The sequence below is a fragment of the Pithys albifrons genome, chromosome 15 (assembly GCF_047495875.1).
Source record: "Pithys albifrons albifrons isolate INPA30051 chromosome 15, PitAlb_v1, whole genome shotgun sequence".
Classification (NCBI taxonomy): domain Eukaryota; kingdom Metazoa; phylum Chordata; class Aves; order Passeriformes; family Thamnophilidae; genus Pithys; species Pithys albifrons.
The window spans coordinates 14922017-15146795 of NC_092472.1; the positions used below are offsets into that span (position 1 = coordinate 14922017).

Here is a 224779-nt window from a genome sequence, read left to right on the forward strand (position 1 = left end):
GGACAAACATTCTTGTGTAAGTCCATATAACAGACTCACCTTGACTTCTGCTGAGAATTAATTTAAAATAAGAACATTTTCTCAGTTTCTCCTTCTGCAACACTCCCATGTCGCGCTGGGAGCACTGCAGAATGATTTTTGCCTTGAGGTCAGCCATTGCCTGAAGGTTTGCAATGCTGTTGTCTCAAAATATAAATCAAACCTTTTCTATCTTTTACTTTCACTCCACCTTTCTTTTTGATAAAAGTGAAGCTGCTCTAAACCACTTCTTCCTTCCTAATAACAAGTGAAAACATTGTGTTTTCCCACTGTAATATGTGAACCCTTAACAGGGATTAGTTTTGGTTCAAATTCAGATCATTGATAACACTCTTTGGTGTAGAAATTCTCAGCAAGCATGTCCCTTCTTGCCGTGGCTTCTTTACTGGGGAGGAGGCAGAGGGAAAACATCTCTTCTCGCTGTCCTCCTCCTGTTTCACACAACTTGACTTATGCAAGCTTTGTGTAACTTCACAACAGTCAGTTAAAACACGTGGGTCTGAGTCTCAGCCAAGTGCTAATGCTTGAGTTAATCAGATGGGCAGGTGGAGGCAACAAGTCAGGAAGGAAAAAGTAATTGACAGAAGTTAAAGCCTATTCTGCATTTGGTTGTTTTTGTTGTTCTCAGACCAAGAAGTAGATGTTTGAAACTGAATGCTTTCTGAGTTAATTAAATGAACAGAGAGAAGCAATTTTACTGTGAGATTTAATTTTTTTATGTACTGGGAACTAGAGGATTTAATTTAATTTTATTTTTATGTATAGGCACTTTCAGAAGTTAGGAACACAGCCAGATGCTACATTAAAATAGTTTCTTAATTCTTATTTGTCCATCAGGCTTCAGCTGAGAAAGCAGCTTTTATAATAAGAAATGAAGTGTATGATGGCTTCAGTGCATTTAATAGAATTCTTCTTTGGTGTGTCCTTGTGAAATTCTGAAAGAAATGTGAAAACAATCAATAGAGCAGTAAGTGCATTTTGAAAGACTGGAAAACCCCATTGGACTTCCTCATGGAAAGAAAAAACCCCTCAAACATACTTGTGTCTGAGGACTGTCTGTGTGTGAAGTACAGTGTGTGTCGACGGAGTGTTGTTGCCAAAAATGGAGGAATGTGGTTAGAGCATGACTTACGTACAGGCTCTGATACATGTTTTTTTCACCCACCTCTCAACAGCAGTAGTAGAACTGATAAGTTTGTGCTTGTCTCCTGAAACAAAATTCCTTAAGTGCTGTTCAGTTCTGTCGGGAGGGATGTGCAGGGACAGCCTGAGCAGGGTGCAAAAGGCACCCAGATGCAAAAGGCACCACAACAGCTCCAATTCTCTGTTGTTCCTTAACTGAGAGGGTGTTTAAAACATTGTCTGAGGTAGGGAGTACTCTGATCAGATTTCCACAGTACAAAGTTGCTGTGCCAGAGGAACTGTGGAGGGACTGCACCTTGTGGCAGAAGATGGCCTTGATTAATGACTAAGGGCACTGAAATACTTTCAGATGAAAAGGGAACACCAGGTGATACTTTGTCCTGATACACCTGGAGTGCTGTGTCTTTTGAATTTTTGGCCTTGGTTTTGTACCCAGTTCTGTGGCATCCTTTGGTAGGTATAAAGATCAATTCCAGAGTAATATGATTATTTTCAGGCTCAACACAAGTTACAGAAAAGGTTCTTTTAAAGTGTATAATGAATTATAATGGCAGAGAGCACAGAAGGACTCATTTTCATGGATTACAACTGCATGCAGCCTTCCCATTTGTTTTCCATACCTAAGGGGTGTATCTTGATCTTTCTTGGTAAGTGCAAAAGAGGAAGAACAGATTCATAAGCTGAATTTGGAACTGCAGATGTTTGTACTTGTCCTTAAAATACATTTATTCAGTAAATTTATCAGCTGGACTGATGCCACATTTTAAAACAAACAGTAGCAATTTCCTGCATTAAGAGGAGCGTGGCTGGGTCGCTGTGCCCTGCTGACTCTGCTGCTCCAGCCGTGGGCTGTGGGCAATGGTCCTGACCTGGTTAATAGAGCACCTGAAGACTGAGTGCTGGAAAACACCAAGCAGCAGCTTGATTCTCAGCCCTGGGCAGGCTGCACTGGGTGAGAGAGGAGACATTTGGGAAAAGACTGAATGATGTGTCCCAAAAGTGGTATGGAAGCCAAGAGATCTCTGTCTGTGTAGAAAAATGCAGCCTCCCTGGAAGTGGGTGGCTTACATTTCCTCTGCCAAGGACAAAAACATCACAGTAAAGAATACTAGAGGTGTTGAATATACATTGCCTATTTCCAGATTAATATAAAATATTAGTTGTCAGATGACCTGTCTGCCTGTTGATTAAATCTCTCCCTCAAATCTGCTGGAGTGGAAGTGTGGGTGCACAGAGGAAATGATGGGATGGGTTGTCTGCTTCCTAATCCCGTGTTTGACTTCTGTGTAATAAAAACAACAGCAACACCAAGCTTTTAGAATCCCCTTTGGTTTGTTTGAGCACTGGTTGAGTGTAGCATTGCAGCAGGTGGAGAAAAGAGAGATGAAATATCCAAGGCTTGTTTCAACTGCAAGCTGAAACTCGCTCATCAAAAATTAAATTATCCTGACCCATAACACAATCTTGAAAGCAGTTTATCTGATATAATTTTGAAGCAGGTTTAGCTTTTTGTTTGAATTACAGAATCATCAAGTTTGGAAAAGACCTCTAAAATTATCAAGTCCAATTGTTGGAGACAAACTGGTCATCTGGAAGTTTTAGTTTCAAGTTTATGTTCCCTCAAATTCTCAACCTTTATTTCTTTGTTTAAAGCCTGGATATGTGCTCCTGGCAGAGTGAACAATTCATTTCTATGCAGTGTGACTACTACTTTCACTCTTGCTTCAGTTAACTGTGAGATCAGAAATAAATGGATTTGCTTATGAGAACTTCCCCTTCTGCTTGCGAATGGTGGAGCGAGTGTGTGTACCAGCTTTTGGTGATAAAAGAGCAACAGATCTGTTGCCCAGTTCCAGTTTCCTGCTGTTCTTAGCAAGGATTTGACCCAGACACAATCTCTGTGCAGCTCAGGACGGAGTTTGTTGCAGACCCAGATGGCAGCTTGCTGGCTAAAGTTTTCATGGAGCTCATCTACAGAGTCCCTGGCTCTTCCAGCCAGTGCTGTTCTGAGGCTTCTGCTTTGATAAGTGCAAAATTCATCTCTGGTTTTGCTCTTTCAACAATTCTACACATGTGATTAGAACTCTAGTTTTTATTTTTTACTCATAATAAGGCCTTATTTTTTTGTCTTTTCTGAACCTGTGTTTCGGGTGTGTTCTGGATGGTAGCAGCAGAATTCTCCTTTCCACATGTCTTCTGTAAGTTCTTTATTTTCAGAATGGTGTAGGCTGGGCTCAAAATTTGGCAAAGAAAGGAGGATTTAAGCTCCTAAAATCCGCCAGGGCTGAAAGTGCAATCCCATGAGCATATTGCTTCACTAATGCCTGAAACTGGAGGCACCTTGGTTTGCTGAGTGCCTTCTTGATGAACTTGGAAGCTTTTCAGTTGCCTCCAGTTTGGCTCATGTAGCTGCCTGGTGTATTGTAATCTAAACAGCTCTCAGCTATTGCCCCTTGGGATCAAGAAACCAGGTAATGAAACGCTTTGGCCAAGGGCCTGATCTGATAGATGCTGTCAGAGAACCCTTTGTGTAGCAGAAGGGCTGGGCTCGTTGCAAAACACATCTGTGGGTTCAGAGAGCAATGGGAATTCCAGGCCACCGAGGAGAAAAATGAAATTCCATTTGCCACTTTATCAACAGCTCCTTGGTGCCTGTTTTGGGTATTGCCAACGCTGGAGAAGACGATTGGGTCTCCTTTTGGTTACATGTAAGGGAATATATAGGTGCTTTTTTCTAGAAGGTGACTCAGGTGGATGAAGGCTGCTGAGCTCTGGAGGAGGTCAGGTTTCAGCTGCACTGGTTGGATGATCCCTGGGGATCCCCTTGCCCAGCCTGCCCATTTATCCCATGCTGCAGTGCCCTGTGCTGGTGCACAGCAGTGTTGTGGTGCCAACCAAAGGTTTCTGGGTTCCCCAAGGAAACACATCCCTGCGTTGCAAGGCTGTAAATCAACAGCCAGCACCAAGTGCAAAACTCCAGCCTGTCCCAGCCTTGCTCAGACTTGACCTGTTTTATCTGAAAGAGCCATTTGAGCTGGGCCTGTTCATGCACATGGAAAGCAGTTGCTTTGAACTGGCAGGGGAACACCTGAACAGAGGTGAAATATTTCATATGATTGTTACTGGTTTGCGTTAAAAGGGTGGCTGTTTTTAACTTTTAACTGTGTTTGCAGCCAGCACCTGGCCATGAAGATGCTTTACTCAGTTCTTATGTTGTCTGTGTGTGTTCCTAATGTGGTTTTGTTCTACCTCTTGCAGGCAGTCACTTCTTCCATCGTAACTCTCTGTCCCCTCGAAGTCTGGTCTACGAGAGCGAGTTCTCCACCATCGAGCCTGCCTTGGACATGTACGACGAGAACAAAACCTGAAAGGAATCCATGCTCTTTCCTGGCCCTTTTCCCGTTCTTTTCATTTCTCATTCCTATTGTTGTGTACTCTTTCCATGGATCTCCTTTGTCTGAAGAAGAGCTGCTTTTTCCAGAACATGAACCCGCCTTCTCAATTGCACAGATGAAGACCAGCTGTGGAGGTTTCTGAGGTGGCATCTTTGAGCTGACAAAGAGTTGCGCGCAAGCGAGATTGTCTGATGGAAGTTGCTGAGTAACAGCATGGGGAGCTGTGTCGGTCCAGCCGTGGCGATGCAGAAGAGGTTTTATGGTGGTCCTAAGAGTTTGTGTTGGACTGCAAATGCATCTCTTACACAGGCATCTGCTGTTTCCGATTGTTTAGTTGTCCACATGGTTGGGCGATGTCAGAAAGGGAACTGGTTGTAGAGGAGATGGCCAGTGACTGGTAAAAGCACTCGTATATCTCAGTCAATCCATAACCTTACTGTGAAACAGCCCCTTCTGAGAGGGACTTTTATAGGTGCATTGAGTTTCCTACAACCCACCTAACCCTGGGCAATGGCGTGCCAGTCTGACATTCAAGCTGCAGAGAGGACCTGCATTTGTAGAAATATTTCAAGGAACTGGATGCTTGGTGTTTTTTCTCCAATTTGATTGAAGCAGGAGAAGAATGGTGTACACAGAATATACTTTTGGTCCTTCCATGTGCTCAAGTCAAGTGAGTCTCTTTCTGTAGAGAGGACATTCACAGAACCAGCACTTGATCTACCTGAAAACCATTAGACTTTTTGAAATATGCAGGAATCGAATTAGCTTTCTTTCTCACTTAACTTTTTTTTGGGGGGTGGGGGGTAAAAAAATCCACCGAATTTTTCACTGAGGTTTTTTAAAAGCCAGCATGTTGGCATTACACAGAGAAGAAAAGAGGTAAGCTTCTTAGCCCATTCTCCCGTTGAGATCTGCAACAGTTATTTAACAAACGCGTTCTCTGAGCTGTGCCCTTTCCCACTGACATCAATAACGGGAATGCAGAAAGCAGGAGACAAAAGGAAAGCAGCTACTGCTTTGACACGCTGCAGGAAAAAATCAATTTTTTACCAGCATGTGACAAAAGTGGTGGGGAAATGGATATTGTTTGCAAGCTTCTGAGAGAACAATGCAGAAATGGAGAGCAAGAGTAACCTCTGGAACTCAGTCATCCACAGCGTTCCTCAAAAGAGCCGATGTGGAGGCGCGAGCGCTTCTGCTCCACCTTTTCCTACTGGACAATGCATAGCTGTTAATGAATGTCTGGATTTTTCTCCATTGCAGTCTAAGTTACTGTAGGTGTAGAAATGCATTTGTGTCCTTGTAATGTGAAACACAGTTTCACCCTCTGTATAGAAATCTTGAGAAATCAGTTAAGCCAAAAAGAAAGGTAAGACATACCCTGCCATGCTTTAATTTCATCTGCTTTTGCTAAAAGCAGGGGAATTTCCCCTCCTTTATAATGTTTTTAATTGTATAGCAGTCTGCTTAACATATATCCTTTTCTGAAGTGTGGTTCAGCTGTGTCTTTAACACGGATGTTTAAGAGAAAAAGAAAAACCCAGCTCTGTAAAATGAGGAAATGATGCTCTTTGACGAGCGTGCTTTGACTTTTGTTGCTGTGTGTCAGCTTTATTTAATCTGATAATTCGAGAGTGGGTGGTGTGAAGTGTAGGGAGGTTTTTCTCATAATACCCACATTTATATTTACCAAATACACTTTTGTTGTCATTCAGCTCATTCTAGAGATGTGCTGAAGCCCCAGACTTCTTAAGGCACCAATTTTTCCACCCGCTTTCTCCTGCAAAGCAGAAGTGAAGGTCACAGGAAGTGCCAACACTGTCTCGAGCAGCAGAAGGTCGTGGTCAGGATCCTTCCTCTGCTGGCGGATGTGCAGGAGGGGCAGTGACAGTTCCCGACAGCACTGGCAAGCCCGGGCAGAGCTCCCAACCCTGCAAGGCTCAGGGGTGGCAGAAGGGCTGATTGAGCAACCCCTGTTTTCGTAATTACGTCACAGCAGGCGACACGTGGGAGCGGGCACCTTCCAAAAACAAACGCCTGAGAGAAAAATCACCAGCTCTCAAGGATGTTAGAGGGCTTGTTTTCATCCGTGGAGGGAAGTCAGGTCACAGTAAACCCACAGACACCTGGGCTGAATGCAGAAATGTCTGTGTGTCTGCACGTGCACGGCACAGAGCTGCTCCAGGGGGGTTTGGGTAGGACAGCCTCTTGTAGCACTGCATGGGTTACTGATGCTCCAAACAAATCCCTCTTGTAGGGGCTGTCTCAGCCCGACACAGGGATTGCCCCCAAGGCCACCTGAAACGTCACCAGGGCAGTTTCAGCACAAAACCAAAACTGTTGGTTTCTCAGCTCCAACTGAACCCATTTGTATGGATACACAGGATCCATGCCAGGATATTCAGAAAAGCTTGAAAAGGCATGGAAATGAAATTTAAAAACTAGAAAGCACAAAGCCCCCAAAGACAAAATAATAAATAATGTCACTTGTATTTTGTTAAATCTCCTTATTTCCAACCGAACATCTTGGTTTTAAGCAGGGGGAGGGCAGGTTTGCCTCTGGTGAGAGCAGGGTCTGGCATAGTGATATAAAAATGGATTTGTGCTGTAGCATCTTGGCTAAGGGAGCTGATTTTTATAACTGACATCTTGGATTTGGAAAATCTTGCAACACTGGAAAAATTAAAAGCTTGTTCAAGCAGTTGATCCCTGCGTGCTGTAGCAGGCATTCTCCCACTTAGTCATATTTAGCATAGGGAGAAGGCACCACAGCAACATGGATGATTTTTTTCTGGGCTGTTCTGGTAAGTTTGAGGTTTTCCTTTTAATATTAATCAGTATATAAAAAAAGCTTGATGAGCATCGTTGTTCTTGTTCTGCTGCAGTGGTGCTGTGTGTGGTTGAGTCATTTCACAGAAGTAAAACATACGGCAATCTACCAAGGACTGTAAGTGCCAGTAACTTGGAAAATCATTTTTAAGGTTAAAAAAAAAAAGAAAAGTGCTTTTTGACAGCAACATTCATTTTATGACTTCTACATACTGAAAAAAAGCTTTTATCTCCAAGTGTTTCCCCAAACTATTTAAACCCCAACACTTCACCTTCTCTTTCCTGGCCTCTTGTTCTATGAAAGTTTTGCATGTTTCCGTAAGACATTTGTAAAATCAAGATTTGCTTGTGTTCTTAGAGGATAATTGCCAGTAAAAGAACCCAGACTGTAAGTGTGCTTTTTACCTATAATACAACATTAAATGTTAAACTTGAAGCATGTTACAATTTACCTAAACACCCTCACAATTGCTCTCCAGTGAGCTTCTGTGTGGGGATCTGCACTGTCCCCTTGCCCTAGGATGCTTGCCCTGGCACCTGAGGATGCTATAGGAATAGCCAGGTATCCTACATTAGCCAAAGAAAGACCAAAAATAGTTTGAGAAATGCGTCTAGGACTATGTTATGAGACTTTTATGCATCTTCTGTTTTCTTTAAACACAGTCATGTAAAATAGTGCAAAGACGTGGGAGAGCCAAGAGCTGTTTACCAGCTACTTGAAAGCAGAGGGAATTCTGCAGGACGCATGGGTCACACTGAGGCTCCAGGACTGGTTCAGTCCAATTTAGGTTTGAGATAATGCCACAGTCAGGTCATGAGCTGAAGAATGAAGGCACCGGGGTTGAGCTGAAGTTCAGGCAGCTTTGCAGCCTGATTACTGGCAAGTGAGTTGACTGCATTATTAAAAATATTTGGTATTTTGCTTAGCTAATAGTCATTTGTTTTTTACAGCATAGAAAACAGCTCTCAAGCCAAGGCACACTGAGGCAAATGCAAGAGCCACAGGGCTGCTGCCAGCCCTGCAGGATCAGGAGAGAAGGGCAGGAGGACTCAGGGCAGGGACCTCAGGAAACAGTTTCACCTCCCAAAGTGAAGCTTTTGTTCCTTTTTCACGTGTTACACAGCCATACTTGACCTAATTTTCCAGTCTGAGCGGTGCAAAGGAGTGCATGATGTGCCATGACAGCTTGCATATGTGTTGTGATATTTAAAGATAGCTTCACTTTTTCCTTTCCCTGCCAGACTTGCTGCACCACAGGGCACTGCTCGGGGCACCTGGAGCTCTGGCACACTCGGTGGTACCCGCTGAGCAGGGCGGGGAGCAAGACAGGGAACGATGCTCCAATTAAACAGACTGGGGGGAAATCAGGGGAAAGGTAGACTGTACATCTGTACTTTGGTGCTCATTTCTGCTTTGTTTCCAATGGTTTTGAAATAATTGAGAGAAAAAGCGATACTCTCTACCCCTTCCTTGTGGGATGCAGAGACAAGAGCGGGGCTCTGGATGGGATTTTGCTCCTGATGCAGAGCCAGGATGTCCTGAGGTGTTGGTCAAAACCCCAGCCTCAAATGAGCCTGTCAGGTTAACCTGGTGCTTGCAAAGCGCTTTAGGGAGAATAAATCCATTCTCACGAGCCTTTGAAAAGCAGCACTAATCAACACCTTGTTAGCTTGTCGGTGGTTTGATCCTTTCCTTAACTTACTCCTTTTAAAAGCCTGGAACATTCCCAAACACTCTTAATTGTCCCCTTTTAACCTCTGCGTATCCCACTCCATTAATTACTACCTGCTTATTCCTCCTCCTCCGGAGAGCCAGGTAAAGGTCCCCGTTGTGCAGGCACTGCCGTCAGCCTGTGTTCCAGCATCTTCTTCTTTACTGTGCCATCACATCACTGTGCCATCACCACGCCAGCCAGCCCCTCAGAGGGCGTTCATTGCTCCAAACCAGCATCACGGTCTGTGGGGGCACAGAGGTTCCTGGTGGATTGCTCTTGGCCAAAGCAGGCTCTGTGGCTCTGGGCTGTTGGTGTGGGATGCCTCTCCTGAGGATCCCTGCACGGAGCATCCTTTTGCTCCTCCATGCAGGAGCGTCACGGAGATGCCCACGTGAACAGAGACAGATGTGTAGGTTGTGCAATAACATCTGAATATTTATTCTTTTTTTATGGCAATAATGTCCAGGGTCTCTCGGCTTGGGGGCCCTGTGATATAAGGTGTTGCCCAAAAATAGTCCCTTTCCTAAAGAGTTAATAATTAAGTATTAATATTCCTGCAAAGGAAGGAGTATATAGTGTTTTATTGAAAGTTGAAGCTATTTAGTGTTTTCAATGCAAGGCTGAGGTGTAACACGAGCTAGTCTCATACAGCTGGCACTGGGGTTTCATAGCCCAAAAATCAGCTGGACATGCATGTGAGGGCTCCCTCACTCCTGCTGGGCTATTCCCTTCTCCACTTGCATCCACAAGCCCCTCATGATCCAGGAGCTTTTTATTCTTTTCCCTGAGTTCAGCTGTGTGCATTTGCTGTGCCGTTTGCCTTGTTTTCTTTTTTTTCTTTTTTGCTGCTTCCCTCATGGTCAAGGGCTCGTCTTCACTTGACTGTGATTTAACCTTGAGCTGCCCAAACCCCTCGAGGGGACAGGAGCCATGAATTCCCAGCAGAGCAGCTCTACTGGGCTGTGCTAAGGCATGGATCACCAGATTTGCTCTGGATCCCACCCACCCGTGCCTGTGTCTGAACACCCTCAGGCTGCCTTGGGCAGTAAGGGCTGTATCTTCCCACAGCCTTCCCATGGACCTGGGCAGCTCTGGGAAGGAGGATGGTACAGAAAACAGCAGCTCAGCCACCCTCCCATGCTCCACCACAGGAGAGTCTGAGCTTGAAAGTAAACTTGTTCCTTGCTGCTGTAAAGCCAGAATGTTTAATAGACCATTTGGGGCTGTTGAAGCAAAGCCCCTGTTTGCAGATTCGTGCTGTCCCAGCAAGGCAACGTCCCAGCCTGTTGCTTTCTGCTTTTGCTGGAAGGTGCTACATGAACAGGAAGCCTTCTCATTGCCACCACATCAGCAGGTAGATTTCTCCCACGCTGTATGTCTAGGCTTGCCTCCCAGCACTGGTAACATCTGTCACACTACTCCTATAAAGGGGAATTACCTTTAGGAGCAGTGATAGCATTGCTCTTCTGCTTGTCCCGTCAGCCCTGCTGCAGTTTGCAAGTAGATGTTAAATACTAAAAGCTTCTCTGTATGACCGTGCCTGGCCAGGATCACCTGCTCAAGGTCATGGCTAACTATGCACTGAATCCACCAAAACAGGATCATTTTATCTCAGCAGAGAGGGGACACCCCAGCCTTTGGGCACAGGAGACTGCAGCAAACAACAACAATAAACCAATTTGTGTGTAAAAGGAAAAGTCTGTTTCAACTGGCTTGCTGCAAGGTGGGTCACACCGGTGTGACCAGGTAACCTAAACATGCCAGCAGCTACCAGGGGTCTGGAGGTGCTGTGGGGTCATGGGCACAGTGGGTGAAGCAGTGCCCTCCCAACAGTCAGAGCTCTCCAGCCCTTGTGAAAGGGTAGCTTGCCAGCAGCAGAATTGTTGACGTGTTTTGATGTAAGTATAACACTGTATTGTAGTTACGTGGTATATGCTGATATGTTAATAGTGTATACTGATTAGTTAGGGTTTACTAATGTACTACATTTCAATAAAAAGCAATTTAAAAATACGGAGGTTGTGAGATTGGTGTCTGAAAATACAGCAGGAGGAGAGCATCACCCAGTGACTCCAGGCCCTCCAGTATTTCTTGTATATCTATCTTAGAGGTCAGTGTAGAACAACATTGTCAAAGGTCCATTTTCAGAAAAGGTTTTTCCCACTTTGCTGTAAATATTTTTTTTATTTTGCTGTACTAGTCCTTAGAAATCTCAGGCCACTAAAGGCCACGTAGTTCAAAGACTTCAAGTATATTCACCTTCCCACAGCTTTTGCTACCTGAAAGATGGCATATAGTGAGCAGGACCAGTGATGGTAACACCAAGAAGGATCCTTCAACATCTTCTCCCTGTGCTCAAACCCTTCCCACAGCACACCCAGCCTTCAGAAATCACCACGCTGCTCCCAAACACAGCCATGACACTGAGGTGAAGGCACAGCCCTGAAAAGCTGAGCCAGCTAATAGATATTTATATTACAGTGGTGTAAAATGGCTCCAGCTGGGATTAGGGCAGTGCACTAACACAGAAGATAGATCATCCTGGGGTTAAAGGATTTATGGCCTCAAAAAACCACGGCATTCCTGCCTTCCTGGGAGCTGGGCAGTAAGCACAGAGATGGCAGATGTCAACATTTTCTGCTGCTGTAACACTTTCAGAGTTTGCCAGGACACTCTCTAATGGTTTTTGAAACAAGAATAGCTGCTCACTTAATTACTGGGAAGCTGCTCTGCAGCCAAGAGATGGGAAGGAACTGCAACTTCTGCTCTTCTGTTTGCTGCAAAGATCATCCTTGGACTTGACCACAAGCTTCATGTGGGCTCCAGAGCTGCAAAGGAACTGGGTGCCAGAGGAACTGGGTGCCAGAAGGAGGATGCTGAGACCCCCCCACCTTGGTGGGGCAAGGGCTGGCTCACGAGGCTGAGATGCTGGAGGTACATGTGGTTCACAGCAAAAAGGGTCAGTGAATTCCCATCTCCCCAGAGGGGAGGTGAAAGCACTCCCAGCCCAGACAGGAGGGTTGGACACATCCCCAGTGTGCAGGGTCCAGGGACCTAGAGAGAACTGTAAGGTCTGGTGCCCTCAAGATAAGAAGAACATGGACCTCAGAGGAGGCCACAAAGTTGGTAAGGTGCCAGAGCACTTTTCCCTACAAAGACAGGCTGAGGAAGTTGGGGCTGCTCAGCCTGGAGAAGAGGAAGTTGTGTGGAACCTTACAGCCCCTTCCAGTATTTGAAGGGGACTGCAGGGAAGCTGGAGACAAGCTCTTCATCAGGAACTGTAGTGACAGGACAAAGAGTAACAGGTCCAAATTGAAAAAGGGGAAATGTAGGTTAGGTATTAGGAAGAAATTCTTTACTGTGAGGGTGGTGAGGCCCTGGCACACCTTGCCCAGGGAGTTTGTGGATGCCACAGCCCTGGCAGTGTTCAAGGCCAGTTTGGACAAGGACTTACTGAGCCCGGTCTGTGGGAGGTGTCCCTGCCCACAGCAGGGAAGGATTGGGACTATGAACTTTAAGGTCCTTTCCAATCCTTAACATTCAATAATTCTACAACTGCAAGGGATGGTGGGGGCAGCAGTTTGGAAAGGCTGCAGCACATCTAAATAGCTTGCCTTAGCTAATAGCAACTCCAGTGGGTCCCGCAGGAAGATTTTTCATTTGCATTACTGCTTTGCTATATAAGCACAGTATTCTTATCAAACTCAAGCCACCTCGGCAAAAGTATTTTCAAGGCAAGGGGGCAGCAAGAGGCAGAGGAGGGGACTGCCTGCCCCAGGACGGCACAGGGAGATTGGCATAGGGAGGTGGCATAGGGAGGTGACACGGGAAGGTGGCACCGGGAGGTGGCATAGGGAAGTGAGACGGGGAGGTGGCACAGGGAGGTTGGCACAGGGAGGTGGCAGTGGGAGGTGACACGGGGAGGTGGCATGGGGAGATGACATAGGGAGGCGGCGCGGTCGGTGCTCCGGAGGAAGGACTCGAATCCGCGGGACTCGAACCCGCGGGCGCCGCGGGCGGCAGGGAGGGGGCCGGGCCGCCAGGGGGCGCCGTGGCGGCGCGCGGGCCCCGTGACCGGCGCTGCCGCTCCCGCCCCGGCCGGGCCGGCCCAGCCCCGCTCGGCACCGGCACCGACCCCGGCCCCGGTCCCGGCCCTGGTCCAGCCCCGGCCCCGGCACAGGCACGGCCCCGCCATGTGGCTGGGGCCCGAGGAGGTGCTGCTGGCCGGCGCGCTGTGGGTCACCGAGCGCGCCAACCCCTTCTTCCTGCTCCAGCGCCGGCGAGGACACGGCAAAGGGGGCGGCATCACGGGTGAGGCGCGGCGGGGACGGCCCGGCCGGGAGCGTCGAGGGGCGGGCCGGGGGTGGCAGGGCCGGGGGCTGCTGCCGAGGAGGGCCCAGAACTCAGGGGGTGCCCGGGAACATCCGCTTCCCCGGTGGAAAATGGCCTCTCAGCCTGGAATCATTGAGGTGGCTTGTTTGTGTATTTCTCTGTGTGTGTGGTTTTTCAAGATTTAAAGGGCGACATTAAGGCGTGGGTTGTGATTAGTCGCGCTGTGCAAGGGCCGGGGGTGAAGCTCTGTGGGCGCTTCCAATGTTCCAATGGAAAGTACCCCGTGTTTGTGACAGGAACATTTAAAATAACAGGACTGGCACCAAGGCACAATATTAACAACAACAGCAAATCTCCTCACCTTTAAAACACCCCATTTTGTGAGCAAAATGCATGCACAGTTACATGAATAACAAAAATGTGCATTTTACACTCGCGAATTACAGCCAGTTCCTTGTATTAGCCCAGTTAACCAAACATACAAACCACAGAAATGACAGAACTGATAAACATCCTCAGTATATTTCATCTTTTCACAGTGTCCAAATTTATTTTGAACTGCTCTGTTTGATGTGACATAACTTACCTGTGCAGTTTTGCATGTAGGGCTGTACTTGTATCCTACAATCTCCCAGGTCTTTACACCAAATGACACCTGGGTGCTGTTCTGGAGACATTTGGACTGATGTTGAAATGAATGGTTGACACTTTGAGCCAGCTTAGTTCTTGAGCTAGTTTGGCTCAGTGAGAGTCTCTTCAGAGCTCCAGTGGGTTAAAAGCCACGTGTCCTCCTTAAGGACTGTACAGTGACATCTCAGAGTTGGAGTGGGATATTCAGCCAGGCTGGAAAGGTGTTTAAGTTTCTGTCAGACTCAAATTCTTAAATATTTTGTTACCAGTCTGTGTGTCAATGTTTGACATGTTCAGTATTGTCACAGGAAGGATTCAGAATGACTTTTTAATCCTTATCCTGCCTAAAACTGGACACAGGAAACCCGTAGCCCAAGCTGAGATCCTGCTGTGCTGGATACTTGTTTGTTTAGGGATTGCCAGATGAGCTTCCTGATGATGGTGTTTCTCTTGAAGTACCATTAGTGGTATATTCCTAATCTGTTAATTGCTTCATGGGTAGCCAAGGGAGATAAGAGGAAGAAGTGGCATGTTTCATGATAAGGAGTGAGATATGGCTGAGTAGAGTTTGCTCAGGCTTTCCCAAACCATGAGGGCTGGGAATTGAGGCCTCACAGATCCTGAGCCAGAGGGCCAACCATCCTCCCTCTCCAAGTTTTAATGTTAGAAAACTTGAATCATGAGGGTTTGCAAAGTTAAATTGCATTAAAGATTCTCATAGTACATTGACTAGAAAACAAAGCAAAGCATCATCTTAGATATGTTACTTATCTAGTAAATAGGCTTAATTGAAATAAATGCATTTGCTTTACTAAGTCTGGGGACTGTCAGCATTTACTCTGGAAATGCCTCCTCTTTATTAAACTTTATATAAAAATTGTTTTGATTTCTGTATTGCCAAATTTTGAGTCACTGACATCTTTGTTAAATCAAAGTACTTGTGGAAACATCCCTGAAATCTGCTAGCACCAGTTTTTCTAGATCTACTTGATTCTATTTTGGTTATCTTGTAACTCCCTGAAGGGAAGTTCCAGCCAGAGGGGGGTTGGTCTCTTCTCCCAGGCACTCAGCAATAGGACAAGAGGGCACGATGGGCTCAAGCTCTGCCAGGGGAAATTGAAGTTGGAGATCAGAAAAAAATTCTTTCCAGAGAGAGTAATCAGGCATTGGAATGGGCTGCCCAGAGAGGGGGTGGATTCACCATCCCTGGAGGTTTTTCAGCTGAGCTTGGCTGTTGCACTGAGTGCCATGATCTGGTAAAGGGACTGGAGTTGGACAAAGGGTTGGACTTGATGATCCTGGAGGTCTTTTCCAACCCAATCGATTCTGTGATTCTGTGATCTTACCTACTGTTGGCACAGGTGATGCTGAAAGGCAGAGCTCTGAAAACTAAGTCTTTTAGTTTAGTAGGCTTAAAAATCACTATTAGCTACATAAACCCCACAGAGGAAAATACATTTCACTTTCATTATAAAACTCTCCTAGGAAGGTGGAGAGTTATAATGAGGTTTAGTAGGCATTTAATTGCCATCTAAACTTTTTCCATTACCAGTGGGATGGACTGCAGTTGGTTTATTGGTAATTTACCTGCAGTGACTGGATGTGGGTTTTCATTTTCTCAACCAAGCGCCGCATCTCCTCCATCCCAGCTGCAGACTGTGAACATCAGCGTTTTTCTGCAGTGATGAGCCTGTGTTTTTGCTTAACCTAATTCTTCATTTTGGTATTGGATTGCTTTAATTTCTCTCTCTTTGCATTCTAGGTCTTCTTGTGGGAACATTAGACGTGGTTTTGGATTCCAGTGCCAGAGTTGCCCCGTACCGTATCCTGCACCAGACTCAGGACTCTCAAGTGTACTGGGCAGTGGCCTGTGGTATGTGCTGATATGACTTGCTGGGGACTGGACTTGGGTTACTTTTTGATTCAAATGATCAGTTATCTCACTCAGAAATATCCTGTGAGTGCTCAGAAAACTTCCTAGAGCTTCTGATGGGGTAATTAAAGATGCCGGAAATGACAAAACTTCTCAGTGTTGTTTAAACTGTAGTTGAGGAACTTAAGGCTCTGCAAAAGGTTCTGTTTCTGCAGTTGTTAGGAATTTCCTTTCTTCTGTCACTGTTTGTAATGTCATAGGGAGATTGTTCATAGGATAAACCCATCACAGATCACAGACTATTCTGAGCTGGAAGGGACCCACAAGGATCATCAAGTCCAACTCTTAAGTCACTGGCCCACATAGGGGATTGAACCCATGACCTTGGCATTATCACAACCAAGTTTTAACCAACTGAGCCATGATGACAGGATTGCTGTGGGATGCTGAGTGTGGAGCCAAACCTGCTTACCAGGAGCACAGCACAAGATGGGAACATGTAACATTCAAGGTGCTGGACACTCTTTGGGGAATCTCTTTATTGTCTTGATTCATTTACTTTTTCTGTATTTCTGGCCTGTAAAATACATTAGGATTGTATTCTTTTCAGCATCAAGGATACTTGTCCTCTTTTCCTTGAGAAATGTAACTGCTATATTAAAATATAATGGTGCAACCTTCTCATATCTGGTGGTGAACTCTGATTGAGGCTTTAGATCCTAATGCTTACTAAAGAGAAAATACCTTCAGACATGTTTGTTAGACCAACTTTGTTTATATAAGAATCTTTACTTTTCACTTTGTGGTTGAGACATGAAATCTGATCATGAAAGAATCATTTGCTAAGCCCAGAGATGTTGATGTCTTGTTTTTCCTGTTCCCACCTTCTCCCAAGGCAGCCAACACAGTATTCTGCCTTACAGAGCTACTTAAATTCTGCAGACAGGAGGTTTAGAAGTTGCTGTGTTTCACAGAAACTCAGTCTGCCTTTCAAGGAGGGTGGAGGCAGAGAGTAAGAAAGACAGAAAACAAAATGGAAGGTCAGAAATTGCACAGAAAGAAGCAGAATGTTTAGTGGTCACATGCAGTGCAGATCTGTGAATTTGTAGTATCTTGACACTCAATAAGTGTGTTATTTTTGTGCAATTTCAGGAGTGTTTTAGTTGATACCCTCTATATCTCAGTTCCTTCTATGCATTGCAGTGTGGAAAAGTGAGATGAGCTGAGTAACACCCAAATGGAGCTTGGTAAATTATTCTACTGCAGTAAATGTGTTGTCTTCCCCACAAGAATTTTTTTATCATATCTGATTATCGTTTTGCTGTTGTATTAAGAATACTGGCATTCACTTAAAGTCATAAATTTATATGGCTCTCTGGTTGAAAAATACAAATATTTATAATTTATTGTGTGTAAATGCTAATGGGCAGCAGTCTGGTCACATATGCAGCTTCAGCATTTCAGCACTTTGTTCTATAACCCTCTTTATAGGAACTGCAGACTTTTACTCCTTCATGCATGTCATTGTAATGTTGTTTTTGTAAAGATGTCACTTATTGAGGCCAGGCTTATTTTAGCAATTTCTCTGCTGTCACTTGGTGGGAGATGCAGCTCATGAAGCGAAACAGGACACAAACTTCATTCCCTGCTGTTGTTGCTGAACCTGGGGTTTTTTCCACAACCGAAGCATCCTATAATTGATAATTCTGTGTCCTTAAAATAAACCATTCTGTATTCCTCAAAATAATTTATGCTCTAGAAACATTGTCAGATGCTGGCATAGATGTCAAGTAAACTTATACACAGAGGCAGCAGAACAAATATTTGTTGTCTAATCCATTGGGCTGTGCACACAAACCCAAATTCACGGCCCTGTGGAGGGAGGCCCTGTGACAACAGAATAGTGATGACTGCCAAGAGAGAGGAGGAAATCTTTTAGTAAACACAAGTATTTGAAATAATTAAAGGCAACTAACTAAGGCAGTTTTTTCTTTGCTCTTCCCATCATCTTTCTCCTCTTCAACCAGGATCATCTCGTAAAGAGATCACGAAGCACTGGGAGTGGCTGGAGAATAACTTACTGCAGACTCTGTCCATCTTTGACAATGAGGAAGATATCACCACCTTTGTCAAGGGCAAGATACATGTAAGTGACATGTTTCCCTGAGGGATTTCCAGATCCTGAGAAAGAAGGGGGGTTTTAAGAATCTTTTACCCTTTTCAGTCATACATAGGTATGAAATTGTCAGACACACAGCATTGTCAGCATCGGGTCACAGAACTGGACAAATGCATTTCGGGGAAGAGGTTCTGAGCAGTGGATCCTGTGGGGAGGGGCTGAGGGAGCTGGGGGTGTTTAGCCTGGAGAAGAGGAGGCTCAGAGGTGACCTCAGCACTGTCTGGAACTGCCTGAAGGAAAGTTCCAGCCGGGGTGGGGGTTGGGCTCTTCTCCCAGGCACTCAGCAATAGGACAAGGGGGCACGATGGGCTCAAGCTCTGCCAGGGGAAATTGAAGTTGGAGATCAGAAAAAAATTCTTTGCAGAGAGAGTGCTCAGGCATTGGAATGGGCTGCCCAGAGAGGGGGTGGATTCCCCATCCCTGGAGGTTTTTAAACTGAGATTGGCCGTGGCACTGAGTGCCATGATCTGGTAAAGGGACTGGAGTTGGCCCAAGGGTTGGACTTGATGATCCTGGAGGTCTTTTCCAACCCAATCGATTCTATGATTCTGTGATCTCAAGGAACAGCCTGCTTAGGTTGCTCCTACTAATTACAATATAATACCTCTTTAAAATCTTGCTGATTATACCTTTGATGAATGCAGGGAGAATGTTTAATAATGTTTCATCTAGCAACAAATACAGGAGAGAGAATTCTAGTTTGCAAGCAGAGTGCTTACCCTGCTCCATCTGGGTTGTAAAGCACCTGCACCCCAACTTCCAGTGTTTGAGTCAGACAGCTGACTGCTTGTTGGGCACTTAAAACACTTCAGATTCCCAGCCCACAAATCATGGAATCATAGAATCAATTGGGTTGGAAAAGACCTCTGAGATCATCAAGTCCAACCCTTGGTCCAACTCCAGTACCTTTACCAGATCATGGCACTCAGTATCTTTCAGAGTAGAAACTTACAAATGCAGTTCTTTATTGAACAGCACAAATTTGAGTCCTTTTCATCTCTCCTGTCAGGTTCTTTGTATTTTTTGTGTGTGTCTGTGCATGAGAGGGATTGTGGTCATTTGCTTTCCCTTCTGGCCAGTCAGGATCTGACAGAATGCAGAGTTCTGCCCTTCCTGGCAGATGATCTGCTTCCCCTTGAAGAAGCAGGTATGCAAGTGGAAAGAGACTCCAGCTGTCCTGCAGGGTGTTCCAGGTTTTCCCAGGCCAGCCATGAGGAACTCTGTCAGACTTTAAACATGAGTGCTTGTGGCATGTGCTCAGCAGTAGATCCCAGATCATGGACTCCCACATTCTCTGCTTCCCTTTCTGCGTGTCTGCTGTTTCTCTGATGTGACAGGAGGTCTGAAACTACTGTGTCGAGTTTCTTCTTTGAGTCTTCTGGGTTGCTGCTGTGGCCCTTTGCTGTACATTATGTTTGTCAGGTTCCCTTCCATTTCTTCCCTCGCCTCCCATATCCTTTCAGGGCATTATTGCTGAAGAGAACAAGAATGAGCAGCCCCAGAGTGAAGAGGATCCAGGTAAATTCAAAGAGGCTGAGCTGAAGATGCGGAAGCAGTTTGGGATGCCCGAGGTGGAGAAGTTGGTCAATTACTATTCCTGCAGCTATTGGAAGGGACGTGTACCCAGGCAGGGTTGGCTGTACCTCACTGTCAATCACCTCTGTTTCTACTCTTTCCTGCTGGGAAAAGAGGGTGAGTTATGAGCCTGCAAGTTGTTTTTCTGTCATTTCCTGTGATCTTTTTGATGCAGTTGATCTTTTGTGTGAACTCCTTCTTTAGGCTGGCAGTTTTTTCCTTTTAGGAATTCTTGAGCTCTGGCTCAACCCATAGACCAGTTCTTGCTCTCATAGCCACTTCAGTGCTGTTCAGACTGAATGCTTGAGTCATTTTTCAAAACTTTTCTCAAGTTGTGCTCAAGATTTTCTCCGGTTTTACTCAAATTGGATTACTTTTTACAAGTTTTATTCAGACTGGATTAGAAAACCAAAGATTATTTTTACCTTGGTGAGTTTTATCTGGAACAACCTCCAGGACCTAGTATTTACAAAGCTTGAGCTCCTGTGTCCAAAGCTAATTTGCTGGAAACAATGAATGAAAACTTGGGTAATTGTAGTTGAAAGCATTTACTGGATGGGAAATAGTCCTTTTGGAACTGCATTATTTCTACTCTAGTTAATCCCAAAGGTTATTTCCAAGTATTTTTTGGAGAACCCAGTAAAAGTACAAAGAAAAGAAGTGTCCATGTGTAAAAGAGGGAAAAATGTTGCTACACTGAGCTTGCTGGGTGCTTGCCCTTCATTTCTGATTGATTGTTGTTTTGCCTCAAATTGTAATAACAGCATTTTAAATTTTTTTCCCAGTTACACTGGTGATCCAGTGGGTGGATGTAACCCAGCTAGAAAAAAATGCTACACTGCTGTTCCCTGAATGCATTAAAGTAAACACGAGGGACAGTGAACTTTATTTTTCCATGTTCCTCAACATCAACGAGACGTTCAAGCTGATGGAGCAGTTGGCCAACATCGCTATGCGGCAGCTGTTGGATAACGAGAGCTTCCTACAGGACAAGTCACTCCCAAAGCCCAGGAAGCCTCTTAAGAACATCTCTGCATTAAAAAGGTATATGTTTCCAGCAATGAGAAAAGAAGATAGATAATAGGGGAGTAATAATAAATCTGCATTACTTGATATTTCCCAGGTGCCTTAGGGGTTTTCTTCCTGTAAGGGCAGCATCACTTATTTCAGTCATTAGCCCTCTGCCTGCTCTCTTTTGTTCCCATCCCAAATTGGAGCTGAATTTACACACCCTTGTGACTTTCTCATGCATGACTAGGCACTTTTAGAAGGATTTTTCAACTAGAAACTGCTGAAAATCCCATGTAAAAAAGTGAAAAAAGAAAATGACACCAACCCCTCTGTGTGAAGTTGAAGATCTATAAAAAGTAGCATAGATTTGTATTGTAATAAATCCTCCCACTGGGGACTGTTCTCTGTAGTTTTGGAATCTAATGTAACATTTAAGTTTTCCAGATGCACTTGCATAGTTTGTCTTACATTGAAAGACTGAGGCACGTCTGAAAGGCTGAAAGAGGAGTCAGATAAGGGATGGCATCTCAGTTAGAGAAAGGAATGCTAAGAACACACAGCATAGTCTGAAGGCTGCGATTGGAAGGGACACAACATTAGTGTTTGAGTGGGTTTTTCAAGTGAGGAGCAAAACCCTGTGGGTACTACCCTTTACTTTTCCCCAGAGACCTGGATGCTCGAGCCAAAAATGAGTGCTACCGTGCCACTTTCCGGCTGCCCAAGGATGAATGCCTGGATGGACATACAGATTGTACCCTGTGGACACCATTCAACAAGACACATATTCCCGGCCAGATGTTTGTTTCCAACAATTACATCTGTTTTGCCAGCAGGGCAGAGGAGGCCTGTCATCTCATCATTCCTCTCAGGGAGGTGGGAATTTCTTAGCTATACATTAAGACTACAGGCCTTTCTTATCTTTTGTGTGCCTCTGTCCTCTGTGCTGTGCTTTATAGATAATGGAGAACCCACTAGATCTAAATGGCCCTTGTCTTTGTGTTCTAGGTGACAATAGTTGAGAAAGCAGATAGTTCCAGCGTCTTGCCCAGCCCTCTGTCCATCAGCACTAAAAGTAAAATGACTTTCTTCTTTGCCAATCTGAAAGACCGAGATTTCTTGGTACAGAGAATCTCTGACTTCCTGCAGAGAACACCATCCAAGAAACCATGTGGCACTGACAGGGAATGGAAGTGGAATTTGGCTGAGCCCAGTTGTGAGGTACTAAGGAAATAGCTGCGGGGAGGTTTTCAGGGCAGTTCTTGTTACCAGCCAGTGCTGTCTCTGTTGGTCATTAGCAGAGGAGGGAGGCAGCCTGAGCTCAGACTCGTTCTGTTCTGTTGTCAGGAGGTTCCAGGGCTGCCTTCCAGCAGCCCACTGGCTGTCAGCCCCACATCTGCTCTTGGCCATCGACCCGTCAACTTCTGTGCTGGTGAAGTGCCAACAGCCTCACAGGGACTACTCAAACTTTTCAGAAGGAATTCTGAGGAGCTCTCAGGACCCAAAGGGGTAAGTAATATTTTAACATAAAACAGTTACCTTGAAATAGTTTGCAGTAGGTGGCAGATTTCCTGGCCTGCTCTAAGAGTGAAAATGCATTTTATCCCTGGTCAGTCCTGCAGTACCACTGCTGTGCCTGGCACAGGGATAGTGCTGCATAGGTGGAACCTGACCATCAGCTTACTTTGTCAGTACTGACACCCCTGAGATGGTTGACTAGAGGCTGAGAAATTGGTATTACCAGTGTTTTGAGTATGAATTTGTGGCTGTGAAGAACTAATTTTCTTCAGATCAAGAAAGCAGAGAACTGGTATCTCTGCTTGTTAGTTAATCATTGTAGTTCATGGTTCTGCTTGCATTTGTGTGGAGATTTGCAGGGTGTAGTGCCATTGCACAGCCCATGTTAGTGTTGTAAAGACTTGACTTTAAGCAAGGTCAGAAATGATTCAGAACAGGGTAGATTAGCATATACACCCTTTTCTTCAGCGAAAAGAGGAGAGGCTTTAAATGTCACAGTGCATTTCTCATGAGAAGTGCAGGCCTGAGTATATGCAGAAATCACCTGTCCTAAAAACATAAAAATGCATTAATCTCCTAAAATAGCCATATTTGTTCCTGTGAAGGCAAAGGAGAAGATGAAGGAAGAGTCTTGGAACATTCATTTCTTTGAATATGGGCGAGGGATGTGTATGTACCGCACTGCCAAGACTAGGGAGCTGGTACAGAAAGGAATCCCAGAGAATCTTCGTGGAGAGCTGTGGCTTCTTTTCTCAGGTAGGATATTTTGCTGGATATTTTGACAGCCAGCACACATAAGCTTTCATCATATCTCAGGGGAAAAAAGTATGAATCTTAGCTCATTTCAGAGGAAATTAATGAGAGTTTAACTCCTCCTCAGTGATACTTCATGGTGGGTTTTTGCCAAAAATGCAGTGATCACATTCCTGAGATGATTGTCTTTTTGAGCCTAGTATCTGTTTGGCCTCCTTTGTGTTTCTGTGTTGGGCCCTAGACTCTAACAGGGTGATTTAATAATGAGTTTGTTGCTACACTTTCACATCTATTTGTAGTTGATGAGTTCATGCAGTGCTTCTTGGCTCACTCATCTCTGAGACTGTGGGCACAAAACCTGTATTCTAAAGCTCCAGAGGTAAAGTAATATTTGTTCATCATTTCAGGGGCTTGGAATGAGATGGTGACTCATCCTGGTTACTATGCAGATCTTGTGGAAAAGTCAATGGGAAAGTACAATCTCGCTACAGAGGAAATCGAGCGAGATCTGCACCGCTCTATGCCAGAACATCCTGCCTTCCAGAATGAGCTGGGGATTGCTGCCCTCCGGAGAGTCCTAACAGCTTATGCATTCAGAAATCCAACAATTGGGTACTGTCAGGTAAGAAAGAAGTCTGAACCTTGTCAGTCCTACACAGTGACCATGACTGACTTGGACTTTTTTCTGCAGTGCCTTGTTCAGTTTCAAGCTGTCCATGCACTGGTGGGAGAGTAGGAAAGAAGTGGTTATGTTGCAACATCTTTTAAATATCCTTTGACTACAGCATTTAAATAGACTTTTCATATTGCTGTTAGATGTAATGCCAGAGTCTTTACTAGTTTTCCTGCCAGAGTTTTCTACAGTTCAGCAAAAATCCCTTCTGGTTTCATTAGAAAGAGCAATTAAATAAGTGATGTTGCACATGAGCCAGTATATTGAAAACGAAGGCAGTTGCTGGTTTGTGAAACAACTTGGTGGGTGAACATTCAGGTTCATTTTGTGTATTGCTGCAGTATTAGAAGTTCTCATTATGTTGCTGTGTTATGACCAAATTGTTACCAAACATTTTATGAAAACTCTGAAAATGATTCTTAGTCATATTGTTTACTGAAAGTGCTTAACAAAAGGTCATATTATTTGCTGCCTCACAACCAGAGGAACTGAAAACAGGAAGGTACATTTGGTTTAAGGCCATTCCATTGACTCAGATACCAGTAAGAGATGGAAATAGATGTGGCTCTTAGTGACAGTTTGCTGTATTCATGGTTTTAAAGTTTCACTGGTCTGTAATGGCAGAGCTTTCATGGAGCCTTTCTTGTTTTTCTCCTGGACCTGTGTATTTGGCTGTGCTGGCTCACAGGCCATGAACATTGTCACATCGGTGCTGCTGCTCTACTGCAACGAGGAAGAGGCTTTCTGGCTCCTGGTGGCCTTGTGTGAGAGGATGTTGCCAGATTACTACAACACAAGAGTAGTGGGTGAGTCTTTATTTTAAATTCGTGCTGGAGCCTGGATTTTCAGCTACAGTTGCACCCCAGCATCTCCCAGGAGCATTCTGCTCAGAATTTATTAAATGTGATGCGTTTTAAAGATGATGAAGCACAACCCTGTTCCACAGGTGTGTGACAGTCATAAGAAGAGACACTACAGGCTGCCAAGGTAGTAGCACTACCTTGTAGTAACAAGGAAGATGAAGATCTAAAAGTTGGTAGCAGGAGGGACCTTTAGCAGTAAGGAGGCATATCTAAAAGAAAATTATTGAGTTTTGGTTTTACTCATCTAAATGATGTATTAAATCTTTGGAATAGGCTCCCAGGAAAGGTTACTGAAAGCACTGTTGGATGGGCTTCTGAAGTGGGTCTGTATAAAAGAATATAGTTTGGTGTAAATACCATAATATCAGTAATCCTCCACTCCTGCATTCGGAGAAAATGAATCAATCAGTGAGAGGTTTTGTGTCTACATACTCTGCAACGTAGGACTAGTCTTTATCTGAATATTTTGTTTTTATTGAGAATGGGGAAAAAAATTAAATGTCTGTTTTAGTTCTGATGTTCAGAGGGTTATAAGAAATTAAGTGAACTCACAATGTTTTGTTTAATAATTGGTTAGCTTGGATATAGTACCATGATACCACCAGTTTGAGTTCTACCATTGTTTCTTTTTGTCTGTTTCAGGTGCACTGGTGGACCAAGGCATCTTTGAAGAACTTACAAGAGAGTATCTTCCACAGCTGTCAGAAAAGATGCAAGACTTGGGAGTGATTTCCACCATTTCCCTTTCCTGGTTTCTCACTCTCTTCCTCAGTGTCATGCCCTTTGAGAGTGCTGTGGTCATTGTTGACTGTTTCTTCTATGAGGGAATCAAGTTTATCCTGCAGGTGTCATTGGCCATACTTGATGCCAACATGGAGAAGTTGTTACAGTGTTGTGATGAAGGTGAAGCCATGACTATTTTGGGCAGGTACCATTCATAGTTCTTGTTTACAAGTGAACAGTAACAGTGTTCTCTTAGTCATCATGTCATTCGACCTAATTCCATTATGTAGCAAGTCACAGATAACACTCTTCAGACAAAATGAGCTCCAGAGAGGTTTGTTGTTCCTTTCTGTAACAGAAATTAATTGTTAGCTCAACTATGGAGCAATCCCATATTTCTGGAATTGTTTGCTTTGCAGCATAATACACTCCTGTATCTCAGTTTGGATCTGAACTCTCAAAGATTGTTTATTCAAAAGTCACATAATAATTCTGCTCTACTATTAAGAACAGATCTTGGCAGGAGTCGCCTTCTAGAAATGTAAGGCTATCAAGAGATACCTCCCAGTTCTAGTAAATGTAAGCTTTTCTTGTTTGAAATGGGAACCTTTTCTGTGTGCAGCAAGATACTCATGACTAGAAGCCTACTTTCAAAAGAGTGGATACCCCAAAAACAGGGTGAAAAGTAACTTTACTTCAGATACTTTAGAGATAGTATTGCAGGTCAGCTCAGAAAAATTATATTTTCCTTCATGTTTAGATTAATGATACAAAGAAGTTGGGAGTAATGTGTTTAGGATATTACTTCTTTTCCTGGACACTAATCCCAGAGTCTTGCATCTATTCTCCTTTTTCCCCACAGGTACTTGGACAATGTAGTTAACAGACAGAGCGTCTCTCCCCCTATTCCCCACTTGCATGCCTTGTTGACGAGTGGAGATGACCCACCACTGGAAATCGACATCTTTGAACTCATCAAAACCTCCTATGAGGTGAGGCTCTGACTTAGTTTTTGCCCAAGAGATTTTTCTCTACTGACATCCAGTTCTGTAGTTTGTGCAGCCAGAACTTGAGCACTGTTCATAGCTTGAGGTGCTTAAGGAGTGCAAGCTGAAGCCATTATTCCACCCGCTTGGTATGAGTAAAACCTGACACCGTTGGCTTTTGTGGCTTACAAAGAGTCACCCCAACACCAGTGGGGACTAAAGGCTGCAAATAAGTCAAAAGTTACAGACTAGAATTTTCTTCCTGGTTTGCCAAAGAAATCTCCATGCCTACTTTTATTTGAGGATTGCCAGTGGCTGGGAGTTAAGCAGGGAAATTCAGGATAGAAACTGTGAGGTAGAAGCTTTGCAGTCCACATGCAGAGGAATCCTGGTGTGGGATCCACAATACAGAAATAGGAAGATGACTTGAAAATGGTGCCAGTGCTGTTGAAATATCTCTGCTGTGGTGGAGGTGGACATCATTATTCATAGTGAAAACAAACTCAAGAGAAATTTGATCCTGAAAGATGGAAAGACGACAGGTGAGAGAACTGGTGTTTGACAGTTCTTCTCTGCTGTGCTTTGCGAAGTGTGGGATCATTCCTCTTTTTATCTCCTGTTTTTCATCCCATCCCCTTCCAGCTGTTTACAGTCAGGCAGCTGTCATTTTACTGTATGTTCTGTTTGCTTCTTCAAATCTGCCATCTCTTGTTTGTTCCTGGTTTCTTTTTGTAAAAAGAGTGTCATGAAATTCATATTACTTGTCTGATCTAGTCTGTAGAAAAACCTCTTGACTTTGGTGTTTCCGGCTGAGTCTCATGGGTGTTCTAGAGGCAAAAAAAGCAGGGCTGGAAGAAATGACAACCTGTCTGTTATCTCTGCCACAGTACAGGATCTCTATTCCTGTCAGTCCTGACAGATCCTTTTTCAGATGTTGTGTAGAAACCTCTGATGTTGGATTTCTCATGAATTGTAAATTACTTTTCTTGCAGGACAGGGGTGAATAGGGAATAGAGCTCAAACTTTTTCTCATCTTGCAGCTGGTAAAAGGCTTCTAGTGGTTTTAGACCATCTCTGAGGGGATAGTACACTTGTTAAAGAACATGTAACTGAAGATGGGTCGTTCCTTCTTTAGAAGATGATGCTGACCTCGTCTGCTTCCTTTTTTTGTAGAAATTCAGCAATCTGAAGGCAGATGACATTGAACAAATGCGTTTTAAACAAAGGCTGAAGGTGATCCAGTCTCTGGAGGACACAGCCAAGAAGAGTGTGGTATGTGATTCCCAGACAGAATGACCTACCAAATGGCACACTCATGGCATGTGTTTTGCTGGGAGCATGGAGAAACTTCGTGCTGTAGCTGTGGCATGGAGGGAGATAACAAACACTTGTAGGTGTTGTCACAGTCTCCATTGCCTAGTGCTGTCTGTTGTACTGCTTGCCTGGAATCTCTGAGGAAAGCTTGCTAGCAGGTAATTATTTTAGTGCCATTTAGAGAGTACGTGAGTGCATTACAGAATTTTACAGAAGGGTTTGTGGCCAAAGGGGAGTGACTGTATCTATTCCCGTTATCTCCCACGTCCTAGTGGAGAACATCATCCAGGTGTTTATTTCACTGTTGTTTTCAATGCATCTGAGTCGAACATCTGACGATAAAAACAAGAGGGTGGGACAACAGTCTGCTCAGTCAAGTCTGCACAAAGAGGAAATAAACACAGTGATATTTTTTCTAACTACTTGAAACTTCAGCAGTTTCTTCTTGACTGCAGACTTGTCTTCCTGACCTGTTTCCAGAGCTATTAGAATGATTATGTTTTTCTCCCATCCTGTGTCATATCTCCTTGCTCTTGTTTTCTTCTCTTCCATGTTACACAGATTTTTCAGTGAGTTGTTTTTCCTTTCTCTACCTTCAAAATAAATTGTTTGCTCTGTTTTATCCCTACAGGTCCGAGCTGTGTCTGGTGACATTGGTTTCTCTATTGAAGAACTAGAAGAGCTGTATGTAGTGTTCAAGGTAAGAAGCAAGAGTGAGCAAGAATGTTCTGACACAGAGAGTACAAATAAGTTGAAAGGAAAGCAGTGACCTTGCTTTAATTCTTAAGGTAACCTATCAGGACAGATGTGGTGCCTCTAGGACTGGCCCTATTACTAGCTGGGTGATTATTTTTAATTTTTCCCCCAAAAAATGACCAAAGCATGTTCACAGTATTTGAATGATGCTTACTCAGAAAGAGACTGTGGAGTCAATGGAAAGAAATGGTCACATAGCACTTAGAACAGGGAGCTAGGATTGACTGTACCTCAGATTTTATTCTTAAGGTTTCCATTTACTTGTTCTGTAATTGTGACAAGATTAATTAAGGGCTTTGCCCCTGTTTGTCAGTGTATGTATTTTTAAAAAAGTGGTATTATCTAACTGCACTTAATATTCACTGCAAACTCAGTTGCACTGTACTGTACACACAGAAAGAGGCTTAGCTCTAAAACATGCATGCTCCCTTTGCAACAAAGCCGAGCATCATTTTGTTAAACCCTGAAATTATGTTTTGTATTTTATTTTCTTTGTGTTTTCCCTATTTTGTAGTGAAGTAACACTAGGAATGATAACGGAGATAAAGCGTGCCCTGAAATGTCTCTTCTTTGCTTACCCAATGCTATTCTTGAGCTGTAAACACGTCTCCACTCCTGTGGGTGCTGTGGTCCAGTGTAGTCCAACCTGTTAATCCTTTCCCCCAAAGGCCAAGTACCTGATGAGCTGTTATTGGGGGAACAACCGCGCGGCCGCCGCCCGCCGGGATCAGAGCCTGCCGTACCTGGAGCAGTATCGCATAGACATGGAGCAGTTCAAGGATCTCTTCATCAGCCTCACCCCCTGGTCCTGTGGGGCACATACACCTGTCCTGGCAGGGCGGCTCTTCCGGCTTCTAGATGAGAACAGGGATTCTCTCATCAACTTCAAGGAGTTCGTGACAGGAATGAGTAAGTGGTGTTTGTGGAGAGGATGGAATACTACTAAAAAATGTTTCTGTCCCTTTCCAAGAAGAGAATTAAAAGGACATAATGCTGTGTCATGAGGGGAGGGTAACAGAAAGCCTCAAGCTGAAAAAAGTACGCCTTTTTGGTGTGGATTTCTTTATTGCTTCTGCACAGGACTTTGAGCAGTCAGCGTTTTCTCGCTGCATGGGAACTCATTCTGGTTTGGGCATGTGAGCAAAGGGTAATTCTTTATCTTAAGTGCTGTTTTGCTTAACCATTTTTTTCCTTTGCAGGTGGGATGTATCATGGTGACCTCACTGAAAAACTCAAAGTACTCTACAAACTACACCTGCCTCCTGGTGAGTGAGTGGTTCTGGATATTGCTGCTATTGAACTCAGTCTGTTCTGGAATGTGGTTGAAATGGGATGTCTCATGGCTTTTGCTAATGAAGTGGGTGATACTGCTGTTCAGTTACTTAGAGACTTTAACCTTTGCTTCTCTGTGAATACAGCACTGAATCCAGAGGAGACAGAGTCTGCTTTGGAGGCCACAAGTTATTTCACAGAAGATGTGACAACAGAAGGTAATGCAACACTGCTGCCTTTACCTCTCACTTTAGGCAGGAGTTGGAGCATAGATCCATGTGCTGTGAACAGGGATTCTGTGCAAGGCTTGGTCTCCTGCTGGCAGTGTGTTAAGATTGCCAGTGTGTTTGAGCTTGCTGTCTTTGTTGCATGGTGGGGAAGAAGTTTGGAGCTAAAACTCCATAGTACCCATTTCATGCAGGATACAGCCTGCTCTGAAGCTCAGTCATAGACTGCTGAGGAGGAGCAGTGTGCTTTCATCAGCCCCTGTCTCCCACCATGAGTTAGGCTTTTCATACAAGTCTCATTGTCTCTCTTGTTTTTGTTTCCTTCTCTGTGTCTGTCTGTGTCTGGCCTTTTCTTCTGTTTTATCTGGGATATTGCCCCCTCAACCCCCTTTTCTGCTGCTCAAGTTTCTCCTTTTGTCTCAGAGCTGGATATCTGCCTGCACTGTGAGTCTCAAGGTCAGTCCATGGGTTATGTGCATGCACTGAGCATGACTGTGGTGCTGATACCACCTGCCAGCACCAGTGCACTGATGTAAATACTCTGAAATTGCTGCTGCTCATCTTTTGTGACACTCACTATTGATAAAGTGCTATAAGTAATTAAATATCATTCAGTATATTCTATCTATTGAGTTTCAGCCCTGGCCAAAATAGGTTTTGTCTGGCTTCTTTCAATGGAATTTATCTCACCCTAGAAAGTGATGGTTAAAAATACCCTCAGAACAGAGTTGGGGGCTGCTGGGCTTGCTGACCCCTGTGTAAGTGGCACCTGTGCTTACTTGACAGTCTTCTAATTTAAAGGAATAAGGATGCATGCCTTTGGATTGTAAAACTGCTAGTAGAGTAGTTTTACTGCATTTCTTAAAATACAGGGATTGGCAAATAGGAGGTCAAAGTATGTCAATCATGCTAAATGTTAACCAAAATAAAATGATGCTTAAATAAGTATAAGAGGTAGTTGTGCAGTTTGGTGCTAGATGGTTAAATTAAGAGTCAGACCAAGACTTGCCATTTACTGTGGAGACAGTGCAGGGAACCAGAAGAGACGTGTGTGAAGTTCGACTGCAAATTGCTCCTTAGGTGTCAGTTCAGTCAGTGAACAGTGGTGAGTGTAGGTGTTAGTCACATATGTGCTCAGGAGTGGTTTGGGGTTTTTCCATTCATTATCTTGCATTGGGTTGAACTTCACATTGCTTAGCTGTCTTTCATACCTGTGTTTCACCCTTGTTTTTTTAAGAGCTCTGCTCTCTACCTCAGCTCTTTAACCCACTTTTTCAGTGTGGCGCTTTATCGAGCTCATCCCATCAGCCTCTTGCTTCCATCCTGTTCTGTTCACTCCTCTAAACATGATGTGGGAGTGTGAGATCTAACATCTATTAAATATATTCTTGTATAATTTACATCTGTATATCAAGCTGTGAAGTTCTTTGTGTATTGTATTGCTGAAAATCAGCTATTAATTGCTCTTTTATAATTCCGTAATTTTTTAGAAACCCAAGAAGACAAAGGAAGGAGAAACGAGAATGGTCCAGAAAAAGGTAATTTCATCATCCCTACACCACATTCTAGTCTTGTCTCTCTCATATTGTGAACTATTCATTGTCCTGTGCTGATCAGGGAGACCTTTGAATGTCTCTTGTGAACAGAGTTAGAGTGGGAGGGGATCTGGGAAATAAATCTCTCTTAAGCCTTACTGCTCCAACTCTTGTACATACCAAGATCACAATGTTTGTAAATCATGTTGGGTAAGTTGTCAACTCATAGAGTTCTTTTATGTGAAGTCAAGCTGATGCAGCACTGTTAAAATTTTTGCTCTACTGAGCTGGATCGGATAAACCAGCAGAAAACAACACAGCATTCCTGGTAGATCCTTTCCTGGACTGTCAATAAATCCTGCTCCCAAACTGATCTTTGCTGGTGCAGCATTCACTTTTCAAGTCTGAAACCCTTAACCACCTCACTCGTGGCTTGTTCTTGCCTTGCAGAGGAGAAGGGTACCAGTCCACAGGACTACAGATACTACCTAAGAATGTGGGCCAAGGAAAAAGAGTCCAAGAAAGAAACCATTAAAGATCTCCCCAAAATGAGCCAGGTAAGAAGTGAAAGTTTCCAGTTACATCACTGGCAACTTGGTGGGGAATTCAGCAGTATGTGCAACCATTGTGCCAGCATGCTCAGTCCTTGCCTGTATCTTGCCACTTTAGAACCTCTAATTCCACATCTTTCTGTTGAATTCCACAGTGGACACAAGCAAACTGCTTAACCAGTAAAATGTATTGGATTCACTCTACCTCACAGACCAATTTTTCCTGTAAGAATGCAGTCTGTTTTCCCTCCAGAGCAGGGTGTTTCAAATATGCACAAGCATACTGCTTAACCAGTAAAATGTATTGGATTCACTCTACCTCACAGACCAATTTTTCCTGTAAGAATGCAGTCTGTTTTCCCTCCAGAGCAGGGTGTTTCAAATATGCCATCAGTCACAAAAACTTGTGTGGCTTTTTTGGTTTTGCATTGCCCCAAGTTACAGCTGCTCGCTGGAGAGAGAAGAATATGGTTACAGAAAGGAGAGTCAGATGACTGGTGTGATCTTTTCTGTCTCTAATTTCCTTGGTGGGTGCTACTCAAACCAGTCTGTAAATGCTTAGAAGCTGACCACAGAAGAGTAGCAGAATGGAAGTAAAACGTCAGGTTTTCTAGCTGTGAATATGTGACTACTGTGTTTGTTTGCCAGCAAAAATCCCACCACTATTTAATTGCCAGCTGTGTCTCAATTTAGGCACTACAGCAGAGAGAGGGGAGTTTGCCTGCATCAGACTATTCTGAGTCAGTACAGTAAGTTGCCACTTATTTGGTGGGGAGGCAGATAAACAATGAGTCATTTGAGATGGTGCCTGTTGCTTTATCAGCCACTGAAAACCTTTGTCAGCCTGAAGTACGATTTTTTTGGTCTTTGTCTTTTAAAGGAACAGTTCATAGAGTTATGCAAGACCCTTTACAACATGTTCAGCGAGGACCCCGTGGAGCAGGAGCTGTACCACGCCATCGCCACTGTGGCCAGTCTCCTCCTGAGAATTGGGGAGGTGGGGAAAAAATTCTCCAACAGGCCCACGAGGAAGTCTGAGGACTGCAAAGCAAACAACACCCAAGATCCTGTGAGTGAAGAGGAGTCACCAGCATCTGAACAGAGTCAGAATTCAGCAGTGGAGCAGCAACCCCAAGCTGACCATGAGGACAAAACCAGCGTTGATGCCCAGCCTGAAAAAACACAGCAGGAAAACCAAACTCTAGGAGATGTGTCAGGGGAAGGACAAGGCTCTCCTTTACAGCTGCTATCAGATGATGAAACCAAAGATGATATGTCCATGTCCTCCTACTCCATGGTCAGCACAGGCTCCCTGCAGTGTGAGGACATTGCGGATGACACGGTGCTGGTGGGCTGTGAGGGCAGCAGTGCAGCTGCCAGGTATGGCAGCACCATTGACACTGACTGGTCCATCTCCTTCGAGCAGATCTTGGCCTCCATGCTGACAGAAACAGCCCTTGTAAACTACTTTGAGAAAAAGGTCAACATTCTTCAGAAAATCAAGGATCAAAAGAAGGTAGAGAGGCAGTTCAGTTCATCCAGTGACTATGAACTTGCCTCTGTGTCAGGGTGAACTCAAGAAAGCAGGAGTTGTCTTTGGGAGATAAAGCAGGAAGATAAAGTGGCAGATGGCAGGATGGTTTGGTATTTTCTGTTTGGGTTTTTTTTGTTTAGTCAGAGACCAGTAACTACACAATTCCAATAGATTCCAATTGATAAGGGGCTTCTGACAGTGACTGTTTTGTGTAGGTGCTTCTTTGGCTACTCTGGCTGACAGAATTAGATTTACATTCTCAAGAGCCATTAGAACCTAATAGCCCCTGACATATAGAATTACCACCATAAATTATGCATGTCTGCCTTTTGCTATCTTTTATTTTAATGAAGTTTTATTTCAGACAGTAACTGCTCCTTGCCTGCCCTTATTTGCTGTAGGTTCCTGGGCAACTTGCACAGCAGATGCAGCCTGGCTTGAACTCTGGCTGCCACTCCTGAGAGCTAATGCAGTGTAGTTGAGTGCTGTAGGACCCTGACCTATAAATAATCTTGTAAGTTCTTCTTGTAAGCTGTCCTGTGACTCAGCAGCTATAAAGCAGATGTGCCCCACTGCTCCCAGCACCCTAAGATCTAAACACAGACATTGCTCAGACCTCCAAGTTTCTTTCAGATGTGGTTTGGCATTTTCATAGTGTACGATCATTTACTTTCTCCTTCAGTGTTCAGGAGTTTTCAGACAAACATGGTTTTCTAGCATTTGCTTTTCTATTCTTTGAAAGCCATTAGTTTTAGTTTGTCTGGGAAGCCACAAGCTCCTTGACTTCAGTGCAGAAGTAATACTGAGTCAATCAGTGGGCTCATGATGGTTATATATATTATGAGGTAATAAGTTCCTAAATTAGAACTCAATGAATCAGCCTCAGTGTTCCAGGGCAGTGGCACACTGGTCTGCTGGACTTTCCTTGTTGGTACATTCACTGTTTACTGCTGATTCTCCATTTTTACTGGCTGGTGATGGGTCCAGTATTTAGGTGAACACCTAAGATTACTCTGATCAGTCAACCCTCAAATGCTTGGGGCAGGAAGGTGTGCAGGAGTGTTGTGCCACCAGCTGCTGCTCAGCGTGTCCTTTCTGCAGAGTCTGGCAATGGACATGCTCTTAGAAACTCCTGCACATCCAGGGTCATTTATACCCTCAAGAGGAGGAGCTCAGAGCAGCGTGGCCCTCTGCCATTAGCCTGCTATGGGAAACCTCGACACTAGAACTCATTCCAGTTAGACACAAAGTAACTGGGAGATTGAGTGAGTGTTCTTTTAAATCAGACAAAACCAGAGGAAACTAAAAGTTGTCCTTCCAGTAGCAGGGCATGTGCTCCAAGGAAGGATAATTAAAGCTGTTACTACAGATAAACTCATCTCAGCACGCAGGGAGTGCCCCTGCAGGGGCAGGGTGAGGGAAGCTGCAGCTCCTCCAGAGCAGATCCCGCACTGAAGGCAAGGTTTTATCCAGCTTTTGGCTGGCACAAAGGAATATAAGGGTAGGAAGGACACATACGTGGATGTTCCCATTTAACACTACTCAGTGTGGTACTCAGTGTTAATTCATCCTCATGACATTCTTGGTGTGTATTCACAGCTGGTACATATTTCTTATTTCTCTGCCTCCTCTGTCCTGTATCACTGGAGAGCAGCCATTAGTAAAACTGCTTTTACTAATTTTTCAGTTATTTATTGTAATTTTTTTAAGTACAAATAATACATGTGATTTTACACTGTCTGTCTTACCTGTCGTGTATTCAATAAATGAACCGGAATCCTACAGGCCATTTGTCTGCCTTTTATTTCTCTGAGGTCATGGAATATTGCTGGTTCTTTGTGCAAGGTGGTTATTGAAGAGTACACTTGCTGTGACTGCAGTCTGTCCTTCCTTTCTTTCCTTTCCTTCCTTTCTTTCCTTTCCTTCTTTTCTTTCCTTTCCTTCCTTTCTTTCCTTTCCTTCCTTTCTTTCCTTTCCTTCCTTCTTCTTTCCTTCTTTCCTTCCTTTCCTTCCTTTCCTTCTCTCCCTCCTTCCTTTCTTCCCTTCTTCCTCCATTCTCTCTTTCTCTCCTTTTGCTGTTTTTCATTCTTCCTTATGTTCTTTTTTATGATTTTCTCCTTTTTCTCCTTTTTCTGCTTTCTTCTGCTTTCTTCTTTTTTTCTTATTCTTTCTTCTTTTTTCTTTTTTCTTCTTTCCCCACTTCCCCCCTTTCTTCCCTCTTTCTTCTCCCCCTCTTTCTTTTCCCCCTCTTTCTTTTCCCCCTCTTTCTTTTCCCCTCATTCATTTCCCCCTTTCTCTCCCCCCTCTTTTAACTCCTCACTTTCTTTTCCGTGTCCCGGGGCGGTGGCGCTGTCGGTGCGGCCGCCAGGGGGCGCTCCGTGCTGCGGGTCACGTGTCCGCGATGGCGCCTGCGCTGTGGGTGCTGCGGTGCTGCCGCTGCCGCCGCTTCCAAGTGCAGCAGGTGGGGCGGGACGGGATGGGATGGGATGGGATGGGATGGGATCGGGGCCGCGGGGCCCTCGCTGCCCCCCGGCTGAGCCCTCTGTGCCCCCCAGGCCAAGCGCAGTGGGAGGTGGAGCTGCAGCGTGTGCGGCCAGCGCCAGGCCGTGCAGAAGGTGAGGGCCGCACTCGGGTACCCGGGCCGTGCTCTCCCGCCGGGCCGTGCCCTCTCCCCCCGGCCCGTGCCCTCTCCCCCCGGCCCGTGCCCTCCCCCCGCAGCTCCCGCAGCCTTGTTTCCGTCTCCCCCGCAGGTTTACGGCCAGGGCTCCGGCCCAGACTGCAGGCACCACGTCCAGAAGTTAAACTTGCTGCAGGGGGAGGCAGAGGAGGCGCTTGGCTGGACATCCTGGTACGGTGTTTGGCTGTTTATTCCTTCTGATGAGCCACAGCTGAGGCACCTGTTGACAGAGGGGGTGCCTCTGCCCAGTCTGAGCTCTTGGGAGGGGTTTCTGGCCTTGAAATGCCCCAGTTTTGTCCCCACCTCAAAGGAACAGGCTCTTTGTTGGGTTTAGTGTCCCATCATGTTTCTTTTGACAAGGATTTCTTTCAGGTAGGTTTGGTTGATCAATAGCATGTGTTGGTCAGGCCTTTACCATTAATATACGTGCAATAGGGTTTGGGTTTGTTGTGTTACTTTTTAGTTTTGAGTTTGGTTTTAGTTGCTCTTTCTTATGCACTGCTTGAGCTGACTGTGGAGATGTGCATTTTACAGATTACAATCCTCATCAGATTAAACCCTCAGAGAGAAAACATCCTCCACCCGAAGGTGTTGCTACGTAACTGGTGGCATTTAGAATGTGTGTGACTGTTGAGTAATCACTGCTGCTATTGGTAAAAGATCTGTTGAGTGCAAAGATTTCAGTGTAATTCTTGCTGGTCTGGAAAATCTGAGTAGCACCTTCCTGTTTATTTAATTCTTAAATCTGTTTATAAATCATCTAATCTTGAACCAGTCTTGAACTGGTCCAGCTTCCTTTTTACTTGAGGTTATTTTCAGAAACCAGTCAAAGGTAGTTACATAAATTAGTTGTGTTTGTGCAGCCCTGTGGGTTAAGCTTGGGGAAGAAAACTCATTGTTCACTTTATCAAAAAGGGTTGCAATTTTTATTCTCAAAAAAATTATGAAATACAACCCAAATTCCCTTTTTGCTTGGTTTCTTGGGATATAATTAGTGAGTTTAGACTGTTGTCTCAAAGAAATGCTGTTATGTCCCTAGTTAGGCTCAATTACAATTTGTCATTTCATGATTAGTGGCTTTAGATCAAACTGTATAGAAGGAGGAAGGGCTACCCATTAACTAGATTTCTGCAAGTATTTGTCAGTATATATTGCAAATTGTTCATTTGGCATCAGCATTTCTATAGATCCTGGTTTTTCAGACATGCCTCCTATCTGGTGTCCCTGTCCCGGCTTTCTGTCCAATGCCTCATGCTCTGACTGGCTGATTGGAACTTATAAATCAACAGACAAAAGTGTGTTCTAGAAATTGTAGTTTAAACCCTCTATTTTAGGTGTGTAGAAGAGTCTGTAAATGATGGCAAAAACAGAGCAGCACAACGTGAGGACAGCTCGGTCCAGCAGGTAAAATCCCTACAAAGCTGAGGTAAATACCAACCCATTCTGTGCTGGGGGAATCCAGTGAGACCAGTGATGCCTCTGTATGGTTCAGACCATAGGTAGAATCAGAGAGGCTCCTGCAGGGAGAGAATGAGATGTGCACAGAACTCTGCTCTGCTGGGAACTGAACCTGGGAACACGATTCAGGGACTTGTCCTGACCTGACTCACGGGAGGCATTCAGCACTTGTGTAACAATGCCAGAAATGAGAACCCCGTGATTGGCTGTTCTCAGTGATTCTCCAATGTTGTAGGAGAGAAGTCAGACATCAGAAGTCAGTCGCTGGAGCAAATACCTGGACCAGGAGAGGGAGGATCAGGAGGATGAGGAGGAGGAGGCAGCTCTAGAAAGGCAACAGTTCTATTCCCGAAGGAAAAGCACTGTGGGAGAACAGAGGTATGGAAAGAACTTTGTTTTGCAATTCCTGCCCTGGAGTGGTGACACTTGTTTTGAAGGTGTGGGAGGCAGCTTATCCTGAGAGCTGAACAGAGTACAGGTTGCAGTGTACGGACTGAGCTGAGCACGGATTTGGTATTTGGGAATAAAACTTCTCTTATTGCTAGAGCCCTGCATGTAATGAACCTTTTTGGTGATTTGTGAAAAACCCCACAGTGGAGTTAATCTGTCCTCTTTGTGAATGGTTTCTTGGCCAGGAAACACCAGAAGAGCTTTCTCTCTAGTGATGGTCCAAAGCATGCAGAAGAAAAGGGTGTTTCCCAGCCTGTCTGCCAAGCCAAAAAGTTTAAAACCACAGAGGTATTGTAGCTGTAGAAGATGCTTCTGACCAGTAAAACTAAAGTGTTCTCCTGACCTCTTTTGTGTCATCATAATTTTGAATTTTTATGAATCTTTCTCTGCTCTTTTATTTGAATGATTGAGGAGAAGACAAAAGTTTTAGTCAGGCAAAGCTAATTTAATAATAACTGCTATAATATTGTTATATAATTATTATATTATTATAAATATATTATTAATTATATCTTTTATACTAGATATCTTATACAGACTGTAATAATATGTTGTGTATTATTACTATATTAATGTATTGTTAATAAATATGTAGAATTTATAATTAATAGTAATTCAATAATAATGTTCCTGGGTGGCCTGTGTGCTGGACTTAAAACCAAGCTCTCTTCCTTCTTAACAGCACAAGAAATGCTTTGTAGCAGTGCCTGATGGAGGTGACAGAGATGTTGCTGAGGGCACTGTGAGTCCTGCTGTCTGTGAACCTGCAGTGCCTGAGGACAACTCACAACCCCCAACTGCTTCTGCCAAACCATCAAAGTGGGGAAAATTTCTCTCGTCTTCTGACAACTCCAGTGAAAACACTGGTGGGGTGACCTTGTCACTGTGGGAGGGCAGTGGAGGTTTGGGGCTGGACAGCAGTGCTGCAGCAGGTGCTGGTGGGGCCAGGAGATGCTCAGAACAGGCTGCAAGAACTTTGCCTCAAGGTACAGGTTTTGAATATACAGAGTGTGCTGTCAGCTCTGAGGGTCTGGCCTCTAAACTGCCTGACCCTGTCGTGCCTGGCCACAGTTGCTCAGCTGAGGAGATGTTCAGAGAACCTCAGAGCCAGTTAATAAGGGCAGGATCTGGTGTAGAAACCACTGCAGGAAGGTGCTGTTCAGATAACACCAAGAAGACAAACACCCTTGTTAACTCTAACCCTGGGCCAAAGCCAAGCAACATTTCTTGTGAACAACTGTTCTGCACAGGGGAGGAGTTTGATGATGATTTCTGAGAATTTCAGGCATCTTTAGGTTTTTTTTCTCTATGTTTTTGTATGTCAAGGGAGCTTCACTCTAAGCCCATATTGGAACTGCACTATTAAAGTTGTTTACTTGCTTTATGGTTGTGTTTGGGGGGAAGGGACCTTTGCTCTCAGGTTACAGTGTTGTCTGGCAACCTCAGCAGCTGGAAAGAGGAAGTAGGTCAGTTTGGGGGGAGAAAGCTCCCAGGCCTTAAGGACTCCGTGCCAGTACAATTAAATTCAGTGATTAACTCCTCCTTATAACCCAAGCTCTTTATCCCTGTAGTACATCTTTGTTTAGATCTCCCATAGCAACCCCTTCCAGAGCCACAGAGCAGGCTGCAGAGCCAGCAAAGCACTGGATTTCCCTTAAGTGTAGCCCTGAGTGTACACCAAAGTAGGTGCAAAAAGGCAGCCCTGGGCCACACAGGGAGGGAGCTGCTTGCAGATTTCAGCTTAGTCCCTCCCCTCTGTTAACTAAGCCACAGTAAATAAATACAGCTCTGATACTGAAACATTCACACGGACATCACATGCAGTAGTATTTATTTTTTATCTCCATTCTACAAGCACTTAGAAACATGAGCCAGAAACCCTTAGCAGGAAGAAAAGATGAACCACAATGACTTGGGCTGCATTGTCTGCTTTCAGTTAGAAAAGTGCTTTCTGTTACTACTACAAGTGAGGTGGCTGCTTGGAGTACTGGATGGCATCGAGTGCTGCCCCAATGTCGCAGTTCTTAGTCTGCAGGAGTCGAGTGAGCCATCCACCCTCATCAGAGAAGCCCATGGAGAGCATCTGGGACAGGGACTCAATGAGGCGAGGGTCTGCTTCTGTTAAGAGAAAAATAGTTTAGAGTTCAACTATTTGATGTAGTTGGTAAACCAGCCAAGGCTCTAACACCACGCAGGAAGCAGGTGGCACTAATCCCGTGAAATGCTGCAGAGTAGACATGCTCTCCAATGTTTGAAATGAATGGTATGTAACCAGAGCTCAGGAAACTTCTGAGTCAGGTTCAGCTGGCCTTGCTAGGATTCTGTGCTACTGGTAGCAGTTAAGGGGCCTTGGATACTAATACTGGTTCCCACCAGAAAAGTGGTGCCCCTAAAGGCATAGGATGTACTACTACTTGTCCACATGCTGCATTAAAAGGCTCTTGAACAGTGCAGAGAAAGGACAGCTTCTTCATGTTGTTCAAATGACACATTAGCCCAAGGTCAGAAGTCTTGTTAGACTCAGCTGCCCACATTCAGGAGAACCATCTGACCATCTCTAACAGGGTGCAAGAGCTGCCAACCTGCCAACATTCAGGGCCAGGCTTAGCTGTGACTAACAGGACCATGGTTTCTACCGCCTCTAAGACAAGTCTGCTGTGTCAGGCAAGTTAACAGTTTCCAAGTGAAAGTTACTCTGAGCTATGAACCTGCACATATTCCCCTACCTGGTGGGAGGTGTGGATAGAGAGCAGCTTCTCGCAGTCCTGTAGGTCCTGGCTGGGGAGGCTCCTGAGATGCATCCAGGGAGCTGGGACTGTCTGTGCCTGGCATTTGCAGAGACTGCAGCTCACCTGTGGAAGGATCCACTTCTTTCGATGATAAGTGGGTCCAGTCCTCCTCACCCCCAGAAGAACTGCTGGACTCACTGTGTTCCTGAAATGGAAAAATAAAAAGGTCCAGGGGCTGTCGTGCTTTCCAGGCAGGATGCATATAAGGAAGTACAAGAAATCCCACTCCCTTTGCTATAAAACCTGTAAAAAAGGTGCTCTCTATCAATATTCAATCCCACAACACATGCCAAGTGATTATCTTTCTTTTTAGCAAAGCCTCAAGGACTATTGAATTGTAATCATAGTTTTTATACCTGGGAGTGGAAGCTGCTATCTTCCATTTGTGTGGGCACAGGATCTATCACCATGTCCTGTATCTGTTCTGCAACAACATTTACTTCTGTAGCAGAGTCTGTGTTATTCCAGTCTGGCTTGGTCTGACCGTTCTGGGCTGGGGCACTGTTTGCCTCACCATTGTTCTCTTGATTAGGAGCAGTGGGAGTCACTTTGCTTCTCTGTCCTCCATGTTCCACATCAATATCAACTTCAATACCTAAAAATACATTTGAAATGGATAAAATCCTAGAGATGTTTCCAAAGCACAGTACTAAAGGAGCATGGATCAATCCTGCTCTACACTCTTAAGACTTCTGTATACTGGTTTGCCATATAAATATCTAGTAATTAAAATGCAAAGCCTTCTTTAAATATAGTTTTCTTTAAATAAAGAGTAGTTAGGTACCATATAGTCATCTTGCTCTACAAAGACATGTCATATATTTAAAAAGGCAAAAGTTGTATCTGTCCACCTAATCCAGGCAAAATCCAGAATCACCACTGACAGTGTTCAGTGCTGACACATTAATGAAGTCTTTCCTCATTTTCTACCAAAGGAAGGTTCTGAAAAGGTAGTACCAGGTGTAAATTAAGCCTTTGAGGCTTAGTAGGTATGAAGTAGTTCCAGTACTACTCACAACAGCTGACTACTGCTCCTATTAAACAGACCTTTAAGCCAGTCTGGGGGTTGACTGGATAACAAACTAAGGCACTTAACTTACCCAAGGGGCTCAGAAAAGCTGCAACACTCTCCCCAACATTCTTTAGGAAGGTGACATTGGGGTCCTGAGGCTGGCTGTTAGTAGAAGCTTCTAGAAAAACAATTTCTGTTAGCACAGAAGCTCAGGCAGAAAGAGCATCTACAGAGTGTGTCCCCATGAGAGCTTGGTGCCCCTTCCTGTCACTCACACCACACACCAAAGGCAATACAGACACAAAAACTAACTGAGCTACCCCTGAAACAGAAGACAGCATTAGCATTGTTAAGGCTCATTAGCCATGCTGGAAGGCAGTGCCATGCTTGACCTAACAGCTTGGTTTCATTTGGTTTGGTTCCAGATACTCTTATCTTCCTCCTCATTGATTGCATGAGCCCAAGCATGCCTTAAAGTAATCCCACCCTGTGCTGAAAGGTGCTAATTATTTCAAGCCAACTAGGTTAGTTCCCACTCAAATTCTACCCTGTGCTGCAGAACCTCCACCACCCCCTTGTTTACCAGGGCATCTCCTCTTACCTTCTGCAGCAGGTGCACTGGGACCAGGGGGTGCAGCAGTGGCTTCGGCTTGCCCAGAACTCTGGCACGGAGCTGCAGGCCCAGGATAGCCCCAGCAGTGCATCCATGGGAATGGTGGAACACCGTGCCGCATTTTACGGAGCCAGCGTCCCCGGGGAAGCCACTGCAAAGGGCAACATTCATGTGACACTGTTCACACAGCCACATTCTGACTGACTGAACCTCACAGCTTTAATTTGAGGAACACCCCACTCCTTAGTTCCCCCTCCGTAGCTTTTGCTCACCTCAAATGGATTCAGCAGTGGACTCTGGAACATCACCATGTTGTGATCCTTGTGGATACCCTTCCCCTCACAAGTGCTGCACAGGTCATAGTCTGGGCAGACACTGCACTTGAACCTGGTGCCCACGACGGGTCCCTCACAGCCGTCGCAGATGACGTTGGGGTGCACCATGTTGCGGGGCGGCTCCTGGCTGCACTGCGAGCGGTGCTCCCGCTTGCACTCCTTCTTCTCTGTTAAGGAAAGGCAACTTTCCATCAGGAACAGGTTGCTATTTACAGGCTGCAAGTCAGGCAGAGGAGGAAGCACAAACAGCCCTTGTCAGAGTGTCAGAGCAGTATTAACTTACTAGGTCAGTTTATTTTTACACTGGCTGCCAAACACAAGCCGGGGGCACACAAGAGACCTTAAACCAGGTGCAAAGGGGTTTCGCAAAGATACCTGGTCCTGAAACCAAGCATGCCTTATCCCAAGTATCTCCTGGCATGTTTATGTTAGATTAGTACTGCACAACCTCATCTGGCTTCTCATCCGACCTTCCCAAGCACTGCAAGAACAAAATGTTCCTGGAGGAGTTAGGAAGACTGTGCCAGTAGGCATATTATGACAATGGGGACAACAGCCGCTGGCTGGTGTGACTCATTAGATGGACTATAGATAAAGCTTTGCATGTATTCACCTGAACAAAAGGGACCAGGGAGCAATTACATGTTCAAAATGCTGGCACTAAGGCTTCCTAACACATTGTTGCGAGTATTTAAGATACCAGTTCCAGCTTAGTGCATCCAGGTAGACAAGATGACAAGAGCAGCTCACAATGGACCAGCTGACGGAGCTGGGAAGAAACTTGCGATCCATTTACCCACCCAGCAGGGAGGAGTCATACTCTGTCATATTACTCTGCCCTTTATTTACCCTCCCTCGCCAAGGCCGCAGCTCCAACAGGCCCTGGAGAACACAGGGAAGGGCCAGGGCTGCCTCCCTGCCCCTCGGGGCTGCGCAGGCCCCACCTTTGATGTAAACACGGAACACGCCATCCCGCACGTAGGGCATCGCCAGCTCCAGCTCCTCGTCGGTGGAAAACGCGATCAGGTCCCCGTCTTCGTCTGGGAAGGGCGAAGCGCAGGGTCAGGGCCCGCTCGGGCCTCAAAGGGCCTCACCGTGCCCCGAGACCCCCCACCCCAGGACACCCTCTCCGGGGCACCCCCCCGAGACCCTCGGCAGCGCCCCGCTCACCCTTGTAGTGCATGCGGAAGGCGGGCGGCGGCCCGGCCCGCAGCAGCCCCTGGAACAGCTCGGCCACGCGGTCGTAGATGGCGCGGTAGCGGGCGGGCGGCGGCAGCGAGAAGCGGCGGATCTCGCGGGTCGCCTCCTCCTTGCCCAGCAGGTAGGCTTTCACCGTCAGCGCCGCCATGGCTGTGGCGCAGCAGGAATTGCCGTCGGGAGCACAGACAGGAGATCAGGGCGGAGCGGAGCCAGACAGCGAGGGGGGCGGTTCCGGAGCCGCCACTTTATAGAGCCAGGCGGCCACAGGCCACGCCCACAAGCGGTAATGGCCACGCCCCTTTGTGGCCATGGTCACGCCCCTTTGTCGTACAGGCCCCGCCCCCCAGTGGCGCTCCCCTCGGTCCCGCCCCTGGTCCCGCTCCCGGTTCCGCTCCTGGTCCCGGTGCCGTCCATCCTAATCCCGGCTTCGTTCTCTCCAAAGTGTTTCCTGCAGCCGGGAGAAACCTGTGGATAAGTGCGCATGCCCATGTCTGCTTCCTGCCCTGTGCCCGTACCCGGATTTTGTCCCCGGGGACAGTGTCAGGCAGGTTGGGGAGCACAAGGTGATTTTGGACATCAAAGCACCCACGGGGCCTGGGCAGCAGGGAGTGAGTGTGGCATGGGGACCTTCTGTGTGGCAATGGCCTCTGAGAGCCACCAGTGGGGAAACACAACCACCCATGTGCAGCACACCGTGGGGCAGCCCGGGTGATGGGTCGCATCGCCGCTTGCACGTCACCCACCGGGACACACCGCTCCAAGTGCTAACCCATCACCCGGCCTTCCCTGTCCTGCTTGGCACTTCCATCACAGCAGGCAGGGTTACGGGAGGACAGCCAGGGGACAGTGGCAGAGCCACGCGCCCGCCCCGCTCGTGCTGGGGCAGCAGCACCCAATGGAGGGGTTGGCATGCCCAGCATGGTGGGAATACATAACTCTTCCCTGAATCTCTCGGTTCGGAAGGGAGGGCTAAAAATAAAGGCACTGGTGTAAACACAACTGACATTAAGGAGGGTGTGCTGGGGCCGTTCCAAGCTGGTTGGCAGCAGCATTTTTTTTGCAGATCAGATACAGTTGACAGGCCTCTTAATCTGGCCACAGGAGAGTTCAGCTGGCAGAACACACCGCCTGTGCCGTCCAAGCATAATTAAATAAAGATGGATCAATGATTATTAGGTTCCTTCTTGGTGTTAATTTCCTCTCACCCAAGGGCCTGACCGTTCTGACTCTTGATGCTGTATTTCTTAGTTTAAGATAACAAGAACTTAGGAGAAACCCTGTCGTGATTTATCATCTCCTGTAATCAAGAGAAGCATAAATTTTAATTTCCACATTTAGGAGGTAGTTTATTTCTTGACCTAAAGTGTATATGTTAAAACACTTAGCCTTTCATGTAGAGACATTTTTGGCATATGTGTGGTGATGTAGAAATTGCAACACCTTTCTGGGAAAAAGCATTTACAGTAGAAAAGGTTGCCCTTTTAACTTAAAAAGTTCTCTAGAAATTTCAGTTTCCAGGTATGACATGGCTAATATTACACCATGAAGTGTGAGGTAAAGTTTAAACATCAGCAGACTCAGGTGCAAACATGGATGCTGCTCCATAGGAAATGATTCAGCACCTTTTACAGCATGGGATATTGAAAGTTTTGGACAGGCAGCAAAGACGTGTTGCACTCACCTTCCCTTTTGCCTGTTTGTTGTGTGTATCCTTATGCCTGAAAATGCTGGTGAAAGCTGATGACTTGACATTGTTGGATTAGGGGTTTTCCCCATAAAATCAGAAGTGGGACCAGTGGTAGCAGGACATGCAGTACAGGACACGCTGACAGTGTTGGATCTGCCTCACCAAGAAACATCTCCAGCATGTCCATCTTGTGTCCTATTTCTGAGGACTCAAGAAGCTACTTTTGGTCTCATTTATAAAGCCAGAGGCTTGTTCTTTTGGACCCTTCCTTAGGGTCCCAGTTGGCACCAATTCCTATTCCCTTCTCCATCCCTGCCTTGGTGTTTGAGGCACAGAATGTTGTCCTTAAGTTGCTGGGTCTTTTCTATTCAGTTCTATTTCCAGGTAAATTGATTAATGCATTTATACTTATCAGGCAATGCGCCACAGTAAAATCAGAAATCCCCATTTTCCTCTGTGTGAACTTTAATCCTGTTGGCGAATATGGAAGGTCCAAATGCCAAGGGGAATTTCCCTTCTGGTGGGATGTGCCAAGTCATGCTCAGCTTTCTGGGTGTGACATCATTCACTCTCTTATAAAACATGAGGAAAACAGGCTTTCACCAGCCTGTGTTAGCTCACCTCACAGATCACGGGACAGGGGTGACTCATGAATGCCTCCTCCTCCTCGAGGTCGGGGATTTCCTCCCAGCAAGCCCTTCTCCAGCACAGACCTCAGACCTTGCTCTCTCCCATTGTCCCCAGCCCTCAGATGTGCCTCCAGAAGGTTTTTCAGCCCCCTGAAGAAGCCATGCAAGAAACTGGGCTGTATTCCCATATTCCCATTTGAGAGCTGTCTTCCTCTATTTCCTGGTGGATGTGGATTTTTGCATTCTCAGCATGAAGCACTGGCTGTGTGGATGCTTTCTGTCAGTTCCTTAGGAATTCCATAGCAGCCCAGCAACTCCTGCCCATAAAAGTGGCTTAGCCCTAGCTGCTGAGCAACCAACTTTGCAGATGGATGTAGCAAAGGAACAGCAAAGGGGATAAAAAAATCTGTTTGAGTTCAAAAATTCAAGTTAGAAAGGAAAGACTCAAAAAGGAGCAATTAGCATCACTGCATTGCTCTGCTTTCTCTCTACACCCACTTCCTGTTGGGAAATGTTTAAAAATATTTGGTGAGAGGTTTGCTCTGAGGGCACCATCAGCAGAAATTCTCCTTCTGTACAAACTTCTCATGTTCACAGCAAAGACTTGGAGAGATGAGTGGGCGAGGGGTGTCCAATCTTTTCCTTGCTTGCAAACCACAACAGAGACTGATCATGATATTCCAGAGAAATCTTTTCCTCAAATCCTTGCTCCAGTCTGAGGCTCTCACCACTGTCCTGACACTGCTAGTAAGGAGGGGTGGGTTTGGTCCCTGGGAACCCCCTGGATTTGGCAGGACAATGTGTGGTGACAGAGGGGTGGCATGGGGCCAGGTGCCACAGCCCATGCACTGCCATGATCCCACATGCGCCTTCCAGAGGCTTCTGGAGAGGTGCAGGATCCTCTGGATGTGTGAGGTCAGATGCTGGTGACTCAGCCCTGTCCCATGACAGCTTCCCTCCTCCTCCAGCCCAGCAAAAATGCTGTTCACAGCCTCGGAAGCAGAAGCCTTCCTTCCTCACCGGCACAGGCACAATGGAAAGGCAAGCAGGGTGTTTTTTGCTGTCTCATGTTTGAGGTTGAGCTTTCCTGAAGGTTGACCCTGCCACGTCAGGTGTTTACACAAGCTCAGCAGCATTTCTCAGTGCTGTGGCATGAAACTTTTAAGGGCAGTAAAGTCTGGGACAGTTTTTTCACTGAGACAGAGGAGCAGATTTGGAGAATGAGTGGAGAGCAGGCACAAGATATAAGCACCCTATGGGTGTCCTGCAATTTCATAAGGATTTCATTCTCCTGAAAGTGAGAAAGAACCTTTTGCAACTTACAAACATTGCTTGGGGTGAGAATTGCTTTGAGAACTTGACCTGTAGCTTTTCCCCTGAATTAACACATCAACATATCAACAAGCCAAAGGTAAAGCACCCTGTTGTCATCTTCATCTCTTGTAGCTAAGGAGAATTTGTAAACATTTGTACTGCAGTGAAACAAGCCCTGGTAATGTTTGATCACAGCAGCCTATGAAACACATAGAAAACGAAATTACTTTCATTTATGAGGAAAACAGCAAATGCTTCCTGCTGAAAGCAGTCTGGGAAGGACCAAGCCTGACCCACTCAAAGATGGGCCAAACTTCAGAGCTGAGCTCTTTGGAGCACCAGATAAAATCAGCTATTAATCTGGATTACCTTTCCTACCTAGACCTAATAAATGTTTTCTTTTTCTAATTTTTGTAATGTGCTCAGGACCTGTGTATTCCTATGGAAGTGATTCTTGTAGAAGGCCCTCATTTCTGCAGCATATTCAGTGTTGCCAACATCAACTGCTCAAAGATCAGGAGATCACCTAAAGAAAACAACTTCTCTCTCTTTATTTGCTGCTGGCATTTTTGAGTCTCTGCAGTTCACATTTTAATCTTTGCTCTGCAAAAGGGCTAAAGCTCTAAACTTGATTGTTAAAAACAGAACAAAAAACAAAACTGGGATAAGAGGGAGAGACTTCAAGAATAAAAGGGACATTCACAGGTCTGAGAAAATAATGGCAAGTGCTACAATTTTGCTTAGTCTCTCATTTTTCCCAAGAGAACCCACGGTTTTTTTCATGAAAGAGTGGTATAAAGCTCATTAATTCCTTCAGACTTTTATGAAGACAAAGTATAACAGCAGAAATTAGATTGAACTTTATCCTTGGGAAAGAGTCTAATTAATTGTCTTGGAGAAATTATTAATGTTCACTGTTTTCTTCTGCTGCAGACACATCACATATCCTGAGCGGTAGGAGCATTTTGCACCTCTGAAAATAAACCACCCACATCTAATGCAATAAAACATTAGATGGTCTTTCTACAAACCCTCTGACTGCAGCAGGATTTCACATGCCTTTCCCACCAACACCTCTTAACTTGTCTGTCACCTCTGGAGGGTGTTTGCCATTAATTCCTGTGAACCCACTGTTGGCTCCTGGGTTTAACACGTGGGTTTGAGGCGAGAATGCAGCGGGCTGGGTGGGCCAGAGCAGCTGGGCTTGTGCTCTTTGCTGTCATGTGCCAGTGCTGGTGCTGGCGTGGTGGAGGCTCCACCTGCAGCCGAGGAGCGGGTGGTGGTGGCTGTGTTGGAGCTGAGCCTGGGATGCGGGACACGTTGCTGGCTCATGTTCTGACGGGGACAATTGCTTGGGCAATGCCTTGCAAAATCCAGGTGAGGAAGCACAGGTCCATCCTCCCAGTATTGCCAGGCGTGTTTCTCAGTGCATTTCCCTACTCGGGGATGTGTCTGGTGTGAGCAGCAACCTGTGCTGGGACCCGGCAGCGCCTCGCTGGCTTCTGGCAGTGCGACGGAGGCAGAAACTTTTGGTCCCGTCCAAAGGGCTCCCTCTGCCGATTTCCTACCCAGATTTTCTAACCACTGGGAGAAGCCACTTCAAGATTTGGAAAACGTGGTTTGTTTTATAAACTCAGAAGATTCTAAGAATGCAGTTAGAGAAGAGCATCTCCTGCAGAAATGGGTGACCTGTACTTTTCCTCATGCACTTCCATGGTTCTCAATGAGGCACGTGTATCACCCAGAGCATCTTGATGCAGGCCCTCCTGGGTACTGAGCTCCCTTCACCTCTTGCCTTTCCAGAAGGAAACAGAGGCCTGAAGACCTGTTTGCAGGATTTCCCTGTTTCAGAAGGGTTCACATATCTTCTGGAGCGTTGCTGGGAGGAGATGCACCCATGGAGTGTGACTGGCTCCCAGCTCATCCCTGCCTGTCACCTGGGACAGCCCCTGGGCTGCATCCGAGCATTGCCAAGTGCCTGCATTGCCACTCCTGCCTCTGGCATGGGCACAGACTTTGGCTGCACATTGCACTCTGACTGATCCAAACATTTCAAACAACAGACTTTGATCACTGGAATTCAGTCCTACAATATTTACACATCTGAGAAATATTTACTTACTGAAAAAGCTCTGGGGAATGGAAGATGACAACTTTCACTAGAGAAAAATGTACCCACATACTGGGCACACGAGCTGCCTGACCTTACACATGCCCACAGAAACAGGTTTTAGATGTTGGAGGCACATAAATGCATGTGGAGCCTGACCTCACTGTACAGCTCCTCCTGGTCTATAATGAAATAATCTGGATCCATTAACAGCAGAAAGCAGGAGGAAAATAATTTTTTAATCTAGTTTCTTCTGTCCTTCACCCAGGCAAGCAACTTGAGGTCATAACCCCTGAATGCCAGGTCCTTTGGAAGAGGGATGATGTCCTTCCAGGCAGCAGCTTCCATTTGTGATATTAATCTGGCATTGATTTTCTCTCAACAAACATGAGATGCTGTTTCCTCCACCAAGATGAAACTGTTCTGCTGGAATGGCAGCGAGGACACACTGCATGGCTACAGGGACTGCTGCCCCCTGACCTTGTCCTGCACATACACACACACACAGAGCTGTGCACACCCCGTGGGGACACCCCTGTGCACAGGGACTGAGAACACACCTCCATCCATGGCACCCACCTGTGCACACCCTGGGGCTGGGACATTTCCACACATCCAGGTGACAGAGAGGCAAACAGGGAGTCCATGAGCACACCCCCATGCACAGGGATGTGTCACCCAGGCACAGAGGCAGGTACGTGCACACCCACACTGAGTGGGGACAGATGGACCTGGGTGTGTGTGCACACACACAGACACACTGAGACATATGGACATAGAGAGAGAGGCATATGGGCCCAGCCAAGCACACACACACACACACACACACACACACGTGCTCACACACACAAGTGCACAGACCCACACAAGCAATCACAGATATGTCTGTGTTTTTGTAGGGATGTATGGATGGGCATGAGGATGCAGGCATGGATTGATGGATTGATAGGAATGAGCCAAGGATACAGGTGTGTACATCTATATATGTAACCCATGAACATGCACTTGTGCACACATACAGTACACAACACACACACACACACACACAGATGTGCAGACATTCACATTCACACACGCACACTCACACACACTGTGACACACACACATTCACACTTGCACAATCATACACATGATGTCACACACACACAATCTCACTGACACACACACTCACACAGTCACAAACAACCTCACACACAGGCACACACTCACACACTCACACTGACAACCACACCCACACAATTTCACACTCACCCTCACAACACACACTCACACTCTCACATACGTTCACCGTCTCACACTCTCACACAAACAATCTCATACAATCATACACTGTAACACTGACACACACCTCAGAATGTCACACACACTCTCATACACAGAGTCTTATACACAATCACAGTCTCGCACTCACAGTCTCACAGTCACCCTCTCACACTCGCAGTGTCACTCTCACACTAACAATGTCACTCACACATCCACTCACACTCATCCTCTCACACTCCCCCACTCTCACTCTCACTCTCCCCATCCCCGCCCCTGCAGACCCGCAGTCTCCCGCACGGGGGTGCCCTCCCCGCGCTGCCGCCCCTCCCTCCATACCTCCCCTCCATCCTCGCCCTCCATCCCTCCCCTCCATCCCCGCCCTCCATTCCCGCCCTCGGTCCCGCCCCGCCCGCGCGGCGGGCCCGGCGCGGGCGCTGCGTGCGGGCGGTGCGGGCGGTGCGGGCTCCGTGCCCCGCTCCGCTCCCGCTCCGCTCCGCCGGGGCCGCCGAGGCCGCTCCGCGCCCGGGACATGCGGCCGCCCCCGCCGGCGAGGAGGCGATGAGGCTCCGCAGCGGCACGGCGCTCACGCTGCTGCTCGGCTGTCTGTGCGCGCTGCTCTCGCTCTCCTGGTACGGCGCCTTCGGCGGGCACAAAGGTAAGGGGGGCTCGGCCGCCGCCCCGCCGCCGGGGAAGGGGTGCGGGTGTTCCGCGAGCCCGCACCGGCGGTTCGGTGGGATCCCGACCCGGTGAGCATCCTGCAGGACCCGGCGGATCCCGACGGGCGGGATCCTACCGGAGCCCCAGGGATGCGGACCCGGCGGGATTCTGTGCGCCCCTGGCACCGTGGGACCCCCTGGACCCGTGGGACCGTGACCCGTGGGACGCCCGGGGCGGTGTGACGGCGCCCGTGCCCAGCTGGGCGGGAGGTGCTCCGGACGGGGGTCCCCGCTTGTCTCCCCGGCATGCTGTGACCTGGGGCGCCCATGGCGGGTCGGGGGGCTGCGGGGCGACAGGGACTGTCGACCGGGTCGGGTTGTGTTGGGCTTGGCTTTGGCGATGCACTTCTTTACACTCCCATGTTTATGGCCAGAACCTCCACGGGTGATGGAACCCAGGAGGGTTAAATCTGCATGGAGTGGTGGTGATGCCGACAATTCGGGTGAGCCCTTGGATGCTGGGGGTTCTCTGGGCAAACTGGAGGTGAGGGGAGGTCTGAGCTGCCCTGCCTTCCCCGCACACGACTCTTGTGGTTCGATGCCAAGTCCAATAACTTCAGTGGATGTGGGACAGGTGTGAAGGCTGTGGCTTCAGCACTCAGGTGTCGGTGCTGGCTTTGCACTGAGTAGGTAGCTGCAGAGCAGGGGGTGCAGGGCCCGGTCCCACCGAGGCTGGGAGGAGTGCTGAGCAGGTAGCATAGGGATGCTCCCTGCTGGGTTTTCTGACAACGTAATAGTTGCTTTTCCCCACCCCGTCTCACTCAAGCAGCGCAGACTTACCCTGGCCTGGAGGACAATTCTGACAGTTGCTTCTGAATTGTGTGTGTGTCCTGTGTGTGGGTCTGAATCTCTCATGACCGTGGTAATTGCTCGGCTCTTCCATTTTCTGCACTTTTAAAAGTCATTAAGGGTGTGTCGTCTAAAGGTCATTAAAGGTGTGTTGTCTAACGTCATTAAAGCTGTGTAGTGTAAAGGTCATTAAAGGTGGGTAGTCTAACCAACCATGCCTTGACTCTCTCTTCCCACTTGCTATATAAACATCTCTCTGCTACAGGTGAGAAGCAGCTTTTGCTGAGCCTAAGCCATGATTTGGTGGCTTTGCAATCCTGTGGCACACCATGCACCATCACAACGTTCAGCTTGTGCATAGTGCAAGGCCAGCATTGGGGCTGGGGCAGCTCTGGGGAAAGGCTTTTTGGCCCTGATGGGCAGGATGACACGAGCCCATCCAACCCAGCCACTTCCCTGGCAGCAGGGCAGGAGCGCTTGGGATGTGCCATTTTCTCCTGGCAGCTTTGGGAGTCTGACGGGTGGCTGCTTGGGCTCCTGTGCCTCATTCATCACTGAAGGGCTTTCCTGTCGTGCTACTAATGTGGTTTAAATCCCACCAGAGCTGCCTCCTGTAGAGGTTTTGGTGATAGGCATTTGCAATGCAAGGATGCTGTCAGGGTACCAGTGGATGGGTTTGCTTCTGCTGGTGAGGTTTTTAACTGGCCAAAATGTTTGCACAGCCAGGCATTGTTGCATGCCCTTTTATCCAGAAATGCTAAACCATGGTCGGTGTGCAGGGCAGCACTCTGAGAGCTGCTCTGTGGTTAGCACTGAGCAGTGTTTGCTCACAGCTTCCTCTCATAAAGGCAGTGAAAGCAGCGTGCAGTGCTGTGTGGGCTCCGAGCAGTCCCTCCTGCTTTCAGAAGCAGGGTGGCCATCCCCGCTGGGCAGTCTGTGCTGCCTGGGCTGTGTCCTGCTTTGACTCACTTTTATTTTTTAACAAGTAGCTTTTCCCTGTTGCTCATGCAAGCGCCAAAACAACCACCTTTGGTAGCGGCGTCCCTGTCCTTCCCAGGAGGACCCTCGCTGGGATGTGTGTCCCTCTGACAGCAGCAGGCTGACAGCTGCACACAGCAGTCCCTACAGCGGGTCACAGATAACACCAGTGGGGCTGTGTCAGCACAGCAGGTTTCCGGCTGTTGTGGTCATTTACGTATCAGGCCGTTATTCAATACAGAACTGGAGGAGACCGTGGGAGGTCACTCAGCCCATCCCCTGCCCTACGCAGGATCGCTGATAACCAACCCCTCCCTGACAGATGTTTGCTGTGTTCATTCTTAAAAACCTCTGATGATAGAGAAGCTCTAAGCTCCCCGGACAATCTGTTTGACATTTAGCAGTCCTGATAATAGATTTTTCTTATGATCTGAACAGAAATGTCTTTTTCTTCAGTTTGATTTTATGATTGTTCTTCTTTTTTCCATTTATTGGGCACAGCCAGGGAAGTTCCTTCCTTCCTTCTTTGCAGGAGCCCAGCAGATATTTGTAAGTTGCTACAGTGTTTGCCCTTACAGTATAGATTAAACCACGCTGGTTCCTTTGATCGTTAATTTTAGGTCATATATTCTTGGTCTGCAGTTGTTCCTGTGGCTCTCTTCTGGACCATCATCCTTGGTGAGGAGTGAGGCTTAACCTGTGATACAGGACTGAAGTTGGCACTATATTTTTCCTCAGAAGTCTAAGGCATTACTTCATGTCTTTTACATAAAATGATCTTGTTAATACATCCCACTGTTTGCTTTTTACTTTTGCCACAAGCAACTCATGTTTAACTTTTTTATGCCATCGACCTTTCAACCATTCCTCCCCAGAATGTTTTCTGCTTTTCATTCCTTGTCTTGTATTTGCCTGGCTAATTATTCTTACCAAATTGCATTACCTCACGTTTGTCCTTGTTGAACTGCATCCTTTGTTGTTTTTTTTTCCGACTCCTTCTTCTAAAGTGTCAGGATTGTTTTGAATTCTGATCTTGTCCTCCTGCATGCTTGCAGTCCCTCTCAGCTCAGTGTAGCCTTCCAAGGAAATCATCATGTTTTCTTTGCCACCAGCCAAGTTGTGGATGAAAACACCAAGTGGTATCAGATCTGGGATGGGTTCCACTGGAACCTCCTTCAGTAGGTCCTCCCAGTCTGTGCTCAGAAAGCAGTGACCAGTTCACTGGTGGTGTTCCCAGCAGTCATCCAGCCCCTGCATCCCTGACTGCCTCATGGGGATGTCCCATTAGGCACTATCAGAGATCTCTCTGAAATCTTTTCTTCTTCTCTCCTTCCTGCAAGTCCCGCAGAAAGAAATATGAGAGATTTGAAGTGGTTTGTTCTTGATAAACAGAGATTATCTCTTGCTCAAGTTCTCCTTGTCTTCTAAGCACTTCAGCTGAAGTTAAGCTGATTGTTCTGTAATTTCTTGCCTTCTCTGTATTCCCATCCCTGTATTTTTCAAAGATAGGCTTTGTGTCTGCCAGTCCTCTGTAATATCAACCATCCCCTGTGAGTGAGTGGAGACAATTCCCAGTGATCCTGAGTTGCTCATGTCATTGAGTTCTTGGGAAGTCTGGCAAGGTGTCCACATTGTCTCCAGTGGGGAATAAAATGATATTAAAACACGTGTAAAGCATCGAAGAGCCTGCTTGTCTTCCCACTCTGTGTTGGGAGGACAAAACAATTAATCAAAGAAAAATAAAGCAGGACAAACCATCTCTGGAGCTGCTTTTCTGTGACCTCTGCAGGGCTTGTTTACCTGCTAATGGTGTTCTGCTGTGCTGTGGTTATTAGTAAAGTTTTGACCTCATGGTCTGCAAAAACAGATGCTGACTCTTTCCAGTTATAAACAAGGTTTGAAATAGTCTGCTGGAGTGGGAAGGGAAGGGAAGGGCAGCCTCAAATAGCACAGCCAGTCACCCAGGCAGCCAGTGTCCAGCATCAAGGGCTGTTTGGAGGTGGACCACATGGTGTGTGTCATGGTGATGGGTGTCCTGAACAAAGTCTGGTATTCTCTCTTTGCTGATTCCAGGTTTAAATGTGGTTTAACTTTCAAAAACAGCTGCTATGGAAGAAGCTCTTCTGTAGCCTGGTGTTGTGTGGTGGACCTGTAGGGTTTAACTGTGGAGGATCAAGCCTCTGGGAAGGCACGGGCAGGCTCGGGTGTTAATGTGCTCAACGTGGGGATTCCAAGGAATGTTTACTGAGGGACCAGTAAAACTGAGAAGATTTTATGACTTTAGATAAGTGCAGATAGGAGGAAGGCAAACTGTTTAACTTACCCACAATTAAATTGTGGTTTTTTTCTTTCCAATGATGAAAACTGTTCAGTTCTCACCCATAATGTTTGTTTTCATCTTGACAGACTGACCAGCCATGTGCCATTTATGCAGCCCTTCTCTTTGCCCCTTGCAGCCCAGAGCCGTAAATGCTGCAGGATATTTGGGTGTTTGGGTCTGTTTTTTTATTGAATAGGAAGTTATAAACCTTGTGTTGAACGTTTTAAGGAGACTCCCAGCATGCTGCCTGTTGGAAATGCTGCATGTTGAGGTTGGGATTGCACCTCCTGGGTATGGCTGTGTAGCTCAAGGCAGGCTCTGTACCCCTGCTGCCTGTGCAGACCCCTGGAAAGTTCTTTCCCTGTCAGATTTTAATGATTTATAGTTACCAGCCAGCCAGCTCCAGGCTTCTGGTGTCAAACTCCAACTGCAGGCACCTCCCTATCTGTAGATTTGCCGGCAGAGTGGGGTTGCTCTTTGTGTGGTGGCTTCACACCCCTAAGGTCAGTTGTGGTCATGTGATGTTTTGGATGGTCCTCCCAGGGGAACTGATTTTCCTGTGGATGTTGTGAAAGCCCTTCAGAGCAGATGTGCACAGCTCCTGGAAGGACTCACCACTCACATCCCAGGTGGGTATCTTGGTGCATGTCTGAGCGTGGGATCTCTCCCTTGACTTCTGAGCATGGTGGGGAGTGGGATGTTGGGGGGTTGGTGATTGTGGAGCTCTGGCTGCAGCGTGGATGTTGCTCTGGTGCCACAAAGGAGGCTCACGCAGCATCTCTGTGAAGAAATAACACTTTTTTCATGCTGCTCACAGTGGGATGCTCTGCTCATGGCAGGATGTTCTGCTCACTGGGGTTGTCCTTTGTGGGAAGCCAACTTTGTCCCAGAGGGATGTTCCTGTTCCTCTGGGTGTGTTTACAAAGTCTTCTTATACGGTGCATAAAAGCCATGAACGCTAATCCGCCCTGGAAGCAGCAGAGTCAAAGCCTGTGGAACCGCTAAATATGAACCGTATCTTGTGGCATGTGGGAGTTCCTGCTGCTTTTTCATTTATGTTGCCTGCACCAGCTTGACTCCAGGTTTGTGTAGTTTCTTTGAGATCTTGGGCACTGGTTGCAGCCAGACGGATGTGAGTGCAAGCCCTGGTTTGAGCTGGGGTCACTTCACTCCAATCCTTGGAAGTGTTTCCCAGGAGAAGAGATGCCAGCAGCAGGAGGAGAGATGCCGGCAGCAGACCCAGTGAGTGCTTCTGATGGCTGAGGAGGTGCAGGGAGGGACCTGGCTGAGGAACTGTGGAGTTTAGAAATCTGTCATTAAAAGGCATGGTGAAAAAAAGGATGTGCAGGAGCATTTCTGTGAGCCTTTACTTGGTTCTGCAGAGATTGTGTGGCACTGGAATTGGGAATGCAGCAGCATCTGCAAAATTGTCCTGCCTGTGATTTGACCAAATTCATCTCGAGAGGAAGAGGGACTGTGCAAGCTGTTGATATGCATTCATCAAAGTAAATCCTTCATTGTCTGGAGATATCTTTTTTCTGTTTTTATTTCTTTGCAGTTTTTATTAGGTCGTTAAATGAGGCTCTTGACCTGTATTGCATGTGCTCTTGTTTGCTGCTCTCACAATAAGAGCTGCAGTTCTGTGATGGAGTTGAAGTTGCTGGAAGTGGAAGAGGGCTTTGTCCTAACCTATGTGCCTCAGAATGGGAGACTTGGATTTGTGTCCTTGCCATGCTATTTCTCTCCCGGGCTTGGGAAAGTCAACTGGCTGGTTTCACATGCCTCAGTTCCCATCTGCTCTCTGGGGACAGTGACATCTCTGGTCACAGGGGTTTGGAGGACACAGTCAGGCTTCTGTGACAGCAGGGTCTGTGTCAGTGCATGGAAGAGGAGCAGACAGGGGAGGTTAACACACACACACACACACACACACACACACACACACACACACACACACACACACACAGAGTTACATCAAGTACTTCTCTTGGTTTACTTCTGTTGCAGAACAAAACTCTTCCTCATTTGCAATTCCCTTTGATTCATCTAAAACAAATCATTGATTTGTACTTATATCCTGAATGTTCATTGATTATTCACTTAGTGTTTGGTGTAAAACACATCTATAGCTTGCTAGTTTAAGTGAAGCTGCCAGTCATCTCTAGCAAGCCTTGAAGCCACTAAGTGGTAGAGAAATTACTTCAGCAATAGATGGACAAGACTGCTGTGGGCAGGCTTGGATTATCCTCAGTTCTCCCCATTCAAAAAACCCAAACCAGTCACCAAAGGACCAGTTTTTGTGTTCATGGTATAAAGAAACACAAATAGCCCTCCTGGGGTGCCTGAGTCAGCACAGGCATCCACGGCCACCAGGGCTTTGCAGGAAACCCCCGCAGAGATAAGGCTGAACCACCTGCCTAAAAATATTTGCAGACAATGCTTTTATGTTTCAGGTGAATATTTTCCATATAATTTTCATGCCAGTTTTAATGTTGAAGTTTTCTTTTTCATGAGTCAAAGCCCAGTAGGTTGTGGAGCTTGGTGGGTGAAGGCGGCAGAACTCACTGGGCAAATTAAAGGACTATGGAAATTATTAAAATAATGGAAGGGCTTCAATGGGCAGATTAGTGCTGTTAGGAGGAGAGGCTTTTCAGAGAGGGCTGATCAAGCATCTGCTTAACAGCATCCTGATGCAGGCAGAGGATTGTTGTCTTTGATAGAGGGAAATGCATTTTTTCGGCCTTCCCCATTTGAACTACAGTGTAGGGGGCTTTTTATTCAGCAATGCCCTGCTGGGGTTTATTTTTGAGCTCATATCAGTCTTCCCTGAAAGCAAGAAAATCTGGGAGTGGCAGATTCCTGTTTTAAACAATCTCTTTCTGCTTTACTTGTGTCACTGGCCACTTATCCTTCTGTTTTTGTCCTGGTGTCAAGACACATTAAGTCTCCAGGATCAGTGCATTAGCACGGATGCATCTCTGATGCACAGAGACAGCTCTGTAACTCCATCTTCCCTCCTGCCTGTCCCTGCCTTGGAGTGCCTCTCCCAGTATTTAAATATTCCATCCCTTCTGTGCTGTGTACAGGATAAATACTTACCTAAAGGTTAATCTGTATTTTGAAGTGACTAGACATGCACAGGAAAATGTCTAGTGCAAGGTATTTTCATTTCTGCTTATATTAAAGTGGACAGCAGTAGCATTAAAATGTAAATCGTTAGGCTTTAAAGAAGCTTCTGGGCAAAAATTAATCTCCACCTGTCTTTTATGTTCATGATGAGTTTTGTTGAATTGCAGTGTCCATTTGCTTGTGACTGTAATTGTTGCTCTGGTGGTTTAGGAGTTGTTGGTAGTGGGATGGAAGCTGAACTGGGGGAAGAGCACGATGCTGGATTGTGTCAGTGCTCCTGCCTGGTTCATGCCTGTTCCTCAGTGAGATTTTAGACCATCCTGAGCACATTCAAGTCTGCCTTAGAGCACTTAGGTTTTTCTTCTTTCCCTGTGATGGCAAGAGTTTTCTGGAAGGTGTAACCTGGTTGAAGCTGGAGACTCTTTTTTGCCAGTCACTACTTGTACTTAGGCAGCAATAAATCCTCTGTGTATTGTCACTGTTCCTTGGAATGTCATGGCTTAGGCAGGAGGCCAGTGGTACCAGAAGGTTCTGTAGCCTTCACAAGCTCTTGTAAATAATCAAAGAAACACTTCCAATACTGAGAAATGAGCTACTTAAGATCTGTGTAATAACAGTACATTTTTCTGTAGCCTGGTTTATTGAAAGTGCAGTAGTGAGACCAACCCTGCCAGTAGTAAGAACTTCACACAGAAGAAACTGGAGTTTTCTGAGGGAGAAGTGAATTTCCTTACTCTCCCCCAAAAGACAGACACTCAGGGGAGCAGAGCTGCTGTGCAGTGTCCCTGAGACGTGTCCCCATGTGAAGGGCAAGAGGGTGACTGCATCCTTGGCTGGGTGAATGGATGGACCTGGGTCATGGTTGAACTCTCTCAGACTCAAACACTGCCACAGACAAGTACCTGTCAAATTAATTATTCAGTTAATGCTGGTGAAAGTGGTGTGGTGGTCTCCCCTCCCTCTGCTCTGTGCCCTCATGATCTTTTATTTAATCTCGCTTTTCGTGTTTTAACTATTCCTTTTTCGTGTCATCTCTCATTGCGCTCTCCGGAGCTGGCTTTGATATCTTTTCTCTTTGTCTTCTATTTCCCTCAGTTTCCTCTCTTTCTTCTTCCTTTGATTTAGCAGAAAATGACCAGGTTGGATGTCTTCCCATATGTCTTCCCTGTCTTAATTTTGTCATGTTCAAGTTACCCACTATTTGAAGCACTTTACCAGATACTCACATAATAGTGTGGCTTTGTCCATGCAATGATTTTGGGTAGAAGCTGGTTGGGCTGTCTAGGTAGGAGATGCTGCTGGTCCTTGGGTGTCAGGGCTTGCTCTGAGTCCACCTGGGTGCCAGCAGTGGTGGTGAGGCAGGATGCAGCCCCTCAGGACAGACCCTGCTGATTCCAGAGTGGGGATATGCTGTGGGGATGTTTCCCCAGGCATCACACGTGGGCAGCTGGTGCTGATGGGCAGCAGGAACCCATCCTGCACCTCATGGAAATTGATGGAAGAGCAAAAATTGTGTTTAAAAGGAGATTAATTTGCTGACTTAAGGAGCAACAAGTATTGAGGAAAAAAACTAGAAATGCAAATTCTGGCTGAGCACAAGCCTCATAATTTGATGGCTGCAATTCTCTACTTTGTTGTGCCAGTGAATCTGCATGAAACATTTACTTTCCCTGAGCTAAGGAGCTGACCTGGGTGGGGGAGGTAAGGAACAAGAGAGTGGATGAGCATAATTAGGACATGGATTGTGGGTTGGCTCTGTATAGATCAGTTTGTGTTTCGTTAATGTCTGGTTCCACCCTGTCTGTCTGTTTTATTGGATTAATTTATTACTTTCTGAAAGTGCCTCTCCAGTGAGCTAAAATATCTATTTACTGGAAGTATTTGGTTACCATGAAAAAGTGTGTTTGGCATGTGTTTGGCAAATATTAACTACTTTCTTCTGTTTCTTTTGCAATTTAATCTTCTATTTGTCTTGGGTATTGATTGCTGAGGGCCTTGGTAATTATTTGCTGATTTTGGAAATAATGATTTTAGAGGCTCGGATTACTTTTGTAATATTAATCATTACCATGGTGTGCTTGCCTGAGAGGATGGTCCCTCTGACAGCTCCAGTTGCAGGGTGGACATTTACTGTCTGAAACGATGCCGCCATCTTAAAATAACAAAATCATTACTGGCCTTTTGTTCCTCAAACTAAGCAGATATTCACAGAGATGCAAACCTGGCAGTCGCAGTCAGATCACAAATTTGCTGTTGCACTGGATGGGAGGAGTGGCCAGATTCTGAAGTCAAAGGAAAATATGATTGTATTCACTTTCCAAATTAATTTCGTGGTGTGTTTCTCAGCCCTGGCGCAGGGTTGGTGGGCGATGGGCTGCCCCTCTCCAGTGGAGCTCTGCTTGAGGGGAGAAGCAACACTCCAAAAGGGTCTTACACTTGCAAGTGAATGTGCTGCCATACAGTGGCACATCTTGCTTTGGGGGAAGGTGAGAAATTGGAAAGTCTCTGCTGGGAGCTGAGTAATTGGCACCTGCTATTATTGTGTCCCTCCTCCCCCTTTTAATAACTTGTTTATAGAGATACCTCTCCTACAGATCTCATTACACAGCCATAAAACATGATTCTTTAAAAAATACACACATTCCTATTCATGTCGGGTCTGAATTCCTCCCTCCCTCAGTTTCCATAAGGAGAGGGGTGGGTTTTGTGGCATCCAGGCACCTTCCCTCACTGCTGGGCAGAGTTGCAGGTGCCCATGAGGAGATGAGCTGTGTCCTTGCCATACCTGGACAAAGATGTAATTCTTCCATTAATACAATTCCTGGCAGGCACTTAGAGTGGCTGGGAGGGGGAATTTTGTCTTCTTGTTGTTTTAGGCCTTGAAGCAAGGGATTGTGTTGGCTGTTTGAGTGACGTTGGCTTGATCTCCATCAGAGCTTGCACAGTGACATACATTACCAGAGAGCACGGAAGGCGCCGTTCAGCACACACCCCTGGGATCTCTAGTGCAGAGAATCCCACTTCCTTCTCATGCATCAAGTGATATTGGTTTAATTGGTTTTAACAGTTTCATTCCTTGTTCTTTTATTAGTGGATTGTGGTGCGAAGGGAAGCTGGGAGTGTTTTTGGATCCTGTCCTGGGTAACTCGATGACTAAGTCTTGTTGAGCTTCATCTCTGTGCAGGTGCAGTGATGCATCTCCTGCAGGGGATGTGGTGGGAAGAGCGTCTCCTCCTCCTCCCAAACACACGTGTGGGGAAGGAAGAGATGGAGAGGGCAAAATCACGTTTGTGACAATTGTTTTCTGATTCATTCCATCACCTTATAGAACAAAAGCAACAAAAGAAGCCTCAGAAAAGAGGGCATTGCAGCAAGCCCTGGTAGGGATGTAATCTCTTTTCTTCATACTGAGGTATAAAGATAATTCCAATCGGGATTGAAACAGCGGATGGCAAATAATTCTTGAACAATCCGCTTATGGTGTTCCAGGATGCGAATGAAAACCACTAATGGGATAAAGAAGGATCTAGATAATTATCTTGACTGCATTAAATCCCATCCTTTCAGGAGAATACTCTTGTATGGACACCAATTTCATGTGTATCAAATGCTAAAGCTGACTAGACATTTTCAGAAGCTGGCTGATTCCAGCAAAGCCATCCTTGGTTGGTGATCATATATCTTTTATCTGCCTGGTTGGTCCTAGTAAATTTGATTCTTTGGTCTCTGCAGTCCTGCTTCCTTTTTTCCCCCCTTCCTGCAACAGGTTAAAGCTGTGACACACATTCTCTCCAGGGCGGATTTGAAACCTCCTTCATCTTTTTCTTCTTTCATTTGGTCTGCTGTTTTGGGAGACTTCCTGGGTTTTTTTTCCCCTTTTACAGCCAGTAGTGCTGTTGTTTTAAATCTCACGGAAGAGCTGCCTGTGATATTAAGGTGTGCAAGATACTTTTTAATTTGGTCTATTTTTTCCCCCATTAACAGCTCTGCCTTTCAGTGTGGGGGATGGCACCATGCTCCAAAACAAATCCAGTTGTACAGCCAGTTAATGAGGCTCTTGTTGTAGGCTCTTTGCTGCCTTTGTGTTTGAACCTAATGGACGCCCCATGGATGGAGTGGAGGATGGCAGGAGGAGAAAGGAACAGTTTTGCATTGACTGAGACCATGACATTTGGATGAGGCTGGATCAGTTAACAGCTTTCAAAGCTTTGCATTGCAGGAATTCTGTTCTCTGTGATCCCATGGACAGAGGAAATTGGCTGTTCGGAGGTATGGGCGACAAAAACACACTTCTAAGGAGTGTGGGTGTCAGAAATGCATCTCTAGAAAGCAGCTGGTTCTTTGTTATCCCCCATCAGCTCAGGTGGCTGCATTTTCCAGCTGTCAGAGAATTGTTTCTCTCCAGCCTCACGCCAGGTGTTCACCAAGTGAGCTGAGACATCCCTGAGCCAGCTGCAGCATCCAGGCTGTGTGTCCCACAATGGGAGCTGCTCTGGGGACTTTCAGCTGAGATGGCTGCCCACGAGCTGTCCTCCAGCTGGAAGAGGAAAATTGGCAGTCAGCATGATTCCTTTGCACTCCGGAGGACAGATGGCTGTTCGTGGCTGTCTTGTCAGGGAAAGTCTCCCATTGTTCATGTGGAGAGTGCCCAAATGTAGCCTCACAGTGGCAGACCCTCCGGAACCACAAGGTTCCCATCTTTACTGGTGTGGCAGCACCGATAATGCTCAGCTGTCTTTTGGAAGCACAGAAGGGCTTCCTTGCTTTTAGTGAGAAGTCAAAGAAGAAATACTGCCCTGTCCAAGGTGGATTGGGTTTCTAATCTCCTTCACGTTGCCCAGAGAGGTTACAAGGGCCAGTTTTGTGCTGAAATCCAAGGAGATGCCGTATCCATTTTGGCTGTGGACTGGAAATTGCTCTTGATACCAGATTTGCCCTTCACATGGCTGTGAGCTGTCACTTGTCTGTCCCAAATGGAGGATGTTCTCAGAGACACATGATGAAGCTCAGCCCTTCAATACCAGGCTTGAATTTGGGACAAGTAGGCTGCATGAGGGTCTGATGTGCAGTTGGTCACACCCTGGTAAGGCTCTTGCTGAGCAGGGCTGTGTGTAGAGAAAAGGATATGTGGGATCCTTGCTGCCTCTGGAAGGCTCTTTAAGAAACAAATCATGTAAGAAATGTCACCTTTCGTTTTGGGGACATGTTTCTTGAACAGCAGCTCTTAAACTGAGTTGCTCACACAGAAGAGTCAGTATCAAGGGCTTCTTCACCCCGATCACAGTTGTGTCCCCTGTGGATCTAGGAGCAGGGCTGAATTTTATCAGTGATGCCTAGTGCAGGCTCTTGCCCTAAAACCACTGACATTCTGCAAGAGCAGTCTGGTGAGGTCTGACAGTTGACCCCTAAAAATCCATTGATTCCTATGTAAGGCAAGATATTCATCCTACAAACTCTTGACTTGCAGAGAGATCTTCATGAGGATTTTTACCTGGTTCTTGGCGTCACTGCACACTCTTCAAATGAACCCCTCATTAAGAAATCTTGTTACTTGCTCCTCATTAAAGGCATCTGGTTAGCTGAGTTGGTAGTTGGAAGTCTCCTTCCTTCAACCTGGTGCTGTGATGGAGTGATTCCTGGAGCTGTTGTGCCACATGTTACCTCCATGGAGCATTATAAACGATCTCCTGCCATCTCCTGCTTGGGTGAGCGCGACCCAGAGAGAAATGGTGTGTTTTTTCCGGATGTCTGCACAGCTTTCAAGTGACTTGCACGATGAACACACAGAGAAAGGCAGATATTTCATGTCTCTTTGGAAATATGTCAAGGCAGTGGCAGATCGCTTAGCCTGAGTCCTGTTGTCTGTTCATAACTTCTAAAATGCAGGTCAAGGAGTATTGCTGTAATAGTTAAAGGTCAGGCAAGATTATGACCCTTAGCCCTTTGTAGCAACTGTGATCATCAAAGGAGGTTTTTTACTCCTGGGATTGAAACTTCAAGCACTCATCTGTTGTTCCAGAGTGCTGTTCAGTTATTCTTCAAGCCTTCAAACCAAAGGTGGCTGTTTCTGCAGCTTCCCCTGATGGTGCTCACAGGCCCCAGGGCAGGATTGTCTCTGGTGTGCCCTGAATGTCCTGGGTGCACTGGAAGCCTCCCATTCTGAAAGTCTGGGCTGGGAGGAGTTGGTCCATGTAGGTGAGGCAGTTGTCAGTGGCAGAATTTAAAATCCACATGTACTCATCAGCATCATTTGGTGACCAAGCTCTCTGCGTGGGAGTCATTTGCATCAGACTTACAGATTTTGTGGAGAGGAGGAAAGGGGAAGATGTTGGTGAGAGAGGGATCATAGGTGGGTTGAATTCAGGTTACCAACCAGTGCAGCAAAGGTCAAGAATTTCTTCTGTCTGCTGGTGTGTGGCATAGCACAGGGGTGAGAAGGTGTGGGTTTTATACATCCTCTCTTGTTTAGTTTGGCTTCCAGGAGAAGTCCTTATCTCTTCTCCTGCTGCCAGCTTCCTTGGAGTTGCCCTGTTTCCCTCTGCTCTGCCTACACTTCTTGCTGTGATTTCAATTATTTATACCATTTCTGTTGCCCTTAAACTGCTCCACTGCCTGTGCACTGTCAAAGCAGCTGTCACTTCCCAAGCCCGTTCTGCTGATGTGTGAAGAGCCCATCCCTGTGCACACAACTCGTTAAGAGCATTTCAGGGCTCTTCAGTGTAGGCAACTCTGTGAATGTGAAATTGCAATTGGATCTTATCATATGGAAGATTCTGAGTGCGGCTGGTGAAGTAATGATCTACTTATTAATGTAGAGTAGCAGGAGGGAGCTGCTGAAGGTAACAAGGGGAGAGGAAGCAGAGTTTTTGTGCTGGTTTAAAGGTTCAGCACAGTTTTGCAAAGGAGTATGTCCCCTTTTTTGATGAAAATTAAGCAGCTTAAAACTAGAGACATATTCTCTTAATTACATCAGTGTGCATTTGGAAGGACCTCGTTAAAATGATTTAATTTCTTTTCGACACAGGCTGGTGTCACAGAGGGAGCCCTGGGTGACAGGGAGGCACAGCCTCACCCGACTGGCCTAGATCCAGGTCCAAGGCTGGGAGAGACAAATTCAGCTGTTCAATTTTGTCTTTCCTCATTTTTACCTCAGCAGCATTAAGCTTGGAATATGAGCAGAAAATGTTTAAATCCCTTTCTTCATTGCTGCCTTGTTTAAACTGAATTAACCTTCATCCAAAGGAAGCCTGTGCTGTAGGAAACATCTGCCATGGTCCAAATTGTGTTTTGAGGTCAGAATTAAAATGTGTGCAACTGTTGAGTAGTGAACAATGAATACTCAAATCCTGCTCTTTGCCAACAGTTGTTTTGCAAGATGTGACTTGTACGTGTCCCTTGTACCTGTGCAGGTACATGAATGTGTTACTGAAATAGGAGCCAGCACAACATGTCACAGGAAATAATGGTTATGAGGTGAAGTGGTTTGCTGGAAAGTTAAATAATTTTATTTCAAGCCTACATTTGTTTGTTTATTTGACTTCTGCAAACGTTGTTTCTGGAGTGGACTAGTAATTGCTGTGAGGATGCAATTGTGTTCATGGCACATCTGTGTCAGGGGCAATATTTATGTGCTGTGGCTGCTTGTGAAATATTTGTTCTCCTCTTGGCTCCTCCATCCAATAAGTTGATGTGAGCTCTCAGGGAAAGTACAAACAATTTTTAGAGCTGTTCTAGTTATAGTCCTTGTAGAATTTTTTGATTGTGTAACTGAAAAGAGCTTTTGAAAAGATAGAACAAGACTCAAGTATAGACTGGCCAGGGAGAGGCTGGAGCTTTGCTGTATTTGATGAGCTTTTCAGTCTGTTGATGAAGAAAAACTAAAGCCGGTGGTTTCCAGAGTATTGTCTGAGGGCCAGGACTCTTGGGGTGTGTTTGAGTGCCTGGGCTTCTTTCTCTCTTCTTTTGGGTAAAGACCATTCAAGTTTGAAAAAATTGCTCAAGTTCTTTAAATTGCATCCTGTCTTTCAGCCGAAATTGCAGATATAACTGCAAAATAAACTGAGGAGTGACTGACAAAAGTGAATAAGGCAGAAGATTGGGCAGGACTTACTGTGTGCTAATGCCATACTTTTGGTGCTCGGTGGCTACTGTTGGTACCACGTGTATTTCAGAGCTTAGTTACATTGTTCTGCCAAACTTCCAACAGATTAATGAACATTTGCATTCAGGCTGATGGTTCCTGAGGCCCCAGAGCAGTAGGGCGAGGGTGGTGACTCCTGACTCCTAGACGTGGAATTGAATTGATGAGAAACAAAGCCATCTACAAAGCTGACTGAGTTTCATTCAGGCTATTTCACAGCTGGGAAAATAGGGCAGATGAGAGGTTTCCAACCTTCCAAGTGCATAAATCCCTTTGGAACCTGCCTCTGACCATCCCTCCTGCAGCCCCTCAAACACAAAAGCCAAGTCTACAGAAGGATGGGTTTGCATTTATCTCCTGGCATATTTGTTACTGGAGGAATGGCATTTTTGAAGCTTCTTCAGGGGGTCTACACTTGTTCTGGGCTGGGAAGTTCTGCAGGGCTTGGGGAAGGAACCTCAAGCTGTGGTAGCTGCCAGGAGCACAGACGGAGGGAGCATCCGAGCTGCAGCATCTCCCCCTGCTCAGCTGTATGTTCCTCAGCAAGGCTCCAGTGCCAGACAAAACACGTGTGTGGGGAGGGAGACGGTGCCAGAGCCCTTCGAGGAGACAGCATTTGGCCATTAGTGTGCTCAGAGGTTGGGTGGATTGATGGTGCTGCTGTGGAAGGGGCAGGGATGGGAGGTCACTCCACAGGCTGCTGTCTGCGCAGAGGAAGGAGAGGGATTTTTATGTTTTGTGGCGCCTCTTTTCCCTACTTTGGAAAAAGCTTCTATTTTATGTGCCTGTGTAAATGCTTTATAGCCTGAGTGCTGCGAGTACTTAGAGCAATTGCTCAAAAATTCATGGTGAATTTTTACCAGCTACAGTGTCTTCAGATCCCAAGGATTTTTCTCCCAGTTTGTGATGTGGTTTTTTACTGCATTTAAATGAGTTATTTTATATAAATTCTTAGTATTTATAAATTCTGAGTATTGGCAAGCTTACAATCACTGTCTTTATTCCTCCCCCCCCTCAACCCCCCTGCCAGTTTTTCTTTTTTTTTTTTCTTCTTTTAAGCTTGTTTTTTTCTAAGGGACTGAAGCTACATCCTTTTTCCCAACAGCTTTCAAACTCCTAGTCTCACTGTAGCCCAGTTGGGTCATGGTATGGAAACCCCAGAGGTGATCTAAAATCCTCCAGGTATTTTGAAGGTAGCCAGAAAGGCAGAAAAGAGATTTGTTGATGGCTCTCACAGAGGATGGTATGAAGTCCTCTGTCAGGCATGGCTGGATCTGTACAGGAGGTGTTACCTGCACAGCCCCAGCCATGGGGCATTCTTTAATCAAAGCCTTTGGTCGAGTACAGGATGCCCCATGTGTGTTGGATTCCCCCAGAGTGGGGTGTGCTGGGGTGGCTGTGGCCAGCTCTGTGCTCATCAGCAGCTCAGCCCATCCCAAAGTCCTGCCAAGTACACAGAATAAAGAAGACCAAGTTTTTTGGTTCCTCTAGCAAAGAACATCTTGCATCTGTAGCAAGGGTTAGAAGTAACCACAGAAAGCAGCTAATGTTTTTGTGAGGTGTTAATGGGACTGTCCATTTCAGTATTCCTACCTATGGCCAGAGCCTCATTGTCTGATTTTGTTGCTCTGACTGCTTTGTTTTTCCTTCATTGCAATCAAGATAATGCAGTACAATAGTGCACTAAGAATTCCAGCTATTCAATTACCTTTCAGAAGTTGACTTAATTGGCTCTCTAAGTGATAGCTCTCTATTGTGTGCAATCAGCACCACTCAAGGAGGGAGCAGGAAGAGAAGGACTTTGTTTCTAATCAATACATAAAAGTCTTTGAAATAATGCTGCTTGCAATTTGTATCACAGGTTAAATTACGCCTAAGATGACCATCTGCACCTTCCTTGAGGAGCAGAGCTCTAGCAGAGTAATAAAGCTTTGCTATCCATAAGTAAGTGGACTATCTTGCTCTGTGTTTCCAGTTAATCCAGTATTCTCCCCTTGGATTTTCCTTTTCCCCCCGAAGTATCAGAGAAAACCAAAACCAAACTGCTGCAGAGCCCGGCACAGATGGTTTGAGAAAGTCTAATGTGTAATGACTAATCATTTGTTTTGCACCTCATAAAGTATGCAAATGAATGTGATACCTGATGATAAATAATTTAAAGTGGAGATGCAAGGCAGGGGGAGATTGTAGAAGGAATAAATATATGTAAACCAACTTTTAAAAAATAAGCAATCTCAAAAGCCTGACAGAAACAGCACAGAAACAGCAGCTTCTTGCTGCAGGTTTGTCTCCAGTGCTTGAATCTGGGGGACTTTAGGCCAGCAGAATTTCCTGTTTGTAGTCAAAATTTGGCCAAAACTGCAGATCTCAGGAGCTGCCACCCTTGTACAGTTCTGTTCCAATTCAGGTCATCACTGAGCCTCGGTTTAGGCAACAGGAAAGCTTTGCCAAGCACAGCAGCTTTCTTTTAGTGATATATATTTTGTTTTATTTTTTTCTAGTTAGTGGAGTAACGATGATCAGCTGCTTCATAATTTCATTAAAGGTAAAATTACTAATTCGAATTTAACTACTTAGGCCTAATTAAAATACTTGGAATCCAGGAAGGTCTTCTTGAGATTGCAAGAGTGACAAGACTTGAAAGCCACTTCAGCCTCCAGGTTCTGCCACTGGCTGGGGCAATTCCAGCTCCCATCCTTGACTCCAGCCCTGTCCTAGCCATGGGGGTAGGTGAGAAATGCAGGTGCACACCCGTATGGAACCACAGATTTTAATGTTTAAATGTTCAGCAAACTCCTGGATAGGGTGCACGTCTCTGCACTGCAATTCCAATGCCTTCTGCACATGTAGGGAATTCCATTTGGTTTGGGGGAGCACCCTTGGGATGTTCTTTGTAGGGATTGGCTAGCTCAGACCAAGCTGGGATTTAACTGATTCAAGAAGCTTCTTCCTTTGCTCCTTGCCCCAGCCTGGTAAGAAATGGATAATCACCCCTCAGTGCAATGTTCTTGCTGTGGGAGGGAAGGTGATGTTGATCCAGATTTATAATCCTGCACCAAAGAGCGGCTTTTAAGATCATTTCAGGTGTTGGCTTGCAGGAGTTTTCACTAAACTGTGGAGGAGGTGGATTGAGTCTGCCCTTTTATCAGCCAGAAATAGTGATGCTAAAATGTCCTGGTCCCGCTCAGCATTTGGCAGCATTCCTGAATTGCCAGCAGCCTCTCCTGGCAGCCGCTGGCTGGTGTCAGGCGCCTTCGTGCCCAGACGCCCCGACAAGGCTGTGTTTGTCAGCAGAGGGTTGGTACGGTCTTGCCTCGGTGCAGAAGTGGAGCTGAATGGTCATTTTGTGATGACAGTAATTGCAGCATCCATGCAGCTTCATCATTCAAATGTTTTACTGATGATCCCAAGTGCCAGGTTGATTCCATAGTGACTTTGCAGTACTATGGCACTGGGAAAGTGTGTGGCAACTCTTTACCAGATGCAGTAACTGCTGGTTTGCTTGTAATTTTGTCTCTGTTAAGCCAAATAGGGGAAGAAGGAAAAAGAAGCAACTTTTTTGTTTCAAATTCACTCTGTGGCTTCTTTGGCTCCTGGGAGGAGCTGTTACGATAAAGTCTGATATATTTTCACATCTGCCTATGAAGAATGCAGGATTTATCTTTCAAATGAAATTTGCTCTGCTGTGCTGCCAGCAGGGTTTTTTTTTTGAGTAGCTATTTTTGTGAAATATAACCTGAGAGTTTGTATTGGCTTAACACTTAAAATGTAGCCAGGGGAAGATGGAATATTCATCTTTATTGTATTTGTTTCTCCTGTAATGAGACATTACTGTCTGTTGTAAAGGAAGCAGTCCTGAGCCCAGGGAGCATGCCCAGTGATTTTCTGCTTGCTCCATTAGCTCGTGTGCAGACCTCCTGATTTTTATGTGCATGTGCTTTTCTACTTGTTTAATCCTGCCAACTGCTCTTCTGGTTGGAAATCCATTTCTATAGTGCTGGGTATTACACAAATTTGTTGAAGCTCTTAATGCAGATAACGGGGAGGGAGGGATGAGGCTGCTTTGCCCAGTCAGCCTGAGCCAACTTTCTGCTTCCCATCAGTCACACAGAGCTTTAGCTGTAGCTCACTGAGGGCACAAAATGCACACAGTAAAGAAAAATAAAGTTTAAGGAACAGCAAGAGTGCTGTAAATGTCGCTTGGATTTTGATTTACAAAGTCCAAGCACAGCACAAATTGGATGGCTCGCTGTGCCCTGTGGAAATCTCTTTGTCTGCCTTTTTTTGAAATATTTCCATAACTGGTAATCATGAGATTGTAGCAGAGAGCCCTTCTGTAAAGAGCTTTTTGGTCACTGCTGCTGTTTACTATGACTCTGTACAGTGTGTTAATCACAGCTCCTCATTCATGGGAATATTCACCATGAATTGCAGTGTGGATGTTGGCCCTGCAGCTTCCCAGCCCTGGATTTTGGGGGTTGTGAGTGATGCTTTGGGGACCAGAGCTAGGGTGGTGAGAAGCATCTTCCCTCTCCGAGCGCTGTGTGTGATTTGCAGTGTTTATGGAGCTGCTTCCAGAAGAACTGAGCACATCCCTGCCTGTTGTACTGTTCTGGTTGTTTTAATCTGTTGAATTCATCCGTGGCACTGTGCCTGGTGGAGAGCGGTGGGAATGTTGTCAGCAGTGGCAGAGAAGGATGCCAGGCTGCTTTTTTTTTTTATTATTACTTGTAGTGGAGCCATACAAAATCCACTGAGGGCCTCATGACAAAGGTTTGAGTAGCTGTCAAGCGTGCCCATACCCTTTTGTTTAAGCAATGGAGTAGGCAACCTACTCAAAGTTTAGTGTGAGTTTATATACTTGTGTTAACTTCTGTCTTAACTGTCCACTTCTATTAAAAATAAAAGGAATAAAATCATTCTGGCACACTTTGCTAGCTACAGCATTTGGAAACTCTTCAGCTTCTCTTCTTTTTCTTTCCTGATTTCTTCCCAAGAATAGTCACAACACTTTTCTTTTTTAGGACTTTGCCCTAATAATTACATCTGCGAAGATCCGCTGGGATGGGTTATCCCACAAGCAGGATTATGTCCTTAAATGGAAACAAGCCGCCACAACAGCCAAAGTTTTGGGGAAAAAAATAGTATTTTGGGAAAGCTAAGTTGCTAAATGTGTTATTCCATGTCCTGGAGCTGCACAGTCAGGAAATGCTTCTAAGTGCAGAGGGGAATTCTCGTGTCTTCTGAATGCTTGTTGCATTCTTTTTTAATTGTTGTTAAAGTAGGAAAACATGCCTCTAATTAAATGCCATCTACCACCCCCTCTGCAAAAGGGATGGGAGGTGTGAGAAAACATTTGAGGGAGATGGGGAGGCTACTCTTGCTTTATGAACTCTTGAATTGATTTGCCAGCTTCTGCTCCCTCCCTTTCCCCCCAAGCCAGTGTGGGTGCAGCTCCTCTCCAGGCTGTCCGTCCAGCTTCCCGGCCCCGCTGCCTTTTGGACAATGATTTGGACTAAATAATCCAATTAAGCTTTGCAGCTTATATAACTGTCTTGGCTTGAGGCAGCAGCTGGACTGACGGGGATAGAAAGCACATCTGGAAATAGTGTGCTAAACATGCTGCCCCGGCCGGAGCCAAAACAATTTGGACGAATTTGCTCATATGCACAAGATGTCCTTTGAACAGCAAGATGTGTGTGTACAGTCTCCTTTCTGAAGAAGGTGAAGTTAGAAAATGCTCCTATCTATAAATTGTTGCCCTGGCTGGGAAACATAACTGGCTTCTTTCCTCCCTACCTTCACCTTTGGAAAGTCATCTGGCTCTTCCTTTTCAGCCCCAGAGGATCAGCCAGGCCTGGTAATATGCTGGTCATAAATAACACATTTTTATTTCAAAGATGGAAAGGACCTCCAGCATCATTTAGACTGACTTCTTATCTGCTACTCATCATAGGACTTGCTTTTTATTTAAACTGAACTACAGCCTGGTGAATAACTGGAACACAGCTCCAAAGAAACAACCAAGTATTTTTTTCTGAGAATTCATTTTAACCCTGGTAATTTATCCTAATGGTTAATGACACTATTAAAACATGGTCATTTTATGTTGGCTTGAGGGTTGGGGAGGAAAAAGAACTCAGCCATTCTGTGTGCCCAGCACGAGCTTAGAAAAAACCCAGTGCACGTTTTGGTGCTCTCGGATGTCTGTTCTCCTGTTGGCATCCATTACTCTCCGTAGGGAAGTTATGGGCATTAACAGCAGAATGCATTTCCCTTCATGTGCGGTGATATGTGCTTATAGCTTCGTTTTATAGTCTGCTGTCTAATGTTAAAGAATTTATTTGTCATTGCAGGTGTGCAGGGCTGGCTTAGCACTCATGCCCTGCCTGTGCCTGGGTGCTTGCACGGCTGCCTGTCCAACACCTCCCAAATCTGTGCTGGGGGAGGGTTGTAGAAACAACACCCCCTGGAAACCTGATATGCCACACACACACATACACACAGAGGCTCAGCTGCTGGGCTTGTCCTCAGGAAAACATGCCCAGGGAATTAACTCTAGTCAGTATGCACTGGCCAGGATGCAGTGAGTGGTGCCAGAGCTGCAGGGGTGCCCTGAGGGTGGTTTGGCAGAGGGTGTGTTTTGGTCACAAGAGGGGACACTGCTGGGGCACAGCAATGCCAAAGCAGTGCTCTGTGGGCATTGTGACCCCGTGGTGGCTTTTGAAGTAATTTGGACACTTCTGGGCATATGCACCTTGTCAAAACCCTCCATGCCAGGGAGGTGGTGCAGAGCACTGGGTAGCTCTGCTGGGCCTGCCATGGTCTGTAGGGCTAATAAACACTTGACCCATACTGACAACGTCCAGGATCCCTTCAGGATCTTTGCACTGGCAGTGCTTGCTCTGGTTTTTTATGGAAAACTTAAGATATGTCTTCTGGTGTAGTGAATTATAAGGCTGTCATGATGTCCTTGCTCTCACTAGGCTTTGGATATGGCCGTAAGAGTCTTCCAGGAGTATCTTCATAGTCCTAAATACTTACATAAGAAGTCACAATGTTATAGTTGATGCATTCTGGGGGTTTACCATGGTCATAAGACTAAATAATGAGTTCCTCAAAAGAGGATGTGTATCTTGAACTGCTCCTCCCAGCCCATGGCAGCTCTGGGGCTCACCTCTTTCTATTGCTCCTTCAGACATGGTTTTGCTGGCGATGATGACACAACTCTGCTGTCACTTCTTCTACATTGCTGCTGTATCTGACAGGCTGACTGCCTGCTCTTGATGTTCTATTCCTAAAGAAGATGAAAATTGGATTAGATTTTTCTCAGCCATGCACAGTGGTGATCCTGGGTAACAAAGCTGATCTGTGTGCAGGAAACTTTGGGAAGCTGGGTAGGAGGGCAAGTTATTAACAGGGGACTCACCCAGGGTGATTTGCTTTATGGATGTCTCACAAAGGCACTCCAAAGGATGAACCGATTGCTAAGCATTTCTTCACATGCTCAAATGACAGTCTTTAGTTCACAGAATGGTGCTGAGCAGCCTCAGTGGCCACTGAGAGACCGTTGCCAAAGCGATGTCTGGATGCATCAGGGGTACCTAAAGCACCTGAGTACAGAAATTGCCTCCCTGGGAACTGAAGTCCAATAAATCTCTTTGTACAGAGGGAACAAGGGCTCAAATTGCACTCTAAATACTCGTGCTGCAAATTTTAAGGGCAGTTGCCTTGTGGGTGAGTCACGCTGCTGTTTTCCCTGTGCCGTGCTGAGCCTCACTCCGTGGTGGGATTTTTCCTAAGTTTTGACCTCCTGACACCCCTGGGACAGGCAGACTGCAGTGAGCGGGGTCAGGCCCTGTGCTCCCTCCCTCCCACTGGTATAGTTTGCTGTGATTTCTGCCTTTTAACTCCTTCAGTACCAGCTGTGTCTTTGTTCTGATGTGCTTGGGGTTTGTTTTATGCAAAAGCCCTCTCTTTCCTCTCTCGCTCCTGTGCTTATGCCAAGCAGCCATGGCCCCTCCAGAGCTCTGTGCCCACTCTTGCCTTGCCCTCACACCTCCTTCAGTTGACAGCCTGATCCAGTGTCATCCTGTACAGGCTCCTGTGAGGACATATGGCTGCACTGGTGCTTTCTGGGCTGCATGAGGTGCAACTGTTTAATCGTGAAAAACTCTTTTTGTGGGCTCTGACATTGTTTGCTGGGCACAGCTCATGGGTACCTGCAAGGAGACTGGAAATCTCCTGCCAGCCCATCTTGCATTCTCCTTGCAGCACCTAAACATGTCAAATTTCTGTAGCAAAGCTTCCCTCTGGGTGGAAGGTGTAGAAAACTCATCCACAGCAGCCCCCATAGCAATTAGGTCACCTTATACATGGCATCAGTAAAAGTAACAGTGTGTGAAATACTGAAACCCCAAATCCATTTAAATAGACATGTTCAAAGGGAATAAGAGGTGTAAACAACACATCTCTGCTCAGAGGGAGCATGAAGTGTCCTCTGCCAGGACTCAGAAGCACTTTAAGAACAGTTGTGAAATTAAGCATGAATACCATGGTCTTGTGGTCCCAGGCTCTGGGAAGCACACCTATTTTTGGAGGTGGTAAGCAGCAGGCTGTAAGGTTCGGGGCATTGCCTTTAAGCCTTTAGGTAAACCTGACATTGCAAGAAAGCAAACCCTCTAGGGATGTGGTTTCACAGCCTTTTAAACTGTTCTCCATTTGGGCCATTGTCCAAAAAGGGCATCCTGGTTCCCATGTGCTTCCTTTGCATCACTGGCTCGGTCAGCAGGATGATCTGACCCAAAATTAAGCCTGCAGTGAGGATGCTTCATTTTCCAGCTGGATCAGCACATGGGGTCATGTGTTGGTGCCCTCCGAGGAGGCAGTTGCAGGGAGCACCCTGCCCATTTCAGCACAGCTGGCTGGAGATCACCCAGAGCCACTCGTGACACCTTACCCTGAGCTCGGCACGGGGGAGTGGAAGATGCCAATAACATTTCAGAGCAGCAGCTTGTTGAGAAGCTTTCAGGCATCATTTAATAAGCAACCAAAGGTCTTAGCAGTAGGACACCCATGTAGTCAGCATCCTCCTCCCCTCCAGCTGTTTATTTTCTACCCTTGAAATGTCCTGCAACCCCCCACCTTGTTCTGTGCCACCACCAGCATCTGTGTTGCCTCTCAGCAGAGCCTATCTGCTGGAATAACTCTGCTGCTGCTGCTGCTGCTGCTGGTGGCACGGGGCTGCAGGGCAGCTCTGCAGCTGGGCTACTGTGAGATGTGGAACCAAGGCCGCCTGGTTCTGGCTTAGCCCCTGTCTTTTGGAATAGGGAAAGTTAAATTACTGCAGGTTGCTGTTGCTGGCAATTCAGGAGTTTTGTCTTTGCATTTCCAGTGATTGGTTTTCTGCAAGGGGAAGAAATAAAGGCAGGGGTTTTTGTACTCTAAAGCAGCTGGTCTGGTTTTGGGGGAAAGGGTGTTGACATTATTTGATAACCCTTTCTCATGTTTTCTTGGTGGTGAATGACAAAAGGCAGAAGAAGGTCGGGTCTTCCTACTCTTTTAGCAGTATGTTTTTCTTCCCAGGAATTATCCTAGCATATAAAATGAAACAAGAGCCCTCAGATAGCATCAACACTTATAGTTGGTCTAAGTGTGCTGTTTAATGGCAATGTCTTGTTTTTCCTCTGGAGAGAAGAAAATGTACCCCATTAAGTGCTTGTGTTACAAGCCTGCACCCCAGGGAATAAATATTTCAAATATTAATGCTGAGTAATTTTTGAAAGGTTCTGCATTGCCTTTTATTTCAAGCATTCTGCAAATTATTTAAGACTACTAAAACAAAATGCAATTCAGATCAGCTCATCCCGTGATCAGTATGTAATTTTAAAATCTGCTTCTATCCAACAGCACAGTCGTGCATCTGATCAGGCATTGGTACAATAGGGAAATTGTGATCTGTTCGTGGCTGCGGGTCTGTAGGTAGACAAGATGTACAATTTACATACACAGCGGAGCGAGGGGAACACTCAAGATCCTTTCACTCCAGTACAGTCACATGCATTGCAAATGAGTTACTCTTTTGGAAAAAGAAGTCAAACCTGACTTGCATTGAAGTTTCTCAGCTATTAGCATCAGCAGAGCCAGGGACTCCAGCCAGAACTTCTGTGATTTCCTTGATATCCCTCTCAGTGCATTGCTCTAACTTTTCCTAATGTGTTCTCTGATTTATAACCCAGCAATACTTTATTTCACTGTTGTAAAATTCTCATACACTCAGCCCTGCCAAAATCTTCATATGTTATTGATTAAACAAATTCCCCCTGTTCCAGGATTTCGGCTGTCTGAACCTGGTGGTAACTTTAGTTGAATGATGAGAGCGATGGTCGGTCATACAAGGCAGTGGGGAAATAAAAGGTCCCGGCACTTATTGCTGCTGATCAATAAACTCACCTTCAATTTGCAAAGTGGAGCCACTTTGTCCACCCACCAGTGCCACATCTCTCCTGAAATGGGCTGAGCTCCTCCATCAGCTGCAAGGCGTCCGTGGCTTGTGGTCATTTGTGGGGGAGGATGATGATGATATTGGGTTTTAGTAATGTTGGGAGAAGGATTAACAAGAATTTCATTTCAACTCCTTCACAGGCAATTAGCGGCAGCTGCTGCTAGAGAAGGGCGTGATGATTAACACAGTGACCTTTGCAGGGACTGACTGTCCTTCTTGGAGGGATTCCTTTCCGACAGAGTTGTGAGCTGTTAGTGCTAAGCACAGAGTGGGATGCGTGGGGGCCTTGGGGTTTGGTGGAACAAGGCCTCTGTTTCACTATTAACTTAATTAGGTCATAATAAAACGCGTTTTCCTGTTGGACTGCGAGGCATTTGCTCTGCGTCAGGATTTTCTGCTTCTGTAAAGCTCCAGAGCTGGACCTTGCCAGAACCCGGAGGGACGTGGTCCTGCACACTCCAGCCATCAGCTGTTCCTCAGGGGCTGTTCTGGCTCAGGAGATTTTACTCACTAGCTTTGCTGCTCTTTGTGAGAACAAGGTGAAAGGGAAAGAAATCCAGCCCAGAGGTTTGGTGAGAGCCAAACAAATCCAATTTGGGTTTTTACTGCGTGTGATGGTTTGCAATCCAGCATGAAGCTGATGGCCACAGGTGACAAGGAGAACAGTCCATGGCACAGTCCGTGCCTGATCTCAGTGATGCACGGACGAGGTTCTGCAGGTTTCTGCATGTGCAGTTTCAATTCAGGAGAGTAACACATTGTGAATCTGTCCCTGCTGCCCTTTGGTGCATCCAAGAGCATTTTCCATGCCCATGACATGGCACAACAGTGCATTAGGCAAATGCATCTTCTTTTAAGCCATGCACAGGTTTGTTTGATGGGATTGACCACCTGTACAAGCTTTCAGCCTTTCCCATTCCCCGTTTTCCCCATCTTTCTTTCCACCCCTCAGGTTTGCCTGTGTAATGTCCTCACTTAAAAATCCTGTCGAGCTGCAATTATTTCGAGGTTTAACGACCCGTGATTTCTGTAATGCTTTATTTTGTTCACTTTCAGCATGTTTTTATTCCCCAGTCCAATAAAGAGTATTAAAAAACCCACCAAGAACAAAGCCTTCACTTTCCATTTGAGAGAAAAATGCTTCGAAAGCCATATTTGTGCTACACAGGTAAATAATTAGATTGCTAATGAATTTAGCTTCGCTTTGAAGACAAAAGCTTCAGTGTTCCTAATTAAGTTGTGAGGAGAGACATAGAAATGCTGGGTCTTCTCCCAAGGAAAAGGGGGCTCCCAACCCAGGTGAGGCCAGGGACCACTGGCAGGACAGTGCTCTCTACCCCACCTTGGGCTCAGCACTTTCCAGCTCTTGGATGTTGTTTAAATTCCTCAGTGAATTCAGAGAAATAATATACTTCCTCTGTGCAACACATTTCCTTTTATCAGTTTCAAATTAGTATTTGAATGAAATGGTTACTTACTCCTATATTTTGAGACAAGGAGAATGGAAGTGTGTGATATATTTTCATTATATCACTCTATTTTATATGCTTTTCATCATAAGGCCTATTATCATGCCTATCCTAAGATGAATAATCTCATATATTTTTTCTTTCCTCACAGAGCAGGGGATTTTTTGCAGGCCTTTGATCATTCTTATCACCCTCTCTAAAGCCCCTTTTAAGTCTGTATTAATATTCTCTTTCAGATGAGGTGAAAACTATTCTGGGATTAGGCAGCATCATTTTAATAATGTTATAATCTTCATACTATTATTCCCCATCCTGTTCACTAAGCACACTAACACCTTGTTTGCCTTCCTCTCCATCCCCCCTTATTTTCCCTGAGTTGCAGCTGCCTCAGAACAACATTAAGACACTGATGCTGTGGTCTCCTCTCTGCTTAATATTGTTAGTTAAGAACCATGTGAAAAATACCTTGATCCCCCCATCCACCCAATTAATTTGCATCTCTCAGCTTTGACATCAGTTTGGTGTTTTGTTGCCTTTTCCCCTGATTATTTGTTCTTTCTTGGCTTTGATGAACTCAGCTCCGTATTTGGCTACTTCACAAATTCATCTCCTTCCCCAGATCCTCACTAAATCTGTTAGCTGGTGAGTTTAATACCAACCCTTATGGCTTCCTCTGGATAGTTAACCTTTTGCTATGATGAAAATTAACTATTTAATCCCATCTTCTTTCTCTTTAGATCAATGGCAGTATTTGCCCTCTTCCCCTCTACTCCTCAGCTGTTTTGCAGCAAAATGAATTGCCTTCTGATTTTTCTGTCCTGTAAATCCCTTAAAGGGGTTGATAAAACCCCAGGACAAATCAGAAGCACTAGTTCCTTTGTCAGAAGCTGAAGGTGGTTTATACCTGCTGGGAATTTCCTCTCCCGCCGTGCTTTTGTTTGGCAGGTAAGGGGGATTCACAGTGATCTTGGCGCTCTTTGTATCCTCTACTGTGTTTCCCCCACGGAGCTGGGCCACTGAAAGAGATCCCAAACCTGCTCTGCAGGTACCTAAGAGTGGTCTGACGGCTTCTGCTGCCTCCTCTGCCCTCATCCAAGACATCCATGGGCATTACTGTTTGCTTTCCTAATTTCTGTGTTTCTACATCCTTGCTTTGGAGCCTGCATCCCCCATCTCCCTGGGGAGCTTTAGGGTCTGTGTGCAGGCACTCCTGTGTCTTGTTCTCCTCCTTGGAATGGGGAATTACAATGTTCACCATCTGTATTAGGTTTTACCATCCCCGTAATGGGAAATCTACTCATCCCCATCCCTGCAAACTCACTACTTAGGACTTTAAAAGAAAAAAAAAAAGCTTATTTTTTGAAAGATCTATGTGCATGTTGTCTGAACTGAATCTCAAATGCAAACAATCACTCCTACTTTGGAATAACAAGGCACAGGGGATATGAATTTTCCTCTCTCCTTCTGATGACGTGTGTGCTGAGACAACATTAAACTCCAGCGAGGAGAAGCGCAACAGAAATATGATCAACACCTACTGCTGCAAAAAGAAATAGTGACTTAAAGGTGCCCCTGTTCCCTCGGGAGGGCCTGTCAGTGGAGAGATGCATTGCATTTCTATCTCATTACGTGGAGCTGCTGAAGGTTGAAATGCTGTTAAATATACCACAGGCTCTTATTAAATGGCCATATTAAAGCAAACAGCACACACACACACTGGATTGGAGCTGGGCAAAGCGCTTGCTTTATTTGAGGATCATTTTTTCAGACAGGCTGACTTTTAATAAGCCTCCTGCTCTGGCTGATGTGTTGGTGCAGCGTGACAGGGGTGTAGTGGGATGCTCAAACCCAGCAGCCGACCCAGGGGCAGCACAAGAGCCTCTGTGGTGCTGGGCTGAGCAGCTGGGTGGGCACTGACTGTGAAGGGGCACTTCTCCTGCCATCACCCACCTGGGCAACCAGTGCCTTTTACTGGTTGTGAAGAGTGGGTGGCATCAAAATACATTATTCAGCCCCAGTTCGGGGTAGCACACACTGTAGGGAGTGACTGAACTGAAACAGAGTATAAATCAAGGGAAGAAGATGAACACAAGGAACTAAACCATAGCTGCTATTTTTGATGGCTGAACTATCCTCTCTTTTTCTTTCTGCTGCTTTAGAGAACATTTTTAGTGTCACAACTTAGCTATAGCTCCACATACCCTGACAGAGTTTCTTCCCAGTGTTTTCTGGGGGGATGATTTGTGGATTTTTTGTATGGTGAGTCTCTAAAGCTGGTTTCTGCCTTCTACAGTCAAATAAGCAAAGGGCAGCATTTTGCTTTTAATGCTTTTAATTGTTTTAAAAATGTTTATTGTGGAGTTACTGTGATCCCTGTGTACCTGTGGTACACCTGTGTGCTGCACCAGCCACCCAATTTCCATGTAAAGCAGGACTATTCCTATTTAGCATCTCTGGAGCTGAATTTAATTCACCGCTATGGCACAGTAACTCCTTCTATCCATTTTAATGGTCCAGTGAAATTCTGTTAGCAAAAGACCTAATGAATGTTGCGATTCAATCAGGGCAATCTAGAGTGTAATGTGTGGAGCAGTGCCAGCATTATATAAATCATTAAACATCAAAATGTAAAAAAAAATTCCCTAATCATCATCTAACTCCAGGAGCTTCTGTAAATGACTGGGGCCTGGTTCCTGTGCTTCACTGTTTGCATTTTTGGATAACATAGATGCTGTAGGGAGGGGGTGGTTCCTGTGCTCTGGAGTCCCCTCAGACCCTTCTAAGTCCTAGAGGGGGGAGCAGTTATTCATTAAAGGAGTGCTTTAAATAAAATGAGGGAGAACAGTCATTACAGAGAAATTTTCTGTAGGAAGTTTAATTTTCTGCTCCAACTTCATTTATGTTGTAAGGAAACTGCACTTTTGTTTGGCTCTTTTGGCCCTGGGAACTCTTGTGACAGCCAGTCGGAATGTACAGTTATTCTCTTGGAGCCAAGATTTTATAGAGATAAACGGTTTAGAGGTTTGAGAATTGTTTTTAGTTTTTAAACCAAGTCTCTTGAAAGTCTTCCTAATGAGAAGCAAATCCAGCTAGCAAAGCCTTTGTGTTTGCTCTTGAAAAGATTGAGTTGGAGGGAAATCTCTGGCGCTGGCCATGGGTTTGCTCTGCTGGGAGAGGTTATCGGTGGAGAACAAAACCAAAAGTAATTGGGCCTGAAATACAGACATGTTTAAAATGCACCACAGACTCCCTGGGAGGCTGGAGTGTGATTGGGAAGATGAGTGCAAAATGCAGAATTATAACATTCCTGACTGTATATATAGATACATATATATATATATGTGAATGACTGTGTGAGTTTGAAAGGTGGGGGTTTTGCTGGCAGTGGATTGATTTTGTGCCTGTCTGCTGGTTGAGGACCAGATTAGGTATTTTGCTTTCACTCAAAACCTGAAAATGGATAAGCAGAGTGGACACAGTTGTCCCAGCCCTCACCTCTGCCAGCAAATATGGTTTGCACTTAATAGTCACTTGAATAAGAATGAAGCCACAGAATTCTCCATCATGGAGAAATACTTTTTATTTAACAGGTTCTGTCTTGCACGGACAAATCCTTTGGGAAGGCTGCAGGAGCTCAGCTCTGTGGGGCACTCATAGAGCTCCTGGGGCACCCATAAGCTCCACCAGCACATGCCCATCTGCTCCATTTCAGCTGCCAGGAGACCATGGAATGTTTGAAGTTGGAAGGGACCCACTGGGATCATCAAAGTCCAGCTCCTGAAAGGGTCTGTTCAAGCCATCCCTGCCTGCTGCTTCACCAGTGGTTGCTGTTGTTACTCGGCCAACCCAGCACAGGGTTCTGAGCTAAAAAAATGATGCCTGGCAGCTGTGGCTGGGAGCAGCCAGGAAGAAAAGGGAGTGTGGGGGGACGTTGGTTGGTGAGTGATGCTCAGCCAGGGAACACTTCCTGTGGCCACTCTCCCTCAGCCACAGGCTGCTCCTGACTCCAGGGATCCCCTCTCCAGATCTGCTCCAGTGAGCGTGGCATGGACAGATGGTGACTGGCACTCAGCTGTGCCCAGCGCTGCTTCCCTGCCCTGCTGAGCTCTGCAGGATGCTTGATGCCCTCCTGGAGCTTCACAGCCAGCCTGCTTCTAAAAACAGCTTGTGAAAAACCGCTGAGTGCAAATATGGGCACTGGCAAGGTGAGAAGTGGGTTCTTTGCAGGGCACTGGCCATGCACAATGTGTGCTGCAAGTTTGTGGTCTCCCAGGTCTGTCCTGCAGCCTGTCACCTAACACCTTTCTTTCTTAAACCAGTATATTTTAAGCCCAAAGCAATGTGTTATCTCTCAAGAAAAATTAAGCTAAATCTCTTCTTCTTTTTTTTTTTAATATAGCTAGAAGTTTTTGTCCTGCAGTGCTTGACTCTGGGGATATTTTAAGAGCTCTGTTATCTTGTGCTGTGAGGGAATACAATAAATATGTAGATAGGGAGTGCTGCTGCTTTGAAAGGTAAGTAAAGGCTCTGTGCTGAGCTGACACTAGCTGAAAAATTTGTTCAGCCTAATTAGGAGCAAATCACTTCTGTGTCCAACCTTGCTTGTAAGAGATGGGAGCCAATTCCCCCTCTCTTATCCTCTGCTGCCCTTTGTGGGTTTTCAGAGCCCTACCTGGCTGAGCAGTGAGGGTTTTTATGAGGACACAGATCTGCAGCCACGTGTCATTGCAGAATTGCTGGAAATTCATGGGAAACTGTACACCCATCTCAGGCTTTGTCTAGGATTGTTCAAGCTGTCATCAGAACCAGTCATGATCGATCAGCTTTTAAATTTCATGAAATTTTAATTAAAGAATGGAAAGCCTACGAAGACATCATAGGACAAGAGCACTGGAAACAAATACAATTTCACTTCCAACCATTAGCCAGAAAAGCAGCAAATGGTTGACTGCACATCACCATTGCAGTCTAAGGAAAAGTACAGCTCTTGGCTTCGGCAGGCAGGTCATTAGTGACTGAATAATCAGTGACATTTCCCTTCTAAATCTGACACAAATGAAGTGCAGTGCTCTGGAAAAAGCCATTAAGTGCAAAGCCTTGCCTTTAGTCTGCTCCAGGTATTGCAGAACAAGGTCTAATGGCAGCCTTTAGCTGTGATTTGGCTTTGATAGTATCCACAGGACAGTAACCCCCTGAGATGCCGAGAGCCAAATGCTTCCAGCCTTGCACAAGCCATTGTGTTGTGCAAAACCAGAAAGTGAGACTTGTTCCTTGCTGGTGTTCACAGATGCAGCTGGTAAAAGACACCAACAGGAAAGCCTGTAATCTACAATACTGGGATGCTGAAAGGTGTATCCTTATGCCTGAGAGGTGCCAGCAGGTAAAGGTCTCAATCGTGGAGCCAATTTAAAGCTGGCATCCTCCTGTGAATTCCCATGGCAGCGCTCAAAGCTGGGTGTTAACCTGTTTTTCTGCACATTTGAAAATGTTTTCTTGGTGGGAGGGGAAAGCGAGCAGTGCTGCACAGGAAAAAGGAAGGACTGGTCTTGTTTATGTCTATCTTTGACTTTCTCTGAATAATGTGTTGTCAGATGGACCGAGTAATCAAATGGGTGTAACTTCCTCTGCTCCCTCCCCGTGTGCCATGGCTTTGAAAATAATGTCAAAAGGTTAATGGGAGCCAGGCTGCCTTGGGGGGTCTCTTGTGCTGCAGCAGTGAGTCTTTAAGAATGTTTTTCAGAGGGAAAAGACTGAATAGGGGAAACTTTTCCTAGGCAAAAGCATTACCAGGACCTGGACTGGGAAGCACTGTTGTCTTGGAAACTCTGTGCTTTAGAGCTGGATGTCTGATCTTCAAAATTCCTTTTACATTTTCTTTATGGACCCCAAAATAGTAGTTGTAGATGCAGCCAGTGTATCTTTTTTCAATTGCTTTGATTTATATTTAGCCCTGTATTGGAAAGTTACCTCTCCTGGTCGTGTTTGGGTTAAGTCAGAGGATAAATCTGTTTTGGGTATAGTCCTGTGAGTTACATAGTCTAACTGAAAACACATGAGTGACCACAGATAAAAGTGTATTTTTAATGAGCACTTTCATTAATAATGAGAAAAAACATCCTGGGAAGCTTTGTTAGTGGCTCACCGATTCCACTCCCAGCTATTGAATAGTTAGTTCCAGCTGAAGGCTCTTGATGGTTTTGTTGCCTAACAGGGCATGGGAATAAGATGTTGTTTCAAAACAGAGAGCTTTGTTACCTTACCAAAAGTTTCTTTTTTATATATTATATATATGATGCATCCACAAACACTTGAATTCATAGAAGAATCCAGGCAGCTGCTGCCATGTGATATTCTTTATCCTGACATGTTTTGGAGATATTAGATTCCTGAAATCTCTTTTGACTGTTAGAGTTTGGGATGCTCTTCTGAAGCTGGAGGAGGTGCTGTCTGAACCCTCATCTCACTGCAGAGCAGCATTTCCCCTTGCCAGCATCTCACTTTCCATCACTCAGGGTCCTTCAGGAGAAGGTGTATTTGTGGTATCTGTGTGTCCAGAGAAGGGAAATGGACCTGGTGAAGGGTTTGGAGCACAAGTCTGATGAGGGAGCTGGGTGGGCTCAGCCTGGAGAAAAGGAGGCTCAGGGAGAACCTTATTGCTCTCTACAACTACCTGAAAGGAGGTTGTAGCCAGGTGGGGGTTGGTCTCTTCTCCCAAGTAACAAGTGACAGGACAAGAGGAAATGGCCTCAAGTTGTACCAGGGGAACTTTAGATTAGGAAAAAATTATTCACAGAAAAATCTGTCAAGCATTGTCACAGGCTGCCCAGGGAAGTGGTTGCAATCACTATCCCTGGAGAGATTTAAAAGACATGTATATGTGACAAGTGGGGACATGGGTTAGTGCTGGACATGGCAGTGCTGGGTTAACAGTTGGACTTGATGATCTCAAGGTCTTTTCCAACCCCAATGATTCTGTGATTCTATTTCTACATGACCTATAACCCAAGTTAAAACAGAAAAAAGGGAGTAGCTTTATTGTAGTTCTGCAATTTAATCTGCATTCTCTCTAACCCTCTCACCCATGGGTGCATGCTGGACCACAGCTCCCTAAATCCATGATTGAAGGAGTGGGGATGCAGGAGAGGTGTGAGTGATGGGCCTTGCTTTTGTGCCTCAGAAACTTTCCAAGCACAGAGGACAAAGCTTCTCTCTCTTTCCCACCCACAGGTGATGTTGTGGACATCTACCAGCGGGAGTTCCTCGCCCTCCGGGACCGACTGCACGCAGCCGAGCAGGAGAGCCTGAAGCGCTCCAAGGAGCTCAATCTGGTCCTGGAGGAGATCAAGAGAGCACTCTCAGAGAAGCAGGCCCTGAGGGATATAAACCGGACCTGGAGCAGCTTATCTGGTGAATAAACAGAGGACTTGAGGATCTCGGGCTATTTTGAAGCTATTGCTAAAGAGGAGGTAGAGAGGTGTGCGTGGTGTGCTTGTGTGCAGGGCTGTGGACAGGACCTGCTCTTCTATCCCCCGACACGAGCAAATTATGGAGTTCAGAGGGACTTGGGAGCTCTTAAACTCCTTTTTAATTAGAGGTGCATATGCATCATTAAACACAGATTTGCCTCTGCTGAGGATATTTGCCAGTTTGCTTGCTTGCAAGCTTTTTTTTCTCCCTTGAAAGTCATACATGCCATTTCCTATGAGTGTATTGGATCCATATGGAAAATGGGTATCCAAAGAGAGGGGGGAGGAAGGAGTTAGGCTGGCTGAGCACCCCTCCCCAATTTATTTGTTCTTTTTCTTTATTTTAAGTTGCTCGGTTGAAGAAAATTGGATCTCTACAGAAAGATCTGATTTGACCTTCATTTTATCTTCATTCTCCCCTCTCCTTCCCAAATATTTTGGGACTTCTTTGAGGCCCTCCTGGCTCGTGCTGAACTTTAATTGGGTTTGTGGTAGCATGTTAAAGGTTGGCCTGATTTTTTATAACCCAGCAGTAGTCTCAGGTGGCCAGGCTGCTCTAAAAAGGCTTTTTGCCTTGCAGTCTCTTCCTACCTACTGTGCCTTGCAATTGATTCCCTTTTCCTTTTTAAGACGAAACCAAGTTAAAACTGTGGAATATCACCAACAAGAATGTGCTGCACCTTCCCACCATCTTCCATCATTTGCCACATTTGCTGTCTAAGGAGAACAGTCTGCAGCCAGCCGTGCATGTGGGACAGGGGCGCACTGGAGGTAAATGGGAATTAGTGCTGCTTCTGGTGCTCTTCCTCACCTTGGTGCCTGTCCCTCCCCTTTCCTCCGGGCCTGGCTGTGGCACAGGAATGAGCAGGACTGGAGGAACGGCTGCATGCATCATGCAAGCTTCCTTGGTATCGTGACATGTGGGGTGGGTAAGCCATGTCACGTCTGTGAGTCTACAGGAGGGTGCTGTCTGTGCTCTTGACTGGCCCTAAAATGTTCTCAGTGCTTCTGCCAGGTGCTGTTTGCTGCTTTCCATCTCCAGAGTGCTCTAGCCTTTGCCTGGAAGGGGGTCAGATAATTGCAGGGTGCTTCCATCTAAGGAGAGAAGTCCCATCTGGAATAGGACTTTAGTTGCTAGATAATTCCCCCATGCTCCTAAATCCCAACCCAACACCAAAGAATTGACTTGCGCCTCCTAAACAAGAGTGGTCCTGAAGTTGCTGTATGCAGGCTGAAAAGCCCTCTGGGAGGGGAGGAGGTTTGGGTGTTTCCTGAGACATCATCTCTTCAGGAAGAAAAGGCAGAGTCTATCTGACTGCCATGTGTGACCTGCCAGCCTGGAGCTCTGGGTTGCTGCTGGTTGTCACTGGGCTGGGGGACAGGACTGTGGGAACCCTGCATAGCCCAGGAACCCACCAACCTGCTGCTCACTGCTGGGCTTTAATGACAGAGCCTGGCACTGAGCAGATGAACCATGAGGTGGTCAGGGAGCAGAGCAAAGTGTCTTGCCCAGCACAGCCCTCTCTCTAAAATCTCTCCATGGCCCTGGGCAGTGTCTGTTGTGATGGGAATCCCCAGCGTGAAGCGGGAGGTGCATTCCTACCTCACCGACACCCTCAACTCCCTCATCTCGGAGCTCACTCAGCAGGAGAAGGAGGACTCTGTCATCGTTGTCCTCATTGCTGAGGTAAGACAGAGCTTTACCAGTTTGTCCCATTTCCCTGTCCCCCTTCCCACTGTCTGCCAGACTTGCTGCCAAATAGGACACTGCTGACCCAGCCATCAGCGCTGCCTCTTGCTGGGCAGATAAGCCCAGCTTTAGGCTGTCATCCAGCTGGGATCATCAGGTGTGTCCTGCCCAAAATGAAACACCAGCTGGGCCAGGGAGAGTTAGGATGTGAGCAGGCAAGTGTGTCACGTTAGCAGCTGCCAGTGGGGCACATCTCATGTAAATCGTGATGCCTCTTGCAAGGTGCTTGAGTGGTTATTCCCAAAATGTGCTGGAGCTGCCCCATGACCATGCCTAGGGGAGCTCTCTGACCTGCTCCTGAAGCAGCTCTGTTTCACCACATACCTGTAAGACAGTACTAACCCCTCCCAAAACCCAAGAATCAGTGATTTGGAGCTAAGACTAATATGCCTCTTTGTACTGGTGCTTGGAGCCCAGAGTCAGTTGCTGAATCCAAGAGCTAAAAAGCCTTGATACATTAATCTGCAAGAGCTGCTTTTATCTATGGGTTTAGATGGTTATTTTTCTCCATGGCTTTCCCCTCAGGATTATTTTCTTGAGCCTGAAGTGCATTTGTCTTAATTTCCAGAAATCCGGTGAGAAAGATAAACCTCAGTAGCCTGTTAGTGGGAGCGGAACAGAGATGAATGTCCGGGTTTGCTGCCTGTTTACCCCTAATGTGACATTTTGTGTCGCATTTGGCCCCAGGGACTCTGGCTGGTACTTTGTAGAAGGAGAAGATGTGAACAGATGGGTGCAGCCCAAAGTGGCCACCACAAGGTTTGGTCCTGGCTGTCATTTTTCTCCCTTAGAGCCAGAAAAAGGTTTGGTAGCTGTTTTTGCAGTGTGTAAGTTGAAGCATGAGAGTTTTCAAGCAACTTGACCCAAAACAGCTGTTTTAGACTGCAGTAATAAGGTTGCCCTTGGAGCTACACAGAATCCCTCTGTGCAAGTGTCTACCTCTGCTGTGCCTGCTCTGCCTCTTCCCAAAGTGTTTCTCCATGTACCTACACTTGTTAGGGCTTCTTGGACACAGGATAAAGAGTAAATAGTGGAGAGGGTGGTGAACCTGGAGCAGATGCTGAGTAATTTGGAGACAGCACAAGTGCAGCAACTGAGTGTCCCTTTTGGTTTGGGGACTTTTCGTTCCCGAGTGCCACTGCAGGTGTCATCCACAGTGGCTGGTCTGCCTGGGAGAGCTGGGGGCTCCTCAGCTGGCAGAGGGGAGCCCTGGGGAAAGGTGGCCAGCTTGGCTGTCACCAGCACACCATTCTGAACACTTGGAGGAGAGCTGAATGTTTCCTGTCAAAGCCAGGAGCATCTTTCCTGCCTTTGTTTTTCCTGTTGCTGGGGTTTTTTTGTAGCACTGATGTAACAAATCAGTCCAGCACTGGAACTCTGAACCCTGTTTAGGAAAGAGACCTTTTCCCCTCGAGAAAGCCCTCCCTTGTCACCATTCCAGTGTGGAAGTGCTGTCCTCAGCTTGTGACACACATCCCTGGTGTCTCCCTTCTGGTCGCGGCTTCTGCGATGCTGCGTCTGCAGATCCACCAGGGACACACAGTCCTGTCATCCACGTGACTGCCCAAAGCAATGCCACCACCAGGAAACAGGAACAGTTTTTGTTTCTGGGTCTCCTGGCCTTTGTTCTGGGGCTTTGTTTTCCCAGTCATTCTGCAGATGTTTTCTGTCTGGTGCCTGTCCCTGTGTTCACACTTATCGGCAGATAGCGACGCTGCCAACCTTTGGCTCCCTGCATGGGTTGCCAGGTTGATTGTGGGAACAAACTGAGGGTCTAAGAAGGAAAGTGTCAAAATGAACATGGAATGATGCACAGTTACAAATAAACCTCTCTTTTTCACCAAAGGAGTGGAGATCTTTTTCTGCCAAGGGTATTCACTTGGATACAAGCCAGTGTGTGTAGGGGAAAAATGAATAGTGCAGAAGTTAACACTGTGCAAACTCTTGGTGCTGGCAGGGGCAGAAGTGCCGTGAGAGCACACGGGGAAGATGTGCAGGGTCTTGATCCTTTGGGATGGATTCTGGTGTGTGGTGCCTGTGGTTAACTCTGACCACAAAGAAGAGCTCCTGAGAGTAAAACTGGACATAAGGAGAGGTGAAGGTGAATGAAAATGATACAGAGATCCTGGCAGTACACCTGGGGTGTGTTGAAGTTGATTTCTGAGCCACAGGGGACACAAGCTGAGGCTGAAGGCTCTAACACTGCTTTTCTTTTGTTTTCAGACGGACCCACAGTACACAGCCAGCGTGGCAGAGAATATCAAAAACTTGTAAGCACTTCCAAATGACTTCAGTGTATGGCCTGTGCCTGCAGCAAGGCCAGGGAATGGCTTCATTAAGGAGAAAACACATACACTTTTCTGCTTCCCTTTTGTATTTTGTTGTTGTTTCAGAGGGGGTTTTTTCCCGTTTTTAAACTCTGGTCTGTCTTTGCTGTTGTCACTTCCACTTTCTGCTGTTTTAAAATACATCCCATATTTAGCTTCCAGGAGGCTGCTTTGTGCTCACAGTATTTAACACACACAATCATGCCGTTCTGTTTTGCTCCTTCTGTCCTGGGGCATTGTGAGGAGACAGACAATTTAAATTTGCAGTGATCCTGGCAGTTGTTTCTGTGTCTAGTGCAGCCCTGTACCTGTTCTGTGCAATCTGGGCAGTGTGGTGAGCACACCCAAATGCTCCTGCCTTGTTTTGCTTTAAAATCCATGATCCATCTTTCTGCCCAGTCCAGCTTGTTTGTTTTCCCCTTGTTCCAGGCACTCGTTACATTTGTCTCTGGTGCTGGCTGCTATTTATGTCCTGGAGCCTTAGTGGCTTTTGCAGTTTCGTCTGTGGCTATTTAAGCAGAAGGTGGTGATGGATTATTAACCATGAGCTGGTCCAGGCGTTAACGGCATCAGAGCTGGGAGGCAAAGGGAGAAGGTGGCGAGAGAAGGGGCAGTGACTCCGGTCCAGCTCCTGGGATTGTATGTTTCCAAAGGATCGCAGTCGCCCTACGAAGGAGAAGCAAAAGGGCAGCACATCCTCCCGCCCCCGAGCCAATGATGGGAGAGGGGCTGGGAAGTGCGTGGGGAGGGCTGTGTTCCCGGGCACTTGCAGAAGAGCTGAAACAGAGCCCTCCATCTTGCTGTGCAGGAGCTGGCAGAGCTCCCCTCCTTCTGCCTGCTGGCAGGAGGACACACTTATCGGGGGATAATGGACTGATTGTCCGATGGATCCTGATGAAATTACCGGGCGCCGCTGCAGAGAGCGCCTCTGTGTAGAAGACCTGAAACTTTAATTGACTTAATGATTTGATTTCTCGTCATCCCCCTCTCCTGTGCCTCCTGCCCCTCCCTGATTCACTGAAATTATTTCTCCTCCAAATTGAATTGAGGTGGTCTGGGGCCAGGGCAGGCTGGACTTCTCTCACAGGAGGGAGAAAGCTGTTGCTGCTTCAGTGCAGGTTTTGTCAGCTCAGTGAGAAGCTGCTGTTTCACTGCTGCCTGAGGAAGGGAAGATTTGGAAATGTTCACTGAAAAACCTGCCAGTCCCAAGGAAGGAATAAGGAAGGGGAAAATAAGTATGAAGTTTTTGGCAATCTTGCTGCTTTGTCTCCCTCTGCCCCATCTCCCGTCCTCCAGACTCGGCACAAACAAAGGAAATCAGCCTTGCACCAAATGTTCTGGAAAAGGCAGTATAAAAATAACTGGTTTTCCCACTTATCTCTCAGAGTTAGTGCAATCCTGGCAATCCTGTTAGAGCAATCCTGTACTGCTTGCAAAGGTGATGTAGGTGCCTAGTTTTCAGATGGGTGACATTATTTTCTGTTTGAGTTTGACTCTTTAAAGGGTTCTTAACCTTTACAGGAAAATGGTTCTTAACCACTATAGGAAAAGTAGATGCTGATTTTATCAGCATAAGAGAACTAGGTAGAATTCCTGCTGGCTCTCCAAACTACAGCACAGCAGTGCTTTAAGCATCTTGCCTGAAATGTATAACATAATCTCAGCAAAATTAATTTTAATTACTGATGAATTTGGGAAATCTCTAAATGCCAGTAATGCCAGCAAGCCCTTTCTTTGGTGAACCAGTCTGCAGGTCATTTAATCCTGTAAAGAGTACATAGTGCTCACAGCTGGTCTTTAACGTTGACCCAAAGAGGAGCACATGGGGCTAATAGAGACCATGGGAGGGAGAGAACTGCTTAAAAACTCTTGTGGCAATTCCTGCTGATGTCCTTTGGTGAGGCCTGGAAGTGCACTATCTGCTGGGGAAGTTTGCCCTTAGAGGCTCTACTTTTTGTTTGGGTCTGTGGCGCAGTGATTGGTCTATGAAATGGTGTGTCAGACATGGAGGTATCTGTTTACTGCTGTTTTTCTCGCTCAGATTTCCAAAGGAAATACGCTCAGGTCTCCTGGAGGTAATTTCCCCATCGCCGCATTTCTATCCTGATTTCTCCCACCTGCGGGAATCCTTTGGGGACCCCAAGGAAAGAGTCAGGTATGAATCAATGAGCTTATAAACAAGCAAGCCCTGAATTAAGGAGCTGCAGCATCTCCCCCACTGACTCTAGCAGGGAAAGCTCTTCTGCAGGGCCAGGCAAAGCCCTTAATCATGCTTTACCCAAGAGCAAAGGATGTGGTGTGATGTGGCAGGGATGAACTGGCACCAGCTTTGCCAGGCTTGGTGTTTCCATCACCAAACGAGGGGCTTGTTTTAACCCAAATTATCTTCACTTTGGAAGTCCCTGAGGTTTCCAGTTACTCTTAGCTGGACAGTTTGAGACCAAAAGGGAGAGGCCGAATGGCATCCCCTCCACCTCCCAGAGCTGTGTCACCTTCCTGGCTTAAACCAAGACTTAGGAGGTTCCCTGGAGCAGCCCACTATCCCAGGAGAAATGGATGCTCCCATCCTCTTTGTCTCTTGCAGGTGGAGGACGAAGCAGAACCTGGACTACTGCTTTTTAATGATGTATGCCCAGTCCAAAGGCATTTATTATGTGCAGGTGTGTTTGGTGCAGGGGGTGGAGGGAAAACGGTGTATCTGAGAATTCATTGTGTCTCTTACCAGCTGAGAGAGGGCAAAGAGCACATCCAGTTGTGTGATGTAGCAGAGTGGCAGTGGGTTTTAACCAGATAGGTTCAAAAGCTGTGTTTCTAAAGTACTTTGATTCTTGGAGACCTTCCACCTAGGGAGGACAGGAATACTTGTTTCCTTTACCTCTTAGACTGAATGAGAAAAATCTGCTTGGAGCATCTTCTGAAATAAACTGGGTCTGTGCCAGAGCTTTGCTGTGGTCTGTGACGGGATTGCTCTGCATAGAGAGACTGTTACTGGGACCTGCCTGTGTCAGTGGCACTGAGTGTCCTTTCCTCTTGCAGCTGGAGGATGATATTGTGGCCAAACCAAACTATCTCAGCACGATGAAGAACTTTGCCTTGCAGCAGCCCTCTGAGGAGTGGATGATCCTGGAGTTCTCTCAGCTGGGGTTCATCGGTAACATTCTCCCCCGCTAACCCCAGTCCCATCAGGCACAGGCACAAGTGCCTGCTGCCTCTTGCCAGCGTTTATGCTCTTGATGAAACAAATTGTCCCCACGAGATGGTAAAATACTTGGACTTGATCTCTCCCTATTTTTGCAATGACCCTTGTGTTTGCACAGGGGAAAAAGATCCTCGCAGCTGGTGCTGGGGATTCTCACTTTTAGTAAAAATAAACCTGGTCAGTGGCCCAGCTAACAGCCAGACAGCTTAGATGTGGCCAGTAGCTTTTAGGCTGGATGGGATCTGGATTTGCCTAAGAGTGTGCAAAAGGAAGTTTACATCAGCCCAGAACTATTTTGGGAATCACAGGACATGGTTGCAGTAGCAGTTTGATCTGTTGTTTTGGATACTGGTTTGACAGGCTTAAAATTTGTAGGTTTTGGGGCAGGAAATGGTCTGTCCTGCAGCTGGCTGAATGTTTTTTATCCTTATTTCTCTTTACTGAATGGGAGAGTTTTAGACCTTTTGATACTGTTGTGACCTGTGAGACTCTAATGCTTTCTAATTCTGTGATGAATATTAAATCCGGAACTGTATTAGCAGTGCCAGCAGTGCTGGTACATAACCCAGAGCCACATGGTATTTCCTTTTCATATAGAGGTGGACAGATCCAACCTCCACAGCACAGTCTCCCAAGTTGTTACTTCCCAGCTCTGATTCTTGACCATTTCACAGTGCAGCTCCTCTTTCTTGTCTCTTTCTTTGTGCTGTAGGAAAAATGTTCAAGTCTCTGGATCTGAGCTTGATCGTGGAGTTCATCCTGATGTTCTATAAGGACAAACCCATTGACTGGCTGCTGGATCACATCCTTTGGGTGAAAGTCTGCAACCCTGAGAAAGATGCAGTACGTACACAGCCTCAGTTGAAGGGACACTGTCTGTTGTGTGGGGGCAAATGTACGCTTGGCTGTGACTCCAGAGGATCTTTCCTGTGAGCTCTGGTACTAACTGACTTTGCACTGATCCGTGCTGTCCCTGCAGACCGTGCCACTGGGTGCTCTTGTGGATTGTGTAAGCAGAGACCTGGGAGTTGAGGCTTCTATATTCTGCAGCTGCCAGAAAAGGCATTATTTCTGCATCTAAGCACTAACAGGGTATTCCTCCTCCACTCCCTGAGGACAGTAGTCTTTTTTCCCATTCTTCTGTGCTATTTTTCATTCCGGTGTGCTTCTCTCCCTGAAACCATTCCCTGCTCACTGACTGTGACCCCAGAATGACCCTTTGACGCCAGCCCCATGTGCCATACCCACCCAGAGCACACATGGAGGCTGCCCGGAGAGCTCACCCAGAGCAAGCTCACCGTGCACAGTCTGCCAAAATGAAGCCAGAGCACACCAAGCTCTTGTCAGGGTCTGTAGGAGGGTGCAGGGAGGTGAAATGGGCTCTGTTTTCATGCTGCTGTCTCATTTGCACAGCCACATGCCCATAAAGCCATGGGCTCCTGTGCCCTGCAGAGGTTGTGTTTGAGCTCTTAGCAGCAGCAACACAGAGAGGCTAAAGAGAGAGGGAAGGGCAGGGGAGGAGTGTGTGTGGCAGCAGATGAAAGATGAGCTCACCACCAGATACTCTCCTGTCTCCCCTCTGAACATGCTGTATTTGCTCATGTTTGTCCTTCTCCCCCAGTGGAGAACAAGCAGCAGAGTCTCCATGTAGAGCTCGGAGCCAGTCACTTAGGACAGACCTCATGGTCACAACTACATTGTGATGACAAATGCCAGAGCAAGTGGTCACTCTGGAAATGAATATTGTATTTCCGTGTTGAGGGGGTGGGACATTCTCAGGGCTCTGCAGAACTGGGGCAAAGATCTGGTTTAAATTGGTATGGTCCCTGGCAGAGACCATGACATCAGCTCCAACTCCCCATGTGCAGCAGGACCAGTCTCAGATGATGTCCATTGAATCCTCCTGGCAGTACAAGCCATGTGCTCTGGTGTGACAGAGCAATTCCCAAACCTGTCTGGCAGCCCCCACAGTCCACACAGCCATGGGCAAAGCCAAGTGGGTGGGATGCTGGGATGGAGCTGGGAATGCTGCTGCCGTCTGTGCCCTCGCCTTCAAAATCCTCAGCTTGAGCACTGATTAAATGCAGATCCTGCTGTGCAGGATCAGCTTCTCCCTCACTCATCTGTGCTCATCTTTTCCTACCTGGTGGAACCAAGGTTTTCCCAGAGGAAACTGCAAACCTCTTAAACATGTTGCCTTTTTCAAAATTAACCTACTTTCCATGTGGATTTCTGGCTCCTTTCCCCCACTGTTTGCATGATTAACTCTGCACAGCTCCCTTTCAAACATGACTTTCACTTGTAAATCCCACTGTGCAAAATCAAATTGGTAGTAGGGAGGATTTATCTTTTTGATTGAAAGTTTGTTTGACCTGAGCTTTTGGTAAGTGCTTTGGCTGCTTTGGGTATATTCTGCTCTTTCTTTTTTAACTAATTTTAGATTTACCTGAGGTAGAGCTGTGTGAAAGGATGACCTTCTTACCACCAGCTGAGCCATTCCCTCTCCTGGCTTGGCTGAGACAAGGCTGCTTTCAGCAAATGCCTCTTTAGCAGAAGGGGAGACGGGGAAAAAGAGAAATCAGGAGATGCTGTAGCTCCCTCCATTCCCCTTTCTCCTCCTTTCTGCATCCAGAGTGAGACAGACCTGATGGGGTTGCATCCAGTGTTGCTGGCAGTGGGTAGGGTCTGTCCCATTAGCATGGCTAGCTTTAATTTTCTAATGTAACGTGAGCTGGATTAGGGGATTATCTCCTTTGCAGCTCGCAGGGGTCATGCCTGGAATTTCTCAGTTCCCTGAACTGTGGCAGTGGCTTGGTTTGGTGTCCTGTCTGTGACAGGCATCCAGTGACACAGCACCCACAGTGGGATCTCTGCTGGGGTTTCTCCTGGCTGAGAGGCCACAAGAGCAGATGATGTTAGGGGTATGTATGCATTCTTTTCTTGGAAAAGCAAAAGTTGGGTAACAAATACCCTCCCTGTACTGTTTCTAACCTGTATTTTTGTCCTCTTCCTCCAAACCGAAAGAAATGAACTATTTTTAAAATGTGAGTTCTCACCTCCCCACGCTCTCAGCGTTCTTCCCTTTTGTCCTTTATTCCTTCGTCTCTCTCCCTCCACGCAATGAAAAATCACTGCCTGGATTGGAGCTGCATCTCCAGGTTTATTTATGTGGTGGATAGGCATGAAATAGCCCAACAGCTTTGACAATGGCACGTGCTGAACATCTGCTTACATCTGCCTGCCAGCAAACTGGAAACTGCCCATCCAAAAATAGCCCACACTTGGTACCTCTTCACCTGGGCTCTGAGTCATCCCAGGCCGTGCTGGACCTTCAGACATCGGTGATCCCAAGCTCTGAGTTGAAGGAAAAAGGGTTTCCCCATAAGCCAAGGACAAAAGACACTAAATTTTCTGGCTGTCCCTGCTGGCAGCACAGAGGGATTCTGCTCAGCATTCTAAACTGTGCTTGGCAAGGACGGATTTGGCACTTAGACCTGGGCACTCTGGCTGCCCAGCAGAGCCCAGTGGGTGAGTGGCCGAGAGTCTGGTTTCTCCATAATGGGGTTAAAAGCCTTCTTGCCAAATTAGAGCTTAAATAATGCAGAAGAGCATAGAGATGGAGAGGCGGGTCTGTGTCTTACTCCTCATACCCTTGTCCATCCCTCTCATGGGCCACAGTTGCCCACAGAGGTTTCAGCCTGGGACACTGTGGGATTGTGTCGTTTCAGAAACACTGCGACAGGCAGAAGGCAAACCTGAGGATCCGCTTCAAGCCCTCGCTCTTCCAGCACGTGGGAACCCACTCCTCCTTGGCTGGGAAGATACAGAAGCTGAAGGTGGGTACCAGCTGCCAGTCCAAGCCACAGGTGGCCTGGCCTGCAGGTCTGCACCTGGGTACTCAATGCTTTTGGGGACTTCAGTGACAGCAGCTGGCGGAACAGTGGCAGCTGGATTTCTGTGCAGTGATGGTGTTTTATTCCAAGTTACAGTGAGCTCAGGTAGCTCCTGCTCCTCAGAATGTCAGTGATGTGCACTGAGAGTCATTGCGAGTTCTTAAGCCTTGTTACCAGTCCTGGTCACCCATACTGGGTGAGTGACTTAGAAGCATCTACTGAAAAACCCTGAAGACATCACTCCTGAATTGGTCTGACTTCCTTTCCTCCCCACTCCATGTTCCTGGGATTTGGTGATAAGTGAACTAGAGCTTGCTGTGTAAGAATTTAAATTGTTTGATGTGTGTTTAAATATGAACAAAATCAAGCCTCCCACAACTATGTGTGCAGGATCTATAGACACACATCCCTGGGCTGTGCTTATCCTGTGTCTGTGCAATACCCAGGGAAATGGGTGGTGTAATCCAGTTTGTATCACAGTGCAGTGCCCATCAGGCCATGTAATCCAGTCATTTTATGCTATTGTCACTCTCCCAGCTGCCTTCTCCTCAGGTGTAAGGACTGTTTCCAGAGCCCTGGGGCAGGGACATGCTTTCAGGGATGCTTGGACAGTGAAAGGCTTTTTGGTGCTGTATCAGAGTGCGGAGCAGGAGTGTTTCTCTGTGCTGCCTCTCCTGAATCTGTCCTGGGATCCAATCATGCGTTCCCCTGCCTGGTGCCTTTCCCAGATCACTTTCACCCCTCATCCTTCAGTGCTGTACAAATAGAGAGCCTTTACTTTGCTGTGCGTTGTTGCTGAGGTCCCCATTTCTCAGGGCTAAGAAGAGCTCACGGCCCTTCCCTGCCCTTTTGCTTTGTGCCCACCAAGGACAAGGACTTTGGAAAGCAGGCTCTGCGGAAAGAGCACATCAACCCTCCCGCTGAGGTGAGCACCAGCCTGAAAACCTACCAGCACTTCACCTTGGAGAAGGCTTACCAGCGGGAGGACTTCTTCTGGGCCTTCACTCCCACTGCCGGAGACTTCATCAGGTTCCGATTCTTCAAACCGCTTCGTATTGAAAGGTCAGTGCCTGGGTGGGGGCAGCAGGGGGCATGGGGACAGCCTGGAGCATGCAGAGACAGTTGCTTTTTGCTATTCTGGCAATTTAAATTAAACATCTTGCCTATTTCCTGCCTGATTGCCCAGAGGAGGGAGCAGTGCTCTTGCAGCGGGAGGACAATTTGACCCTTTCTCGGTGGGGCCATGTTTGCCAGAGCCCTTTGCTTTCTTGCACTTGTGAGCAATCCATGATTTAGGTAGTCTGGCACAGAAGGTCTCCTGCCAAACCGTGTGCCATGGGCTCTTTGGGAAGGTGCCTGTTAGGTTGAGTTGTTTGATGATTCAGCTGTCTCCCCTCGCTCAGTGTGGGTGTCCATGGCTTTGGTCTCTGTCACAGGTTCTTCTTCCGCAGCGGGAACATCGAGCACCCAGAGGACAAACTCTTCAATACGACCGTGGAGGTTCTGCCGTTTGACGTAAGTGTTTTATTGAGAATTGAGGTGAGGGTGGAGTGGGAAGCAGAAGAGGTTTGAGAAAAGGGAACTACTTTAAGCCACCACAAAAATCTTAACAAGACTCAAGTGCCTCAGAGAGGTGCTGGGTAGGAGCCAGAGGGTCACACCTGGTGTGATGCCACCTCAGGAGTGGAGTGCTGTGCTGAGCATCACTGTGGAAGCCATCCCTGCCTGCAAAGGGGATGCTCAGATGAGTGGGGTGGCTGCAGAGGAGGGGATGGTGCAAGGATGGTGCAATGGAAGTGGCAGAATGAGGACAGCATTGGGGCATGAGGTTCAGAGTGCCAGGCAGGGGATGAGGGGCCATGGGGTTCTGGCCTGGGCAGCTCCAGAGTTGCTGCTGTTCTTGCGGCTTTTGTGTGGCTCTTGCCACTGACCTTGCACAAAACTCCTCTCCTTCTGCAGAGCCTGCAGTCAGATAAGGAAGCCTTGCAGGAGGGAAGAGGCACAGTCGTCAAATACCACAGGACAGCGGATGGCTACATCCAGATAGGTACAGTGGGGCATGGGTGAAAAAGTGCCTGCTGAATTTGATAACATGTCCTCACCTACACGTGAATCAAGACTCTCAGTGCTGTTTGCTTGGCAAAGAGTAATTCTCACTTGCCAGGAGCCAGGTCAGAACAGGATTTAATTGTCATTTTCTCCTCTGCTCCACTGGCCTTCCTCATAGACCAGGTTGTCCACTTCAGTTTTTGATCCTGTGTTTCTGCCTGTCTCTGCTCAGAGCTGGGACCAGGTTATGTAGATTATCCAGCTGCTTAACCTGGGGCTAAAATCCTCCACCATGGGTGATTTTGTGGTTTCAGTACTCACATCATTTGCAGGTCAGACTTTGTCTCTTGCTACCTGAGCTTGTTTTAGTGCTTGTCCTGCCCTCAGACAAGACTGAGTGATTGCAGCTCCAGGGACCTGCCAGTGTGTGGTACAGCCCTGGTGTCCCTGCTAACATGTCTTTTTTTTTTTAAACAGACAAATAGAAAAATTCTCTGCCACATTTTGCACTTTGCCATTTTAGCTTTCCTCTGCATGCTGGCTGGTTTATCCCTGTTGCATTTTAAAAAAAAGAATCCCAGCCAAAAAGGGTCAAAGGGTATCAGGCCAGTCTGTCCCCTTTCACATAGCAGTGATATGTAGCCAAATACTCTCCATTTTGTTTTATTTAGCTGTTTTTTGTTCCCCAAAGTGTGGTATTTTGAACTGTCTGTCCATCCACACTGCTGGTTTTCAGCCCATCTCATGTTGAGGAGCTGTGGGCAGGGGCTGCCCTCAGGGATGGGGGAAGGTGGAGGGGCAATGCCAGGGGACTGTCCCTGTGTCACCCCTGTGCTCCCCCCACCAGGCTCATTCTCCAAGGGTGTTGCAGAGGGCGAGGTGGACCCATCCTTTGGGCCACTGGAGGCCATTAGACTGTCCATCCAGACCGACTCCCCGGTGTGGATAATCCTGAGCGAGGTAAGCTGGGCTCCCTCAGCAAGTCCCCGCCGCTGCCCTGCACATCACTCTGATCCCATCCCTCTCTTCTTTCAGATTTTCATCAAAAAAGCAGAGTGAAACGGGCATGAGGCAGAAGGGACACACTCTTGGATCCCTGGTCCTGCTCCCTCCCTCCCGCTCCCTCCTCCCTGCGGCGCCTTGCCCGGACAGGGACAGTGCAGGGCCGGCTGCCGGAGGTGGCACTTGCCAACAGACCATGGCAAACCTGCTGCCAGGCTGGCACCACCATCCCCAGCGGTGCTGCGAGGCCAGGACGCCCGACACCTTCTCCAGAAGAGGAGCTAAAAGCAAAACCCCAGACCCCGTGCAGAGGGCTGGCTTTGCTGCGCTCCCTCGGCCCCTCGGGATGTGCCGGCTGCCACTCGGGACACACGGACACAGGGCAGTTTGGGGCCAGGATGAGCTTTAGTGCCCGTGGGGACAAAAAGCACCTTCAGCCCAGGACAGGGCAATCTCTGGCTGTATCTGGGGTCAGAGCAGGGCTTGGTCATGCTGAGTCCCACCGTCTAACCCCACCGGCGCGCTGGGATGGAGGCGGCCAGAGCCTGAGGTCTGCCTTGCCCTCGCCCAGGCAACAGTCCTGGCCACAGCTGAGAGTTAAGCAAGGGCAAAGACTGACCCTCCTTCAGCAGAGGAGGAATGAATCCGAAGGGGTTGGAGCTCTGAGTATGGCAGGGAAAACAAAAAAATAAAATACGCCACACTGTGCCTGCCAGCATTGATCACAGCCCCTTAACTCACAGTGAAGTCTCCAGTGTCTTCATGCCTTGAGATTGAGTGCAGAAAACCATCTTTTTTAAATAACTATTTCAGTTATTTGTTGATGTGAGTTTTTTGGGGGGGAAAAAAGCAGAAGTAGCCCAGTTCAAAAATAGTAGGGATTAGTGTAAATCCCAATGTCCTTTCAGCTATACACTGGAATGCATTATACTACTTTAATGTGCTGTATTTTTTATTATTGGATACATTTGATTTTTCAAGTACATCTCTCTATATAAATATATAAAATAATGTGCACTGTAATAAAAGCTAAATTTAAACCTTTGGTGCAGCAGTGAGAGTCACTTACAGCAGGGCTGCTTTAGGCACCTGTCAACCCCAAGTTCACAGTGGAGGGTGAAATCCAGAGAGGACCAAGTCCTACTTGGGCGTGAGTGATAAACGAAGTTGTGGCCAAGCCAAAGTCATTCAGTCAGTGCCAAACACAGACTTTACCACCTGGACTAGAGTCAGGCTTTTCTCCCAGTATTTGGATATGGTTAAGACAAGTGTACCCATCCTTTCCAGTTAGTTTTAGTCACAGCAGCTTTTCCGATGAAACCCAGTCCCCAGCCCTCAGATATTCTCACACCAGTTCCCAAGCACCTTTGACAATCACAGGTGATTCCTACTGAGAAAAGGAGTTTATTTTTGTACATCCATGATGTGATTCCTCCAACACAGATCACTACAGCAGTAAGCAGGAGATATGGGTCAATCTGTGCTGCATGAGGCAAAGCCAAAGGCATTTTAGAGTAGACAGTGCTACAAAACCCAGCAGTGAAATCCCTCAGCAGGAACATGAGCTGGGCAGTGTTTGCTTTCTATGATCTCTGAAGAGCAGAGGAGTGCAAGAATCAGCCTCTCAGAGGGGAATACAGAGCCAGGGAGGTTCTCACTCTGCCTGCCCTGGCTGAGGGTGAACAGTAGGTTTTGGGGGAGCCATGGGCCCTCTCACTGGGGCTGGAGGAGCTATGCCAGTGCTGCTGTCCATGTGGAGGAGTGTGGCTGCAGAAAGTGTGCCAGGAGCCCGGCCAGTGCCAGCCCCACCAGCAGCCAGAGCAGCCAGGCACTGGCGTACAGTGGTCCCAACCTGAGCAGGAGAAAACACCCAGGTCAGGCACTGCCAGCCCATCCAGGGTACGAGGTGTGCTGACAGGGCTTGGCATCCCCACCCTCCTTTGAGACAGTCAGGGCAGAGATGACACAGCCATGAGCACGTGGGACAGGACGGGAGGAAAAGGTAGTGATGCAAATCAACCTTCAGTCCCACCCCGGGAAGGAAACCTGCTCCAGGGGCCACATCCTGCCCCCAGCCTCCCTGGGCTTCTGGGGGGTGCCTGCACTCCAGCCAGGTACTCACCGTCCCTGTGCAGCCACAGCGTATCCCTGGAAGTACTTGAGGCGGGTGTAGAGGTACAGCAGCCCACATGCTGCAGTCACACCTGTGGGGCAGAGGGGAGGTGAGTTCTGAGGGGGCCAAGGACCCCTGGACACTGGTGGGGCTGCATTCCAGCACGAAAACCAGCAGATGAGGAAACCAAACTTTAAACCACTGTGGGAGTTTAAATGGGTTTTCTTCCTTCCCCTTTTGTGAAGGATGAACTTCTCTGCCTACCAGAGTTGCCCTGGGACTTGGGTTGGCAATGCTCCCTTCCATGGTCTTTCCTTGCAGCAATTTCCTTGTGGCTGCAGCCAAACCCCTGAAGCCACTTGGTGCAGGGTGGACAGTGGATGAGTAACTGTTTGGGTTATGGTTTCTCGTTCTGATGTAGTGATCTGGGTATCGTGTGGCAGCTTTGGCTCAGATTGCTGCCCCCCCCGGCACCCTGGGACAGCCTGACCTTATCCCAGAGGAGCAGCACAGCAGGACAGCAAAGCAGCCAGGGCTGCCAGTGCCTGCTCTGCCAGGGAGGAGACGGCCCAGCTGCTCCCAGCAGCTTCATGAGTGCTGGGGTTGGGGTGCTCCTTGGTCCATCCAGCCAAAGGGGAGCTTTGCTTTCCCCAAATAACAGCCTCACAGGCACAGAAAGTGTCTGAGTCACAGTGGGATTTAAATTGTGGAGGACTTTTTGGTTTGTGCATGTGGCTTGAGTTGGGGTTCTCCCCATCCCTCTTACCTTGATGGAAGAAGATTCCAGCAACCCAGAGGAGTGAAATGAAGATTGGGAAGTACTCTGAGCAGTTTGCCCTGGTGAGAATGAGAGAGATGAGAGTTAAACTCACCTCCCTGTACTTTGGAGCCTGGTTAACTGAGGCTGGAGGAGGGAGCTGGAAATGCATGTCAGAGCAAACCAAAACCCTGGAATAACAAGCCATGGCCAAGGTGGAGATTTGTCTCTGCTGGACCCTCGACAGGCTCCATCCTGGCCCCACACAGCACCATCACCAAGAGCTGCTGCACCTACAGCTGTTGGGGGAGGCTCCTTGCCAGCATTTAAGGAGATTTTTCTTCCCCTTGGGTGAGCACATCCCAAGTCTGGGTGTCACACAAGTCACAAGAAAGACCTTGTTCCCAGATAATATTCAGCAGAAGGTGATCATATCTGGAGCCAGGTTTTCTTCTTCCTTTTTCTTGTAGTCACAAAAATAGAGATTTTATACACGAAAGGGCAGAGGGAGCTGTGCTATTAAAGACATTGATTTTATTTCTCAGTTTCTCCTACATTTTACCATTCCCTAGGCAATTTGATCTTAATTTTGGCCAAAAATTTACCAGCCTTTGGGGAATGGAGCCAAACTGGATGCTGAAAAAAGTCTGAAGAACCTTACGCTGCAAATGGAGTTTGAGCCTCAGAGAGGCCAGGTTTCCTCAAGTGAGTAATACATCAATACCATTTCTCCCCTCTTTCTTTTATATCTGTATCAAATTATCCATTTGTATGCTTTTCCATGGGGGAGAAAGAGGGGAAAACCCACAAAGAGGCAATATTTTCTCGAGTCTGAGCTACCTGAGGTCACCTTCTCTGCAGATCATAGCAGAGGGCTTCCCAGCACACCACAGTCTGTGGCACAATTTGGTTAATACACATTTAATAGTAAAGCATTCAATTAAAAGCCACATCAGCAGCTCCACAGCCAGCAGAGGCTGATGCCTACATGCAGGCTGACCTGCCATGGCACCACAGAAGGACCAAAGAGGGTGGTTTTGGCACTCCACAAATGTCTCCTGCTCGCTGGCGAGCGAATGCAACTGCTTTTCTCAGCATTTAGTGCCATGCTGGAACTGCCCTTCAAACCAGCTCCAGCCAATTTTCAGTCGCTTACAAAACAGGATGACTGAGATGAAAGATGGAATCTGGTGCTTGCTGGAAGCCGAGGGGATCTGTGAGTGTTTCCAGTTTAGATCCAGCATTGCTCTCTCCATAGGAACAGAGCGAAAAGAAACAGCCCCCAGCATGGCCCCACAAGTGCTGACCCTCACACTACAATGGCTTCTGAGAGGGAAAAAATTAAAGCACCCTCGTGGCTGGTTCTGCCAGCAAGGCCCTTTGCTTCAATTCAACAGCAAAAACTTACAAGCAAATATCAGGTTATTAATATATCTTTGTCTGCTCTCACTATTTGGAGCCAATGGTAGTATTAAATTTAATGTCTCTTATTATTAATGCTCCACACCTCTTCCACACAGCCACTAATTTGTAATTTGGCTGCCTCACAATGCCAGAAGGAGGATTATCATGGATGGACAGAAACATTCCAGCCAAAGTGCTCCAAATCAAAACTCAGAGCTCTGCATGCAAAGCACTGAAAACAAAAATCTAATACCAGTAGCAATAAGTGCACAGGAGACTTGAGGGTGACCAGTCTCTCCTGACAGTGACAGTTGACTCAAGTCACACCTAGACAAAGTCATTGCAACAAAGCCAAAATCTTACTGAGCTCTGAAGATCCGCTCAAATTCAGGGTGACCTCTTGTTTCAGGAGGGGAAATCTTGTGCTTCCGACGGGCGTAGATCACCTGCAGTGCAAAATAGGCTAAAAACACAACACAGGAATGGCAACAGTCCAGCTGTGTTTATTTAGCCAAACTTTATCTAGCTTGGAATCAAGTGGTTAGAATGAAAGAGCTGATATGGTCTAGGTCAATAGTCCAGGGCTGTCACAAATGACCTGGAATAAATGTGCCATTTATTTCACACTTGTACTTTGAATTCAGGTTTGGTTGTCCTGGCACAGCACCAGTGCTGGCTGGCACTTTGCATGGTCTCACACCCAGAAGAGCCCTTGGTGCTGCTCCCCAGCTGAACAAGCACACCAGGTCCTGCAACACAAAATAAAACCTTCCCAAGTCCATTCCCACCACAGAATTATTTCTTAATCTTGCACTTTGTGTTTGGAGTATCAATACACCCTCAGTCAGTCTGATGGGAATGATGTACAACACTCTCTGCTGTTCCCAGTGGGTGCAAAGCTTTTGTACAAGGATGTTCCCTGTCACAGAGCAGCATCCAGTCAAGCACTGGGATATCATTAAGTCAATTAGAGATGTTCATAATCATGGCAACAAAAGGAGATGGGGAAGGAGGTGGTTTTCTTCCCTTTTGTTCCTGCAGGGGAGCCCCAAAGCTCCAGCAGTTCAAGGAGTGGAGGTGCTGCCAATACCTGCCATCAGCCTGTGCCACGTTTGGGCTGAGGCACTGACTTGGTGTCTGCTACAACAGTTCTTTGTACATTTGTAAACAACATGGACAGTCACTGTAAAACAATGAAAACTTGCTAACATGAAGATTTGGACTGTTTCACTATTTATTGAAGGTTCTTACTCCCATAGGTGATTGCTGATGCTTCAAGTGTTTTAATTTAGGAGCACTACTACACTGCTGCTTTTATTGAAAGCTCCTATTTTTATGCTAAATTATAAAACCAATTACTTTGGTGGCTGTGGCAGTGTCACTGAGACACTTGGACGAGCAGATAACAACTCATGCAGCAACATTTCCAGGGCATCATGCAGAGAGACAAGGAGCCAGGGTGCAAGGCCTGCCTTGTGGTCTGTCTTATTGTAGCAAAGATAAAAGCAGAACAGCAGGATAGAGAAGGGAAAGTAGGGACAGATGTTCCAAGATTAAAGACAAGATGTATGCCTGCAGAAAGGCATTAGAACATATGTAGAAGAGAATTAGAAATTAAATAAACTGATGCTATGTAACTTGTGTATCACAACATTTTAGTAATATAAATACATATAGACATTCCTTTGACAACACATTTAAGAACAATAAAGCATGTTCTAGTGTCTTCCACAGTGATCCAGCCCCAAAAAAGAGGTGCTGAGAGAGCAACGTGGGGAGAAACAAGTATGTTACCCCCTCTTTGATTCATTTTTAGCACATTGATCATGGGTGAGGGTATTGTCCTGCCACAGTGAACAGACAGGACACAACACAGCATCCCCTCTGTGAATCCAGGCACAGAGGTGTGCAGTAACAAACTGGAATTCAGCAGCAGCTGGAAGAGCTCAGGGAAAAAGATGAAGCCATGATCCATCCTGTTACCTCTTCACATCAGGTAAGCACCTCTTTATTCTAATTGATGCTCTCAGAGCTTCATCCCAGAAATGGACTGAGCTGAAGTTCCTGCCTCGTGAGCAGCTCTGCCTGGTGGCACAAGCCTGACTGTCGTGGCCACACTCTTCATCCTGCTTTGTGCCATCTGCACCTTTCCTAATGTAGGATTCTTGGAAGTGATGAGCAACGTAAGACTCATTTCAGATCAACCCTCTCTCCCTCAGCTATTCGTAACATCTTGGTTACGAAACAGACAATCCTACACAGGTCCCTTATGCTTAGGGATAGACAAGATACAGAACAACCACCCAAGAAGGGCAGAGGCCTTTAGGAGGAGGGCTGGCTGTCCACCAGACCTGGGGTTTGGGTGTAGCACTAAGGAGGAAGAATCAGTCCCCAAGCACTTCTCAGAATGAGGAGTTCATAAAGCTCACACTGCATGAGCCTTCTCAGCATGGATCTTCCAAGAAAAAGAGTTCAACCTACTCTGCAGAACCTCTCAAACCACTTTTTTTGTGATTCATGTCTCAAGGTTAATCACCTGTGTGGATTCCTGTGTGGTTTGCAGGGACTGAGCTCTCCCTGAACTTTGCTCTTCAGAGGAAATATTCTTCATTCTCTATTTGATTATGTCCACACACTTGTCAAACCATATCATAGCTGTTATCTGCCACATCTGAGTGAAGCTGGCAAACAAGCCCTGTGGGGCCTGACAGGCAGTTACATTGCACAAGCTTCCCTTCCTTTGAAGCTGTAAAATAAAGGTTGGAGGGGGGGATGTGGGGTAGAATAATTCTGCTCTGTGGTACAGTGTTCAGCACAGGGTTGGGGCACGTACCTACAAAGCCCTGAGCTCAAAGCTTCACCAAACTGAGACTGACTGAATTAAAAAGAGGAAAGTTACTTGAAAGAATGTGAGAACTGTGAGGTCCCAGAAAATTCAAAGAAAAAACAACAATCAGCCAACACTGTACCAAGCTCAGCCATTAAACTACATCTCCTACAAAAGGAGGAGGAATATTCATAGGTGTAGCCCATGTCTGTGCTTCAGTGCTCACCTGCTCAGAATGAACCCCAGATCTGTAACTCACCTAAAGAATGTCCCCTCAAAATATGCAAGGAAAGCTGCTGCACAGCTCTGAATCACAGTGACACAAGTATTTCAAACCATAGATATGAAACGCTCAGTATTTTGCTATTGCTCCTTGGCTTGCCATGCAGAGACCAAAAATCCAGGCTACTTTATCCAATCCAACACAGATAGGAGGGTGGCAATGCTTGCTGTTTATCTGCTGGCTTCACACCTGGGGATGTTCTGCATAGCATGAAAGTAAAATGCCTAAGGCTGCAACCTTTAAAAAATTCTTGAAGTTTCCATAAAACAGATATATTTGAGACAAAACTGCTATCTAGGGATTTGCTACTGAGGGTTTCCCAAAGGAAAAGGGCTTAGGAACATTTCTGGGACTCAATTTCAAGATTTTTTCATATCTTCCCTTTGCACACTAAACTCTCTCTCACGTCCACTTAGTTTAATAAGAAAAAACCATCATAATATGGAAGTATCTTCCACCTGGAGTTGTAGATATTTCCCTGTAAATTGTTTGAGTGGAAATTACTGATAATTCAGAAATCTTGAGCTCTATTCTTCAAGTGGCATATTTGTATTTTAAATAATACTTAGATTAAGAGATTTATCATCTGATGGCTAAAAATAAATCAGGCTGCTCAGAGATTCACATCCACTTGTAAGCAGAGGTGTGACAGCTCTACAGTGAGTTAATTCAGTAATAATAAACCCCACAAACCAATTTTCCCTTATAGAAATGTGAAGATTTTAATATAATGGGGGCTCTGTCCCCACCCCAGGCAGGGCTGTGCCCCCTTTCATGACCCTCTTGAAACTCAAGGGGGAGAGATTTTGCCCCCAGGACCACAATTAAACAGAGCTTTGCAACAACACTGCTCTTTCTAAATGGTCTAAACGCAACTATTTTAACTACAAGAAGTCAGTGAGTTCCTCTGAAGATGTCTGTGTCTGTTTCTGACCAGAAGGGCTTGCATTAGTTTCCAAATTACTGTGCTGTCAGTTTATCTTGTCATCTGCTCTGTGCAGTTATGCTCTAAGAACCCATAATAATACTGGTCACAGAGCAGAAATACCCGTGTGCATGAGGCTCTTCTCTACAGACACACAGTGCCTGTCTGTACACTGGCCCCTCCATCAGCACACTCATTAACCTGCCTTTATTAACCAGCCACTCCAAGTTATATATAACCTGCAACATTCAGTCACAAACCATTTTAAGAACAGTCTATTGAAATTGCTTTAAATCTAAACATTTTGAGATTTGCAGATCATTCCAGTCCCTATTCAGTAACGAGCACCCTTGGGAATGACACTTCTGCCATGAATGGCCAAACATTTGTATCATTTTACCATGCTGGAAAACAGCAGTTTTCACTCCACAGAGACTCCAAGCAAAATACAGGAACCACGTTCCACAAGGTTTAACACAGTTAGCTCAACACTACCCAGCATTGTGCATTTACCTTGCTCCAGGACTCCCAAAATGGTGACAGTGGCCAGCAGGTCCATCTGATCCCTCATGGTGCGACTGCAGCAAAGCCCAGCCAGGTGTGCTGGTGCAGCTGCCCCCAAAGTCTCTCCCACCCTCCCAACACCACACACTTCAACAGAGCTGAGTTATTCCTCTTAGCACAGGTGTTTCCTCCACCACACCTTAACTCACCTTAACTCTCTCCACACCAAAGGGTTTTCCAAAGCCAGGCAGACACCAGAAAATGTCCATTCCAGCCAAGTGCCTTTTTGTTGAGTGATGAAACAGCAAAAACCTCTGCATGGGCAAACTGCAAAATTCTTGTAATTATATTTACAGATTTTATACCACAATTGAATTATATGTTGCCAGCAATGGAAAGATGATGGAATTCTTTCCAGTCCTTTTGTTGCTGTTTTTAATGAGCTCTGAAGCATCTCAATTATGTGAGAGGTTGTAAAAATTATTAACAAGCAATTGCAAATTAATGACATGACCTTCTGTTCTTATTCCAAGCAGCAGAGTTGACCATGCTAAAGATTTGCTACACTCCAGCTGGAATAAGTTAATTCTGTTACTGGGTTCTGTAACTGTTAAAAGAGCATTCAGATATTTAATCCTACTAATTACTGCTCTAAGGTTACCAAATAAGAGTAAAGTTCTTTTCCAGCACTCAGTCACCTTCTGTAGATTTCTGATGTTTTTAAGGTTCTGCAGTACAAACCTTTTCCTGGCTAAAATACAAAATAAAAGTTCAGTTCCAAATGGAAGTCACCAGAGGATGTAGAAAAACATGGATCCATCAGAATTAGAATTGTAAAATGTAGAATTTGAAAAACAGCAATATTTTAGGCCTGAGTCACTTTTGTTTTCCCACTCTGCAAAAGTAAAACATGCATCAGTTCAAAATACTGTGTTTTGGAGCAATTTCATATGGCTGACTACTCTTTAAAACTTGTAAAATCAAAAAGGAGAAAAAAGTGTGTAAGTCATTATGAACCAAGGCTTTCCATCCATTTTGGTGAAGAGAGGGCACAGGACACTGCTGAGCCACTGCATTTCTCTCTTCAGTCACATACACAAATCCTCAGTACAGTCTGTGCACATACCAGACCTACAGTGTCTCCTGAATGGGACACAGAAGTGTTTGTTCTAATTTGACTCTTCATCACCTCAAAATCCCAGATCATCAAGTTGAAAACTGGTTAATGAATTCAAATATCCAGTGTTACACTTTTTGTGAAAAACCACTTATGTAGAATAGCAACTCCTTTTCTCTATAAACACTCATGTGATGTGACTTCAGACTCTCCAAGGTACCAGCAGACTGAAATAGTAATAAAACATTCAACCCCAAGTGAACCTATTGGTGACCCAAGATTTCATCTGGGCTGTCCAGGATAAAAGTCAGAGAGGAAATGTCACCAGGAGTCTCTTTTCTGCTTATGCCATTTCAACAAGCAATCCTGGCTTGAGAAAAGCCTTCCATTACAGAATTACATTAGTCTCAGGAAAAACACCAGTCTCAAGGAAAAAAAGATCACATCAGTTTCTGAGCAAAGGTTGGTCACAAGCTGCTACTGACTCCTTAGAATCTGGAAAAACACACATATCTTCAGTGGGGGTCTGCTTGGGACATTTCTGGTTACTCAACAATAACTAAAATGCAGCATTTTTAATGGGACAATAAAGCAAAAGTTAATAAAGTAGTAACTTCACAGTTCTCCATAGGCTGAAAGCAGCTGATCCTGGTACTGTTACTTATTATTACATTTGGTTCTTTACAAGCTTCTGAAGTTTCAGGTCTCCTCCTCCCCCAAACACAACACAAAACTTTGTAGAGTAGGAATATACTAAAAGTCCACTCTGGTAAGTCAGGGTGCTGTGAGGAAACCTGAAGGCTCCGAGCTGGGGCTGCAAACACAACAGCTGTACAGTGAGACACCAACCTGGTCACTTGGAAAATGATCCTTCCGTGTCTGAGGCTGTGCAGGGGCTCAGGGACTTTTCCAGCTTTAAGCCAAAATCTTCACACCCCTTTCTGCCACTATTTCATTCTCTGTTCACAAACATTAACTCCTGATTGCAGTACGTGTCCCACAGCTCAGCTGGATTTCTGTGTGTGCCATCTGCCCACACCAAACGACTCTCTAGGAAACCAGTTGGAATGTCCTGTTATTTTGAGGGAATTGGTGTATTTTTGGAACTCTACAGTTTTACACATGTGAGGTCTTGGTAGTTATTAACATCCTTTTCACCAGGAACAGCCACCTCTGCAGCTGAATTTCCCAGCTTAAGATCTACAACCACATTCAAAAAAAAAAAAAAAAAGCCCAGAAGCAGTGGGTGTAGCATAAAGACTTATTTTCAAAGTAAAGTTTTCTAAGGCCCCTTTATCCAGTTCTGGCCTGTTTAAATGGACTTTCTGAAACTGCAGGAATTGGTAAGACACAGCAGCAGAATTTGAGCCTTAGTAACAGGCTAAGCAAACTGTGTTGGGATGAAGGGAAGGCACCATCTCACTTAAGGATGACAATGCTGAACTCTGCTCATGTCACACAAATGTATGAAGTCACACCATGTATGTTTAATACACTAGCAAAATATTTATTTTATAATGATAAAACAGAAGTGAAGGATTTCTTTTTGGTGTGCACCAGTAATTGTAGTAAAAGAATAAGGGGATTAATGGACTCTTTATACATTTCAATGACAAAAGGTTAGCATCAAATTCAACTGTTCTCCATTTACAAGCATAAAACTTACCATAATACCCCCCAAACACATATATAAAGAATTATAGTTTTAAAATCTATAAAAAGTAAAAAATATACAGTCAGAAGATCTAACTCTTATTCAAATCTTTAATATAAAACTGTAAACATTTATTTACACAAAGGAAATGTGTATAACAAAATTTTGAGCACCCTTTTCAGCTGAATGGTGGTTTTTGGAAGGCAGTGGATGTTGCACAGTGACACTCTCACCTCGCCTGCCCAACCCAAGCCGCAGTTTATAAATAAAGCCATGGGCGGCCGGTCGGGTTCAGTTCAGGGGAGACACATTTTATTGCTCTGAAGTTGCAGCAAATGGAAAGCCCAAGTGCATTTACAGACCTGTGACTGAGCATGAGGGCAGAGCCCAGCCCTTCCCATGCACAGCAAAACCGTATTTTCATTTCCATTGAACTGTTCCAACCTTGTTGCAGTGACACTGCATTCCCAACAGTCCCACTGCATTACGTGGACAGGGACCAAAGTCAAGCAAGGGCTGTTTGGGTCCTGTTCACACGGGGAGACCAGTGGGCATTATGAGCCAGTTTTCCTAGAATCACAATTTTACTCCAACAGTACCATGAAAAGGCCCTGTCATCCAATCCAGAATCCTTCCTGAACTAACCCTCTGGTCAAGCAGGGCAATATCCACCTAAGCTTCCAGAAACAGTGGAGGAGAGTTCACATCTGCATTTTCCTGGACTTTTAGCTGGATTGCCTTTTTGGTTGTAATAATGCAAACAGCAGATGTTCTTTTCCTCCAATTAAGAAATCACAACTGGATGGATTGTATTTTGACTTACTCAGAACAAAACCTGTGTGCAAAATCTACTGAAAAACAGATTTCACCACAACCTAAACAGGGAAGAAAGAAAAGCTGAATTCTACTACCCTGTTACTTCTGTCAAGTGTTTGTAAGGGGGAGATAAAACCAGTGACACTGAAGGATGTCACTTGAAATTGAGGTCCCAAGCACCCCTGACAGGAAGGGAAGGCACACTGGTGCAAAGTTAACCCTTAAAAATAAAAATACAGCAAACACTCCTTCCCCTGCCATTGCTAGTTTGTATCTATAATCTTTTAATGACACTTACCTTGGACCAGTTTTTGGTTTAACTTAAAAGTAAACCAAGCTCACTAGCTCTTTTCTTGGATTGCCAGCATAAGAAAAGTTAGCATCAGCTATTTGCATCTCACCTACTTATTCTAGAAAATACCAGAACTGTCAACAACCAAAGTTACCAACACCTCTGTCTTCCCATCCAAAGAGAATCCTTGTGTTATCATGCATATTTGGAAAGGGTTAAAGTATTAGTGTTAAGAAAAGCAGTTTTTAAAAGTGCAAAATGTCTCATAAAGGAGCTGCAGATACAGTAAAATATTTTCCTCCTTTGAAACCAACGATCTCTTTCACTTCCCTTCACACCCCCTGGACAAAACCCTCTCTCACACAACTCTGCAGTGCAGAAAACTCCTGAAGAAGCCAGTCTGTGTTGAAGGAAATTACTCTGAAATCACAACACCAGGTTTGGTTAGAAAGTTTAAAAGGAGCTTTCCAAGAAAGTAGATTTAGAAAGGGAAGAGGTATTTGTGCATTTAAAACAAAAGCTTTCAACTTTATTTTCATTTTAAAATAAAGGTTAAGGCAAGGTGGTTTGTTGGTGGATAAAGCATCTTTTTGGTAGAGAGTAAGGACTTTGGAACATTGACTGTTCCCACTGCATTTTTTGTCCTTTCTGGGACCAATCCCAACACATGGATAAGAGGTCTCCTTGGGCTGAGCTGAAGAATCAGCATCTTCTTCAAAGAATATTAAAGAAGTAAATCCACCAGTCTATAGAAAGATTATCAAACTTGTAATCCAGTATTAAAAAACCCAAAGTATTTAAAGGGGGAGACTTCCATATTGGAGCAACCCTGATCCAAGTATTCTCCCAGGCTGCCTGTGCTATTATTGCTCATAAGGACTTTCCACCTCCCAGCCAAATTCTTTTTTCCTCATTTTTATCCTGAAGTGACAAAGTCTTGTGCTCATTACATCATTGCTAACTTTGGGGAATGAAGTGATCTCAAAAGTTAGTTTTACCTTTTACAACAAAGAAAACTAGATGAGCTGTCATGAAGCAATGCCTTCATTTAAATACAACTACCTTTGGAAATAAGTTATGAAGAAACAGGTGCAAAGTAAATGGCTTTACAATCCATGTTAAACCTACTATAGTTTAAAAGTTCTCCCGTGAGAAACTCCCCCTTTAAACACAGCAAGGTACAAGCCAAGAACTGTGCCTCTCTACAACAGAGTGCAAACTGCAGCTTAAAAGACTACAATCTATCTTATCTAGACTAACTGGCCAGGTTTTAATACTTCCTCTGTCTACTACCAGCATCTAGAAATATTTACTGTGAAATACCACTTGCTTACTGAGAGTACAGACACATGCTCCAGATGGGGAAAAGAAACAAGTCAAAACATTTTGCAAGCGTACTCAGGTGCATAACAGCCTCTTCTCAAACAAAAACTCAGAAGTTGGATGGACAGTGCTATAACATGTCAAGCTACAAACAAATCATTATTGCCAGTAATAGCTGCAGACTAAGCCCTACACACAATTTGTGTAACTATTTGCTTTCTTTCTGCACTATTTCTGTGGATCTTTTGTTTTACTTCTAAAGAATTGAAAACATTTAGTCTTAGAACACTGCAAGTGAGATTTCTGGAAGGCTGGCTAGGACACAGTATTTTTTGACCTGTTCAAGTGTGTGACAGCTCAGAGACCCCAGAGAACACGCGCTCCTCCCGCAGACCTGCCTGGTGCGCCGTGACCGCGTCAACACTCATTGAGAAGCAGCTCCAGTCTTTTTCCCAACCATTTTACCTCTAATGCCTGCAAGACTCCTCAATGCCACAGGTTTTTTTTTGGTCCAAGTGTTGTTTGTATCTCAAGAAATAATTAAAAAAGTAGAACCCCCACTCCCGGCCCCATTTTAATGAGTTCCTAACAACTCATCCAAATCGTTCATCCATTCCTCTGAAGTCCTGTTTTTCAGCAAAGAGTCTATCAGATCTGTGTCACCAGTTAAGTTCTGAAGTCCATTATTGCCTGACTGGCCGCTGTAGGCAAAAGGCAGCTCCTGACTGGTTGTCCTCACAGGGTACCCTTGGCTACAGTGCAGGTTTCCTCTGTTGGGCATTTGCTGATTTGGGTTCTGGTTGAAAGCATTCAGGTCTGGAACAGTCTGGTTCATGCCAGGCAGCACTTGCTGTGAGGGTACCTGCTGCTGTGCAGGTGGGTTTGTCCGGGGCTGTGCAGCTAAAGATGATGACAACATCTGCCCAGAGACGGCAGCATTCATCGAGGTCATGGGTCTGCTGGTGCTTAGGCTTACCTGAGGCATTCCTTGGGCAAACTGTTGGTTGGACATCTTTAGGTGAGTCTGCTGCATGTGGAAAGAGGAGTTGGCAGTAAATGGTCCTAAGCCACTGTTTGCTTGTGTCTGGTTGTTAATATTAGGGATACCTTGGTGTTGCCAGGATGGATTCTGAGCCCCCATAGCAGCCGGTACTCTTGCCATCTGTGGCTTAGACAAGGTTGGATTCAGAGCACCTTTACTGTGCTGCTGAGAAATACTTGAGTTTGCTAAGGTGTTCTGCCCATAGGCAGCAGGAACAGCAGTGCCCTGGCCCAAGCTGCCCTGTCTCTGCATCGCAGTCTGTCCATTGGCACTCGGAGCTGCGTGCTGGGGCACCATCTGTGCCATTCCAGACGCCAGGTTGTACAATCCCCCGCGCTGAATGTTTTGCATATTGGGATACTGAGTCACGCCCCGGTCCTGCTGGCTGGAGCCTGACTGGAGTGGAGGAACAGGAGTGTGTCCAGGTCCCATCTGAATCATGTTCTGGGTCTGAGGAAACATCCGTGGGCTGCTGGAGCTGGACTGTGCTAAATTACTGACCCCAGGCATGGCTGAAGATGACCCTGAAATACAAAGAAGTATTTTGTACATTAAATACCTCGGTCCAACCAGAGCCAAGCCAGGCTTGGAGGCTCAATAACCCAGAATTGAGGTGCAGCTGCATTTGTATAAACCAACCTCCACAACCAGCACACAGACAGCAGGAGTTTAATTAAAGACTGTCAACTGTTGCTCCAGTAGCATCTCCACCTTGATGGCAAACACAGATATGCCAATGTCCTAAAAAAATCTGAATACCACTTCTAAGAGCTCAGCATCATCAATTTAAAAAAAATTAGGTCTTTAAAGGCAGGACTCTGATATGTCTTTGTGAACAAAGGTAAGCACACACACTTTCAAGTGCATGCACAATTTGCTAAGCTGTTAAAAATACCAGTTACTGCACACACAGTCTGTCATTCCAGGCATACACTGTGTATCTCTTATCGTACAACTGTAGGGTTGCCAGTTCTGCATTTTCCCAATTCCAGGAAGTTCTTCTATTTATACAATATAGCTTTCAGCAATTTTTGGTCAGGTATCTTTTGGAATTCCACAGTGAAATATTTGCCATGTTAATACACAGTGCTGATAACCAAGCAAGGTGATTTGCAAAAATGTATTCTCAGCAAAGCAAAAAAAGTTCTTTATGCTTGTAAATGCTGAGTTTAAAAGTTTCTTCCTGTAGAAGAAACAGCCCCCTACATGAAGCTAAAAAAGCAGAACAGCACTGTGAAGTGTAATGCATATAACACCCCTCCCACTCCTTACAGCTGACCAAGGGCAATCTACCTACACTAGTCCTTTCAACTTAAAAAGTAAGCTGCAGAATTTTTTCATATTTTAAAATGGCTGAGGAGTATTGGCATTCCATTATTACTAACGTTATATTTGAATAAAAATTGTACTATCAAAAATAAATTCAAATATAATTCAAATTATATTGAATTCATTATCAGCAAAGCAAACCATAAAAACACCAACGCTGGGGGGATGGATGAGTGGGGAAAGAGCCTTACTGTAAGAATACTTACAGTGAAAAGGAAGTCAGATACTTGGATTTAAGATGCAAAAACCAGAGTCATCATTATAAGGAAAAAATAATCTTATTAATACTGATGTTCATTATAGCAAAACTCACTCTATTTCTAACAGTTGTACATCTGTGTTTCTGTAGAAGTGGGAGGACAAAAAAAGTGTTTCAGTGCAATATCTGAAGGATGCCACTGATCCCTGTGTCAGCACACCATCCTTCTGCACTGGCATCAAGTGTTCTCATTTAAGTAACAAAACCCAGTCGCAGCTCTACTGGATACTGCACAGTAACAAACACTGTCAGGGTAAAGGCATCACATTTCTATTTGCATCTTTTCCCTTCAGTATTTATTTCTGTGGGAACAGAGAGCAAGGAAACAAAATGAAGGGAATTAGCACTTTTTTGTACTCTAGGTTTATGAAAAAAAGACAAGTGGCTTCTTGATGCCCCCTCAAGTAAGGATTTTTCAGGTAAGGAGGTTTTTATTGTTCTCTAGTTCTTCCACATTTTTGAAGCTACTCCAGGTTAACAGGTGACATCTTTTATTTATCAGTTAATGCACTGAGGATGTACCAAGCTGCTTCCTGTACCAAGAAAGACCCATGTAGGCCACTAACATGTAATGGAGACAATTCAAACTGCATTCCTTTGGCAGGTGGCAGGGATAAAAATGTTAGAGAATTTTAAACTCATCCTAGTAAATGAGAGGAATAATACACCACTTATTTTCCTTTAATGAGGGCCTGTGACAGAGGCAGGAGAGATGTCAGGCTTCAAAAAAAAAAAACACCCTGAATACCAATATATGGAAGTTAAGGAGAACTTACAACCTCTAAAAGGAAATAGCAGGATAAAAAAGGCCTCCAGAACAATGAAGGTACTTAAGAATTTTACTCATTTCCAAAACAACATTTCAGAAGCAGAAGCTTAAGATGTCCCAGATATCTGGGGCAGGGGAAGCTGTTATTTTGCAACTGAATCACAGTACAGGTCAAAAGGTTTGAAGGCACAGTGACGTGGGAAGGCGCTGCAATAAATTAATTAAAAGCTGTCCAATCCAGGTAATTCGAAGACACCTTGTTTTTTACTCCTGGTGGTTTTTTGCCATTATTTCAATTGCCACATTTACTCACCTGTGAACTGTCCAACCTGCTGCTGGTATGGATTCTGTGGCTGATCCTGGTACTGGGGAGGAGGCCGAGTCAGGTGTCGCTGCAGCTGCTGCTCCTGCTGCTGCCGCTGCTTCTCCTGAGGAAGGGCCAAGGCAGGACAATTAGAAAACAAGTCAATTAATCTGATGTGTGATGAGATCAGGAACCCAGAGACAACAACATGAACTGCAGGAGTTATTGCAGTGCATGTCTGAAGCTTTTAGAACACTGAAAATCTGAGATGTTACATCTTTTCATCAGTAATATAGTAACTGAAGTTTTTAGCAATACTCAAAGGACAAAAAGAGGTACAGGAACAAAGAGAGCAAAAGTGAGTGTGTATGAAAAAATATTGCACATGCTTTTTTTGCTCTTTATTCCCAATCAATCTATTTTAGACCTCCCTTTAGAAATCAATAAAAGTGCAAGTCAGAAATATCAACAATATAACACAGAAAGGCCAAAAGTGGACATATAAATATTTTCTAGTCCTTGCTTGCAAACATGAAAAAACATACACAAACCCAAATTCTCAAATACCAGTGGTTTTCCTAGATTATGGAACACTGCAGAACTAACTCCATGTGCATTTTACAGTATAACAGAAGTCATATAAGTTTTGTAATCAGTGCTTAAAACCACTTTTTTAACAATGCACCAATCAACTGAACAAAGCCCACTCACGTCACAACCTGCCTCTTTAAAGCACATCAACCCATACCTGTTTTATGATAAAACCATTTGAAAAATAAACCAAGAAACTTCTGGGAAAAATAAAATTTAAACTTTTAAGGGGAATGTGGATGCATTAATAGTACTGACATACTGACAGTGTTACAGCCACAGTATCTCTGGCTCTTCCTCCACAGGTACCTTCGGCGGGAGTGAAATCCTGAGATAACCAAGTAGTGATACACAAACTTCCTACTTATCCAAAATGTTACAAAGAATGCAGAAGGGGGCAGAAATTCCCTCCCAAGAGTACTGGGGGGAAGATACAAGCAGGAAGTCTTTAGGGAAGGGGCTGGTGCAATGTAACAAAGGGCAGATACACATCGCTGCCACCCTCCCAAGCGCTGCAGCTCCGAAGCTGTTGAGACACGCCGAGGAATGAGGAGGGCAGGCAGCCTGACAGAGAGGACCTGCCGCCTGCAGGACCAGTCAGACCTGAAAGAGGCTGACCACGGAAACCAACAAGAGATGCCACAGCTCTGAGAGAAACCAAGAACTGCAGAACTTGGCTTGGGAAAAAAAAAAAAGGCAGAATACCAAATGCAAAGACAGCTTTAGAGTGGCAGGGAATGGCACTGAAGCACCTGAAACCACAATAGTTCTGCAAAATGGAGACCAACAGTGTCAGACACCTTTCTGTACAACTACATCCAGTATCATGTGTATCCAAAGAAATAAATACCAAATTAGAATACTAACAAGACCTAGCCTGATTGGGCAGCACAAAGCCAACAAATGTGGTAAATGCAGTATATCTAAGGCTGTTCAGTTCCAAAGCAAAGTCTTTTCTGGGACCAGAGTCCCAGCATCACAACACAAAGATGGAAGTAACAGAAGTCACTCGTGTTACCATAACTAGGGCATGAATTAAGCTATTTTCATAATACTCATATTTACTGCAGCAACATATGCTGGACAAGCAGAAGCAAAAAGGTAGGGAAAAAAATATTTCATCACTGTGTTTGAGATGTGCTCCTGACCATCCTGTTACTACAACACCCCACTGTTCAGAGAGGTCTAACACCTCTTAGGTCCATCCCTGAGCTAAGGAAACCTACTGGGCCACAGCTCCAAGAGCTCTAAAACAGCTCCAATAATCACCATCCACCAGTGATGCAAAACCACAAGCAGGAGGCCACGCCCCGTATTTTGTTTCTCACCACCTGCTCCCAAAGAATACTTGTTTGTTAACATTTTGGGAGAGCAACTATTAGTCATCTGTGATGTTGAGAGTAACATACAAGTCACCAAAGACTGAAGGACTTACTAAAAGGTATTTTAAGTTCAGAGATCATAGAACTTGTACAGGGAACATGATTTAATTGATGATTTGGGCATTTTCTGTCTTTCAGTCTTTGATAATGTAATTCCACCCCAGTATTCCCTTAGTCCAAATTGTTTTAACCCAAATGTCAAAAATGTGTCTTTACCAACACTCACACAATTTTGAATAAGACACTGTAACCACATTACTACATTTTATCTACACTGGCTCCAGAACTGAAGGGACTTTTCTGTCATCTTGATTGTGTCCTCAATTTTAATGGATGTTTCCAGGTGATAAAAAAGCCATTGGTAGGACTTGGCACAGCCACAGCAACACAATCCTGCAGATTCTACTGCAACCTTCCCCACAAAATGGGCTTTCACATGTTTTCAGTTCAGAGACTGCATCATTTCCTTCTTTCTTAAAGCTTCTGATGGACAGCTGATGGAGCACCTTCCAGTACCTAAAGGGGCTTACAAGAGAGCTGGAAAGGGAATTTTCACAAGGGCATGTAGTGACAGGCCAAGGGAAAATAGCCTTGAGATGAGGAAGGTTAGATTCAGACAGATAGCAGGTAGAAATTATTTACTATAAGGGTGGTGAGGCCCTGGCACAGGTTGCCCAGAGAAGCTGGGGCTGCTCCATCTCTGGAAGGGTTTCAATGCCAGGTTGGATGGGACTCGGAGCAACCTGGTCTATGGCAGGTGTCCCTGCCCATGGCAGGGGCTTTGGAGCGAGATGATCTTTAAAGCCCCTTCCAATCCAAACCATTCTCTGATTCTAAAACATCAAATGCTGTTTCACACATCAGAGCAAATCAGCACAAATTAAAAAAGCAGATTGCTGGCCCCTCTCACCTGTTCTGCCAGCAGATGCTGCTGCCTCTGCTCCAGTAGGAATTGCTGCTTCTGTTGCTCCAGGAGCAGGTGCTTCTGTTGCTGCTCCCTCTGCTTCTGCTGGTCCATCAGCATTTGGTGTTGCTTCATCACAGCTGCTTGCTGCTGATTGCTGAGATAAGCTGAGTTGCTGTGGTTCCCTGCCATGGAGACGTTTGGAGCCTGGGCACCCACCCCAGGGCCGGGGACAGAGACGGGAACGCGAGCAACGTTGGGAGAAGGGGTTTGATCCTGAGGAACACAGGAAGAGTGGCGTGAGTTACAGAAATGCAACAGCTTCTTCACTTCTCATGGAAGTTTAACTATTAAAGACAGCCAAACACCCACCTATACAGTGCCAGACACAGAACTGACAGTTTGGAGTTACAGTCTGAAACTCTGGAATAGAGGCTTTAACTTCAGTCTCAAAGTACTTCCCAAATTCCAGCTCAGACAGGAGAGCACAGCTCTGTGTGCCTCTGCTCAGCCAGTTACCAACAGCACTTCAAACACACCAGCTTCAGTTAACTCTGGTAGCAGCTTTTCAAACACTAAATTTTAAACTTTCATTCTATGAAGCATTTATTTAAGTTCTGTCTTTAAATTCTGCCACTTTAACATTTAACTCAGCAAGTTTTTGTTGCCCCTCCTAAAGTTGCTTTTTTAAATTTTACTATCAGAGTATTTACTCTTTGCAAGTGAAGGCTTTCACTGGTCAAAATGGGTCTTAACATATTTTTCCAACAATGAAACCATCACATATTCCACAGACAAAAACACTACTAGAGATAAGCCTGATTATTATTTTTTCACTAAGGCTGCTATTTTTTTATGAGAATGGAACTTGGGTTAAGCAAAAATAACATTGAATGATTATCATTCAAGGTCTGATACCGTCCTCTTTGTACCAGCAAATCCACTTGAAATTTGTCAATTTTCATCATTTTTAAGCACAGTTCAGCCTCATCTCTAAGTACACAAATAAATACTATGTTTAAGTTTAGAATTCAGCTCACAGGTTTGGCTGTTGGTTCTCACTCTGCAGTTTCAGAAGAAATCATGAGCCAAATATAAGTAATGCTGTGCTAAGTTGTTCTATGTGTAAGATTTGAGAAATTCTCCAGCTTTCATCAGTATTTCTGTTAATTCAGTGCAAGTGTGGCAGTGCAGACACGAGGCCACCCTCATGTTTCTCACTGAGGGGTAGATTGATACACAATTGTCTCTACCCTTCTTCTTCCATCAAAATGTTTTTAGACTGTTATTCTGCCAGCTTCTAAAGAGGCACATTCTCTTGTACTTGATGAACTACACATTGATCTCAAATTTTTATTAATACATTGCTGTGGTCTTTATCACTAATCAGATTTTTTTCCCAGTTTTTTTGTTTTGTTGAGTGAACATACGATAGAGTTGGATCTCCAACAGCTTCTCCTGGAAGAGCTTTAATCCTTGTAACAAAGACCTTTTTTCCCAACAAGCCCTCTTGTATGTGCACTGCAGGCACATGTTACAGAATCCCAATGAATTTCTACTCCCACCCACTACATAAATTTTCACCTGCAGCATATCTGTAGTAACAGTTTTATACAAGGCAAAGAAGCACCATCTGGAATTTTCATTTACAGGAAAACCTGAAGCATATGCTTCAAGCAGACAAATATTACTGTTATTCATTCTTAATGATATATTTCTTTCCTATCCCATGCTTTTCAAATCCCCAGACTCAGCGAATAACAAATTCTTAGATTTGAAAGCCTGAAGGAACACCCAAGAAATCAGGAATGTAGCCCCAACTTCCACCTCTCTTCAAAAGCAGGTCTTTTTATAGCAAGCCAACTCTGACACAAGTAGGGACTAAAAACAAGGTAAAGAAATCAAAGTTTCTTTGAGAACGCTGTCCAACACCAGAGTTTTACAAGAGTTATTTTAGTCAAAAGTTTACAAAGCATCTATTTATCTTTGTAAGTAGAAGTTTCTGTGAAGCACAACATAATTTGCTGCCCACAAAGTATATTAAGCTGGAAATCACACGTTGCCACATGACCTAGAACCCAGCATTAAAAACTGCCCCCAGTGGAAAACAGACTTCATGATTCTTGTCCCATCTTATTGTGCATTACAATTTCACACACACAGACTATTCTGAGCTGGAAGGGACCCACAAGGATCATTGAGTCCAACTCTTAAGTCAATGGCCCATGTAGGGGATTGAACCCATGACCTTGGCATTATTACGACCAATTTTTAACCAAGTGAGCCAATCTCAGGGTGTTTCCTCTTTAAAATCAATGAAAACATTTGAAACCACACCAAGAAATCTCTACTCCGGCCTTACCTACCCAACAACCTTAAATCTGCTACTGAACCAAGGTAACAAACCCCAGGACATTCACCTGGCTGTGAGGCAGCCTGTAGGCAATGTTTCCAGACTTGGGTTTCAGCAGGATCATCCCGTTTTGGTCGTCGCCCACGTGGGGCAGCGGGGGCTGCTGGCGCTGCTGGATGTAGGCCAGCATGGGGGGCTTGTTCTGCCCAGGGACTGTGACCCCCTGCTCACACTCTGCCTTGTAATGGGAAAGAGGTTTGGTGTTCCCATAGTCCAGCATAGAGCCTTGACTATTCACAGGGTTCTGGTTCAAGCTGTTCTGCTGATGGCCCAAAATGTTCACGTGGTAATTGCCTCCAGCTCTTGGCGAGCTTTTATTTCCCAAATTAGGCATCATGAGTTTCTGATTGTTGAAGTCTGGCTGGTAAACTGATGGGCTAGTGGGATTTTCCATGGTGTATGGGACAGCCAGAGGACTATGGGAAGTCCCAGGCTGTTGCCATGTAGACATCTGATTTGTTTGGTGGACTTGTGAAGCTTGTTGCTGGTTCTGCAACATCTGATCTCTCTTCTGCTTGGCTGCAATCTGCTGAAGTTGGTGAGCAGAAGACATTTCTTTGGCACTTCCTGGACCCTTCCCAGGTAACAACACATTGGGGAGAGGCCTCTGGACGTTCTGAGAGTGGTTTGATGCCTGCATCATGGGCTGATTAGGATTTTCAGTCATGGACTGACTGGAAGGCTGGAACATGGCCTGAGAACTACCAACCGCTGGAGAAGCGGCACTTACAGGTACAGAAGCAGCACCAATAAATGCTGAACCTGAAGAAGTGGATCTAACCTGGGGAGATCCCAGCTGTTCTTGTTCAAAGGGTGCTGGGGAAAACTCAGTCTTTATGTTAATATCTTGTGGCAATGGAGTCTGTGCAGCTGAATTTGAAGAATCTGCATCTTTTTTGTCTTCAAAGTCATCATTGAAGAGATCCTTCATGTCTTCATCGGGCACTGATCTATTAAGCTCTTCAATAAGTTCCTTCCATTCTTGCTCATTCAGATTAAGATCAGGCATCAGGTTATTCTGAGATATGGAACCCCCTGCCCCAGCAATCATACAGGGAAGATCATCTACAGGCTCCTGCTTCAACTCCTTGTTCAAACTCAGAGGAAACGAATCATCAGCATCAGCACCTCCATTCATCTGCAGGCTGGAATCTGGAAGACACTTCTTGGTGATGCCATCCAGCCCCATGGGATGTTTCCCGTTCAGCTGTAAGGAATCTCCATTGCCAGATTTCTTGTCAAGATGATGGAGTGGAGACACAGGGGGCATTCCATTGGAAGAACCGCTCACTCCAAGCCCATCATCGCGACGCAGTTTCTTGGACACAGAAAATACATCGCCATAACCGTTCTGCTGGTCTCCGTTCTGAGGGGAAGCTGCACTGTCGAGCTTTCTCTTCACAGTCTCGTGGAGCTGCTGAAAAAAAAAAGGTGTATTTTAGTTGTGTAGTTTCTGTATTTCATAGATTTGGATTTTTATTTCTTTGGATTTTTATTTCTGTTATCTAGCTCCGAATAAAACATTTCAGGAAAAAAAAACACCCACAAGATTACAGCTTTGCTTTGATGACATTTTGTTTTCCAAGTCAGCACAGGAGACGAATTCCTCACTATGATCTTTTTGGGAAAACTTTCAAAAACGTGAATTACTTCAAAACAAGACCCCTTCCTTCAGATTAAAAAGCTGCCACATACTCTGACAAGAAAAAGAAGTTGAGAAATGGCTGTGAACTGGGATATGTTACAATTTTTCCTACTCAAAATGAGAAAATATTGAAGAATGTTACAAATCAAATTTTATATGAGAATAAACCCCCGTATTTTATTTGACCCATGTGCACACGGTGTAATTGCTCCATGAGACTGCTGTATAAAGCAGTCTCACATTTAAATATTTATAGAGCAGTTTCACATTTAAATATTTAGAGAAAAAGAGTGATTCTCTTGTGATTATAACTTTTAGAGCAGAACTATGTATATAAATTGTGTACACAATCACACTTCTGGCACTAAAGCAAACCCAATGTGTCACTCAGCAACCATTGCTTCACATTTGTGGAAAACCAGAGTTCAGCCAGTTCTGTGGCAGCACAGCATGTTTATTCCTTTGCTCCTTTCTCCTGAAGTATTTCCCAGCTGCTCCGCCCTGCACTCGGACCACCAGAACCCCAACCAGCTCCACAGTTGGCTCTCACAGCTGGAGAACGCAGATTCTTTTTCTCGTGGTGCCACCTAGAAGCGACCAGTGGCTACAGCAACAGTTCTACAGCCACAGCCCAGGCGCCTCTGGACAACTTCTCTTTCCTGCCAACCTTCTGCCAAGCAGAAAGTTCTTTCTACTGACCTCAAAAGCATCTGAAAACACAATTTAGGCACACATCAAAGGTGGCTATAAACTGTTCCCTCCCTCGGGTGCATTCTGCAGAAGGAGTTGGGCTCTGCTGGTGCTGGAACGTTACACCAACACAGACAAACCTGCACGGCAGACGCTGCTCCAACAGAGCAGAGTGTTTAAAGAGGGACAAATCCCACCAGCTCCCGACCCCTGGAACCCTCAGCAGGACACTCGAGAGGAATCCCTGCCAAGGGCCACCTGTCTGTGGGTCACTGAACAGCTCTCTCAGAAGGCAGAAAAGCAGCTCCTTAAGCAAACAGCAAGACAATAATATTACCTGCAGTCCTCACAAGGCAGTGCACTGACCCCTGGGGAAAACTGTCCCATCCAAGACAAAACAGGGGACACCACAAGGTCTCAGCACTCAAGTAAGAGGTTGTATCCAGGGCCAGCATAAATTATCAGAAGAATTTTACACACTTGCCTGGGCAACAGCATTCTTTGATTTAAGGACAGAAGGACTGGTTCACAAATAATTGCTGCTATTTTTTAACACTCTGCAGTGAGCTGATCTTTGAGAGAAAGAAAAAACCCCAAAGAACACCATCTGTTTAATGCTTGCATAGGCAACAGCAAAAAACTTCACTATTTGTTTAATGCTTGCACAGGTAGCAGTGAAGTTTTATTTTTATTTGTGGGACAGACTGCAGGTTCCCTGGAGACTGATCTTGGAAATAGCAGCAGAGTAGTAAGATCAGCAGAAGATCAAGTACAATGAGGTGAGGTACATGTGGAGAGGAGCCTGGAACTTGAAATCTCTTAATTTGAACACCAAGTTTCCAGCTTGGAGTAGCAGATCTTGAGTGAATGTTTCAAATACTGACTTGAAAGAATAATGGAAATTAACTTTTTTGTAAAAAGGCAAAACAACAGAGAGCAAGGAAGCCTCAACTCAATCACAAATGTGGCTTTCAGCAAGCTCCTCATACTTAAATACTCCCCCTGGGAAAACTGAAGCTTAAGGTGGATGAGTAACTTGCCCAAGGTCTTACGATGAGTCAAATCACTCAAAGTTTGGGAATGGATCCTTCTTAATTCTAAGTATTAGGGGGAAAAACACCCCCTGAAAACTTATATAAAAGCAGTAACTTAGTTTTGTACAATGAACATATATTTTCCATATTAAAACAGAATATATGCCCACTTGGGTCACTGCTGTAAATACAAATAGAGAACTAAAGGCAATGAGGACTTTAATCTGCACTAAGTCTTTGCTGCTGCACCACAACATTTGCAATAAATGCAGCTACTCAGTCTAACATAAACCACCCATGTCTGTAATTTACACTACTGCAGTCTAGAAAAAGATACAGACCCCAAATATCCATCACAGGCTGTTTCTGTCTATAAAAACACACAGGAACTATTATATCTCTACGGATTTTAACAGTCATAACACTCAGATATCTGATTCCTGGAGACATTGTGACTTTAGTTGCTTGAGACAAAATCCTCCTTTCACCTTTGCTTTGACCCCCCCAAAAAAGATTAAGTTCTTGCCCAGTTAGTCTGTGTCTATCCAAATAATCTGGTTTGAGGGGTGGGGGAAACAACAAGGTGCATGTGAGATACAAGTCAGACTGCAAACCATCTACATATCAAGCTGCTCCAACAGAGATCTCAAGGCAAGAAAAACCTGTTCTCTTCTGCCAAAACTCAAAAAACCCAACACAGTGGTAAAGTAAGGCATAGCTTGCTACTCACTAAGAAAATCCCTTCAGCATTACTGTTCTCATCCATCACCATCCTGTAAGGCACAGTGATCCTCTGGGACACTGTCCATGGTTTCATTACCACAATCCATCAATTTTACTTGTAACGTCAAGTCAATCATTACCATTGTCACAAGATCGGATACAGAAATGTATTCCCATTTTCCCAGCCTACTCTATTTCCCAATTAAAGATGAACTTCCAAGATCACTGCTATCTGGGTTTGCCTAAACATATTACCCCAAAAGCTGATGAATTACCCCCAAATCTGATGCATTTACACCATTACAGGAACAGTGGAAAGCAAGGGATGTGAGCAAGGCTCAGTCCTTTGGCACAGGACAGGACAGAGTCTGACAAAGAGCCACTGAGGGGCTGCACCTCCTGCACGTCACATCACCTGAGCTGCATTTCATTCATGTGAGCAAAGCAGACCATACTCAGCGTGGTCATAAACACACTGAGCTGGCAGGAGCACCACGTTCCTCGCTGTGGATTCCTCATGCATGGAACATGAGCTGACAAACCCCAGGTGCCATCCATGACAACAAGAGGTGTCCAACACAGCAGCCTCTGAGCGTGTATCACAGAATCATAGAACGGATTGGGTTGGAAAAGTCCTCCGAGATCATCAATCCAACCCTTGATCCAACCCTACTGTGATCACCAGCCCAGGGCACTCCGTGCCCTGGGCTGGTGATCACAGTAGGGTTGGATCAGGATGTGGTGGATTCTCACTCAGTGCCACATCCAGTCTCCTCTCAAACACCTCCAGAGACAGAGATTCCACCCATCCCAATGCCTGATTACTCTCTCCGGAAATATTTTTTTTCTGCTCTCCAACTTCAATTTCCCCTGGCAGAGCTTGAGCCCATCGTGCCCCCTTGTCCTATTGCTGAGTGCCTGGGAGAAGAGACCAACCCCACCTGGCCAGAACTTCCCTTCAGGTGGTTACAGACAGTGATGAGGTCACACACTGTAACTCACACCCTGCACCTCACCAGGGCATGGGCTCACCTTGCTGGAGGCATCTGCCCAGGAAATGACAAGGCTTCCATCAGAAAACAGACAGCACACCAAGGATTTTGATGTGTTCAATCTCTGTCTGGTTTTATGACAATGATGCTCAGCCCTATTGTGGTCTTACTGCAAGAGCAACTTGAGTGACTTTAGAGAAGCTGCCCAAAACCACTGAAGCCCAAAGAGAAACTGGAAAAGCTTTAAAATTCATCTACAGCTTTCCTGTGAGCACTGACAAAGTTCAAAACTTCAGAGTCCAGGGCAGTGCTCTTTCACTGTCTTGGTGGGAAGGGGCATGAATCACTGATCAAAACACTGGCACCAAGTTGTTCTGTTTGGCTTTGTTGTTTGTTTTGCTCAGGGTTTTTTGTTGCTGTTTGGTGCTGGTTATTTTGGTGTGGACTCAATACCTGAAAGTAGTTTGAGATAATAATCTGAAACCAACGACATTTCCATGAGTTAAAACTTAACAAGCATCAGAGTTTAGTTCTCATTGTTTGCCTGAAAGCAAGAAATCCTTCACCATGCAGAATTGTTAAACCAAGGACAGTCAACTGAAGTCCTTTTGCAAAAATCCACTATTGTGCTCTGCTTTACATCCTGTAACTGAAAACATACACGTATATAAACTAGAAACTACCTGCAAGCTTCATTTCTTCTGAACAACAAAAAACCCCAACACAAACAAACAAATCCCCTCCCAAAAACCAACCCACACCTGGCAAACATGGCAGAAACAAAGCTTTTAACAAACATGGCTCTTATTCTGTGTGTTTTAAGCTCAGTATAATGTTCTTATTCAGTTTTTTGAAGCATCTGTTACAGAGATTAAAATATTCTTACAGGATTCAGTAGAGCTTTAATTTCTTGTATTTTATTTGGAATTAGTTTACCATCTCAGTCTCAGAATTAAGTCTACATGGTTTTGTCATGAAATACCAGCAAGAGAAATATAATGACATTTTCAAAGAAGAAATCCTTACTACTCTATAAATATAATAATCAACCAGCTCCAAGATGTCTCCTAGTTAGATCCCAGCACTCTCACCTAGAAGGGGAAACCAAAATAGAATACATCCATTTTTCTGCCATGAAAGCACATACAAGCTCCCACAATCCAGAGTTTACAGTAGGTCCTGTATTCCAGGGGGCACGGGGGTTCAAGCTCTGCCAGGGGAAATTGAAGTTGGAGATCAGAAAAAAATTCTTTGCAGAGAGAGTGCTCAGGCATTGGAATGGGCTGCCCAGAGAGGGGGTGGATTCCCCATCCCTGGAGGTTTTTCAACTGAGCTTGGCCGTGGCACTGAGTGCCATGATCTGGTAAAGGGACTGGAGTTGGACCAAGGGTTGGACTTGATGATCCTGGAGGTCTTTTCCAACCCAATCCATTCTATGATTCCTCTCCTGCCTGGCCAAGGGCAGGAGCAACTGAGATGAGAACCACTTAGGCTGGAACAACAATGTAAATACCAGAAATTACAGTGTATGAATTTTGGATAGAAAACATAACATTTTGACTACACAACACAGTAAGAACTCCCCATTTACTGGGTATCTCCCCACAGCCTCCAGAGCTGCATTCCCCCTTGCAAGGAAAGCATTTTATTACCCAACATCTTCCTGCATTCCCCTGTGCTGTCAGAACCAAACTGCTGGACTCATTCTAATTTCTACTTTAATTCCAGAAGACTTTTGTCTTTGGGTGACTGCCTGCTGGAGAGGAGAAGGGCTGTGGAGAGGCACATCTATAAATATCCCAAGCCTGCATTAGTCACAAGGGGCAGCTTCTGCTACAGGAATTGTTCTGCTGAATCAAAAAAACTGCTGTGCCTTCAGCTGCAGTGCTGGATCCTCCACCTCACTTGAACTTAGAACAGCAGCAGCAGATCAGTCACTCCCAGAACCCCACAGCTTAGGAAGCATCACTGCATATCTAACTAATCTAGGAAGGGAAATATTTCAAACATACAACAATACCTCACAGAGAATTAAAAGGAGACAAAGAAAAACCTGTCTGAGTTGTTGGGCAACAAACTATCAGACTTGTCAGCAAAAACAAACAATGGTGGCAAGACTACACTGCTCTATAGTGATGTATAAATAACATGTAAATAATTTGCTATTTTTGTGGTAAAATGTAATTTCACAATTTGACACCCTTACACCACAGCTTACACAAAAATGAGACGTTCTGAACTGCTGGTGCACCAGCCTGAGCTTTGTTGAGGAATGCCATTAATGCTTGTCAGGGCACTCCAGGCAATCTACTCCCTTTAATTTATTACTTCAGGTTTTTCAACCAAGAAACCCTGCACTGCTCTCCTTAGACTTAAATTTCTTTTTAAACTTTTTACTTGGTGCCTTTGCTTAATTTAGAACTTATCTATTACTAATGTACAACCTTCTGTTGCTCCCAAATAAATGCTGGCCAGCTCTTCAGCTCTAACACAGAGCAGCCCCAAGACAGGCCACTGACTAGAACCTTCCCTGCTCATTCCAGAAATACTGTCTGTGGTTTTGTGGCAGTCCTAGACAAAGCAAGCTCTCTGCACAACAACTGTTCTCAGGTGGGGGAAAAAAACTAGTAAGAAACAGGGAGCAGCTCCCCTTCCAAGACACCACATCATAAAACAAGGAGTGGAGATGAAAATCCAGACCTTGCCATTCTCCTCTTTCACATGTCAGTGAAATAAATGCCTTCTGTTCAGCTCAGCCAAAACTGCCTTGGAGTCTATCACAGAAACAGAGGGAAGCCAACCCTTCTCCTGCAGGGAATTTAACAGCATTATCAAAAAGCACTTTTGCGTGTCAGAGCCCGGCAAAGAGGAAAAAAGTGTTCTAGGAGACAAGGCCCATCTCTTCCCAACTTCTCTGTTTCTCAGAAGTGTAAGGTTAATGCAACAAGTAATATATTATCCAAACATCAAGTGTCTTCTACCTTGAGCACAGCCTTAATAATGTCATCTTAAACAGAAATATGAAATAGGTGTCAACATTTGGAGTTTCCATTAAATAATGGTCTCAAAGTTTTCAAAAAGGAGGAAGCTAATGAGTTTTTCAACATTTTCCTCAAATGAAGGACAGGCCTACATAGTGCACAAAAAATCCAAGGTATTTCTGTATCAACACTGTGCTCTCTCAGTTGCAGTAGCTCAAATTTTAGAGCTGCTAAGCAAGAAAACAAGGAAGAATCCACCCCTTTCTTCTGCTTGTAAGCAACTTCAGGGTCTAAACCAGAGAAAATATCTGATTTTGTCTACATGACAAATCATACAGGACACTAAGGAGGAAGTGTTGGTGCCACCCTGTTCCCCATGACTATTCTGGATTTACAAAAGGTGCCCACACTGCCCACACTCCTGGCAGGGCAGATTCACATCCCACTGCTACAGGCCCTCTGATGCTGCATCACAAATCCTTCACCTTTACATGAATTGCTCTTGCAAGGACCACAACAAAGCCTTCATTAACTGTCAACACAAAGTACCAGTTTCTAAGAGAAGATTCATATGCAGCTTCATGGAAAACTCTGGATCTTTACAGCAGCCACAGCTGATATAATCCATGTTTCACTGATCTAGCAGCATTCTTTGGAAAGGAATGTGCCCAGAATGTTTTAAAAGAAGGTAATTTTGGTGTCCATCCAAACTTTACTGAACACTGTAAACCAAACCCATGTCATGGAATCATGGAATGGATTGGGTTGGAAAAGACCTCCCACAACATCAAGTCCAACCCTTGGGCCAACTCCAGTCCCTTTACCAGATCATGGCACTCAGTGCCACGGCCAAGCTCAGGTTAAAAATCTCCAGGGATGGGGAATCCACCTCCTCTCTGGGCAGCCCATTCCAATGTCTGAGCACTCTCTCTGCAAAGAATTTTTTTCTGCTCTCCAATTTCAATTTCCCCTGGCAGAGCCTGAGCCCATCGTGCCCCCTTGTCCTATTGTCCTTCCCATTCAAAGCACGTGCTTGTTCTTGATAACTGCAACATGATGGCCAGTGGTAAAACACCAACCCAGAGAGGCACTTTTTGGGCCAAAGCAATTAAATTAGCCAGCAGAGGTTTGTTGTTGTTGTGCTTTTTTTCCAAGACTTGAATTAGTAAGCAAACCAACTTTATCCCCCAGTAACGAGGTGATGAATCAGCAGCTGTAATTAAGCTCACAGTCACGGATCCCGGGAGGAAACAGCAGGGCCAGCCCGAGGAAGAGTCATTCACACACTAAAACCCTCCTCTGTTGTGTAAATTGGCCACTGGCAGCAGCTTCCTGTGCAAGGGCTTCCCCAGATGTGCCGTGCCCTTCAGAACCTGCTGCTGTTGAGAACCCTCATTATAATGGATGCTAATTAGATCAAATCCACATCCACAACGATTTAAGAGAAACAACACCAATGAATAAGAGTCATCTTTCTTTTAGAAGGTCAATATGAAGCCGTGTGGTGGCAGTTTAAGCAACAGGATTTGACATGCTAAAGAGCTCTGTGTGTAACAAAAATACCCATTATTAATGGTTAGAGGCCCACACGTAAAAGTCTTAGAGCCCAGCAGGAAATAAACAGAACTACCAAGTCTTTAGATAATAAAATACACGTTTGAGCCATTTTTGCTCTGACACAAGTTTCTGCTCAAGATCAGTCTGTTAAACAGCAGCTGGCTGTAAAGTTTTACAGAATCAGTGTCAGGAATGCACAGGGTTTCCTCTCTTCCTCAAGCACCCTCCTTACCCTGAAGTGCTCTAACCGTGTCACAAGGACCTCGGTCTCACAGATGGATCAGCCAGAACAGAAACAGTTCAGCCAAGTGCCACTTTCAGTTCATTTTGCAAGTCCTGCGAACTGCACAGGTGCTGCCCGTGCTGGTTACATTAAATTGACATCGACACACCCCGTGTTTCGGTGTTTCACACCATGTCCAGCATACACAAGTACACAGTAACCTCCTTGTGATACTATTTTAAAAACCGTGAAGACAGCAGAGAATTACATCCTCCATCCCTTCTAATCCAACCAAACACACAGACCACCCCAAAATAGGGTTTATTCTATATATTAACCTGGAAATGTCTCAGGTTAATCCATTATCCCCTTTTAAAGACACTCATGATGGTACTGGATAATTTTAATGCAGGGCACCATTTAAAGATACCTGGTTTTAAGGCAGACAGGTATTAAGACAGGCAGCCCTTAAGAGGTTATCCTACTAACCTACATTACTGACACATTAGCACGCAGCAGTATATTTAAAGGGCCCAGAATAAGTTAAGCAATAGCTATCTTGATATACAAACAGGGCTGTGTGAATATGTCCCGACAACCAGAAATGCTAGAGAAGCCAGAGAAACATTAAGATTTTGAGCTCAGCCAGTTTTAATGGGTGGAGTGGGATTCCCATAGTGTTCACACCCACCAGAGTGAGTGGCAAACAACCAGCTGCCTTTCCACGGAAATTATTTCCAATATGCACCAGAATTAACAGATACATTATCTGTCTTAAAGCTTCTCCCTGAGTAACAATCACATCCTTATCAAACGATTCCACTAAACCCCGAAAGACTAAAATAAAGACGTAAGCAAGCAAATAAAAAATCCAAAGCCACCGCAGTATTAATGCCCCTCTGACAGTTTCTGCAAGGACATTTTCAGTGAATTAGTCAGAAATGTAACTCGCAAACTGCTCAGAACGATTGCAACCATCACAGAAAGGCTGCCGCTATCCCTACCCCACCGGGGAGTAGCTTTTCTGCGCTCTTCCAGCGTGCAAAGGTGACGAGTGAAAACAAAACAGGCCTTATCAGCTGCGAAGTTGTAACAGAGCAGACAGGGCACTCCGCAGAGCGGCACCAACCCCAGCCCTCCCACCGCGGGGCCACCGCAGCTTGTTTTCCTTCCTCCACGGGGCTCCCGGGAGAGCCCCCGGTGCCCGCCGCGGTCCCCCCCGGCCTTACCGCGATCAGGGCGCTGCTGCGGCCGTGCTGCTCGGCGCTGGCCGCCTCCGGGTCCAGCCCGTTGGCTCCGCTGCGGTCGGCGCTGCCCGGGGCGGGCGGAGGGGGCGCGGGCGGCGGCGGCGCCGGGGGCGGCTGGCGGTGCTTGCCGGCCCGCTTGGCCTTGGCCTGCAGGCAGCGCTGGTGCAGGGCGAAGGTTTGCTGGCGCTCCAGCTCCAGGCGCTCCGGGGACACGGCCTGGTAGCGGGACTCGCAGGCGCTGTGGTGCCGCCGGCAGAGCTCGATGCGGCGGCGGAGCCGCTCCATGACCGCGCTGTGCCGCGGCACCACGAACTCCGCCATGGGGCAGGGGGGGAGCACCATGGGCCGGGCGGCGAGGGGGCGGCCGCGCCGCTGCTGCTGCTCACCGGCCGCTCGCAGCGGCGCCCGCCATGGCGGGGCCCCGGCCGGCCTTACCTGCGCTCCCCGCCGGGATCGCCGCGGGTGCTCCCCCCGCCGCCCCGGCGCGCCGCCCGCTGCGCTCCCCGCCGCACTTCCTCCTTCTCCCCCGAGCGCGGCGCGGCTCCGCGGCCCCGCTCCCGCTCAGCCCTGCGCGCCCCGCGGGGCCCGGCGGGGCCGCCCCGCTCCGCCGCGGCCGCGGCGCTCAGGCCCGGCCCGGGCCGGCCCCCCCGGCCCCCATTGTTGTCCGCGCCGCCGCCATCTTGGAACTGTTTTCCCCTCCAGAGCCGAGCTGAGAATAAGTGGGCGGAGCTTCCTGGGTGGGGGGCACGTCACGGCGTGCGGCGCGTCACGGGCTGTGATGGACAGCCCTGACGGCCAATAGAAAGGCGCGAAGGCGTGAAGGAGGCGGGGCTGGCGGGGCGGAGGCGGGGCCCAGAGCGGGTAAAAGGCACAGGTAGGGAAGGGGCGGGGCGGAGACAGCGCAGCCAATCAGGAGTGGCGGGAGGCGGGGCCAGGGGTGATTGACGGGGGGTCCCGGGCATGGAGCGGAGCCGGTCCCGTCCCGTCCCGTCCCATTGGGATCGCTGTCCCATCCCTGTCCCGGTGGGATCGCTGTCCCGGGAACAGCCCCGGTCCTGCGCCCTTATCCGTCACCCCCAGGCACCGTCGCCAATTAGACCAAGAAAGCCGAACGGATTTCAGGTTTCTTTATTGATTAGTTTTTACATTTTCTGTTTTTCAAGTCGCATCTACAAGTACCAGTTCGAAATGGACATGAAACCACAGTCCTTGCTCTGCAACACTAAAAAGAAGAAAATTAAAAATAAGTGAAGCAAAATAACCCCTTTTTGAAACCAGCAGGGGCATTTACCGCCAGTGCGGGGCAGGGCGGGCAGGGAGCAGCCCCTGGGGAGGAAGGAAGGAGAGGTTCACCCAAAGCTGTCAGCACCGGCCGGAATCCTCCCTCGGGCCCAGGAGTCAATGCTGAGCACGGACACTCAAAGCCTCCTGCTGACACTTGGCCCTGCACCAGCGCAGCGAGCTCGGAGCGCACCCAGCGACACTTTTTGGGGAGGGTTAGTGGGTTAAGCTGCATCCCGAGCATCGGCTCCAGCAGGAAAACAGGAAAACTGGTCCTGCCACTTTTGCTGCCTCGTGTTTCAGAGCCCATGGGTTGTGTTTTTATTTGCCACCTCTAACACCCCCCTCAGTTTCAGACACAGCACATCAAGCTCAGCATCCTTTCAAGAGCTGCCACCCTTGGGTGCACAGACAGAAAAGGCCAAATACTCCTTCAAGTATTTGTAACACTTCCAAACTCGGGTCAAGGTTACAACCAGGTAGAGCTGCACTACCTTAGAAAACACAGCTCTGCTTTAAAAGCACTCAGGATAAACAGGTAACTATCTGGTTTTCCTCCAAGACTTTAAAAAGAAGAGCTATTCTGAGGTCAAACTGAGGCACCCAAGCCAGAAAGCAGGATAAAAAGTAACTTGAGTTGTCTATCCATTTTGGAAAGTCTTCATTTATTGTAGTGATTATTTAAAGCATACACTAAGGTATCAAAAAAAGCCATAACATGCAGACAGGAGACTTTTTCAGGAGATTTAGCAGAAGCAAATGTAGATTTACAATTAGCTTTAATATAATACTATTTAAAAGCTGATAGCAGATCTCAAGTTCACTTTTGATGCTTTGAAAGAACATGTATGCACATGGATTGGTTGGGAGTTTAAGGCAATTTGCATAATAAGATAAAAAACCATTAGATTAATATTTTTATGTTGTGCTCAAAATGTTAGCTGAATTGAAACCATTTACATATACTTCATCTCAAAGGACTGAGAGTCATAAATAGCAGCTGCTCCTTGATAAAAATACAGTCCTGAGAACAAGCTAGTAGCAATGCTTAAGTTATGACATCTTCCATGTCAGAGTATAAGCTATATTTGCAATAAGGAGCAGTATTAACCAGGTGTTCAACAGGCAAAGGCATTCTAAACATGCAATAGCTCCCAACAGAAGTCTGAAATTACTTCCAGTATCTTGCTTACAATACTTTATTTGCACACTGCAGAAAGATCAAGAAATCCTGCTATGCATTTGTGATCACTAATTTCAAACACAACAACCAAGGGATACAACATAAGGACAGGCAGCAAAAGGTGTTTTATCAAAAAAACCAAAAAAACAACCAAACCCAAAACAGGAGTCTTTTAGTAATTGGTTAGATTGTTTGCAAGGTAATTGGAACACTCTTCCCTCCCCAGCCCCCAGGAATTATTCCCCACACTACACCTATCCTATGACCAAACAACACTGGAGTGTTTAAATTCAGTGCAAGAAGAGTAATTTCAGGACATTTAGTTTCACTCTAAACAAAGGCAAAGGTGTATCTATATAGACATCCAAACGCCAGCATATTTGGTACAGTGTGATGAATTACATCCATTTCACCCTCAGAGGTAATTGCTCCTGCAGTGCTCACCTGCATTCCACAAAAAAAATGTTTGGAACAGCATAATGTGGTAGACTCAATGCTTTAAAAAATTTATTCAGCTGGAATTGGAACTCCCTAACATTCACAATATAATTTAGAATGCACTTGTTACATGAAGAGCAGATAAAGGACTTAAACAGTTTCACATACCAGTTAAGATACTCCACATGCTCCTTCCCCACCTACAATACTGACATCTTGGTTGTGTGGGTTTTTTTTTCTTAACAAATACTCAGTTCAACTTGTGTACCTGCCTACCTCCCCCATTTCTACAGTAGACATACAGTGACAACAGTGAGAGGATATGGGGCACTGTCTTATTCAGTGTTTGGACCCTGGAAAGGAGCAGGCCTAGCCATGAAATCGAGTCTGACAATGAGCTGAACACAAAGCGCTTCAGCACCCGAGGCAGAGCTGCCCTCAGGAAGAGCTGTATCGTCACAGAGAGGAAAGAATTGTGGCTGAGCAGAAAGGGAAGAGGGAAGTAGCCCAACCACACCTCCTCAACAACCCTCAGCCTCACAAGAAGAGTTCAAGAACAAACAAAAGGAGTTATCTGCAAGCTCTGCAGGATGAAATGCCACATTGAGATGACCCACTCCAAATCCCAGATCGTTTGTCAACACTTAACAGGGCTCTGGCCACGCACAGTATCATATTTATAGACTGTCTAACCCCCTTCCTTCCACCCCTTCTTCCTCTTTCCCCTCCCCCCAAAAGAATGAAGTTAATTAATTACAGTTTCACTACTGTTTTCCCCTTACATCTCCACTAGTTTGCTTTCCTTTTGAGGGCAGAGGGGTTGTCAAACACATTGACAACTATCCTTTAAACAATTACCAGATTTTAAGGGATATGAAGACATTGGTGCATTTAGGAATTTACATATTTGTAAAAAAAACTAGTTATAAAACTGCATTTTTTATCACCTAGCACTTTCAAGATTCATTGTTATATTTCACTAATTAATATATTAAATTAAGCCAAGGTTTCAGACCAGAAAAATTCTACCAATCTACTTAAAAACAGAAAAGAATATTTAAAACCAAAAATGAAAAGGTTAGTTATGTTACATTCCAAAATCCACAGCCCATTATATTAAATGCATTCTTTCTACAGGAATGATGCTCTTTAAAACAGATGATTGCAAATATTTTACTGCTAGACACTCCATTACATTGGATAGTGTGACTGGAACCTGTGGATGGTGAAATCTTGAGGTTTGTCCAAGTTTCAATGTAAGGTGTCCAAGGTCCTCTCCCAGAACCATGTTTGAAAACAAAAAAACAAACAAACAAAAAAAATATCACAGATCAAGTTCTTATGACTTTTTTTCAATCTTTCCTTGGCTTTCTGTTTCTGGGTGATCTATTCACAGTTTCCTCCTCCTGCAAGAAAGTAATTTGTGTTAACATCAAGGAAACAAAAAACTAAAAATCACTCTTAAAAACCATTTTGAGGACAGCTACAAATAATCTGCTTTCACTTCTACATTAGGATTTCATTTTTTAAAGGACCTACTGCTGTAACTACTTTGTGGCAAACAGGCAAATCCTTGTTTTCACAGTGGGTGGCACACGGTTCACTGGGAGCACTCAACAGTTTCTGCTGCGGGGAGAATCCTTTGATTGACTTCAAGCAACACTCCACCCATTTTTAAGTCAGCCATTATGTCAGTGTGGAGCACATCAAAGGTCACATCCTGGCTACACACAAAGCTGAGTGAGCCTTTTGCCTCAGGAAGATGCATTCCAGGCAGTCCCACTCCTCTCTCAGGGCAGGCTCTACAGCAGTGCCTTTAGCAAGATGCCCAGCTCTGCTCAAGCTGGCCACAGCAATTCTATTCTGCAGGGTGATTAAGTGTTCCAAAGTTCTGACACTGGGAGGGCGTATCACATGACCCAGGTTAACTTTTAACACTGCAGTAAGGCCTGTTTAAATAACCTAAGGAAAAAATGCACAAGCTTCCCTCAGAGATCAAGCACACTCACCTCTGATGCATGTTTCCTGTCATCGTCCTCCTCCTCTTCCTCCTCCTCTTGACTTGCACTTCCTGGATCAGCATCACTTTTCTGCTTTTCTCCTAAGGGAAATTAAAAGAAATTATCATTCTCATTTCTGACTTGCCTTCAGTTCACCATTGCCTTTAGTCCATGTCTGCCAGTCCTGCTGGTATATTGTCAGGGAGAATATTGTTCAAGATTATCTAGTTTACCTACCCAGCTTTTCCTCATTTGCTTCCTCCTCCTCTTCCTCTTCTTTTTCCCCTTTGTCTTTTTCTTCCTCTTTGTCATCATCCATCACATCAGGCTGAGGAGCATCAGTCTTTTTGTATTCTGCAGCACTTGGCTGTTTCTAAAAGACAGTGTCAAACCAAGGCAGTTATTTGTGACATTAAGGCACGTTTTACTGAATCTCTTTTAAAACATGACATTAATTATCAGAGGAAATGCATTACCTTCCCAGAGCAGCAGAAAAGGACAACAAGGAACACTGGCAAAGCCACAGTGAGGATGTAGACAACCCAAAGCCAGGGACGCTCCTCAGCAGCCGCCATCATCTGGCCCACAACTCCAGGCTGTGAGACAAAAAAGAACTGTCACATCTCACCCCACACAGCAAATTGCAGCAGTTCAGTTAAAGCTATAGAAGTTTCAAATACACTTCTTGCAACTTCCAACATTTCATACCTCAAAAAAACTAGAGCTAACCTGCACAAGTACTCTTCCCATAGTTTACAAATTGAGAATTAGGCTAAAGTCAGAGTGAAAACTCACAAGAGGGCAGTGAGCACTCATGGTTACTTACAGCAACCATTACCATGCTATAATTAGGAATTAAGGCTCCAATCTGGTCTAGCATAACCCTCAGCCTTGGCACATACAGGCTGTGGAGAGAGAACAGCAGCAATGCTTCTACTGTTCCACTCTGCAGTACACAATTAAACCTTCATTTCTCACCTCTGCAGCACCATCAGCTGCCTTTTTCAGGCCCCACCCATCATTGGCCCAATCATCAGCCACAGCTCTGTCAGTACAGATGATAAAGTTGTCAAAGAAGATGTCAGATGTCATGGACCACAGCTCAAGTCCCACAGCAGTGAAGGGAGTCATCTTGAAAGGTTCCAAGTCTTCAAAAAAATCTGGGTTTGGGATTTTCCTAGGTTTCCATATACCCTAGGAAAAACAAGACATTCAGCCTCACCTAATAGAAGACAACTTTTAGTTTTCAGCCCAGTTTGAATGGAGAGAAATAACAATCCTTTGCACTTAATTACAATGTCTATGGATGCAACTTAGCAGGTTTTGGGAATCAACACAAAGGAGTGAAGCCTGGTATGAAAGGATTTTTAATCCGTCCACTTGAAACACAGTAGAATTATAACAGCATTTGAATCCTTAATTACACCAAATTAATTAAATAATTTTGCTTTTTGTAAGAGGAATTATGAATTGGCCACCACTTAAGCAATGGCAACACCAACCTGATAGTTCACGTTATCAATCATTGGAGGCTTCCATTTGCCTTTGTAGTTTGGATTGTCAATCATTGGGCACTGCCAGGTACCACAGCCAGGAGCTGCCTCACATTTGGGATTTGCAATCTGAGGTGCCTCCCATTCACCATCCATATCTTCATCCCTGAAAAGGGAAACTCAATTTTCAACTCCACCCCTTGTCTCCATACAATGTGAGACTTAGACAATGTCCAATTACTGGGAAAATTAATCCTATCATAAAATGGAGACACTGAAACTTTGTATAGCATAGGGCTGTAGACAAATACACTGCAGAAGGAACAAGGATTTCAAAGACTAACTGAAGCACAGAGGTTCAACAAAAGCCAGTCTTTGAGCACAGTCTCTCCCACTGCCCCTTCTAAGTAGGTACAACTGCAAGATCAACATCCCTGTCCTGTTCTGTTTACAATCACAGAGGAGTTGAAAAACGCAGAGGTGAACACAGGACAAGATTCCTCAGACAAACTCTGCCTTCTACTTTTGAAGCAAAGTAGAATCCATGACTTTGTTAGCAAGTGACAATGAACTACCCATTCCTATAGTTGTAAAAGTCAGTACCAAAGCCATGTCACTTGCAACAGGCAGTGAACTTACCAATCCTCAGGCTTCTCAGCATCGGGGTCTGCTACATATTCTGGCTCATCATCCAGCCAGCCCTCTGGTTTCACAGCATTTTCATCTGCAATCTTTGCAGGAGCATCCTCATCCCTTGAGGGCAGAACATTATGTATTAACACACACAGCACAGAAGAGCTCTTAACCCCAAGGTGTGATTCTATAGACTCTGAACAAGCCCACTGATGCAGCCAACCAGCCACCTTCACTTCTGTCAGGGTAACACCATCATTTCAGAAAAGAACTGCCTTGCAATCTCCTACCTATACATGTGTCTCATAGCATATCACGGTGCCAACTGCAAGAAAGGCCATATTACAACAAATCCCATTTCTTAGCAGTCACTGCAAACACACATCTGAGCTTGAAATTGAGACTATCACTCACAAAGCACAGGCTCAAAGACAGAAAGCCAGGATTAGTTTCTGATTTAGGGAATTAGACTTTTCAGTCGCTTGAACTATGGCATTACACAAACAACTACAAACATCTTTCAGTTATACCTTCTGCAGCTCATCTTTGGAACTTGTTAAGAATTAAAGCAACAGCCACCATAGGTGTTTCTGTAAAATCTTTTGTCTGTGACTGACACAGTAAAAGGAGCCCTAAACGGAAATTCTCAGAGGATGTGGAACCTGCCTGCCTTTGTCTATCAAAGTGCTGCTAAGATGCCTAAACTGATCATATTTTGTCACAAGTGCGAGACTCAAAATCTTCTGTAAGTCACCTGAAAAAGACATTTTGATCAGCACCAAACTATCAGGACTGCCTGAATTCCACCCCTCCAACAGCTCACCAGTCATCTGGTTTAACAGCATCTGGGTCTGGGATTTTTGGTCTCTCATCCCAATCCTCAGGCTTCTGGTCATTTGGGTCCTCAATCTCTCGGGGAGGATTCACAGGAGGAGACATATCATTTAGCAAATTCCCACTGTTGACAACTGTTTGATCAACCAGTATCTCAAAACTATTGTCAGGATTCAAGACTGTAAGGAAAAAAGTTGATGCAGTCATTCCCTGTACGATACAAAACATGAGTCATAAAGCATCACTCACCCCCACTCTACAATCCAAGCTACCACCCACCCAGCAACTGCTTTCAAGAACTGTTAAGGACCTTTCTCCTTGTGCCAAAGTATAACTAGTGGTGATGTACCACATCTCACCTTGTGAGAGAACAGACTCATGGCAGGAGTCCTACTTTAAACATGCTAAAGCACAGAGAGGTTTGTGGGGCAATTTGGCTGTTACCACAAGTTGACTTTGGCACAGTAAGTATTGCTTTAGTAGTAACAATGTATATATTCACATTCTGCTCCAGACTAAGACTTCCTACTACTGACTAACAAGATTTTAATCTTACTTTATCCACTCCTGTCTCTGTAGTAGGAAAAACTAGAGTGATACTCTGGAGTACTCCCTGAAAGATTTTAGTCATAGCTTATATACCAGACACTATTTCAAGTGTTTGGTACTATGCAGGCAGCAAAAAGAACAATACTAGGAATCTAAATCTAAAGCACAGTGGGCACCAGGTTACTCAGGGGCAGCTGATACTTATTTCAGATATACCTTGTAGGGGTGAGTGTAAGTGCATCCCTTAAGGAAAGCTGTTGTGGAGTTCTACCTTAAAGAGAACAGAGCTACCTGGAGTATGTGTGCTGGCTAAGAGACCAGTGAGAGGCTGTGGTGTATGTAAGGTGAATAGGTTGACCAATTATGTGGTAGCATGTTGGATGTGAGAATGCATAAAAGGTGTGGTTATTTCTGTGTGAGAGTTAGTCAAATCTAGATCTACTAGGATGTGAGGTGATGTAATAGGAACTAACTTCTTCTACTATGAGCTATGAGAACTGTCTGTTAATCTATCTTGAATAAACTCTCAAAGTTGTGAGCCTTCTGATCAAGCCTTCTGGTGACTGCTGTGCCTGAGCTCTTTGACTGTCAGTCCACAGCCCAGCTCGGTATAAGGGCTCCCCCTATAATACCTAACTGCTCTGAAATTCAGTTCTTCTTCAAGTATCAAGTTCAAGGTCTCATGATCTTTCTAATATGAATCAAGACTTCCAGTAAGAAATAAGCCTTTGTAGAGATGACCAGTTTTTGCATTTGAAGCTTTCAAGTGGTTTTCAGTTGTATCATGCACTGGCACAAATATTTAGTTGTTCACCTGGCTCACTTCATGAGCTTTAGATGCAGGAAACGTTGCAGTTATTAACATGAACATTTAGCAGTCCCCATACCTAGAGTATAGAGATGAGTCTTCTTATCAGTGAAGTAACTCTTCAGGTCTGCATCCGGACGCTTCGCGTGCTTCTCCTCATATTTGCCGGTCTTTGGGTTTTTGTGCCGGAAGATGAAGTGCAATTTATAGTCCTCTCCACATTTGTCAGGGCCAAACATTATTGTATATGGAGTTTTGTCATGGAACTGATCCTTCAAAAACAATGCAAAACTTCACTCCATCATTTTGAAATACAACTTCAGTCATTGCCTGACATAAGAACTCCCAATTCGTTAGAAATTATTCTGCAACTTGGATATCAAGCCCCACACTAAAGCTTGTATTCATCATGTAAGCCTCTAAAAAAACAGAATTACCCCAGCTATCTAAATTTGCACCCTTGGTCTGTACTTTTCATGTGAAAAACACCAGCTACTCAAGTGTTATCAGAAAGAACAGTGTAAATGGCAACCACAATGCTTATCTCTACATGACAATGAAGTATTTTAAGAGCTATCAACACAGGTATCAGTTACTGGCAACAAAGAATTACCAGCTAGACCAGTGAGTTTCTTTCAAACAGACTGATAAACAGCATTAAAAGTTAGGCCAAGTTGTGTTTATAAGCTGAAGTCCTGCCTCAGTCTGATATCTAACGATATAATCATTTCACCACTGAACACTGCAAGTCTATTTGTTCTTGCTAATGTTATCTTAAAATTCAATGCACACATGAACTGATTGGGCAGCCAAGAAATCTTCTGGGTGTTTGTGGTTGTTTTGGATTTTTTTTAATACTGTGTAATATCTATTAATAATACAACTCCCATGAGACTGCAGAAGGAAAGGAGAAAGATGGGTAACAAGCCATACAAGATACATCCTACAAAGTCTAGGAAGATGGCTACAGAAAACCCATGGGCTACAAAACCTGTGCAAGGTGACCCAGCAGCACAGCTTTGTCCAAATAGGCTGAACCACTGCAAGGGAAGTGTATGACTGAGAGGACAGAAAACAATTCTTAAGCCTTAGGAGTTGTATCATAGTCTGTTGTGTTGACCACAATTTTAAGACAATGCATTCAAGGGTCATTTATGAAGCAAACAGTTCTATACAGCTCATGTGTGCAGCTGAACATGAGAGACTGTATCCAGTCCAACCACCCAAGACTTAAATATACCCAGCAACTCACAAGTGGGCTCATATGTCAAAGGCAAGGCAATAAATGCAAGGTTTAATTTTAGTTCTCTGCATTAAGTCTGTTGTAGAAGACAAAACATGAAACATTTGCTCTGTGCTGAGTTTCCTGAGGAGGTTTCTTTTCATACACTGGCTACTCTCCTAAGCACCTCCTCTTTGGTCCCACACCCCAGGGAAATCTGAAGTGTTGCAGAGTTTGGCAAAGTCTGCAACTGCTCAGCTACCAGGGAACTCCAGAGTCTCCACTCAAGGGACCACTACGTTTCAGTATTTACCCTCTCCTACAGAAAACACTGGGAAAATGCTGAGTACTTTGGCCACCAGGCCCCACTGCCTTCACTAAAGAGATTTCTTCAGGAAGAATCCAAATGAAAATCCTTTCTTTCACAGCTAATACTCAAAGTAGTAACATTACTCACCAGGTTCAACTCAGGGGTTTTGGAAAGCAATTTCACATAGGCCCCACCACACTCTATTCCATTTTGGAAGTTTACCTCATACCTAATTTTAGTGTTGGATAGAAAAGGGGAGAAAACACGTTATACATGAGGAAAAATTACTTTTGTAATACACAAATACATTTTTAAGTACAAATTAAGACACTCTTGTTTTCATTTGCTTTAAATCACTTGCCCAGTGAGTATTAAAAACCACACTACACTCTAAGGACTAAGAAAATATTCACAAGGGCCTGAGAAACAATAAAAATTGAAGATTTGAAAGACTTAACCTGACAAAAAAGATTAAAGACATCGAGTGCTGGTCTAGAAGATTATGATCTATAAGTAGAGAGAAGGAAGAAAAAGCTTCCCAGTATATCAGACACTGTAAAAGAGATTGAGGCAAGACACTTATTTTCCCCACAACTACCATGGCAGACACACAACTCAATTTGCAAGAGTAGCCAAGTGAAAACAATTGGGTCCTAGGAGAAGCCCCTTTAGGGTTCTAAGCATCCATCAGTATATTTAGGGATGCCAAGGAGCCTGAAAAACGCAAAACATCTCTGTCAGGAATAGGCCAAGTATGCTCGATCCTCTCTCAATGCCAGCAGCTGGAGTGGATGACCACTGGGATTTATTTTTAGCCTTGTATTTTGAGCAAAACTAAACAGTCACGTAAAGCAAAGTAACCAATTCATTATCTTGTGCAAATATGAATTAGTTTACTCCTTGTTTAAAACTGATAAAGTCGATAATAATCCATAATTCAACAGTTCTCACTGAATTATTTGTTAACCCTGACTTGCTGGTCTAACACACACGCAAGGAAATTCTCCTGCACTGGTTGTGGCCAGAGCTACACAAGCTGCTTCATTCATTTTCCAGCAAATGAATGAAGACACAGGAAGGAGGAAACAAGTGCATCTTTACCCCTCTGTCCACTCCACCTCAGAAACAGAGGGCACTTTACTGCATAATAAAGTGTACTGAGCTACACACAGACCTGCTTTCGTTGTTCAAAAGGACAAGAACTTCCATGATTAGCAATACAAAAGTCAGTTCCCTGATGTTGTTACTGCAATTAAATCAAGTGAACTGAAGCCACAAGACAGGTTACCAAGTCTGGTTTACACAGACTTCTTCCCTTTTCAGACTTGAGAGGGACCACACTGTTCCAAACTCTCCCCTTTGGGAATATGGGTTACTAATTTACTGGAACAGTATAAAAGGTTACAGCATCTCGTGTCATCCAGACCCCCAGTCAACAACAGCTCATTTATGGAATTAACCTCAGCCCGCTGTCATGTCACCCTGGAAATAAGAGAACACCAAGTTATCCTTTACTTACTGTATAATAAGGGGTTTGGTATCAAACACAAATGGCTTTGAAAGTTTGGATGAAATTGCGTGATGTTTGGCTCGGGTCACCAGCACAAGTCCTTTGTCTCCTGGGAGCTTGGTGTCCTTCATGTCTTGGACTTCCCATTTACCTGGGGGGAAATTAACCAAACATTAATGTATTTGAAAATCTCCTCGTGGATATTTTGTCTAAATTAGAACTATACTTCATAATGTTAGCCAGGTATATGAACACTCCTTCCATTTTTTTCAGTGAATATTATTTTAGCTGGGAAACAGAAAAGAAAGACTTGCACCTCTTCTTCAGATACACCAAACAACTTCAGAAACATTTATCATCCAAAATCTGTGTTTAACTCACCATCATATTTTGCAATCTCATCATCTGTATCATCTTTTTTGGCTTTGGAGAGGATCCATCTAGAAGAGAGACATCCAGTGGTTGGAAAACCATCCTTTTCCTCACACACACACTAAAACCCCTGCCCTTAAGGTAAGACCACCCTTGCTGTCCTATGACCACACCCCAATGTCTTGATCCCCCAAGGAGTTCTATTCCCAAGTCTGCAAACCTTTCTTCATTTGCCCCTTCCCACCCCCATGGCCTCTTGAGCAAGTGTCTCGCTCTTGTTCAGAAAAATAAAAGTAGTCCCTCACCATCCTCACCTTTACCTGAGGAAAGTGAAAAGTTAGATGAGAACAGGCAGCCTCGAGAAGGCACTGCTGTAAATCCTCACCAACCAGGGCTCTTGGATTCAGTTTTGAATAACACTGGCTTTACATTGCCTTTCACCAAGATTTTAAATAGTTTGCTGTACTGAATCATCCTTCAGATTATACTCACCCATCCAGAGTTCCTTTATCAAAGGACTCCGCAAAATACACTTCACCAGTTGGGACTGGGGGCCTGTAGGTAACCTGTTGGAAAAGAGGGGGCATTTATGCACAAATTCTCTACAGAAATACAGGCTCACATCCCTCCTCCACACTCAAGAACAGCTCACCTGGATGCCCTTGCAACATAAATACAGAAGTTACATAAATGTTGCCGCTTTTGCCAAGCTGTAGTGCTCTTGCCTGCAACTAAAATTCAAGTATATACCTAGCTGGGAGTGTTAGTATTAACTCTTGTTAGTCACATCACAGACCTCAAGGCTATATCTAAGTCTTTTGGAAGAGTATGAAGGACGTGAGAGTAGAAACAAAGCAGTCAAGCTTAAATTCAAGCCCTACTTCCAGACAGCATCTTTAATAACATCACAACATATTAAAGCTTAGCAAAGTAAAGACAACTCTGTCAGGTTCACATTATCCTCAACACAAGCAGTAATTCAGTTTTGAAAAGAAGTTTCATGCCAAACCTTTGGAGCTGGAGGAGGACTGCTGGTTTCAGATTTTGACTCTTCTACCTCCTCAATGCCATCGTCCAAGTCATCCTCGATATCAACCACATCATCAGCATCGTTGTCTTCGTCCATATCATGTGCCTGGGCAGCGAGAATCCCAAGAGCCAGCAGGGTCACGTACAGCAGCCATTTCAGCTCCATGGTCTGAATAAACAAGAGAAGGCAGAGGTGAGGCCAGCACTGCACACAGTGATGTGCTGCTCTCGGTACAAACCCAGGCACCCAAGAACAGGTGAAGTGCCTGGTCGTACCACCGAAAGGAAAGGGCAAACTTATCTTCTCAGCTCTGTCATTTACTGCATCTGGCTGGCTGAGACAGCTCTAAAGAGGAGTACAATACAAAGCTAAGTACCTAACACAAAACAGATGTGAACTGAGGGGAGATCCCTGTGTGCACGTTCTGCAGCATTGGCAAGCCATTGTTTAAAACATAAGTAAAATTGGCTTCAATTTGACTGTCGTGCCAGGAAAACTACAAGGTCACTGCACCTTTATGGTGATACAGAAGGCAACACTCCTAAAATGCTGTTGAGTTTTATCTGCCAAAAAAACCCCACAACAACCTGTGTCTTGCTCACCTTTTCTGCTTTGCATCCCATTCCAAATTTTTGTTCCAAATCCAGAGTTGTAACGGAGCCTCATTTTTTCTGAAAGTATAAACCCAAACCTCCCCTTCCCTTCCCCTCCTGCCTCAGGCTCCAGCCCTGCAGACTCACAAACACAACTCAAGCAGAGTTAACGGGGCCTGTAGGGACTTCAGATCACACTGGAAAACAAACTTTCAACTTTCCAAAGCATGTTTAGGCAACTAAAAGAATTTACAGACTTAAAGGCTTATCAGCACTACCCAATGCTCCAACATTACGCTGCATACCAGATCTACCATTCTTAGATTATTCTTTAACTTACCCCTCATGACAGAGGGGAAGTTTTATAAGTACAACAAAAATGGTATTTTAAAGACTTGTGTGAGGTCACGTCCAGTTGGTCACTACAGCAACACCATTGCAACCAGTTCTCCAACAACAGCAAAGACCTTGAGGATTATTGTCCAAATGTGCACAGACCTCCCCCCTCAGCCCAGGCAACTGTACCCAGACACCTCTGAGCAAAAAGGGACCAACATTCCAGGAGGAGCAGCTGACAAAAACTTTCAAGGGCTGTTACATACAAGAAAAGCTTGGGGTTTTCAATGCAGAGTGTACAGCCAAAACTGAACAGTTTCAGACCCCTGAGCAGTTTGTAGCTCTTATTATTAGTGTGAAAATCACAGCTCAAAACAAAGGAATGAAATCAGTCAAGCAACTCGCTGTACCCGCAAAGGTTCAAGTTCTTCTTGTCCAGATAACACGTTCTCTGAATAAACTTATGCCCACCAGCATAAAACCAGCACAGAAAACAAGAGCTGAATATTTCATGTGAAAAAGTGATCTTTAGAGCTCTGGATGTGCCCTGTGTGACTGAAGGAACCACAGATGAGAAGGCACAAGGACACCTTTCCAAGGAAAGGGTTCCATTTGGTCTTACCTTACCAAATAGGGTCTCACCAAATACCTTCTAATGGAGCTAAATTCAGGAAGATTATACCCCAAGTTTTATAACTGCTTTCAAATTATATTATGCAGATAGAATGAGCACTTTATGATTTGGAAAGTGATATGAGGAAGTTAATCTTGAAAATGAGCCAGTTCTCTCCTCTCCTAAAAAGGAAGGGTTTCTGCACCCCCGCCCTCCCAACCTCGTGTTAAAGGTATTAATGGTTCAGCATGCAAGTAATCCTTTAAGCAGTCTCACCACTAGTCAACCAGCAGTAAAGTCTTGGTGAAAGAATTAAATCATCCCCCACAACCTTCTTGCCAGCACTAACTCCATATTTAATAATTATCTACCTCACAATCCCACTCCAACTACAACCCTTTGGAAATATTTACCAAAGTCCATTTGCTGCTTACAAATGATTGCACTCAAGTGGCAAAGCTGCACAGCCTCTTATTGCAGGACTGCTCCAGAAACTCTGTCCAAGCATTCTGGTGAAACCAGACAACTCTGCCAGTGACACACAGCACATCTGAGCCCCTGATACAGCCCCAGGTACCTCCCTTGCAGGTCTGCAGTGATCAGTTCATGCTCTGTCTGAACCTGAGACCTCACTGAACCTCACTTCAAGGGAGAAGCAGTGTCTCATCAAGTTCCCAAGCAAACTTGGTTCTTTCTCACTCCAGAAAAAGAAAGCTAAAGGAGCCTAAAGAGCAGCTAATCCAGTTCACAGAATCACAGAATGGATCGGGTTGGAAAAGACCTCCCAGATCCTCAAGTCCAACCCTTGGTCCAACTCCAGTCCCTTTACCAGATCATGGCACTCAGTGCCACAGCCAATCTCAGGTTAAAAACCTCCAGGGATGGGGAATCCACCCCCTCTCTGGGCAGCCTGAGCACTCTCTCTGGAAAGAATTGTTTTCTGCTCTCCAACTTCAATTTCCCCTGGCAGAGCTTGAGCCCATCGTGCCCCCTTGTTCTATTGCTGAGTGCCTGGGAGAAGAGACCAACCCCCACCTGGCCAGAACTTCCCTTCAGGCAGTTTTAGACAGTGCTGAGGTCACCTCTGAGCCTCCTCTTCTCCAGGCTGAACACCCCCAGCTCCCTCAGCCTCTCCCCACAGCACTTGTGCTCCAGTCCCTTCTCCAGCCTCGTTGCTCTTCTCTGGACCCGCTCCAGCCCCTCAATCTCTTTCCTGAACTGAGGGGCCCAGAACTGAACACAACACTCAAGGTTGGCCTCCCCAACACAGAGTACAGGGGAAGAGTCACTGCCCTGGGCCTGCTGGCCATGCTATTTTTGATACAGGACAGGACCCCAGTTCCATATCCTTTCCTCTTTATAATTATTGGCACGTAGTAGTCATGAGGTTATACACCTACAGAAAGCTGCTCAGGACACTTCCTACACATTAAATCAGTCCCAAATTCGACATAAGCCACCATTCACACACCTTGAGCACAGGCTCGTAGCTGCTGCTGCTGCAACTGCCAGTGACCATGCCAAGCCCTTGTTCTGTTTAACCTGTACCAATACACAAACTGACTGAATTATAAGAAATAAAAGACACTCTGTTCTCAGAAGAGCAATTTCAGTGAATCACTCATTTTCAATATTTAAAAACCTACTTCTACCCATAATGGATGTATTGCTGCAGGAGAAAATTTCAAATTCACTTCCCACAATCCTTAGGGACACAACATAAACACAATTATGTCCTAGTAAATTAGGTTATTCCTAAATAGAAGGGGAGGGAGAGAGAGATGAAACTCAAGTTTTATACAAATCAGGCATAAATCAATTTTTCAATGCAGCTTACAGTTGCTGGCAACTATAGGTGTTCAATTAGTCACCTAAAATGCAGTCTAACCTTCAGACATTCAGCCACCTACTCTGTTATGATCCGACTTCTCCCTTGAAGAAGGGTCCGATTTCCAAGCAATTTCCATTGTCAGCCATCTTTTAGTCTGCCTGCACTTCCCTTCAGAGTTAACTGTGCTGTATTTCTGAAGGCTGGTGTGTTTCTGATCATGCAAGTGCCATTAACAAAGAACACTTTTATAACAGGTGAGAGCTCCTGACGTCTCCATTCTCCTTCAGTGCAATCCTCACTTTCACCATAACAACGTTTCAAGTCAGAGATGACTCAAATTCCATTCATTTCTTTTTTTCTAATGAAGTCTTCAGACACTTGCAGACGCTGGCACAGCACTTGGACCAAAGAGAAAACTTCTGCAGGGTAATCCCAAAGTACAACTGAGAGGAGAGTTCAAGCCTGCCAGGGCTACAGATCACTCATTTTCCCTCTGTGCCCACCCACAGCAGTTCCTACACCAGAAAACCCAAGAGTTGGTAGTTAAGCACTGCTCATCTGACTGTCAAAAGGCTGGAGTATTTCCCCCTGGAATTCACAGGGCCTGCAGCAGAGCACTGAACACAGACACCTGGAACAGCTGCACTACACACTTCACTTTTTACAAAGTAAAAACAAAACCAGATTGGAGATCCAGAGACAGAATCAGCTTCCTGCCCCAAAAGTGGCACTCTCAACATGTGGCCAAGGGATTGCTGCCTTTGGAGTTCAAGGCTCTCAAAAAAGTCACTCAGTTTCAGAGACTAATTTTTATTTAGAATTCCCCTTTCTCTGAGCATTGAGGGGAAGGTTCTTCTTAATTACTGGCATGACACTGAGAACACTTGGCTCACACAGCAGAGAGTTGTCACTGTTCTCTCCAATGTGCATCTCCTGTGGAGGGACAGAGAGTGAAAGGACTCACAAAAGAAGACGTTCAAGTCCTTTGCTATCAGAACATGCTGTTTAGTGACTTCCCTGTCAGGTCAAACAGAGCCTGCAAAACCAGTTTAATCATCTCCTTGGTTACTAATCTATTTCAGTGGTTCATCAAGCCAGTTCTTAACACAGCATATTTCAGAATGTGTAACTACATTCGAATGGCTACTCGATATCTAGTTTACCACTTACTCATTTTTAAAAGCATTAAGAGTCACATTAAATGGGTCTTACTAAAAGTAAGTCACTATGAACTACACCTTGGCAATTTAACTGGATGAGCACCCCTGGCTTCTATTTCAGCAGCATTTGAAGTCTCAGCTGAATGACTGGTGTACAGGAAGAGCAAATTCCTCTGGATTTCATGTGGTATTCACAGCACACAGTAAAGACAAGCACAGTGCACCCTCATGCAAGGCAAGAATTAGGGAAGAAAATTTTAAAGACACAAAAGTAAAGAAAATTAATCACAATACACACACATATACTCTCAAAAAGCAAGAAGACAAGAACAGAAAGAGTCAGACACAGATATCCTTGTTCCCTCTCAAATGATTTGTTCGTGGTTACTCAGTGAAGGCTTGGTTACTACTGGGTAGGGCACTGGTTTCTTAGTCAGAACCACTGAAGAGCAAAGGAAATCTCTGCTACAGCTCCCAATCTCTCTGCCTTTCCACATCCTGCCTCCTCTGCGGTGCCAGGGTAACTGTTTACACAGCCTCATGATGAACCAGCAGCTGGTTTAAGATGGCTCGAAGTCCTCCTGCCCTGTTATTTTAACCCTGAATCAATAGCCCAGACCCATCCAGCAAAAGCAAAAAGAGTTGTGGCAGAACAAGTGGAAGCACCATGAGATAAAGTAGCCAAGGATAAAGGCAAGAAAGCTGTTGGCAGCAGAGTCAGCTCAATGCCACAATTCCAAGCCCAGGTCTGTCAACTGCACCTGCCTGGCCTGTCCTCAGGCAGACCTGGGGGATGGACAGTCCGGCAGCGCCAAACAACTGTGAGGCCAAACACAAATTCTTTCCAGAGAGAGTGCTCAGGCATTGGAATGGGCTGCCCAGAGAGGGGGTGGATTCCCCATCCCTGGAGGTTTTTCAACTGAGATTGGCCGTGGCATTGAGTGCCATGATGTGGTAAAGGGACTGGAGTTGGACCAAGGGTTGGACTTGATGATCCTGGAGGTCTTTTTCAACCCAAGCCATTCCATGATTCTATGACTGTCATTACAACCCCCAGTTCAGCACCTTGGCACCCTCTGAGGGGGGTATAACAAAATTATGTTCATGTATCTGCAGCAATTCATATCATGCAGACAACACTTCTTTCCCTTATTCAGTTTCACAGCCAGTTTCCAGCACTGTGAAGATTCCACCTTCAGCAGCGTTAACTCAATGAGCAGCAGACAAGGCTAAAGCCAAACCCCCTTTCTTACAGCTCTCTGGGGGGGTGGTTTGCCCCCTCCCCACACTCTTTTTTTGTGGGGGGAGGCCAGTTTACACCACCCCATGAGGAGAAAGTCTCCTGGAAAGGATTAGCCAAACCTCTCCTGGAGAGCCCCACAGAAAAAGCCGCCTCTTGTTTGGGTCGTAAGGAGCACAAATCGGGCAAGGGATTAGGTGTGAAAGGGGACAACAACAAGGGCTGCTTTTAATAGGCATTTCAAATATGCCAGTTTCTAAAAATAATGTACAAGAGAGCAGATACAGTACAGGAGCAAACACAGCAGACACTGTTTGTCAGCAGAGATATCCTTCCAGCAGAACTGGAAGTCCTTGGAGGGTGAAGACACAGCCTGAGGCTTTTTGACCATAAAACAGATGGGCTGCTTGGAAAATTGTGTTAGTGGGGGGAGATCTGGAGGCACCCCAAGATCTTTCAGCCCATCAAGCCTAGAAATGAATTCAAGTCTGCCCTGCTACAGAATTGATTTCAGCAAGAACAGGCTGCCACCATGATGACTACCAGAGGAGAGACTGAAGGGCCAGAAAAGGAAATAAAGGGCAGGGCTAAGTACAAATCGCAGTGAATTCTCAGTAAAGGATTTATTCATTTACTCAGAGGGGGGGACGTGCTGCAGCTCTCACACCAAAGGAGCGGGCAGTCTGATGGACATTGGAAACTTTGTTACTGTCTTGCACTAGACTCCCTTTCCAGGAGGGCAGCTGATCCCAACAACCAGTTACATCTTACATACAGCTTATGGTGTTGTCTGTGAATTGTACAAGTATCTTCTTCGAATTTTTACTTTTTATTAAATTAAAAATACTAAGGTTTACTACAAACACTTAAGTTTTACTTAAGTAAAACTAGTTGAATGAAACCTTTTGGATATGCCCATCTAATATGGTCAAATCAACAGCAAGGTGGTCTTTTAAGTCAAGTGCTTCAGCATGAGACTGGAGTAACACATTTCAACCTATATTTAACCAGTATTTTATCTGCATTACCTCACACATTATTATAGTTCCGCTATCTCCTGGCAGTATTTTAGCAACAACCAAAACCACAATGGGTAATTTTGTTCCAAAAAACCTGAGCGTTAACTATGCTCGCTTGACAACGTTGAGTAAACACGCTGAATTTAGAAACACATTACATGCCTGGGGACCAGTTTTCATACATCTCCTACAACCCCACATAAGTTCCAGCAGAGGAGTTTTGCACAATGCTCTGCAGGAACACTGCAGCATTAATTATGTTCAGTCAACATCACTGAAGTCTGGCTCTTTAACACATCACTACTACCATTGATACGTGCCTGCTTCCCTTCACAACCAAATCACCTGCAGCATTTCGCTTTCTGCAGCCTAGAAAGTTCTTAACCACAAATCTGCATGTGAAAGTTCACTCTGGAATCAGAGCAGGCAAGAAAGCAGTGGGCTGTGCATGTGTTCATTCAAAGGTGTGGGGTTTTTTGTTTTAACAGCACACAAAACAATCTTCAGCCAGCAATGAGAACTGAGGTGTCATTTAGGCACTATTTTTAAGACACCCAACACGAACAATATTTGGGTGGCAAAAATCGAACTCTCTCAAATTCTCAGACCTTCCTGGTTTGCACTTCACCTGTTGGGCCTCCATCTCTGCGCCCCGAGCCCCCCATTCCAGAGGCTTCTCCCTGCCCTCGCCAGGCCCCGCACCCACCTCCTCTCCTCCCTCCGCGGGGCTTCCCGGGGAGCACGTTCGGGCAGCCCACGGCTATTTCTGACATCGGAATACGCAGCCAGCCCACAAGCCAGCCCACATCCACCTCCGACCCTGGCCCCGCGGCCGCTCCCGGCCCGGCTCCAACCGCTGCCCGCCCCGGCGCCCGCAGAACTTACCAGAAGAGCCGCCGCTCCCGCCGGGCCGCCCCGAGCGCTGCGGGTGCCGAGCGGGACCCGCCGCAGCCTCGGGCCCGTCCCCACCCGCAAGGGCCTCGCCCCGCCTCCCGGCGGTCCCCACCGACCCCCGATCCCCGCACTGGGCCGGGACTCTGCACGGGCCGCCCCCCGCGGGCCCCGGGGCCGCTTCTCCGCCGCACGCCCCGCGACAGGCCCGGCTCCCGCGCCGCCTGGTCTCACAGACAGGCCCGCCGGCCGCTCCCCCGCCCCGATGTCCCGGGGCCGCGGCGGCCGCGCACGGAGGGGACAGACAGACAGCCGGAGGGACAGAGGGACGGACGGACGGACAGACTCACCCTCCTCCGCCGCCGCCCCCGGGCTCCCCTCGCCGCCGTCACGTGCCCGCGCGCCGCCGCCGCCCGCCTCTCTGCCGCGCGCCGGCCACGCCCCCCGCCCCACCGCCTCCGCCTCTCCCATTGGCGGACAGCGACAGCGCCCGCCCCGCCGGCCGCCGGTTCCGCCTTTTGATTGGCTAATTCCAGCGCCACTCAAAGACCGGCCCGCCCCTAAACACGCCCCCGACGTTGCTGCCCTTCGTGGAGCGCTCCTATTGGTCGGTGGCGTTGCAGGAAGTGCCGCGTGATTGGGTGGCTGCGGGGAGGCCGTTGGGTGTGGGCGGGGCCCCAGCGGGCCGGGCGCGGCGGCGCTGCGGGCGGTAGGGGGCGGTAAGGAGCGAGGGGGCGGGGCCAACCCCCCAACATGGCGGACAGACCCCAAGGCCCCTCCGGGTCTGTTCGGCTTCACCTCCTCACTAAAGGGGTTGGGGGTTTCCTGCCTGTCCGGAGAATTCAGGTCTTTCTTGTCTCAATCGCAAGGGCAGGGTTTATAATAAAGTGGTGAGCAAGGACACGCGCGATCCGAGGGTCTTGCCAGCGCTGCTGAGCAGGCCGGGAGCTTCGAGCAGGGCTGCGTTTCCAAAATGAACGCAATGTATTTCTGCGCAGGTGAAACACTGTTAAAAGCTCGACGATTTTATGATTAACCAGCACAGAAACGCAAGGGGATGCAGAAATAGCTGTTCCTGGGACAGAAAGACCTAAGGAGGTGCTGGGTTTGATGGGACGAAATGACTTGCAGTAGATTAAAATGTGAGGAGTCCCCGTGTCTGCCACACCTGCAGCCCTGTGGGAGGGTGAGGAACATCCCACGGGGGGAAAACAGGGTCCTGAAACCCTGGGAGGGCAGGGAATGTGGCCCCACAGTGGGGCAAACGGGCCCCTGGTACCCTGGGAATCACAGAATGGATTGGGTTGGAAAAGACCTCCCAGATCCTCAAGTCCAAACCTTGGTCCAACTCCAGTCCCTTTACCAGATCATGGCACTCAGTGCCATGGCCAATCTCAGGTTAAAAACATCCAGGGATGGGGAATCCACCCCCTCTCTGGGCAGCCATCGTGCCCCTTGTCCTATTGCTGAGTGCCTGGGAGAAGAGACCAACCCCCAGCTGGCCAGAACTTCCCTTCCAATATTGCTGGGAAGGGCAGGGGAAAGTGAGGAAGAAAAGAGTGGTGTTTTTTTTCCTTTGTAAACATGAATCTGTTTTGAGTTGATGCAATGAGTCAGCAGCAGAAGTCGCCCCACAGAGAAAATTCCACCGTGCTGGGACAAAGCAAGCAGGGCCCTGGTGCCCAGAAATGAGGCTCAGCATAAATGGAATCAGCAAATCCCTGCCTGCACTGAAATTTGGAATCAAACACATTTTTCCAGAAAGCAGCCACCAAGCTGGCTCCTGAACCTCCCTGGTGAGCTGCACCCAGAGAAGGTGCAGACAGACAGGCAGGGAAATAGCCACAAACTGTAGCAATAGCCACAAAAATAGCAGCACAGGAGATACCAAGTGCTTTAAATAAGAGCCTAAAAAGACCACAGTGGAATACCTGAAAGAGTAACAAAGCAATATATTTTAGCAAGCTCCCTCCTCAATCTAAGCCAAACCCATTTTCCACCAAATATCTTTCAAGCCCCTCTTTTGAAACACTTTATTAACTCCAGCACAACTGCAGGACAGTGTGATGTTCCTGCTGTGATCACAGAAGCACCAGGAAGTCAAATACACACACATGCTTCCCTTTTCTCTCCCACCCTTTCCCAAAAGAGAAGACATTCCTTCCTTTTACAACCTGCTGAATCATGGCACAGGCAGCCCTGGAACTGCCTCCTGCCTGGGCTGCTTTGTCATCCAGGGGAACAGAGCAACACAAGTTAAAAAAAAATAAATAGAAGCCTCTAAAAGCATATCCTGTGCTGGGGTTTTCAAGATGATTGAACTTAGATAAAAGGAATACAGAATCAACACAGGAGAGAGGGATAATCCAGAAGAAAAACAAAAAATATGAATAAAGGAAACACAAAAAACACGCACAGAGATTTAACTGCTTTGGCAGCTGAGAAGGTGATATTTTTAGTCTGTGAGTGCCAGGGCAGGGATGATGAAAGAAAGAGCATGGCAGATACCACACAGCAAACATGACATTGTCAAGGAAGAACATTTTGGTGTGTTCAGGCTTTCTGGCAGCAGATTTGCCTTGTTCTACTGACAGACATTCGGGGACCGTGGTGTTGTTCTGTGCCTTTGGCAGTAACGTTGGAAAGGCAGAAATCGGTCAGTGTGGCGAGACTGGCAGAGCCTGAACATGCACAGCTCAGAGGGGAGGGGCAATCCTCAGTTTGCACACACACTACAGCTCTGAATGATTGCATTTTGTGTCACCTTTCTTGCCATGAGTGTTACCAGACAGAGAAACCTCCTGTGCTTTGCACTGGTACTTCCTTAATTCCCTCTCTGAAGAATTCCTCCTTCCTTAATCCCTGCAGGGCACGGCCACATTGCCAGAGCTCCCCTTGCATCTCAAGCACTAGTAAGCACATCTTTTGAGACTGATCTCTGGAAAACTGTCAGGAAGTGAGTGGAAAATGCAGCAGGTCGGAGTGGCGGGACCTGAGGGGCACCACACTGGCAGACATCAGGCAGTCAGGGCAGATGGTCAGCAGGAGAACACTGACTTTTGCTCTTTCAAACTTTGAACTGCAGGAGGGAAGACAAGCTCACATCTCCATACGGGGCAATGTCCACATGCCCTGTTGTGCTTTCCATGGAAAACACATTTCTTTACAGTGACATCTCTGGAGAACATGCCGGAGAAAAGGATCGGAAAAGATACACGGACATTACAGAAATGGGGAGGATGAGTGTCTAAAAATGAAATAATGGAGTCCTGCCATTTTCAGAGCTAATAAACGTGAATGTAAGAAGAGCTATAAATTAATTGTAGTAAAATGAGGCAGATTAAGGAGAAAAAACCAACAGAGAAGCAGAGCAGTTGCAGATGGATGGGAGGAGAGAGGCAGACACAGTACTGGGGTGAAAGAAGGGAACCTGTACCCCGGATACCATTTGCACAAGCTGGTAAGTGTCCCTGGGAACAGGAATTTTACAGAAAACTTTGGTGATCCAGAAGCTCAGAGTTGCCCAAGACAAGACAGTAAGTGTAGGTTTAGTCTGGACACAAGGCAGGGAAATCCTGGTGGTCTCAATTCTGTTGTATGAGGCTTTCCTGACTCCTTCAGGCACTGCACCTGTTTGCTGGGCACCATTTTGTTCCCACTGTGCCCCTTTTCACCAGCTCTTTCACAAACCAGGTGCAGGTTTGCTTGAGAGTGGCCTTCAGGTATCCCCAGAATTGTGTCCTCCCCAAGGGTCTCAGTTGGGATGTTTTTATCTGAGCATGGTTGTAACACACGCAACAGGAGTTATTCCCTTACCAGGGAGATGCAGATTACCCTTCAGGTTTAAACTCAGCATCCTCTCACCAGCTAAACACTTGTCAGCAACAGTCTGACACCACCTTGTTGTCCTGAGGGCACCAGCAACGCCCAAAACTTTCTGCAAAGGAGAATATGCTTGATCCCCACAGCTCAGTGAGAGCCGGGACACACAGAGCTGCTGTGAGTGCTATTAGTGATGAGGCCAAAAGAGAGACTGTGCTGAAACAGAGTCTTTCCACTTTAGCTCATGTGTTTCAGATCCACTGGATAATGACTGACAATGGCTGCTCTCCCCCAGCTGCTCATGGCTCTGTGATAATTCCTCTACAACTGGTGTCTGTCCCTACAGCAACAGAAACCTCCTCTGTGAGTTGGTGCCATCTTCCTGGCTCAGGGCTTGTTGTTTGCTTGTTTGTTTGCAAGCAGTTGTTTTGCCAAGGAAGATTTTGTGTGGTTGTTTTGAAGAAAAAAATGTTTTCAATTCTCAATGGTCAAGTTTTCAAACATCTTAAGTTTTGACAGACTGATTGGGTGTAATTAATGGCAACTGAAATTCCATTCAAATGTACCCTATCCCAGGGAGAAGGGAAAGAGATAAATGGGTTTATTATGTATGGAAGAGGGGGAGGGAGGGAGGGAGGGAGGGAGGGAGGGAGGGAAGGAAGGAAGGAAGGAAGGAAGGAAGGAAGGAAGGAAGGAAGGAAGGAAGGAAGGAAGGAAGGAAGGAAGGAAGGAAGGAAGGAAGGAAGGAAGGAAGGAAGGAAGGAAGGAAGGAAGGAAGGAAGGAAGGAAGGAAGGAAGGAAGGAAGGAAGGAAGGAAGGAAGGAAGGAAGGAAGGAAGGAAGGAAGGAAGGAAGGAGGGAAGGAAAGAAAGAGGGAGAGAAGGGAGGGAGGAAGATTGCTCCAGGGCATGGCAAGGTGCCATGGCCCGAATTTTCCAGGGGCCCAACATCCACACCCCACTCACCCCTTGGCTTCAGGGAACACAAACTCCTCCTGCCCTGCAGGAGATTCCAGGCATCTGGGATCAGATGCAACCCTGGGATAACTGAGCTGGCCTCGGCACAGTGCTCCCCCTGCCTTCCCCACCAAAAGTGCAAGCAAAATCACAGCAGAGCTGCTGCATTCCTGACATGCCATGTAAACAGCACAAGGCCAACTCGAACCTCTGGTCCTTCCTAATCCCACTTTACTGAAGTCAATAAACACGGAATTAGCAGCACTTAACTTCATCCGGGGCCACTCTCCCCATTGCAATCGTCAGCTCCTGGAGTTGAAGAGGCTGGTTAACAGAATGCAAACATTTGAGTGATTTTAGTGGGTCTTCCTCTGTGTCTGACCAAAAACTCCTCACCACTCTCTTCTTTGAAGGAAGACAGAAACCCAGATGTGGTTGGTACTCTGCATGCTTGCTTTTTATCCTTATTTTTTACACTTCTTTACTGCTTTCACTTAAATCTTGCATGTGGTTTTACACTGAGCCTGTTTCTCTTTATATCACCATCACACCACGTTCCATGTGGCTTCCTCCTGCCTGCTGATGTGGCTGTGCCATGGCTGGTGCCAGGCACCTGTCCTGGCTGAAAGAACATCAGCTGAAAGACATGTGGTTTATCTCTGCTGAATTCGATCTGGCCTTTTGATAGGAGCAGTACAGATGTAGGCATGCTTGAACAACTTGTGGAATTGAACCTCCAACATGCAGTGGTGCTGATCAAGGCACCAAGTTGATCAAGGCTGATCAAGTTGGTGCTGAAATATTCCACTGTCACTCAGAACAGCCCAGCTGGGACGTACATCCTATTCAGTTGCCCCTGGTATGGAGCATTGTCTTCTGGTGGATGGCCCAGGTGGAAAACTGATCTTGACAACCTCCTAAATTGCCATCAAGAGCTCTGTAAGTCTAATGTGCAGGAGGGAGTTGCTTCTGAGAAACAACCCTGCCAGAGAAAGGCCCTTCCCAGAAACAGCTCCTTCCCAGCCATGTGTGAGATGTGAGGAGGAGCACGTGCCCTCAGGAAGGGACACAGCACAGCTGCACTGCAACCAGCCAGCAAGGATTTCATGAGCACTCAGTGTATCCCTAAGAACCACTGGGGCACAGACTGGAGCTGCAGGGCTGAGGGACTTGGCACATTTATCTCCCTCTCCAAAAACAACAGAAGTGCTGTAGAGTCCCTGCTCAAGGCACCATGCTAGGGAGGGTCCACACCTGTGCTCAGCCCAGGAGGGTTTCAGCAGATGACAGCAGTCTCTGCCTGCTGAGAGTTTATGTCCATTTCTCAGTTAGAATGTAAATTTCTTAATAGTCAAGTGAAAATATTTCCCTATAAATGGAAATTACATAAGAGCCATTTCCTGACGTCAGATTCTAACTAAGCTGATAAACCCACCAGGGTCCCTGCAATAACCAACAACCTGGCTTGGTGCACTCTCCCTGCTGCCTTGCCAGGGCTGGGTTTGGATCCCTGAACCACAGCAGTCTGTTTCCTTCCACTGCTTGGGATGACTCCTGACCTAATCCTGTCTGGCAGGAAGCTGATCTGTGCATCCACAGAGAAGTTCTGCCCCAGGAGCAGCCAGAAGATCTCCAGCACATTCATCCCAGGCTGGGATCCCTCCATTTGCAGTCAGGACACCCCTTCCTGTACAGGTAAAGCTTCACCAGCCTGTGGCAGCTTCTGCATCCCAGTCCCTGGAGACCAACACCACCTCTCTGTTCTTATGTTTTTATTTTCCTGTCTTGTCTAGTTATTGCTCATTAAAAAAACAAACAAACAAAAAAACAAACCCACAACAAAATCCAAAAGGTTGATGCCCATTTATTTTCCAAAGAAAGCGGTAAGAAAATTAGTCTCTCTGTAAGCTGGTGTCTCCTATCCTTTCCCAAGGACAGCAAAGGGGTGCTGGACGAGGGGACTGTAACCAGGCAGTGGCGGGAGGAGCTCCTGGTTCTGTTTCTCCCAGGGGCAGGTCCTGCCCAGCACCCGCCGTTCCCATCCGCAGCTCCCCGCTGCCTTCTGGTGGCAAAAATGCACTGTGGATCTCCCTCCCAGCCCGAGCTTCTCCCCCCAAGACGGCGCCAGGCACTAGAACAGGGTGTGTGCTTTGGGGCCCCGTTTCGTGTCCTTCCTGGCCTCGCCTGCCCTCCAGTCCCTGCAGAGTCGCGCTGAAATTCCAGCTCTTTTTTGCAGAAAAAGGCTCTATTCTGTGCCAGAAAGGATGGGATAAGCAAACCCTATGTTTTGAAGGATCCAGCTGTGCCCCTGGGAATGAGGTGTGTCTCCAACACTTCTCGCAGCCCTTTGCCAACACCCCCCAAAAATGCAGGCACTTCCGAGCCCCCGGATGCCCAGTGTCAGCTGGTTGGAAATGGTGAACAGATTCCCATCTCCGGTTGCTGGGAGCAAAGCAGCCAGGAGTGAAGGGCTTATGGGATTTGCTGCTGCTTGTATTTGTGATAACCATCTCCTAGGAAAGGATTAGTGCTGGCCCCGGAGGTGGTGCCGGGGCTCCTGGGCTCTGGAGCCCAGCAGGAACAAAGAGGATACCAAGGACTTTGTCACCACGGAGTGCCCGGCTGCCAAGCCATGCTGTGCCCAGGGACAGCAGTGAGTCTGCACAGATGTGGCAGCAGGATGAAGAGCAGGACCACAGTGAGCCCCTGCTTCCAGCCCACTGTGTGGAGCTGTGTGCAGCAAAGGTGGACTCAGCAGGTCCAAACTGGTGATCCTCCAGAATTTTCTGTGGGAATATGCTGCATTTTCTTGCATTGCTATGGCTGGCAAAATCAAAATAATGTTACAGTGCTGTGTGCATTCCCTCCCTCGCTTTAGTGGTTACAGAAGAAAATTTCGGTTCATTCACTTCTTGTCAGTCTGAGCCCTTGCCTGAAAGCATCTGGTAATGGGCAGAAGGAGCACTGTGGAGATGTACTGGAGGTTTCTTTCATGACAATGTCTTTGTTTATATTGTATCTGACCCAGGAGGTCCCTGAAGTGCAGGGTGAACCCGAAACACAGCCTGTGGGGTCCATATTGTCTTTGTAGACATCTGAAATCCTTTGGATGGCAATCCAGGGTTCTCTGCATCACCCACAAGCTCTATGAGATCCCTGAATCCCTCTTTGGCATCAGGCCAAGGGCTCTTCTTTAGAGCTGCTCGTTCCTGACAAAGTGGAGGCAAGGAATCCAATGACTATATTAACACCAACTGTTTCTGCCCATCCTGACTCACTCCAGGGGAACAACCTGTCCTCTGGGCTTACCTACCAAGTTTGGGCCTTCCTGCAACTGCTGTTTGATTACGGGGCAATGAAAGGAAACCATGCCTAGTGTTATTTCAGAAATCAAAGCACCTTTTTTGAAGCAGGTCTAGGCAAGAGCATGACATCCAAAGATGATATAAGTGAGAATCTGGGTTTCCTACCAGTTCAGACTATCAACAGTGACCAGCATAGCCCTAGGAGTGTGGTGTTCTTGCTGTTCTTTTCTGTCCTGAGCTTTGCTTCACCCCAGTTTTCAGTTCAGCTGAATGGAGAGCTGGAATCTGTTAAAACCTCCTTGCCATGACCATTCTAACAGTGTGCCTGGGGGCAATGGTGTGTCAGGGGCTGAGGAGCAGCACTGTGGTTGTGTGCAAGTGCAACAAGCACAGTATTCTCTGTAGCATCAGGAGATGCAGAAACTTTCTAATGTAGAAACCCAAGGGAGTGGAGAGGTGGCGATTTATTTCAGAACTGGCTGCCTGTTAAAGCAAGCAGGAGCTGGGGAATGAGAGGCTCCCTTTGATATATGGGCAGATAGGGAAATGAAGGTAGTTTAGTCAGTCATAAAAATGCTTGCCATGAGAGAGAAAGGAATGGTTAAGTTTACACAAGTAGAAATGACAACCTTTTCTTTCATTTTCAAGTCAAATAGCTCAGAGTTAGATCTTATCACTCAAGACTTGAATTAGTCATGGGGCGAGTATCATAACTGAGAGAAATAGATCAAATTATAAAGGCAAGCTGCAACCAAGCTCAGTGGAAACTCAAAAGAATGAGGAGGAATGAAGAGATAGATCTGATTAAAATTAATATAAAACATCAGCTGTGCCTTAGGGAATGTTGGTGTTCTCAAACACAAATTCCAAAGTCAAAAATATCATGCTTTAGTTTTCCATCAAGAAACTGGGCTGTGTAAGAGCTTGAATTATTTCAGAGTATACTAACCCCCCAAGATGAAGACGCTGAACTGCCCCCTTGCTTGCCTGCATATGGAAACTGTGGGTTATAATTATCCAATGTCAAACTGTCCAGTGCACATCAAACAAGCTCACTGTTTTGGTTTTACATTTCCAGTTCATTTCTTCCATTGATTCTTAATATTTCCCCCACTAGACTCCTTTTTGCAAGTGCCTTTACGTGGAACTGGAATCAGTCACTGACTTACTTTGTAGAAGCTCAACATTCACTTCATTATTTTAATCTAAGACTTCATCCTTTGAACAGATATATTTTTAATCTGTCCATCAACTCAGTGACAAGAGTCTTCTCTTTTGTTTCTGCTGGACAGCCCTCATCCAAGGTAGAAGTGGGGTGAGCTGTGAACTATCTGCAATTGTAGATAGACTTTTCTTAGGGGATGTTTTCTGGTAATTCTTTACAAGGCAGCAAAAAGAATCAGAGATCCTCCTCCCTTCATGAATATAAAGATGTAAATCTGAGGCAAGCTTAAAAATCTCCAAATTAAATTTAATTTGAAACACATTTCTAATTGTTAACTAAGTTTTTTAACTGATTAAAAAAACAAGATCTAATTTACAGCTCTTCATACATCTTATATATATATATACACATTGTATGTATATTGAAAATCTGTATAATAAAAATTTATATGCAATAAAATATATGTAATAAAAAAATCTATATATATATATCTAGTTAAGAAACCCTATATTTAAGGTTAAGAGTATCACTGCTACAAGAAATGTTAAGTACTGAAAGGATTAATCACTAGAGGACTTTGGGAGGAATTTGAACTGATTTTCAAGTAAATAAAAAGTTCTGTAGGTAGTAGCTGACCAGGTTTATCTATTGTAAATATTGTACCTCTGAAAATTATGGGTGGAGATTTTTCTGCCTGCTTTAGTAATAACCTAAACACTGGTCCCTGATAAGTCCAGTACTACCAGACTGTATCCATTTTGGATCTCTGCAATTGCTGAGAAAAGCACGGAATGTTGATGTCAAAGGGCAATGGGCAGCACTCACAGCAGGGCTTTCAAATACCAGAGACCAGGCTCCTGTGTGCTGGGCTCAACTTGCTTTGGCACACCAGACCCAGATAAAGCCTGCTCTGACCACGCAGGGGTAGGAGGCAGGGAATGCTGTGCTGGGACTGAGGCCTGTGTAGACAGGAGGCACCGAGCACTGACTTGGGCACTGAGCATCTTCTTAACATCTGTGCTACCATCAAGACATGTAAAGTTATTAAACAGCACTCCAGTCCTCTGCAACATGGAGCAGGTAGGTGGATGCTGGAAAATGGGTTTTCTCAAGTGTAATGCAATGGGCAGCAGATCCCTGTCCCAGCACTGTCCATCTCATTTATTGCTCTCATGGGCACAAATCAAACCCACTTTGAGGACAATGTATTGAAAGTGTGATGGCTCGTGAGGGATTAGTCTCACTAACAAAGTCTTCCTTAAACATTGAATGCACCTCACTGTAAGAGTCCAGTGGAATTATGACAGGAAACTGGAAGTGGTGGAAGACTTTATGTGCAAAAAGCAACCAGAAATCCTCAAATTACAGCAGGTTCTGTCTGCCTTTTTCTCCAGCAGAGCTCCAGGGTGCTGGTAGAACAGCTCTGACCAGGAGCTCAGTAACTGCCCAGGTTCACTCAATGAATCCTCTTCTTGTCAGACTTACAGTCACTGTGCATCCTTCTTCCAGGCTTTAGGAGGCAGGGAGTCACCAAAGTAACATCACCTCAATGACCATTTCAGCCTCCCAGTGTTTAAAATCAAGGGTGTGCAGGCAGGTCTGGTAGTTAGCACTGTTTCTGGTCATTCAATTCTCTTACACAATTGTATCCTGCAACCACTTCACACCCTAAAAATAAACCCAGCTGATTTTAAAGCAAGTCCTTTGTCCCAGAGTGGGATTGGTCACCATTTCGTGACTGCTGGGAGCTGTTTTCTCATGTTTGGCCAAGGCTGCCTATTTGTGACACTTCTAAAATGCCTCCATGAAGAGTAAGATTTTCTATCCTTACAGCCTCTGTCTGTCCTGGCTTCCCTCACTGCCTGTCTCTGTGGGAGCTGGTAGCTGGGGAGGCTGAAGTTACTCAGAAGGTACTGAAAGAAAATTGGAGCCAGGAGGGGTGCCTGGTCCCCAGTGGCACCTCTAGGACTGCTGTTGGCCCAGCTTTACAACCCAGGAGCTGGGACAGAAAGGAAAAGGCTCATAAGGAGTCTTCACTTCTGGTACCTTAAATGGTGCCCCCCAACTTGAGACGCTGGAGGTAGGAGTTATCTGCCCTTGCTGGGGCACAGCAGAGCTGGGCCAGCCCTCACACATATCTGGGCTCCACATGAGGTCGGAGGAGTCCCACTCCTATGGCACGTGTCCCCAGGGACTGTCCCCAGCCCAGCTGTGTGTCGCTGACTGGCAACATTCCCAGTACATCGGCTCTGTTCCCTGCCCAGCACATCACTTGTGCTTCTGGGAGCAAAACAGTGGAAAAGCTAAAAGAACAACAGTTCAAGTGATGGCCTGCAATCCTCTGCAGCATTTGCCTTTGGTTCATTCCAAAGATATATTTCAAAACTTTTTGACAGTGCTGATGTCAGAGGAGCTTCCGAGAAACATCCATCTGTTTACAAACACATCCAGCTGCGCTGCCTCCAGAGCCTTCTGCCCTTCCACAACTCCTCCAGGGTGCCATCCCTTGTCTCTGCGGTCTCACCCTCTGTGTGTGTCTGACTGAGCTGTGGTCCAGGGTTATGAACAGGATGAGACAAGGCAGGACATTCAGCAGGACTCAGATTCCACTGGGCACAGTCCTGCAGCACTAAGCAAGGAGAGAAGATCAGATCCATGAGGACCTACTGCAGACCTCCCCCCAAATCACCTCCTTTCCTTTAGCCCCATGTGGGACAGGACTCTGGTGGGAAAAGTCTCCATCAGGTGAAGGGACCACTGCCCTCTTGATTGCCCCATTTCTGCAGTTATGGTTTACACAGAAAGACCTCCCCTCTTCAGGCAAATTCTCCTGACCCTTTCTCCATGTCTGGAAAGCCAAGGGTCTCTCCTTTGCAGGAGAGCTGTCAGGAGCAGCAATCTCCCCCTGGAAAATGCCTCCTTAGAGCTGCCCTCGCTCTGTCCCTCTCTGATGCCCTGCCCAGTGCTCTCTCATAACCAGGTAGGGCTGGCCAGCGTCTGGCTTTCTGTACAAACAAGACAGAAACACTAAATACTTCTATTTCTTCACCTCTATAATTTAGAAAAAGAGAATCTGTACTCCCTGACTCCTCTTCAGTATTTTGATGTACTCTGTAGCCTTGCAATTTTTTCCCCACATCATTATAGGAGAATACTAAGTGTGTCTTAACATAAGAGCTGCCAAAGATGTTTGAAAGGCTTGTTTGTCCCTCTGCAAAAGGAAATCCTCCCCCTCCCTGCCATATGCACTTATTGCTCCAGAGATTTATTGTTCTTCGAGCTACTCAGAAGTGCAGTTGCCTTTCTTGCATTGTTCCTTTTTGTTTATATGCTATTTCTGACATTCTGATAGAAAGGGAGTAGGAAAACTGGCAAAACATGTGAAAAGCACTTTCCTTAACTGAAAATAACACAACGCAAGGCAGGGCAAGAAGGGGATTTAATTAATATTTTTAACAGATGTTGATCGTAAGAGAAGGGGTATTATTTATTTGCATGGATCAGTGTCTTCAGATGACAGGTTAAGGGAAGAATTTTGACATTGTTTTTGTACTGATGCGCTGTCCAGTCAGATTTAATACATATACAGATAAAGCTCACCAGACTCCATTAGAAGAAAACTTAAAAGAAAATTCTCCAAACTATCCCTAACTGAATAAGTATATATACTCATCCAGCTTTCCATCTTGCTTTTTAGAAAATTACTGTAATGTTTTTCCTGTCTAAAGTGAATCTCTTCACTTTACTGGGATGAGAAGCTCTGTAGATGTTGGGCCATGGTCCTGCTCCATGTAGAAGCATTCAAGCAGTACAGAGATTGGTTTGGCCCTTAGAAATTTTGCTACTACTAAGTATTTGAGAACATTTATGTGACCTCTTTGATAAGTCACAGATATATAAATGTAAGGAATATCTGTCTGAATTCAGTCTGGAAGAACAGGCTTAAGGCAGATCTCTAATATACTCTGAGTTTGTATTCCAAGAGTTGAGTGGTATAATGCCAGGCAGTGTTGGTGGCAAAACCAATCACTTGTTCTTTCACTTAGTGAGAGTAGGAGCCTCTGTATAGATGCACATATTAGGAAGTCTTGGTAATTCTCGTCATGCAAAGTTGTTATGGTTATCCCAAAATGCAGAGCCCGGAACATATTTCAAATCTCTCAGGAGATCTGAGCCAGCTTGTGCCTTGCTGGAAGCCCTGGTGGGAACCACAGAGCAGAAATATCTGCAGCCCTCCCCTCTTCCTGGGAACACACAGCCAGCTGTGTCTTCCTAAGGCGTGAGATAATGAATTGGCTTTTTCTTGTGTACAGCTGTAAAATCCAAGAATTCAAGGAAAATCTCAACATAAGTTGGTCTGGGTTAACAGAAGCCTCCCTGGGTGTGGGGGGTCAGAAGGGCATGTCAACCCCACCACCCTGCCCTGAGGAGCTACTTGAACAGACTGAGTTGTTTGGGCCTGAGCTCTCTTTATTTCTTTCTCTTGAGCTAGAAAAACACTGCCAGTGAAAAGAAAGTCTTTTGCATGAGCCCTCCCCTCTTTTTTTCTGTGTGAGCATTAGAAAGACAGTAATTGTTCTCCCAAGCAGCTCCTCAGTCACATGTTTGGATGTACTCAGTGGCTGCAAAAGAATTTGAAGGGAAAGAAAGCAAATGTACAACCTGGTTTAGGAAATACTTCCACATTTGTACAACACAACTGGAAGGATGAGGCTTCACACCTAAAGGGTAAGTTGCTTATTTGCAAAATGTTCCACCTTCACTGTCAGGAAGCTCTTGAGCCATTGAACAATCCTGAAATACATTTCTAGGGAATGTTACTGCAGGTAACAGTGCTGGCCTCAGCATTTCTGACTTATTCTGGCTCTGCTGCTCCAGGTGAGTAATTGGTGCTGCAAATTCTGTGGATGTTTGAAACTCCTCTAAGACTTTTGTGTTTATCATTTTTCTTCCCAATGTTATTTTTTAATGCCTGTTGGTGTTTCTGTCTGCCTCACAGTTTTTTCATACCATGGTAATTAAGAGGCAGAAAAAGTTATTGCCTGCAGGAGGAGGTGGCAGAAGCAAGTATGGGCACAGAGAAATGCCTCCAATGAGGCAGTGGGAGGTGCAAGGACTTTGCTCCACACCCATCCAGCCTCCCCGTGGCAGGACCGTGTTCATACAGTGTGAGTTGCAGTGCAGAGCTGGGAAGTGGGAGACAACATTTCAGTAGCTCCTGCTCGGAAAATCTACCAAAGCCGCACCTGGGACTTCAGGACTTGCCTTTGCTTAGGAGGAATTTGGCTGTATCAGCCCTGGCAGGTGAGGTTTTGTGATGTGCTGTGGTCCACAGGGTGCTGAGGCTGCCCACCAGTGACATCGAAGGGCATTTGGTGCTGGGAGGAGGGTGCTTGTGTCTATTCCTTGCAAACACCAAGTGAGAATGGAAAATAAAGCGAATTCTGATGGTGAGAACCAGGGACAAGGAAAACATGCCCTTCGAGGATTTACAAACAGCTTGAAAAATTATGCATATGAGGGAAGGAGAAGGAGGGGAGAGACATCTGTGCTTGCTTATTCATTCATACTTCTACTGTCTTTATAATGTTCAGACTATGGTAGATGAAGATATTAGAAGTATTTTGTGTCTAATGATGATCTGGAGGGTGGGCGTATCCTGTGGAAGGCTGTACAGCTCCTCCTGGCCCAGATTCCCTTCCACATTTGACCCTGTTGATGCAGCTCACACTGCACTGTTGTCTGGTGGAGGTGTAAGCTCAGATCCTTTATGTTCAGTTGTTTTGCTTTATATTTTCTCTTGCCAGGGGGCTGTGGTCACACAGAAGCAGAGGGAAATCAAACATTATTAAGCACTGGGAAAGCTCTGTACTTTTTGAGCTGACACAGGGGAGTTCTTCATTTCTTTGACAACTAAATGGGAAAATGTTCCTCATATTTCTAAACAGTCACTGGAATGAAAAAGGTTCAATACTGAAATTAAAGAATTAATCTTAGAGCTGATGCATGAAAAATGGGGGGGAGGGGTGTTTGATATTTGGAGAAATACTTAGCTGGGACATTGTTACAGCCGTTTTGGGTGCCTTTGTACCATATGAAGAGGCAGAAAATCAGAACCATCATATTGCCTCTTAGAAAGTCCATCAAGAACATCTGACATAGAGTGTAATACCTGTAAACTGCTTTAATGTAATTTTCTATAACAGTGGTGTTCAACAATGACTTTGCCTTAACCCTCTTTCCTTTCTCCCTGGTGTGAAGGGAGAATTCTTCAAATTAAGGGAGAGGAAGGAAATAAAGCTGGCAGTCCCAGCAGCTCTTGCCTAAGTGGGCATCTCCTGACTTGTTAAAACGTCATTTTCCTTTTGCTATATGCTAATGAATTCTGCAGGTTTTCCCACACACAGAACTGTCTCTGGTGTTTGCAGTGGGAGCTCATTGGGCTGAGGATTGATCAGAAGCCTTAAATGCACAGCTCCCAGCTTTTCCAGTAGAAGGGCTGGCTCTGAAACCCTCTGGGTGTCTGACAGTCATTCTGCAGGACCCATCCCCAAACAAAGTATCGCTGTTCAGGACAGATCTAGAGACCTTTTATACTACATCACACCCTGTCTTACCATTGCAGAGGGTTTTTGGCACAGGGCCTTTTTTCGACACTGTCTCAGCATTGTGGCCATAAGTCATTTCCTGTGCCCAACACATGCTACCCAGAGTCTGTGTAGGGATATGTACCCAGGGATATGTGCCTTGGAACTCTGCCTGTCCTGGTGCTCTGATGGGGCACAACAGTTCAACCAGGGCTGTGATTTTACATGCAGCATCAAGGAGAGGGATGTGCCCTGGCCTGTGTCTTAAAGCAGATGCCCCAAGGGAGGAGAGTGCTGGGCTTTTGAGATTTGTCCTTGCATTCAGCTCCCAGTTCCCTTCTCTCTCACACGTTCACTCTCTGCTTTTCCACTTTGTCATAGCTCATTCCTGGAATGGGGTGTGGGGGGTGGAGTCAAGAAAGGATGTGATCCTTTAGATCTATCTCCACTGATTTCCATTTGCACAGTTCACATGGTAATGGCAAGTCAGACTCCTCCTGGGTGTAAGTAGCACAGATTACATCTTCCCTTTGTTTAATTACAGCAGACCTATGCTGCCAGCTACCACCAACAACTGCCACGTCAGCAAGTACTGAACCCGGCCAGAGGAGCTTCTGAGCAAGAAACAAGATTTTCTAAGGTTTGTAAGAATCAGTATGTTGGATCAGATTCATCTGTTGGCTGCTGTGACACTCCTGGGAGTCCTCGAGCAAGGTAGGGACCTTTGGAAGCACTTGTTCAAAAACTCGTTGGGTCAATCCACTGCAACTCCACTGATTTTCTTTCATTTTCTTATTTAGTATCTGCTGTTGCACTGACACTTTGCTGCTTTTCAGGCAGTGAACTTGTCTGGGTTTTGGAAAGCACTCAACCAAATGAGTGCCTGGAAAGTCCTTCTTCTGAACTGACCTATCTCTTCCATTCAGACATTTCTTGGTTAATTCTTCCCTCTACAAACATGTAGAATTTCTTTTGTTGGGTTTACAGCAATTCCTCAGGTGCATGTAGATATGAGCATACAAAGAGCTCTGAGGTGTGGAAAGGTGGAAGGAGGGGCTGTGTTGGGTCACAAGGAACATCTCCCAGCCATGGGGTCACATTGCACAACAATTTAATTCACTGGGTGGTTTATCAGTTCTGTCCATAGTCAGGATGTTGAAAGGGGAAAAAACTAAAAGATTAAAAAGGCCTTTAAACTGTGAGTAACAAAGTGCATCAGAATTGTGTAACAGTATCTATGGAAATAATGATTTGTTGATTACACAAGAGAGAAAGCAGATAACACTGGTGGGGCATAATTGCATAGTTCTCATTACACTGTTGCTCTGGGTCATCCCTTTCCCATACTCGAAAGGCATCTGGGATGTTACTCTAACTTTCTCTGCTGTGCTGGCATGTGGGGTTAAGAGGATCTTCTGCAGATCTTCTATCCCAACCTCTGGCCATCTCCTGACCCCACTGTGCCCACCCACAGGACTGACCTCTGCTACTTTTCTCTCTTTTGCTGCAGCCTACTTCTTCTTCCAGGTGATCTATGCTAGGAGGTTGTTTGGCATTTCACCCCCAAAGATCTCAGGCCCACCTGAATTTGAGAGGATCTTTCGAGCACAGTAAGAAACTCCTTGTACTTGATGTTTGCCAGATCTCATGTGTAATGGCATTGCATTTCCCATACTCTGCCATTCCTTTCTCAGGACTGTAATTCAGAAGTTACTCACCTCCCTCAGGGTTAATCAGTGGGTTGAAGAGCCAACATCAGGGTTGGGTTGGCTCTTGAGCCCTAAACCAGCCACTGCTGATAGAAACCATGCAGGAATCTCTGCTGTACAGTGAAGGGCTCCTAAAGACATAGTTCTTGTGCCAGAGACTTAGGCTGGTTTCAGCCAAGTGATATTCAAATCTCAGGCAGCTTCAGCCTTGCTCTGAATCCTGCTTGCTGGGAAGGACAAGCTCTGAAGAAAGATCTTAGCTGGGTCTGGGATGGGGATAGCCACAATCCAGCACCTTTGCCTGACTTCTGTGCTAGAGCTGCAGTGGGGAGAGAGGTAGAGAGGGAGGAGCCTCCACTTTTGCTTCAAAAAAGCAACAGGGCAGCAGAAGTAGGATCCCCTCAGCCATCTCCTTCTCTGCTCCTTCATCAGCCTAAACTCAGCCTCATCTGGCACCTTTTAGTCCTACTGTGTTTTTGGGGGACGTGCAAACAACCCAAATAGCTGTGTGCTCCCTCCCACTCTTGCATGAAGCCCAAGCTGCTCTGGCCTTACCTACTTGAGGGACAGACCTTCCCTGCAGCGCAGGGGTTTGGGGCATTGATAACAGGGTTTGAGCTGTGGCACTTTGGGAGGGGCAGTGGGGGTGGTTCACAGAGCCTTTCTGTGCACAGCCTGACCTGGGCATCTTTTGCTTAATTTCTTCTGCCCTGGAGACCCAGTTCCTTCCACTGTTTAATCTCAGTGAATAAAACTGTGATAGTAACTGTGGGGAAAGGTGCAAACCTGGAGACTTCTTATAGCAATATCAAATCTAAAAAACTACAGCCTCCAGCACCATAAAATTTCTAGGGAAATCAAAAAAGGAAGAGCTTCCTCCCTTTCCTTATGACCTTCCTCTTTTTCCTCAGGGTGAACTCCTCTGAGTATTTTCCCATTTTCCTGGCACTTCTGTGGCAGGCTGGGCTCTTCTTCCATCAAGGTGAGAATATCCCATTACCTGTTTTGTCACTGAATCTGTACCCCTGAGTGCTGGCTCAGTCCTCAGGTTCTGAACACCTTCTGAACTATAAATTAAGCAGTAATTCTGTCTCTGAGGAAAGGTAGAGCCAGAGGACACAGAATCTTTATTCCTTCACTTTGTGTTACCTCTGTGGCTCCAAGTAGCTCTGAAAAGCTTTAGATGGTCACTGTGATCTCTCTTAACCACAGGTCTGGCTGCAGCCTTGGGTCTGCTCTATCTCTACGCCCGCTACTGCTACTTTGTGGGATACAAAGCATCATCTTCAGGAAGGTAAACACCTCTGCAAGACTGGAGTTTGTGGTGACTCCTGGGGAGTTGCATTTGGGAACATAATGTGCTTTGGGGAAGCTCAGGACTCCTGTGTGCTTCAATGTTCCTCCATGACTCAGCCTGGTCTCTGAGGTATAAAGTGGGCATGGGTCCAGGGCTGGGGGCAGCTACACATACATGGGGCAAGACTGGAGCTGCCCTGAGCCCTTTCAGGGGGGGTTGTGCTCCCTTGAGACAGGAGCAGGGCATGGGACCCCATGCAGGGGGCAGGGGGCAGAGAGGGGATGCCTTTCCACCCCACTGCTGCAGAGAGGAAGGGACTATTCCTGGGCAGGATGCTCAGTCTCAGCAGCTGCCTCTCTTCCACCAGGCTCAGCCCGATGTACTCTTCTGCCTCAATTCTCTGGATTCTCCTTGCAGCATCAGCCCTGGGCATCCTACATTCCTTGCTCTCTCACTACGTGGGGCTGAACATCCTCCAGCTTTTCACAGCATGACCAACTCCTCTGTCCTTCATTGGTATTCTCACCTTGGAGTCCTGCTCCCTCCTGGCCTCTGTAACAGACTGGCTGCAACTCACACAGTGTCCAGCAGCGAATCCACCCTCACCTGAGCTTTTACCACCTCCCTCCTCACTGCTCAGCACCGGCACAAACTGCTGAGCAATTCAGGAGATGTTTTTCCCTCACTGCACTTTGTCTGCCAAGTGCTCCATATCTGGCAACTCCATCATGTGAAACAGCAATGATCCAAAACAAGGAGAGTTTTAGGAAAACTGGACACACAAAAGCAACCTCTTATGAGTTTCCCAGTGAGCTGCCCCAGGGAATGTGTTCCCTGTTCTCCAGTGGCTCTGCCTTCAGCCCAGGCACCAAACGTGTTCATGCCAGTTTTCCAAGGCCCACATCTATTAAAGGAATTTGTTTGGAATCGGATGTGGGCTGAGGCATAACAAAAGAGATGAGGAATAAACAGGAGCAGCCACCAACATGTTATGCAAAAGTCTAGTAGTGCCCTCATGCTGCTCATCAGCCACTGCTCACGTGTGATGCTGTAAATGGGACTGCACAAAATCATCACTGCTGCATGTGTGACTCCAAATACTGCTCAGTAACAAGATGCACAAATAAAAAGACACTGGAGTTGCTGTTCTGGATGTCTCTTTGGGAGTCTGAAGCTTGCAGGGAACAGCAACACCAGTGTTTGAGTGCAAGGTGGCTGCCTTGGTTTCCCTGAGCAGTCCAACACAGCCCACGAACTGCATGCCATGGAAGGAGAACGCTGAGGAGGGAGAAGCTGATGTTTGGAGATGCTGAGCTCACAAATTGGGTGCTGAACTCAGCACCAAGAAATGGTTGCTGCTGGGTGGTTTGTATGGTGCTCAGGTCTCACCTGCATCAGGAAGGGCTGGATTTTCACAGGAGTTCAACATTCACAACACTGGTGCTTTTGGCCATTGGTGCCCTTATGACACAGCTCAGGAAACATCAGCAGTGCTCCCTGTGTCATCACAGGGGGAATTCACACCAAACTCAAAGACCAAAAATAACTTCAGGAACACACTGCCAGTCTAAGCACTCTGTAAAGCCTGCTGCTTTCCTCTCCCTTCACCAGCAGCAGGCATATCTAAACTGTAAGAACTACCAGCAGGGGCTTTTGGAGGAAGTGATTAATTGTTGACATAATTTCTTTTCCTTCCCTGCCTTTTAAACTGGCTTATCCAGCAAAGGCTCCAATCTATTTCGCTTTTGGTCTCTCCCACCTTGGAGTTGTGCTGCTGGTTTGAAGCTGGCAAACACTGCAGGGGAAGGCTTAAAGCCAGACAAAAACAACTGTACAACACCTGGCTTTGCCAAGTTTTCAGTGCAGCACAGCCGCATCCTCACAGGAATCCCTGGGTATCACAGCCAGATAAACGACATTTTTTCTTGTCATCTTTGATGACTCACTTCGGAAAAGCTGAGCATAGTTGAGCCCTGGCTGTGCCTCAGCAAAGTCTGGGGCTGGCAAGAGAGGAAGGGACATGCTGCCTGCCCCCAGGGAGATTTCACTTTAGCCTCTTAACTAACAGGTCCCATCACCTCCTGAAGCTGATCCCCAACCCTCACATTTTTACCAGTACAACCAGTAACCTCACAGAGAGTTAATACAGAAGGACCTGCCCCAGCTGCTGGTGCAGGTCCTGTCTACATGTCAAAATGCCACTGTCTGGCGTTATTCCAAGGGGGTGCTCACTGGTTCTGTTTTATCCTACAACCAGTTTTCTAAGCCTGCTGTATCAACCTGGAGCCACTACCCACCTCAGGCCCACTTGTGTCTGCTCTGTGTGTGACAGGGCTGCAGAATGACTCAGAAGAGGGAAATTAATGATTCAGCAGTGAGATTGTAGCCAGCTTCTCCCCTTGGATGCACAGAAGACCATTAAAAATCCTGGCATGACCATGGCCTTGGTGGGTGCCCTTGCTACTTCTACCACAGAAAACCTGCCAGACACATCATCAGCCCTTCAAGCCACTGTCAGAGGGGCTATTTCAGGTGCCCCGAGGAGAAGGGAGGCTGCTCCCCTCCACGAGGGCTGCTGTCATTGCTCTGCTGCTTCATCAATCAAAGAAAACTGCTCTGCACTGTCCATGGTTCAGCCATGCAGGCCATGGGTTCGGGATTTACCCAGTTCACACACTGTTGCCCAGCACAGGGTGCTGGTACCATGTGGCACCAATTCGCCCACCTGCACCTGCTGCAGAGGTGCTGAGGGGCCGGGGGCTGGCAGGGGCTGTGCTAGGGGGCTGCCCCTGCCACCCTGGGTCACAGTGCCGCTGATGTGGAGGCCACCCCGTGAGCTCCACTTCAAGGGTTATGCTACGGGCACTGGTGCACAGCCCACGCCCAGCGCCGAGGCGGAGGGTGCCCCCTAACCCCACCATGGGGGCCAGCCCTGCGCCACCAGCCCCACTCCCCCGTGTTTGTGTCCCTGCTCCACCCCGGCATTCCTTTCCCCGCTTCCCCTCGGGATACCTGTCCCAGCTTCCCCGCAGGGTTTGTGTTCCCGCTCCTCCCGGGATTTGTGTCCCCATTCCCATCTGGATTTGTGTCCTAGCTCCCACCCGGGATCTGTGTCCCCACTTTCCCCGGGATTCCTGTCCCAGCACCCCCCGCAGTTCGTGTCCCCGCTCCCCCGGGATTTGCATCCCCGCTCCGTCCGCCCCGGCTCCGCCGCTTCTTCCCGGGACCAGGAGAGGGCGCTGGTGCCCCGCGGCTGCGGGTGGGGGGCCCGGGGGTGCCCGGGGGTCCGGGTGGTCCGAGGGAACCGATCAGCGGCGGCTCCGGGCCCGCTGCCTGTGCCGGGGCACCCCCGGCCGCTCCCGGGATGTGCCCAGGCCAGCGCTGCCCGGGCAGCCGCCCCTGTCACTGCCGTAGCACTCAGGCACGACCCGCCTGCTTCAAGCTTGGTCCGTGGTGCGCCAGCCCCTGCGTTGGTGTTACTGGAATGGGGATGTCCTGGAGTCTCGCAGGAATCTCCTGGAGACGCTTATGACACGCATAAAGAGCCGCTGCAAGCGCTGCGCGGATTACAGAGCTCCTTCCTGCTTCCTTCCATCACGGCTGCCAGTTCATTGTCAGCAACGCGAAGGAAAAGGTTTGGCGCGAGGTATTTGGAAGCAAATCCACCCTGATAGTGCCGCAGGCTCCCAGGAGAAGCAGCCAGCCGGATGGAGGCCGGCAGAGAGCAAAGGAAACCCGCAGAACCAGCGAGAACTTTTTTTATCACGAGGAGTGCAGAGGCTGAACTTGTAAACAACCCTCCGTCCATCCCACGCGAGAGGCGGTGAAGGTGCACAGCTCTGCCCCCGCACCCACTGCGAGCACGCACGTGTTCCCATCGCCGTGTTCCCAGCGTCCCAGCCAGGTTCCCGCAAGGCTTTTGTATCCCGGTGTGGAACTTTGTAGTTTATTGTCTCGAAAACTTCAAGGGCGCCCACCTGTACTTTCCTGCCCCGTAATGTGTGGCCGGTGCCGAATAAGCGCACAGATAGGTCTGGTGCGGGCAGCAGCGGGTTTACACGTGGCTACCAGCACTGAAATACTGTCACCCAGGACTGGGGAAAAAAACACCCAAGGCCCCGAGGCCATGGAAGAGCTCCCCAGTCCCTCCGGAGCACGGCTTGGTGGGATGGATGGAGAACACCCTGGAATTTCCCCGGGAAGCAGCTCTGCTAACTTTCTTGGTGGGGAGAGTGTTTGCAAGGGAAACTCCCGTGCGGCTGGGAAAGGAGGGTGCAGCTGGTGGCCCTGGCTTTGTGGCACTGGCATGTCACCCAGGTTTCCATAGCACCAGCATCCATAACACGGGGCCAAGGGGAGGGAAAGAAGTAGGTCAGACAGGGCTAACAATACCCAGACGTGTCTATCTGCGGCTCAGCTTGATCCAGGAAAGGGGGTGAAACGGAGAAGAAAGGCAGAGAGAAAGGGAAAGGGAAAAAAAGTATTAAAAAGGGGAAAACACAAAGTATCCACAGTTTGAGCATTTCTTTCCGTCAGAAAAATAAGGACCTTTTAAAGCCACCTTTGTGTATCAGCGCTGAGCAACCGAGACTAGCACCCACCTCCTGCCCATCTGACAACAGACTACAAGGGAATTCAAATGCTAATTTGGAGCCAGAGTTCTCAATGGGCCTTTATTTCTGCAACAGCACCAGGATCAGAGCTCTGGGGACGCAGCCGGCTGGAGCTGTGAGGATGCAGCCTCCAGAGCAGGACTGTGGCACACTTTCCCCTCGTCGTTCCTCACCCTCACTTTGTTACCCCCTGTCTTAGTTTTACTTTTTTACAGGCAAGTGACTTCAAGGGCAAGGAAAAAGAACGGCAGGCACACAGGAGTTGTGTAAGTGGTGACCCATTTCATGTGCTGAGTCTGCAGAGGCCTCGCCATCAACATCAAAGCACTTTGGGGGGTGCCTGCTTGCAGTACGGTCATTTCGGGCTCTGTATCCATCAGTGCCAAAACTAGGGAGAACAACACAGACAGTAAGATCCAGAAACGTCTCAATCCCAGTAAACATACGGTCACACAGATCTGCTGGGCGTGCAACAGGGCAAGATCAGAGGAAGGAGTGCTTTGCTTGGGGAAAGAGGAGGGTGTAGGTGCAAGAGCACAACCCTCTCTGGAGAGATTGAGATGGTGTGGGTGGCTGTGGCTGACCCGTGTCACACCTGTGGCTTGAGAGTGCTGCATTTGGCTCAAACACCTTCACAGAGAAGCCACAGGGGTGAATGGAGTGCAGGGTGTTTCAAACAGGCCACTGAGAGCAGGGCCCTCGCCTGCAGGCAAGTTCTATCTTTACATTAACCGAAGGCCATGGCCCTGTGCAGGAAAAACATTCCTGCATTTGATAGTGAGGTAAAATCTAAGGAAAACAAAAGCTATCTGCCACTTTATGTGTTAGCAGGTTGGGAGGAAAATCCACACCCTGAGGTTACAATTTGCCTCATCCTCATCAGTTTTCTACATCCCAGCAATTACCACTTGTAGGAGAGCACCAAGAATTCACCTTTCCCCAGGCAAGGGCAGAGCCACTGTATATTTAAGGTGAACACAGATTCACATGTCCCTTTGAGAATACCCTCCCTGCAAAGGAAAACTCACATTCCTGCTGTGGTAGCTTAGGGGAAACCAAGCCCAGCTCCAGCCCCCACCAATGCTGTGTCAGACTGTTCAGAGACCAAAGGTAAAAGTAAGGTAGGGAGAGCAAAAGGTTCAGCACTCAGGAGGACTCACAGAGCACTTGTGGAGTGAGGGAAGAAAAGAGGATCTGTGCCTGAGCATGTGCATCTGCCACATGGCTTTGACATTGCACTGCTGGACAGAGAAAGCCGTGTGACCCCAAGCTAAAGCAACATTGCCTGCAAGGGCTGGAAGTCAGGGAACATCATGCCAGCGAGAATGAAGCCAGTGAGCTGCTGTGGTCGGTGCCTCTGAGCCTGCAGTTGGTGAGGGGCTAAAACAGGCTCCATTTCATGGATATGGGTGGACAAGATAACAAGAGCTCAGGACTGTTATCTGCCCTGATACAGCTCCAACAGCACACTCTCCCAACACTGGACTGAATCACTCCACTGTAAAGTATTTCCAGGTTTACAGCTCATTTTCCTTCTGTAAGGGTGTGAAGAAATGCAGACAATGCTCGTTGGAGGGATGGGAATGGCCACTTGCCCACTCTGTTCTGGCAGCGCACAGGTTGAACTGCCAAGGAGCTATGAATGTTCTGCCTGAGTGAAGAAACCTTTCCCGGGAGCAGCCTGATGAGCTCAGCACGGCGCTGCGCGGCCAGATGGCTCCTGGGCCAGAGCTGACTCATGGCCACACAGCCCAGGCAGGCAGGACACAGCGAGACCTGCAGGACACACCTCGGAGCTGCTGTACCTGCGATCACAGCAGGGCAGCCCCCTCGGGTAAAAACAGAAGGTATTCTGGCAGCTGCCATAATTATAATGTTGCAGAACCCAAACGGTGACAGGCCTGAGTTACACGGGCAAGCAGAAAAGCACCAGCCTGGTGAACTTCCAGCCCATGTCCGAGAGGGTACGACCACCGACGCTTCCATTGTCGCAGTGGCAAAGGATAGTGAGCATGAGCTGTGGACACACAGGGAAGGGTGATGGATTCAAACAGTGCAGCAGCGGCCTCAGAGAGAACTTGGGGATCTGCTTCTCACTACAACAGTGGTTATCAGCCTCTCCAACTGCTTTCCAGACTGGCTTGGCTTCTTTGTGCATTACAGATTAGGAAAACTGGGAAACATGAGCTCTGTCCAGTCTGTGCTGCAGAGCACTATTTTCAGAGTAATGAATAAAGGTTAAAAAAAAAAAAGTGAAAATGAAGAAAGGTGAAGCGTAGCCAAAAATCCACTTAAATTATCCAAAGCAAATGTGGAAGGGAGGATGCACTGGCAAAGCTGTGAATTGGCAGCACTGGTGAGTGATGAACGTGGCCATGTTATCTAATATGGCAGAACACACATCATGCATTTTTAATAGCATTGTTTACCTTCTGTTTGTCACAGCATCACAGCTAGAGGCTGTTTCTAAGGCCATGGGAAATAACAGAAAGGTTATAATTTAATTGCAGGGCTTTTGACTGGAGGTCACACACACAGAGAAACCTACAAAGCGTCGATATTATAAGATTTCCACGTATTCCCTGTTTTCAGATCTCAAATGAAAAGCAAGTCAGCTGCAGCAGCATTTATTGAGTGTTAATCAGGTTTGCAGATTAACTGTAAGATCCTGAATTTTAGGTGCATATATGCAGACATGAGGCACATGGAACACATGGAGCTGAGACATGAAAAATGAAGTTCATGATGAAGGCAGAACAAGTGGATAACATCTAGCTATGGAAGAAAAGGAAGGCACACAGTGATGATGGATAAGGAATTCTGTCATCTTTTCAGAGCAGGTATTTAAGCACTGATCACTTCTCCCTGAAACGGCAAGTGCTGACTCACAAAGGAAACATTGGTAATTATTTTTGCATTGCAATAATATCTCCAAAACCTACTCAGAAATGAGCATCTGCTTCACTCCCAGACACACAAAGTGCCTCCATATGGTTGGATGCCTATGGAACCCTTGAACCAGAGCTGCAGATTTTCTCCACTGTCTTCTTGGCCAAGAACTAAACATAATCAAGCTAACAGAAAAAGACAAACAGAAAGGTCTTGAGCAGGTAGCAGCCTTCAGGGACTTTACTTTGGTCCAGCTTAACACTTACATGTGCACTCAGCTTTATGCATCTCTCTGCAGGTTGGACTGGGGTCACTGTGGGTCACTGTTCCCAGCCCACTCTCCATGAACCTGGAGGGAACCTGGGATGTTGCACAGGGGCTGTGTGACTACCTGGCAGATCATTTCTCCAGCAGTTTTGAGGTTGGAGGCCACCTCTTTGCTCATTTTCTCCCAGATGGACTACAACACCCAGCAGGCTGAGCTCAGCTTGGATTACAGCCCTCCCTCCCTCCCCAGGCTGACTTGAATGAGATGGAATGTATCTGTTTGGAATGCAATTGGAAAATGAGTGCAGGCCCTCTCCTCTGCTCTTTGGAAAACAAGTGTGCCTTTCCCCTTCCCAGAAACGAAACTGTGAAATTCTGAAGTAGAACAAAGCCCTTTCAGGGAAAAACATGAACCCGAAGCTGCAGTGTGAGCTGTGGCAGACACAGGAGCTCAGCTGAGTCTGCTGGAAGGTGCAGGTGTCAGGCTGGCACCATAAAACAAAAAGCCAGGTAAACATGATGCTCAAGTTCTAGGAGAAATCATGGAAGCAAGAAATGCAATAAACTCCTGTATCAATGTTTCCAGCAGGATTTTTATCTCCTGTCTCATTCTCTGCCAGTGCTCACATACCATGGGACCACCCCCACTTGTAAAAGCATTTACCAGCCAGGGCCTCTGAGGAAAGGGCTGCAGCTGTTGGCAGTAACTCAGTGGAACTGTTCTTTATTTTCATCTTTCAAACACTGCATTTAGATTGGCTAAATTTATCTCTTCTGTTGACTCTTTACATCTTCACTTGTCTCTGCTGTTCGCAGTCACCTTCTTCCCCTGGAAGTGGCAGTACCGAACTTCCTGTTGGACAATGTGTCAAAGGCAGGCTGTAATTTTGTCATAGCTTCAAAACAGTTACATATTTGCAAAAAAGCGCCCTCATATGACCCTTCTTGTAATACTGAAAAGATATGCATGCAGAACTTCTTGTGGTATGAACACAGGATGATTTTAATTTGCTAAGAAAACACGAACATAAGATCAGGGAAATGTTGGACAAACCAGGCTTTATTTATCACTGAAAATTAGATAGCAAGAAATCAGCCACCACAGCCCTCTTCCAAACCATCCAGTCACGTGGATCGTGGTGCATAAACAACAGAAACCATATTTTCTGTAAACAACAGAACCCCGATTTTAACAAGACAAACCCCATCTTCTGTCCTTCTTCAAATGGAGACCAAAAAGCTTAATCGAGACTAATAAAATGACACATAGTGAATGTGCCCCAGCATGATTATTGATATACATTTTAAGAAGCCAAAAAATATAATTTTCTCACTGTTATAAACACAGTGGCTTCATCGTGTATTAGCAAAGGATTTGCTTTACGCTCAGGAACAGAACCAGAAAGCTGCGAGTGGCCACCACAGCCCTGAGGTCACCCCGTGTCTGTTCTGCCGCAGTTTTTCAGCCCGAAGCTGCCGCAGCTCAGGGGGCTCTGTGCGGGCCCCGTGCGGGCTCCGGGCCGGCTCTGTGCGGGCCCCGTGCGGGCTCCGCGCCGGCTCTGTGCGGGCCCCGTGCGGGCTCCGGGCCGGCTCTGTGCGGGCCCCGTGCGGGCTCCGGGCCGGCTCTGTGCGGGCCCCGTGCGGGCTCCGCGCCGGCTCTGTGCGGGCCCCGTGCGGCTCCGGGCCGGCTCTGTGCGGGCCCCGTGCGGGCTCCGGGCCGGCTCTGTGCGGGCCCCGTGCGGGCCTGGCGGGAGCGCTGAGGCCGCACAGGCCGCGCGTGGAGCGGCCATTGCCGGGCAGGGCTCCCCCCTCTCCCATCGCGGTCCGGGGCCGGGCTGCGGCACCGACCACCCCCGGGGGAGCGCGGAGGGCCCTGCGAGGCCCCGCGGCGCTCGGAGGCGGGGCCGGGCAGCGCCGTGACTCGGCGGCGGGCGGGGCCGCAGTGCCGGAGCCGCTGATCGCCGCCGCGGCCGCAGCTCTGCCGTGAGCGAGGGCGCCCGGGGCGGGGACGGGGGTGTGGGCAGCGGGGACGAAGCAGCCGGGAATCAGCGGGGCGGGCGGGAGGAGGCCACGGGCATGTTCGGGGGAGCGGGGCGGGCGAGGGCGGCCCTGGGAGCCGCGACGGGGCGGCGGGCAGACTCGGTGGGGCCCGGGCGGGCGGGACTCGAACCCGCGACCCCCGGGAGGGCTCAGGGACCCCCCGGGGCGGCCGCGCTGCCCCCCCCCCCCCCCTTTCCCCCCAGCCCCCCCCGCGGCGCGCGCGGGGCCGGACGTGACCGGCCGCGTTCAATTTGTCACGCGGCCATTGGCTGGCGCGGGGCGGGCGGCGCGTGACGTCAGCGCGCGGCGCGGCGCGGCCCGGCCGCCATTTATAAGGCGCGTGAGCGGGCGCTGCGCAGCCGGAGCGGCGCGGGCGGCACCGGGAGCGCTCGCAGCGAACATCGCACCCCATCGGCCCCCGAACCTCACCCCACCCCCGCCGCACCCATCCGCCTCCCAGAGCGCCGACGAGCTTTTTTTTTTTTTTTAATTAATTTTTTTTGTTGTTTTCGTTGCGCCGCGCAGCGCCCCACCCCCACCCCGCCGCCCGCCCGGCTTTGTTCTGCTCGCGGCCCCTGCGGGGAAGGCGCGGCCAAGATGGACCCCTGTCACACCGAGGAGACCGAGGGCGAGATCCCCGGCCTGGGTAAGGCGCGGCGGCGGCGGGCGGGGGATGGGGATGGCGGGGGAGGGAGGGAGGGGCGGTCGGGGCCGCGCAGGGCCCGCGATGGCGGCGGCGCCGCGAGGGGGGATCGGCCCGGCCGCGTGCGCGGCTCCCCCTCCTTCCCCCGGGGCGGGGCCGGGCCGGGCCGGGCCGGGGGGGTCTCCGGGTTCGCTGTCCTGCCTCTGCCGCGCCCGCGGGGCCCACCCCGACCCGGGGCAGGTCGGGCTGGGCTGGGCTGGGCCGGGCCGGGGGGGCGCGCGTGGTGGGGGGGAGATCGTCAGCGAGATAAGCGCGAATTACAGTTTGTTACAGGTCTGACGTCCAGCCTTAAGTAGCGTTAAAGCCGGTGGGAACGGCCACTCGATAAAGCAGAAGTTGAAAGTAAAGGTTTTTTTCTGGACGCCATAACAGTCTCGTCTTAAAATGGTGAACCCGTGCCAGTTATTGCAAAACAGCCGTGCTTAGCGCCTGCTATCTGTTTACTGGGTGTCAGCCATTGACAACCGCTGAGCTCCCCCGCGGGGACAGACAGCTCACAGGCACTGCGACTTCTAAATGTTTATTAAAACAGCGGACAACACACAGGAAAAACGTTACCGAAGCACCCCCTATTTGTTCGCTTTTTCTGTACAGAAAATTCTATTAAAACCCGCGCAGGTCAGGCAAGAAAAAAAATAAACCCAAACGATATTTTACACTTTAGTCTTGCCTTAAAATAAGCTATACAGGTAATGTATTTGGTTAAAGTAAATTCTTGAACACACACTAATTTTTGGGTTTAACTCTTGAACTTCAGGAACTTGTTGTTCGAAATAATTTTCATTTTCTTAAAAAGTCAGGAAAGACTCGACCTGTGAAGAACAAAAAAGTATATATAACATTTGGTGCATTAAAAGTTGAATTACCAGGCTTTTCCCTTTGTTTTGGGAACAAATGGTTTGGTACTGTACCGTTTCCAGGGATATTTTGCCCCTACATTTAATTCATGACCTCAAATGCTGGTGGCCTTTCAGAGGCACAAGGTTAAAGGTGGCATGTTGAGTGTAGTACAGAATTCTCTAAGCTGTTAATTGCTGGTTTCCTTGAGGATACAACAACACATACCGCCACAACTGAACACTGTGCTTCCCAGTTTATTTAGAGCAATTTAATTGGGAATTAGGCTTGGCTTGAAGGAGTCATTCTATAGTAATCTCAAACCGATGACCCAGAACAAGATGGAGGAAATTGTTTTCAGGGTTTGCTAGGACAGCACTTCCTCATGCCTCTAAGTATGGGAAGTTTTGGTTATTGTTTTATTCTGCCTGGGCACACATTACACGACTCCAGCAAAAGAATTTCTTTTGGCATTTATTGCCAAAGTGTTGCCTTTCCTTGAAAACGATAAACACCACGTTAACTCCATGAGCTCTTATTGCTACCTTGTTTCCTCAAATGGCTGTTTACTCTCTCTCCACCTCTGCTTGGAAGCGGCACTTCGTGCACTTGGAACTCTGAGGTAACTGAAACCTTGTGCTGAACCTTTGTCAGATGTTTGTGCGAGGGGCAGAAACACCTCGAGGGAGGAGACTCCCTGTACAAGCCCCATCGAGCACCTCATCGCAGATTTTAAGAATGTAAATTGAGAATTGCAGAAGAAAAGCAGATACACAGAAAAAATATTTGATACTTACCTGATCAATCAGGTACTTCTGTTTTATCTTATCGTTCTTAAAATCTTCATTAACATCCAAAACTAGAATAGGAATCTCTTTAAGGTTTTCAAAATCAACTCTGTTAAATAGAAGAACCAAGTGCTAGTAAAAAATGGCATAAAAAGTACTCTGTATAAAAAGACTGCAGCTCTTTCGTTGCTTTCCAAGGGTGCAGCATTAGTCAGATTACCGTGTGCACCTGAGATCTTAATGCTGATGGCCATGACTTAAGTATAAAGCCCAAGTCAAGTTTGTCCTTAATTGCTCTTGTGTAACCCAGTCACTGTGGACTTCACAAATCTGGACTCTAAGTATCTGTTAATGTACAAGTGGGGGGAAAAGATGGTTTCGTTCTTCAATTTTGTTAAACTCACTCTTTTTGTAATAGATTCAATTTAGCAGGAAGTGATTCTGTGGCAGGGAGTATTTTTTTTAGGTATCACTTGCCCTGTGTCTCCCTCACCTACTGATAGGCATTTTTAAATCTTCCTCTCATGGAGAGGCCTTTAAAATGTCTTGTAGATAAGCAAGACCACTTGGGCTTCAGTTTAAGAGCAGATGGGAACAGTAGTTATGCAACTGGATGCATTTTTCTCTTCCAGCAGTAGTTACTGTTTTAAGTGTGGAGATGCAGTGAGTGTGCTGAACATTCTGACTTGTGCTCACTGTTTGGTGTTTCTATGAAAAACACAGGAAATGCTTACAAGTTTAGAATGAGTGTACAACATGTAAACATTCCTGGAATTCCACACTAGCATTGCCTTCTGTCTCCTAGGCATTGGGGTCATCTGCATCAAACTTAGGAAAGGAGATGTGACTGGTAATGTACTTTTCCTGGAATTGCAATGCTTCCCAGTCAGTGGAGTATTTTGGGCTCCTCCAGGGGAACATCTAAAGTCGTTTTCCTGTTTAGAGATCCCTTAGACAGGAAAGGCAGTAAGAGGCAGTAACCAAGCTGAGGGAGGGTGTGAGAGAGCACTCTGCTGCTGATTAGATTCCTCGTGTCTGCCCAAAGCCTTTCTGATTAGTTTACTTTCAAGCCAGGATTAATATTTAAACTTTGCTGAAATACAGTCCTGCAAGTTTAAAGGCAGTTGGGACCTTGCCCTCCCCCCATACACTGGAACACAAAAGCCGCTTAGTTAATGACTCCTGTGATTGGCCACCGAACACCATTTTAACTGCCCTGTTCCCGTGCCCTTCCAATTAGCAAAATCCATATCCTTGCTGCAGTTACAGCTGCAGAGCTTCCTAGTTGAAGCTAATGCTTCACAAAGGTTTTAAATTAGATGAAGTTCCATCTTTTGAAAACTGATGGGGATATTAAATCCTTCCAAGTGTGCCTGGGTGAAGCTAAACTTAAAGTTTAATGTTATTAACTTTACCATAAGGTAGCAAGAGCCTTGCGGGCAAGTTGAAACTTGCTACAGAAAATGTGTTCCTACCTCATAGTCCTTTCATGAAGCCAGGTTTCGTGTTTATAGTGCAGATTTTCCAAATACTCAAGCTCGATTCCTTGCTCTTCTTCTCTTCCCCTCATCTGTAACCTTTCCATGCATTTCTGAGGGGAAAAAAAAAGGTATAAACGTGGTCATTAATCATGTGTTGTAGGTTAAATCAGCTAAACGGATCAAGGGGTCCTTAACTCGGGAGGACTAAGACTAGACATTAATGAGCATTAATTTTAAATGCGTGGCTGAATATAAGCAAGTCAAGTCTAGAATAAGTTTTTTGTACTCTCTTAAGCTGGAAAATGGAGTTGGATCTAAAAAACTTTGCTCTTCAGTGAGCATACCTGAGGTGTGGTTCTGAGGTAGATCATGCCATCCAGCTCTATATCTGATTGAAACTGAGTCAAAAGCCATGTGTGCCAGTCCTGATAAATAGACCACTCTGTTTCATTGATGTTCCCAGACTCGAACAGGTTAGAAGCAAATACATATCTGCAATGAAAGACACGAGGAATGACAAAAGTGAACTGCCAGAACACTTGTCATTAGAACAGAATCATGGTACTTAAAAATGGCTGCCCTTAATCAAGACTGCTCCCTGCAGATACTCGTTTAATATCAAGTGTTTCCCCAGTTCCAGGTCTTTAAAGATCTGGAGCTGTTGATGTGAGTTATTGCTGTGAAAATAATTACCTGTCACTGTACAGAGATCTCTCAAAAAATTGCACTGGATGTTCTGCTTCGTGTAGCTTTGCTGAGACCGGTTTTAACTGTGCTCTTACTCTGCTCAAGGAGGCGTAAGTCTGAAAGGTGTAGGCCCACCTTGTGGGCTTGTCGTACAGCATTTGGAGTAGATTTCCTCCACTCTTCTGAGACGTTGAAAGTTCCTAGAAGGCAAGAGAAAAAACCTTAATATCAGCATACTTGCAGGATTTTATTCCCTTTTCTCAGTCTGGAATTCTGGTTTGTTGAAGTGAGAATTTATGGCCTTGCCTTGTTTTTAGGTTTTGTTTGGTTGGTTTTTGTTGTTTGGGGTTTTTTTTAGGAAAGCTCTTAGGCAGAGAGACTTTGTCAGATAATTGTAGGAGTGATGACAGCTTCTTTAAGTAGGGTGTTTGCAGAGTTCCAGATTTAAGTGTGATTCTGTGGAGATGTGATTTGGAATATAGACTCAGTAATACATTGCCTTAACGTTCCTGATGGCCTGACCGCTGGTGTGACCGTGGGGGTGACTCCGGCTGCTGCAGACTGAGTGTGGCAGGATTCTGGCATAGCTCCGTGGGCATGAAACTCCCTGCAGGTTGTCCTGACCCACATCCCGCACACCTACCTGATACTCATCCTCGGCTGTCTGGATGTTGCACCACTTGGCGATGGGCTCTGGGATGATCTCCCACTCCTCGCTGTGTTTCTCCAGCAGCCGGACAAACGTGGATTTCCCTGCGGCTGCAGGAGATGGGAGCAGGTCACTTGAGGGCTGATCAGAGCGGTGTTAGCGGTGAGGAGTGTGCGCCGGGGGGGCCGCGCTATCTGCGGCGCCAGAAGGGCCGCGCCCGGGCCGGGCGGGCGATGGGACACCGAGCCGACATTTTGGGAGCTTTGTCGGCGGGCGGAGCTCGGCGGGGCCGGCGGGGGGAGCGCGGGAGCAGCGGCCGCGCAGGCGCCGGGCACGGACGGGGCGGGCGGGAGCGAACGGGCCCTGCGCCCCGGGGCACCGACGGGACCCCGGCCCGGCTGGCCCTGCAGAGCCCTACAGAGCCCCTCGCTGCCCGCACAGCCGAGCCCCGCGGTGCCCTCTCCACTTCCTCCATGCCTCCCTCCCTCCCCGCCGTGGCGGGCCCCATGCGGACCCCCCGTCCCGCCGCCCGGCTCACCGATGTTCCCCTCGATGGAAACTTTCCTGAGGCGCTTTTGGAAGCTGCAGTCGAGGGAGCCGGCGGGGCTCTGGCAGTGCCGCTTGGCGGGGGTGGACATGGCGTTTTGCGGAGCGGGAGCTCGGCGGGCGGGCAGCTGTTCCCGCGCGGTTTAAGTATCCCGCCAGGCGGTGGGCGGGATGGAATGGCTGTTCCCGCCAGCCCTCCCTCCCCGGGAAGAGGAGGAGGCGCTGCCCCCCCTGCCCTGCCCCGCTCCCGCTGCCACGGGGCTCACAGTGGGCGATCGGCGGCCGAAATGGAGCAGAGCGACTTCGAGTAGGAAGCGACCAACGCGGTTTCACTCGCTGAGCTGATTTGCATTAGTGCAAAGCTTGAGATGCGCTTTTTAAAAAAAGTTCAAAAAACCTCCAGCCGTGGGGGTGGGGTAGTTGTTAGTGGTCCGGATTAGTATTTTAAAGTAAACACTTCAAGCACTTACATTAGGTTTACAGTCCGTTTTGGTACTGATTGAAGAAGCACGCGTGGATGGTGTTCATCCAGAGGCTGCTCTGAGCAGCTTCCGAGCTCCAAATACGTGTTTCAGGGGCTTTGTGGAGCCTGCTCAGCCCCCGGGCGTGAGTCCTCTACCACCCACGTGGGCAAGTTGAAACGTGAGCTGCTTGTTCTTTCCCGTGGAAAGAAAAGGGGATGGAGAATTTTTAGACCATGAGTTACTCCTGTAACTCCTGCTGCCGCTAATGACGAGATTCAGGGTGAAATCGAGCCAGGTCTGGTGTGTTTGGAGGAGACGGGAGGGAATTAACTTTTCCTTTCTTTTATGATAATTGTGACCCATTGTCTCTTCTCTCCCCATCTCCTCCAAACACACCAGGCTTCAGTGACCGAAGCGAGCAGCTTGTTTCACGTGGGGTAGCGTCAGCATATGAAGCTGGTAAGTGCCAGTTCGCTCACACCGCCCGCTCTCTCCGTGACCGGCCCGGGCCCCGCTGCCGGTGCCGGGACCGCGGGGATGGCGCGGGGCATGCGCAGTGCGGCGCGCGGCGCTGCGGGCGCGCGGGGCCGGGGCTTTGTTCTGCGCGGGCGGCGCGTGCGCAGAGGCGGCGGCGCGCGCGGGTTCCCCGGGGGCGGGGCCAGCGCAGCTCCCCCCGCGCTCCAGCCCGGCCCGGCCACGCCGCTCCGTGACCGGCTCCGCTCTCGGGCTCTGCGGTCGGGGCTCCGCGCTCTGCCGGCTCCACACGCACACACGCCGCTCCTCCGAGCCCGCTGCGGGCGCTGCGCCATCGCCGGGGGGCCGCGTGCGCGCCTGGGCGGTGTCCGGGCCCGCGCTCTTTGTGCGGCGGAAGGCCCGGCCCAGCGGAAGCGGGAGCACCCGCCGCCATTTCCTAGCGCGCTCTCGCCACAGGCTCGCCCGCTCGCTGCCGCCTGACCGGGACTAGGCGCTCTCCGGACAGCGGATCATGCTCGGAGCCCTAGAAGCAGCGCGGAGCCCCACCATGTGTGCGTGCGGGGAAGGGACAGGGCGCGGGCCGGGGGCGGGAGCGGCGTCCCGAGCGTGAGGCGGCAGCGGCCGAGGCAGAGGAGGCTCGGGGAGGGCCGGGGCACAGGTCAGGGGGGCCGCCGGGCGCTCTGAGGGGGTGCGGGTGGCGGCCGTGCTGAGCACGAGGCTAAGGGGGCCCGTTTTGGTCTTCTCCAGCAACCACGGAAGCCGAGGCGGAGCAGAGCCTCACCCCCAATGTGATGCTTAACACGGAGAGCAGCGAGGGATACGTGGTGAAAGTCCGGGGGCTGCCTTGGTCCTGCTCCACTGAAGAGGTGCAGAGATTCTTCTCCGGTAAGTGGGGCCGCTGCGGCGGTGGGAGTGCTGCAGGGAGCAGGGGCAAGGAGGCTTTCGGGAGCCAGTGAAGTTTGAAACGCAACAAGTGCTTCAGGCAGGACCCGGTTTGCAGAGCCATGCTGTGTGAGCAGGAACTCCACACAAAGGGACCTGGTCTGCACGTTGCTGGGATAGCCATGATTGCCTTTACTGCTTGAGGAACCAGGAGAAAGAAGCTTCTATTTTAAAGAAAACTTCAAAGTTTTTGCTTTAGATTAAACTAAATCAGTTTAATTTCTGCTATTGTTCTAAGAGGCTTTCCTGTGAAGCGTAGTGTGTCTGTGTGTGTCCTTGCCCCAGATGATCAGCATTCTGGAGTGGCTGGGGATTTTAAAGCTGCTTCAGTACGTTGATGTATTCGACTTGGTTCTGATTTATTTTATTATATTTACACTGGTTGTTAGTTTCATGCTGATGGAAAGGTTAAGATCAAAACCATACAGCATATTCAAATTGAGGCAGAGAAGCTTTGAAAATAGAGAGCCAATTTGCAGTTGCTAATCTTTTGGCTTGACTGGAAGGGTGACTTGATTTTAGTTAGTCCCTTAGTGCTTTGGTTATTGTAAAGTTGCAACAAGAATACTACTGGTTTTCTCATCTTTATATAGCTTAATAGATGTTGTTACATTTTTAAATATATGAAACTTCTAAAGTTACAGTGTTCCTGTAATAAGTAAATTAATATTGGCCTTTGTTTCATTTTCAGATTGCAAAATCCTGAATGGGGCTTTGGGCATCCGTTTCATCTACACCAGGGAGGGCAGGCCAAGTGGAGAAGCTTTTGCTGAACTTGAATCAGAGGAGGATGTGAAATTGGCCCTGAAAAAAGACAGAGAAACGATGGGACACAGATATGTTGAAGGTTTGACTCAGTTGGTCTAGTAACTGACTGCCTGTGGTTGTGCTTGATGGGCTTTTCCTTAATTGCTTTTCTGTCTCTTTAAAATGCATGTGAAAGGACAAATGGACTTGTATATTATAAATTGACTAGTTGCAAGGCAAATAACTTATAAACCCCTTGCTTTTTCCTGAATGCATTAATTCTAAGTGCCTTTTACAGTTTTCAAGTCAAACAACGTTGAAATGGATTGGGTTCTGAAGCATACTGGTCCCAACAGCCCTGATACTGCTAATGATGGTTTTGTACGTCTTAGAGGACTCCCATTTGGCTGTAGTAAAGAAGAGATTGTACAGTTCTTTTCAGGTATGTGGGATAAAAGTAGTAGATGTAGCACTATTGGTTTATGCTAAAAAACCCCAACAAACCAAACAAGCATGGATTGCCCAGTAGTCCTTCCAACAGATGGATATTAAAACTAAATAAACCAATTTTTTGTTAGTTATATGGACTTGAGGGATCCATTGGATCAATTCTTGATGTACCTGATAATTAAATAATTTGAAGAATGCAAGCTACTCAGATTTACACTTATTGGGACATACAGTTCCAAGTAAGGATTGCAGAAAACGAGTATCTTGCTTTCCAAATTAATGTGAACCATTCAGGTGAGAGGAGTTTCCATGCCCCAGTCTGTGCTGGTTCACCCTGTCAGTGAAGGATGTAGAACACCTTCACCACTGGGCTCTGTGAGGAACAGGGTCTGAGCAAGGGCAGGCACTGTGCCCATGACTCCTTCCAAACATAGATTTAGTATTGAATGAAATTCCAGATTAAAACGACCTGCTGAACTCTACCCAAGTACAGATTTCCAGATTTGCCCCTTTCTCTTTCTATGGGGAAAAAAAAAATCCTTGATTTTGCCTAGCTCAGAGTTTTTATAGATGAAGAAATGATGTTTTGTTTTGACTAATTTTTACTTTTTTTTGCAGCTGTTGTATGTTTTAGAAACTGGAATTACAAACTATTAAAATTGCCTAGAAAATCTTGTTGATTTGTTTAGGGTTTCATTTGGTATTATTTTTGAAATAGTAGATTTTTAAATGTTACTGTAACAAGATATGGTTGAGCTTACTGTTTTGCTTTAAAATATAGTAGAAATATTTCCAATTTTGCAACTTCAGAACTTGTTTTTTGTTTTCTGAATCAGTGATATGAACAAGCAGTTTCTTTAAGCATGTGCATTTTAAGCTGTTTTTTTTTTCTTTTTACATGGTGAAGTAATTCAAGCTTTAAAAACTGTTAATGTGCTTAATATACAAAATGTGCCTCTTCTGTTCAGGAACTAATACTTTAAAATTACTTCATGATTTTTTTCTTAATTAAGCTCTCCTAAAGTTAAAAAAAAATCAATGCTGAAACTTGATGTTTGCATAAGACTAATTATTTTACCTGAGTGACTTTTAGTAAAATTACTTGTTCTGTATGAAGCTGTTTAACTTGCTGTGTTTGAATTTAATAAGTTCTCTTAAAAAGTTCATCTTAAATACTTTCACAGAATTGAAGAGGTTTGTAATAATATGTGAAGTTCTTAATGCACTCTGCATTAGATGCCTTCTCTGAGGAGTCGTGCCTGACACTCGGAGCGTTTCTGGGCTCTGCAGGGTGGGTTAAGAACCTGAGCTGAATGGTATGTGATCATGGAGCTCTTTGTTGACTGCCTTTTTTCTTCTAGTGTTCTAGAATCAACATACCATTCGCTTAAAAGTGTTTAAATTCTGGTGTTTTTAAAGCTATAAGAAAAAACTCATGACTGGGCTTGTGATGTTAATATTGCCCCCCTACTGGGGTTATTTGTCCTTGGGTTGAAGGGTTGGAAATCGTGCCAAATGGGATAACATTGCCGGTGGACTTCCAGGGGAGGAGTACGGGGGAGGCCTTCGTGCAGTTTGCTTCACAGGAAATAGCTGAAAAGGCTCTAAAGAAACACAAGGAAAGAATAGGGCACAGGTGGGGATGGATGGTTGGTTGGCTCTGTCACTTTTCTTATGGTAAACAATTAAATCCATATTCTCTCTTCTGAAAGTGTTAACATCCAAATCAAAACAGTATTTTGGTCTCTAACTCGGTGATGAGTAAAGGCACTGATTGCTGTGTCTGTGGCACAGACTGTTGGAAACTACCCAAAAATACAAGATAAAATTGGACTAAACCAAAGTGTGTGTGCTTTGGAACCTGAGTAATAACAGGAATGCAAAACTGAAGTGACAAAGTTGAGAGACTATGGCTTTAACTTCTCAAATAGCACCAATTCTGCCTTTAGCTTTAAAGACATGCACAGTACTCTTACTACCATAAGAAAATGTGATACTTTCTAAACTTGTTTTATAAGTTGAAATGTAACAAATTTACTTACTGTATTAATCTTCAATGTAATAAGCATAGCTTTCAAGAAATTGTCACAAAGGGTTTTTATTCTATTTGACTTGTGACTATTTTTCATTGAAGCATGCACCTTTTGCCTGTGCTGACTCACTGAAGCATAGGCTGGGTTCAGTAGTACATGCAGAGCTTTTTGTGGCATCCTGATGGGTTAAACTCTCGGTGGAGATCGGGTTTTTAACCCTCTGTTTCCATTGCCTCGAGCAAAATGGTGCTGAGTTGAGTGGACACTGGTCCCTCCTACATTTTTTGACTAACACCTTAAATTGGGGGGAGGTGGGTGGGGAATCAGTATTGCTCCCCCACCCTTAAGGCTGGGATACTGCCAAGTATGAGGAGCACATAAACCCTTGGGTAATTTTAATTTCTTGAAAATACACTGATTTGATTGTAAAGTAGTGTAAAATAGAATGTCATTGCCTACATAATGTAAGGAAACCTGGCTTAAAATTACTGCCAGTGTCAAGGCTATGACTAAATGGCTTGTTGTAATGTGAAGTTGTGAGGTGTTTGTGGAAGGAATCAGAGCCTGACTTGTTCCTGTGCAAACACTTGTAGGTACATTGAGATCTTCAAGAGTAGTCGGGCAGAGGTGCGCACTCACTACGACCCTCCTCGCAAGCTGTTGGCAATGCAGAGACCTGGTCCGTACGACAGGCCCGGTCTGACACGTGGATATAACAGCCTGGGTAGAGGAAGTAGCTTGGAGAGAATGAGGCGTGGAGCCTACGGAGGAGGTAAGTGCACAGAGTCCGAGGGAGCTGCTCATCTGAAAAGCAGCAACACTTGGACCTGGTAGTGTCTTCCCTGCTTTGTAACTGCTGGTTTGTATGTGTCCTTGGCTTTAGTTCTTGTAGAAGAAATGAAACTTTGTAAACTGTTGTTTGCAGTGTGTACGTGTGTATTTGGATCTTTCTGTAGTCGAAATGAACGTTTATTTGGATCTTTGTGTAGTTGAAATGAACATGTCCAATCTGTTTCTAGGTTATGGAGGTTATGATGACTACAATGGGTATAATGATGGCTATGGGTTTGGTTCTGATAGATTTGGAAGAGGTAAGAGATCTCTAATAGGAACAGTAACTGAACTTACGACATGTGTCAAAAGAAACTAAAATACATCTGAAAGACCTAGAATGGACTCTTTTCTCTGCAGGGATGTCGGACCACAGGTACGGCGACGGATCGTCCACCTTCCAGAGCACCACCGGCCACTGCGTCCACATGCGAGGTCTGCCCTACAGAGCCACGGAGAATGACATCTACAACGTGAGTCCTCATGGTGCCCCCTGCCCTACTGTGTGGCCTTGGGTCCTTGGTCCTTGTTGGACACACACCAGCTGCACTGTGGCTGGAGAGTGTTCCATGGAGGAGAGGGCTTGGTGTAAACCCCAGCTGTTGCATTGGTGCGTTTTAATCTGTGTGACTGTTCTGTGTGTAGTTCTTCTCACCTCTGAACCCTGTAAGAGTACACATTGAGATTGGACCAGATGGCAGAGTAACCGGAGAGGCAGACGTTGAATTTGCTACTCACGAGGACGCAGTGGCTGCGATGTCCAAAGACAAAGCCAATATGCGTAAGTGTGACTGCTCGGAATAGGGAAGTGACAGCACTGCAGTGTGGGGCTTCTGCTGTCCCTGGAGTGCCAAAGAGTTCGCTGCAGCTTCACCTGCAGTGAGACAGGCTGCATGGGCTTGGTGTGAAGTGCTTTCATGGCAAAACTTTCTTCTTTCAGAACACAGATATGTGGAACTCTTCCTGAATTCTACAGCAGGAGGAACTGGTGGTGCCTATGGCAGTCAGATGATGGGAGCAATGGGTATGCGTAAGTCTAAGTATACTTCAAACAGATACTTGCTATTGGAGGAAGCTGGCTCGTTTTGTGCAGCTCCTGCTTATTGTGTGCCTGGCATCAAAACTGAAATGCAACATTCTGTCTTAATCTCACAGTCAAGGAATCGGAAGGAGTAGTCCAGGATTGGAACACTAGCACATTGGCAGGTATATAAACCTTTTGGAAACATATTTGACAATTATTAAGTTGAACAAACTGGTGTGGTGTGGCTGGTGGGGTGAGTGGCTTCTGGGAATGTGGTGGTGTAAAAGTGGGAGTTGCCTCCTGTCCTTTTCTTCTTCTTTCCCCTTCCTTTTTGGGACACCAAAACACAGTTGGGTGATGGAGGATGTGTCTGTGACACATGACCTGCCATTCAAGCTTGGTCTTGGTGGTGAGGGAGAAACGTATTTGGAACTGGAGAGAAACTGCCTTAATTGCTATAGCAAGCCCCAAAATAGTTTAAAAATCTAAACTGTCTGTTAGCAACACAAGTCTTAAATGCCTGTTGCTGCAGTGTCTATAAGGCAGGTACCTCCTGGCACTCAACTGGACTGATTTTGTTAGGTGGTGAAGGTGGGGTTGGTGTCTGGGGGCTCCTTTCTCAAGGGTGCTGGGGTGGGGGGGTGTGGGTACCCTGCTGCTTTTATAGTGCTCTGATCACAGAATGTTTGAAGTCTAATGCTGATACTTGAACTGCAGAAAAGTTTTGTAGGGGTGATGTACAAGTGATGAGGGGAAGAACAGCTGTTAGTGACCCTAAGCAGAGGTCTCTTTGTTGTGAGCCACAGCAGTGCTGTGGTGCACAACCAGTTTGGAGCAGGAGTTAAGTCTGTTGGGACTGTATACAAATCAGTGACTCCAGTTAATGAGCTGGTGCCCTTCTGAAGGGGCACCAGTTCTGTGTGAGTTCCTTTAACACCAAGTTTAAGCCTTTCAGGGTGTCTTATGTGTAATGCAGGTCAATGCTGTTACATACAGTCCATAGAAACTGCAAAAGTAAAAGTAGTTTTTAAAGTTGTTTGATTGCAGGGATGTCTTTAGAAACCCAATCACTTTCCCTGAGCTGGGTATGCAACGTGACAAAAGTTCCCTGGGTGTGAGAGAGGTTGTGCCAGGGTGTGGGGGCTGTTGCTTGGTTGAGGGTTGGGTTTGTTGATGAGCCGGCCTTGACAGGCAAGTTCTCAATGTTTTTATGCTTAACTTAAAAGGAAGCCAATCCAGTTATGGTGCTCCCGGCAGCCAGCAGCTGAGTGGGGGTTATGGAGGAGGATATGGAGGTCAAAGCAGCATGAGTGGCTATGGTAAGAGCATTTCTTTGCTGGTTGCAGGTGGGCTGGGTGCTGCTGGCTTAACATGTCCTTCACTGGTGTTGAGGGGTCGTGCTACAGCCTGAGCAGCACAAGCCCTGAAAGACGCGGCTTTTGTGAATGTTAAAAGTAATGGAGAACTGGGGGGGAAATCTATTCAAAGGAGAAATGGGAAGCTGAGGGAGGAAATGTGGAAATTACTCTGAAATGGGTGGAAAATGCCAGTCTCCAGACTTGCATTGCTCTGATCACTTATTTTCGTAGTCTGAAAGCTGGAGATGAGCTTTGTTTAAACACAGTAGGAATGGTGGGAGGGGATGTGGGAGGCTGGGTCCTCCCCATGCCCCCAGAGCGGTGCTGAAGCTCTGGTTGGGAAGGGGAGTGATGCAGAGCTCGTGCTGTCGCTGAACAACCGGTGCCTGACTTTGGGTACGGAGCTGTAAACTGACACTTTGCAGCGTTGGGCACGGTAGACGGTATTTACGAGGTGGCCCAGCAAGGACAGGCGTTGGGGCAAGGATGCTTCGAGTCGGCCTGAGGCAGCTGTGAACCTGCTGTCGGTTTCCCCCTCAGACCCCGGGAGCCAGGGCGCCATGAACAGCAGCTACTACAGCAGTGGGAACCGCGCATCCATGGGAGTGAACGGCATGGGCGGCATGTCCAACATATCCAACATGAGTGGTGGCTGGGGAATGTAACCAATCGCTGACTTTTGGTCGCATCTTTTTTAAAAAACAAAAAAACAAAAAACTAAGTTTAACAGTTTTGCAATACGAGCTTGTGATTTATGCTTTACTGTAAGTGAATTCAGGATTGTTTTAAAACCCTTCAGGTTCAGTATTTTTGAACATACAGAAATGAACATTCATCTAGGATGTAATAACCAAGTAAAGACTTTAACTGTTAAACGATTTGGAGCGTTTCTCAAGTTAGTTTTGTTGTAGGAGTGTATTTAAGCAGTAAGCGTATTTAGGTTAAAGCTGTTTGAATTACGTTAAATGTTGCTCTTATACCATATTACATCCAACACTGTTTTGAATACATGTTGAAAGAGACATGCTTTTTTGTAAAGAACCAATATAGAAGCTGTGTCTGAAAATCAAAGTGAACATTTGGCATGTTAGTTCTAGTTTATTTCTTTTAATATCCTGTAAGGCATGTTAAAGCTTTTTTTTTTAAGTTAATGGGGGAAACATGTTGAGACGCAATACGGCTACTTTAGGATTTTGGTCTTGGTGTTCGTACAAAATTCTGAGGCCTTGATTTAATCTTTCATTGTATTGTGATTTCCTTTTTAGGTGTATTGCGCTAAGTGAAACTTGTTAAATAAATCTTCCTTTTAAAAACTGGAACTCACTCCTTCTTGACCTCCAGCTTCTTGTAATTACGCTTGCCTCTGTGTCCTGTGTGACTGTAGTACTCTTGCCACGCAGCTGCCCTGAGCAGTGACTCCTCGCTCTGAGTGCTGGCCTGTGGAGTGTTACAGTGACAATTGGGGGGTAGCAAAGGAGGCCCCCCTGCTGCTGGGGGTGCCCGGTGTGTGTTGGTTCCAATCGCTGCACAGCTGTGCCCTGGGTGGGTCTGGGCTCTAAAGTTCTGGGGGGGCTGAGGTGATTCTGTACTTCTTGTAGGCATCATTGGACTCAGCAGCTTCTTGCAACCATGTTTCAATAAATGCAACTTGTGAAATATCCTGCTTAAAGATGTGGTTTTGTAAACAGCTTTTACAGCTCTTGAGCACTGAGATTAAAATTGCTTCCCTGCATCTGCTGCAGTACATTTATTTGCCCTTTGTAATGAACCATTTCTCCTGAATAGTCAGAAATCTGAGGTACTTTTCTATAGTGCAGAGGATGCTTCCTCTTTTCCAGCTGGGGAGCTGTCAGGGTTGAATCCTGAGCACTGTGCTGTGGCCATGGCACAGCAACCTCTGCAACCTGAACACCTGAGGGGCAGAGCAGGGATCACACCTGGGTTTGCCCTGTTGCATGTGAAGCCTTTGGAAGGGGCTCAGAGCTCCTCTGGAACCCGTGATTCCCATGAGGCACCGGGTGCTGTTGGGGACTGGTGCATTCACTCCAATTCCTGGGGTGCGGTGACAGCCCCAGGGGTGGTGATGGGTAACAGACTGTGCTGGGGCCCAGCTGTGCCCAGGCCTGACAGAACAGCAAGGGGGGGAGCAATAAACACCCCTGGGGCTGGGCCAGAGCTGCCTGGCCTTGTCCTGGGGCAGGCACAGTGAGCTGGCGCTGTTGGTGCCTTTCCTCCTGGGGAAGGGTAGAAGCTGCTGCAGAGCCCGGGCTTTGTGTGGCACCTTCCAGGATACCACAGTGTTGATCGGGTATCCCTGGCACATTCTAGTGTGGTGTCTTTAGCAGAAGCCCCAGCTGTGCGTGGCTGGACAAGAACATTCTCTTGTGGGATCTGTGACCAACAGCTTGTTTAAAATCAGAACTTCTCTTGCTTTCAGTTTTTGCAAAAGGCTTTATTGTGTAACTACCACACCGTGGTCACAGACTTCAGAACAAGTACAATGTGCAGTTTTCGACTCCGCAGTGACCTGAAGGCACATTCATCAACACTCCCCATAAAGCTCTTTCTATAGACAGTTCATAAACTGACCTTTTCCTCTCTGACTTAGAGCAAATACAAAACTGTACATGAGCCTGGAGATGCACAGGAGCACCCACAGTGAGGGTACAGAGGAACCGAAGTTTGATCTACAGGGATCAAATAAATGTAGAAATGCCATATACAAATTTTAATACAAATACCTATAAAAATCAGAAAAGTGAGTTTAGTTTTAAATACAACTTTAAGGGGAAATTACAGTCGATGCAAGTTTCTTAATGATTCCAGTCAGAGAAGCATTAGCTTGCACAGTCCCTACAAATTATTTTACACTGCTGTGTCTTACAGTGGAAATACCGGAGAGCAGCCAGTCTGCTGCCCAGGGGACACCTGCAATTCAGAATTAAAAAAATAATGGCTACTTTCCAATCTTAAAGCGGTTCTGTCGGGGGTGGGAAGGGCCTTAGGAGGAGTTAGAGGAGCACCGCTGGAGCAGCAACGTGTGGCAAGTGTCGCAGACCCGGACGGGCTTGGGGTACGACGGCAGCGCCAGTTCGTTACTGGAACAAGTGTTGCAGAAAATGTCCCCGCAGTTCCTACAGTGGTGCTGCAAACAGAGTCAGAGTAAGCACCGCTGCCTGAAAACAGCACCAGGAGCTGCAAGGTCAGACCATGGAAAAGGTTTCTGTGTACACTGACACCACCCTTCGCTCCCGGCCCGGCCCAGCCCTCCCAGCAGCACTTCCTCCTGCGCAGGCCGCACACGGGCCGATCCCTGCGCAGCCGCGCTCTGGGCGGCGCAGGAACAGCAGCAGGCCTGGTCAGGGCCTGGTGGAGCTCGCTCTGCATCCTCACGCCTCCCACCGACGGGCCCCGCCCGGAGACCCGGCCCCTGCGCTGCCACTGCCCGGCGCTGTCCCAACCCACGGAGCAGGACCCGCAGCGCCCCTGGAGCCGAGCACGGAGCACCCCGATGGGCCCCGCTCACCTGAGCACAGCCCACAACAGGTCCCACCAACACAGCACCCAAAGGCAGCAGGGAACATTGTATTTAGGATGTGAAATGCCAAATTGCAGGGGTGACAGTGAGTGCATCCCTTAAGGAAAGCAGTTTAGAGTTCTCCCTTAAAGAGAAGAGAGCTACCTGTGGTGTGTGTGGGGTCCTGTGACCAATGAGGTGCTTTGGTGAATGTGAGGTGAATGGGCCAGCCAATAATGTCATGACATGTTGGATGTGAGAGGATATAAAAGGTGTGGATGTTACTGAGAATAGAACCAACTACTATGAGCTATGAGGAAACTGTCTGTGAATCTTGAATAAACTCTTGTAAGCCTTCTGATCAGCCTTCTGATGCCTGCTGTGCCTGAGCTATTCGGACTGTCATTCACGCTGCCCCCTTACTTGGGGTAAGGGCAACCCCAATAAATGGTGACCACATGACGTACCCCAATACCAGATTATTCCCTGCTCCTCCTCTCTAGCTGTTAACATGCCAACAAGATCAGGAACTGCAGCAGGGTCAGTCCTCCTGAGCAAACCAGGCAACAGCTCCATTTTTGTTTGCCATGTGCTGTTTAAAAATATTCCACTGAACAACATTACCTTCCTCCTTGAGATGGAGAATTCCTTTTCACATTGCTTGCAGTGTGTTGCTTCATCATCCTTCAGCCACGTATGACCCTGGAAAATTTGAATGCAAACCACACTGGAGATAGAAATAAACTTACAAAGCATTTTACCAATGTGGTTGGTACTTTTTGAAAGCCTTTTAAAGCACAATAACTATGGTGAAATTTGAAGGTGTTAAATGAAATTTGTATGTTCACTCAAAATATCCATGAGATGGAGAGTACCTTTAGTGCTTTATTTACTTCTTTAATGTCTTCCATCTTCAACTTTGACCTAGAAAAAAAATTATGTCCTCTGCATGACTTTATATTAAGGTGTGTTTGGTTTTCCCTCCTCTTCCACTGTCCAGCCACTGAATCTACACCCCAACTCTTCAGTCAGCTCCCTCTTACCTCTCTGAACCACCATCACTCAGTCACCGTGGGCTTTGCCCCTTCTCAATATAATCAGAAGAATGTGGGAAAAGCACAGTTTCACTGTAAGAATTAAACATTTCCTGTAGTGTTCCCTCTCTCAGCCAGCTCACTCTTACAAGGGTCCTTCCTCACTTTTATTTCATGACTCTTTAGTTTCCATATATAGTAACTACCTCCTAAAATTCTCACATCAACTGATTTTTATAACTGGATGAGGTTTAAAATTCTTGGTATTAGTTTGATACTTCAGGTTACAGGAGTTCAGTTCCTAGAACTTACTGGCTGAGATGAAGTCCCATTTCCTGAAGAGCTTGTTCCTGTTCCTCACAGACTTTCTCCAACTGCTGCTTCTCATCTTGCAGTTTTCTCAGTTCCTATAAAATCAAGCATAAAAATCAACCTTTTTGTTCACTCTTTGACTTCTAACCTTGATCAGTTTACCCCAACTACCCAAGTAGTTCCCAAGAACCAGCTCCTTTAATACCCACCTACTTCTAAGGCCTGATTTTTAGCATTACATGGCTGAGCTTCCCACTGGTTCTGCACAAACAATGACATCATTTAACCCTATTTGCCAGGAAGAGGAAGATTTTCAGGCTTTGAACATCACTGAGCATAGCTAGAATATAGCAGTCCTGTGCCCACACATGGGCACAGACAGACAGGTGTGTGTCCTCAGGATCTAAACTGCTCCACACACAGGAGCAAATCCTCCTCAGGTTAACAAGAATGTTCATGCTTAAAGAATAAATCACACTCAGTTGAAACTTGTGCATACCTTTTTCAGCCCTTCCATCTGTTGCAATTCTGTTTTAAGCAGAGTGGTTGAATCCTTCTCTTGGTGCAGTTCTTTTTGCAAAGTTTGTCTCTGTTCCTTTTCGGATTTTAACTCCTTTTCCAGAGTTGAGCTATTTAAAAATAATTCATTCTAAAAAACCCTACAGCAGAAAAATATCCTATAGAACTTAAGGATAGGAACAGTATAAGAAGAAGAAATCTTGTCCAAAAGAGGGCAAAACTAGAGTGGTGTTCTGGGAAAGGAAAGAATGGGCAGCATATATCAAACTGTTATGGCAGCAGATGTCAAAAACTATATATTAACATTTTCAGGTCACATAAAACAAGCAGCAGTGAAGGGCCAGAACTAAAACAAACAACCAAAAGACCCTTCAAAACCCCCCATAAAAACCCAATCCCCACAAGTACATATTTCACTACCTGTGTTTAAACTGCCCTGTTCAAAAGGGACACTATTCTGATGTCTGAGCAGTGAAAGAAGCATTTTCTATTGGTATTAGAAATCTTTAGAGCATTAACATTCCCTAAGAACACATTCCCAAACCCCTTCAAAAACCCCAGTCCCTCTGGATGACAGTCCCTTCTATGCTCAGCCTACAAGCACGACCATACCTATCTCCTGATTTATTAAAAAAGTGACTGAAAGCTCCATTGCTGTTTGGAATGGCCAGATTTCTGCTGGCACTCTGTGCTCTCAGTTGGATGTTCTGGAAAAAAATGTCAAAATCCTCACTGTGGAAATTGTCAAAATCCTCACAGGAAGCACTGTGCTTCCCTGGATCCTGCTCACTTCTATCAATGCTGAAGCCAAGAGAATTCAAACCTACACCTCCTTACAGCTTAGCACAGGAGTAGAAAGCACTTCTTAAAGGAATAGCAAAAGGGAAGGAAAAAAATTCCATCAGATTAAATACCATTTGCTGTCCAGCTGGGCCATCTGCTGCCGACACGTGTCCAGCCTGCCAGCGAGCTCCTGCTTCATCCTGCTGCACCGCTCCTCTGCTGCCTGCCTGGCCTTTTCTGCCTGCTGCAGCCTGCAAAGGAAGGAACACCTGCATTTGCTGTCAATTCACTCCTTAATTACACCCTCTCATCCTCTTCTAGATTTGCCAGATAGGCCTTTATAAAAAGCTTGAACTGAAAATGCACGTGGAGAAACAAAAGACTTTTTTGAAAGCAATTGTTTCTGAAAAAAGCAAACCAAAAACTGGAGTCATACTGATTTTAAACTGAAGTTAACATGTTTTTAAATAGCCTGCCTATGGAAAGAGCTATGGTTTGCTAATGGGTCAGTTATGGGCATGTTTGCCTGGGAAAAGAGAACAGCAAGCACAGAGATATAACTGGGAGAAAGTAAGAAGGTCATGCTGGCACGTGGGTCCAAATGTCTGTAGGGGCATATAGAAGGTCATCTTGTAAAGGTTTATCTACATTGGAAACTTTCTACTGACTTCAGTGTTGACTTTCTGAGCTTGTAATTATTACCTCTCTTCCATTTGTTTCATAGAGGACATCATCTCATTTGTTTTGCCTTCAAAAGAGGATATTGCTTCTGTTTTCTGCTGTAAGGAACACTCTGCATTCTATAGGGAACAGTGAACACAGTGTTTACAGTCTGCCACCAAATAAAGAATGTTCAGCTTGCTAAAGGCCAGGCCTGGGTCTAACAGGAATGTACAAACAAAATGCTTATAATGCCAGAGCAGAAATTACTCCACTTGTTTTGTTAAGACCTCAGAAAAAAATCCCAACCCTTAACTAAGTTTTTACTATGAGATCAGCCAGAAGCCAAAAAAGTTCTCTTTAGAAAAAAGCTTGGAGAAAGAAATTACCAGATTAAATTGACAGGATAAGGTCATCAATGATGATTTGAATGCAGTAACTGCACTCAGTGGGCATGGAATCAGGAAGCCCAAAGAATCCAAAATAAATACTGCTTTCAAAAGCAAAGGCCCCCCTCAGCACTGGGGCTGCCCTGGCCAATGCCCTGCAAGTCTCTGAAGGAGGGAAAGGCCTGGGTAAAGCCTGAAGAGGCATCAGGAAATCACCCATAAAAATTGAGAGACAGCCCCTCTGGATTTGTGCCATGAGGTATGGGAGGGGAAGGCCTGCTAAACTCTCATTTCTTTAATGGAGAGGCTAGTTAAACTTTTATTTCATTAATGGAAACAAGCTCTGTATATTTTGGGTGAGCACTACTACCCCCTGGCTTCCTTGTAGAAATGCTGATCAGTTTATTTTTTGTCTCATTATAAAAAACCCAAAACCTAACACCACAAACCCATCCAAAGAACAGAATCCCCACAAAGCCCCACCAGCTCCCTGCACATACCTGAGACTTGTGAAACATCTGCAGGTTAATGGCCTTCACTTCTTCCAGCTGTTGGCGGAGTGCAACTAAAGTGTCTTGTTTTTCATGAGTATCTTTTTCCAAAAGTTTCATGGCAATCTCCATTTCTGTTTTCATTCCAATTTGTAGCTCCAACTCTTTCTCTAGTTCCTTACAAAGAGATTTCCTAGTTACTGCTGCACAGTCAGACAGCAGGGATAAGCATTTCCAAACCCCACATAACTCCATATACAAACTGGGTGTCTCTGCTGTAATAATGCTGGTAGTTTCTTAAACAGGGAAAACCCCCTTCATTTCCAACATTTCAAAACCCCAACTCCCAGTTCTTTACAGACACTGTTAAAGGTCAATGACCATCTTGCTTGCAATTCTTTCAGGAATTCTGAATAGCTGCCAAAGGTGCAGAGCAGACACCTCCCATTTGCACTGTTACACTCAGGCTGAATCCTGTGTCTTTCACTTCACTTTCTATGGTTCAGTTTCCTTACCAGCCTCATTTTTTTTTCTTCTTTCAATTGCTTCCAAACATCACTGTACATTTCATCAAGGCCCTGTCGGGACTGTTTGTAAGTATCCAATTCTACTTTTGTATCCTCTTTTGTTACCTACAAGAAACATAAGCACAAAAGCTACCTAAGATCACACAGTATTTAAAGTGTCCCTTTATTCTTGTGTGTAATACAGTATTTCCATGTGCCATTGCAAGTAAAATCCTTATAGAATCATGGAATCGATTGGGTTGGAAAAGACCTCCGAGATCATCAAGTTCAACGCTTGGTCCAACTCCAGTTCATGTTTTACAATTAATGATCTGGCAAACATCAATAAGCTGAAATTTCAAAGATACAGTAATACTAAAAATAAATAATTCTAATACTTTGAATGCATTCTCCCTGCTGCAAGTACATGAGTGTGTAGTAAAGAACAGCAAAATCCAATGCCTGAGCATAAGACACCCAAACCCAGAGATCTGCACAGCAGCCTGTCCAACTCTGCTGAGCATTCCACTTCACTGTGGGTTTGAGAGCATTAATTCAAGAGATCACTTATTTTAAGGATCCTCATAACCTTTAAACTGGTGTCCCACCTCTACACTTTTTTCACTCCGTTCACGAATTAATTCATTCTGTTGTTTCAACTGCTGCTGCTCTTCCTGGAGTGATCCAATTCGGTCAGTAGCTGCTGCAAGCTGTTTATAAAGAGAACAGATCTATATTTAATCCCTGTGCAGGCAGGCAACATCTGGAGCCACTCTGAGGGCAGCAGCTCAGGCTCTGCAGCTGGAGGTGCCCGACCCTTCTGAGCCAACCCCACTGTATGGCCGGAATTAATAAAGGGGTAACCACGACAGTGGTTTGAATATTCTTGGGTAGAAACACAATTGCCAGACAGAAAAACTCGATTAAGGAAATCCATCTACTACAGAGGTGCCCAAAAGCATTTTCATAGAATCACAGAATAGAATCATAGAATCAGTTGGGTTGGAAAAGACCTCCGAGATCATCAAGTCCAACCCTTGGTCCAACTCCAGTCCCTTTACCAGATCATGGCACTCAGTGCCACAGCCAATCTCAGTTTAAAAACCTCCAGGGATGGGGAATCCACCCCCTCTCTGGGCAGCCCATTCCAATGCCTGAGCACTCTCTCTGCAAATAATTTTTTCCTGATCTCCAACTTCAGTTTCCCCTGGCAGAGCTTGAGCCCATCCTGCCCCCTTGTCCTATTGCTGAGTGCCTGGGAGAAGAGACCAACCCCCACCTGGCTGGAACTTCCCTTCAGGCAGTTCTAGACAGTGATGGGGTCATCTCTAAACCTTAACCCTTTAACCACTGATAAAATGTAGAAGCTTCCCACAAAGCTTTCTCCATGTGCCAACCCACACCAGTTCACTCCAAGTCCCCCACATTTCACCAGTATCTACTCAAATATTTTAGTTTTAAGGTACGTTCTTAGGGAGTTTTGCCTCTGATGGAAAAGAGCTGTGATAAATGTTTAACAGACCAGACACAAACCTCTTCCTGGAGTTTTGAATTGGTCTTTTCTAAACAGTCTATTTTGTTCTGAAGATCTGCAACTGTGCAACTGCAGCAAGGAGAGATGCATAAAAATTATTATAAAAGAAGTGCCAACAGTCAAAATTTATTTCTATCCTTAACAATATTTTTACCATCTGGCATTTGTTAATAATTAAATACTTTAGTGAGCTGGAAAAAACTCCTGAGGAAGGACAACTGTCCCTGTTAAGCACTGAGAGGACCATGCCCTTCCATACAACTGGCAGCCCTGTTTTAGCTTGGCTGTTGCAGTCCTAACACCTCTCCTGCTCAAGTAGGGTATGTGAGGTCTGCTCCTCCCACTGAAGCTCTTCGTCCAAGGAATGAACTTCCAGATGTACTTGTAATTGTTTCTCTTGAAAAAGTAGCTCCAAAATATTCTGTTAATCAGTCTCAAAAATGTAAACTACTATTAGAGACTTGTTTTTTGCATTGCATGTCTGCAGGAGAGTAAGAGTACAAAATGAAACTAAGATTCTTGAAAAATAACCAGAAAAGGCATTTCAATATCAGACAAAAATCTGTAAGACTGACAGCAGAGACATTAAAAGCCATACTGGAAACAGTAAACAGGGCAAGTGTTTGTATATGAGAATAGATGAAAATCCCACCTCAGATGTCGGTTGAGTTCTTCCACATAATGCTTCTGGTCCAGGACAGCTGTAATGCCTCCATCTCTAGTTGTAAAAGTGAGAATTTATTGACTGAGAAGAAATCCCTTCATTCTAAAGTGTTAGTTTGTACTGGGGCTTTTAGCACAGACTTGCAAATGGAGTTAACCCTTTTATCCTCTCCTTATACAAACACTTTTGCCTGACCTAGATCAGAAGCACCAGGGAGGTGAAGCAGCTGTTTGGCTGCTTTTCAGAAGCTCCACAGTGAAGTGCTTTGAAGTGACAGAAGCACATAAAATACTAAGTCCCTTCATTAGCTACAGGTCTTCTAGATCCAGTGCTGTCAACAGCTGTGGTCTCAATTCACCTCACATTTCACCTAAAATTATATTTTTTCCTCTGTAACTGACCTCTCCCACAGAGTCAGCTACTTAATTGAGAGCTGTTTCAGAAACAGAGCTTAGAAACAAAGAGATTTAGTAGTGGGTGACCTGCCAAATCATCTCTTCTAAAAGCAAATAAAACAATCTAATATTCTGAGTGCCTTTAATTCAGTCCCAGCTCAAGGCACAAACTCTCCACACTGTATTCTTGTTAAAACCACCACAAGCTCAACCTTTGAAAGTTGGTATTAGCTAACAAAATCTGGTTTGGAGTCTCCTTTTTGGATGACTAATAGTTTGAGGGTCTCCAGCACTCATTTCCTCCCACAGACTGTCTGATAGGTTTGTTCTACAAAACCCATAAAGATTTAGAATTATTAATTCACTATACATACTGTTTGCCATCACTGTCCTGTGTTTCCTTAAGGTACAAGGAAAAATCAATTACTCCAACCTGAAAAATACATTTAAGATATTAACACACCTTCATGGTACAGTTCTGCAGAGAAGCAAAATTGGAAAATGATAAAATGTGTATCTGGAAAATGATAAAAATCTGAAGGTTAAGTTTACAGAAACAAATAATAGCTATATTCTTCCTAGCTGATGTAAACATGCAGGCCAGTGTTTGTCATAAAAGCATCAGAGTAACCATATTTAGTGTAATCAGTTTCCTAGCAGTTATTAGTTTTGACAGTATTTCCATAAACTGCTACTTATGTACTTTCTTTTGATTCATTGTGGGAAACATGACAAGCTTCAACACAGGACATGCTGGAAAGAACTCTGGACCCATCTCAGTAAAGTATTTATAGATGTACTTAATTCTACTACAGACTTATACCAACTGATCCTACTTAAGCTTTAATCTTCACCTGGGTGTCCAAGTCTTCTCCTTTTAAGCAAAGGTTTGCATCAATAACATTCAGTCCAACCAGCAGACCCACAATAACTGCTCCTTCCTCCTCCATCATCAGTGCATCAGGTTCATAAAATTCACTGCAAGAAATAAGGGATCACTGTACATCAGATCATTATAATGGCATTTCCATCACTGGAATTATAACAGTAACACAGCCTTTACAAAGCTCATCTGAGCAGCCCCTTCCCACTGATTTATTGCACAAGGCTGAGGATTTGGAACTCTCAGAAAATCCTTGACTGGTTCCTCTGTAGCTTCACTTTATTGATTAACCACGTGCACCTCTGCAGGCTGAAGGTTGAGCTGTGAGTTACTGACTCTCCCTGGAGCAACACGAGGTGTGAGTGATTTGGGGAACACAATCTCAGTCTGTGCTCTTACCTTAACAGATGCTTATGGTCCAACAATACTTTGAGATAATCTGCCAGTTTCTTCTGCATGAGTGCAAGATAAAGCCAAGCCCTTCCTCTGCCCACCGCAGTCCTAAAATGAAAAGTTGCATGATTTGGTTAAAACAAAACATTTCATTAAGCAGACTTGTGCAAGTCAAAATTCTCACTTTACAAAGTGAGATGAAGGATGTAATTTACTAAAAACCAAAACCAAACCAAACAACACAAAAACAAACAAACAAACAAACAAACAGAAACAAACAAAATCCCCCAACAACTGAAAATAAAATATCCCTGGGGAAATGAACTGTTGTCTCCAGAACACAAAAGCATTTAAATATATCTCATTCTTTGGTGAAGGAAAAGTATATTGTAAAGTCTTCCTAACTTGAAAAGACATACATATTGTCTGCTACCACCATAACCCAACCATTGATGCAATTCAGCACTAAAACCAGCCTCTTTCCATCATTCTGAATTACCCAAATTAAATACTACTCCTGCACACACAAAATGACACAAAGTTACAAAAGTGGAAGAAAGAAGAGGAGAGAAAATAACTGTGAAGACTTCAGCTATTTTTAGCATGGTACGAAAAGTTTCCAAATCTTGTTTTTAATCTGATAGTACTGTCTGAGTTAGAAACTCTGAATATTTTGAGGCATCCTCCTTATCTCTTTGAGAAGTCAATGCCTCCTACATGCCCTATTTTTTCCTTTGGGAATAAGATCTCATTAAGGAAGCCAAGAGACTACACAAAGGATTCCTTTTCCCAGCAGTATGAGTGAAATGCACCATCTCCAACAACCAACTTACTTCAACTCTGGCAGATTTTTAACACTAGTTGCTATATCTGATGCTTCAGGACAAAGTTTTTCCACTAGCTCCAAAGGACCAAAAAACGATTTGTTCTGTCCAATAAAAGTCTTCTTCACTAAAGGGAGCACAGAGAAGTTTGTGAGGAAAAGTAACAGGCTTCCAACTCCAGAATTACAAATTGTAGTCTATGTGTTACTTTGTCTTGCCAGCTTTTAACGTGTCAGTGCAAGGGGGACATTAGAATCATAGAATGGATTGGGTTGGAAAAGCCCTCCGAGATCATCAAGTCCAACCCTTGGTCCAACTCCAGTCCCTTTACCACATCATGGCACTCAGTGCCACGGCCAATCTCAGTTGAAAAACCTCCAGGAATGGGGAATCCACCCCCTCTTTGGGCAGCCCATTCCAGTGCCTGATTACTCTCTTTGGAAAGAAGTTTTTTCTGATCTCCCACTTAAATTTCCCCTGGCAGAGGTTGAGCCCGTGCCCCCTTGTCCTATTGCTGAGTGCAAGAGAAGAGACCAACCCCCAGCTGGCCAGAACTTCCCTTCAGTTCTAGACAGTGCTGAGGTCACCTCTGAGCCTCCTCTTCTCCAGGCTAAACACCCCCAGCTCCCTCAGCCTCTCCCCATAGGACTTATGCTCCAGTCCCTTCACCAGCCTCATTGCTCTTCTCTGGACCTTGACACTTTAGGAGGCACAAAATACAGGGTGTACAGGGGTACACACACAGTTATATCCATAATGCTCATTAGCATCGTATATTTATGCAATTAATAATATCGTTCAGAAATCAAACTGGAGATAGGGCAGGACATGACAGTGAGTCATTGAGCTGCCCCTGCTCAGCCTGGTGTGCAGATCCCACCTTTCAGCCCGTGCTTCAGGCAGTGCTCCAGCACCACGAAGAACTGCTGTAGGGGGGGAAAGTCCGAGTCCAGGGTCCGGCCCAGGCTCAGGGCTGACTGGATCAGGATTTTGATGCTGAGCTTCATCATGTTCATGAGGTTGGCACGCTCCTCCATGGTGTGGCACCTGGCACCTGGGGGACATGGGTGGGGAAAAAATAGCTGCTTCAAAGAACCCTCTGAGGTCATCAAGTCCAACCTGTGGCCAATCACCACCACGTCAACCAGACCACGGCACTGAGGGCCATATTCAGCCTCTCCTTAAACACCTCCAGGGATAATGACTAATCCAGTGTCTAATCACCCCTTCTGTGAAGAAATTCTTCATGATGTCCAACATAAACCTCCTCTGGCACAGCTTAAGACTGTGTCCACTTTTCCTGTCATTGCCTGCCTGGGAGCAGAGGCCGACCTGGCTACACCCTCCTGCAGGGAGTTGTGGAGAGCAGAAAGGTCACCCCTGACCCTCCTCTTTGCCAGGCCGAGCCCCTACAGCCCCCTCAGCCACTCCTCCTCACACTTGTGCTCCCTCCCCTTCCCTGGCCCTGCTGCAGCCCCTCAGTGTTCCCCCGGCCCTGAGGGGCGCACACTCAGCTGGGCATGGAATTAGCGGTGCCTCCCAGCTCCCTCCCCATCCCTGGCCCCGCTGCAGCCCCTCAGTGTCCCCTCGGTCCTGAGGGGCGCACACCTGGGATGGCACTGGCGGTGCCTCTCCAGCTCCCTCCCCATCCCTGGCCCCGCTCCATCCCCTCAGTGTCCCCTTGGTCCTGAGGGGCGCACACCTGGGATGGCACTGGCCGTGCCTCCGCCGCGCCGAGCAGAGGCCGAGCACCTGCCAGGGCCGCTGCCCAGCCCGCAGAGCCCCCCACCTACCCCCAGGGGTGCCCACGTGAGGGGTCCATACCTGAAGGGTCCGTACCTGAGGGGTCCCCACTGAGGGTCCCCCCGAGGGTCCCCCCCCGCCGTTACCAAGGCGACAGCGCGCGGGGCGGGCCCGCCGCCATCTTAGAGCGGCGTGAGGGGCGCGGGGCGGGCCGCTGTGAGGGGGTGACGCAAAACGTGGAATATACACGAATTTCCCTAATAAAGAGTATTTTTTTGTGTTTGATCTTTGTATGTTTCCAAGACTAGTTAAGGGGAAGGGAGATTTAACCCGTGAAACGCACAGCGGCTCTAAGTGTACCCGGATAAATTACGCAGTGTTAAAGTTGCGCGCTCGACGTGTTTGGGTGAGCTCAGGGCTGAGGGGAGGTTAACAAAGCCTGGGGAGGAGGATGGAGCGCTCACAGTGGGCACAGAGAATGCAGAATTTACGGGCATGAAGGAGGGTTGGGTTGGATATTGGATGTCAGAAAAAGGTTCTTGCCCAGAGGGTGTCGGGCACTGAAGAGCCTCCCCAGGGAATGGTCACGGCACCAAAACATGCCAGAGCTCCAGGGGAGCTGGACACCCTCAGGGACAGGGGAATTGTGTCGGTGTCTGTGCTGCAATCGGAGACCCCTGTGGGTCCCTTCCCGCTCAGCACACCCTGTGATGCTGTTAATAATATCATTCAAACTGGAGACACAGCTGGACACGACAGTGAGTCATTGACCTGCCTGTGCTCAGCCTGGTGTGCAGAGCCCACCTTTCAGCAGTGCCAGGATAAGGAAAAGCTCATAAATCCGACTCTGAGGTGTGCTGAACCAGCACCGCGGGGGGAAAAAGGGGATTCTGGCTGGGCCGATCATGACCACCCACAGGCCCCAGAAAGTCCTCAACCCCAGAGAGGTAAAGCCCAAGCGTGGGGTCTGATTAGCATGAGAATCACAGAATCATAGAATGGATTGGGTTGGAAAAGACCTCCAGGATCATCAAGTCCAACCCTTGGTCCAACTCCAGTCCCTTTACCAGATCATGGCACTCAGTGCCACGGCCAATCTCAGCTGAAAAACCTCCAGGGATGGGGAATCCACCCCCTCTCTGGGCAGCCCATTCCAATGTCTGAGCACTCTCTCTGCAAAGAATTTTTTTTCTGATCTCCAACTTAAATTTCCCCTGGCAGAGCTTGAGCCCATCATGCCCCCTTGTCCTATTGCTGAGTGCAAGAGAAGCATTAACCACTGGAAGAATAGTACTTAATAAGAGAATCAGGTAACTCATACCCAAGGAACATTAATGTCCTGGTTTGCAAAAATAACAAGTTCTGGTAGTTGTCATGCTGGTTTTGTGGACTTGCCACCCAGTGCTGCTGTCTGTGCAGAGTAAATCATTCTAAACCTTGCATACCCAGGAAAAAACCTTTTTTGGGGCAACAGGGACTGGCTCCAGCCCCTCTGCTTCTTCAGGCACCCAGAGGTGCTGCCAACCACAGGCAGTGGTCACTGAAATCCCCTGAAATCCCAGGCAGGGGGATGTCCTGCTGTGCCCTGTGCTCAGGCACAGCCACACTCCCGTGTCACTCACACTCCAGACTCTCAACACTATTCCCAAAGCCGTGCAAAAATCTCCCCAGTGCTAATTTGACCTTCCTTTTGGCACACAGAGTGTAATTTAGGATTAAACATGAGCAAAACTTCCTGTGTCAGAAGAGGGAAAACAGGGAGTCATTCTGATTGAACTGATTTCAATAACCACAAAGCACACAAAGGTGTCATCTCAGCAGGCTCCTGTACAGCATATAGTTTATACACTATAATATATATAGTTAATATGCAATATACTCCAGACAGAGTATCCTGTATATTGACTAAAGCCAATGGATGCCTCAAAACTGCATATAATGTCTTGACATGAGACTGAAGATTAAAGAGGCTGTAGAATTTTGAATTTTGGCATCAATATTGTCAGGTTACATGTTAGAAATTGAAAAAAAAGCTGCAGAAACAAGAAAATCAGTGAGTTTTTTTGGTGTTTTCAGTGCTAACCATCTGGATGGTTTTCTGAATTAGAATTTTTACATATCAGGAATACTTTGCTTGTAAGCCCTGCTCAAGATACCTGTATTACCCACAAGACTTAAAAAGATGTGAACAAAATGTTTTTATGAACACAAATTTAAATTTAAAAGTGTCTTAACAATGAAGTCAAATAATTACTTGAACATTCTTTTTTAGACTTTTTAGTTGCAAATTTACACAGTCAGATACATCTTTTGCAAAACTGTGCAAGTTGGTACATGCAAAATAAACAGGTATTAGACACATTACCAAAGCCAAGCCTCAAAGATTAAGAATCAGGTTACCCACGTGCAAAACATCACAGACAGGATGCTGCAATCTTTAAGAATGCAATCACACAGTTTTGACTCATCCAATTCAAGAGATTTGTTCCAACATCCTTTGGAAGCCACATGCCTTGTTTACTGTAATTACTCAGCACACTTGAAAGTCAGAACACACTGAAGCACAAAGGAAAGCTCACAGTTCTCCACCTCTTGGTCCTAAAGACTGCAAGTCTGTCTTGATTTGTTTTCTTTAGGTTTGGAGCTCCTGGCCTCTCTGCAAGGCAGGACACAGTTTCTTCAGTGGCACACCCTGGTTCAGGATGGGGTATGTGTGTTTAAAACATGATCAACAGATCTGAAGCAGCAGATAGAGGTTATAAAATCTCTGGGAAAAGAGGATAGCAGGGAACAAGCTCCAAGTTTTCCACAAGTTTTCCACCAAGTTTTCCTTAGCTTATTGCTTAAAAATACCTGCTTCAAATTAAATGTATAGTGCCTGGTCAAAGCACTATAGACAGGTAGAACAGGTGACTTAGTGCTTGTTCACATTCCATAAATAAGTTATGAACAGATTTTTCATATGGAATTTTCCATAACACTCATCAACATATCCAAATCCCTTGAGCAATTTGGGGAGGTGCTGTTGTACTCCCTTACTTCACAAGGAAGAAGCTGAAAGTTTATGGTAAAAGTTCCACTAAGTGTGGGAGCTCCATTTCAGGCAAGAGAACATTTCATTCCCTGCCCCTTACCAAATGCTGTATGTTGTTTTGAATTACATCTATTTACAGCATTATTCCTAATGAAGAAAAAGGGATGTTCTGCCCTGTGCCAGGTTAGATCCCAGGTGCTAAACATGGGCACCCAGGAAACAAATCCACGAGAAGTTTGGGGTGAGACTTTGAGATGCAGGGCAAGAAAAGACTCTATTTTCTTTTCAGGACAATTAAACTCTGACTAGGCAACATTGAGGAATTTTCACAAAAAATAAGAAGTCCACCAGCAGTAACTGGTTTTCCCATGCTGTCCCAAGTCAGCCCCACAGAACTCTGAATACAGAAGTGAGCAAAGCTGAGCTCCACTTCTCCAGAACCTTGAAGCACCAATATAAAGTCACAGAGTACAAGACTCCAGACCCAATTTCTGCTGCATTTGAATGGGTTTTTTCTGCGTTATGAATATCACTGAGATTTATTTTCCTTATGATTCAACTAGAAGTCCCTTTCATTCAGTTCTAAGAGACCTGCTACATAAATCTGTAAGCTGCCAGATCCACGAATGCAGACACTGAACAAAGCAAGTTGGGGTTAAACTGAATGCATTTTTAGCGTAGTTAAAAAGTAATTTACAACAAATCTGTACCTTAGTTTGCTTGTCTCTGACAGGAGAGGTACAGCGAGTTCCCCCCCTGAGCCAGCACATGAGGGAGAACATGAAATTGAGAGATCCCTCAGTGCAGCCGAGGGGAGCTTTAAGGAGAGGGAGAAAAGCCAGCAAATAAAAGCTTTCTGCATAAAACTAAAGCCAATTTTCCCGGATATACTAAGAGTTCAGGCTCCGTCTGGTTATAACACACTTCTCAAGTTCTACATCTGCGTCGCTCGTTCAATTTTGCTTCAATACAAACCGGCAGCATCTTAAAAAAACCCAAACAAAAAAGAAGCTCAAAGTAACGCCCATGCACCCCTGACACGAAGCGGCAGCACCACCAAAGCGAGTGTAGGAGAGAAGCGGAGCCGTACTTGTCTTTGCGCCGCTGTCGCTGCCGGGCTTGGCCGCCAGCCCCGCCAGGCCCGCGGAGCGCAGCGCGCTGCCATAGCCCAGCGCCAGGTTCTCCGAGGCCTTCCTGGCCAGCGACAGGATGGGGCCGGACCACCGCGCCTCCTCCGCCTTCGCCTTGCCCTCGCTCCTCAGCTCGGCCGCCTCAGGGAGCTGCTTTTTGTCAATGATCTCAAAGTCTTCCTCTCCGCCCGCGGCGGGCGCGGAGCGGAGCGGCTCGGCCGCCATCTTGGACAGTCACATGACCGCGGGGGGCGGGGTCGGGAGGGACTCGAGAATGCGGGAGGGAACGGGGAATGCGGGAGAGAACGGGAGAGAACAGGGAGTTCGGGCAGGAACAGGGAATGCGGACGGGAACCGGGAATGATGGCAGGAACTGGGAACAGGGAGTTCGGGCGGGAATGAGGAATTCGGGCGGAAACAGGGAATGCGGGCAGGTGCTGGAGCTCGGGCAGGTGCTGGAGCTCGGGCAGGTACTGGAGGAGGTGATGGAGCCCTGGCATCTGCCGGGAATCTGGGCAGGTCATGGAGCTTGGGCAGGTCATGGAGCCCAGGCAGGTACCAGGAATCCTGGCAGGTACCAGAGCCCAGGCAGGTACCGGAGCCCAGGCAGGTACCAGAGCCCAGGCAGGTACCGGAGCCCAGGCAGGTACCGGAGCCCAGGCAGGTACCAGAGCCCAGGCAGGTACCGGAACCCAGGCAGGTACCAGAGCCCTTGCGAAGCACCTGCACCCCCGGGCGGGGCTGTGACACAGCCCTGGGCAGGACTAAGCGCTCCACTTGGTTTTCTGAGCTACAGACTCGTGGGGGTGTGGAAAACAAAGAGTTTACATAAGCTAGAGAAGTTTACCAAAAGTACAGGTTTTTTATTACTATCTGTGTCCCCAAACATCATTTTCATTTAGAAAATTAATGTCTTTTGACATCTTGGATTTACATGGTTAAGTTGTGGCAGATGAAAGACCTTTCTGACTCTGCCTGTGGTTACAAGGCAGGGTTGGTGTGGCAGGTGCACTGCGGTGGAAAGGGCTTGCCCACGTCACTGGCGTGGAAACACAACTAGTCAGTGCAGCTGCTGCATTACTGTGTTTGGGCTGTGTTTGGTAGAAAAGTTCTGTCATGAAGAGGAACTGAAATTACCCCAGTATGGAAATTTGGCCTTATGGGTGCCTCAGATATTGATGTAGCCCACTGATGTGTGGCTTGTTATCTGTTTTTCCATCCAGCAATTGCATGTGCTTGACATACGTCACTTATTTAGTCACAAGACCATAGATGCTGCATATCAGCTTTTTTGCAACATAGGTGGAAGTCTTTTGGAAGGACAAGAGAATAGGAGAGCTGAAAATCAATTTCATTAGCCTTGCAGCAATGTAAATCTTCAGGCCTATGTCTTTTTTGTTCTCCTGTAAGCTACTTAAGGATTGATTCTGTCTTCTTGGTTTCTCAGACACTGAAAATTTAACAACTTTTGTTCCTCAAAGCGCAGGGAAGCTCTTATATTTTTGTTGAGAATTCAGAGATCAGCAGCCTCTTATTCACCCATGATTCATATGAGCTAAGTATAGACTTTAAGCTATTTTTGCTGAAGGGTGATAGAGGCAAGTTTTGCTCCATCTTGTGGACTCCAACAGTACTGGGCTGTGTTTATAAGGAATGATGTCTCATAACTCTGTAAGCTGCTGCCTTGCAGTTGACTATGAATATACCTCTTGACTTGAGTAAGACTTGACACTGATTTTCTGCCCTTTACTCTCTACACAATGTTAGAGTCAGGATGGAGAAGCACAATTCTAAGCATTAAAATAATGTTTCTTTTCCAATACATCTGAAGAATAGGGCATAAAAGTTTTGTGACTGAGAAAATAAGGGCAAACCAAGACTCCTATTTACCTCGTTGTGTTGGTTTCTTAAGGAAACCATGCCTCAGATTCCCCTTAACAGTCTCACAATTAGCTATTTTGTAAAAATATTAAATAAAACTGTCACATACTCTGTGACCTTATGTTACCATTAAAGAAAAGTTTGATCATTTTCTTTCAAGTGTCTCTTGAGGAAACTTTATCCTGTGCATAAAAAATTTGCTAAAATTTTTGCTATACAACCATATAATTTATTTGTGCTTCCCTTGTAACTATTTGGTTAAAATTACTTAAATATTATGAAGTCAGCCACTGATTGCTTTAAATGCCCTCTATCCTCACACTTCTTATTTTAAAGCAAGCAAGAAGTCTTGTGACGTTGTGAGTCCTAAGTTAGAAATTTGTTTTGTTTACAGGAGTCATTTGGGGCAGCCAAGGAGGGTGTAGGTTATACAGAATACAGCTTTGAGTACATTAAATTTTTAAAAAAGGTAATAAAAATATTTTTAAATTAAAAAAAATTAAAAAGGGGTAAAACATAAGTGTTGTTACTTTGGTTTTGCTTCATAGTGTTACCAAGGAGGGGCACTATGCATGAATAACACTACTCACTTTTAGTTTTGAGAGAGGGGTTACTTTTATTTGCCTTCTGCAGATGGTGATGTTTCACCTCTGTTGTCACTTTTCAGACCACTGGTCCAGCTCTTGCTACTCATGAGAAAATGAACAATGTTTTGTTTTGAAAACCCATTTTGTGGCTACTCTAGGTCTGCCAGAGTACATAAATGTCAGTTCCGTGTACTCACAAAAACATTCACAACTGTAAGGGCTCACTGAAAAGTTAGTCTGGGGACTAAGTGACCCACTTACTGCTCTATGATTTTTCTAACCCTAGAAACCAAGGTGCTTTTCAAGAGAAAATACCATTATGGAGCCAAGATGAATAAAATTCCATTCCTTTTTCCTGCAGATCCTGCACTGCCTTGTTTGATTTTACTGTTCCCCATTCCTCCCTTTTTCTGTCTTATGTGAGGGGAAAAAATCATATTTGAAATATTTACATAATGGTGAATTCAATGTCTAGAAAAGTATTTGTGACAAACTCATATTTTAATTGGGAATTTGTACATTTAAAACAAAGGTCTGGCTACACAAAATGGAAGATAGTTCATTTTAGAATAGAAGAAGCTGTTGAAGGGAACATAATTTTTCATGTGATGATACTTGGCAAGACAGTTTGGCTAATTTGGCTAATTCCTCTTTGTCTCAGCTTTATTGGCATTTTGCGGGTAATGTTTTAAGAAATTTTTTTGCCATTTAATGTTCCAAGGGAACCACACACTTTAAATATTTAAAAACAGCAAAATGCCACTGTGTGCTAAAGGGTGAACCTTTGTGATTAGCTGTCACTTACACTTTGCATTCCTTTAACTTTTTAAATCAGCAAAACATAGGTTGTATTACAAATGAGCAAGGCAAGTTTTTGACCTTTAAAAGGCTGGTAGGAATAAATACCAACTGTAGCTGTTGTTGGAATAACATAAAAAAACCCCCAACCCCAAACCCTGGTGTGTTGTGTGTTTGGTGACATATAGAAAATTCACAGAGCAATACAAATCACAGTATTAAGCAAGAAGAATTCAGTGGTTGCTGAGTGGGGCTGGATCCACCAAATTTTGAGCAACCACCTCGTGCAGGCAGGAGGCAAAAAACCATGAAAGTTCACAGGACAACCATCAAATTCATCTTCCAGTAATTGCAGCAGCATCAAATTGCAGTAAAAAAGTTCCTTGTACGATTGTCTCCCTCCCCATTCCTCAAGCCACTAAAACATTCTTCCCTTTGGGCCCTGGGGTGAGTGAGTGCCAGCTGAGGGAAAACAGTGTTAGGAAATGATAACATGTTTCTTTTGGGCCGTCATAAAAAAACCCCAAACCAAATCCTTAAAAAGTTCCTCTGTGGTGAATAAATTCCTCCGTTATAACAGTAATTTAGGTAATTAGAGACAACAGTTTTAGCTGCTGTTCTACTTCTAGTGCAGCTAATTAGCCAACATCCTATCCCTTCTAATCAAAGAGCGATTTAAAAAGAAAAATATTTCCAGTTTTGTCATCACACCTGTATTGAGTCAAGGCAATTACCTTCTTTTTTTTCCTAAATTTTTAAACCCACAACTTTATGCTCCATGATCCCATATCCCAGTGCACCAGCTGGTGCCATCCTTGCAAAAACTTCTCATTAGTACTGAAAGAATCATCTGTTTAAAACGGTGTTAAAAAGTCATTAGAGTCCCTGAGAGGAAATGTAAATGGTATTATGTGGAAGTATGAGTCATTGTAGTAAATAACGGAAAAATAGAGTAAGACATGGAAGAGAAACCTGCATTAAGATCCTGGCATGGAATCAAAAGAACAGCAACTCACAGTATAGATTTAAATCAGCCATTTAAGACCAAATACTCAGCAGGTATCTATTGAATGACAGTCTGAGGAAAAGTCCAATATATTTATTGTTCTATTATAAAATATTGCCTGGTTTTTAGAAAAAGAAAAAAGAAAGCCTTTATAGGAGTACAGTGGACTGGAATGTGAAGTATCAGAAAGCAGGGAAAACCAACACACCGATTTTCCCTTTTGTTATTTAACGTTTTTGGCACCGAGGAAAGAGAGGCAGAGGCAGAACTCCCCAGTAGGTGCCACTGTGACACTGTTTTATTCACAGAGCAGCCTCTGCCACCCAGCAGGGACAGCCCGGGAGCAAATCCACCTTGTGCAGTGCCTGAGACAATACCGGAGGGCTCCCAAGGAATAGAAAGGAAATAAGCAGAGGTGCTGCCCTGAGCAAGCTCTGCAGCTCCTGGGGTATAACCTGTGCTCGTGGGGACCTGCTGAGGAAAAGGGAGTTGTTGCTTGGCTCGTTTTTTATAGGAGCTTCAAACTGTGACTGTTAAATAAGTGTCCAGGAGCATTCTCAAATGGACTCCTAGATGGTAATCAATCAGGGTCATTTACCAGTTCTGGATTTCGTGTGGGATTATGGCATGTTTAGTATTTTACAAAAGGTTTTTTTTCCTGTTGAAAGTTGTTACATAATGTTCCAAGTGCTTTATGTGTAGGGAAGTTTGGATAAATGATATAATTTGGTCCAGTCCCCAGACCAAATCAGAAATCAGAGCACATCTGTTTGAACAGTGTAATTTATAGACTTCATGACCTGTGTGGGTTACATTTTTCATAGTTTGTCTGTTTTGTTTGAGTTTTTGACTTTTTTTTTAACCCCCCTACTATTGCACACAGTTAGTTTTGTATCAAGTATAATTTTGAATGTTTTATAAAAGTGATGTAAATTGAGGGACATAAGTAAAAAAGGAATTATAAATGTGATTACAGACTGAATCCTAATAAGATAGGAATGCAGTCTTTGAAATGTGCTGACATTTTTGCTACTTAATGTGGTTTTCAACCAACACACATGAGAATACTTATATATGACTTAATTAGCTGAAGAAATGGGCTCATATCATTCTATTAGTGTAACAGAAATTTTGCAAATTGCAGAAGAAAACGTTGTTAGAAATTATATAAGCCAATCAAATACATTATTTACTCCCTAGACAAGTTTAGAAAAAGGCCTTTATGCCCCACAAAAACATTGATAGTTATTTTAGTCATATATTTTAAAAGAAAACATTACAAGTTCATAAGAAATTTAATCCATTGTCCATGAAGGTTGAAAAAAAATCAGACTTCTACTTAAAAGAGATTTCTGTGCCACTCCCCTGAAACCTCCCCCCCCAAAAAACCCCCCAACATGGCATGATTTAGATATCATGGCTACAAAAAATTGTGAGATAATCACTTAATCTCTTTGTCTGTGATGGTGGGTGGTTCACAGTATTTTGGGGTTTTTTTGCCAAGTGCCTTTTGGGATTCAGCTACACTTCCAGGTTTCCCTCCTTCTCTTCCTGCCCAGCTGCAGGCACAAGTTTGGTTTTTCTAGGCTACACAGTCATTTTCTGAATAGCTTTGTAAATTTATAAGTTTACTGGTTGCAATAGCAATGCATGCATAATTATTTTAAAGTTACTAATTAATGGTATATAAGAATGGCAGAGTTCTAGAGGAGTTTAAATTTTTGCCAAGTCCTGCACGTGTCAGATAAGAGTGTTTTGCTGCTCCAGCCAAAAAGATAAATTGGGCAAAGTATGTTTAGTTTTCTAAAACATATTTGAGTGGTTTCTTCTGCAATAGGAATACTAAACAGATATTTTCTGTTTAAGACACTAAAGAGCAATTAGGTGCCTGTATACAGTTCTGCTGACATGGCACTTGTGCACCTGAGGGCACAGTGTGGCACAAACTGGCCCAGGTCTCTCCACAAAGAATTCAGGTCTTACAACTGAGCCCCCTCTGTAAGTGCAGCAAACAAAGAGCTGGAAACGATTGCAACAAGTAGTGTGAGAAGAGCAATTCCCAGCTTTTCTGGGAATTTGATTTTCTCATTTTCTGGTTGCTCTGTGAGTGACACTGCATATTAATTAGAAAGATATCTAGAGAACTTAAACCAAAGCAAAGCCAATAAATCTTTAGCTAGGTTTTGCTTTGTTTTAAATAGGAACAATATCTTCTCTCTCTCCTTTCCTTTCTTTCTTCAGAGCATTTTTCCTTGCAGAGCTGTAATCAATACTTGGTTTGCCACACTTAGGGATAATCCCAGACCCCTTGATTCAATAGGAATTTTTATGGGGGGGGAAAAGGGAAAAAATGAACCAGGTGTTTTATAGATGTGCAAAAGCACCTTAGTTATTGATGGAATCAAAGGGAAACCTACACTTTTGGATAATGCAAGGGTGCAGCTCAGGCAGGTTCTCTGTGTCTCTGTTTCCAGTTCTCCCCACATTACAAGTTAAGATAATTTGTCTTGAGGCCTTTCCGTGCTTCAGGAGTAAGGGAGAAGCTTGAGTAGGCAGGTTAGATGTTAACAGTGAGGTTGCTTAGTGATCTCTCCCAACAATCCTTTAAAAATATCTTTGCCCATCCATTTGAGGGAATTAATTGTACGTAATTGTGCCACCTTTGGAAACAGAATTGAAAAAGAGGGGGCTCAGGTCACTCAAGTGGTTTAGACTAATTTAAAGGGCCACTGAAGTGCTGCTGTTCTGCTTCTCCTCCAGCTGTGTGTTCCCATTTCCTTACAACAGCAGCGCTCCCCATCATCTCTTGATAAGCCAATCCCAGGTGAGAGAGGCAGGACGTGCAGGCTGGAGCTCTGTAGCACCCTGAGGTCATCCAACTGCTGCCTGCCTTGTT

The 224779-nt window shown here is 46.1% G+C and overlaps 11 protein-coding genes across 30 annotated transcripts; 5 read left to right on the top strand and 6 right to left on the bottom strand.

The window, feature by feature from the left end:
* Positions 1–13180: 13180 nt before the first annotated feature.
* Positions 13181–35205, top strand: TBC1D9B (TBC1 domain family member 9B). 2 transcript variants are annotated; one of them, XM_071569960.1, is made up of 22 exons: positions 13181–13432; positions 15846–15956; positions 17984–18102; positions 19599–19827; positions 20496–20754; positions 21387–21594; positions 21727–21939; positions 22066–22227; positions 22842–22992; positions 23397–23611; positions 24351–24468; positions 25168–25453; positions 26111–26240; positions 27408–27506; positions 28180–28248; positions 28973–29213; positions 29504–29569; positions 29723–29794; positions 30209–30259; positions 31294–31341; positions 31789–31895; positions 32770–35205. In XM_071569960.1, exons 1-22 carry the CDS (start codon positions 13315–13317, stop codon positions 33460–33462), a joined length of 3765 nt encoding a protein of 1254 aa, XP_071426061.1. In that variant the 5' UTR covers positions 13181–13314; the 3' UTR covers positions 33463–35205. The 2 variants fall into 2 exon arrangements, with proteins under 2 accessions (XP_071426061.1, XP_071426062.1); XM_071569961.1 differs by lacking the exon at positions 30209–30259 and having other exon boundaries at positions 13182–13432.
* Positions 35206–35823: 618 nt separating this feature from the next.
* Positions 35824–39388, top strand: MRNIP (MRN complex interacting protein). Its single transcript, XM_071570166.1, has 7 exons — positions 35824–35884; positions 35979–36038; positions 36174–36271; positions 37435–37504; positions 37794–37936; positions 38194–38296; positions 38691–39388. The coding sequence occupies exons 1-7, from the start codon at positions 35825–35827 to the stop codon at positions 39282–39284; spliced, it is 1128 nt and encodes a 375-aa protein (XP_071426267.1). The 5' UTR covers position 35824; the 3' UTR covers positions 39285–39388.
* Positions 39389–39822: 434 nt separating this feature from the next.
* On the bottom strand, positions 39823–44170 carry SQSTM1 (sequestosome 1). Of its 3 annotated transcripts, none has more exons than XM_071570164.1 (8): positions 43928–44170; positions 43702–43797; positions 42695–42924; positions 42411–42573; positions 41898–41984; positions 41154–41392; positions 40735–40942; positions 39823–40126 (listed from the first exon to the last, which is right to left on the bottom strand). In XM_071570164.1, exons 1-8 carry the CDS (start codon positions 44103–44105, stop codon positions 39969–39971), a joined length of 1359 nt encoding a protein of 452 aa, XP_071426265.1. In that variant the 5' UTR covers positions 44106–44170; the 3' UTR covers positions 39823–39968. The 3 variants fall into 3 exon arrangements, with proteins under 3 accessions (XP_071426265.1, XP_071426264.1, XP_071426266.1); XM_071570163.1 differs by having other exon boundaries at positions 41898–41987; XM_071570165.1 differs by lacking the exon at positions 41898–41984.
* Positions 44171–51361: 7191 nt separating this feature from the next.
* On the top strand, positions 51362–101736 carry MGAT4B (alpha-1,3-mannosyl-glycoprotein 4-beta-N-acetylglucosaminyltransferase B). The gene is made up of 15 exons (XM_071570272.1): positions 51362–51615; positions 86233–86412; positions 87102–87242; positions 88025–88158; positions 90445–90491; positions 92590–92703; positions 93133–93208; positions 93585–93699; positions 94460–94590; positions 97476–97583; positions 98509–98702; positions 99077–99155; positions 99600–99687; positions 100537–100649; positions 100725–101736. Exons 1-15 carry the CDS (start codon positions 51519–51521, stop codon positions 100746–100748), a joined length of 1641 nt encoding a protein of 546 aa, XP_071426373.1. The 5' UTR covers positions 51362–51518; the 3' UTR covers positions 100749–101736.
* Positions 101737–102370: 634 nt separating this feature from the next.
* On the bottom strand, positions 102371–109571 carry LOC139678977 (leukotriene C4 synthase-like). The gene is made up of 5 exons (XM_071570280.1): positions 109514–109571; positions 105329–105428; positions 103571–103641; positions 102814–102895; positions 102371–102543 (listed from the first exon to the last, which is right to left on the bottom strand). The coding sequence occupies exons 1-5, from the start codon at positions 109569–109571 to the stop codon at positions 102423–102425; spliced, it is 432 nt and encodes a 143-aa protein (XP_071426381.1). The 3' UTR covers positions 102371–102422.
* A 2532-nt stretch (positions 109572–112103) lies between these two features.
* Positions 112104–135482, bottom strand: MAML1 (mastermind like transcriptional coactivator 1). Of its 2 annotated transcripts, none has more exons than XM_071570247.1 (5): positions 134774–135482; positions 123707–125113; positions 121293–121562; positions 118419–118533; positions 112104–116272 (listed from the first exon to the last, which is right to left on the bottom strand). In XM_071570247.1, the coding sequence occupies exons 1-5, from the start codon at positions 135131–135133 to the stop codon at positions 115281–115283; spliced, it is 3144 nt and encodes a 1047-aa protein (XP_071426348.1). In that variant the 5' UTR covers positions 135134–135482; the 3' UTR covers positions 112104–115280. The 2 variants fall into 2 exon arrangements, with proteins under 2 accessions (XP_071426348.1, XP_071426346.1); XM_071570245.1 differs by having other exon boundaries at positions 123707–125116.
* Positions 135483–135903: 421 nt separating this feature from the next.
* CANX (calnexin) lies at positions 135904–156580 on the bottom strand. Of its 2 annotated transcripts, none has more exons than XM_071569850.1 (15): positions 156488–156580; positions 148434–148622; positions 147917–147990; positions 147434–147492; positions 147062–147203; positions 145690–145771; positions 144090–144282; positions 142643–142832; positions 141826–141939; positions 141196–141352; positions 140672–140887; positions 140170–140289; positions 139931–140066; positions 139703–139794; positions 135904–139099 (listed from the first exon to the last, which is right to left on the bottom strand). In XM_071569850.1, the coding sequence occupies exons 2-15, from the start codon at positions 148617–148619 to the stop codon at positions 139046–139048; spliced, it is 1815 nt and encodes a 604-aa protein (XP_071425951.1). In that variant the 5' UTR covers positions 148620–148622; positions 156488–156580; the 3' UTR covers positions 135904–139045. The 2 variants fall into 2 exon arrangements, with proteins under 2 accessions (XP_071425951.1, XP_071425952.1); XM_071569851.1 differs by lacking the exon at positions 156488–156580 and adding an exon at positions 156132–156219.
* Positions 156581–169978: 13398 nt separating this feature from the next.
* Positions 169979–176119, top strand: LOC139678884 (leukotriene C4 synthase-like). Of its 5 annotated transcripts, none has more exons than XM_071570127.1 (8): positions 169979–170112; positions 170196–170262; positions 170384–170688; positions 172516–172685; positions 173482–173581; positions 174592–174662; positions 174893–174974; positions 175327–176119. In XM_071570127.1, exons 4-8 carry the CDS (start codon positions 172628–172630, stop codon positions 175469–175471), a joined length of 456 nt encoding a protein of 151 aa, XP_071426228.1. In that variant the 5' UTR covers positions 169979–170112; positions 170196–170262; positions 170384–170688; positions 172516–172627; the 3' UTR covers positions 175472–176119. The 5 variants fall into 5 exon arrangements, with proteins under 5 accessions (XP_071426228.1, XP_071426232.1, XP_071426230.1 ...); XM_071570131.1 differs by having other exon boundaries at positions 175345–176119; XM_071570129.1 differs by having other exon boundaries at positions 172519–172685.
* A 9000-nt stretch (positions 176120–185119) lies between these two features.
* Positions 185120–200123, top strand: HNRNPH1 (heterogeneous nuclear ribonucleoprotein H1). Of its 10 annotated transcripts, none has more exons than XM_071570332.1 (14): positions 185120–185432; positions 191341–191400; positions 192163–192300; positions 193049–193204; positions 193403–193546; positions 195052–195190; positions 196181–196359; positions 196607–196678; positions 196752–196891; positions 197064–197199; positions 197359–197448; positions 197574–197624; positions 198669–198761; positions 199226–199434. In XM_071570332.1, the coding sequence occupies exons 1-14, from the start codon at positions 185384–185386 to the stop codon at positions 199303–199305; spliced, it is 1527 nt and encodes a 508-aa protein (XP_071426433.1). In that variant the 5' UTR covers positions 185120–185383; the 3' UTR covers positions 199306–199434. The 10 variants fall into 10 exon arrangements, with proteins under 10 accessions (XP_071426433.1, XP_071426438.1, XP_071426430.1 ...); XM_071570337.1 differs by having other exon boundaries at positions 185124–185432; positions 199341–200123; XM_071570329.1 differs by having other exon boundaries at positions 185124–185432; positions 197359–197442; positions 199341–200123.
* Positions 185994–191060, bottom strand: LOC139678995 (deoxycytidine kinase 2). Its single transcript, XM_071570338.1, has 7 exons — positions 190470–191060; positions 189926–190041; positions 189289–189482; positions 188940–189087; positions 188590–188705; positions 187124–187223; positions 185994–186301 (listed from the first exon to the last, which is right to left on the bottom strand). The coding sequence occupies exons 1-7, from the start codon at positions 190567–190569 to the stop codon at positions 186278–186280; spliced, it is 798 nt and encodes a 265-aa protein (XP_071426439.1). The 5' UTR covers positions 190570–191060; the 3' UTR covers positions 185994–186277.
* A 1115-nt stretch (positions 200124–201238) lies between the features above and the next one.
* Positions 201239–217846, bottom strand: RUFY1 (RUN and FYVE domain containing 1). Of its 2 annotated transcripts, none has more exons than XM_071570201.1 (18): positions 217572–217846; positions 212585–212758; positions 211714–211831; positions 210887–210988; positions 210459–210582; positions 209979–210037; positions 209198–209263; positions 208545–208614; positions 207620–207721; positions 207021–207137; positions 206515–206682; positions 205668–205765; positions 205097–205216; positions 204163–204292; positions 203664–203758; positions 203193–203241; positions 202942–203019; positions 201239–201945 (listed from the first exon to the last, which is right to left on the bottom strand). In XM_071570201.1, exons 1-18 carry the CDS (start codon positions 217834–217836, stop codon positions 201802–201804), a joined length of 2079 nt encoding a protein of 692 aa, XP_071426302.1. In that variant the 5' UTR covers positions 217837–217846; the 3' UTR covers positions 201239–201801. The 2 variants fall into 2 exon arrangements, with proteins under 2 accessions (XP_071426302.1, XP_071426303.1); XM_071570202.1 differs by lacking the exon at positions 217572–217846 and adding an exon at positions 213529–213639.
* Positions 217847–224779: the final 6933 nt, after the last annotated feature.

What these genes read in the sequence shown, in the direction of transcription:
- TBC1D9B (XM_071569960.1), top strand. Translation starts at nt 13,315, where the DNA reads ATGTGGCTGGGGCCCGAGGAGGTGCTGCTGGCCGGCGCGCTGTGGGTC. An exon ending in GTACTGGGCAGTGGCCTGTG is followed by an intron (nt 15,957 to 17,983) that starts GTATGTGCTGAT and finishes CTCTTCAACCAG; the next exon opens with GATCATCTCGTAAAGAGATC. An exon ending in ACACAGCCAAGAAGAGTGTG is followed by an intron (nt 27,507 to 28,179) that starts GTATGTGATTCC and finishes TTATCCCTACAG; the next exon opens with GTCCGAGCTGTGTCTGGTGA.
- MRNIP (XM_071570166.1), top strand. Translation starts at nt 35,825, where the DNA reads ATGGCGCCTGCGCTGTGGGTGCTGCGGTGCTGCCGCTGCCGCCGCTTC. An exon ending in GCGCTTGGCTGGACATCCTG is followed by an intron (nt 36,272 to 37,434) that starts GTACGGTGTTTG and finishes CCTCTATTTTAG; the next exon opens with GTGTGTAGAAGAGTCTGTAA. An exon ending in AGGACAGCTCGGTCCAGCAG is followed by an intron (nt 37,505 to 37,793) that starts GTAAAATCCCTA and finishes CCAATGTTGTAG; the next exon opens with GAGAGAAGTCAGACATCAGA.
- SQSTM1 (XM_071570163.1), bottom strand. Translation starts at nt 44,105, where the DNA reads ATGGCGGCGCTGACGGTGAAAGCCTACCTGCTGGGCAAGGAGGAGGCG. An exon ending in CACTGCTGAATCCATTTGAG is followed by an intron (nt 42,574 to 42,694) that starts GTGAGCAAAAGC and finishes TGCCCTTTGCAG; the next exon opens with TGGCTTCCCCGGGGACGCTG. An exon ending in CTATCCACACCTCCCACCAG is followed by an intron (nt 40,127 to 40,734) that starts GTAGGGGAATAT and finishes TTCTCTTAACAG; the next exon opens with AAGCAGACCCTCGCCTCATT.
- MGAT4B (XM_071570272.1), top strand. Translation starts at nt 51,519, where the DNA reads ATGAGGCTCCGCAGCGGCACGGCGCTCACGCTGCTGCTCGGCTGTCTG. An exon ending in GACCCCAAGGAAAGAGTCAG is followed by an intron (nt 92,704 to 93,132) that starts GTATGAATCAAT and finishes TGTCTCTTGCAG; the next exon opens with GTGGAGGACGAAGCAGAACC. An exon ending in GCAACCCTGAGAAAGATGCA is followed by an intron (nt 94,591 to 97,475) that starts GTACGTACACAG and finishes GTGTCGTTTCAG; the next exon opens with AAACACTGCGACAGGCAGAA.
- LOC139678977 (XM_071570280.1), bottom strand. Translation starts at nt 109,571, where the DNA reads ATGAGGGATCAGATGGACCTGCTGGCCACTGTCACCATTTTGGGAGTC. An exon ending in TTTGGGAGTCCTGGAGCAAG is followed by an intron (nt 105,429 to 109,513) that starts GTAAATGCACAA and finishes TTGTGTTTTTAG; the next exon opens with CCTATTTTGCACTGCAGGTG. An exon ending in GCTGTGGCTGCACAGGGACG is followed by an intron (nt 102,544 to 102,813) that starts GTGAGTACCTGG and finishes TCTCCTGCTCAG; the next exon opens with GTTGGGACCACTGTACGCCA.
- MAML1 (XM_071570245.1), bottom strand. Translation starts at nt 135,133, where the DNA reads ATGGTGCTCCCCCCCTGCCCCATGGCGGAGTTCGTGGTGCCGCGGCAC. An exon ending in AGCATCTGCTGGCAGAACAG is followed by an intron (nt 118,534 to 121,292) that starts GTGAGAGGGGCC and finishes GCCCTTCCTCAG; the next exon opens with GAGAAGCAGCGGCAGCAGCA. An exon ending in GCAGGTTGGACAGTTCACAG is followed by an intron (nt 116,273 to 118,418) that starts GTGAGTAAATGT and finishes TTTGTATTTCAG; the next exon opens with GGTCATCTTCAGCCATGCCT.
- CANX (XM_071569850.1), bottom strand. Translation starts at nt 148,619, where the DNA reads ATGGAGCTGAAATGGCTGCTGTACGTGACCCTGCTGGCTCTTGGGATT. An exon ending in GCTGTTAAACCAGATGACTG is followed by an intron (nt 141,940 to 142,642) that starts GTGAGCTGTTGG and finishes TCTGCCCTCAAG; the next exon opens with GGATGAGGATGCTCCTGCAA. An exon ending in TTTTCTGCTGCTCTGGGAAG is followed by an intron (nt 140,067 to 140,169) that starts GTAATGCATTTC and finishes ACTGTCTTTTAG; the next exon opens with AAACAGCCAAGTGCTGCAGA.
- LOC139678884 (XM_071570127.1), top strand. Translation starts at nt 172,628, where the DNA reads ATGTTGGATCAGATTCATCTGTTGGCTGCTGTGACACTCCTGGGAGTC. An exon ending in CCTGGGAGTCCTCGAGCAAG is followed by an intron (nt 172,686 to 173,481) that starts GTAGGGACCTTT and finishes CTTTTGCTGCAG; the next exon opens with CCTACTTCTTCTTCCAGGTG. An exon ending in GAGAGGATCTTTCGAGCACA is followed by an intron (nt 173,582 to 174,591) that starts GTAAGAAACTCC and finishes CTTTTTCCTCAG; the next exon opens with GGTGAACTCCTCTGAGTATT.
- HNRNPH1 (XM_071570337.1), top strand. Translation starts at nt 185,384, where the DNA reads ATGGACCCCTGTCACACCGAGGAGACCGAGGGCGAGATCCCCGGCCTG. An exon ending in AGCGTCAGCATATGAAGCTG is followed by an intron (nt 191,401 to 192,162) that starts GTAAGTGCCAGT and finishes GGTCTTCTCCAG; the next exon opens with CAACCACGGAAGCCGAGGCG. An exon ending in GATGGGAGCAATGGGTATGC is followed by an intron (nt 197,449 to 197,573) that starts GTAAGTCTAAGT and finishes TTAATCTCACAG; the next exon opens with TCAAGGAATCGGAAGGAGTA.
- LOC139678995 (XM_071570338.1), bottom strand. Translation starts at nt 190,569, where the DNA reads ATGTCCACCCCCGCCAAGCGGCACTGCCAGAGCCCCGCCGGCTCCCTC. An exon ending in TTCCATCGAGGGGAACATCG is followed by an intron (nt 190,042 to 190,469) that starts GTGAGCCGGGCG and finishes CATCTCCTGCAG; the next exon opens with CCGCAGGGAAATCCACGTTT. An exon ending in CTTCATGAAAGGACTATGAG is followed by an intron (nt 187,224 to 188,589) that starts GTAGGAACACAT and finishes TCTATTTAACAG; the next exon opens with AGTTGATTTTGAAAACCTTA.
- RUFY1 (XM_071570201.1), bottom strand. Translation starts at nt 217,836, where the DNA reads ATGGCGGCCGAGCCGCTCCGCTCCGCGCCCGCCGCGGGCGGAGAGGAA. An exon ending in CGACAGCGGCGCAAAGACAA is followed by an intron (nt 212,759 to 217,571) that starts GTACGGCTCCGC and finishes CATGTCCCCCAG; the next exon opens with GTGCCAGGTGCCACACCATG. An exon ending in GGAGTGAAAAAAGTGTAGAG is followed by an intron (nt 207,138 to 207,619) that starts GTGGGACACCAG and finishes TGTTTCTTGTAG; the next exon opens with GTAACAAAAGAGGATACAAA.